Source organism: Sus scrofa, chromosome 1 (genome assembly GCF_000003025.6).
Source record: "Sus scrofa isolate TJ Tabasco breed Duroc chromosome 1, Sscrofa11.1, whole genome shotgun sequence".
NCBI lineage: Eukaryota > Metazoa > Chordata > Mammalia > Artiodactyla > Suidae > Sus > Sus scrofa.
In genome coordinates, this window is record NC_010443.5 from 44,142,745 (window position 1) to 44,398,561 (window position 255,817).

General features: G+C 39.5%; 4 protein-coding genes and 1 long non-coding RNA gene across 6 annotated transcripts; 1 reads left to right on the forward strand and 4 right to left on the reverse strand.

The window, feature by feature from the left end:
• Positions 3,889-10,920, reverse strand: LOC110260250. The gene is made up of 2 exons (XR_002343190.1): positions 9,458-10,920; positions 3,889-7,578 (listed from the first exon to the last, which is right to left on the reverse strand). It is a non-coding gene; the product is annotated as an uncharacterized LOC110260250 (long non-coding RNA).
• Positions 14,027-43,480, reverse strand: NUS1 (NUS1 dehydrodolichyl diphosphate synthase subunit). The gene is made up of 5 exons (XM_001928072.7): positions 42,851-43,480; positions 28,228-28,353; positions 26,776-26,925; positions 21,186-21,285; positions 14,027-16,797 (listed from the first exon to the last, which is right to left on the reverse strand). Exons 1-5 carry the CDS (start codon positions 43,263-43,265, stop codon positions 16,707-16,709), a joined length of 882 nt encoding a protein of 293 aa, XP_001928107.4. The 5' UTR covers positions 43,266-43,480; the 3' UTR covers positions 14,027-16,706.
• On the reverse strand, positions 62,111-87,353 carry LOC100520342 (nephrocan-like). Its single transcript, XM_003121240.3, has 3 exons — positions 86,596-87,353; positions 78,746-79,647; positions 62,111-63,254 (listed from the first exon to the last, which is right to left on the reverse strand). The coding sequence occupies exons 1-3, from the start codon at positions 86,782-86,784 to the stop codon at positions 62,807-62,809; spliced, it is 1,539 nt and encodes a 512-aa protein (XP_003121288.2). The 5' UTR covers positions 86,785-87,353; the 3' UTR covers positions 62,111-62,806.
• GOPC (golgi associated PDZ and coiled-coil motif containing) lies at positions 96,620-143,142 on the forward strand. 2 transcript variants are annotated; one of them, XM_003121242.5, is made up of 9 exons: positions 96,620-97,150; positions 122,190-122,354; positions 123,726-123,749; positions 127,676-127,851; positions 129,130-129,295; positions 132,193-132,288; positions 133,819-133,983; positions 136,314-136,494; positions 139,852-143,142. In XM_003121242.5, the coding sequence occupies exons 1-9, from the start codon at positions 96,863-96,865 to the stop codon at positions 139,980-139,982; spliced, it is 1,392 nt and encodes a 463-aa protein (XP_003121290.1). In that variant the 5' UTR covers positions 96,620-96,862; the 3' UTR covers positions 139,983-143,142. The 2 variants fall into 2 exon arrangements, with proteins under 2 accessions (XP_003121290.1, XP_003121289.1); XM_003121241.5 differs by lacking the exon at positions 123,726-123,749 and having other exon boundaries at positions 96,621-97,150.
• DCBLD1 (discoidin, CUB and LCCL domain containing 1) lies at positions 158,364-230,968 on the reverse strand. The gene is made up of 15 exons (XM_005654388.3): positions 230,739-230,968; positions 207,316-207,528; positions 186,941-187,075; positions 185,170-185,221; positions 180,857-180,929; positions 174,207-174,340; positions 169,535-169,575; positions 168,336-168,551; positions 167,307-167,431; positions 166,624-166,783; positions 166,427-166,534; positions 164,653-164,737; positions 164,088-164,137; positions 163,139-163,258; positions 158,364-160,421 (listed from the first exon to the last, which is right to left on the reverse strand). The coding sequence occupies exons 1-15, from the start codon at positions 230,848-230,850 to the stop codon at positions 159,919-159,921; spliced, it is 2,127 nt and encodes a 708-aa protein (XP_005654445.2). The 5' UTR covers positions 230,851-230,968; the 3' UTR covers positions 158,364-159,918.

Sequence of the window (255,817 nt, forward strand, 5' to 3'; positions counted from 1 at the left end):
TCAGAGAGCCAGTGAGAGGGTCCTACACTGTTTATACACTGTGCCTATCAAATGTCCTGTTCTTTATATGTGTTAAAAATATTTACTGATGAATGACAGAGTAAATTTAAATAAAACAAAGAGAGACACATTGTAGACAAAAACCTTGAATAGGTTTGTTTTGTTTGGGCTGTAGTATACAGTAGCTTGATGTGGGATCTCAGTTCCCAGACAAAGAATTTAACCCAGGGTACAGTAGTAAAAGCACCTAGTCTTAACCACTAGACTACCAGAGAATTCCCTGATTGGTTTGTTTTTTTATTTGTTTTGGTATTTTTGTAACATTTTGAACTCGTAGAAAATGGACTAACTGGTTGTGTTTAATAAGGTCTTTGAGATAAATGATGATATGTGGAAACTTATGCCAGCATAGAAACAACATGACCTATTAAAAGTTTAGTAATTAGGAGTTCCTGTCATGGTGCAGTGGTTAACGAATCCGACTAGGAACCATGAGGTTTTGGGTTTGATCCCTAGCCTCCCTCAGTGGGTTAGGTATCTGGCATTGCTGTATAGGTCACAGATGTGGCTCAGATCTGGCGTTGCTGTGGCTGTGGCATAGGCTGGCAAGCTACGGCAGCTACAGCTCCGATTAGACCCCTAGCATGGGAGTTCCAAATGCCACGGGTGTGGCCCTAGAAAAGACAAAAAAAAAAAAAAAAGACCAAAAAAATGAAGTAATTAAATAAACATTGATGATCAATTATCAATAAATAATATTAAGATATTTAGGTTGAGACTGAAAATTATGCAGATCATCGCCAAAATTTTCCTTTACATTATCTGGGTCCTGTAGAAACAAATGTAATGAACATTCCAACTGTAAATGGAAATATTAGTTCTTTTAACATCCTGGAAAGGGCACAGTTGCACTTTGAAGAAACACACCAGTGTGATAAAGAAAATTTCTCTAAGTGACAGACAAGCAATGGAAAGGGAACATATTTTTTTGGGCCAAATCAGACCTGCTCTGTAGAAATGTGACTCTGGAATCAACCATATTCTTCTTATGCATCTAACCCTAGAACAAGGTTTGTGCTGCCAATGATAGCTAATGGCCCAGAGAGTAGTTGTCAGACTAAGCAAATAAAAATACAGGCTGCCCCATTAAATTTTATTTTATTTTATTTCCTTTTTAGGGCTGCCCCCACAGCATATGGAGGTTCCCAGGCTAGGGGTCAAATCAGAGTTGTAGCCACCGGCCTACACCACAGCCACAGCAATGACAGATTCAAGCTGCATCTGCAATCTACACCACAGCTCATGGCAACGCCAGATCCTTAACCCACCGCAAGAGGCCAGGGATCGAACCTGCGTCCTCATGGATGCTAGTCAGATTTGTTTCTGCTGAGCCACAACAGGAACTCCATGCCCTATTAAATTTTAAAGTTCAGATAAACACAAATAATTTTTAATATAAGTATATTCCCCAAAATTATTACTACTTATTTGGTGGGAAAGAGTGGAGTTTCCCAAGGGAGGGCAGAGTAGTCAATGAAAAGACCTGGAAGAGGGCTGCTGAGTGAGAGGACTGAAGAAACAGAGGACAAGGAAGTGTTTGTAGGTGACGTTATGAACAACTAAGTGAGGAGGCTTTGGTGTTCCTTTATGAGGCACAAGATGGTGAGTCATACTAAGTTATCAATGTTGTGTCTCTGACTGCTTTGAGTTTTTTACTTCAAGCCACATCTAAGTGACACCACTTCACATTGGAGACCTAATAAATGTACATGGCTTACCACAAGTTTCCAGCAGAGGGCAGTAAAATGTCCTTGAGGAAGGAGCAGGTATCAATCAGGCACCTAATAGTCCAATTGAGACATGTCAAAAGACTTTAATGAAGACACTACCTCCCCTACCCTTCCATGTGTGTACAGGGCTAAGGAAACCAAGAAGAGACATTGCACTTGGAGACTAGCAAGAGCAGAAAGCCATCAATACTCCTGGATCTGCAAGAGCCAGGGAAGGAAATGGTGTTTTGCGATGGTGGACTGGCCCCTCTCCTGAAAAGAGGTGCAGCTGTGGACAGATGCAGCCCCAAGCAGGGAGGGAGCAGAGATAAGTCTCCTATGTCTCCTTCTAACTGCCTTCTGGGGTCTCCCATGTGCAGAACTCAAGTCTTTTGGCAAGGGACCCCAAGGCATGCAGTGGAGGGGTCAGCCACCTGAGGCAGGAACCAGGGCAGGAAAGTACAAAGAACAGCAAAAACAGAATAGGGTCCTTTTTCTAAGATGCACAGGTACCCTTTGGACTATCAGCAGCCTGTCTTTTGTTAAACAAGTGCTTAAACACCCATTGGAGTTTAATAAATCTGGCCTGTCAAGTCAAGTACAGTGGTATTTTATTTTACTTAACAATCAGCATGCCAGATTCTGGGGTGAGGGAAACTAGTAATGACAATAGCCAATATTTTTGGCTTGTCACTATGCTCTAGGTACTGAACTAAGTGCTATGCAGGCATTACTTCATTCACCCTCATGCCAGCCCTATGAGTTAGGCACTCTTGTTTTTGACATCTTACAGATCAATGAAGGGGACAGGGAGTTCCCATTGTGGCTCAGCAGTAATGAAGCTGACTAGCATCCAGGAGGATGCAGGTTCAGTCCTGGCCTTGCTCAGTGGGTTAAGTATCCAGCATTGCCATTAGCTGTGGTGTAGGTCGCAGATGTAGCCTGGATCCCATGTTGCTGTGGCTGTGGTGTAGGTCCACAGCTGCAACTAATGAGACCCCTAGACTGGGAACTTCCATATGCCTTGGGTGTGGCCCTAAAAAAATATGCAAAAAAGGGGGGGATGCCTAAAGGTTAAGAAATTTGTCTGTATCACGAGCTGCTGAGATGTGAATTAACATTAATCTGACTATAGATCTGTGTCCCTGGCCTCAAGGAACCTAGTTCAGGAGCAGAAACACTGGTTATTGACAAGAGTGTGTGTGTGTGTGGGGGGGGTATTAATAAATGCTCTGGTTTTGGTAACTGTAGGAAGTTATGAAAGAAGAGAGGTAAGGCAGCTAACCCAGAACACAGTGGGGAGAGGAGCAGATGTTCATAAGGAAGTGGTGGGGAGCCTTATCTTAGTGATGGTATTTTTCTTAAAACAGTTGAGTTATATTCTGCTTTGCAGTACAGCTATTTTGTGCATAACCCATGTGCCTACCTTAGTGGTTCTCAGCCTCACTGCATACTAGTATCACCTTAAATCAGTGTCCTAATATTGTACGTCAACTATACTTCAATTTTTAAAAATGTCATAGACCCCATCCCAAACCGTTTCAATCAGAGTTCCTGGGAATAGAGTGCTGACATCAATGTTTTTAAGTCTTCCCCAAGGGATTCATCTCTGCAGCCAGAGGTGAGAGAAAATGTGTAACTCTAAAACTTCTTATGAGTAGGAGCAATGTCTTTTTTTTTTTTTTTTTTTTTTTTTTTTGGTCTTTTCTAGGGCCACACCCATGGCATATGGAGATTCCCAGGCTAGGGGTCTAATCGGAGTGGTAGCTGCCAGCCTACGATAGAGCCACAGCAACGTGGGATCCAAGCTGCATCTGCAACCTATACCACAGCTCATGGCAACCCCAGGTCCTTAACCCACCGAACAAGGCCAGGGATCGAACCTGCAACCTCATGGTTTCTAGTCAGATTCGTTAACCACTGTGCCACGAAGGGAACTCCTGACAATGTCTTATTTATTTTATAGCTTATAACTCTGTCTTACATTCAGTTCAATACTTAAATTGATTTGAGTCAAATAGCTATAGGATATAATTAATAAGTGGGAAAAATTATAAAGCCATATTTTGATTATATAACTTAGAAGGATTTAAGTAAAAAAAAAAAAAAAAAGAATAACTTCCTTAAATAATGCTCTTTTATTTGAACCTGTAAAGGCATAAGACCCTTGTACTCTTCCCAATTATCAACACACACTGTTTTTCTCAAGAAGCACATATTCAAGTATCAGGAAATTAACTGAGCTATTTCCATCTACATCCCATGAACAGCATATGCATCAGAGGCAAGAACATCATGAATAGGGAGATTTCATGTGAGGGCATCACCAGGATAGGTGTGCCCTGGCAGAGATGCTGTGACCTGAGTGATGGGGAAAAAACAGAGCAGTAAAAGTGTTTGGAGTATCTGGACTGACTACACTTGTATCCAACAAAATAGACTTTAAATCATAAACTGTCAAAAGAGACAGATAACATCACTCTATAATGGCAAAGGGATCAATTCATCAGGGGATATAACAACTGTAAATATATATAGGAGAACATAAATATACAAAGCAAATATTAACAGGAATAAAGGGAGAAATAAACAGCAATATAATAATTGCACCCCTACTTTCAACAATGGATAGATCTAGGCAGAAAATCAATATGGAAACAATGGACTTGAACAACATGGATCAGACAGATCTAACAGACATATACAGAACATTCCAGCCAATGGCAACAGAAAACACATTTTTTTTCAAGTCTACATGAAACATTCTTCAGGATAGAAGTTCCTGGGTGGGAATGTTTAATGAAGTAAGCCCTGGTCATATGACCAAGTCCTGGCTCCAAGAAGAGAGGGAGAATCTAACCATTTGTTTACTATAATGGGAGGTGGTACCCTGTGTTCCACTGAGACCAATGGTAGATTATTCCAAACAGGAAGGAAAGTTTGGAAGGTGGATAGTTGTAGAAATGCTGATAGTTCACTATACCTTTTTTAAAAAATTTAATTTTTGTGGATTTTTTTGGCCATGCCATGGCATGTGGAATTTCCTAGGCCAGAGGTCATACTCTCACCATAGCGGTAACCCAAACCACTGCAATGATAATGCCAGATCTTTAACCTGCTGTGCCATAAGAGAACTCCAAATTTTTTTTTTATATTGGAGTATAGTTGATTTATAATGTTGTATTAGTTTCAGGTTACAGTAGTGATTCAATTACATATGTGCATGTATCCATTCCCAGGTTCCTTTCCCATACAGGTTATTATAAAATATTGAGTAGAGCTCCCTGTGCTATACTGAAGGTCCTTGTTTGTTATCTAATTTTTTTTTCTTTCTTTTTGTGTTTTTTTTTTTTTCTTGGTTATCTAATTTACATACAGTAGTGTATATATGTTAATCCCAAACTCTTTATCCTTCACCTTGACCCTTTCCCTTTAGTAATCATAAGTTTATTTTTTTTTGTTGTTGTTTTTTTTGTTTTTTTTTTTTGTCTTTTGTCTTTTGTCGTTGTTGTTGTTGTTGTTGCTATTTCTTGGGCCGCTCCCTGTGGCATATGGAGGTTCCCAGGCTAGGGGTCGAATTGGAGCTGTAGCCACCGGCCTATGCCAGAGCCACAGCAACACGGGATCCGAGCCGCGTCTGCAACCTACACCACAGCTCACGGCAACGCCGGATCCTTAACCCACTGAGCAAGGGCAGGGACCGAACCCGCAACCTCATAGTTCCTAGTAGGATTCGTTAACCACTGCGCCACAACAGGAACTCCTCGAGCATCTTTTCATGTGCTTTTTGGTCATCTCTATGTCTTTCTTTGGAGAAATGTTTATTTAGACCTTCTGTCCATTTTTTTTATATATATATTTAGCTGAATGAGCTGTTTGTATCTTTTAGAGATTCATCTCCTATGTGTCACTTCATTTGCAAATATTTTCTCCCATTCTATGGGTTGTCTTTTCATTTGTTTATGGTTTCCTAACTATACCTTTTAATTGTTAGATAAAGCAACATCAGACTGGCTGCTTATAACTAGTTGTTCAAAAATTTTGGTTTTATCATGTGTTGTCATGTCAATGATCTTTGAGGGCAAGCCACACCTTACGTAGAAAGCCAAATTCACATTTCTTCAGCTTGAAATGCACTCTGTCTTTTAAGCAGTTGGCCTTAAAAACTTTAAGTCTTCCCTGGCACAATAGTTTGAATCAACTCAGAGATTATATAGATAAACAGCAACAGATTGTATAAAGATTTAAAATAACAGATTACCTAGCAAGACAAATTGGTTACTTGTAAATTTATTTGACAAACCCATCAGTGTACACACACATACACACACACACTAATCAGCCAGGCAATTTCTTACCACAATAGCCATTTTCATATGCTTTAGTAACTTTTCCATCTGTCTTATTTTCCTGTGGCTACTGTAACAAATTATAGACTTGGTGACAAAACAACAGAGATGTATTCTCTCACAGTTCTGGAGGACTGAAGCCTGAGTCAAGATGTCCACAGAGCCACATTCCCTCTGAAGGATAAAGGAGAGAACACCTTCCTTGCCTCTCCCAGGTTCTGGCAGTTCTAGGCATTCCTTGGCTTGAGGCAGCATCATTCCAATCTCGGCCTCCCGGATCCGTATGTCCTTTCCTCTATGTCTGTGTCATCTCCCTTTGCCTCACTCTTTTAAAGCTACTTATGATGGCATTTAGGGTCCACCCAGATAATCCAGGGCAATCTCCTCTTCTCAAAATTCTTAATTTGATTATACCTGCAAAATCCCTTTTCCAAATTTTAAGGTAACATACATTCCAGGGTTTAGTACTTTATATCTTTGGGTGGCCATTATTCAACCTTGTACACCATCATCGTTTGTTGCTAAATAGTACTGTTTAAATTTCCATTTACTCAGAGTTCCCATAGTGGCTCAGCAGGTTAAGGACCCAGTGTAGTCTCCATGAGGATGAGGTTCCATCCCTGGCCTTGCTCAGTGGGTTAAGGATCTGGTGTTGCAGCAAACTGCAGTGTAGTTTGCAGATGTGGCTTGGATCTGGCATTGCCGTGGTTGTTGTGTAGGCCAGTAACTGCAGCTCCGATTCAACTCCTACACTAGGAGCTTCCATATGCCGCAGGTATGACTGTATAAAGAAAAAAAATTAATGAATTAATTTCCGTTTTATATGAATACCAAAGACAAAAATGCCCAGTAAAATAAGAATGAAATAAATAACTGGCTTAAGGGGAAATTGGTTCAAGGAAATGATGAATAGTAGTGTTTTAAATTCTGCTTGAAAACAGAATGGCCAAATCATGTTGAGTCATAGAGTGTTGATGGTCTCTATTTAGATCACATATTTGGTTCCCTCAGAAATATTCAAACAGGAACCAACATTGCCTAGAAACAGTCATTCATATACCTAGTATTTATCAAGTACCCACTCTGAGAGTGTTACTATTACAGGGTGGAAAAAAAAAAAAAAGAATAAAATGTCAATGAAAATACCAAATACATGTGACTTTTTTAAACTGCTATAAAAGAATAAACAAGAACCTCAATTGAATCGAGCTGGGAGACAAGAAGGGGGAACATTCAGGCCCTGCAATGATAGCAGAGCCCATCAGGAAGAAGAGAGATCATCCTGGCCAAGACTCAGCCAATGAAGAGCCATGGACTCTCTGTTTACTACAGCCCTCCTAATTTTCTTTTCCTCTCTATTAAACCATTCTCCTTCTCTTGCTGTGGGGAGACCTGAACAAGGCTTACTGTGTTTGCAGACCAGAACTGCAATTCTCTGCTGATCCTGGAAAAACCTGCAACTGGAGAAACAGCTGTCAGTCTCTTCATTTCAGGTCAACATTGTCAATCAAGTAAAAATACAAAAGTCATAAAGATAATTTAAAATAAAAAATACTATATATATATATATATAGCATATAGGTATATACATATTATATACCGTATAAAATATGTACCATGCACATAAAATATAAAACCGTGGCTTTTTTAATATAATAGTTTATAGGTGTTCATTTTTAAAAATAATACACATTATTAAAAACTTGGGAAGCATGAATTTGGAAGTCTTTGGCAGAAATGTCAATGGGCTTAACCAACTATTTTTTTTTTCATATAGTTTAACGAAGCAAAATCCAAGCTTATGATGTATTCAAGAGACACCTCTAAAACAAGGCTAAAATTAGAGAAATAGGCAAAATAGACTAGGCAATTGCAAACAAAAGTAAAGCAGGGTTGTGAGCATAATATCTAACAAGGTGAATTCAGGCCCAAAAGCATTAAACAAGACAAAGAAGAACACTTTGTAACATTAAGTCCATAATGCAAAATGAAAATATAGCGGTTCTGGACATCTTTACCAAATAACACAGCAGCCACATTCATAAAGCAAAAACTTCAGAAAATGCACAGAGAAATTGACAGACACACTAATAATACATCATTATTAGTGCAAGACATATCAAGTAAAAATAAATATAAAATAAATATTTATAAGTTTTATAAACATTAGGTATATAAAAATTTATAAAATAAATTTTATAGACATTAAGTACATAAAAATTTGTAAGAAATTTTATATATGTTAAGTATATAAAAATCCTAAATAACATACTTAGTAAGGTAGATATTCATATAGGTGGATATATATCAAATTTGTAACCTGATATTAAACAATCTATCATCTTTTCAAGAAACAGGAAATATCTGGGGAAACTGACTATATTATATCAAAAAGAATACTTCTCCATCTAAATAAAAAACCTTGAATAAAATTTAGCATCCATTCTTTTTTTTTTTTCTTTTTTTTTTTTGTCTTTTGTTGTTGTTGTTGTTGATATTTCTTGGGCCGCTCCCGCGGCATATGGAGGTTCCCAGGCTAGGGGTTGAATCGGAGCTGTAGCCACCGGCCTACGCCAGAGCCACAGCAACGCGGGATCCGAGCCGCGTCTGCAACCTACACCACAGCTCACGGCAACGCCAGATCGTTAACCCACTGAGCAAGGGCAGGGACCGAACCCACAACCTCATGGTTCCTAGTCGGATTTGTTAACCACTGCGCCACGACGGGAACTCCAGCATCCAATCTTGATTCAATATTTAATCAACTTTTTTTTTTCTTTTTTGGCTGCTCCTGTGACATATGGAAGTTCCCAGGCCAGGGATCGAATCCTAGCTGCAGCTACAGTAACTCACTGTGCTGAGCCAGGGATTGAACCAGCACTGCTGCAGAGACACCACCAGATCCTTAACCGAGTGCACCACAGTGGGAACTCCAATCAAATATTTAAATAGGAAATGATTAATACTTTCTTATTACAATTTATATATATAAATATATACATATGCTTAGCCTCCAAATCAGCATCTGATAAGAGGGGGAATACCTGAAGTCAAGTTTAAGGCATGGACTCCCATTATTTCTACCACTTATTATGATTGGAGGTATTAGCAAACATAATTAGTAAAAAAAAAAGAATTGGAAAGGAAAAGATAAAATTATCTCTATTTGCTGAAGACATGATAGAATACCTAGAAAACGTAAAACAAAGGTAAAACTAAGATAAACAATAGGAGAATTCATCCAGTTAGTAGAATATAAAAACATATAAAAATCAACACAAAAGAAAAGAAACCAAGATTAAATGCTTGAGTATAAACTTAGAAATTTGCAACACTTACATGAATGAAAGTTTAAAACTAACTCCTGATGGACTGAGAAATTCAAGAGTAAATTTGACTAAGCGGAATGATGTCTCTCGTTCTTGGTCAATTCATCATCATAAAAATATTAGCTCTCTCCAAGTTAATATGTACGTTTAACCTGAAACCAATAAAAGTTTGGATTGAAATAGGGTCTACTCAAGGTAACTGACTGATATCTTTTAAGTCTCTTCCTATTTACAGCGCTTCTTAGTCTCTCACCCTTTCCCTTTTCCTCACACTAAGACCACCATCCCCAGGTAATCTCTCTAGCAAGACAGACCTCATTATGCGATGGCTGTTTTCTGAGAACAAGGAGGAGGCAGCAAGATCTTTAAGATGCAGCCTTGCAAGCTGCGTGTCACTTCTGACACATATTATTAATCATAGTCAGTCACTGGGCCAGCCCAGATTCAAGGAAAAGGGAAATAGACTCTTATCTCAATTTGAAAAACTGGCAAAGTAACATTGTAAAAAATAAAAAAGCATGTGGGATGGGAACTACTGTTACAGCCATCTTTGCAAACACAATCTACCATAAAATGCAAATGAAAACTACAAAAAAACTTTCGCATCCATCAAATTGCAAAAATCTAAAAGTTGACAGTGGCAGGCTCGAAAGAAATAGGCAATCTCATGCACTGCAGGTGGAAGTAGAGTGTGGTAAAGGCGCTATGCAAGGGAATCTGACAATAATTACCCTTTGACAGCAATCAATCATAATCCTACTTCTACCTACTTGAATAGAATATGTACATATGCTGGTTGCGTTAACTTCACTTTTCTTTTCCTTGACCCATAAGAGTAAGCAGTACAGAAGCTATGATTTTCATTCTTTTAAAATAACTAAAAGCATCATCAACTGATATGCTGAGCACCATTGCTGGTCTTATATTCTGATAAACAGAGGAACTCACGGTATATCTGATAAGGTCTGATTCTGCAAGTAACTTAATATTCTGCATATTTATGTAAAGATGAACTTTAGCTTCCAAGTTATTCTTAAATTAATATGTAATGAAATCATTTGTCTGGGTATTTCCTATGCATTCCCGTTAATCTCCTAATGACTTTATATTAGGCATTGCACCTCACACTCCAAAATTAGTAACAGACTTATCAGAACTATTTTCACATATACATATACTCCATGTACACCTGAACATAAGCAGGTTTATTTCTAACTATCCCTCAGAAGTCTTCTTTGTTGAGGCCTCACAAAATCTCTTTACAAGGAGTACTCTCAATTATTTATTTGAATTTCAGGTAATAGTTGGGAAATCACATTAGACTGAAGCCACTTCTATCAATGTTACTTTCAGAAAGCTAAAAATAAATAAATAAATAAATAAGCCACCAGGTGAAGTATTTAAAAACAAGACATCTTAGTTCCCATTGTGGCTGAATGGGTTAAGAACCCAAATAGTATCCATGAGGATGGGGGTTTGATCCCTGGCCTTGCTCAGTGGGTTAAGGATCCGGTGTTACTGTGAGCTGCAGCACAGGCCACAGATGACGCTGGGATCTGGTGTTGCTGTGGCTGTGGCATATGCCTTAGCTGCAGCTCCGATTCAACCCCAGCCTGGGAACTTACATATGCCACAGGTGTGGCCCTGAAAAGAAAAATAATAATAAAAAAAAAGAGATAAAGAAATATAACAATGACTTAGTTATTATTCTTAGAGACATGATCTCAAAAACAAGCATAGTATGCATTACAACAAGCATTTTAAAGATCACTTTTGGCACAACACGGTAAATCAATTATACTCTAATTTTTAAAAAGTAAAAAAATAAAGATCACTTTTAAGAACAATAGAAGTGGTTATACAATGCAGAAATTAATTACCTACAGGATGCATGAAAACCATTTCTAATTTGATATTTATACAATGAATAATCTGAAGCATGAAATTTCTTTTATCATACCTGTGTAAAACATTCCTATCTTTCAAAACAAATTATTTTTCCTATTATAGTTGCTTTATAATGTTCTGCCAATTTCTGCTGTACCGTCACACACACACGCACACATTCTTTTTCTCACATTATCCTCCATCATGTTCCATCACAAGTGATTATATTTCCCTGTGCTACACACCAGGATCTCATTGCTTATCTACTCCAAATGCAATAGTCTCCATCTACTAACCCCAAACTCTCAGTCCATCCCACTCCCTTCCCCTTGGCAGCCACAAGTTTGTTCTCCAAGTCCATGAGTTTGTTTCTTTTCTGTAAATAGGTTCATTCGTGCCATATATTGGATTCCAGATATGTTATATCACATGGTATTTGTCTTTCCCTTTCTGATTTTCTTCACTTGGTATGAGTCTCTAGTTCCATCCATGTTGCTGTAAAAAAGCAAATTACTTTCTTTCAAAACACATTACTTTTCTTCAAATAAATTTACACAAGAAGCTGACAAAATGTCAAAGATAAATGTAAAAATGAGAACACAAGTAAAAAAAAGTTTAAAAACATGCATACATAAATGTCTATTTCATCTCTAAACTATGATCTGTAGATTCAAATCTAACAAAACTTTTTTTTTTTTTTTTTTTACAATTACCATAGAGCAAATTCAGGCAACTTCCTCACCACCCCTTCTCAAATAAACTACACTAGACCAAGATTCTGAGCTTCAGCACTACTGACATTTGAGGCTGAATAATTGTTTTGAAGGCTTCCATGTGCACTGTAGCATATTTAGCAGCATCCTTGGCCTCTTTTCAATAGACACCAAGAGTAGTCCTCTCTTCCCCAGTTGTAACAAAAAAAGTCTCCAGACATTGTCAAATGTCTCAGCTCCTGAATAATGCATTGTACAAATGCTGTCAAACATCTCCAGTTAAGCAACTTAGACGTTTATGTCCTGTTTTTTAATTATGTGAAACCTAGTTAAAATATAGGTTCCTCTGGGGAAAAGTTACTACTTCCATTACCCATCTACTTCTCCGCTAAATTTTGTACAAATAAGAAACTTTAAAAAGTTGTTACGTATGGCTGTTAGTAAGGGAATAACACTGCAAAACACATTTATCAAAATAAAGGAATGGGGTAGTTCTCTGGTTGTCTTGTGGTTAGGACTCAGTGTTTTCACTGCTGCAGCCCAGGTTTGATCCCTGCTCTGGGAATTGAGATCCATGGACCAAAAAAATAAAAACATAAATAAATAAAGGAATACTTCACAGAACAAAACTCATAAACGATACAGCAGTTGAAATCAATCTTCATTTCAGAAAGGAAGTATTAGATACTTTATACAAGTAAAACTATGCTGTTAGCACTTACCTACATTCTGGTTTTATCATTTTGGTCAGGCTTTCCTTCTCTCAGACAGGTTTCTTTTTCTTGTCCTCATAAAATCAAGTTAAATTATTAGAGCTATTGAAGGAAAGTGCAAACACAGTCAACAGCAGATAACCCAAATAGTTTGACCTGGGAGTACATATAATCTTTTTTTTTTTTTTGCAATAATCTGGATATGAATCCTGATGTTAAAATTAATTTACATATCTGAATCTCTAGAAGACAGAGAGAAGATGAGTATATAATTACTTGAAAAATTCAGACAAGGTTAAATGTTCGTTAAGGACAACTGAATGTGGACTATAATTTTTTCCAAACATTTTATTTTCATGTGATGTACCTATTTATATCCAAACACAATAACCAAATACAAAATAGAATGTAGGACTCAATTTAATGGTTTGTAGTTTTTTTAAAAGTCTCTTTATTAAACCTGTTATAGTAGGATTCATTGTTTTAAATATAAATACAAAAAACTCTAGGATTGTCACCAAAAATGTAATTGAAGAGTGATATTAGAAGTTATTTTCCTTACATTTGCTTCTCTGAATTCTCTACTTTTTCAACAATGTGTATTTTTTAAAGTTGTAAGCAAATTCTTTTTGCACTTTGTTTCACCAGTTTTATCACAATTTATAGCCTATCAACTAGGATTCTTGGACAACTGCTGACAGTAATCTTGTTTCCTGGGTTTTATTTCAAACTGTCTTGAACTTTTCCTATACTAATTTTTGTTAAAGGCATTTCCTATTAACTAAAGTTAAAATGTGACCTTTGAAAATCTTGATTTCACAGATGAAAGTTATGCATAAAAAGCCAACTATCTTATAATTAGATCCTTAAGTTAGAAAGTGGATATTATTATTCTATGTAACATAAGACAAACCATAGTGCTTACCTTTCTATTTCCTGATTTGACAAGAATGGTTAAATTCCTTTTTAGAAGAGTACACATATACATTTTTAATTTGGCATTCCATATTCAGCAAAAAACTTCATATTTTTAATTGTTGTGGCATTTTGACAATTCTAATAACAACAAAGCTGAATTTTACTGCACTGCTAACCTAACAAAAAGAAAATATTTTGAGTCCAAATGTTTAATCTGGTAATAATGAGAATATACTTCAATCAAGAATGTATCATCTAAAAAAGTGGTATTGCTATCTTGTCATGAGTTTCTCATTGCATTTCTGCAGGCCCTACAGGTTTAGAATAAATGCAGCATTCACATAATACTATAGTCCATGAAAAGAGTATATTCTTTTATTGTTTTTGTTCATACATGTTGTTTCAACTTTCAATAATAAAATTCAATAAATTTGATTCCTTAATCATAAAAACTTGCTTTACACATTATTTACATGTTGCCAAAGTCTACAGCCATACAAAACATCACAAGGATCTGACTGACTCTATGCACAGTACCCTCACGTAAAAGGAGGAGGGAGCTAATCAACTAACACACATTCAAAGATTAAATTGTAGATGTGCACAGTGTATTTGGCACTGTTCATTAATATAACATTCCTCACTTAAGATAGGCATTATTAAGCCTTAGTCACAATATACCAGAATTTTCTAATTTGCTATTCACATCAAAACCAGCTTTCAAACTCTCTAACAGTAATCAGTGTTAAGAAACAAAACACAGTCAGAATTGGGAATAGAATTCAAACCCTCCAACTTCTTGCTAGGCTCCAAGCTGCCATCCATAAGGTAGATTTGATAATTTTTCCATTGTGGGGAACATCAAGAAGAAACAATTTAAAGACAATATCCTTCAACACACATAAAGACAAACAACATTTTCTTTAAAGTTATCAGTTCTTCTTGGGAATGCAAAAGGAGCCCTCATAATCCATAGCTAGTGATGATTTTGACAAGAATTATAGAATGACCAATGCCATTCAAGTTGTGGAGACTGTACTAGCATTTAAACTCATGAGAAGGATCTGGAATGCCTATATGTGGAATCAAAATCCTTAGCAACTTGTTTTAAAGGTCTCTTCCTACCAAGGACAGACTCAGGTCACAGGTTACACATTTACTCTGATGTATAACTCTACACTGCTTTGAAATGTAAGGAGAAAATAAAAATACAAAGACTCAACTATTAAACCTTTAGTGACTTTGGCTATATCCTAGTGGGTAATTTATTTGACTAACTTCATTTTAACAAATGTTAAGCCGCTTCACGTCAACAGGCCCATTAAATTTAATTCATTAAAAACATATATATTCCAGAATGTTTAAAAAAAAAAACACATTTATAAAAGGCATAAATTCAGCCAAAAAGCCTCAATAGAACATGGATCACAGTATAGGGGAACAGAAATAAATGCTCTGGTAAAGTTTAGAGATATGCTATAGCATGACACAAAACTTTTAGCAATAAATTAAAACCAAAAAAAGTCTCACAATGTACAAATAACTATAATGTGCAAAGTAATGTCACTGAACCAAAATTTATTTTAATCATTTTATTTCAAGTGTATTTTTAAAATCATAAATGGGGTTTTGTAATCCAAAATCAAACCATTTATTCTTCATAGCTTCAGAATTTGACAAGCAATTCCAGACCCTGCTTTCCAAATCCAGTCTTCTTTGCTATTTTTCAAACTCTGAGACCTAGTATTTAAACTACTCCATTCTAAATGTACAATTTTGGATAACTATTCTGAACTTGTTGATTCTTCTGAAAACAGTACATCAAATATAAAGAATGGTTTCTGTCTACTAAGAATCATCAATGAGGGAAGAAATATTAAACTTGTATCAAAAAATCATCTATACATTTTAAAAATAACAGAACCAGTGCTGTTCTCTGCCTTCCATGAAAGAGAACATGCAAAATTAATTTACTTTTGTAGACTTTGGTAATATTTTATTACCTACACAGGCCTCAATCTTACTTAAAGATCTTTTATGCACAGCCATCATCAGGATTTATTGAGTAAATCCTAGGTACTAATATGGCCCTAAATGTGCTGTTCCAAAGAGAACATGTTACTTTTGAGGAAAAGAGCTGCCTTGGTAACTTCACTCACATAGTTAATGGAAATATTTTTAAACCAACTTTGCGTACTATGGAGCACACTGCCCACAAAACAGAAAAGGAAATCAAAACTTTCCTTATTCAGGCAATGTTTTACTTTAAAGATTTCAACCTCTTAACCTTTTTTTGACTGCCTCATACAATATTTAAAAATGTTTAAAAATTCTGTATTTCAACATTATAAGAGCTCTTTTGCAAATGATTTTTACAACTCAGTACACAGACAACAAAGCAACACTTTCAAGTCACACTGTTTGATAATAATGACGAGATGAAAATGGACGGATGTCTGAAAATAGGTTTTCCCTCGGCTCCAAAGGCGAGCAAACTTTTAACATGTGAGCAACACAGAACTCTATTCCTCTGGAGAGCCCTCCAATTCAGAATGCTTCCATTTAATAAGTCAATATATTATTCTTAAAACTTAAAGTTTGGTCACTAGGAAAGACTGAACAGAAAGTATTCCCCTCCCCCAAAAACAATAACAGAGCAGTTTTAATCAACTCCATTCTCTCCCCACAAAAACAGGGAAGTAGATGGGGCTGAAGCCTTTAAATCTGAAATTTCAGCTCCTAAAACATTGCTGCTATTTGCTCCAAGGTGCAAGTCCATGTATTTCCTTCTCCAATACTTCCCCCATTTATAAGTTTATTTCCACACACACATGCATACACACACGCATACACTCACTCATTCACACATACTCTTACTCTCAAGTAAGACACTTTTTTGTGTTGTTGATAAATTATGGGGATTATGAACTAGGTGTGTACAGGGTTTCATAGGTGCTTTGTAAACATCAGAGTCACTTGAGTCCTTTTCTCCAAAAGCCTGAAATCAAATTATAACAACCAGGGATCACTACTTTCCCAGACGCTGTTCACAGGCTGCATATTGACGAAGGGCAGAGAAAAAGTCCTCGTAACTGATGTTTAGGTGGGAAGGCAAAGAGCTGAAAAAAAAAAAAAGCAAAGGAGAAAAAAAAGCAGTTAGATGATATGATGTTAATTTGAGAAGGGAAATCAGAAGGATAATGACCAAAAAGGCTAAGGACAGAAGAAGTAAATTACAAGCATAGAGTATATCTAACTATTTCTGCTAAATGACTATTAAACTCACCAAGAAACAGTTCAAAATAAAAAATAATCTCTCCTATCCACCAGAAGAGAAAAGCAACTTGTAGTGAGATGGAGATTCAGAACTGTTTTTTTTTCCCCAAGCTTCTAATTTTTATTTTTGAAACTTCCTAACAACCTTGTACCACCAGGCATACAAGACATAAATGTCATCTGATAGATCTCATCTCTCTCCTCTAGAAAAACCTGTGTCTAGACCATGAATTTCTAAAATATTTTTAAAGACCACAAGGCAAGATTCTGCTGATGAAGTTTATTAAAATATAAAACTAGAAAATGAGTCTACAAAAGATTAAAGCAAATACAAAAGTGGCAAAGTACCAAAAACGCTGCATTGGACTTCGGCCCATCTGAAGCTAATCTACTTAGGATGATAAAACTTATCCTTTGCTCACACAGATACAGAACATTGGAACACAACGAGTATGCATTATATTTATTAATCTAAGAATAAAATAAAAATTACTAAGAGACATAATAATGATGAATTCATTGAAATGGTAGGTCATGTTCAATTCTGACATTTTTATATTTTGGAATACTCTTTTACCCTTCAGGATGAAGGTGCAATGTAGTGCTAGAGGGATTCAGAACCTATTAAAGCCTGAGTCTAATTTAACGCAAAATTGGAGAGCTGATTGCAAAGGATTCCACTCAGACTCAGGTCAGGAACTTGGCTCTGTCAGAGTAAGGCCAAGACCACTCGAACAGTCTATGAAGTCAGCTGATAAGCTAAAGCTATGTGGTGAGCAGTCAATAGATGAACTATACTTACCTCCACCATTTCCAGCTGCTCAAGGGGCAATTACAATGTAAAGACAAGCACTTCAAAGACAGAGTGAGCACAGAACCAGAGGGTTCCCCTTTAAGGATTTTAAAGACTTAAAATAATTTTCAATACTTAACATGAAAAAAATCTCTAATGTATACAGCTTTACTGTAACGTTTAAGAAATCCCAAACAGTATCAGAATCAAAACTCAGGTCAGATTACAAGTCACAAGCAGATTCTACAGTCACATGCACACAAGAAAAGGACTGAACAAATCTACCATAAATGAACTCCTCCTTGACCCTGTGGTTCTCTCTCTCTCTCTCTCTCTCTCTTTTTTTTTTTTTTTTGTCTTTTTGCCTTTTCTAGGGCCGCTCCCGCAGCATATGGAGGTTCCCAGGCCTGGGGTCTAATCGGAGCTGTGGCTGCAGGCCTACACCACAGCCACAGCAATGCGGGATCCATCCAAGCCACATCTGCAACCTACATCACAGCAACACTGGATCCTTAACCCACAGAGCAAGGCCAGGGATCGAACGTGCAACCTCATTGTTTCTAGTCGGATTCGTTAACCACTGAGCCACGACAGGAACTCCAACCCTGAGCTATGCTTTCCTGATCCTTCCTGTTCTTCCCCTGCTAGGTCTATTGAGATCTAACTAACATAATCTTTATCCTTCCCTCTTACTTTTTTTTTTTTTTTTGGTCTTTTTGAGGCCGCATCTGTGGCATTGGAGGTTCCCAGGCTAGGGTCGAATCAGAGCTACAGATGCTGGCCTATGCCACAGCCACAGCCACACGGGATCCAAGCCATGTCTGTGACCTACACCACAGCTCATGGCAATGCCGGATTCTTAACCCACTGAGCAAGGCCAGGGATCGAACCTGTGTGCTAACCACTGAGCCACAAGGGAAACTCCATGCCAAGACCTCTGAAATGAGTCACCTCCCTCCCTCCATTTCCTTATCTCTTAATAATCTCTGCTATCAACCTTATATCTTATTCATTCTATTGAACCAATATTCTCAAGGACAAATTTAACAATGTTCTTCTTGTTAAAAGCTTGCTTCCAGGGTTTTCCTCAATTTATCCACTTTCCTACATCTCTCTCATTTCACCTCCTTTATCCCCTACAATTCCTCAAGAAGCACTTAGGGCCACTACTCCTCAGTGACACAGAAGTAGTCTTGGTATTTCCCGGTCTATTCTGTCCACTTCCCTACATGATGATTAAGAGTAATTATAGTCTGGTGGACAGTAGACAAATACAGAGCAAACCTCAATATAATGTTATAGGGCTATGATAGACATATGTACAAAGATCTGTGGGAAAGCCTGTTATGTGCCAGGCATATGATGCCCATGATCAGATTTAAATCCTCAACTCCAAATTAAAATGTTCGTTTTACAGATACAGGGAAGTTTAAATAGCTTTTCAGAGTCACGTTACTGAGCTACATAGCCAAGATTCAAACCGAGATCTATGTTCTAAGACATACTCTTCCCTCCAAACCCTTCCCAAGCTCAAAAAGAATCACTGCTACCTTCCTTGAAGCTAATCTGAAAGGCACCTGAAATGACTTAGAAAACCCCTGGAAAAGAAAGAGACAAGGAAACCCAGAGTTTGGAGATTTGGGTGGGTCCTAACTCCACTTTGCTACAAGCTTGAGCAATGTCTCTCCCCCACTTTCCTGGCCTATGAAATGAGCAGGCAGTATCAGATGACCTACAGCCCTTTTGGACTCTAACATGCTTCATGTTCTTTTCTGCCTCTTTGATGCCTTTACTCCTCTAGCCCCCACCTTAAGGCATTTCTTAAAGGACTCCTTGGTACTGGGCTCTTCCATGTACATGTTAGGGAAGTCCTCTATTTTCATAGGTTCAATGACTTCAATTTTCTAGATACTGAAAACTCCCAGATGTTCATCCTTAGCCTTGATTTCTCATCCAAGCACCAATTCCACATCTTCACCTGCCCTCTTAAGTATTTCCATCTAAACAGACTATGGTCTCAAAATCATCTTATTCCTGAAATCAACATCCTTCCTTCAAAAGCAATGGTCCTTTGATTTTTCCATTTGTTTCAATTAACACCATAATGTACCCAGTCACTTGGGCTTAAAATTTTAGGAATCATTTCATTTCTACTCTAGCTTTTACTTCTATTATTAAAGTGCTACTATACCTGCAAGTATACTTAGTAATGGGTGCTCATGAGAAAATTTGTAGGATATTCTTCCTAAGAACCAGAATTTAAGTATTTTAAGGCTCCTAAGTCTCTCCTTTATTTTAAATCAAGGGTCTACAACTATAGTCCAGGAGCCCACATTGTTTTCGTAAACAAGGTTTTATGAGAACACTGTCACACACATACTGCCTGTAGCTGTTTAGCTACACTAGCAAGTGTTTAGCTGAGCAGAGAACAGTAGTTCCAAGAGACTGAAGTGTTTTACTCTGGCCCTTTATACCAAGTGTGCCAAACCCTGCTTTAAATAAGCAACTTCATTCTCACAATGTATTCTCTCAGAATTTATACTATGGCCTCTTCACCTGTCTTTTTACCTCATTCTTGCCCAACTACAGTACACAGCTGCCAAACATCTTCCAAAATCATCATTCCCACACATTCCACAGGCTCAATAATTTCCTACTGCCTGTTTGAACAATTATACACATTCCTTATGCTGGTATTTAAAGCCTTCCCCATGTTGACACCTCCAGACTATCTGATTTCACCTTATACTACTCTGTGCTGGTGTGGTCAGTTCCCTCTTTCTTTAAAATGTGATGTTTATGCCCTGCGCCCCAACCCTCCAGCTTTTTTCCCCTACATTTCCCACCTTTTCTCTAATTACAAAAATTCTACCCATTTTACATACTCTGGATCAAGTCACATCTTTTCTGTAGACTCAACAACTCTGACCCACAGTTATCTCTCACTCCTGATCTCCTATTAGTTTCACCACCAATCACTGAACAACCACACACTCCCTTTTGTCTGAGTCATTTATACAGATTTTGATTTTATCACTGATACTGTGACATAGCTTAGGGGAAAAAAATCCAGTATTACAAAATTTTTTTTTTTTTTTTTTGGTCTTTCTGCCATTTCTTGGGCCGCTCCCCAGGCTAGGAGTTTAATCAGAGCTGTAGCCGCCAGCCTACACCAGAGCCACAGCAAGGCAGGATCTGAGCCGTGTCTGCAACCTACACCACAGCTCACGGCAACGTCAGATCCCCAACCCACTGAGCAAGGCCAGGGACCGAACCCGCAACCTCATGGTTCCTAGTCGGATTCGCTAACCACTGCGCCACGACGGGAACTCCCAAGTATTACAATTTTTTGTGAATTCTAAGCACATCTTATACAGGGCTAGGTTCAAGAAACACTCATTGGATTGAACCAAAGACAGTACACTTTTAATTACTTACACGATCTCAGTCAACCTGATGTGCCAGGGTAGAAAGCCTAGTGTGCTGTCCACAGGACCAAACTTCAATACTAAATCAGGATCAGGGAAACCATTTGAACCTTGGAAAGAAAGAAAGATAGATGAACTTAATGCACATTGTTTACCAAAAAATAACTGAGGGCAAAATCAGTTCATCAAATTGGTTTCTTATGCTTTGAATATCTGTTCTCTTCAGAAGCATTATTTGTACATTCTAACCCCTATTCCATGGCCCAAAATACACCTTTGACATCTATATTATTTCCAAAAGTGGAAGTTTTCTCTAAAGGCCATTTAACTGGATTGATTACCTGATAAAAAGGGTTACCCAACTCCCTTGCTAAACCCTACAGGTAGCCCCCAAATCCTTTCTTTCGACTGAAGTATTCTCTTGGCATCCTGGGACCTGCACTGCTTTAATGACTCAAATAGTATTCTGGACACAGAACCAAGTAATTGCAGAGATGAAAAGCAACTTAAAAAGTTAATCTACTCTTGGAGTGCCCATTGTGACTCAGTGGGTTAAGTACCACCCAACATAGTGTCCATGAGGATAGAGGTTTGATCCCTGGCCTCGCTCAGTGGGTTAAGGATCTGGCATTGCTATGGCTGTGGGGTAGGCCGGCAGCTGCAGCTCCAATTTGATCCCTAGCCTGGGAACTTCCATATGCTGTAGGTGCAGCCATAAAAAGGGGGAAAAAAAATAAGTTATCTACTCTTCTTCCTTCCCCATGCTCCCATTTTGCAGCTAAGGACCCAAAAAGACCAACTCCCAGCTACATAGTGCAAATGTTCTCAGTGCTCTCCAGAGCCCAAACACCCTCGGAGCAGTAAAGGAGGCTGTATGACTGCCTCAAACTAGGTATATTTTGCTTTACAAACTGGTTTCCATATGAGATCTGACTTAAGAGAAAAAGGAGATAAACAATACTTCAACTACTTTAAAGTAAAATCTGAAACCATAAAATAATCACTGGCATAACAGAAAAGATGCTATAATCCAGAAGACCCAGGTTCTAAGAGTTTCTGATAACCTCAGTTCAGCCACTAAATTTCTGATAACAGGATCTTTCCAGGGCTTAGTTCCTTCATTTGTTAAATAAGGAGACTGGATCAGACAAGCCCCTCCAGAGGTAATAAAGAATTATTTCCACAACAAAGTCTCTTAAAGGTCTATGTTGGCAGAGTGAATGGACTAAATAGAAGAACACATATTCCTATACTTGCTAAGCAAATCCTCTTTAGTACAAAAAAAAAAAAGTGAAGAAGGTACTTCTGCTTAACAGTGGTGTGAAGTGGTGAATGAATCCTCCCCAAAATAACTAGATAAAAGCAGTCACTTAAGAGCACTGGATATTAGACAGAGCAGATAATTATCATTTAAAAAACAAAACACCAGGAAGGTCCCTTGTGGCACAGTGGGTTAAAGATCCAGCACTGTGCAACCGTGGTCCAGGTTCCATCCCTGGCCCAGGAATTTCCACATGTTGTGGGTGCTGCCAACTCCCCCACCAAAAAAAAAAAAAAAAAAAAAAAAAACCCAAATATAAACAAACAAAACCAGCCAGAGCTTCAGGTACGAACTATAAGTCTTCTGGCCTTGCTGCCTGGGAATGTGCCCAACCCTCACATCTCTACCCTCATCAACTAAACGGAACAATAGTTTTACCAGCAGAGAACTGAATGCAAAGCAGATCTGCTGCCTGCAACCAAAAGATCTGGACTCAATTTGGAGGTCGTGGGCAAGAGGGAGGGGGCAATGGTGAAAACGTGTGGTTTTGCCAGATAAAGGGGCAAAGTCAAAAGAAAACAAATGAGGAAAACCCACAGCTTTGTTAATCTTGAGATTGTGGCTCTCATTAGGGTGAGCAATATAATGGCAGGAAAATTAACAGGGAGATGCTGGAAACACTGGTTCAGATGAGCTCTCTACATATTCAGGCTAACTGGGAACCTACCACATGCAAGGGAAGAAGGAGGGCAGAGTGGACAGCACAGCAAGAAAGCCTAGTGGAAGCCTAGCCAAGGAGACCTGAGAACTCATTCGATGTACTCTCCAACATCACACAGAGATCTTCAAAGTCTTACAAACTTAAGGTGTTTGAGTACAATCAGCAGTAAACCACTGACTGACACATGCAGGCACAGAATGCCGGAATAAGGATAAAATTAAAAACAGAAAAACTGAGCAGAGACAGCAGTAGTGATCTTTATTTATAGATAATATGATCCTGTATTTAGAAAATCCTGACTCTGCAGAAACAGCTACTAAAACTAAGTTTTATTTAGCAAGGCTGCAGGATACAAAATTAATATTAAAAAACAACAACTATTTTCATGTATTATCAACAATCTGAAAATAAAATTAAGAAAATAATCCAACAATCACATCAAAAAGAATAAAATCCTTAGGAATAACTGAACAAAAGTAGAAACTGTATTTCCTAAGATTATAAAATATTGTGAACAAGAAAATTAGGACCCAAATAAATGGAGAGATATACTATGTTCATTGATGGAAGATTCCATATTGTGAAGATGGCAATTCTCCCCAAAGTGAGCTAGAGATTCAACCCAATCCCTATTAAAACAATTTGTTTTTTTAACTGACAAATTGATCTTAAAACGTATATGAAAACGTAAAGGACCCTGAGTGGCTAAAACATTGACAAAGATAATCAAAGTTCAAAGATTTACTACTTGATTTCAAAGCTTATTTGGGTACATTGCAGTGATCAAGAGATTGTAGCATTTTAAGAAGACACATATAGACCAACAGAATAGAAAAGTGTCCAGAAATAAACTCATAGATTCATAATAAACTGATTTCCAATAAAGGAGCCATGTTAATTGAAGGAAGAAAATACAGTCCTTTCAACAAGTACTGTTGGAAAAATAACTGGTATCCTTTACCTCACACCATTCACAAAAATTAAATTAAAATGGATTACAGACTTAAATGTAACAGCTAAAGCTATAAAAAATTCTAGAAGAAAATGCAAGAAAAAATACTTGTGACTTTGGATTAGGCAAACATTTCTTAGATATGACACCAAAATGCATGATCCAGAAATGAAAAAAACTGAAAAATTGGATTTCATAAAAATTAAACTTTAAACTAAGACAAACACATTAAAAATAGGGAAATATTTGTAGACACTTCACCAAAGACATATAAATGACAAATTGACATATGAAAAAATGTTTAGTATCATTAGTCATTAGAAAAATGTGAATTAGAAGCACAATGAGATGCTATTACACATCCATTAAAAATGCCTAAAATGAAGAAAAAAAAAAAGACAATACTATGCCTTGCCAAGATATGGAGAATCTAGAACCCTCTACATTTCTGGATACATAAAATGGTACAGCCTCTTTGGAAAACAGTTTGGTAGTTTCTTAAAAGTTAAACACTCACCACACACATCAAGCAATTCCATTTTAAGTTAACTACCCAAGAGAAAGGAAAACACGTCTACACAAAAATTTGTATGCAAATGGTCACAAAAGCATTATTCAAACAAACCAAATATATACCAACTGATGAATGGATAAACAAAATGTGGTATATCCATAAAATAGAATACTATTCACCAATCAAAAATAAACCACTAATACATGCAACATGGATGAACCTCAAAAATAATGTGCTGAGTAAACAGAGCATGAGATAAAGATTATGTATTATATGATCACATTTATACAAAACTTCTAGAAAAGGCTAAAGTATAATCAGAAAGCAGACTAGTAATTGCCTCATGTTGGTGGCAGGAGCCAGCATTAACTATTGTCACAAAGTAACTTCTGGTGGCCACAATATTCAGAGGGTTTGCTTCTATCAGATTAGTGATTTAACTGTGTACATTTTAATTTATCATGGGTCTACAACCCCTGCAGTTAACACTTGGTTTCCACAGGGTATCTGAGGGACTACTTTGGGTTCCTGCATCACTTTTAGGACATCCTCAAAACTACTCTCTGGTTGGGGCCTCACAGGCCAGGACATAGTCAACACCCCAGTAACCTCTGCCTAGAGAACCCCTACGACGTCTACTTTAAGCCTATTCATCCTGAATAGAGTTAGGCAATGACAGAGTAGAGAACAGGAAAATAGAGTAAAAAGTAGTATTCAATGAGAGTAGGGAGTTAGTGAGACCAAGAGGCCAGAGAGGGACTCTGCTCTTTTTTCTTTTTTTGTCTTTTTGCCATTTCTTGGGCCACTCCCGTGGTATATGGAGGTTCCCAGGCTAGCGGTGGAATCAGAGCTATAGCTGCCAGCCTACAACAGAGCCACAGCAATGCAGGATTCGAGCCGAGTCTGCGACCTACACTACAGACCACGGCAACGCCAGATCATTAACCCACTGAGCAAGGGCAGGGATCAAACCCGCAACCTCATGGTTCCTAGTCGGATTCATTAACTACTGCGCCACAAGGAGAACAGATGAATGCAACCTCTTTTTTTTTTTTTTTTTTTTTTTGCTTTTTGCCATTTCTTGGACCGCTCCTGCAGCATATGGAGGTTCCCATGCTTGGGGTCGAATCGGAGCTGTAGTTTCCGGCCTATGCCACAGCCACAGCGACACGGGATCTGAGCCACGTCTGCAATCTACACCACAGCTCAGGGCAATGCCGGATCCTTAACCTACTGAGTAAGGCCAGGGATCGAACTCGCAACTTCATGGTTCCTAGTCGGATTCGTTAACCACTGAGCCATGACGGGAACTCGAGGGACTGTGCTCTTTAACCGACATGTATCAAAGCAAAAGAAACAAAGACAGGAGAGTTATATAAATGACTGAGCTGGAAAATGGATGATTAATAAGGTAAATGAATAATTTATGTGAACGAATGAAATATAGAGGTCTGAAACTGTAGGGCTATAGAAGCTATCAATGGAAACGAATTTGTTAGAAATACTGTCTTTCTTCAAAACGATCAGTGATAATGCTAGTAGTAAGCAGAAGGACCATAAAGTTAAGGCAAAAAGTTCCTAGGGGGACTCTAGAGAGAATAAGCAAAATAAAGGCTTTTATAAACAACTGAAGAAAAATAAAATATGTTATATCTGGTATAACATGACCCATATAGTGGTACTATTGTTGTAACACAATGGAAGACTAAAAAGTCACAGATGACAGTAGTATTATATTCTTGGGATTGCTTCCTAAATACCTATTAAGGTCAAACCTAATTTCAAACTTAATAAAGAGTTCAAACTAAAAAAAGGAATGCTGTATGTCAATTACATCTCACTAAAACTATAAAAAAAAAATAAGTTTTTTTTAATAAGGGAGGAGGAAGCAGGAGTTTTATTTTTAAGAATATTCACCACTCTCCCCAAAATCCTTTTAGGTGCTCTCCTTTACCAATAATTCCTTGTGCAAGTGAACTGCCTACAAATTTATCTCAAAACTTTCACATATGGGTCTCTTAACTACAGAAACATAACAGGCATAATGACAACAACAACAAAATCAGGCTTTATGGTGTGAATGAAACTTAGATATTCTCCTTCATACTGTACCCTTGTGGGACAGACCTAAAAACAAACATACATGACTTACTAAGCAAACTGTCTAACATATCTACATCCAAATCTGTGGATTTCTTTTGCTGCTGGGCTACTAACTGGCAAAAGTCTTGAGCAGCTCTCACAATATCTGCTTTTCCGTCTTCTGGGGACAGCACCTTCACTGCCGACTGGCAATTTAAAACTGGAGGAAGAAACAAACAAGGTATTAAAATAAGATACCCTCGTCCAGATACATGTCAAAATCAGTTTCAAAAAATACTCAATTCAGACTAAAATAAAGGTACAGTTCTTATAGTAAATAAGAATAGTTTGAGCCCTTCAATTTTAGTTATCACAACATACTTAGCTACTCTCTGCTGAAAGAAACCACATTAACATTTGTTTGTGTATTTACATATAGCCTTCTTTTCAAAATGACCATGTATCTGTGAAGAAATCCTCTAGAAAACAGAAATTTTAGTTACAGGGTAATGTACAATTTCCATTCACCTAAAATGCCAACAACAATTATAATGCAGTTAGCAATAACACAAGATAGAAGACAAAAATGAAGACTAGAAAAAAAATGTGCTTCAATGGCATATAAATTGTCTATGGTACACACATCCACCTTATCAAATTCTGATTCTATGGAGATATTTTACAATTGATAGGATGCTAGGAAACTGATAGCAATGCCAGATTCTTATCTATAGACATGCAATGCTTTTGTCTGGCAGAGATTCAATTATGTTCATCCCATAGAAAAACAAGTTTTGCCTCTATTTACATATTTATTTCAATATTTCTCATCTATATATGTCCATTCTTTGGATTCTGTTTGAACTGGTTATAAAATCTACCTGGTTCCTGGTTGTTTAAGAGTTAAATAGTTGCCACAAGCTGTGGTGTAGGTCACAGATGCAACTGGGATCTGATGTTGCTGTTGCTGTGCTGTGGCTGGCAGCTACAGCTCCAATTCAACCCCTAGCCTGGGAACTTCCATATGCCGCAGATGTGGCCCCCAAAAAACAACAAAAAAAAGTTAAATAAAATCTTTAAACTTGTGTTTACTTTTTAGTATCTATGAAAGTCATGATTTTATCTTTTTATGCAAATTATCTTTTAACAAGATGAAGAAAGGAAAATCTGAATCTGATGATTAAAGATGACGACAACACTGGTAGTTCCCACTGTGGCACAGTGAAAATGAATCTGACTAGTATTCATGAGGATGCAGGTTTGATCCCTGGCCTCACTCAGTGGGTCAGGGATCTAGCGTTGCTGTGGCTGTGGCATCAGCCGGCAGCTGTAGCTCCAATTTGACCCCTACCCTAGGAACTTCCACATGCCCTGGGTGCAGCCCTAAAAAGCAAAAAAAAAAAAGATGATAATAACAACAAAGACTAACAGAGCAAAACAAATAAATGAGTAGCAGAATTTGCCTTGAAACCCAAAATATATCTGCATTATGTCAGATATTCAACTTTATACTCATGCTTACCTTGATCATCTTTATCATTACTATTCGAAAACTCTGGTGAGTATTTGGAACAATCTAAGCCCAGAAGTTCCTGCTGCTGTTTTAAAATTTCATCCATCAATCTTGAATTGTTTCTTTTGAAAATACCTTAAAAAGGAAAAAATGGTGAATATCAACTAGGTTAATTTATTCTCCTCAATAGCTAATGGATGCTTATTGTGAAAACAACAAATTCCAAATGAAGCAGTGATGACTAATCCTAAACTACAATCTAAAAGGAAAACATGACAACAAAACTTTGTTATTACAAGAGTCTAGCTTCAGGCTAAAGCCAAAAAAAAAAAAAAAAAAAAAAAAAAAAAAAAAGAAAAAAAGGCAAAAAAAAAAAAAAAAAAAAAAAAAAAAAAAACAAGAGTCTAGCTTCAGGCTAAAGCCAAAAAACAGACAAGGATAACATCTATGTGTTAATATGAGCATGAGAGAGAAAATTTTTTTTTTCTTTTTAGGGCCACACCTGCAGCATATGGAAGTTCCTGGGCTAGGAGCTGAATCACAGCTGCAGCTGCCAGCCTACACAACAGCCACAGAAACATGGGACCCAAGTCTGAAACCTATACCACAGCCCACAGCAATGCAGGACCCTTAACTCACTGAGCGAAGCCCGGGATTGACCCTACATCCTCATGGATACCACTCAGGTTCTTAACCTGCTGAACAGTGATGGGAACTCTGAGAGAAATTTTAAGAGACCATTTACTTGACATCTTTATTTACAGATTAAAAAACTGAGACACAAGTGTAAGACAAGACTCCTAAAGGACCTGTATAGGAAGTTGTAAACTGCAGAAGTGGCCCAAAGCCTCTGTCTTCCTTTCTTCCAGTCTAATGTAATTTCCTTACAGATTTACTCTGTGCACACAACACTATTACCTCAACTTGATGTTATCTTTTATGGTAAGAAGAAATAATACGATTTAATAAAAAGCAGAGAAGAGATAAAAGAATTGAAACCAAAATTTAGTAAATTCAAATAAAGCATGAAAATATACTACATAAAACTGTTTTTGATCCTCCAACCATACACAGAATAGTTAAAACTTTAACTACTATCATATCACTGAGAAAGATGAAGGACCTATGTGACATACATTTAATATGAAGCTAAGCTCTAATTAAAACAATCCAGCTATTTTCAGAGAAGCCAGCTTTCTAGTGGCCATTGCCTTTTTGACCTTTAATCAAGTGTGCCTTCTCTGAACTCTCGGTCAGATCTGCCTTTTAAAACAGTTCAAAGATTACCTGGGAGAGAGAACATAATAAATATACGTAAAATAGTACAGAATCTGCTGAATCTGCCATATACATATATAGTGTCAACTTGGTTGTGTATGTGTGATAGCAGTACAAATATAAAAGCAGTCTTCTCTGGTAGGGAAAAGCTTTGTAAAACAAGTAAGACTTTGAAGTTCCCCTGTGGCACAGCAGGTTAAGGACTGGGTGTTGTTGTGGTGGTGGCAACTTCCGCAGAGGTTCATTCCTGACCTAAGAGCCAGGAATGCCATGGGTGTGGCCAGAAAAACAAAAACAAAGAAGCAAACATAAAACAAGACTTAAGCTGAGCTGACCTTAGAAAGTTAGAAGAAAATAGAGAAGATAGAAGGTGAAAATGCTTAAGAAAAAAGACAATGAATTCTCAAAAGTCAGAGAAACTGGTACAAATGATTTGATAAAAGAGATAAGGGGAGTTCCTGTTGTGGTGTGGAAACAAATCCGACTAGTATCTACGAGGATTCAGGTTCCAGCCCTGGCCTCGCTCAGTGGGTTAAGGATCTGGCATTGCTGTTAGCCATGGTGTAGGTCGCAGACACAGCTTGGATCCTGAGTTGCTCTTGGCTGTGGCATAGGCTGGCAGCTGCAGCTCCAATTCGACCCCTAGCCTGGGAAGTTCCATGTTCCACAGGTGTGCCCCTAAAAAGAAAAAGAAAAAAAAAAAAAGAAAGAAAAAGATAGGCCTAATTTTATTCCCTTTTGCCTACCCAGTGGGTAACGGGAAATTTCTGAGCAATGTGGAAATTTTTATCTTTAGGAAAACCAACCTGCCAACAATACAGATAAGGCCAGGCAACAAACTACTACAGTCGTCCACACATAATTTGATAAAGCAATGGGAAAAAACTCACTACAAAGGAAGAGCTGAGAGAATAAAGAACAAGATTTGATTAGAGGCAAACACAGAAAATTCCACAGCTTTAATCCTGGCTAACAGAAAATAACATTTTTTTAAAGTAGGGAAATTCTACAAAGAGTTAAGGTTTGAAGGAAGAGACAAGTTTAGTTTTAGACAGCTGATGATAAAATATTTAAGTGGGGGTTATTGTAAAAGCAATTAAAAGACACGTGGAAATGAGGCCACATAAGCACCATGTGGGGAGGGCTCTAACCCTAACTGTTTTGCTTACCAGAGGCTACCACAGTCCCTGGCACAAAACAGACACTCAATAAATAAATGTCTACAGAAAGACAATGACAGGTCAGAGACCAACAGGGGGATTAGGAAAGGACACTTTTAGGTAAGTGACATTTCATCCAGCTCGTGAAGAATTAAGAGATTTTACAGGTGTGGGGCTGAAAAGGTAACATCACAAAAGACAGAGAATCCTCAAGGTAAGAGCCACACACAAACAAATGATAAATAAGATCTCCAAAGGCAAAGAAGAGCAGAGGGCTAAGGGTGGGCCAATCATAGATTGGAAATATTAAAGTGAACATTTTGTAATGCCCATATCCAGAGTAAGACTAAAAAAATATATATATATACATATATATATATGTATATATATATATATACACACATATATATACACTCTCAAATAAAAGAAAAAAGGAAAGTGATTAATATTGGAAGCTATCTGAACAACAATGTTTGGAATAGTAATAGCTGTGTAGTAATATAAATATGTAGGGTATAATAGCTATCCTCAAGTCAATCATAACATTCATACATATGATACAAAAACATACAGCCCTCTTTCTGTCCATGTGCTCCTCCTTCTCTGATTCTAGTCACTCACAGGACTTTAAAACCACTCAAGGCCAGGGTAAGATAAACGAGGCAAAACGGAGGGGGATGATTACAAAAAAAAAAAACCAGTAATTAAGATTAATAATAACTTGATGTAATATCTTTAAGGACTTAAAAATTAATGCAAAACATCCATGAGGAACAAAACAGCATCAACATTTGCTTCCTAACATTTTGAGTTCATTCAAATATCTAATCCTACCTTGAATTTCTATAAGCATCTGAAAAGGAACCAACCTAAAGCTTGGCAGCTTATCTCTTAAAGCTAGCTCTCAAAATGCTATATTACATCATGTATAAAACAAAACAAAACAAAACAGCACTTAAGGGAAAAGCCCAGAAAAAAACAGACATTAAGAGAACAGTAAGTATATGGTTGACAAGACAATAGGTGATTTAAAATCATAACTGTTGTAAAGGTTTCCATAATTAAAAAACAAAACATAGCCCTTCTTTTTGTTCTATTTCTAATAAAGGCATCACTACCTGCCCAGTCACCTAGGCATCCTCTCTACTCTCCAACATTATTACCACCACCCTCAATGCCCTATTCGATGCTAAACCCTTTACTCTTCTACAGCAATGTTTCCTGTACCCATTTCCTTTTGTCCATTGTCCCCACTGTTTCAAGCAATAGTTGTCGTCTTTATAGTATTACAACTACCTTCTAATGGGTCTTCCTGCCCCTTCTACGATGTATCACTAGATTAACTACCAGACTGGTCTTCTCTGGGTACATCCTGGCAGAATCCAACTTTAATACCTTTAGTGGCTTCCAAAATGATTAATGTATTAAGACCAAACTGCTTAGATCAGCGTTAACACTTTAGCCCATACTTCCACACTTGGTAGGTATAACACATGTTTATGAAATAAACAAATCTATCAATTTCTCTATACTCTATGCTTAGCAAATCAGATTACCTTACATTGCCCCCCCAAACACATCAAGTGACTCCAACCTTCAACTTTTGTTACTTCCCCAAGCCCACACCTGTAAAATTCTAATTCTTTACAGGCCAGCTGAAATGTCACTTACCTTCAAGAAGCCTTTCTGAATCCCCCAGCCAGATATACCCAATTCCTCCTCTGGCTCACCTCACTCCCTCCAAATACACACCCTGTTCAAACTCCTTATTAAACCAGTATTTTACTTTTTATTAGGTATAGTTAATTCCTTCACTCCCAACGAACAGTAATCTTACTTATGAACTTAGGTCTTACTCATCACTTTCCCCCAAGGCACCTTCCACCCTGCATAAGTTCAATGTTTATTTAGTAAACTGACTTATCAGTGCACAAAATGCCACTCAACAACAACAAGACCTAAATGGACACGTCACTGAATGGAATTTTTAAGAAGTTTCCAGGAACCTTTCACAATAAAAGGAGACACTTCCTTACTGCACACAAGTAGAAATTCTGTTTAAAAGGAAAAATGTTATACAGAGGCACCATTACAAAGTACCTTTCATGAAGAAGACTTTCATAAAGTTATTTTAAACTGAACCTTTGTCTTGGCTGATTTGGATGAAGAGACAAAATTTAAAAGTATCGTTTCTGAGTTCTCTTGTGGCACAGCAGGTTAAGGATTCAGTGTTGTCACCAATACCTGATACCTCACAGCCTGACCCCCATCTAGAAATCTCATTATACTATACGGTACTTATCTCACTCATAAACAGTATTCTCAGCCTACCATTTTCAAGATTCAAAGCCTACAATACACATTTCACATGATACACAAAAAATGCAACAAGATACAATAATGTCTTTGACTGAGAGGCAATTTCCTCTACACAATATCATGATATATATGGAGAGTCTTTTTCTCATATCATAAATTCATCTTGTTTACCTTCAAAGAATGTAAACTAATGCCAAAACAATGTAAGCAAAGAAACTATAGGGAGTTCCCGTCGTGGCGCAGTGGTTAACGAATCTGACTAGGAACCATGAGGTTGCGGGTTCGATCCCTGGCCTTGCTCAGTGGGTTAAGGATCTCACGTAGCCGTGAGCTGTGGTGCAGGTCAAAGACGAGGCTCGGATCCCACGTTGCTGTGGCTCTGGTGTAGGGTGGCAGCTACAGCTCCGATTAGACCCCTAGCCTGGGAACCTCCCATGTGCTGCGGGAGCGGCCCAAGAAATGGCAAAAAGACCAAAAAAAAAAAAAAAAAAAAAAAAAAGAAACTATAACAAAAGACAGTGTATGCAGAAGGAAGCTGAGATTGCATTCACTTAGAAATAACTAATCTAAGGGAGAAAAATTAGCAAATATAATTATAAATTTGAATTATAAACTCCGATTAGACCCCAGCCTGGGAACCTCCATATGCCATGGGTGTGGCCCTAGAAAAAAGGCAAAAAGACAATAAATAAATAAATTTGAATTATAAATTTGAGAAAATTATATCATAATTTTTATATTATAGAATTATATAATAATGAACTTCAAGAATTATTTTACCCCATCCTTTTACAAATGAGGAAATAGACTCAGAAAGGTCAAGCAATTGTCCTCAGTCAAGTGTCTAAGACTTTAGAACGAAATCCAGGTCTCCTGGCTTCTAATTATCCAGTTCAAAAACTATTTGTAATGCTGATAAATGATGCTAAATCCACCTTACTATGAAATATTTAATTTCCTTCCCACAAAAGTTAAACTTCACAAAATAAAGCTGATCTTTTTACAAATGAGCAGAAATCTTTTGAAAAAAAAGATAGAAGGAACATAAGAAACACAAGGGCACACATACAGCATAAAACTCTAGGACATCCCAACTTTTAGAAGTGGAGCAAACAAGCCAGACATACAACTCAGAAGGAATAATGAGACAAGAAGAAATCTGACCATACGCGATATCATGGAAACCAGGAGAGAAAATATTTCAGAGAGTAGAATTAAATATGCCCTATCCACAAATTAGATTATATAATGTATTCGGTATATAAAGACCTTATTGGAGTCTTTATTAGTTAAAATGTTTTAGAATCACAAGTTTCAATATTCAATCTACCCTAACACTCAACTACATACACATTAACTGGGTAGTAATGCCATGATATAATACTTTTTTTAAATTAAGGGAACCAAGTAACAAGGAGTTTAATTAAATAGGTATTCAATCAGCAAATCTTATCTGTATCTCCTAAAAACTGCTTTTAAAATTTATATGAAATGAATAATCAACTGAGACAAAATACATGTTTAATAATTCTCCTTTTAATCCGAAATTCAAATTTTTAATGTTTATTCCTTCCCTTCTATACAAACAGATTTTTATTTCTTTAGTCTTTTTAGGGCCGCACCATGACATATGGAGGTTCCCAGGCTAGGGGTTGAATCGAAGCTACAGCTGCCGGCCTACACCACGGCCACAGCAACTCGGGATCCGAGCCATGTCTGTGACCTACACCCCAGCTCACAGCAACACTGGATCCTTAACCCACTGAGAGAGGCCAGGGATCAAACCTGTGTCCTCATGGATATTAGTCGCTAAGCTATGATGGGAACTCCAGAAACAGATTTTTAAATATCTAATAAGTATTCACAAGAGAAAGAAAAAGAAGACAAATGAGATACACGCTGAACCAATCTCTTCTGTTGCAAAGCATCTCACCAGCTAAAGCACTAAAGTAATACTTTTTTATAAATAAATGCCCAATATTCAAAATACTCTACTTTCCTTCTTTTTAAACTAGACGCCTAAATAAGTTACCTAGCGGTTATCCTCATAGATACTATTAGAGGCAATTATGATACTATTAGAGGCAATTTTCAAAGAACACATATACTTATGGAACAATTATTTTTTAGAAAAATCTACCAATAAAATTTTATATGACTGAAGTAGTCATAACAAAATAAATCTTAAAAGCCATTAAACAATTTATAACAGAGAGAGCCCCAGGACACCTCACAGATCAACACTTACACTGGAATGAGCATGTTGTAGCAAAGGATGGTGTGGTGGTGGCCCAGCATAATGGGTCATGTGCTAGGTTTTGAGTCCCAGCTCTTCAGCAGGAGAGATGTGTAAAACGAACAAGCCATGTGGGCTTTCTTAGCCTCTGGCTGCACATTTTTTAAAATGAGATTATCTGCACAGATTCTGCTTACCTGACAGGGAAATACAAAGCAGAAGTGCCATAAAATTAAATTTAGTTGGTTAAAAAATTAAAGTGTGTCCAATGACTCCCAGGGTAAACATTTATATTAGTGTATTAGTGGTGTGAAGAAATTTTCTCTTTGCCTTTACATATCTTTTACAAATTATTTCTATCACCTATAGATAAGTACCACTTTACCAAGGCTATAGGATAACCCAACATAATCAGGAATAGTACTAAAAGTGACCATACTGTGCTTACATTCTCTTATAAATGGAAGTTAGTATAGCATTATGGTTAAATACAAAAGCTTTGAAATAAAATCTGGTTCAAATTCTAGACCTGCCCCTTACTATATATTATATGGGTTCTTGGCTTTCTAAGTCTCAGTTTCTTGCCTAGTAAAAAGTACTAGGATTTAATGCACTTCCTTGCATACCATCTGGCACACAGTAAAAGTAACAGAGAATAGAGAGTTCCCAACATGGCTCAGTAGTGAACGAACCCAACTAGTATCCATGACTGTGCGGGATTGATCCCTGGCCTCATTCAGTGGGCTGGGGATCTGGCATCGCCGTGAGCTATGGTGTAGGTCCCAGACGCAGCTTGGATCCCACATTGCCATGGCTGTGGTGTAGGCCAGCAGCTGTGGGTCTGATTCGACACCTACTTTGGGAACTTCCATATGCCTCAGATGCAGCCCTAAAAAGCAAAAAAAAAAAAAAAAAAAAAAAAAGGTAACAAAGAATAACTATTACTATTAACTAAAGCTTTGTTTTCATACATAAATCCAATACTATGGTTAAATACACGGGTACTCAGCGAATGAGGTCATTTCAAAAGCAGGATACAGCTTTTTCAAAGACACAGCAAAACTGGGGGTGGAACAGTGAAGTGAGGTTACCTAAAAGGTGAGAGTAAGAATCGGTATAAAAGGATCTGCGATTAGCCCTTTGGTAGAAAAAGGAGAGGACATCCCAGGATTTAAAATAAATGAGAAATTTTGTACTGTATTTGAAATGTACTATACAAAGGTGAAGATTAGAAACAGAATGTTTCTGGAGTTTCCACTGTGGCTCAGTGGGTTAAGGACCTGAAGTAGTCTCTGAGAGGATGTGGGTTCAATTCCTGGCCCTGCTCAGTGTGTTAAGGACCTGGTGTTGCCACAAGCTGCAGTGAATGTTGCCGACGTGGCTCAGATCTGGCATTGCTGTGGCTGTGGCACAGGCCGGCAGCTGCAGCTCTGATTCAACTCCTAGCCTGAGAACTTCCATATGCTGTGGATGCAGCCCTAAAAAGGAAAAAAAATTAGAAAGAATCAATGATAGTCTTCTGCTAGGTAAACAGCCATTTGCTAAGAAAAGGAGAAGAGGAAACACCAGGAGGGAACATCAAGTAACCTCATATGGATGCAACAAAAGGTATATAAAATAATGAGAAACAGACTGGGAAGGCTGGGAGTACACTGGGCAGATCTTTTTAATGCTAGTGTGAGAAATCTGTACCCAAAAACCATTTAAGACACCTAGTACAGATTTATGACTACAGAAAAAAACAAGAAAGAGAAGAAAACAAGAGAATTCTTTTGTCTTGTTGCAAAAACCTCACATAGAAGGCAATGTCTTATTCTGGATCACTCCAATTTATAGTAAGTAACATTAAGACAACCCTCCCCTCCAAGATTATACTCATTGTGAAAAGGAACATGAAAGATGAATGAATAATTTGATGTAATAAAAGTAGTAGGCTCTCCTTTCATTTGTGTTAGGTCAAACTTTAATGTACAAATGTACCATGTAAGTAGCTTAACAAAAATAGAGATCTCATGTCCCACTCCCCTAATTTGGCCTAATCCATAATTGTGTTGAATATGAATTTTTTTAATAAACACCCCCAAAGACTCATTAACAGATGGTACAGAGACCATATTTTGAAAAATACTGCCCTATATAGCAAGGTTCCCAGAATGGCACCGATACAGCTGGGCAACATGAACACGTTCTACCACTGAAGATAACAAAACATATCCAGCTAACCTGGATCCAGGCATACTTCAAGTGAGACCCAGGCAAGCACAGCACCCTGAAGCTATAGCGCCAAAAGCCCCAAACTCCTTACCAGCCCAATTACAGTTGTTTCTTAGACTATAATAATGTAGACAAAATAGCCAAATCTCCATATGAGAATTCTGAGCTCAAAAAAAAATTTTTTTTTGGGGGGGAGTCTTTTTAGGGCCACAGGTGCAACACATGGACGTTCCCAGGCTAGGAGTTGAATCAGAGCTGTAGCTACTGGCCTGCACAACCACAGCAATGCAGGATCCGAGCCACGCTTGCGACCTATAACCACAGCTCACAGCAACGCTGGATCCTTACTTAACCCACTGAGCAAGGCCAGGGATCAAAACTACATCTTCATGGATACTAGTCAGATTCGTTTCTGCTGAGCCACGACAGGAACTCCTCAAGAAATTCTTGAGAGGAGTTCCTACGATGGCTCAGCAGGTTAAGAATCCAGCATAGGATCCACGAGGATGTGGGTTCAATCCCTGGCTTCACTCAGTGGGTTAAGGATCTGGAATTGCAGCAAGCTGTGGCACAGGCCACGGATGTGGCTCAGACATGGCATTGCCACAGTTATGATGTAGCCAGCCGCTGCAGCTCCAATTCAACACCTAACCAGGTAACTTCCATGTGCCACAAATGCGGCTATTAAAAAAAAAAAAAAAAAAAAAAAAAAAAAAAAAGTAATTCCTGAGAAAATAATTCCATTGTCTAACAGAGGAAAGAATTACTGGCAGAAATTCTCGATTTTTCTTTTTTTGTCTTTTTAGGGTGGCACCCATGGCATATGGAGGCTCCCAGGCTAGGGGTTGAATCAGAGCTGTAGCTGCCGGCCTACAACACAGCCACATCAACGCCAGATCCAAGCAGGCTAGGGGTCGAATGGGAGCTGTAGCTGCCGGCCTATACCACAGCCACAGCAACACCAGATCCAAGCAGCGTCTGTGATCTACACCACAGCTCAGGGCAACACGGGATCCCCAACCCAATGATTGAGGCCAGGAATTGAACCCACGTCTTCATGGATACTAGTCAGGTTCATTAACTGCTGAGCCATGAAGGGAACTCCCAGAAATTTTTGATTCTAGTCAAGAAATATTGCAGGTAAACGAAAATTAAAAAGATCACTTTGGAGTTCCCGTCGTGGCGCAGTGGTTAACGAATCCGACTAGGAACCATGAGCTTGCGGGTTCGATCCCTGGCCTTGCTCAGTGGGTTAACGATCCGGCGTTGCCGTGAGCTGTGGTGTAGGTTGCAGACGCGGCTCGGATCACGAGTTGCTGTGGCTCTGGCGTAGGCCGGTGGCTACAGCTCCGATTCAACCCCTAGCCTGGGAACCTCCATATGCTGCGGGAGCGGCCCAAGAAATAGCAACAACAACAACAACAACAAAAAGACAAAAAAGACAAAAAAAATAAAATAAAATAAAAAAATAAAAAGATCACTTTGCTGGCAGAGTCAAACCAAAGTAAACATCAATGGATGTTTTAGTCTAAGTATTAAATATAATCTAGATCCAACTATAATTAGAATGAATATGGATTTAAATGCAAATCTGGGGGTGAAGGGGTACAAGACAGGGAAAAATGTAAGGTGGTACAGCAGCTCATCTCCAACATGGCTGCCTGTACTTTCTCAGGCCAAGAGAATACAGCAGAAGTAACACTGCATGATTTCCTAAGCTTTGGCCTTTGAAGAAGTCTTGGGAACTTGGGGACTGTAAAAGAAGTGCAACTACTCCAGGGCCACTATTAAATGAGAAGACTAGCCAGCCATGTGAAGTCACGGGACCAAACTGTCCCCATCTACTCCAGCCACCACAAATCAGGAATTAAATGCATGGTGAGAAATCTTTATGTCCCAGCTACTACTAACTATAATCCTTATGACTAGAACTGACACCAACTGCCCCTGAATTGGTGGGCACATAAATGGTTATTTTAAAACACTATGCTTTAGGGAGTTCCCGTCGTGGCGCAGTGGTTAACGAATCCGACTAGGAACCACGAGGTTGCGGGTTCGGTCCCTGCCCTTGCTCAGTGGGTTAACGATCCGGCGTTGCCGTGAGCTGCGGTGTAGGTTGCAGATGCGGCTCGGATCCCGCGTTGCTGTGGCTCTGGCGTAGGCCAGCGGCTACAGCTCCGATAAGACCCCTAGCCTGGGAACCTCCATATGCCGCGGGAGCGGCCCAAGAAATGGCAAAAAGACAAAAAAAAAAAAAAAAAAACAAACAAAAAAAAACCACTATGCTTTAGGGTGGGCCACAAGGCAAGAGATAACCAGAACAGTTGCCTAAGCCTCATCCTACCTCATTTCTCAACTTTCCATTACGTAATTACCTATTATATTTACTTACACCAACACACTACTCAGGGCTACTATTCAAACTATTCTAATAGGAACGCTTGAACAACAGCATTGGGCAATTTCCCATTCTCTCTGTCACAGGAGCGCACGTGCACACACACACACACGTGCACACACACACACACACACACACACACACACACAGAAACCTATACTATTTATGTTAATCCAATTTCTACCTATTTTTGCAAAGCCACTTTCTTCTTTACTATGGACATATGAGGACAACTCTGCTCCTCAGGGATTTTTCTTTCTCTCCTTAAATAAATTTTTAGTAGCCATCCCTAACTTGAGCATAAACTCCTAACTTGAGTGCAATTTTTTGTACTTCTTGGTATCCCAGTGCTTCGTATTACAATAGGTACTCAATAAATGTGGCATTTAAGAGTATGTCAACAAGGGTTTTAAAATAAGTTAAATATTTACATAGAAATAGGCTTAAGTGAAAGTTTGGGAAAACTGAATATAGCTTAAGTATCTACAGTTCCCCTGAAAAAGGAAAATTTCTCTCACATCCACAGGGCTTGCTCCCTCATCTCTTTCAAGTTGATCCTCAGAAGTCACTGATGCTTTCTTTGGCAACTCTACTTAAAACTTCACCCCGGGAGTTCCGTTCGTGGCTCAGGGAAAATGAATCTGACTAGCATCCATGAGGATGCATGTTCAATCCCTGGCCTTGCTCAGTGAGTTAAGAATCTGGCGTTGCCCTGAGCTATGATGTAGGCCACAGACGTAGCTTCAATCCCTAGTTGCTGTGGCTGTGGTGTAGGCTGGCAGCTACAGCCCTGATTCGACCCCTAGCCTGGGAACCTCTACATGTTACAACTGTGGCCCTAAAAAGACCAAAAAATAAATAAAATAAAATTCACCCCTACTCCACCACTGATTTTCAAAATTCCTCTCCCATTCTCCTGCTTTATTTTTCCTCATTGCATTCTGGTCTAATACATTTTAGTCATTTATAATATTTGTCAGATTTCCACTAAAATGTAAGTTCCATGAGCACAGAATTTTTTCTTTTTCACTGCTGCACCCTCATGCCTGGAACAGTATCTGATACTTAATAGATGCCCAATTATCAACAGTAAAACAAATGCATCAACCAATCAAAACCAAGAATCAGTAAATTGAAAGACTCTTATTTCAAACAAGGAAATTAAAAATCCCTTAGCCCTTACAAAAAGAATTAAAATTGCTTTTACAGTAGAACACAAAATGCTGTGAACCTGCACCGATAATGTTCCCTAAAACTCCTTTCGGTTATCACTCAATATCTGATTAGCTTGACTTCTTCCTTTTCATTACCAATCATTTTTCTTTTTGTGCTATGACATAGGATATTTCTGAATCACATCAGCAATTCAGGAACAAGAGTTAGAGGAACAAGAAAGTGTGGCAATATTATAATCTGTGTTAGGAGGCACAGTCACCAAGTGAAACTATATTTATCTATTCATTTTCCTTCCCTACCAAAAGGTTAAAAAAATCACCACCGGGACATAACTGATTCACTTAAAAGTCAATTCACCACACTACTCAATGGCTTTAATTAATTCCCATTTCTGCTTCGCTTATTTCCCCCCCCAGACAGTATTTCTTAAGCAAAGATTGTGTCACCTCTTAACAGTCTTGTGATTTCTACTGGTCTGTCAAGTTCTTTGTCAAGTTTCATAAAAGGTCAGCCCCTGAGTGTATTTACTTTACCTTACAAGGTAAATTATCACTTGATGATGACAGGCTACTTAGTCATCATATTCCTTGCTGGCTGCAAGGAAGGTGAAAAGTCAACCAAAGATTACTCTAATACCCTCTAAGAATTACTATCTGACCTCAATCTAACCTAACAAAACCTCACACTTACACCTGCCTATCTGACAAAGATTTAAAGATTAAAAACCAAATTGCAAAGCACACCAGTAACTTATTGAACAAAAACTAAAACATTAGTTTTCCTTCTTTCATACCAATACTCCTAAATCACTCTTCCCTCTTAGGAATTTCCAGTGCTTTCAGGATTTAACTGAAACCCAAGCTAACATTCAGAGCCTTCCCCAGCCTTATCTCCTACTCATTCTTTCAATGTCTGGCTTAAATCTCCTCTCCTCTCCATTAACTTCTCAAGTTCCTCCATTCAGAATTTCTCTTCCCCCTTCTCACAGCAGTTACTCACTCCTAACATTTATTACTGAGCATGCCACTCATGTGAGTGTGTGTCTACTCCCCACAAGTCTAGAGTCCTTGGAATTAAATGTAAGAATCTCAAGCAGATGCCAAGCACTGTGGTTTAGATTTGTAGCTTCCCCATAAATGTTGAATTTTTGTAGCTGCAGAAATTCCCTATGGTGAAAATTTTCTCAACTAAAACTTATGGGAGGACAATTACTGTGTCAAGTACTGCCTTGGCCACTAGAGATCGAGGATCCCACATCATCCCAGACCTCTGATGACAGAAAGTGACCACTTTCCTTTCTTCTTATCCAGTCTCCCACGTACTTTTCATAAGCCCACTTCAAATGCCACCTGTCCCCAACCACTGAGCTTAGACATAAATCCTCCTCAGCTTGCTGTGATTTACCAACAGTGCCTTGAGCTTCTCTGAAGAACCACATCGGTGTAACAAAAAGCTAAAACTGAGGAAAAGCACAGACTGGCTAAAATTTCAATCCTATTACTACCTTTCTAACTTTGGTCAAATCAGTGAGTTCTGTTGATTTCGGCTCCCTCAGTTGTGAAACAAGGGTATACAAACATTACCCACCTTCTTGAGACGTTATAACGAATAAGAAATATTTTTAAATACACAGAAAGCGACTGAAAGCGAATCAGGGACTTAATAGGTGTGCAATTAAGCCTATTTCCCTTCCTCGAAAGCGCTAGCACCCTAATTTGCCCTTAAGAGTTTCGGAACAGGTAAACTCGCGGAGCCGGGAGAACTGCGGTGAACGGCGCGCCCCAAGTACACCTGCGGGAGGTGCGGTCCCTGTGGCCACAGACGCCCCGGCATCGCCACTCCAGGCCTCACCTTGGTGGTCGTAGACGCTAATGTAAGAGATGCCCACGGCCATACACCACACCACGAGGCTTGCGATGTCCGAGAAGCTGGGCTCCTGCTCCTCCTCGGTGATCACCAGGCCCATGTGCACAGGCAGCTTCTCCAGAGAACGGCAGTCCGCGCGCCAGCGTAGTCGTGGGTGGGCGGCGGCCGAGGCCGACCCCCCTCGTGGATGCCGGTGGTGACGGCGGTTCCGGCCGACAGCCGGGGGCTTGCGGAGCGTGAAGCCGAGCGGCGCTAGGACCGCGGCGGAGGCGGCGCGACAGCAACGCCGCCAGATCCAGTTCCAGGTGCCGAACCGAACGCGGAGCCAGGAGGTGAGCGTGCGGTGCAGGCAGAGCAGAGCGTGCAGCACCCGCCACACCAACTCGTACAGCCCCGTCATACTCTCGTGGCGCCCGGGCGTCCTCCCTTCTCCCTCCCACACCCGCGGCGCGACCGCTTTTTATCCGGCCCTGCGGCCGGCGCGGGCCATTGCTCCGCGTTCCCCGCCCCCCGCAGCCGAACCCCTTTCTACTGCCAACACCTCATCTCGCCCCCGCCGCCATCTTCCTCCTACCTCGGCAGCCCCGCCCCAGCTAGTACATGGACAGTTCTGATTGGTCGGCGTGGAACTCTGACGCGGCCTCTAGGTCGGAGGATGTGGCCTAGCCTGACGACTGGAGGGAGGGCGTGCGCCTGCGAACTAGATGGGCGGAGGACGGACAGCGCCCCCTACAAGTGTGGAGGGTGAGGAGCAGGATCCCACCCTCCCCCTCCCGAGCGGGTCTTCTTAGTTGGACTGGGTGTTGGGTCCTGGGAGTCTTATTATACTGTCTGTTCTCGCAGACTCGCCAGAAACGGGAAACGGCTCCCATGGAGTGAAAATGGCTCAGATGGATTGGAAATTTTAAATGCCGGAAAGAACCTGAGGGTAAAAAAGTAGCCCTCAGTAAGTGTTGGTGCTGGAGGTCAACCACGGTTTCCAAAAGGAAATGTATGCTGAGGCAAAAAAGTGTGTCCTGTAGAGAGGTCTTTGGTCAAACCTTTTAGCTGAGGCTAATTCTTCCAAGAATGGCAATGAGGATATTGTTCCTGAATTAAAGGTAATCTTCCTGAAACACTGCTTTCTGCCCACGCCATTCCTCGCCAAATGGTATCCTTACAGGCTATTCATTGCTTAGTACTTAAAAGAGAGCTCCATCGCCTGCCACTCCAGTCACTCCAGTCATTTCATTCATTCATTCATTCATTCATTCATTCAGCGATTGTAACTACCAGCTCGATTGACCTCAGCCACCATCTCTGTTTGATGTAAAGTGTGGTATCATCGTTTTTACACAGCCAATCTGGAGTTCCTGTCCTGGCACAGTGGAAATGAATCAGAGTAGGAACAATGAGGTTTCGGGTTCTGTCCTTGGCCTCGCTCAGTAGGTTAAGGATCTGGCGTTGCTGTGGCTGTGGCATAGACCGGCAGTTGTAGCTCGGATTGGACCCCTAGCCTGGGAGCTTCCGCATGCCACAGGTGCGGCCCTAAAAAGCAAAAAGAAAGAAAGAAAGAAAGAAATTAGGCTACATACTCCACAGACACCCCTGCCCCCGCGTGCGCGCCCATCCCCAGCTGACAACTTGCCACATTTCTCTGATGTTCTCTCTCTTTTTTTTTTTTTGTCTTTTTGCCTTTTGGGGGCCACTCCCGAGGCATATGGAGGTTCCCAGGCTAGGGGTCCAATCGGAGCTGTAGCTGCCAGCCTACGCCAGAGCCACAGCAACGCGGGATCCAAGCCGCGTCTGAAACCTACACCACAGCTCACGGCAATGCTGGATCCTTACCACTGAGCAAGACCTCAACCTCATGGTTCCTAGTCGGATTCGTTAACCCCTGAGACACGACGGGAACTCCGGGAAGAGAAGGAAGCCCACTTCTCTTCTTTGGCATCTAGTAGGCTAGGAATGACAATGCCCAGGGGTTGCTCCCATTTCTGCCTGGAATTCTGCACTGAGAAGGAGGCAGATTCATTCATTGCCTTTTATTGTCAACCACAATTCTGGGACAATAAAAGGAAAACTGCACTATGGTGTCCTGATATATGTATATACATTCAATCCAAAGAAGTTTATGAACTTCTTTCTTTTCTGAATGATTTCTTATTTTGTTATTCCCCCCTCCTCCAAAAAAAGGAATAAAATGTGGCACTTTTAGGAGCTTTAAGGTTTCGGAATACAAATTTTGGATTTCTTAAACATATCTAAACTCCTCGAATTCCATGAACAGAAAAATGCAGAAAGAATTCCACAGCCTCAGAAAGATATTAAGTCCCAAACATGATGGGAATAGTGTTTGATTTCTTTTCAGTTTACAAAAATATTTTAAAGTTAACTTAATCTTTACAACCAAGCATATGACCTGTGTAGGTCAGATGGAACTATCTCAGTTTTACAGAAAAGAAAACTGTTAGGTTAATGTGTAAGTGTCTGGACTCTAAGGAAGAGCCTTTCAGCTAACTCATCCTTACTCCTTTCCCTGTATCCTTCTCTATAGTGTGGAAATGGTACCTTTTGAGGTGATGCTATTCCAGTCCTCATTTGATTGTTGTAAGGACTAGGGCAATAGTGTACACAAAGTGTTTAGCGTAATGTCTGGTCAGTAGAGAGCTCAGTAATTTAATCTACTGCAGAAAAATGAGACAATTTCGGGTTTTTTCCTACAAAGTACATTATCATTTACTACATTTCTCATTATCAACAATCGTAATCTTGTGGTTAAACTAATACAAATAGCCCTTAAAATGGATCATTTTCTCATTAAAAGGTAAAAGCCTCACTAAGTAAAAATACAGAGGCCTGGTCTAAGTTTAGCTGCTGGATCTTGAAGCATAAAGAATGACAATATTAAGGAAAAAAATGTTGGAGTTCCTACTGTGGATCAGCAGGTTGAGGACCAGACATTGTCTCTGTGAGGATACGGGATCAATCCCCGGCCTTGCTTAGTGGGTTAAGGATTGGGTGTTGCAGCAAGCTGTGGCATAGATCGCAGATGTGGCTCAGATCCAGCGTTGCTGTGGCCATGGCATAGACCGTAGCTGCAGCTCTGATTTGACCCCTAGCCTGGAAACTTCCATATGCCACAGGTGCAGCCTTAAAAAAAGAAAATTAGGGAGTTCCCGTCGTGGCGCAGGGGTTAACAAATCTGACTAGGAGACATGAGGCTGTGGGTTCGATCCCTGACCTTGCTGAGTGAGTTAAGGATCCAGCGTTGCTGTGAGCTGTGGTGTAGGTCACAGACATGGCTGGGATCCCACATTGCTGTGGCCACTGGCGTAGGCCAGTGGCTACAACTCCAATTGGACCCCTAGCCTGGGAACCTCCATATGCCGCAGGAAGCAGCCCTAGAAAAAAGACAAAAAAAAAAAAAAAATTAGATCAAGGGTCAACAAACCATGGCCATGTTCCAAATCTGTCCCCTTTCCTGTTTATTCTATTTATTTTTTTAAAAATGGACTTCATTTTTGAGAGCAGTTTTAATTTTACAGCAAAATAGATCAGAGAGTACCAAGGGGCCCCATATACTGTTATTCGTTTGAATTTGTCTACACAGAAGGTAAAAAAAAAAAAACTCCAATAAACTCCATTCTTTCTGGCATTCCAGATATATAATACTTCATTAACCTTCAATTACAGATGCTTTATTTCCAATAGGATGTGTTTGATCATGGATTTTTCAGATGTGCATTGTTTAATTTCCAAACATTTTGGTGCATTTAACTATTGATTTCTAGCTTAATTACAGTGTCCAAAAAACATATTATGACTAATTTCCATTATTGTTATATTTTCTTGCCCAACATGTAGTCCATCTTGGTAAATGTGCTACGTGAACTTGAAAAGCACAGGAATGTAAAATTTGACCTGAGGCTCAACCCTGCTTCCCCAGTCCCCTCCCTATGTTCCCTTGCAGGCCTTGCCCTAACATGCCTCCCGCATGGCTACTTCAGTCTCAGCATCTGCTTTTAGAGGACTAAGACTAACACAAAGCCATTTACTCCCTACTGCCTTTTGTGCAGTTGTTGCAATATATTTATTTGCACATATGTTTTAAGTCCCACAAGACATCATATTTTGTCTTTATTGTTAAGGCTGTTGTTCTTAGAGCACATTGTAGGTTCACAAGGTTCACAGCGAACTTGAGAGGAAGGTACAGAGCTTTCCCATTTGCCTCCACACAGGTATAGCCTTCTCCATTACAACATCCCCCACCAGACTAATACATTTGTTACAAATGATAAACATACGTTATCACCCAGAGTCCATAGTTTACATTACAATTCGTTCTTGGTATTTTGCTTTCTATGGGTTTGGGCAAATGGATAATGATTTGTACCCATCATTATGGTATCATACAGAGTATTTTCACTGCCTTAAAAGATCCTCTGTGCTTCTCCTGTATATCCTTCCCACCCAATCCCAACTCCTAGCAATTGCTGATCTTTTTACTGTCTCTATAGTTTTGCTCTTTTCAGAATTGTCCTATAGTTGGAATCATACCATATGTAGCTTTCTCAGGTTGGCTTCTTTACCTAGTAACATATATTTAAGGTTCCTCCATGTTGTTCATGGCTTGATAATTCATTTCTTTTTAGTGCTATTATTTCACTGTCCATATGTACTACAATTTATCCAATCACTTACTGAAAAACATCTTATTTGCTTCAAGTTTGGGCAATTATGAAAGAGTTACTAATGGTAATGATTAGTTTGTTCTCTATCTCTGTGAGTCTGTTTCTGTTTCATAATTAAGTTATTTGTGTCATATTATAGATTACACATATAAGTGATATCACAAGGTATTGTCTTTATCTTTCTGACTTACTTCATTTAGTATGATAATCTCTAGGTCCATCCATGTTGCTGCAAATGGCATTATTTCATTCTTTTTTAATCAAGTAATGTTCGATTGCATATATGTACCACATTTTCTTTATCCTTTCATCTGTCAGTGGACATTTACATTGTTTCTGTGTCCTTTTGCACCACATCCTTGCCAGCATTTGGTGTGTTCCAGATTTTGGCCATAATAGGTGTGTAGTGGTATCTCATTGTTTTAGTTTGCATTTCCCTGATGCTACATTGTGTGGAGCATCTTCTCATATGTTTATTTGCTATCTGCCTATCTTGCCTGGTGTGGTATCTGTTAAAGTCTTTGGCCCATTTTAAAGTAGATCGTTTGTTTTCTTGTTGAGATTTAAAAGTTTTTTGGGACTTCCCGTGTGGCTCACAACATAACTACTCAGCGTTACTTCTACAGTGGCTGTGGCTGGACCCCTAGCCTGAGAACCTCCATATGCTGCAGGTGCGGCCACTTGTTTAAAAAAAAATAAAAATTAAAAAAAAATAAAAGTTTTTTGCATGTGTGGATTTGACAAAATCCAACACCAAATTCTGATAAAAATCCTTCAGACACTGGGCATAGAGGAAACCTAGTTCAACATAATAAAGGCCATGTATGACAAACCCACAGCTAACGTCATTCTCAATGGTGAAAAGCTGATAGAATTCCCACTGAGATTAGGAACAAGACAAGGATGTCTGCTCTCACCACTACTCTTCAACATAGTTTTGGAAGTCCTAGCCACAGCAATCAGAGAAGTAAAAGAAATAAAAGGAATCCAAACTGGAAAGGAAGAAGTAAAATTATCACTATTTGCAGATGACATGATCCTATACCTAGAGAATCCTAACGATGCAACCAGAAAACTGTCAGAGCTCATCAATGAATTTGGTAAAGTCACAGGATACAAAATTAATACACAGAAATTGATGGCATTTCTATACACTAACAATGAAAGATCAGAAAGAGAAATTAGGAAACCAATCCCGTTTACCATCACCTCCAAAAGAATAAAATACCTAGGAGTAAAGCTACCTAAAGAGACAAAAGAACTGTACTCTGAAAACTATAAGACACTGATGAAAGAAATCAAAGATGACACAAATAGATGGAAAGACATACCATACTCTTGGATTGGAAGAGTTAATATTATCAAAATGACTATACTACCCAGGCAATCTACAGAGTCAGTGCAATCCCTATCAAAGTACTAAGGAAGGACATTTGTCACAGAACTTGAATAAAATATTTTAAAGTTTGGCTGAAAGCACAAAAGACCCAAAATAGCCAAAGAAAAAATCCTGAAAAAGAAAAATGGAGCTGGAGGAATCAGGCTCCCTGACTTCACACTATACTACAAAGCTACAGTCATCAAAACCATATGGTGCTGGCACAAAGACAGAAATATAGATTAGTGGAACAGGATAGAAAGCCCAGAATTAAACCCATGCACCTACAGTCAACTCATCTATGACAAAGGAGGCAAGAATATACAATGGAGAAAAGACAGCCCCTTCAATAAGTGTTGCTGGGGAAACAGGACAACCACATGGAAAAGAAGGAAATTAGAACACTCCCTAACACCATACACAAAAATAAGCTCAACTTTGATTAAAGACCTAGATATAAGGCCAGACACTATCAAACTCTTAGAGGAAAACATAGACCAAACACTCTCTGACATAAACAACAGCAACATCTTCTCAGATCCACCTCTTAGAGTCATGACTGTAAAAACAAAAATAAACAGATGGGACCTAATCAAACTTCAAAGTTTCTACACAGCAAAGGAAACCCTAAACAAAACAAAAAGATAACCCACAGAATGGGAGAAAATCTTTGCAAATGAATTGACTGACAAGGGATTAATTTCCAAAATTTGTAAACACCTTCTGCAGCTCCATACCAAAAAAACCAAATAACCCCATCAAAAAATGGGCAGAAGATCTAAACAGACAGTTCTCCAAAGAAGACATACAGATGGCCAAAAAACACATGAAAAAATGTTCAACATCACTCATCATTAGAGAAATGCAAATCAAAACCACTATGAGGTACCACCTTACACCTGCCAGAATGGCCATCATCCAAAAGTCTACAAACAATAAGTGCTGGAGAGGGTGTGGAGAAAAAGGAACCCTAGTACACTGTTGGTGGGATTGTAAATTGGTGCAACCACTGTGGAAAACAGGATGGAGATTCCTCAGAAAACTCAACATAGAACTACCATTTGATCCAGCAATCCCACTGCTGGGCATCTATCCAGAGAAAACCATGACTTGAAAAGACACATGTACTCCAATGTTCATTGCAGCACTATATACAATAGTCAAGACATGGAAACAACCTAAATGTCCATTGACAGAGGAGTGGCTAAAGAAGACGTGGTACGTATACACAATGGAATATTACTCAGCCATTAAAAGGAAAGAAATAATGGCACTTTTAGCAACATGGATGGACCTAGAAATTATCATGTTAAGTGAAGTCAGTCAGACAATGAGACATAAACATCAACTGCTATCACGTACATGTGGAATCTGAAAAAAGGACACAATGAACTTTTTTCCAGAACAGATACTGACTCACAGACTTTGAAAAACTTATGGTTTCCAAATGAGATATGTTGGGGGTTAGGGAGATGCACTGAGGGTTTGGGATGGAAATGCTGTAAAATTTGGTTGCGATGATTGTTGTACACCTATAAATGTAACCAAATTCATTAAGTAATTAAAAAAATAAAATAGAATTTCTTTGCATACTTTGAATAATCATCCTTTAGCAGATAGGTCTATTGTAAATATTTTCCTCCAGTCTGTGGCTTGTCTCCTCATTCTCTTAACACTATCTCTTAGGAGCAGAAATTTTTAATGTTATCAAGTTCAGCTTACCAATTACTTCTTTCATGGATTATGTGTTGGTGGTGCATTTATTTAAAAAGGCATTTCCATACCAAGGTCAACTATGTTTTCTTTTTTTAATTTATTTTTTATTTTTTATTTTCTTTTTTTTTAGGGCCGCACCTGTGGCATGTGGAGGTTCCCAGGCTAGGGACTGAATCTCAGCTGCAGTCACTGGCCTACGCCACAGCCACAGTAACACCAGATCTGAGCTTCGTCTGTGACCTACATCACAGCTCATGGCAATGCCAGATCCTATAACCCACTGAATGAGGCCACAGATCAAACCTGCATCCTCATGAATGCTAGTCAGATTTGTTTCTGCTGAGCATGATGGGAACTCCCTCAGCTTTGTTTTCTCTGATATTGTATTCTAGGAGTTTCATCATTTTGTATTTTACATTTAGATTTGTGATATACTTTAAGTTAATTTTGTGTGCGGTCTGTTTATAAATTCAAATTTTGCTGTTGTTTCATCACCATTTGTTAAGACTGTCTTTTCTTCATTGTATTTCTGTCCTCCTTTGTCAAAGATTGATCAACCATATGGATTTATATTTGGGTTCCCTATTTTGTTCCATTGTTCTATTTGTCTATTCTTTCAAGACTACTACGCTGTTGTGATTACTCTGCCTTTATAGCCATAAATTTGGGTAGCATCAATCCTTCAGTTTTGTTCTTCTCCTTTAATATTTAGGTGGTTATTCTTGGTCTTTCACTTCTTCATATAAACCTTAGAATTATTAAATATGTATTTGGAGGTCATACATATTATATATATATGTGGTATCTAGGTTTCCAGATGAGGAATTGAACCCGGGGCCATAGAGGTGAAAGTGCCAGGTCCTAACCACTAGACCACCAGCGAACTCCCTGTATATATATTTTGATATCCAAAAGTTGACTTGCTGGGACCTTGATTGGAATTACATTGAATCTATAGGTCAAGTTGGGACAAAGAACATCCTAACAATATTGACTCTTTCTGTACGTGAATATGGAATATATCTCTCTACTTATTTAGCTCCTCTTTGATTTCTTTCATCAATGTTTTGTATTTTTCCTCATAGAGATCTTGTACATACTTTGTTAGATTTATAACTAAGTTATTCATTTTTGGGGTGCTAGAATGGGCTATGATTGGATACACTTACCCCTCAGTATCCACAGGGGATTGGTTCCAGGACCCCCCTGTGGATACCAAAATTCTCAGACACACAATCCCTTGTATAAAATGGCGTATATTTGCATTTAACCCAAACACATTCTTCAATGTACTTTAAATGGTTTCTAGATTACTTATAATACCTAATACAATGCAAATGTTATGTAAATAGTAAATACAAGGTAAACGCAAAATAAATAGTTGCCAGAGTGCAGCAAATGGTCAAGTTTTTCTTTGGGGAACTTCCTGAATTTTTTTTTTCTGAGTGTTTTCAGTGTGTGAATGGTTGATGTCATGGTAGTGGAACCAGAAAATGCATATGGTCAGCTGGATTTCCTTCCCCACATGAACCACTAGAATGGGCTGGAGTAGGGTATTTCTCTCCCCTAGGTCTTTTAGGCTCTGGTAAAACCCCGATAGTTTAGGCTCTGGTGAAATCATTTCTCTTGAGGGCAGGACTTGATAAGAAGAACAGAATGCCCTGGCATGTTTCAAAATGGTTCTATAGATAGCAGTTATTTCTGGGAATTATATTTGGGAAGTTAGATTTGTTCATTAGTACCTTCTCTCTTGAGGTGTAAGATCTCTCTTAGGGATCCTCTCGAAAGTAATCCTTTTGAAAGTAAAATATTTAATACTTTGTGTTCAGCTTATGTCAAATATCACTCTCATATCACTTTCCATTTCCTTGGATTACTTGTTTTGATCCTCAACTAAGAAACTGTGTGTGTGTTGACACTAAATGGATGATACTCTGGTATTTGAAGCAGTTACAAAGTTGTGAGCCTTGAGTTCTTCAGCAGTACTGCTAATTAAAAGACATTTTTATGGTAAATGGTATGAGGAAAAACCTGTTTGTGGGATTTCATAGCTGTTCAATAGAATCATTTATCAAGTGATAAGTATACTTGCATAATAATTAATTCCTGAGCTTCTGTTACGTGACAAATGCTAGTTCCTTTGCTAAAGTGCTTGGCATTTATTTCTAATTCCCCCTCCTACTGCTGGAAGAATGAGGGGATTTTTCTCCAATATTCATTTGAGAACCCTGATTGTCTTCCTGGAGGTAAAACTCACAAAGGGGGGGGTCCCCTATGTCTGGGCCCCCCAGAATTTTTAATTCACAGACTTGTCCACTCTGAGCCTCCAGCAATTCATCAGCTGTAGTTCTGGCTTTTCTACCATCCTTGGAGGTTTCGTTTCTGCTCCATTAGAATTCTCTGTATGCCCCTGTCTGTCTCTCCAATATAGGGAGCAACAGTTTGCCCTCTGACCTCACTTCTATAGATCTAAGAAGAGTGGTTGAATTTTCAGTTTATTCAGCTTTTCATTTGTTAGAACTAAGTAGCAACTTCCAGACTCCTTATAGGCTGGATCATAAACTGGAAGACTACCTCTGCTTTTTTAAAGTTTTTTGGAACATAGTCACATCCATTCATTTATGAGTTCTCTCTGGAAGAGTTGAGTAGTTGCAACAGAGAGCACAAGGCCTTTAAAGTCTAAAATATATCCTATCGGTTATTTTCATAAAAAGTTGGCCATTGGAGTTCCCGTCTTGGCTCAGTGGAAACGAATCTGACTAGGAACCAAGAGGCTGAAGGTTTGATCCCTGGCCTCGATCAGTGGGTTAAGGATCTGGCATTGCTGTGGCTGTGGTGCAGGCTTGCAGCTGTAGCTCCAATTAGACCCCTAGTCTGGGAATCTCTATATGCTGCGGATGCAGCCCTAAAAAGGGGGAAAAAAAAAAAAAAAGAAGTTGGTCAGCACCTGACCTAGATCACAAAATCTCTTAAGTAAAAACAGCTTTATTCTGATTGGTTTATAGAGGCTAAATAGTACTAACATAAATGTAATATTCCTAGAATTCTTTGAAGGTAAAGAAATTGAGCTGTATAGTAGCTTTTTAAAGAAAAAAAAAAGCACTTTCTCACAGAAACTGCTAAGTCATAAGCATTTTTGTTTTGTTTGTTGTTTAGGGCTGCACCTGAAGCATATGGTGGTTCCCAGGCTAGGGGTCGAATCAGAATTGAAGGTGTCAGCCTAACCAAAGCTCAAAGCAATGCCAGATCCTTTAACCCACTGAGTGAGACCAGGGATCAAACCTGCATCCTCATGGATACTAGTTTGTTTCATAACCTCCTGAGCCACAATGGGAATTCTCATAAGCATTTTTATTTATTTTTATTTTATTATTTTATTTTTGCTTTTTAGGGCCACACCTGCAGCACATGGAGGTTCCCAGGCTAGGGGTCAAATCAGAGCTACAGCTGCCAGCCTACACCACAGCCACAGTAACGCGGGATCCGAGCCACGTCTGCAACCTACACCACAGTTCATGGCAATGCCAGATCCTTAACCCACTGAACGAGGCCAGGAATAGAACCTGAAACCTCATCGTTCCTAGTTGGATTCGTTTCCACTGAGCCCATGATGGGAACTCCTCCCATAAGCATTTTTATAGAAGAATACAAAATCCAGGAGTTCCCGTCATGGCTCAGCAGTTAATGAACCCAACTAGCGTCCATGAGGTCGAGAGTTCAATACCTGGTCTCCCTCAATGGGTTAAGGATCCGGTGTTGCCTTGAGCTGTGGTGTAGGTCGCAGACACAGCTGGAATCCTGCATCTGTGGCTGTGGCATAGGCCGGTGGCTACAGCTCTGATTCAACCCCTAGCCTGGGAACCTCCGTATGCCACCTGTGCGGCCCTTAAAAAAAAAAAAAAAAGAAAAAAGAAAAGAAAAGAAAAGAAAAATAAAAAAGAATACAAAATTCTTGGGGAAATCATACTTGTTCGACAGTTCGGATTTTTTTTTTTTTTTTTTTTTTTTTGGTCTTTTTAGGGCCGCATCTGTGGCATGTGGAAGTTCCCAGGCTAGGGGTTGAATAGGAGCTGTAGCTGCCGGCCTACACCACAGTCACAGCAGCGCTGCATCCTTAACCCACTGAGCGAGGCCAGGAGTGGAACCTGTATCCTCATGGGTACTCGTCAGGTTCTTTAACCACTGAGCTATGATGGGAACGCCTAGATTTTTTGTTTTGTTTTGTTTTGTTTTGGTCATTTTTGCTATTTCTTTGGGCCGCTCCCACGGCATATGGAGGTTCCCAGGCTAGGGGGTCTAATCTGAGCTGCAGCCACCGGCCTACGCCAGAGCCACAGCAACTCGGGATCCGAGCCGCGTCTGCGACCTACACCACAGCTCACGGAACGCCGGATCGTTAACCCACTGAGCAAGGGCAGGGATCGAACCCGCAACCTCATGGTTCCTAGTCGGATTCGTCAACCACTGCACCACGACGGGAACTCCGCCTAGATTTTTTTTAATCTTTAAATTTGTTCCCTGGATTTGTCTTCTCATAAAGAGTAGTTAATCTGAACTTCCTGACCTTTTTAATGGCCTCACCTGCAGTATATGGAAGGTCCCAGGCCATGAATTGAATCTGAGCCACAGCTGGTGGCAATACTGGATCCTTTAACCCACTGCTGCCAGGCCAGGGATCAAACCCACACCTCTGCAGCAACCCAAGCCACTGCAGTCGGATTCTTAACCCACTGCACCAGAGCACAAACTCCTGAACTTATTATACCATGTTATTGATCAGATAAGTTTACTCCCGTATAATGCTTAAAATTAGGAAAAATATAAAATTGTATGTTCAACAATTTAGAACTGTAGTCAACTCTCACTATCCAAGGGGAATTGGTTCCAGGACCTGCTAATTATACCAAATCCTGATGGTGCTCCAGTCCCGTAGTTGGCTTTCCATATCCACAGTTCCACATCTGTGGATTCAGCCAACTACCAACCGTGTAGTACTGTATATATTTCTTGAAAATATCCTCATATAAATGTACCCCCACAGCCCAAACTGTGGGGTCAACTGTATATAAATTCTGATGAACTATTTATGTCAATATTAATTATGATCTGTAGTGTGTCCTTCCAAGATCCTTAGTTAACTTTAACAGTTGGAAATAATATTAAATCAGGTTAATCAAGATAACTTCTAAGTAACATGGAACACAAAAACATATGTCACTGTGTTTCACAGTGTGCCATATATATATAATGTGTATACAGATGCATATCTTTTATATACACACTATATATATGCATAAATACATACATATTACATACACATATATACCCACTAAAATGTATTTTACTGTATGTACATATACATATATATGTATACGTTATATATATAAAAGATAGACTGATTTGACTATCTGAAGGTTAAAATTTTGTAGACGGAAAAATACATCATAAACCAAGCTGAAAGAAAAATGATGGTCTGGGAGAAAATATTCGTAATATAGCTGACAAAACAGAGGTACTATCCCTATTATACAAAGAAATCCTACAAACTGATTTTTAGAAAAAACAACTTAATTTTTCTTTAATGAGAAAAGCATATGCACAGGTCATAAACAAAAGAGGAAATGCAAGGGCAAACAAATATGTTAAAAATATGCTCAACCTTGGAGTTCCCGTCATGGCTCAGTGGTTAATGAATCAACTAGGAATCATGAGGTTGCGGGTTCGATCCCTGACCTTGCTCAATGGGTTAAGGATCCAGCATTGCCATGAACTGTGGTGTAGGTTGTGGCTCGAATCACGCGTTGCTGTGCCTATGGCGTAAGCTGGCGGCTACAGATCCGATTAGACCCCTAGCCTGGGAACCTCCATATGCCGTGGGAGTGCCCCAAGAAATGGCAAAAAGATTAAAAAAAAAAAAAATGCTCAACCTCACTGGTAGTCAGGAAAGTGAACATCAAAACAATGAGATACGGTTTTTCTCACCAATCAGACTGGCAAAATGTAAAGACAGGATAAATGCTGATGATAGGAACAAGTATCGGCAAATATTGCTGATGAGCTTATGCGATATTTGAAGGAAATAATCTTTGTAAAATAATCTGTTGGTATAAATTATAATTAAAAATACACATAGTCTGTCTTACACCCAAAGGTTTGTGCATCCTACTCTCCCACCTCTATCTGGCTCCTCCCTGCCACCACTGGTAACCTCTAGTTTGTTTTCTATATCAGTCTGCTTCTTTTGTGTTATATTTATTACTTTGTTGTATTTTTTAGATTTCATATATAAGTGATATCACATAGTATTTGTATTTCTCTGCTTGACTTATTTCACTTAGCATGGCACCCTCCAAGTTCATCCATGTTGCTTCAAATGGCAAAATTTTTTACTCTTTTATGGCTGAGTAGTAAGATAGGCTAAAGGATGTATTGCACAACATGGGGAATCTAGCCAATACTTCGTAATAACTGTAAATGGAAAGTAACCTTTAAAAATTTTTTTAATTTTAAAAAATACACATAGTCTTTAACACAGGGATCTTATTTTGGAATTGCATTACATTTTCCAAGTGAATAATTCTCACCAGCTACTTTTCATTTAACACGTGGACTATATTTTGTCTATTTAGACAGTATTATTTTCACTGGCATTTGCGATTTCTAAAAAAAGTGGTTGATAAATCCTAAAGCAGAACCAAATACTATAAGGCTGAATAGCAATGATCCAGTGCTGGGTTGGGGAGGTGGTGGGAGTTTGTGTTGTGGGTAGAGATGAGGGAAGAAAGACTACATAAAGTCTTATTTGGAAACTAAGATAGATTGGGATAAGAACACTCCAGAGGCAATTGTCAGTTCCTGTCCTGAACATTGAATAGTAGCTATTAAATCAAATCCTTTATGTTGGATTCCTAAAAACAGTGTTTTGTGAAAGCCTGCAGAGAATATTAGAACAGTATTTTGCCTTAGAGAGAAAAAAGATAGGGAAATCCATCGTACCAGCTCTTCTCTGTCAAAACCAGATACCATCCAGAATCCAGGCAATCCTGGGGCTCAGAGATAGTGCTAGTAATGTTCTTAAATCAAAATGTTGAGATAAGCCATTATTATTACTGGAATGACACCAGTTCTACCAAATTTATTCTCCTAAAAGTGTGCTTTGGGACACTTTTACCATTCCCCGAATTTTCAGGCTGATATGCTGGCAAAAATCCAACTTTTAACATTCACTACACAGTTATACGATAGGAAAACACTGAATTTCTGGTTGACTTGTAAAGGTGTCGCAAGACATGTTTCTATAATATTTTCTTAGCCTCTTTGCTGAAAACTCCATCTTGTCCGGCTTTACTTTATCCCATCTTCCTGCTTGGAAAACAGTTGTCATGCTGGTAAATGACTTAAGCTTAAGAACAAAGACCTAAAGGCATAAGTTATTCATAGGGTCAGCTGAATGAGGACTTAATGCGTTGGTCTAGGCACGCTGAACCTGTGCAGATTGGCACGCCGTTTGCACAGCATGATACGTCTTCTTAAGAATAAAAGAAAGAGGAGCCTCATGGCCCCAAGGGGTTTATGAAGGGTCCTTAGCAGGATATGCATTAGCAAGGAGAACCGAGGTGCAAGCCTAGGCGTGCCGTCTACGGAAGCACAATGGTGATTCTCTAGATGCTATGCATAGATAGCTGAGGCCAAGCTTCCTCAAATGCTAATGATTGTTAAATGCCTAAAGGTCAGAATAAAAGCTTAATCAGCAACCGGCTAGGTGACTTTTAAAATAACTTCAGCTCCGATTAGACCCCTAACCTTGGACACTCCATATGCCGCAGGAGTGGCCCTAGAAAAGGCAAAAAACAAATAAAATAAAATAACTTAAAAAAAAAAAACCCTATATCCTGCACCTACAACCCCCTTCTCACTAATCCTAAATAACACAATAAAAGCAGTGTGGTTTCTTGAGGTGGTGCTCTTGGTCCCTGAGACCTTGAGTCCCCAGGTTCAGCTTTACTTAAGTGACTGTGTCTTGTTTTATGTTAACTTTTTCCTTAAGTTTCACAGTGAAACTCTTTAAAGTTTATAAATTCTAAGTAATTCTCAGTAAAAACTAAAAAATGCTCCTGAACGAAAATATCAGCTCAATAAAAGCAGTATAGTCACGTGTGAGTATGTGAGTGTGTGCTAGAAAGGAGCACCAGTGCTTTTCCTTCTTTGCAGATTATTCATTTCAGTTATTCCTTCTGGGGTTTCACACTGGAAAGAAGTTCTCAGCACCTGTCTCAAGGCTCAGCAGGAGACTGGTCTTTCATCTAAGGACAATGAAGCCCTTATGGGGGCAATTTAAAGGCTGCATCCAGGATTTGTATTACCAAGGTAGCAGCCAGTAGGAGGGTGTGACCAGGCGGTGGCTCTATACTGGTGCTTGGCAGGACTAAGCAGGCATGATTGGAATTGTTGGGGGGACCCAGTGAGGGAAGAGAAGGGCCTTTAGTACAGACATATGCTGGCCACTGCATAACCATAGGCGGGGCGCCATTTTCAAATGCCATGATGTGACTGGCATCTGGGGTATAGAGCAAGGTCTCCATTTGGAGAGAGAGGCAGATTTGCAAATTATGGGGTAGTTAGGAAAATGTCTTTATCTGTATAGGTTTAATTCAGCATAATTAACTCTGGGAAGAGGAATGTAACCCCCATTTTATAGATGAGGAAACAGAAGCACTGAAAGTTAACATAAAAACTGGTCTTCGGTAGTTTATTGATCCTTTTCCTGATCTATCAAGTAATCTTTTTCTCAGGCATTAAATGTACCCTTGTGCCCAGATGACAGACCCTTCAATAATTCCAAATACACTCAGCTTACATCCCCTCTCCAAGATGGTGAAACAGTATCTCATATTCCATATTTCATTCTTCCTTCCACATTTCACCTGCCTTCTCTATCAGTCCTGCTCACCAGCTTTTTCCCACAATTAATAGGTAATTATCTTATTTTTTAAAATCTCTATATAAGTATGAATATATAATAGTTGGGCCTTAAAAATGTCCTTATCCTGGAGTTCCCGTCGTGGCGCAGTGGTTGACAAATCTAACTAGGAACCATGAGGTTGCGGGTTCAATCCCTGGCCTTGCTCAGTGGGTTAAGGATCTGGTGTTGCCGTGAGCTGTGGTGTAGGTCGCAGACACGGCTTGGATCCTGCGTTGCTGTAGCTCTGGTGTAGACCGGTGGCTACAGCTCTGATTCAACCCCTAGCCTGGGAACCTCCATATGCCACAGGAGTGGCCCAAGAAATGGGAAAAAGGCAAAAAAAAAAAAAAAAAAAAAATCCTTATTCCTTTTCTTTGTCCTTTCCTGCTTTTATTGTTTTCTTTTTCTATTTCTTTCTTTTTTTTTTTTTGGTAAATTCATCAATAAACTTAAGAATCAGGAGTTGAAATAAATAGGTAAATAGATGATATATTTATTATCTATTTACCTATTTATGAGTGTGTGTGTGTGTATATATGGACTGACTTGTGATACCCTCCCCCAATTCCTTCATATGTTAATCTTTACCCTCCAGTGTGACTGTTTTTGTAGATAGGACTGCTAGGGAAGAAATTCATGTTAAATGAGGTCATAAAGGTGGGCCCTAATTTAATAGGACTAGTGTCCTTTTAATAAGAGATCTCTCTCTTTCCATGTGTGGGCACACAGAGAAGAAGCCATGTGAGGGCACAATGAGAAGGTAGTCAGGAACCAGGAAGAGAGGCCTCACCAAAAACTCAGCCCTTACGGCATCTTGATTTTGGGCTTCTAGCCTTCAGAAATAACTTTCTGTTAAGTCACCCAGCCCGTGGTATTTTGTTATGGCTGCCCAAGCAGATGAATACAAATACTTCATGGGACCTATTACCATTCTAGACATTGTGAGTAGAATGTGCTGAAGGAAGCTTGCTTAGCTTTGAATGCTAAAGTACTGAAGTCAAAAGGCACAGGTGTTATCAAGGTCTAGTTCCACCACCTCCTTTATGTGTGAGCCTCATAGTCACTTCACCCCTGTGAGCCTGAGCTCTCTCCCTTGTAAAAGACTAGATTTTTTCTCAAGGCTCTCACAGCTTGAGAATTCTGATTGTAAATACCCAGGCAATGTCAGTGGGTATAAACTCTTACATATCAAGCATCATTAATCATTGTTAGAACTGCAGATCTAACACATTATAAGAATTGAGGCCCCACACAACAACAAGGAAGATCAGTAAGAGTTCCCTTACTTCTGCGCCTTTGTGCATATGTACTTGGGATTCGTGTCAATGTATCAGGGAGTGCTAGAAACCACATATAAATAGGGCTATCCTCCAAGGAATATCAATTTTATAAAGATTTAGGGAAAGGAAAATATGGACATAAAGCAAGTAATGCAAAATTTGCACAGAAGTTTTAAGTCAAAACATGGCACTCTGGAGAAGGTTTTAGTTTCTGGTGGGCATCTTTGCTTATCCACTCAATCTCTACTTTTTCTCTCTTTGCCTTTGGGAGTATTTTGATGAAAGGTTTTGAATACTGTAGCTGATAAGTGTTATTAATTGGAACAGGAACTAATTTGGATGGGGCTTCAGATTTATTTGCAAGTAGATCATTTTCACAAGTAGATTGATAGAGAGAAAAAACTGTTCTATAGTCACACCTCTATCCCCAGTCAGGCGGCTCTCAAAAGCATGCAGTTCTTCGAAAGAAAGGCACTGCAGGGATTGTGGTCAACTCAGAGAAACGTGAATGGAACTCAAAGCACAGCTCTTTCCAGCAAGACCGTTGCAGAGACATTTGTAGTATTTCAAGTGCTATTTTATATTTCTCTTTCTATTTGCCTTTGATCTTAGTGAGACTGTCAAAATGAAGCCTTGACTACTGTCCCTTAGCCAAAGGTGAACATGTGACTCAAGCTAGAACAATTAGTCTCTCCCTCTGGGGATGTGAATCTTGAGAAGAAGGAAGCTAATACTGATACTAGTGAACATCTCACTCTGCAGAGAGAACCCCAGAGAAGCGTAGGGTCTCTGCATTATGTTCTTCTGCCTGGGGCCCTAGAGCAGTTCTGACCCCTGTCCTTTCCAAATTGTCCAGCTTTTCCTTTGATGCAGTGAGCTATTTCCAATCTTTCCAATAAATTCTTTCTTAAGTTAGAGTTCATTTTTACCGCTTGTAAACAAAAGCCTGTCGTGTAGGACTATAGGTGCCGGCTTCATATACAAAATTGTCAGTTTTTATTTGATAAAATGATCTACTCCAGGAATTCCCATCGTGACTCAGTGGAAACAAATCTGACTAGTATCCACGAGGACACAGGTTTGATCCCTGGCCTCGCTCAGTGCATTAAGGATCGGGTGTTGCCATAATTTGTGGTGTAGGTCGCAGACTCGGCTTGGATCTGGCGTGGCTAATGGCTGTGGTGTAAGCTGGCAGCTGTAGCTCCCATTCAACCCCTAGACTGGAAACCTCCATATGCTGTGGGTGCAGCCCTAAAAAGACAAAAAGAAAAAAAATGATCTACTCCATTTGCAGGAAGTTAATCAGATGGAGATTTTATTGTGCATCACTATTTGTCTAGGTTTCAGAATAATATACAAAAAAATTACTTTTAACATGGAAGGAATCTTACATCTTCTGACCATTGTTCTTTTCTATTTTTCTCCCCTCCCCTCAACTTATCTTAATCCTCATCTCATTTTTTTAAAAAAGAAAAACTTATAAAAAGAGTCTTGCATATCTAAATGTAGTATATATTTCTGCTTACAAGATTGAACATTAAAAATGGTTTGGTTTGGTTTTGTTTTTCTGGAGCAAGAGGTTTTTCAGGGCAATGAAACAACTCCATGTGATACTGTAATGGTGAATATATGTCCTTATACATTTGTCCAAATCTATAGTACATACAACACCAAGAGTGAACCTTAGTGTAAACTATGAAGTTTAAGTGATTATGATGTGTGAATATAGGTCCATCAATTGTAATAACATTCCACTCAGGTGGGAGATGTTGTAATGGGGGAGGCTATGTTTATGTGGGGGTGGGGGTATATAGGAAAATTTCTCTACCTTCCTCTCAATTCTGCTATGAACCTAAAACTGCTCTAAAAATGAAATCTAATTTAAAAAAAAAAAAAAGGCAAGGACTTCTAAACTATAGACAAAGCTCATCCTTAATCTATCTCATAATCATAATAATCATCATCCATGTTGATTCTGATGCTGGAGTGCTCTTCAGGCTTGGGCTTCTTTTTGGTCTCCTTGTTTTTCTCAGTCAGATGTAAGTGATGCTCACATTGCCTCATGATCTTCTTGGAGGACATCCAGTTCTCCCCTTGTCGTTCAGCTGGTGCTGCACACCGTCCTCCCCTCACATCTGTGCCCTTGGCCTTCAGGACCTCCCTGGCTCTTAGGAGACTGCAGGTGCAATTCCATGGATTTCCATCCAGATACAGGTACCTGAGGCGAGGCAGCACCTCCAAGGCCTTGAGATCCAAGGCAGAGATCTTGTTGTTCCTCAGGTTTAGAACCTGAAGCTGCTTCAGATCCTTGAGCTCCCTCTCAGCAATATCCTGGATGGCATTACCTTTTAGGTCCAGCCTGGCTAAAGTTCCTGGGAGCCTGCAAAAGCATGGAAATAGGATGTGAGAGGAGGTTGTGACCATCATTCCATAACATCTTAGGAAACTCAGATTGAGCAACGTCTAGCTTTTCTGTACCATTCTCTTCTTTCTGAAGCTAGAAAATAAGCTTGATTTTGAAGTTAATTATAAATGTAAACCTCAGTCTTATCTATAGGTCTTTACCCCTTTCTCATAGGTCTTATTTTCTAAGCTTCTGATTTTCTGGTTCCTAGCCATAAAACTCTTTACTCTTTAATTTTTCGTTATCAAATGGGATCATATAACAAACTGATAAGAAAAACTAAGTTTCCAAATTTTTAATTGGCAAAGGCCATGAATCAATAATTTATAGGAAATGTCAAAATACTGAATAAAAATATAAAAAAAGTATTAATGAATATAAAAGGTAATGAAAAAAGATGCAATGTTAGAAATTAGAAATTAAAGTATGGTTTTAGATTTAAATCTTAAAATTTGTTTCTGATGAGAGTGTTGTGGGGTAAGAACTTAAACTCTGCTAGTGGTAGTATAAGTCGGTACCACTTTGGAAACAATTTGGTAACTCACAGTGAATTTAAATAATGTCATGCCCTTCAACCTAGGAGATAATAGGAGAAGTAAATAGAAATTTATTTACAAATATATTTGTCATATATTTGATCATATTTATAATAGTAAAAACATAAGAGGCTAATGTCCACTAAAAGGGAAATTAAGAGATAATGAACTATTATATAATCATAAAAATTATATTTTAAAATAATTTTTTTAAATGCTGATTCTATAAAAAAGATTTTTTGACTGTGGATTAAAAATCCAGAAGCTATAAAAGATTCATAAATAATTATGTTAAAAATAATTTAAAAAGGAATTAAATTATGTGTATGGCAAAGTTAAAAGACAAATGATAAACTGGGGGAAAAAAATCTGCACTCTATGTCCCAGACAAAGAGTTAGTCTTCCTAATATACAAAGGACTCTTAAAAGTTGAGAAGAGGGAGTTCCCATTGTGGTACAGCAGAAACGAATCCAATTAGTATCCATGAGGATGAAGGTTCGATCCCTGGCCTTGCTCAGTGGGTTAAGGATCTGGCATTGCCGTGAACTGTCGTGTAGGTCACAGACGCAGCTCAGATCCTGCACTGCTGTGACTGTGGTGTAGGCTGGCAGCTGCAGTTCCAATTTGATCCCTAGCCTGGGAACTTCTGTATGCTGCAAGTGCAGGCCTAAAAAGCAAAAAAAAAAAAAAAAAAAAAAAAAAAAATTAGAAGAAAGGATTTTAAAATAAGTCTGAAAATGGGCAAAAAGTGTGAATGGGAATCCACATAAAAGCAAAGCCCTTAAGGGAGTTGCCTTGTGGCACAGTGGGTTAAGGATCTGGCATTATCACTGCAGCGGTCAGGTCACTGTTGTGGTGTGGGTTTGGTCCCTGGCCTGGGAACCCCCACATGCCACAGCTGTGGCCAAAAAAAAAAAAAAAAAAAAAAAAAAGCAAAGCTCTTAGATTTTTTAACCATATTCAGGTGTATATTAGAAAAGAAGAAAGAGAGACAGGATTAAGATTGTGGAATTGAAGGATTGGCACTCACCTTCTCTCATAAAAACAACAGAATTATAATCAAACGCTGACAACCTTCAATCAAATGGACTGGAAACTTTCAAAAAGATATCCTACTCCAGAAGACAAGGAGGAGGCCACATCAAGACAGTAGGAGGAGCGATTACACGATATAAGCAAACCCATACCTGCTGGTTGGGAAGCCCACAAACTAGAAAGTAATTATATCACAGAGACTCAACTACAGGATTGAGAGTTCTGAGCCCCACATCAGGTCCCTATGCCTGGGGATCTGGGATTGGGAGAAAGAGCCACCAGAACATCTGGCATTGAAGGCCAGTGGGGCTTGTGTGCAGGAGCTCAACAGAACTGGGGGAAATGGAGACCCTGTTCTTGAAAGGCACACACAGGCTTTCATGTGCACTTTAGACTGATGATGATGCAAGACATTAGAAATAAACTGGAGGCAAAGATTGATAATTTATAGGAAACATTGAGCAAAGAAATACAAGATTTAAAACTTAAACAAGCAGAGATGCAAAATACAATAACTGAAATAAAAAATTCATTAGAAGCAACCAACGGCAGAATACAGGAGGCAGAAGAACAAATAAGCGAGGTGAAGGACAGACTAGTGGAAATCACTGATGTGGAACCGTATTCAGAATAGAGAAATGAAGAATAAAACCACACAAAGATGCTATTTCTCACCCATCAGAGTGGTAAAGATCTTAATCCTTAGCAATACATTCTGTGGGCAAAGCCGTGAAGAAGCAGACATTCTCATACACAGCTTGATGGGAGTTAAAAATGGCACAGATTCTGTGGAGAATGTAGCAAAGCCTAACAAAATAACATGTGCATTTATTCTTCAACCCAGTAATCTTACTTCTAGGTATAATCTCTGAAGATATGACTGCACAAATATCAAGGACCACATTGTACATCTTATGATATTATTTATAATAGCAAAAGGCTGGAAACAAACTAGTACGACAGTAAAGAACTACAATGCAGCCTTGAAAAAGAAAGGAGCTGGTCTCTGTGAATTATCATAAAGTGTTTTCTAGAAGGTATTGTTAAAGGGGAAAAAGCAAGAAATGGAATAGTATATATTGTATTTTAATTTTTGTGTAAGAGCGAAATAAGAATACATGTACACATTTTGCTTATTTTTGAAAAAAAAAAAAAAAGGTAAACCAGAAGCAAATCAGACTACTTATAGGAAGTGTTTGGTTCCATACGGTTTTAACTTTTTTGCATCATGTTAACATTTTACATGTTCATAAAACAAAGGCAAAAATCAAGCCCTAAAATCGAGCCCAAGTCACAGCTAACCAACTAATCCAATTAACTTATCAAATGTTTATATTGGTAATGTAACCCTATAAAGAAAAGAAAAAGTACTCTTTGACTGAATATCCTTAGTAGAAATAATCTTAGACTCTAAGGATAAAAGGATCTACAAAGAAATTCCTCTCGGTATGTTTATTGTTAACATTACTTTTAGTAATACAATTTTTAAACTTTAAATGAATACTATAAGACAAAGCAAATAAGTAAATGTATTAATGTTAGTAGGAACCAAAGTTTCATTGTAAGGGAAAAAGATACATATAAAAGAAAAGAAAAAAAAATCCCTCTCTAATGTTAATATGAACTGGAAATGTCAGTGCAAATTCATAATTTAAAAAAAATATATATTTTCTAGCTCTGTTTACTGAAAACACCTAGAAGCAATAGCATAAGCACACTGAACACACAGATCTTTGTTTCAAAATTCCAGTCTCCACTTAGAAGCAAGGCTGTTTGGAGAAATGACCAATTCCATGTCTGGGGCAAGGTAAGCTAGAACATCTGAGCCAAAATGCAAGGAAATGTTCAGAGATTAGTGGAGCACTCCTCAGGATGGTTGCTATCAGAAAACCAAAAAATAACAAGTATTAGCAAGAATGTGGAGAAACTGGAACCTTTGTGCACTGTTGGTAGGAATGTAAAATGATGCAGTCAATATGGAAAACAGTATGGCGGTTCCCCCCAAAATTAAAAATGTAAAAGCCATATGATCCAGCAATTCCATTTGTGGGTATATATACAAAAAATTGAAAGCAGGGTCTCAAAAAGGTATTTATATAGCTATCTTATATTCCCATATTGAATTCACAATAGTTAAAATGTGGAAGCAATCCAAGTGTCTATTGATGGATGAATGAATAAACAAAATACAATACATACATACATTGGAATATTATCCATCCTTAAAAGGAAGGAAATTCGGGAGTTCCCATTGTGGCGCAGTGGAAATGAATCTGACTAGGAACCATGAGGTTGCAGGTTCAATCCCTGGCCTCGCTCAGTGGGTTAAGGATCTGGCATTGCCATGAGCTGTGGTGTAGGTCATAGACACATCTTGGATCTAGCATTGCTGTGGCTGTGGCATAGGCCAGCAGCTGTAATGCCAATTTGACCCCTAGCCTGGGACCCTCCATATGCCACGGGTTCAGCCCTCAAAACCAAAAAAAAAAAAAAAAAGCAAGGAAGGAAATTTGACTCATGCTATAGCATGAATAAACCTTGAGGACATTATGCTAAGTGACAAAAAGCCTGTCACAAGAAGATAACTACTATGCGATTCCACTTATAAAACATATCTAAAGTAGTCAGTTCATAGAAAGTAGAATGGTGATGGTCAGGGGTTGAGGGGAGAGGGGAAATGAAGAGTTGTTGTTTAATGGGTACAGAGTTTCAGTTTTGCAAGATGAAAAAGTTTTGGAGACTGGTTGCACAACAGTGTGAAGATACTTAACAATACTTTAACTGTGCACTTAAAAATGGTTAAGTAGGTAAATTTTATGTGTTTTTTACACATTTTTAAAAATAAGAGTTCCCATCTTTGTGCCAGTACCATACAGTTTTGATGACTGTAGCTTTGTAGTATAGTCTGAAGTCAGGGAGCCTGATTCCTCCAGCTCCATCCTTCTTTTTCAGGATGTCTTTCTTTGGCTATTTTGGGTCTTTTGTGCTTCCAAACAAACTTTAAAATATTTTGTTCAGGAGTTCCCGTCGTGGCGCAGTGGTTAACGAATCCAACTAGGAACGATGAGGTTGCAGGTTCAATCCCTGGCCTTGCTCAGTGGGTTAACGATCCGGCGTTGCCGTGAGCTGTGGTGTAAGTTGCAGATGCGGCTCGGATCCTGCGTTGCTGTGGCTCTGGCATAGGCTGGTGGCTACAGCTCCGATTCGACCCCTAGCCTGGGAACCTCCATATGCCGCAGGAGCGGCCCAAGAAATGCCAAAAAAAGACCAAAAAAAAAAAATATATTTTGTTCAAGTTCTGTAACAAATGTCCTTGGTAATTTGATAGGGATTGCATTGACTCTGTAGATTGCCTTGGGTAGTATAGTCATTTTGATAATATTGACTCTTCCAATCCAGGATCATGGTATGCCTTTCCATCTATTTGTGTCATCTTCGATTTCTTTCATCAGTGTCTTATAGTTTTCAGAGTACAGGTCTTTTGTTTCTTTAAGTAGGTTTACTCCTAGGTATTTTATTCTTTTGGATGCTATGGTAAAGGGGATTGCTTCCCTAATTTCTCTTTCTGATCTTTCATTGTTATTACATAGAAACCGTATGGTACTAGCACAAAGACAGACATATAGATCAGTGGAACAGGATAGAAAGCCCAGAATTAAACCCATGCACCTATAGTCAACTCATCTATGACAAAGGAGGCAAGAATATACAATGGAGAAAAGACAGCCCCTTCAATAAGTGGTGCTGGGAAAGCTGGACAGCCACATGGAAAAGAATGAAATTAGAACACTTCCTAACACCATACACAAAAATAAGCTCAACTTTGATTAAAGACCTAGATATAAGGCCAGATACTATCAAACTCTTAGAGGAAAACATAGGCCAAACCCTCTCTGACATAAACAACAGCAACATCTTCTCAGATCCACCTCTTAGAGTCATGACTGTAAAAACAAAAATAAACAGATGGGACTTAAATAAACTTAAAAGTTTCTACACAGCAAAGGGAACCCTAAACAAAACAAAAAGATAACCCACAGAATGGGAGAAAATCTTTGCAAATGAATCGACTGACAAGGGATTCATCTCCAAAATTTATAAACACTACCTACCACTCAATACCTAAAAGCAAACAACCCCATCAAAAAATGGGCAGAAAATCTATACAGATAGTTCTCCAAAGAAGACATACAGATGGCCAAAAAACACATGAAAAGATGTTCAACATCACTCATCATTAGAGAAATGCAAATCAAAACCACTATGAGGTACCACCTTACACCTGCCAGAATGGCCATCATCCAAAAGTCTACAAACAATAAGTGCTGGAGAGGGTGTGGAGAAAAAGGAACCCTAGTATACTGTTGGTGGGATTGTAAATTGGTGCAACCACTGTGGAAAACAGGATGGAGATTCCTCAGAAAACTCAACATAGAACTACCATTTGATCCAGCAATCCCACTGCTGGGCATCTATCCAGAGAAAACCATGACTTGAAAAGACACATGTACTCCAATGTTCATTGCAGCACTATTTGCAATAACCAAGATCTGGAAACAACCTAAATGTCCATTGACAGAGGAGTGGATAAGAAGAAGTGCTACATATACACAATGGAATATTACTCAGCCATTAAAAGGAAAGAAATAATGGCACTTTTAGCAACATGGATGGACCTAGAAATTACCATGCTAATTGAAGTCAGACAATGAGACACCAACATCAACTGCTATCACGTACATGTGGAATCTGAAAAAAGGACACAATGAACTTTTTTCCAGAACAGATACTGACTCACAGACTTTGAAAAACTTATGGTTTCCAAAGGAGCAGGTAAGGGGGTAGGGGTATCCGCTGGGGGTTTGGGACAGAAATGCTGTAAAATTGGGTTGTGATGATCACTGTAAGACTATAAATGTAATAAATTCATGGAGTAATATAAAATAAAAACAAAATAATGTCATTTGCAGCAACATGGATGGAACTAGAGATTCTCATACTGAGTGAAGTTAGAATGAGAAAAACAAATGCCATATGATATCACATATCTAGAATCTAATATATGGCACAAATGAACCTTTCCACAGAAAAGAAAATCATGGACTTGGAGAATAGACTTGTGGTTGCCAAGGGGGAGGGGGAGGGCGTGGGATAACTTGGGAGCTTGGGGTTAATAGATGCAGACTTGCTTTTGGAATGGATTTGCAATGAGATCCTGCTGTGTAGCACTGGTAACTATGTCTAGTCACTTATGATGGAGCATGATAGTGTAAGAAAAAAGAATGTATATTATATATGTATGTGTAACTGGGTCACCATGCTGCACAGTAGAAAAAAAAGTTGTATTGGGGAAATAACATTAAAAAAATTTTTTTTTAAAATAGGAGTTCCCGTTATGGCTTAGCTGGTTAAGAACTTGATATAGTTTCTGTGAGGATGCAGGTTCAATCCCTGGCCTTGCTCAGTGGGTTAAGGATCCTGCGTTGCTGCAAGCTGCAGCCTAGGTTACAGACACAGCTCAGATTCAGCATTGCTATGGCTGTGGCATAGGCCAGCAGTGGAAGCTCCAACTCAACCCCTAGTTGGGGAACTTCCATATGCTGCAGGTGCAGCCCTAAAAAAAAAAAAAAAAAAAAAGATAACATAAAATAAAGAGATAATGGAATCATGTCTCATGAAGACAGGAACCAGCTTATAGAGGCTCCCACTAGCCACATGTGGGAAAATTTGAGCATCAAAAAAGACTAACAACTGAAAATGATCATAACAAACTGAATAAATTAAGATCCCTGGGTTCATAGTGATACTTGGAAAAGAACAGAGAGAAAAGGGAAAAAGAAGAGAAAAACTACACTGTAATGTAAAGAGGGAAAAATAGAAAAGAAAATTGATCCCAAATATATAACAACCAATTATGGCTAGACATATGTTCTGGTTGAACAATTATGGATTCCTTTTTTTATTCCTTTAAAAAAATTTTTTTTCAGCACTCTAAGTTTTCATCCTTGAACAGGTATTACTTTATAGTCCGAACAAAATTATTCTGCGAATACTAATTTAAAAAACGTCATGCTACTGCAGCTCTGCTTCAACCTCGAGCCCAGGAACTTCCATATGCCACAGGTCGGGCTATAAAAAGAAAAAAAAAAAATGTCATGCTAATGCCTATAGATTAAAAAAAAAAATTACAATTGTGAACTCAAAATCTTTCCACTAGTCAACAACTTTATATTAAGTGCTATTCTTATGAAGTACAGGAAGTGAGAAAGTTTTATAAGAAAAAATGCCCTTTGAAATACCATCTGAATACTATCTCCATACAGTGTGAACATACTGGATATATATTTCATCCTTTTTAGTATTCAGTGAAATTTTTTTGTGGCGGTCCCGAACATATGATTGCTATGTTAAGGGGAAAGAAAAGAAATGAATGTAATCATATTTTATGACACCATTACCTTTTGTTTGCTATAGTATTATTCTTATATGAATTTCATTCTGAAAGATTAACCTTTTAGGTTATTGGCACTTGGCCTAAATTTTGCCCTTGTTTTTTTCTTTGAATTTATATTGTATATTTATATATACTTATGCTTATAGATTTTTATATTTGCATTCATGTCCTAAACTATACAATACATATTCATACATAAATATTTATGCTCTTGAATATTTTAAAGTCTTATTTGTTTAAAGTGCTTCTCTTTATTTGGAATAAAATTTACCTAACAAAGTAGATTAATTTACCAGGGAAAAAAATCACTTCATACATTTTAATAGCTTAATAAAACTTCTGCAGAGAGGAGTTCAGTCATTGTTCAGCAGTAACAAACCTGACTAGTATCCATGAGGACATGGATTCAATCCCTGGCCTTGCTCAGCTGATGAAAATCCAGCGTTGCTGTGAGCTGTGGTGTAGGTGACAGACGTGGCTCAGATCCAGCATTGCTGTGGCTGTGGTGTAGGCCAGCAGCTACAGCTCTGATTCGACCCCTGGCCCAGGAACTTCCATATGCTATGGGGGGCCCTAAAAAAAAAAAAAAAAAAAAAAGCTTCTGCAAAGAAATATCTCAGTGGGTTTCTTGTTACTACTACAACAATTTTCAAACTGGCTATCCATAATTTAAATTCAGTTTGAAGTTAATGCCCAATACAATGTAATTTTGTGCACACACTAGCTTATGTAAGATGGATCTCTAAAAGTTATACAGAAAATCTCTCGTGTATAGCTTTTTTTTCCCAAGCAAAAATGGACTGTTAATAGGTGGTGTAACAGGAGCAAGACTCTGTGACCATTGAGAGTAAAGAGGAGGGCAGCTGAGGAAAGATACAGTAGAGTAAACCAAACAGTCAAGGCTACTTAAGATTTGAGTTCTAACTTTGTCCATTCTATTTACGAGAATGTTAGATGATAAGATATTTAGCCTTTTCTTCTTCTTCTTTTTTTTTTTTTTTTTTTTTTTGTCTTTTTATGGCCACACCTGCAGCATATGTAAGGTCCCAGGCTAGGTGTCCAATCAGAGCTGCAGCTGCTGGCCTACACCACAGCCACAGCAATGCGAGATCCAAGCTGTATCCATGACCTACACCACAGCTCACATCAATGCTGGATCCTTAACCCACTGAGTGAGGCCAAGGATTGAACCCACATCCTCATGGATACTAGTCAGGTTTGTTACTGCTGGGCCAGAACAATACTCTCTATTCCTTATATTTGAACTTTGAGATTTTTAAACAGTGCCCTCTTTCTTCTTATTTGAATGCTTCTTATTCATACACATAAGTATATTTTAAAATTCAGTTTTCTATAAACTACTGCCTAGCTTAAACTAAGCTCTTAGTTGCTAGTTGTGTATCCTATTACAAACCATTTCCACAAATCCCTTCCTCTGTCTACCATCCTCCGGTCTACATTCAACAAGAAAATAATGGTATATGGTTTTAGGTACACATAAAATCACATATCCACCTCGTTTGCCTAAATATGCTCATTGAGATAGAAAACAATACTTAATATTTATTAAGTGCTTACTAAGACCTTATATACATGTGTTATGAATGTATGTACATGTGTTATTCCAGGTCACTCCTTATAACAATTCTGTGAAGGTAGGTACATTGTTTTACCTATTCTTTTACAGATTAGGCATTAAGGTTAAGAGGGATCAAGAAGCTTGCTAACAGTCACATAGTCAATAAATTTTGAGGTCAGGATTAAACACAATAGTCTAACCCCAGTACAGTAATAATGAACATAACTGGTATCCATGAGGATGTGGGTTCAACCCTTGGCCTCACTCAGTGGGTTAAGGATCTGGCATTGCTGTGAGCTGTGATATAGGTCACAGATGCGGCTCGGATTTTGCATTGCTGTGGCTGTGGTGTAGGCCAGCAGCTGGAGCTCCGATTCAACTCCCAGCCTGGGAAGTTTCATATGCTGCAGGTGTGGCCATAAAAAGACAAAAAAAAAAAAAAGACTAAATAACTTACCTAACATCCTTGTAAATAAAATGGACAAAGTTAGAACTCAAGTCTTAGTAAGAAGCCTTGACTCTTCTTTTTTTTTTTTTTGTCTTTTTGACATTTCTTGGGCCTCTCCCGTGGCATATGGAGGTTCCCAGGCTAGGGGTCTAATTGGAACAGTAGCTGCCAGCCTATGCCAGATCTGAGCCGTGTCTGCGACCTATACCACAGCTCAGGGCAACGCCGGATCCTTAACCCACTGAGCAAGGGCAGGGATTGAACCTGAAACCTCATGGTTCCTAGTCGGATTCGATAACCACCGCACCACGGTGGGAACTCCCGACTCTTTTTTTTTAAAGCTTCTGATTTTCCACTCTCCAGATGAAAGTGCTCGGTACACAGAAGTCAGGTCAAAATGTTAGCTAATGCAAATAAGCAGGGCAAGCTTTCTTCTAAACAAGTACAATTACTCACTTCTGGGCTGGGTAGCCAAACACTGTATCTGTCCTTAGGAGTATCTTTTTCTTTCCTATTTCTATGGATAATCTGTTTCTATGGATTCTCTGGTTGAACAATTATGGATTCTTTTTTAAAACATTTTTCAGCACCCTAGATTTTCATCCCTGAGCAGGTAATGCTTTATAGTCGGAAAAAAATTTTGTTCTGGCATTGTAAGAGAAACCACTCATTTCCTGCTTTTGTGACCTTTTGGAAGTCATTTATCACTCTCATATAATTTGTCTTTGTAAGTCTGATTTATATAAAAAGGTAGTTCTGATTTTAAGACAATGTCCAGAAATGCAATTTGTTCTTTGGTGTCGCTTTTTAGAGTAAAAAGGGGGCACACCCCCATTTAGCCAGCAGGTGGCACTTGAGTATAAGTAAGAGAAAATGCTAACTGCCTCCCTTAGGTTGTCAAAAGCTATTCTGGATTTGAATTATCCAAATTGTGGCTAAAGAAGAGATGATGTAATTTATATTTGTTCCCTGGGCTGCAGGTTGGTGAAATTAGAAGCCACTGGTGAAATGTGAGACCCAGGTATTGGAGATTTTAAGTTCTAAGCAATACAGTGTATTGGTGACAGTAAATCTCAGAGGCTGGTGAGGATGCAGTGGCTAAAAATCCCTGGCTCTGGAGTTAGACTATTGTGTTTAATCCTGACCTCAAAATTTATTGACTATGTGACTGTTAGCAAGCTTCTTGATCCCTCTTAACCTTAATGCCTAATCTGTAAAAGAATAGGTAAAACAATGTACCTACCTTCACAGAATTGTTATAAGGAGTGACCTGGAATAACACATGTACATACATTCATAACACATGTATATAAGGTCTTAGTAAGCACTTAATAAATATTAAGTATTGTTTTCTATCTCAATGAGCATATTTAGGCAAACGAGGTGGATATGTGATTTTATGTGTACCTAAAACCATATACCATTATTTTCTTGTTGAATGTAGACCGGAGGATGGTAGACAGAGGAAGGGATTTGTGGAAATGGTTTGTAATAGGATACACAACTAGCAACTAAGAGTTAGTTTAAGCTAGGCAGTAGTTTATAGAAAACTGAATTTTAAAATATACTTATGTGTATGAATAAGAAGCATTCAAATAAGAAGAAAGAGGGCACTGTTTAAAAATCTCAAAGTTCAAATATAAGGAATAGAGAGTATTGTGTTTTAATTCTTTGTGGGAGGAAAACCACAGAAAAACTTTATTAGGTCATTCTCACTTTCTGATTCAAAGAAAATTTGGGGAGTGGGTTTTGGGAGATAGGTAGTGGTCATGATGGAGAATTTTTTTGTTTGTTTTTGTTTCGTTTTTTAGATCCATACCCACGGCATATGGAGGTTCCCAGGCTAGGGGTCCAATTGGAGATGCAGCTGCTGGCCTATGCTACAACCATAGCAATGTGGGATCTGAGCCATGTCTGTGGCCTACATCACAGTTGATGGCAACACTGGATCCTTAACCCACTGAGCAAGCCCAGGGGTTGAACCCACATCTTCATGATACTAGTTGGCTTCATTACCACTGAGCCACAATGGGAACTCCCGTGACGGGGGATTTTTAAAACACTCTCTACAAGAACATTGCTCTCACAGCTGGCTGAGGTCTTTGATGATCAGACAGTTGTGCTGCTTCATTTAAGCCTCATTGGAAAAGCCTCCTTGTGTCTTGTCACTTGCCCTCTTGTCCTGGCCCAGTAGTTCTCAACCCTAGTTTTACATTAAATTCATCTGGGAAGCTTCTAAAAATACTGCTGCCTGGGCCACAACCCTAGGGTGTCTGATTTAATTGGTTTGAATTGATGTCTAGACCGGAGTGGGCTTTTTAAAAAAGTTCTCCAGATATTTCTGTGGTGAAGTCAGATTTGAAAATTAGGGTTAGCTCAAGCTTGCAATTCCATTATACACTCCACTGGGTAAAAGCATTGTGCTTTCTGTAGTCACTTATTAAAACACAAATACCCTGGCAGGAGTAAATAATTAAGCTATTTTTCACTCATTAAACTTAGCAGGATTACTTCACCAAATGCTTTCTAAAAGTCACCTGAATAGAAAATCCACCAAGTTCACAGTTGTACTCATGGCTGTCATAGCTGCCTGAGAATCCTATGTGAGAGAGTCACTCCCTAAACTGTTTTAGGAGTTTTTATTGTATTGTATTGTATTGTATTGTATTTTTAGAGCCGCACACATGGCATATGAAAGTTACCAGGCTAGGGGTTGAATCAGAGCTGTAGTCACCAGCCTACACCACAGCCACAGAGACTAGGGATCAAACCCACATCCTTATGGATCCTAGTCAGGTTCATTAACTGCTGAGCCACAAAGCAAACTCCAGGAGTTTTTATTTTATATATGATTTTTTTTTCTTGGAGGAGGAACATGCAGTAAGAGAAAATAAGTCCTGAAACATAGTAGAGAAATTATTTACATAACAACGAGAATTGCAGTGTTTGTAGTTCCTGTTGTGGCTCAGCAGATTAAGAACCCGACTAGTATCCATGAGGATGCTAGTTCCACCCCTAACCTCGATCAGTGGGTTAGGGGTCTGGCATTGCCATGAGCTGTGGTTTAGGTCGAAGATTTGGCTGGGATCCTGCCGTTGCTGTGGCTGTGGCGTAGACCGGCAGCTGCAGCTCCGATTTGGCCCCTAGCCTGGGAATTTCCCTATGCCGAAGGTGCAGGTGCCCCCCTGCCCCCCAAAAAAGAATTTGCGTGTTGAAATACTGCCAGCATGTTCTTGCCTTATGGCCTTTGTATGATTCAGTCTAGAACACTTTTTTCCCCAAAAATACCTTCACAACCAAGTCCCTTACCTCCTTCCAATCTTTGCTCAAAGCTTACCTTTTCAAGGGGGTTACCATGTTTACCTTATTTAAAATTGCAACCAGCCACCCCATTCTCGATGCTCCTGAACCTGGAAATTATGTCCTTTTTTGTTGTTTACTATATATAACTCTTAGCACTATCTAAATATTATGTACTTTACTTACATATTACATTGTCACTCTTTCCCTGCTAGAATTTAAGCTGTACAGAACAATAAGTTTTATCTCTTTGATTACACTGATATATCTTTAGGGCCTGGTGAAGTACCTGGCACATGGTAAATGTGTCAAATATATTTGTTAAATTAAATTAATTGTGTGCACATGCTTATGCATTGAGAAATTGATTACTTTCAAATCATTCTCAACATATTTTAAAGTACTGATTTCAGCTGGAATAAAAATCACTTTTTGATGTTTTGCCTTTGGTATAGTTAACATACCATATAACTTAAAAATCCCTTTTTCAACTAGGAAAAAAATGAACATCTGTCCATATCAAAGATAATTTTTCCCTTTCACATTGATAAGAAAAATTATTGTAATGAACAATGATAATAAGTAAATCAGGTTCCACAGGAGTCTACAGAAGCCAGAAGTTAGTATGTTAACTATAAGAAATTTGAGGAGTTCCCGTCGTGGCGCAGTGGTTAACGAATCCGACTAGGAACCATGAGGTTGCGGGTTCGGTCCCTGCCCTTGCTCAGTGGGTTAACGATCCGGCGTTGCCGTGAGCTGTGGTGTAGGTTGCAGACGCGGCTCGGATCCTGCGTTGCTGTGCCTCTGGCGTAGGCCGGTGGCTACAGCTCCGATTCAACCCCTAGCCTGGGAACCTCCATATGCCGCGGGAGCGGCCCAAGAAATAGCAACAACAACAACAACAAAAAAGACAAAAGACAAAAAAAAAAAAAAAAAAAAAAAAAAAAAAAAAGAAATTTGATAATGATAGTAGGGTAAGGAGCCTTTTTTTCTACAAAGTGCTGAAAGAAAAAAGAATCCATTGATAGGCACATATTATAAATAACATAATATCTTTTTAGGAGAATAATAGTACTTATTCTTCTACTTTTTAAAAAAATTCTACTTTAAAATGTGGAACATGAGATAAAGTTTAAATAAATAGGCACATGGAACTATATCCAATCATGTGTGATGGAATACGATGGAAAACAAATAAAAGAATGCATATATATATATATATATATATATATAAAACTCGGTCACTTTGCTATACAGCATAAATTGACAGAATATTGTAAATCGTCTATAATAAAAATTTTTAAAAATTAAAAAATAAATAGGACCAATTAATGTAAACATGTGCATTAGTTATAGATTATGACTGGTTGGGGGAACACGTACAGTGGTTGGGTATAGAGAGTGGGATATTTGGAACAGAAATTAAGCATCAGAGTATTAGGGTGTATGTGTGTGCATGTGTGTGAGAGAGAGAGACAGAAAGAGCAAGAGATCAGAAGAAACAACCAAAGCCAGAAGGTAAGACCAACATAAATTGACTCACACACAAACAGATACAGAGAAATAAGCAGCACTCCTTATCCCTTAAAGATCACAGCACTGAGAAGAATATGAGGCTCCCAAATACATAATTCAAAATCAATGCAATATTAACAAAATTTTGATTTTTTTTCTCTTAAAATACCATTTCAATGCTTTTTAAAGTAGAAATATCTTACTACAGTCCCCTCTCATTTTTTTCCATTGCCAGTGATTAAACATAGGACTAGTTGGCCTTTTGCTGGATCCAGACCATTTACTAAGACACCAGAACACACTCTTTGCAAGTAATATCCTCCTATGATGTTTGTTAGCATACTCCCCCAAAGCTGCACTGCATATTTTCATTGCTAGCATCTTGTCCCACAGGCAAGGTAAATTAAGTTTGCGCAGGAGTCAGCCTGAGGACTGGAGATTCCAAACCCCTGTTTAAAATTTCTATCCCTGGAGCCCTACAATGTCTTGATCAGATACTTGATGTTTACTGGGACTACTTTTCTTGTATAATGTACTTAATTGTCCCAATCTTTAGAAAACTTTCAGAGTAGTTACCATAAATGATAGGGCTCACTTACCTTAGTGGGATAGACAAGAGCAGGTTCTGCTCCAAGGCGAGGTTGGAGAGCTGGGAACACCTCTGCAGGGCTCCAGCTTCAAACAGGCTGACAATGTTGTTGTCCAGAAACAAATGTTTTAGATCTCGGAGGTCCTGGAAATCTTGCGCTGTAACTTTCTGAATCAGGTTATTGCTGATATCAAGTTTTTGTAGCCTTGCTGGTAGTCTGAGGGGCAGCATTTGCAGCTGGTTTTGGGACAACTCCAGAGTAGTTAAATTGGCAAGGAGCTGTGCCCCATCAAAGGAAGAGAGTGAGTTTTCTGACAGGTAAAGATGGGAAAGATTCTCCAAGTGTTTCAGATCTTCGAAACTTACCACTTTTAGCCGGTTTCTCTCCATTTTTAAAGAGAGCAAGGATTTGGGCAGATTAATAGGAATTTGAGTCAGAAAGTTACTACTGAGACTGAGGAATTGCAAAGACTGAAGAGAAGTGAAGAAGCCAGCGGGCAGGAGATGTAGCTTATTGTTCTCCATGCTCATGTGTGTCAGGTGGGAAAGTGCCAGTGGTCCCTCTACAGTCTCAATACTGTTACCATCTAACACCAAGCTTTGCAAACTGACCAGAGAGGAGAGTGTGCTGGGAGAGAGGGAAGAGATCAGATTGTTTTTAAGTTCAAGGATTGTTAATTTCTTCAGTCCTTCAAAATCAGATCTGTGAAGGACAGATATTGAATTATCATTGAGTTTTAACACTTCAAGACTGGCCGGGAGTGCACTGGGGATTCGTCTTAACTTATTTTTCCAGAGTTCCAAGGTCTTTAAAGTACTCAGAGTTTTGAAAGTGTCATTTTCTACTGACTCTGTTCCACTGGCCAGCAAAATAAAATCTTCTAGAGCCAGCATTTGGATGAAGTTAGATAGCTACAAAAAAAAAAAAAAAAAAAAAAAAAAAAAAAAAAAAAAGCAGGGGTGGGAAAGAAGGCAGAAAAGCAGTACATTAGGATTACTGTTAAAAAAAACCCAAAAAACCCATATACATTATCATTTAATACTAATGATACTTCAGGAGTTCCCGTCATGGCTCAGCGGAAACGAATCTGACTAGTTATCCATGAGGACACAGGTTGGATCCCTGGCCTCGCTCAGTGGGTTAAGAATCTGGCATTGCCATGAGCTATGGCATAGGTCGAAAACTTGGCTTGGATCTGGCATTACTGTGGCTGAGGCATAGGCCAGCGACTACAGCTCCAATTCGACCCCTAGCCTGGGAACCTCCATATGCCAGAGGTGCAGCCCTTAAAAAAAAGAAAAAAAATACTAATGATATTTCAGATTTTCCTACAGGATCTGTTTAACATTACCTCTTAGAAAAGGATGGAAACTCAGGTCCTATTTTTATTCATGATTGCTAACAGTGTAAGATACCTAATATTTAAGAACTTTCACACACTATTGGTAGATGTAAAATTGGCCAACTTTTGCTGCATATTCTTTGACCCAGCAATTTTATTTCTAGGCAGAAGTGTTTAAAAATTGCAGTGATTTAGGTGATAGGATGTTCTTTGTTGCATCATATTGTGATAGCCAAAAATGGGAACAATCTGGAAATCTTTCATCGAACTATTAACTAGAGTTACTAACTCTAGGGGATAAGATTATAAGGAATTTTCATTAGCTACATTTTGTATTGTTTAGATATATATATATATATTTTTTTTTTTTTTTTGGCTGTGCCCATGGTATGCAGAAATTCCTAGGCCAGGGATTGTTTAGATTTTTTAATTAAAAAACATTTTAAAATGGTCAAGCCTGGAGTTCCTGTGATGGCTCAGCGGTTAATGAATCCGAGTAGGAACAATGAGGTTGCGGGTTCGATCCCTGGCCTCCTTCGGTGGGTTAAGGATCCAGCTTTGCCATGAGCTGTGATGTAGGTTGCAGACACGGCTTGGATCCTGCATTGCTGTGGCTCTGGCGTAGGGCAGTGGCTACAGATCAGATTGGACCCCTAGCCTGGGAAACTCCATATGCAGCAGGTGCGGGCCTTGAAAAGACAAAAAAGAGAGAGAGAGAGAGAGAGAGAGAGAGAGAAGGAAAGAAAGAAAGAAAGAAAGAAAGAAAGAAAGAAAGAAAGAAAGAAAGAAAGAAAGAAAGAAAGAAAGAAAGAAAGAAAATGTTCAAGCTTTAAAAGTTAAAAAAAAAAAAAAAAAAGTCCTAGATACTGCTATCAGTAGGATGGGCCTATCAGAGAAACATCTTCAACGATATAATAGTTTGTAGTCTATAGTTTACAGTTAAGTGAGCCTAATACTTGTTTAGATAAAAGTTATAGTATATATATAACTATGAAAAGTTAAGAAAAAGCAATCCAAGTAAAATGAAGTAGAGCAGAGGATAAACTTCTCCTGTTTTCCCCATGTAAAGGTTTTGTTTCAGGTTTCAATCCTGGGCAGCCCCTACTCCAAGCATTAGAGAGAGGGTTGCATGTCTTTCTTGGGATCTTTATAGGTCCAATGAACACTGGAAACTAACACACCTTCATAGTCAATGCCTCAGACATGTGTGAACCAAGCCAACGAAGAGTTTGTAAACTATGTTGGAATTTTTTTCTGATCATCAAAGCAAAACTTGTTCCCTGTAAACGATTTTAAAATTATGGAAAGTATGGAGAGAATACAAAAATAATCCATAGTCCCCTGCCCACTTTTTGATAAACTCTATATTTCATATCCAAAAGGAATTTGAAGTAATTTCTTCTCTTCCACAAAAGATATAAAGTGCAATTACTTTTATTGACTGCCACCATAAAGACATTTTTGTTCATCCCCTCAGTGTAAGAGCTAAAACAATAAAACTCTCTCTCTCTCTCTTTTTTTTTTTTTTTTTTTTCTTTTTAGAGCTGCACCTGTGGTAGATGGCAGTTCCCAGGCTAGGGGTCGAATTGGAGCTGTGTCTGCCACCCTACACCATAGCTCATAGCAACACCTGACCTTTAGCCCACTGAATGAGGCCACAGGTCAAACTCACATCCTCATGGATACTGGTCAGGTTTATAACTTGCTGAGCCACAGTGGGAACTCCCAACAATAAAACTTTTAGAAGAAGATATAAGCATACATTTTCATGACCTTGGGTTTGGTAAAAGCTATCTTGGATATTATGCCAAAAGCAAATGTGACGTAAGAATAGATAAATTGAATTTAATTAAAATTAAAAATTTTTCTGCTTCAAAGAACACCATTAAGAAAATAAAAAGATAACTTACTGAATGGGAGAAAACTTTTGCAAATAATATATCTGATAGGATATTCATATTTATAATATAAAAAGAACTTTTAGGGAGTTCCTGTTGTGGCTCAGTGGTTAATGAACCCGACTAGCATCCATGAGGACATGGGTTCGATCCCTGGCCTTGCTCAGTGGGTTAGGGATCCAGTGTTGCACTGAGTTGTGGTGTAGTTTGTAGACGCTGCTTGGATCTGGTGCTGCTGTGGCTGCGGTATAGGTTGGCAGCTACAGCTCCCATTCGACCCCTAGCCTGGGAACCTCCATATACCGTGGGTATGGCCCTAAAAAAAAAGACAAAAAGACAAAAAAAAAAAAAGAGCTTTTACAACTCAAGAATATAAAGACAAATAGCCCCAATTTTTTAAGTGGGCAGAGGATTTATAGAAATTTCTCCAAAAAAAATATACAAATAGCCAATAAGCACATTAAAAGATGCTTTACATTATTAGTCATTAATGATATGAAGGTTAAACCAAAAAGAGATACCACCTGATGCTCATCAGGATGCCTATGATCCAGAAAAATAAAAGATAAGAAATGTTAGCAAGGATGTGGAGAAATTGGAACTGTCGTGTATTTCTACAAGGAATGCAAAGTGCTGCAGCCACTTTGGAAAAGTCTGGTAGCTTCTCAAAATGTTAAACAAAGAGTTACCATATGATCCAGAAATTCCACTCCTCGGTATATACCCAAGAGAAATGAAAATATATATCCATTGAAAAACTTGTACACTAATGTCAGAGCAGCCTTATTCATAATAGCCAAAAAGAGGAGACAACCCAAATGCTTATCAACTGATGAACAGGTTGACAAAATGTAGTATATATGTGCAATGGAATATCATCTAACCTTCAAAAGGAAAGAAATGCTGACATATGCTACAACATGGATGAACCTTGAGCACATTATTTTAAATGAAAGAAGCCAGTCACAAAAGACCACAGATTTAGAGGGAAAGACTGGATTCAGTTTGGAGCACTATATATATATATACATATATATATATATGTGTGTGTGTGTGTGTGTATTTCCAGTGCAGCTGGATAAGTCTGAAATATGGGGGAAAGGTATAAATGAGAAACCCAGTAAAAGAGCCATCATCACTTACACAAAGTGAAGTCACCCAAGGAAAGTGTGCATAGCAAGAAAAAAAATGGCTAGGCCAAAAAGAAGCCTATAAAAAGGGCAGAAAAGACACATTAGAGAGGAATAATGAGAATGTAAAAGTGTGGTGTCATGGGAGGGACGAGAATGAGAATTTCAAGAACTATTTGTGAGCCAGTGTCTTAGAAGAGTATTTTTTGACTGTGTTGAGCAGGCAGAAACCAGACAGCGGTGAATTAAAGAATAAATAAGAGGTGAAGAAGCGGAGGCAGTAAGTACAGACTACCTTCTCACAGAGTTTTGCAATTAAAGAGGGATAGCAGCAAGAGGAGACACAGAATTAAAATAATCTTATTTTTATTGTGATGAAAGGAGCATGTTTATAGGCTAAAACAGGACAAGAGTAAAGAAAAAGCAACTGAAGATATGGGAATGGGGAGCAAACTCCAGGGAGAGGTGAGAAGGATGGAATCAAGGGTATAGGAGGGAGCTTCCTTGAAGAGGAGAGACATCTCATCCCCTCTGTCTGGAGGAAAGAGTTTGCAGCATAGGTTGGAGACAAATTAGTATATAGTGAGCAAGAGTAGAGGGAGATGAAGACTCCTGGCCTAAGTTTTGTCATGATTTGTTAATAAAATGGGAGGCCAGCCATTTGGTCAAAATGAGGATGGCAGGGATTGAGAAGTTTGGAAAGATGTCAAGGGAAGGTAGGGAGAACCTGACCAAGTAAACCTGAAAGGATAGATGGGTGACAATGAAGACCTACCTAGACAAGGTTGGAGACCTTGAATCTGGGTTCTAAACCACGCTCATACAAACAGATAATGTGGAGAAGTGTGATCCTCTCCAGCAGCACTCAGCTGTCGGAGAAACAAAGCAAAATGATCGCCCTAACTGAAGACTGAGGCTTTGCTGAATAGGTAATGAGATAATGAACTATGGGATGCAAAATGGGAAGGGGTGGGGAAGAAAATAGATAAGAAATGAATTGATTATCTGAGAGAACCAGATAGATCCAGGATTAGACGTCTCCGTGAGGTAGAAAGAAGTATGGCAGCTGAAAGGAAAGAAGACGACTAGAGTGTAGGCATGGGAATTCAAGATTTTTGAGTGGAGGAGTTTCAGGAATAATGAGCATTATGATATAAGCAAGAGAGTAAATGGCTGTGAAGTGGAAATGTAGATAGATCATTTTTTATGAGTTCAAAGAAGTGTGGAACTAAGATATTTAGACACTGAAGTCACTCCAAAAGATGCAGGACTTAGGATGGAGAGGAAGCCAGGATGGAAGGGACCAAGGGCACAATATGATACACAGAAGAGCAAAAAGATTGTTATAATCTGATGGCATGCACCTCAAAGAAATGGATTTTTACAGATAAATTGGTAAGTCCCTCTCGAGGGCAGGAACTGTGAATTTTTCATCTTTTATCCCGTCTCAAACACAGCATTCACATCCAAAAGTAACAGAAACATTTTAAATTGTGCTATATATGTATATGTGTTGTGTATGCATGCATATTTGTGACATACATGTGTATATATGCATATGTTTATATATTTAATTTCTATTGCTATTAATCTGAAGATCCCTTTTAACTTTTTTTTCTTTACATGTAGGCATCCAATTCTGTAGTTCAAATCAAATAAACAGGATATATGTTGCATTCACCAAACGCAAGTAAACTACAGTCATGTAAAGCCTAAGGATTTTTAAAAGGGAAAAGGGAGATATTGCTGAGAGCTTTCTACTTCCTTCACAAAACAATTTTCTCTTTTGACAACACTTTTGCTGGGAACTGTCCTTCCTAGAGATAATTAACTGGGTTAAAGTCAGGGAAGTGGCAATATTGCTGTTCAATGAACCTAAACCAATGACAAATGAAGTCATTCAATAACTGAATTTGATGAGAGGCATCATTTCATCTTATTGGTTGCAAAGCAGCAGTGTGTGATCATTACCAGGCTTAGTGGACACTCCAGCTCTCACTATCTCAAGTCCTCAGGACAAATATTTAAGCTTTTGCCTTTTAACCAGGTATTTGCTTGAATGCTGACACCTTCTGTATGGCATTAGGCACTACTGGATTAGAAGAGGAAAGTAAACATGACGACTAGGCAATTGTGCTTATTGAGCCTGAAAATAAATACCATGCCACACATTTTAAACTCTGTGTTTATGTGCACCTACATTAAAATTTCTTAGCCAAATAAAAAAGGGAGGGGTGTCTCTGTTTGAAGGAAAAGTACATTCACCTGCTGACTCTCTGCCCCTGGATCACAGACAGATATTTCCTTATCTTGGGATTTGGATCCATGAGGGAGAAGCAGTGACCAGTGAAGGCAAACTCAGCGAGCCAGAGAATTTTCCATCTAGAAAGTTCCTGGGATCCCTCATCTAACCCTGCCTTCTCACTTCATAAAGGTAAAAAATGAGGGCCAGAGATTTTTTTTTTTTTTTAATTGCTTGTCTGGGGTGGTTCTATCTCTAGTGAGAAAACTAGTAATGAGAACTCTAGTGTCTTGATACTTTTCAAAATAACAAAAGCCAAAAAGCAAAAGTTCCTTTGTGTTATACAAGTCAAACAAATCCGAGAGCTCTCTTTTCACTGCCTCTGAATAGGTAAATGGGAAAATAAAAATCATAATTGAAAGCACATGGCATGAGAATTGCAGTAGTGTGGCCAAACAAGAACACACATTTCTTCTGTATAGTTTTCCACAAAGACACTGATGCCTGGTTGGTTTATAGAATTTGTATGAATAATTCTCATATGCTGCATTCACCTTGAGAGTCTTATAACGTTCTTAGTATCATCTGCTTTCTGTGGCATAAAAAAAACTACTTTTTCTCATGAAAGGGCTTATTTCTTTTTAAAGCTTATTTTATTGAACTGTAATTGATTTACAATTGTGTTAATTTCTGCTGTACAGAAAGTGATTCAATTACACATATACACATTATATATATTCTTTTTCATATTCTTTTCCGTTATGGTTTATTACAGGGTAGTGAACATAGTTCCCTGTGCTATACAGTAGGACCATATTATTTATCCATCCTATATATAATAGTTGGCATCCGCTAATTCCAAACTCCCAGTCCTTTCCTCTTTCACTCTCGGCAACCACAAGTGTAAGGACTTAGTCTTAATGTGGGGACATAAAGGGGCCACATGTTCTCAAACTCTTTTTGTTAAGGAAGAGTCATTTCTTTTCCTCTGCAGCAACATAATGAAAATTTTCAAAACTAAAATAAAATATTAATTATAGACTTCTTTGGAGGGGGTTGCTTCCCGAAAAAGAAGTCTCCAGAGGCATATACAGTATACAGACAAGCAGGTAGCTAGTGCAACTACCCAACTTCATAACCATCATTTTTAAGTTGTGATTATTTAGGTCAGGTTTAACAACCCCACACTCATCCCTCACCTTCACAAAATAAAATTTCAGCAACTTGAGTGCAGAGTGAGTAGTTACCTGAAGGTGTTGAATTTTGCTGTGGCTGATGTAGAGCTTCTTGGTGGTGGAAGGAATACCCGATGGTACCTCCAATAGCCTGTAGCATTGCACAGACTGCTCTGAATCACAGCTGCATCTTCCAGGACAGTTAGGATCAAAACCATAGCTAAGAGAGAGCAAAACAAGGAAAGTATAAAGCAGATACATCTTCCAAAACAGGGCCTCTCAGGTGGGAGGTGAAGCTTTAGGTGATGTTTCACTCTTTATACCGTGAACTCTGATAATAGAATCTTATGAATGTGTACTCTGTCAATGTAAGTAGACAGGAAAGAAAAAAATTCTCAATTTGCCTGGGTTAAAATGTTAGCAACCATTACAAAGAGGAAGGGGCTTAAACATTGATAAGCTGCCTTAATATTTGTAGGTGAGCAAAACCCTATGTTATTTATGGCTTGGAAGGCTAATCTGCAAACACCTCTATTATCAGCAGTTTCCTTGTTTTGTTAAAAGTGACACTAGGGAATTAGTGGGGAAAGACAAAGAGCTGTTTTATAGTGGGCTATAAAACCTTTGAATTTTCTGTGACCCTATATTAAAACCATTTTTTGTGGGACTGCAATGGGCAGGTGTTTTCTTTTCACATTAACTAGTATGGGAAAATAGGCAGGGTTTCTTTTTATTGTTGTTGTTTCAGTAACATTTTATTGCTAGTGAAACAATGGGATACGATGAAGAGATCTTGAGAGCCACAGATAACTGGCTTAATTCATCTATCACTTGATCACCCAAATATCATGGTTAGAAAATATTTTTGTCATTCAAAAATATTGCTGACTCCAATAAAACCAAAACATCAAACTAGGTCTGTTACCTTTATTTATAATGATGGAAGAAAAGGCCTCTAACTTCTTCAGAGGAACTTGGTCGTGAAGTCCTATCAAATAGGGAAAGCTTCACTTGTTTGCTCCTTTGTTGTGATTTTTTGTCTTGCTATGATCATTCCTACCGAGGAATTTAAAAGCGTTTTAAGCAAAAGCTTATATAGAGAATCTCTTCCCTGCCCCTGGCAAACAGAAGACTTAAATTTCCCAATGCTGGCTGACCTCAGCAGATTGCTGTAAAGAAACCCTTCCTAACACTGAAAAGCTTCTCTGATCTCTTCTTTAACCTTACCTTTCTTTCCTACAATTTTCATTTTGAAGCCAAAACTTTTTTTCCCCTAATAATCAATTTATTCTATTTTTCAGAGTAAAGATTTTTGTGTGCTTCCTCCCGAAGACTTCTCTACTCTTCTCTTCTGATTGTTTGCCCTCTGTCTGTTTTCTTTTACTATCAGAAATAAGAAGTGATAAGAGATTTCTTTTCTGTCAATATTCTGATTTTCAACAAAATCTATTATTTGTTTCTTTTGTCAGTAGTAGAATTATTTTTAGTATTATAGGATTTTTAAATAGCAAAGCAATCCTCAATAAAAGAAAATTTGGAAAAAAAGAGCAAGGAGGGAAAAAACTTGTCCCCAAATATTTTTTCCAGTTTCTTTTCTTTGCCCAGGCTTTGAAATGACAAAGAGAAGTACTCATTGAATGCTTTTATCTTCTGTGTTGCAAAAAAAGATAAGTTCATATTTAGTTACTTGAAATGCCTGTAAAATCCTATCCTTTCATCTACCACTAATGACAGCTAATTTTTCTGTTACGCAGTGTAGCAATGAATTTCACTTTCTGTCTTCTGTTGGTAGCCGTGGGATTCCCTTGTCTTTGATCAAACCTGAAATTATACTGTGTAATACGCTTTTCTTCTTTTCCATGATATTTCTATAGCATTCCCGCAATTTTGGCATTGTCTTTAATATATTACTCTTTCACACTGTGATAGCTTTGTCAGGTTTTTCCCCTCCTATAACCCAGCAGTTATAATCCTTTCTTTCCTTCTGTAGCCCAGTGGTTTTTAACCAAGAGAAATTTGGCAATATCTGGAGACATTTTTGATGACAATAAAAGGATGGAGGTGGGTAGGTAGGAAGTTCTACTGGCATCTAGAGGGTAATGGCCAGAGATGCTACTGAATACCCTACAATGCACAGGGCAGCCCCTACAGCAAAGAATCATGGAGTCCAAAATGGCAGTAGTGCCATTTTTAAGAAGTCTTATAACAATCACAAATGTGTGCCTCTATGCAATATATATATTGGTCTTCCCTGGTTTATTTGTTTATTTATTTTTTAGGGCCGCACCAGAGGCACATGGAGGTTCCCAGGATAGGGGTCAGATTGACCCCAGGATAGGGGTCAGCTGCCAGCCTACACCACAGGCACAGCAACATCAGATCCAAGCCACATTTGCAACCTACACCACAGCGCACCACAACGCCAGATCCTTAACCCACTGAGCGAGGTCAGAGATCGAACCTGAGAAACCCCATGGTTCCTAGTCCGCTTTCTGCTGAGCCATGATGGGAATCCTTCCCTGGTTTATCAAAAGAAAAGGGCAATCTCCCCTTATAAACAGGAAACATAATTCCAGAGAAGAAGCTAACTAACCCCAATTCTCCCTGATTTGGGTATAGAAGCATTGGCTTCCTATTATAAAACTGATCAACCAAGAGCTAAACAGAAGACTTTAACTTATTAAAATCCCTTTTTGAGGCAAAAGAAAATAAATTTAAATTTAAAAATTGTGACTATGGTTCTAATTTGTTTGCTTCTCCTGGAGGATGTTGCCAAAAGAAAATAGGTTTAAAGTAAAAAAAATAAAATAAAAATTTTCTACTACTTAACATCTCGAGGAGTTCCCATTGTGGCGCTGTGGTTAACAAATCCAACTAGGAACCATGAGATTTCAGGTTCAATCCCTGGCCTTACTCAGTGGGTTAAGGATCCAGCATTGCTCTGAGCTATGGTGTAGGTCACAGACATGGCTTGGATCTGGCGTTGCTGTGGCTGTGGTATAGGCTGGTGGCTACAGCTCCGATTAGACCCCTAGCCTGGGAACCTCCATATGCTGTGGGAGCGGCCCTAGAAAAGGCAAAAAGACAAAAGCAAAACAAAAAAACCCTCTACATCTCAATGTTTTCTTCTGTAAATGAAGATTAAATGGGGGAAATAATTTCCATCTTACAGAATGAAAGAGATGAAGTGTACTAAAGCATGTCAAATGCATGGGCAAAAAGACCATCTCAATAACTGATAGTTGTATCAGTTTGCTTTATTAGTCACAAGCAATGGAAACAATTCTGGCTGACTTAAGAAGAAAAGCAATTACTGAAAGAAAATTGGGTAGCGCACAGAATTGCAGGAAAGCCTGGAGCACCAGATTTGGAAATGAACAAGGATAAAGGAAAGCTATACAGTGAGAAGCACGTACTTCAGTGTAGCGTCACTGCACACCACGGATGCCCTGGCCACCACTGAACTGGGAACTGGGTACCATTACTGGCACTGTTGCCACTGAAGAGGAATGTTGCTATCCCACCCCAATTTCTGCTCCCTACCAAGAATTCTTGCAATCCTTGCCTCACTATCTCCATGTTAAAATTTTCAGGTGGATGATTTTCTTTAGGTGAACCTAGATCACATATGCCTCTGTTCTGTTACAGAGCTGGGAAAGTGATTATCTGATGTTTTTAGTTCATTATAGGAGAAGGACTCTATCTCCAACATTCTAGTCACATAAGGGAGGGAATTCCTTAAACAGAGGAAGAGGGTTCAAATATAAACAGTAGTGACAAATGTCCACTATAGAAGTCTTTTCACCCTCACTCCTGCTCATCATGACCACAAAAGCCAAATGAGTTTTGAGTAAAATACAACCAGTTGAGGACCAAACATATTGTATTTCGAGCAATGGTTGTGACATGGCTTTTTGTGTAATCATTTCACTATACTTTTCTGACTTATTCATTCAGAAGAGTATAAAAATTCTAATGAGATCATTGAAAATATTTTTATATTTTTAATATAAGTGTAAAGAAAGGATAATTAAAGGGTGTTGTTTTGGCCCCCTTTTAGAACTAATCTCGGAAGAAATGTAAATGACAGAGACTGATGAGGGGGAGTTTGTTTGATCTGTAAAGTCTGACAGTCTGAGAAGTAAGCCGTAACTTGACAGTGGAAGAAAGAGGAAGAATCAATGATTAGTAAAACTCTGATAGCATTGTTGATAAATGGTGGTTTTAAATAGTGCTGACACAAACCCGAAGCTGTGGGAAAGGGTAAATGAAGAATGTAGATCAGGAGTTCCCATCGTGGCGCAGTGGTTAACGAATCCAACTAGGAACCATGAGGTTGCGGGTTCGATCCTTTCCCTTGCTCAGTGGGTTAACGATCCGGCTTTGCCGTGAGCTGTGCTGTAGGTCGCAGACGTGGCTCGGATCCTGCGTTGCTGTGGCTCTGGCGTAGGCTGGTGGCTACAGCTCCGATTAGACCCCTAGACTGGGAACCTCCATATGCTGTGGAAGCGGCCCAAGAAATAGCAAAAAGACAAAAAAAAAAAAAAAAAAAAAAAAAAGAGTGTAGATCAGGTAACAGTTGTTATAGTCAGTCTTTGAGAGTATAACGGAATAAAATATAGTAAAAGGGATTTTTTTTTTTCTTTTGTTGTTGTTGCTATTTCTTGGGCCGCTCCCGCGGCATATGGAGGTTCCCAGGGTAGGGGTTGAATCAGAGCTGTAGCCACTGGCCTACGCCAGAGCCACAGCAACACGGGATCCGACCACGTCTGCAACCTACACCACAGCTCAGGGCAACGCTGGATCATTAACCCACTGAGCAAGGGCAGGGACCGAACCTGCAATCTCATGGTTCCTAGTCGGATTTGTTAACCACTGCGCCACGACGGGAACTCCGTAAAAGGGATTTTAAAACTCTTTTTATGTTTTGTCTTTAGGTTTGGGTATACCATACAAAATGTAGTACCTAATAAATTTGAACTATGGAATAGGTAAAATAATTTTTTTTTTTTTTTTGGTCTTTTTAGGGCTGCATCTGTGGCACATGGAAGTTCACAGGCTAGGGGTCAAATCAGAGCTGTAGCTGCCAGGCTACACCATAGTCAAAGCAATGCGGGATCCAAGCTGTGTCTGTGACCTATACCACAGCTTACGGCAATGCCAGATCTTTAACCCACTGAGCAAGGCCAGGGATCAAACCCACATCCTCATGGATGCTAGTAGGATTCATTACCACTGAACCAGAACAGGAACTCAGGTAAAATAATTCTTGAAGCCTAAATTATACTGGATTTATTAGTCAAACCAACCAGATCATTGTTAAATGAAACTTTCTCTTTAGATTGGGAAAAATATTCCTTGGATTTTAAAGGAATGTTTAAAATATTTTATAGATAGTCCTAATTCCTGAGCCAGTATAAAGATATGTTTAGTTATGCTCTCTGGCAGGTATCAAAGGCATGTCTTGAAAAGTGACTGTTTTTAGAATTTCCTGGGTAGGCTATTGTGATGTCTTAATTATTGAAATGATCACACAAATATTTCCAGTATTCCTACTATATTCCAGGTCCTATGTTAGGACCTGACCTTCAAAGATAAGCAAGATACCACTATTATTGCCAAGATATTCACAGTCCAAGGGGCTCCAAAAAATGTGTATGCTATATACATTTAGAATATTATAGCAGGTATTTGTAGTAAATTAAACAGGGATGGAGTCCACAGCTCCATGTTAGAAAAAAAGGAAGTCTTCTTGGAAGAGGTTTCTGAGCTAATCCTACATCACTGCACCAAAACTCTCAAGTTTTTAGAACAAGAAGATTGGAGTTCCCATTGTGAATCAGTGATTAAGAACACAACACAGGAACTGTGAGGATGCGTGTTCGATCCCTGGCCTCCCTCAGTGGGTTATGGATTTGGCATTGCCACAAGCTTCAGTATAGGCTGCAGATGCAGCTCAGATCTGGCATTGCTGTGACTGTAGTGTAGGCTGGCAGCTACAGCTCTGATTTGACCCCTAGCCTGCAAACTTCCATATTCTGCAGCTGCGGCTATAAAAAGAAAGAAAGAAAAAACGAACAAGAGGACAAATGGTTGTTCCATATGCGTATATAAGAGAAATGACCAGGAGAATGAGACTAATAAATCACTGTAGAATGCCCAAACTTCTTCAGCATGTGTATCACAGAACTTCAAATTGTTAGTAAATATGAGTAAATATAACACAAATAATATATATGAGTATGATACTCTAAGACTTTTCCCACATTGCTCAAGTAAAATGTAGTGGATTGTCCCTAGCTGGCTTTATTCATCATACAACTGTTTCTAGTGACCAATGGTATTCACTTAATACTTTTTCCTTTTCCTGGCAGGATCACTGGAGAGTTAATGAAACATGTGGGGCTTAATACAGGGCCTGGTAGTTTCCCTTTCCAGTCCAAGGGTTATCTTCCAAGTCCATTCACTACAGTGCCTTTACAATTAATGATGCACTAATAAATGTCTGAACTCTACCCTAACGTCACCACTAATTACCACTACCTACCAAAGAAATCCTTAGCATTGTCCTTTTTTTCCAGTTTCCTCAATCCTCATTGAATTCTTAGTAACACCTTATGGTAAAGCACTGTAAGGATAAGTTTCTAAAACAAGATTGTCACACTTAAGTTATATAAGAAATTTTTGAAGTTCCCTAGGGGCATAGCAGGTTAAGGATTTGGCAATATCACTGTAGCAGCCAGGTAGCTGCTGTGGCGTGAGTTTGATCCCTGGCCTGGGAACTTCTGCATGCTGTAGTCATGGTCAAAAATAAATACACACACACACACAGAATTTTTAGGGCCACACCTGTGGCATATGCAAGTTACCAGGCTAGGAATCAAATTGGAGCTACAACTGCTGGCCTATGCCACAGCCACAGCAATGCCAGATCTGAGCTACATCTGTGACCTACAGCGCAGATCATGGCAATACCAGATCCTTAACCCACTGAGTGGGGCTAGGGATTGAACCCAAATCCTCATGGATAATAGTTGGGTTTGTTTCCACTGTGCCACAATGGGAACCAAATAAATATTTTATTAAAGAAGAAATTTTTAATCACATAAATGATTCTTGAAACAATTATTAGGCGGTTTTGCCAATGCAATTTCAAATAGAAGTATCAATTTGTTTAATCTCTTTGAAAATAAGTCCCACAAACATTGAGTTTGCATAGTACTCCCAATGCTAAAGTAGATCGAGACAAGCAATACATGTAGATAGAGCACACTGACAACAGATGGCAGCACTAGAACATCAAACCCTGCTTTTCATGTCCATGTTAGGCTGGCACTTGCACAGATGTAAAGCCCCAATCAAGTTGGACAAAAGATGATGTCTACCTAGAAGGTGTCTCATGAGCATCTGAAATAGTCACATAGCACCAAGCAGCAAGCACATTAGGATGTGGAAGCTGCTACATAGAATGGTAATAAGGAGATGAAAATCTTCTGAAACACAGAGGGTATGACTTGGAATTGTAAAAATTGTACACAGAAATGGAGTTGGTTCTTCAATCCTGAAAATGGGGGTATTCACCAAGGATCAGAGCCCTGGGTACAAATAAACACTTAAAATGCATTTCAGTTACATGAAGTTGAATTTTTTTAAAAATTTTTTTGTCATTTTAGGGCCTCGCCCATAGCATATGGAGGTTCCTAGGCTAGGGTCAAATCGGAGGTGTAGCTGCTGGCCTACACCACAGTCAGAGCAATGCTGGATCCTTAACCCCCTGAATGAGGCCAGGGATCGAACCTACGGCCTCATGGATGCTAGTCAGATTCGTTTCCACTGAGCCATGGCAGGCACTCCAAATGTTTTTTTAAAGAAATGAAATTTATTTTCAATAGTAGTTCATATAAGCTAAAGAAAGTGGTAAGTAGGAGTTCCCGTCATGGCTCAGTGGTTAACAAATCCAACTAGGAACCATAAGGTTGCAGGTTCGATCCCTGGCCTTGCTCAGTGGGTTAAGGATCCAGTATTGCTGTGAGCTGTGGTGTAGGTTGAAGAAGCATTGCTGTGGCTGTGGTGTAGACCAATGGCTACAGCTCGGATTAGACCCCTAGCCTGGGAACCTCCATGTGCTGCAGGTTCAGCCCTAGAAAAAACCAAACAAAAAAAAAGAGAAAGTGGTAAGATATAGAAATGAATATTACAATTACTCTTTGGGATAATATTTCTCATATATTAACAGTTGTATATGGCTTATCACTGGGAAGAAATTTTTTTCGAAAAAAACTTGGGGACTGATTTGTCAATTCATTTCACAGGTAACTTATACATGAAGCAATGGATTTCCTCATCCTTCTATACTCCATGATTAACAGCTAGGATTTTGGAGGAAAAGACACCTAGATTGAAATCTCATCTCAGTGGATTTTTAGCTGTATAGCAAGCTAACAAGATACTTAAGTTCTCTATGATGCATCTATAAAAAGCTAACAACAGCTAGCTCACAGGATTTTGTAAGAGTCAAAGCAATAAAGCAAACAGCACAATGCCGAACACATAGTGTGTATTCAACAACTGAAAGCTATTGTTGTGATTTGGTACCTGGGCCCCTCAACCCCAACTTTATGTTTGTACTTTAAATTCCTGAAAATGGGACTGCTAACTATATTATGAATAGAGAAAGTGGCTGGAGACGTGGTAGCTGCAGTAGTGATGTTCTTGCAAATATTGCTGATAAAAATAAAGTTAATTTGGAAGGGAGCGGGGAAAGATGTAAATCTTAGTTTTATGTTAAATAGGCCCCTGTGAAAGGGTCTATTTAAGCTCTAGGCAAGGATCTCTGATTAGTTTTACTTAGCTGTTTGCTGAAGCCAAAGGACTTTATCGGGTGATATAGTAGAGTTTGCCGTGACCCAGAAAAAAACCCTAAAACTATGATTTCTTATTCCTCACCACATTGCCTTAGCGAAGGGCCTGCCCTGTGGAGAAAACTGGAAGAGTTTGGAGTGTGCTGGTAAAATATTCCCTTAGGCCATGACTCCTAGGAAAGAGAGTTCTTACCAGCCTACTCGCAGACTGGTTTCTCCTTTCCTTATCAAGACTGGGGGTTACTCTTGAAGTAGAGAGACAGTAGGTGAAATGGTAAAGAGCAGTTGCTCAATACTTTCAAAATTCAAATTAAAGTTGTAGCTAGGAGAGTTAGACCCAGTAGCCTATGAGCTCCGCTTAAGTGAGAGTCATGTCTCCATTCATTTTTGTGTCCCCAATGCCTCAATAGGACTCTGCATTCAATATATTTATGAATGCATGAATCTTTATAATTTTGTCTTATGTGTAGGAACACTGTACTACTTTTAAAAACAAGTACACCTTTTTAGGTAGTTGCTTGAAAAAGCATGACCTGTATAGTAATAAGGAACACCAAGTGCCAAGTACTGAAGCAAAACATTTTATCCTGTTCCTGAGTGAAGTAAATGCTGGAAACTGAGGCTTCGAGGTTAAAGAATACAACTATGATGGCACAGCTAGTATGTGATAGGGTTTAAAACTTGAATCCAAGGCCGCCTGCCTTTTAAGGACAAGACAAAAGGTCTTGTATTAATTCAGCAAAACCTGGTGAACCGTTGTCCTTCAATATGCAGTTCTAGGCAGTTTCCACCGGGAATTTAAGGCCTGGTTTATCTAGAAGAGCCAGTGTGTCCATCGACCCTACCCACCTCATCCTAATCAGGAACCGAACTGGAAAAGGGAAAACGTGGCCACTGCGCATGCTCAAATGGCCCTTCCTTACTCTTCCTTCCCTCCCCCGGTACGTCAAAGCAGCAACTTCCCAGACGATTTTAGAATGGGTCCCGCCCACTGTGAAGTCAAACGGGCAGAATCTCTTCCGCTTTGCTACGTGGACACTTCTCTTCCTCAGGCCTTTCCAACTTGGAAGCCAACATCACGAGCCTCTGTTTTTCGGGTATTCAAGCTAGAGTTTGCCAGTTGTCAATATGGCGGCTGACAGGCCGGTCCCAAGCAGAGGCTTTTCATAGGCCTACGTCGCATCCTAGCCCCGCCCACTTCGTCTCTCCCGGCTGCGTCCACCTTGGTCTTTTCTACGCATGCGCAGTGGGGGCGGGCCGGGAGGTGGGACTGCTGGAGTCTTCCGTGTGCGGTTGCCGCCGCCGCCTCAGCTTTGCTACTCCTGCCACTCCGGGCTGCGTTGCCGGCGTTAGCCGCGTGAGGGTAAGGGAGGGGACCGACGGAGCGTGTGTGCGCGGGGCTTCCTGCAGTCCCAGCAGTTCCTCTCGCGGGTGGACAGCGGGGTCAGCAGCAGTCGCGGGAGGCCCTAGACGGCGCCATGTCGGCTGGCGGCCCATGCCCGGCAGGAGCCGGTGGGGGCCCAGGGGGTGCCTCTTGTGCTGTGGGGGTCCCCCCTGGCGGGGTATCCATGTTCCGGTGGCTGGAGGTGCTGGAGAAGGAGTTCGACAAAGCCTTCGTGGATGTGGATCTGCTTCTGGGCGAGATTGACCCGGATCAGGCGGACATCACTTATGAGGGGAGGCAGAAAATGACCAGCCTGAGCTCCTGCTTCGCGCAGCTTTGCCACAAAGCCCAGACTGTGTCCCAAATCAACCACAAGCTAGAGGTGAGCAATGGGCTCTGGAGGGGTGGCATTCAGCTCCAGTCATCAGGTCCCGTTTAACGCACCAGTGAAACGACCCTAGAAAACTGCTAACCAGGGCACCTGGGCTTTCATATGTGACGGGGGAGTGCGTTGTGTGCAGGAAGCAGAGTGAAGTGAGATTAGAGTAGAAAAAGTTGTGTAGTTTGACGTGTAGGTCTTCCTGGGAGCCTGTCATCCACCTTCCTAGTATCTCTTTGAGGAGGAAACAGGAACTAAGTGTATCAGTCTACTTGTGCATATTACATTAACAAACCTAAGACTTGGGCTCAAAGATTCTCTATTGTAAGAACACTTTCGTACACCTTTTAACATTTGAGTTTTTGGATCTACTTTCACATTGATAAACTAGGATTGTATATCGCTAGCGGACACAGCCCTTATTTTTAGCTATTTCAGATCAATTTCTGTTGTTTCACACAGACTATTCCTTGTCTGCATGAACTGTTTAGGGGAATTTGATAAAAGCTTAGGAAATTTAGTAGGATAAACAAGATGGTATCAGTGTCCTTCTCACTTTACAGTTAGTTGGTCTTTAAATTACAAGCAGATTCAACCAGAGAGCCCTAGTTATTCGCATGACTTCTAACATTGAGGTTTTATATACTTTACCATATTTCCCTAAGTCTAGATTTATTTTTGAGTGTGTGAAGAATGACCATTTGATTTAGTCTCTTTCTAGTCTTGGGTGTGGGTAGAGTAGTGGTGGTGCAAAACAAAACTACCGTGTTTTGCAGAAAAGTAAATTAGTACATTACAATAATTAGAAATCAGGATGTATTAACACTGTTACATAAAGAGCATTGTCTAACTAGATAATTTAAATACAAGAATGCAGCTTTCATTTTAAAGTAGATAAAAATGGTATAATCAGTGATGTACAAAGCTCTTTGAACACTAGATTTCATAAGAAATCATCATTACTATCAGTTGTGATAATTGAGAGTGCCCATTGGATCCAAATCTATATGAATATCAGAAATACATCCTCTCCTTGCTTAGTGGTTAGCGTTCTTTTGCTTTCCTATCAGCTGTGAAAGAGGTGGTGTAATTTATCTTTGATTAGCACAGAATTGCATATGGGAGATTTCTTCTCCACTGCAAGGACGGTTAATTTCTTTCATCCTTTCTGAAGAGGTTGGAATGGAAGTGTTGATGCGAAGCTAATCACTTCTTATTCTAGGTATATGTAAATATCTCTTAATTTCTTGATTAGTGATAGTTTCTAGAAGATAGTAGTGAAATTGCATTGGATGGTCTTTAGAAATAGTTTGAATAACAGCAAGAGTGGCTTTGGCTACTCTTAATTTACAACTGAAAGTATCTACTGAAGATAAACAACTTTTAAAAAATGAGACAATATCTAACTAATTTTTCGAAAGAATTAAGGAAACTTTAAAGTGATTTTTTGTTGTCAGATATAAAACCCAATTTTGGAGAAAGGGTTGGTCTTTGAGCAGGAGCTGGTGCTGTATTTTTTCATCTTTACATTTTTTAAATGAGTATTCAGAGCTATAATAAAATTATGCAAGTTTATTTTTAGAAATCGTAGTTACATATTCTGATTCTGTTCCACCTCCTGGCTTAGAAGGTGGCCATTATTTCTCAAAATAAGAAATGCTAGCCTATCACAGGGTGAGAATGTTTGAAATCTTTGACTTAAAGATCTCAGAAAATGGTGATTATGTGTTTTTTCAGTTATAGTTGACTTCTCTGTCTGTGGGGTTATTCCTACATTTAACAATTTCTACAGTTTTCATGGAATCAGTTATGTGTTTTATTGAGGAGGGAGGTTCATGGTTAGTAGTGCCTTTCAAAGCAGACCTGCCTTTGTATCATCTGCAGAATTTCGGAGGTTGTCTCATGTAGTGTTAACAATCTATTTAGACCTTGAAATTTTAGAAAAATGTCCACACATTCTTGGCCGGTTTATTTCTTAGTAAGTGAATTCAATTCTGTTGTTTTAAGGATACATTAGGACATAATTTTTGAGGTCAGTTATGGCTTAATATAGCACATGTGCACTAAAAGTCAATGGTTTTAGAGATAAATACCTTAAAACATATTACCATAACATAATTAAGATACAGATACCTCTAGTATAGGCAACTTATGGTTTAAATTGGTCTTGAGTATCCTTCCAGATTAGCCCTTCCCTTGTCCTTTGTGTCTTTAGTTAATACTACATTTAATATTAATGTAGTTAGTAGTTAGGAAAACAATGTTGATGCAAAACAAATTATACGTTGCACTTAAAAATTAAATATAAATGACATCTATCTGACTCCTTTTTTCCTTAAATTATATTTGGGGAGAGGGATGGCTATAAGGGGGAGGGAAGGGCAGAGAATTCAGAATATTTTCAGGTGGTACCATTTCAGATTTCTCACATCTCTCTTATACTTCCCACCTGCTTGAGAATTCCCGCTGTGGCGAGCCACTTGGTGACAGCTGTGCTGGAGTCACAGGTACTGACTGGGATAGCGGTAGTAGTAATAGTAGTAGTAGCAGTAGTAGGTGCCTTGGAGTAGAACAAAGGTTGAGAACCAGTACTTTAGAAAAACTTAGCTCTCTGCCTTGAAATATAGTCTTCTGCCTGTTCACCCCTTCTTTAAAATGACAACAAAACAATACATGTTCTGTCACATCCTTCTTTCCCTCAGTAGTTGCTGAATCAGTATCTCTTTTTAAAGTGATTTACTCTTTACAGCCATCAGTGGAGAAAATTTTAATTTTGGTCTAGAGCTACACTGATAATGAACCAGTGATCTACTATCCTTTTTCTGCTTTAAAGCTATTCTGTTTTTAAACAAGAAGTAAGGTTGTTTTGCAGCATTGAACTTGAAGTTTAATATTGATCCAGTATATTTTTATTGAGTACTAAGTATGTGTCATATGCTGTATTGGGCACTTGGGATACAGGGGAGAGCAAAAACGGATACAGTTATCGCTGTTACAGAACTTGGATTCTATTGGGGAAGTTGTTGAAATAATTATCACATAAATGTGAAATTCCAACTTTGAGGTGCATAATGAGAGCCTATTCTGGTGGATCAGAGAAGGCTTGATCACTGACCATTGAGTTAAGACATAAAGGATGAGTAGGAGTTAATTATGCCAAGAGAAATGGCAATACCGTCCCGGTAGAGAGAACAGAAAGTGGAAAGCACCTGTGATGGTTAAGTACTTAACACATTTGAGGAATTGAAAGAATTGGTATAAGATCAGAAGGCAAAAGAAGTGAGATGCAAAGTAAGTGTGAACAGATAGGTAGGGACCACATATCTACATGATTTTCTAAGCCATGCAGTAGATTGGGGGATGTATTGTAACAATGGGTAATGTTTTAAACTAGGTGGTAGCCTCAGATGTGAGATTAGAATAGTTCTCTCTGGCTATGGTAAGGAGACAGTTTGGGGGAATAACAAGAGTAAATGCAGGAAATCATTTAGGTGGCTCTTATTCTGATCCATGATATTACAGAATAAGAGCGGAGATGGAGGAAAGTGTTCAGAACAAAAGAGATTTGAGAGATAAAAATGAACAAAATCTAGGGGTGGATCAAAACAGAGGGATGAGGGAATTCAGGATGAATCCACAGTGTTAGTTGGCTAAATAGATGGGTGTATATGAGATATTATTAGTAATAACTGTATCACGAACTTTCTGATCAGTTACTATGGGCCAGGCTCTATCCTAAATCTTTTATATATATGTTGATTCACCTAATTCTCACAATAGTTCTATGGGGTAGGTTTAGTATTGTTATTTCCATTTACAGGGATTAAGTAAGGGACCCAAGACAACAGAAATAGGTAAACCAATCTCTCCAGAAACACACATTTGTATCTAGTTGGGGAAGGAGGAGGTGGAGAGAAAAGCAAGCAGAAGGAGTAAGTGTAGCTCTATAGCCAGGAGGGGGAGTGTGATTTCAAGGAAGGTGTTGTTTTCATTTTGTTTTTAAATGGAAAAATAAACTTAAAACATGTTTACAAGCCAATGAGAAACATCCAGTTGAGGGGGAAGCTGAATATTCTAGAGACAGAAAGGGATAATTAGTAAGGTTTCCGAGTGAAGATGAAATCCAAAATACAGCTAGAGGAGTTCTCGTGTGGTGCAGTGCGTTCAGAATCTGGCGTTGTCATTGCTGTGGCTTGGGTCGCTGCTGTGACACAGGTTCAGTCGCTGCTGTGACACAGGTTCAGTCCCTGGCCTGAGAATTTCCACATGCCACAGGCACTGCCACAACAACAACATTAACAACAAAATACATGTAGGGAGCATGGCTTTATATCAAAAGGACAGCAATTATACTTAAAGGGAAAGGAGAGATGATGAATGCAGAAGTGAGAGGGAGTGTTTTGTGTGATGACTTCTTTATTCTCCATAGAATAGTCTGAGACAGTTGCTGAAAGTGGGTGAAGTTAAGAGCTCAAGGAGAGAGAAAAAGATTTGAAATAGTAATGAAAGAGTAGGAGAGCCAGTTGGCCAGAGAAATAGAAGGACTGCCAGGCAATGTTGACGACCACTTTGGAGTTAAATTCATGGTACCACTACTCTGCCCTTCTGTATGACCTTCTCCAGCAATACAGGCACAGAATTGAGAGTAATAATTAAATTCATCTAGTGCTGTAGCAGGAAGTTTGCTGTATAGACAAAGAACACTACTGAAATAAAAACAGTAATGGGGATTAAGAAAAGGAGATACTCTTTAAAGGAGTAGAAACAATATTAATTATGTAGATGCAAAGGAAGAAGAAGGGTTAAGCATGACATCACATTTCCTTTTGGGAAATGTATTGGTTGATACCTACAGTGGCTTGAATAGTGTCTCCCCTCCCACCCCATGAAAAATTCATGTCTTCCTAGACATTGGTTGATACCTACAGTGGCTTGAATAGTGTCTCCCGTCCCACCCCATGAAAAATTCATGTCTTCCCAGAACCTGAGAATATGACCTTATTTGGAAATAGGGTCTTTGCAGATATAATTATGGAGATAAGGTCATAGAAGATTATAGTGAGCCCTAAATCCAGTGAGAGTATCCTCAGAGGACACACACAGAGAGTGGGAAGAAGGCTGTGTGACAATGGAATAAGCGATTGGAGTGATGTGTCTACAAGCCAAGAAATGGAAAAGGTTGCTGGCAAACACCAAAAGTTAGGAGATAGGCATGGGGCAGTTTCTCTTTCAGGATCTTCAGAAGGAACCAACTCTGCCAACACCTTGATTTTGGACTCCTGGCATCCTGAACTGTAAGAAAATAAATTTTGTTCCCTTTTAAGCTACTGAATTTGTGTTAATTTGTTATGACAACCCTGGGAGGCTTGTATCCTTCACTGTAGTAAGGAATCCAGGAGAAGGAGCAGATCTGGCAGGAAAGAGATGGATTGAATTTAGGAGATTGTGCATAGTTAAGGTTGTTATCTTTTTTTGCATATTCCTAACATGGTTTCTTAATTGCTGCTTACCCCTTCTAAATCATCGTTTCATTGCCAAAACTGTTATAAAGTGTTTATAAATGGTTCATATTAAAAAAGACAACTCGGATTCTGTTACTCTTCTTTTTATACCTATTACTTGTTAAATTCAAACTATAGCTTGTTGATCAGTGCCCAGTCTGTCCGTCCTTATCTCTTGTCACTCCTCCTTAGCTGCTTTTGCCTCAATAAAACTGATCTGTTTGCATTTCTGTAAATAGGCCTTGCTCTTTCATGGCATCTCTACTTTGGCATAGGCATTTATGTATAATATCTGTCCCCTTTGTCTGTGGTATCAAACACCCACTCATCTTTCAAGGCACCACTTAATCACTATCTCCGTGAAGGCTTTCCTCACCCAACCTCTCTGCTGTCCATAGGCACAGAGGATCATAACACCTTGAATTGGCTTGGACCATTATAAGATTTGTCGTGTCATATTAAAACTAGTGGTTGCAACATTTCTCTACCTCCAGAAGGTTAAACTCTTGGAAGGTCAAGACTGTGTTTTAGATGAAATAATCTGAACCATCAAATGCTTTGTGAAAGTTGACTTTAGGGGTTAACATCTCTTTGTGAATCCATTTTGGTTTCTAGGGATTTGTTGGTAGTTTTTTTCCTCATGGTGCTTCCCAAACTACATTGAAAATAAGAATTCCTTTGAGTATGGATATCAAGTTTTCTCAAGTGGATTATAGAATTGGTGTTTTGCCCTTTTTTAAAACTGGAAATTTTAAACGAAAACATTAAACACCAACCTTTCTGACCTACTTACATCCTTACCTCACCTGCTAGGGGTTTTCGTATCTCAAAGTTTTCCCTTTCCCTGCTTCATGTATTATTAGCCAATCTTCAGCCAACATTCGGTAAACTTCTTTCTTGATAACTTTCTATTTTTTAAAACAAATTTTATTGGAGTATAGTTGACCTAGAAAGTTGTGTTTCAGGTGTACAGCAAAGTAAATCAGTTATATATATACGTATATCTGTTCTTTTTCAGATTCTTTTCCCATATAGGTTATTACACAGTATTGAATAGATTGCCCTGTGCTATACAGTAGGTCCTTTTTACCTATCTATTTTATATGCAGTAGTGTGTATATGTCAATCCCAACCCCCAAATTTATCCCTCCCTCTCCGCATTTCCCCTTTGGTAACCATGAATTTGGTGTCAAAATCTTTGAGTCTATTTCTGTTTTGTAAATTCTTTTGTATCATTTTTTGTTAGATTCCACATATTAGTGATTTCATATGATATTTGTCTTTGTCTGACTTATTTCACTTAGTGTGATAATTTCTTGGTCCACCTCCTAGAGTAATGAAAACAAAAACAAAGATAAACAAATGGGACCTAATTAAAGTTAAAAGTTTTGCACAGCAAAGGAAACCATAAACGAAATAAAAAGACAGTCCACAGATCAGAAGATATTTGCAAGTGAAGCAACTGACAAGGGATTAATCTCCAAAATATACTAACAACTCATACAGCTCAATGTCAAAAAACAAAAACAAAAAACAGCCCAATCAAAAAATGGGCAGATCTAAATAGACATTTTTCCAAAGAGACATACAGATGGCCAAAAAAAAAAAATACATGAAAAGATGCTCAACATTGCTAATTTTTAGAGAAATGCAATCAAAACTACAAAGAGGTACCAACTCAGACCAGTCAGAATGCCTTCATCAAAAAATTCATAAACAATAAATGCTGGAGAGGGTGTGGAGAAAAGGGAACCCTCCTACACTGTTGGTGAGAATGCAAATGCAACCACTATGGATGGAGAACAATATGGAGGTTCCTTAAAAAACTAAATATAGAACTACCATATGATCCTGAAATCCCACTCCTGGGTGTATATCCAGAGAACATCATAATCCAAAAACATAATACACCCCAGTGTTCATTGCAGCACTATTTACAATAGCCAAGATACGGGAACAACCTAAATGTCCAGCAGAGGATTGGATAAAGAAGATATGGTGTAGGAGTTCCCATCGTGGCACAGCAGAAACTAATCCAACTAGGAACCATGAGGTTGCGGATTTGATCCCTGGCTTCACTCAGTGGGTTCAGGATCTGGCATTGCTGTGAGCTGTGGTATAGGTCAAAGATGCAGCTCAGACCCCGAGTTGCTGTGGCTGTGGCAAAGGCCGGCAGTATAGCTCCTATTGGACCTCTAGCCTGGAACCTCCACATGCCTTGAGTGCAGCCCTAAAAAGCGAAAAAAAAAAAAATAAAGATACGGTGTATATATATGATGGAATATTACTTAGCCATTAAAAAGCATGAAATAATGCCATTTGCAGCAAAATGGATGGGCCTAACCTTCTCTCTGATTGCCTTCATTTGTTTTTGAATTCATACATCATACATGCCTCTATGATAGTGTTTACAATACTGTGTATTATGATTGGAAATCTATTTTTATCTCTTTCTACTAGACAATAAAATCTTCAAGGGCAGAATCTGTGTCTTATTCATCATTTTTGTCTCCAGATCTTGGAATAGTGTATATTCAATAAATGTTTATTTGAATGAATAAACTATTTGAAACAGCTTTAGTTGCCTCATGAATCCTCAAAGATTACCAATAAATCATTCTGTAATACAAGTTTCATGAGAGATGGGATGGTGTCTGTTTTTTGATTCTACTATCCATAGTGTCTAATATAGCACCCATCACATTATTGAATGATTGAATCATTCACAAAGAAGTGATTTTTGAGTTACTATTTCATGATATTGTATTTTAAGAAAAACTTGAAACTGTGACTAAAAATAAATTTAAATATTATTATATTAGAGTATTGAGTATGGATTTAGTATACTTGTGACATTTCTAAAATGTTGGGTCGGTTGCTTCTCCTCACCCCACCTCTGGTTTGATCATAGAGCAATTGAGTTCTTTAACATTAAAATGAAAACAGAAAATATTCTATATTGTTTGAACTTCATTTTGAGATTTAAAGTTTTTTTTTTTTTTGGCTGTGCCCATGGCATGTGGAAGTTCCTGAGTTATGGATTGAAGCTGTGCCATAGCAGCCACCCAAGCCACTGCAGTGACAATGGCATGTCCTTTACCTGCTTCACCACAAGGGAACTCTGTTAGGTTTAAAATACTTTGACTTTTAAAAATGTATCACACATTATCTACTTGTCCCCATTTCAAATTCCCTAACTCTAGTTCGGTCACATTGTCTCCCATATTACACGCTGAACCTGTAGCATATGGAAGTTACCAGGTCGGGGGGCAAATCTGAGCTGAGGCCTGCACCACAGCTATATCAGTACTGGATCTGAGCCGCATTTGACCTATGCCTATGCCACAGCTTGTGGCAATGCTGAATCCTTAACCCACTGAGTGAGGCCAGGGATTGAGCCTGCATCCTTACAGAGACAGTGTGGAGTCTTTAACCCTCTGAGCCACAGTGTGAACTCCAACAGCTCCCTTTTAAAAAAAATAAATTTCATCATGTTGTTCTGCTTTAAATTCCTCACTTGTACTTCAAATAAATTCAGACTCCTTATCTCTGTTAGGAGTTGTATGATCTGGCCTCTGGATAGCCCTCCAGTGACATATCTGACCATTCTTTCCTCTTATTTTCTATGGCTCAGTCCACATGGGTCTCCTTTTAGAAACTCTGAGACAATATTTCTTAAATTTTTTGGTCTTAGGGCCCCTTTACATTATTAATTGTAAGGTTCCCCCAAAGAATTTTTTTTAACATGCATTATATGTACTTGATTTACTGTATTAGAACTTTAGATAAGAAAACTTTAAATATTTATCACATCAGTTAAAAATAGTAACAGTAGGAGTTCCCATTGTGGCACAGCAGAAGGGAGCCTGACTAGTGTTCATGGGGATGCAGGTTCAATCCCTGGATAAATGTCATTATTAATGAAGAAAGAAAGAAAAAGCAGAGTCCCTGTTGTGGCAGAGCGGGTTGAGAAACTGACATAGTGTCTGTGAGGATGCGGGTTCAATCCCTGACCTTACTCAGTGGGTTAAGGATCGGGTGTTGCCATGGCTGTGGCATAGGTCTGCAACTTCAGCTCCCATAGCCCAGGAATTTCCATATGCCACAGGTGAGGCCATAAAAAGAGAACAAAAACCCCTTACATTTCCCAACATTATAAGAGTAGGATTGTTTTATGTTAAAATAAAAAATCTGGCTTAGGGGTACCTGCTGTGGCACAGAGGGATAGGTGGTGGTCTCTGCAGTGCCAGGATGCAGGTTCCATCCCCAGCCTGGCACAGTAGGGATCCAGTGTTGCCACACCCATGGCTTAGGTCGCAAGTGTGGCTTGGATCTGATTCCTGGCCTGGGAATTCCATATGCCACAGTGTGGCCAAAAAAAAAGAAAAAAAAGAAAAATCTAGCTTAATAGAAGACAGATGGATTCTCACATCTGCTTCTACATTCAGTTGTGTAGTTTTGTTTATAGTGTAGGAAGAAAATTTGACCTCACAGAGATATGTAACTGGATAAGGGAGAAATAATTTAATGGCCATTTCAGATAATTGTGGATATTCTTTGATAGTAAAAGGTAGTTTCTTAATGGTTAGTTAAAATATGGAGTCAGACTTTCAAAAACATTTTCATACACTGTTACTTAAAGTATATTGGTCTATCTGTGTAGTCTTCGAATGGATTTTTTTTTAACCAAAGCATGATTTTAACATTGTGCATTGGTCATTTTGAAAATTCCGGTTTGTTTTGAGTTATCCAGATTTTCCAAATACAATCTCATTATGCATTATCAAAAAATCACAGTTGGGTTTTTTGTTTGTTTGTTTGTTTTTTGGCTGCACCATGGCATGTGGAAATTCCCTGGCCAGGGATCAAACCTGCACCACAGCAGTAACCTGAGCCACTGCAGTGACAATGCCGGATCCTTAACCCGCTGCGCCCCAAGGGAACTCCAGAAAATCACAATTGTTAAGTCTCCAGTCTCATCAGAAGAATCTGTAAGTGTTGGAAAGCTGTCAATCTTATGCTGATGGATTCAGATTTTCCAAAATTCTTACTTTCACTTGAAAGCACAAATTTTTTTCATTGGCAACAAATGCAGTCAGTTGTTTTCCTTGAAATAGGAGGTTCACTTTATTGTCAAGAACATGTCTGCCAAATATATTCTTAATAACCACAATTCTTTGAAATAAAGATGATATTCCAAAAAAAATTTTTTTTTTCAGCTTGGCAACTCAAGCAGTTGCCTAAATGCTTTTCCTTGAAACAACATGTTTGCTATGCAGTGAATATGCTTTATATATACTTCCCATTTCATCACATAGAATATTACAAAGATTTACTCAAGTGTTGAGATTTTTAGAATTAATAATTTTACTGCTTCTTCAAGGACATTCTTTTTTTTTTTTGCCTTTTTCTAGGGCCGCACCCTTGGCATATGGAGGTTCCCAGGCTAGGGGTCCAATCAGAGCTATAGCTGCCAGCCTACACCACAGCCACTGCAAACGCAGGACCCAAGCTGCATCTGTGACCTACACCACAGCTTATGGCAACACTGGATCCTTAACCCACTGAGCAAGGCCAGGGATTGAACCTGCAACCTCATGGTTCTTAGTTGGATTTGTTAACCACTGCACCACGATGGGAACTCCTTCAAGGACATTCTTAAGTGATTTTTTTGACTGTGAGTGAGTGGTAGTGAAAAGTACAGTGACCACTGGTAGTTTGGTGCAACTGCATTGACTTGTCAGCAGTCTATTCGTAATTGCTTTTGCACCTTTAAGTACAGATGTCAACACAGTGAAAAAGACAATATTTTTTTACTACGAAAATAGTTCTGACCTCATGGATGCCCTGAAATGGTGTCACAGACCTGTGAGAACTGCTGTGCTGATAATAACCAAAACACTTCCCAGAAGGAAGCCATATGCTCCCATATGGCTAATTCTCTTTTAGTTTCTTACATACAGCTTAATGATGGTTTGTAATTGTCTGTATTACTACTGATTTTGTAGTGGCCTTGGACAAGTTACCTAACCTCTGTGCTTCACTTTCCTTCTCAGTACAGAAAGTATCTCAGAGGATTATTGTGAGGATTAGGACAATTAAAACATGATTATGTTCAAAACAGTGCCTGGCACATAGTTACTGCTATTATTATATGTGCCATTCATTTTCTTTTCAGGTTGCCTCCTGTGCAAGACCACTCCAAGCTTTGCCAGGCAGGATCCGCATTTGTTTTTTCTACCAGTGTACCCCTAAAACCCAGCCCAGTGCTTGGCATATAGTTGCTGCTTAATAAATACTTGTTGAATGAATGCGTGGTGGTGTAGAAGACTGAAAATAAAAATGTTTGCTTGACTTGAATGGTAGAACCTTGGGGAGAAATAATGACATGAAATTAGTGGTCTTTAGGCTTGAGTTGGAAATTGGAGCAAATAGGTAGGGTTTTCTCACAGAACTTTCATAAGCCAAATGGACAATCTGTTTTAAGAGCTAACTCGTAATAAAGAGGAATATTATTTCCTATCTTGAGGGATGGCAGAGATTTTCATATTTGACCTTTGAATGTTTTTTATTTGGTCATAGTCTTTGTTTTAAAACAGTACTCTTAGAGAAAGATTCTTTATGAAAGGAGTGGGTTAGATTAAATGAGCTCTAGGACTTTGGCTGTTATGAGGAAGTAGAAGAAAACAAAGAGAATGGATCAAAATGCTTTCATTAGTTACATTATCCCCTTTTGTCATAAAGGAGAAAAGGCCATGTGAAGAATGTTTCTGCTTCTGTTGACTGTCAGGCAGCTTTGGATCTTTTATATAAGAATTTCTACGATAGATTCTTTCAAAAGTTTAAATGCAGGAAGAAAAGATGATCTTACCAGATAAAATGGCATTGCTTTTTTTTTGGGGGGGGGCACCTGCTGGTTATGGAAGTTCCCGGGCTAGGGGTCAGCTTGTGGCAATGCTGTATCCTTAACACACTGAGTGAGGCCAGGGATTGAATCCGCATCCTCATGGATACTAGTCAGGTTCCTTTCCACTGAGCCAAAACGGGAATTCTGGTATTGCTTTTTTAAATGAGGCAAGGAGAATTACATAATTTGTAAAGGAAACTCAGTATTCATAATTTGTAGTCAGATGGTATTTTTTGTAGTGATTCCTGTCATCTCTGTTGTAATTATATTTTACATTTGTTTCATTGACTTTATGAAGTAAACTTTTAGGAAGTTTAAAGTAAGCCTTTTAGGAAGTAGGTGGGTGTAGATGATAAATTTAAAATTTTGGTATTAAGTGATATAACTGCTAGAGATTTAAATTCCAATCTGTACTTTTCGTCCTAAATTGAAATGGCACATTTTTTTTTTTGGCATATGGAAGTTCTCAGGCTAGGGGGTCAGATCGGAGCTACAGCTGCCAGTCTAAACCACAGCCACAGCAATGCAGGATCCAAGCCGCATCTGTGAGCATCCTCATGGATCTTAGTCGGGTTTGTTAACCACTGAGCCATAAAGGGAACTCCCTCATTTGCAAATCTTCAAAAATGTACAGATGTCTAAAAGCGTAATTGTTCCTTTTTTGTGACATGGTTACCTTTTGTACATATATTTTATTTTATTTTTTTATTATTATTTTTTTTTGTCTTTTTGCCATTTCTTGGGCCACTCCCGCGGCATATGGAGGTTCCCAGGCTAGGGGTCTCATCGGAGCTGTACCTGCCAGCCTACACTGGAGCCACAGCAACGCGGGATCTGAGCCACGTCTGCGGCCTACACCACAGCTCACGGCAACACTGGATCGTTAACCCACTGAGCAAGGGCAGGGATTGAACCCGCAACCTCATGGTTCCTAGTCGGATTCGTTAACCACTGCGCCACCACGGGAACTCCTGTACATATATTTTAAAACAAAAAGTGTAGAAGCATTTATTGGTAACTGTGAGATAATATTTTACATCTTTATCAACAGCTTTCTCTGCTATGATTCATAACAGTTAAACTGCTATATGTCGTCAACTATTTTCTTTGTAATTCTTACAAAGAACAACTTGGAGTACTCGTGCTTTTGTGTGTGTGTCTGTGCATGCCTGTGCATATATGTGACTTCCAGTGTGTATGTGTATGTGTGTGCACACGCACTTGGGTGTGTATGGAGTAGCACTGGCTAGGTGGAAGATGTTCAGAGCAGTCTGTTGTTTTGAGCCCTGTTTGATTCTGAGATTTGAGCATGTGGTCTCATTTGGAACTCAGACTGCTTCTTTACCTTTTTGTTCTATTACTGCCAGAATTATAAAGGATGTCAGGAGGTATGGATTTTAATCCCATGCAGTTTGTAATATGGCAACTCACATAATCTATTTGGGGCTCAGTTTCTTCACTTCGAAAATAAAGATGTTTTACCAGATTTTTAAATTTAGGTTCTTAGCTTAGACCTTCTAAAATGTTATCAAAAGAGGTGTATGGGAGTTCCTGTCATGGCTCAGCAGAAATGAATCCGACTAGTATCCATGAGGATGCGGGTTCAATCCCTAGCCTCACTCAGTGGGATAAGGATCTGGCTTTGCCGTGAACTGCAGTGGAGGTCACAGATGTGGCTCCGATCCCACATTGCTCTGGCTATGGTGTGGGCCAGCAGCTGCAGCTCCAGTTCCATCCCTAGCCTGGCAACTTCTATATGTCTCAGGTGTGGCCCTAAAAAGCAAGGGAAAAAAAAAAAGGTGTATGAAATTCCAAAACTAATGGTTGAGCTGAATCTAAGTTCCCTACTGTACAACTTGATATTTGCTAATTTCTTGTTTTAGTTTAATCTTTCCCAAAACAAGGGGTTTTTGAGGGGTGCTCAAGGTAAAGTAATTGACATTTTTATGTATAAGACAGTAAAATAAAAACTAGCCTAACTCTAGGAAGATCTTTGAGCCTTAAGACATGGTCTACCTAGAGAGAAAAAATGCAGCCGTTGTGCATTTTTAGAAGATTATATGGACAGTAGATTAAAGTCTGGACAGGATGGAATAATAGGAAACTGAATAAAAAATTACTTTGATTTCGGTGCCACAGAGTAGAATCCAGTAGACAAGAATTATATTAGGAATTACCTTGAGGGAAAAGTTAAAAAAAAAAAAAAAAAGGAGTTCCTGTTTTGGCTCAGCAGAAATGAACCCAGCTAGCATCCACAAGGATGCGGGTTTGATGCCTGGTCTTGATCAGTGGGTTAAGGATCTGGCATTACCACGAGCTGCAGTGTAGGTTGCAGACGCAGCTCGGGTCCCACGTTGCTATGACTGTGGCATGGGGTGGCAGGCAACTGCAGTTCAGATATGACCCCTAGCCCTGGAACTTCCATATGCCACGGGTACAGCCCTTAAGGAAAAAAAAAAGTTTAGATGTTTTAAAAGAGTATAAGATGAGAAATAGAATAGTAATGACTACATTAAATATGAATAAATGGCAACAATTATCCTAAAAATTTAATTAGATACACTGTTTCTCTCTTTTTTCATTTCTGGGACTACTTCAATCCTATGTTGCAGAGTGTGCCCTGAATTTTCATACATCTCCCCACTCCATTCCAGCTGATAGAGGAGATCCAGGGACCTTATTTTGAGAATTCACTGCCTTAGAAAATCTCATCGTGTGTTGATAATGGCTTAGGTCAAGCAAAGGCCATGTCTTAAGGCTCAAAGATCCTCCTAGAATTAGGTCTATTTGTCCTTATTGAGTTCTAGGCAAAGAATATCTTGATGGTCATCTTTGTTTTATTTTTTTCTGTAAATATAAAGCCTCAAAATCAAATGTAGGTGAAAGTGAAAAGATGGGATCCCAAACGAAGTCTATAGGTAAGACAGAGTTCAACTGGTTTTGGTTTAGGTTTTTAAAAAAATTTTTGTATATCACTTTAGTAGTTTGAATTTAGTAGTTGAATGTTGAAATCAATTTATTAGTTTTCACTGTTTGCTAGTTACAGTGTGGCCAATGTAAACACAGTGAAGTAAAAGGTCTTCAGACCTTTTTATGGCCAGGCTAGTTTGGAGTATTATTTACTGCATGTGTGATCTTAGGCAAATTGCTTAAACCTTGACTTCCAGTTTCCTTAACTATTAAAAAAAGAGAGAGGGAGAACATGATAAGAATTACAGATGATGCATGGTATGTGTATGCCTGCCATATGATAGGTAGATGCTTGCTTTGTGGTAGCTGTAAATATTAAGTTAAATGTAGGTATTGTATCTATAGAAACACATTTTTCCTTATGGCTATCTGCTTGATAACACTTCCACTTCCTTGCCCTGGGAGTAAGAATTGGGTTCAAAGTGCTGTTTTGCCACTGGTCACTTGGGTAGCTCTAGAAATAGAAGCAGCCTGGATGGGCCTTAGTTTTACTATCTAAATAGTAATTGTCATAGTCTTTATATTCTCTAAGGTCTCTTTGAATTATAAAATTCTGTGATCTTAGAAAGGTAGCTATTGAATAAAATAAGGAAATTTCTAATCTTGACATAAAATTTACCATTGACTAATCTTTCTTAGCAACCAAAATGTTTATATCATAGACAAGAAAAGTTATTTAAATGAACACTGTAAACCAACTATAACAGAAAAAATAAAAATCATTTAAAAAAACCTACACACAAAAATTTTATTGAATTTAGAGTAAATTTGAGACACTTGTATTCCAGAAAAAATAAAATTGGGCTTTGTATTTTCATACCCACATCCTTACTTTGTAAAGAATTTTGTTTTGAAGTTGAATAACCTCTTGAGAAGTAATATCACTTAATGAAGAGTCCATGCTTACAGTAAGCCACTTTGGGAAGATTTGCATTCTACCCTGTTTTTCTTTGCTCTTTTAGAATACATTTCTGATTTGAATATTAGTCTGCCAAATTAATTAAAGATAACACTTCTGCCTCTTTAGCATCTTTCTTAATGCAAGAAGTTTTACTCAGTTATTAATAAATCATGAGATTTTTAGTTTGAAACATTAATTGTGGTAGGACAGCCAGACAGCAAATGCCTGTTGAAACACACAGTGTACTTCTTGCCATAGACATTTAGGTACAGTTGTCCCTCAGTATTTGCAAGGGGTTGGTTCCAGGCCTCCCACCTCCCACCCCTGCAGATGCCAAAATCCATGGCTGCTAAAGTCCTTTATATAAAATGGTGTAGTGTGTGCAGATAAGCAACACAAATCTTCCTATATATGTTAAAGCATCTCTCGGTAACTTAAAATGCCTTACAGTGTAAATGCTATGTAAATAGTTGCCAATATGCGGCAAATTAAGCTTTGTTTTTTAGAACTTTCTGGAGCTTGTTGGGGTTTTTTTCTAAATATTTTTGATCCACAGTTGGTTGAATCTGTGGATGCAAAATGTGTGGATATAGAGGGCTGACTGTAAATCTAACTAAACCTTTAGATCTACTTCCAGTTTATAGGAAATATAAGGAATAGAGGAATATGTTAGACAACACCACAAAGAAACAGTAAGACAAATTCAGAATGAAAGTCAAAGTAATGAAAAAAAAAAAGGCAAGAATTGTTATAGATTAAATGACTTACTTTAAACATTTTCTGTGTAGGTTTACTTTAGTATACGCTTCATATTGTTCAAAAAGGATGGATATTATTCAAGTATTTATTTTCCTTTTGTGATCACTTTGTCTCAAAGATTATAAAACTTTATAGGTTTTTGTTTTGTTTTTACTAAGAAGGATTTTCTAGGAAGGCTTGTTTGTACTTTAAAGGAGTAGTCTTCAGGGAGTACTGAACATTGTCTAGTAATAGGTAATTTAAAATTTTTGTAATTTATTTTTGGTGGGAAATTGTTAAATTGATGAAGGTCTATAATACGTTTTAATCATACATTTAAAGTTTTTTTTCTTTTGGGGGGTTTTTGGTTGGGGTATTTGTGAAAGTTGTATAAAAACTATTAAACTTAGATGCTGTTCTAGAAGGCAATGGAAATGAAGTTCACTTTATTTAATCTCCTGCGTATGTTTCTTATATTTAAAGAACAGGGTCAAGTACTAGTATTATTTCTTTTAGCATTTAAATTAATGAAATTTTTTACTGCTTCAGATTTGCAATAAAAGGCCTAGCCCACTACTTTAGTTACTGTCTTGATGTGGCTATTGAGTACTTGAAATGTGACTGATCCAAATAAGATGTGCTCTAAGTGTAATATGCACAATGGGTTTGGAAGACTGAGTATGAAAAAAAAGGTAATATTTTGATAATTGTTTTATATATTTTAATGATAGTATTTTAGATTTGTTGGGTTAAGTAGCATATATTATAGACTTATTTGACATGTTTAATTTAACTTTTTAAAATGTGGCTACTAGAAAATTTTAAATTATGTGTGTTGTTCACACTATGTATCTGTTAGGCAGAGCTGGACTAGAACATCATAGCTTTTCTATTGCAGTGAAAATGTGAGCAGAGGATTTCTGGTCTGAGAAAGATCACAATGAATGGATAGTTCTAAATTTTAAAAATATCTGGGAGTTCCCATCGTGGCACAGTGGAAATGAATCCAACTAGGAACCATGAGGTTGCAGGTTTGATCCCTGGCCTTGCTTAGCGGGTTAAGGATCTGGTGTTGCCAGGAGCTGTGGTGCAGGTTGCAGACATGGCCTGGATCTGGCGTTGCTGCGGCTCTGGCGTAGGCCGGCAGCTACAGCTCTGATTAGACCCCTTGCCTGGGAACCTCCAAGTGCCCTGGGCGCTGCCTCAAAAGGCCAAAGACAAAAAAATAAATTAATTAATTAAAAAAAAATCTTTTGTAAAACAGAAGTAAAGTTACGCAAGAAAAAAATCCATTGTGGGAGTTCCCATTGTGGCGCAGTGGAACTGAATTTAACTAGTATCTGTGAGGATGTGGGTTTGATCCCTGACCTGGTTCCATTGATGGTGAGCTGTGGTGTAGGTTGCACATGCAGCTCACATCCCGAGATTCTGTGGCTGTCACTATGGCCAGCAGCTTCAGCTCTGACTCTACCTCTAGCCTGGGAACTTCCATTTGCCATGGGTGTGGCCCTGAAAACACAGAAGAAAGAGAAAGGAGAAAAGAAAGAAAGGCTGATAGAAATAGAATCCAAATTGAGCAGGGCAGAAATATGAAGTTTGAAGGGAAGAGAGTTTGTATTCAAGATGGGGATGAATACTTGGAGTGTATGTAGAAGACATAGGAGGTTAATTTAAAACAATGGTTCTGGCTACAGAGAGGCCATGATTTTAAATAGTTCACTTTAAGGCCAGAGGAGGGAGCCTGCTAGCCATGAAGCTAGGAAAGCTGCTTATGCTCACTTCAAACCCCTTCATGGAAGTCTCCTACAGAACATGTACTACATGAAACCTATTTCATTTAGACATGAATAACAGAAAAGGATTTTATTTAAACCTCGTATAAATGCACTGTAATCAAAAAAGGTAAACATTAATATAATAATATGACAACGGACAATAAAGGCATGTCAGAAAAATAAGGCTACTAAGCAAATGGAAACTAAACTGTGTTATAAACTAAAAGAAGTTAATAATGTTACTCATCTGTGAACAAAAGAATGATTCATAGATAGGAAAACTCAGAAATAAAGTAATAAATAAAAATAAAATTTAAAAAATGCTTGTAGAGCTTTGGGAAGAAATAGGGAAAAAAATCATTTCAGAACGGAGCTTGGAGTTCCCGTTGTGGCTCAGTGGTTAAAGAACCCGACTAGTATCCATGAGGACATGGGTTCAATACCTGGCCTTGCTCAGTGGATTAAGGATCCCATGGCATTGCCGTGAGCTGTGGTGTATGTAGGTAGCAGATGCAGCTCAGATCCCATGTTACTGTGGCTCTGGTGTAGGCCAGCAGCTACAGCTCAGATTGGACCGCTAGCCTGGGAATCTCCATATGCCTCAGGTGCGGCCCTAAAAAGACCGAAAAAAAAAAGGAGCTTAATTTGGAAGGAACATAAAAGATAAGCAATATAGGAAGAGAAGGAGCATATACAAGAGGAAAAAAGGATTTGGGAGGAAACTGCAACTATAAAAGGGAAAGAATAATTAATATTGGTATAATTGAAGTCCCTGAAGAATCATAAAACAAAGCAAATATTTAAAACTTCTGTCAATGAACTCTGATTTATTGCTGTAGCTGTGACTTAACGTCACTGCTATAGCTTGGATTTGATCCCTGGCCTGGGAACGTCCATATACTGCAGTTTTGGCCAAAACAAAAAGCCTCAAGGAAAGACAATATGAGTCTAAGATTTTTATATCCAGCAAAACTGACTTCAGATATAAAGACTATAAATAGATAATTAGGGAGTTCCCATTGTGGCGCAGCGGAAATGAATCTGACTAGGAACCATGAGGTTGTGGGTTTGATCCCTGGCCTCACTCAGTGGGTTAAGGATCTGGTGTTGCCATGAGCTGTAGTGTAGGTCGAAGACTAGGCTCGGATCTGGTGTGGCTGTGTCTTAGGCCAGCATCTGTAGCTCCAATTAGACCTCTAGCCTGGGAACCTCCATATGCTGTGGGTGCAGCCTAAAAAGCAAAAAAAAAAAAAAAAAAAAAAAAGGAGAAGAGAGTGTCTCGAAAGTAGTATAAGCTTAACGGTTGCTCATACTTATTAGCTGAAGTAGCAAGATGATAATTTATTAAGATACTAGAGAAGAGTAAGAAAAGGGGAAAGAAAATGTTAATAGTTTAATGACTGTTCATAGCAAGGATGTTAAATATCAAAAGAGGAAATTAAAGATATTATCTAAAAATTATTAAAATAATTATACAAAGCTTCCAGAATACTAAAAAACAGGTACTTTAAAATCAGAGTGATCAATTACGACTTTGCATGTATACATGGTGTATACTTCTATAAAAGGAAAAATACAAAGATTAAAAATAGACAAAATTAGGCGTTCCCGTTGTGGCTCAGTGGTTAACGAATCCAACTAGGAACCATGAGGTTGCAGGTTCGATCCCTGGCCTTGCACAGTGGGTTAAGGATCTGGCGTTGCCGTGAGCTGTGGTGTAGGTTGCAGATGTGGCTTGGATCCACTGTTGCTGTGGCTGTGGTGTAGGCTGGCGGCTACAGCTCTGATTAGACTCCTAGCCTGGGAACCTCCATATGCCTTGGGTGTGGCCCTAGAAAAGGCAAAATAAATAAATAAATAAATAAAATTATACCAGGTAAATGTAAATAAAATGAAAATATGAGTTGCAAACTTGATAACAGATAAGGTAGAATTCAGACCAAAAAGCACTTAATTTAGGGGAAGAAACTGTTGACACATTGAGCCACATTAAAATTAAGCCCTCTGATCATCAAAAGATACATTTAAGAAAGTTAAAAGACAATCTGCAGAATGGAAGAAAGTATTTGCAACTTATATCCAATAAAGGAGTTTATATTCACAATAATATGTTCTATATCTATGTGTGTATGTGTGTGTGGAGAGAGAACTCCTATAAATCAGTAAGAAGAAATAGACAAACCTGTAGAAAAATGGGTACTTCATAAAAGAGTATCCAGTGGGTCAATAAACATATGAAAATGTGGTCAAACATAGTAGTAATCAAGAATTTTTTTTTTGCTACACCCCTGGCATGTGGAAGTTCCCAGACCAGAGACTGAACCCATGCCACAGCAGCAATCCGAGCTGCTGCAGTGACAACACTGGATCCTTAACCCCCTGTGCCATGAGAGAATTCCCAAGAAGTTTTACTTTTTTACTTTTAAAGCCACAATGCCACCCCATTCCTACCAGAATCGCTACAGTTAAAAAGACTGACAATATCAATTGAAGGCAAGGTTTTAAAACCAGGGGTTCTCATAAATGACAGGTGTCAGTTGCTATAATCACTGGGAAAACTGGCCTTTTCTACTGAGGTTTAACATATTTGTACTCTGAACTGGAAGTTTCTGTCCTAGTTATATACTCACCAGAATTGTATTCCATAGAAAGCCATGTGGGGTGTGCTAGTGTCCCTGTCATTACCACCTTACTTGCAAATGTTGTGTGGCTAAAATGTTATCGAGAGAAAATGTTCCACAGTTATATGGTGTTAATGGTTCACAATTCTATAAATATACTGAAAATCATTGAATTGTACACTTTAAAAGAGTGAATTTTATGGTATGTAAATTATATATCAATAAAGCTGTTATTAAAAACCAAAATTGTTATTGAGAGCATGTAGTGGTTTCCTACCAGATTTAATCTCGGTTTCGGTTATTACGAGAAGCCATTTGTTGTATCTAGCTTCACTTCCCCATCTGTACTGGACCGATTTGTCAGTGTACAGCTCCTCTTTTAGTCTAGTGTCCTTGCTAACAACATCTTCATATTCTAGTAAGTACTTTCATGTATAAGATTAATGATCTTGGGAGGTTCCCATTGTGGTGCATCAGAAATGAATCTGACTAGGAACCATGAGGTTGTGGGTTTGATCCCTGGCCTCACTCAGTGGGTTAAGGATTTGGTGTTGCTGTGAGCTGTGGTGTGGGTTGAAGACGTGGCTGGGATCTGGCATTGTTGTGGCTCTGGCATAGGCCCGCAGCTACAGCTCCAGTTAGACCCCTAGCCTGGGAACTTCCATATGCCACGGATGTGGCCCTAAAAAAAAAAAAAAAAAAAAAAAAAAAAAAGATTAATGATCTTGGAGTTCCTATTGTGGCACAACGGAAATGAATATGACTAGGAACCATGAGGTTGTGGGTTCAATCCCTGGCCTCGATCAGTGGGTTAAGGATCTGGCATTGCTGTCAGCTGTGGTGTGGGTTGCAGACATGGCTCAGTTCCTGTGTGGCTGTGGCTTATGTCGACAGCTGTAGCTGGGATTTGACCCCTAGCCTGGGAACCTGCATATTCCAAGGGTGCGGCCCTAAAAAAAGAAAAAAAAAAAGATTAATGATCTTATGAAAATTGTCAAAGCCATGAATTATCTGTTTTATTTTAATAGTTTTATTTAAGTATACAGTTGACTTAAAATATTAATTTCAGATGTACAACATAGTGATTTGATATTTTTGTAGATTATGCTCCATATAAAATTGTAAAATATTAGCTATATTCCCTGTTGCTATACATTACATCCTTGTATCTTATTTATTTTATACCTAGTAGATACTCTCCTATCTTAAAATTGGGGAAACTTGAATGGAGACAGAAAAATTTATCTGGAATCACAAGGCTAGTATTAGAATTTGTTTCAGCTTAAAGGTACTTATTGAGGATCTTTTACATACTAAGCACCAGTTGGTGCATTTGGGAGATTAAGGTAAATTCCGGTCCTTTGGTCTTTATACTCAGGATTTACCTAAGTTGTTTCTAGTTTGTATCTGCCCTTGCTGGTCTTATCTCTTGACTGTTTTACTGCTTCTGTTTTGTCCTTGTTTTCATTTAACTTCAGAGCCTATCTGAACTCCCTTTTCTTCACTTATCTTCTTTATTTTTATTTATTTGTTTTTTGCTTTTTAGGACTGCACCCACAGCATATGGAAGTTCCCACGCTTGGGGTCAAATCAGAGCTACAGCTGCCGGCCTATGCCACAACCTCAGCAACACAGGATCCAAGCCGTGTTTCACGGCAATGTGGGATCCTTAACCCACTGAGCAAGGCCAGGGATTGAACCCATAACCTCATGGTTACTAGTCAGATTCATTTCCGCTGCGCCACAGTGGGAACTCCTCACTCACCTTCTTTAAATTTTCCTTTACTTTGAATTCCTTGGGACCTGACCAATTCTAAATATATCTGTAACTTACCACACTTTTCTTTAGTTGGTTTGAGTGCCTATTTATCGCCTCAGTTGAAAGAAGGCTTATCAAGAGCATAAACAATAATCCATAATTTAGAAAGTATTTTCTTATTTTTTTTCCTTTGGGCCAGCATACTTTTTGGCCCCTGGATGCTTATTAGTAAAGTTATGTTGAGGAGTTTCCATTCTGTTGCAGTGGAAACAAATCTGACTAGTATCCATGAGGATGTGGGTTCAATCTCTGGCCTTGCTCAGTGGGTTGGGGATCCGGCATTTACTTGAACTGTGGTGTGGGTCTCAGACTTGGCTCAGATCCTGCATTGCTGTGGCTGTGGTGTAGGCAGGCAGCTACAGCTTCAATTCAGTCCTTACCCTGGGAACTTCCATATGCTGCAGGTGTGGCCCTAAAAAGCAAAAAAAAAAAAAAAAAATTTGTTGACTAGAAAACTAAAGCCTTGCTTTGATCTACTGGTTAGTTGGGAAGGTTAAATGCACACAGGGGATACCTCCTATGCACATTTGCAAAACAAAGTATCAATTGTGAAAAATGAAAACCCTCAGATTGATTGTTTAAGTGGTTCTGATGAGTTGTTCTGCTATACTGTTACAACTATAGCTTACACAGAACTCTGATCTTTTGGGCCCACTGTAGTCTCAGTAGTTTGTACCTTAGCTCCTAAAGCAACTACTATATACTGGTTAGACTGATTTCGAACTAGTATATTCTGAGGTGAAGACAGAGCAGCACTTATTGACTGACCTCTCCTGTAAGATACTTTTTTTTTTTTTTTTTTTTAAAGAGTGCACCCACGGCATGTGGAGGTTCCCAAGCTAGGGATTGAATCAGAGCTGTAGCTGCTGGCCTACACCACAGCCACAGCAACACCAGATCTGAACCATGTCTGCAACCTACCCCGCACAGCTCACGGCAACGCTCTGCGGTCTTTAACCCATTGAGCAAGGCCAGGGATCGAACCTGCGTCCTCATGGATGCCAGTCTGATTCGTTTCCCCTGAGCAACGACGGGAATTCCTCCTGTAAGATACTCTTAATGTTAGTGGACCACTGTAGCACATTTATTGTCTCAATAGGATGATGAACCATCCTATACCTATATGTTTTCATAAACTTTGTAAATAAAAATGAAACTGAAAAACTTTAAGCAAAGTAAAATGGAACTAGCATTCTCTGTTATCAAAAGACAGTTTATGGTAGAGTTCTCTTTCTACTCATATCTTACTTGTACTCTTGGTTTTATGTCAGTTTAGATGGATATCCTATAGCTCTATCATAATGGTCTTCTAGTGTTCATTCATTTGAAAGATAGTCTCGCTTTCATTCTTGAATAATAATTATTAGAGTCAAAATTAAAAAAAAAGTGAGCATACCTAATTTTTTTGTTTTTTTTTTTAAATATTTTACTAAGGTATAGTTGATTTACAATGTACCAATTTCTGCTGTACAATAAAGTGACTCGTGTGTGTACATATATATATATACACATATATATTCTTTATTATATTTTCTATCATTTCATAGTCTATCCCAGGAGATTGGATATAGTTCCCTGTGCTATATAGTGGGACTTGGTTGTTTACCCTTCTAAATGTAGTTTGCGTGTTCTAACCCCAAACTTCTGGTTCATCCTTCTCCCTCCCCCTTGGCAACCACAAGTCTGTTCTCTATGTCTGTGAGTCTGTTTCTGTTTTGTAGATCGGTTTATTTATGCCATGTTTTAGTTTCCACATATAAGTGGTATTATGAAGCATACCTAATGTTTTCTATTGTCGATGTTTCATAAGGCACAGTTGGTGGATCTGAAATCTGAACTGACAGAGACCCAAGCAGAGAAAGTTGTATTGGAGAAAGAAGTACATGATCAGCTTTTACAGTTGCACTCCATTCAGCTTCAGCTTCATGCTAAAACTGGTCAAAGTGTTGACTCTGGTACCATAAAGGCAAAATTGGTAAGTAGTTTAGAGAGTAACATATACTTACATATATTTTAGAGACTGAAGAAGACAATTTTAATGAGGCTTTTTAATTATAAAAGTTCATATATGCTTATGGGAAATTTAGAAAATACAGGAAATGTAAAAATCATCATAATCATCCACTGTCTAAAGATGATCAGTTGCATAAAACAGATATCCCAGGTAACGCTGGAATTATTCTTAAATAATACAAGTTATTTTCTCTCAATTAAAGTCCTGAGGCAGGGAGTCCAGAGCTGATATGATAGCTTCATAGGTACCAGGGATCCAGTTTCCTTTTTCTGTTGTGCTCAGCCATTTTTAGATCATGGTTTCTTTCTTTGGAATTTCTTCATATATTCATTCCGGGTAGGCAGAAGGAAGAATAAAAGGGCAAAATGATGCTTCCCAGCCACATTAGCCTTCTTTAAAGACCTTTTCACAAGATCCTCCTCAGCTTTTTGCCAGTCATTTAGCCATCTCACTGACTATCCCTAGCTGCATGTCAGTCCCTTAGTTGGTCACATGGCCACCTACAGTAAAATTGGAGTTCTGTTAATGAGAAGAAGGGGAAAATGAAATTGGGTGCCCACCAGTGGCAAATTTTTTCTTTTGTTCTTAATATAAGTATTTTCCCTGCCACTGATTGCTTTGTCATGTTAGCATAGTGTTCATTGTATAAATGTTCCATAAGTTGTTTAAATAGAATTGAAGTCACAGTTTAACCTCATATGTGTTAATGTGTGTACTGTATGCCAGACACTTTGTTAACTATAGGGGAACAGTGATAAGTATGACAGATAAAGCTTGGAAGAGGCAGGAAATGAAATGGTACTGATGGTGAGAGTGATGCATTTTAAAGTTTTACTTGTTTTCAGTTAATTCTATTTGGTTAATTGGTTTCTAATATTGATATTTCAGAATTTATTTAAATGAATATTTACACTCTTCTAGAGTCCTTTTAAATTCTGAAATTCTGTAAATCTAAATTATTAGTGTTATATACATTTAACTGAAATGAGTCTTTCATAACTGCTTTGGAATATTTGATGTTAATAACTGTTAATAACATTGAGAAACAATGTGCATTTTCACTGGAAAAGAATTCACCAGAAGTTTTAACTTTAGATTTGAAACATGGTACTGTAATGGAAAGGCACTAAACGAGGCATGTTAATTTTGATAGAAAATTTTAATCTAAAACTATACAGTTACTGTTGCTTATGGATTAGCAAATATATTTGTTCTAATAACTCTGCCCAAGTGATATGCAACATATGGGGATTTTCCTTGTAATAAATGCACCACTAAATACATTTATTTGTTTGATCTTTTCTAATTATAAAACTTTTTTCTTATCTTAAGTCTGTCCCCTCTGTGGAGGAGCTGGTAAGTATGCTGTTTCTGTTTTGCTTTAATATGTTATGCTGACGTGTTCTTAGTGCTTTATTTGCATATTACATGTTGTCACCTTGTATTTAAAATCGATGTTGATGGTAATTTTTTAATGTGCCAAAAGTTCAGTGGGTAGCCCATTGCTCTTTTTTTGCCTCATGTTAAAAGATTTTTCTTTTGTTTGTGATTAGTTGTCATTATTTGCAGAACCCATCAATTTTTGATAACTTCTGAGCTTTGTAACTTTCTCATACCTCTACTTTAAAAGAACAATTGGTTTTCCCACTTTGGTGTTGTAAAGATACATTATGCAGGCCTAGCTCTTTTCTTCTTTTCTATTTGAATTTATTCACAGAGAAAGAACGTGCATGTTGGTTTCTTGTTCATCCACTGCATGTTATAATATTAAAGCAGTCTTGAGAATAATTGTGTGGCCTTTGAAACAACTGAATTTTGAAACCCTTTATCATAATTTATTTTAGAAAATAACAATATATAAATTCTTAATATTTTTTTTTTTTTTTACTACCACAACTAAATCAGGTTCCAGGGTGTCATATGACTTTTGCTTCTTTTGAAAATATACTGTTTGGATATTTGAATACAAAGTTAACTTCTTCATTGCTACCTAATGAACAGATTAACTGAAAAAAAAATTTCTTTCCTTTAAATCTAAAAGTGTAAGCTTTCTATTCTTGCTTACATCTGTTAAGTTCAGGCTTGGAGTTTGTAAGATTCACTAGGGGTTTAAATCATTAAAGCAGAGTGGGGAGTTCCCGTCGTGGCGCAGTGGTTAACGAATCCGACTAGGAACCATGAGGTTGAGGGTTTGGTCCCTGCCCTTGCTCAGTGGGTTAACAATCCAGTGTTGCTGTGAGCTGTGGTGTAGGTTGCAGACGCGGCTCGGATCCCGCATTGCTGTGGCTCTGGCGTAGGCCAGTGGCTGCAGCTCCGATTCCACCCCTAGCCTGGGAACCTCCATATGCCGCGGGAGCGACCCAAAGAAAGAGCAAAAAGACCAAAAAAAAAAAAAAAGCAGAGTGGTGGCTTAATATGTTTCTCAGATTTCATTATATAAATGAAATATTATATAATAGCTCATTAAAGTAATTATAAGTACATAATCCTCAACATAAAATTTATTTAGCCCATAAACAAAGAATTCTTAGTCTTCTAGAAACTCTCTCTTTTTTGTCTATTTTGGGCCACACCCATGGCATATGGAGGTTCCCAGGCTAGGGGTCTAATCTGAGCTACAGCTGCTGGCCTACACTACAGCCACAGCAATGCCAGATCTGAGCCACATCTGCTGCCTACACCACAGCTCATGGCAACACTGGATCCTTAACCCACTGAGGGAGGCCAAGGATCGAACCCACAACCTCATGGTTCCTAGTCAGATTTGTTTCCACTGTGCCACAATGGGAACTCCCTGGGAACTCTTTCTGAAATAAACAGCATAAATGTCAATAAATGTCATTTAAAAAAAAGTTTTGTTCATGTTGCCTCAACTGTGGTTTCTTTTGAAACCAATACCTGCCCTAAAAGGAAAGAGATTCTGAAATAGAGATTTTAATAACTCCAAAGTTGTAAAAGGAGGATTCTAGATTATTAGTTCCTTATATTTTTATAAAACAACATCTAAAGGAGTTACTGTTGTGGCTCAGTAGGTTAAGAACCCAGCTAGTATCATGAGGATGTGGGTTCAGTCCCTGGCCTCCCTCAGTGGGTTAAGGATCCAGCTGGTGTAGGTGCAGATGTGGCTTGGATCCCACATTGCTGTGGCTGTGACATAGGCCTGCAGCTACAGCTCTGATTCGATTCCTAGCCTGGAAAGTTCCATATGCTGCAGGAAATTATGTTTTAATAGTTATATTTGTTTTTCACAAAAATTGGAAAGCCTGCTAATTAATCTTCCTTCTGTTTATCACATATGTAATGACAAATAGTTTAATCAAGAAGTGATAACTATAGTTAGCATTTGTTAGTTGTCATTCATTTTAGCTTTATGCTTTTGTTTTTGTTTTTAAGTTTGTGGTATTCATTGCCTGTATTTGGTTTTTTTTTTTTTTGGTTGTTGCTGTTTTGTTTTGTTTTTTTCTCTTTTTAGTGCCTCACCCATGGCATATGGAAGTTACCAGACTAGGGGTCGAATCAGCACCACAGCCACAGGAGTGCAGGATCCTTAACCCACTGAGCAAGGCTAGGGATCACTCCTGCATCCTCATGGATACTAGTTAGGTTCATTACCACTGAACCACAGCAGGAACTCCCTCACTGCCTGTATTTGAGTAAGCATCAATATATATTGATGTTTAAATATATCATATGTTGATATACTGTTGTCAAAAAGGTAGACCAAAGCAGACACTGAACTTAGTACCAAAATAGATTACATTTATTGTTAGAAGCTTGCTTACATTTGTTTCTAGCTTACAATAAGAAGCGAAATAATTACAGTAATCACTACTCATACATTAGAATGTCATTTGCCATTCACTCAAGAGAAACATTTTTCCTGGTGCTGAGTTAGCTCTTTATTTAAATCTCCTAAAGGGGACATGGTAGTATTAATGAACACTGTCATCCATATCTCATCAATAAATATAACCATATTTTCACAGCATTTATAGATTCTGTAAATTAGTAAAAGCAATTTTCTAAGTCAATAGAAACACTCCTACTCAGGATAAATGTAAGTTTACAATATTGGAAGGTTCTCTTGATCCAAAAATAACACTTCAAAGATCTTTCAGAGCCAATATCCAACTCTCAGTAGGGTTTTATTTGGCCACACAGTCAGGGTGTGTGTTTGAATTCGAATTTGACTGTTTTTAGGCAGGATTTTGTACTGTCTGTCTTCCTCTCCATTTTGTCTTATTTCTGCCTATCTGTTCTGTGCTTGGATTCCAAAGGCATTCACATTTGTAACCCTTGATCTGTAGGAATAGGTATACTTGTACTTTATACTTTGAAGGTAAATTGAAAATTACTTCACATGTGAGCTGGTGTTAAATATTTGATGGCAGAGATCTTGAGGTTATATTATATTCTCTGTCTAGTACCTATAACTTTGCATATATGGGTTAATCTGCCAAGTGGAGCATGGGATGGCATCCTTTTTTGAGAGCTGAAAATGGATAGCCATCTGACCTTATAGTAGGCAAATAAGGCCCGTAATTTTTCCTCAGAAAACAGTTCTTCAGTCACTTTAACATATGGACAAATAGATGAGCCAGATCCCAAAATTCAGTGATAATCTGTACCATAAATATACTTATCTATAGACATTTTTGAATGTGTAACTGTTTTAATGCAGTTGTTGCCAGCATTTTTCCATGACCATAAAATATTTTAAAAGAATTAGACTCTCTGTTCTAATTTAAGCATTATAGGTTTCTTATAATCTTCCAAAATAAATTGGTTATGGAATATATCTCTATGTAACTGAATAATATTGACTTATAGGATAGTTCCATTAGAGTTATTTTCATGTTTGGGCACAACCACAGAGTGATTATTTTAATCTAGTGTCTTGAGTCAGTTTTAGAAAGTAGAGAATAATTTGTTATTCATTGAAGCCATTCCTTTTAGTATGTGATAACATGAGCTTAACATGAGCTTAGAGAAGACTATTAGTCTTAGTATCTTCAGGATCAAGTTACCTCAGGTTATACTGTTAACTTTTCTAGAAGTGATTCTAACACTTTCTGGTACTAGTTTTAAAAAAGTGAATCCAGATCTTTGTGTTCCATTTTATAGAAATGAAGTGATAATTTTTATTGTATGCTTTCATTGTTGGTATCATAGATTGTGTGCTTTTCTGTATTTTAAGGAACATGGATTGTCACTACAGAGTCTTAAAAGTATTTTCATTACATTGGGTTGTTTTTGTTTTTGTTTTTTTTTAATTGCAATAGGAGAGAGAGCTTGAAGCAAACAAAAAAGAGAAAATGAAAGAAGCTCAACTTGAAGCTGAAGTGAAGTTGTTGAGAAAAGAGAATGAAGCCCTCCGTAGACATATAGCTGTCCTCCAGGCTGAAGTTTATGGGGCAAGACTGGCTGCCAAGTACTTGGATAAGGAACTGGCAGGAAGGTATGTGAAAAATGAATACTCTTGAGCTATTAGGTGACCAGTTGCAGATTTAAAGAGGTTGACTCTTATCTCTTACGGTAAATGAAATATTAATTTTTGTCCTAAGGGTGATTTTGTAGTTGATTTTAGCTTATAGTTGTTAACTTAATATTGATAGTTTTATGTATTGCAGATTTATTTAGCCATACTAAATAAGTATTTGCAGTTTACACATGCACACACTACTGGTAACTTACTGTGAAATGCTACTCTTAGAGTTGCACTTTTCACCATTTCACGCCTTGACACCATGACAGATGATGATGTTCCCATGTATAGCATGACTTCCATAGGAATTCTTCCTGTGATCACTGTAACCCAATGTTTCTTGCATCTCAGAAACATGTTGGAATGACAGTGGTTTTTATTGTAATTATGTGAAGTTCTCACATTAATTTTTACAATAAATTATTCACAAATTTGGTGATTCATTATTGGTACTAAGTAATTTTCTCCTTATTTTTGTATCATTAAAAACTGATGAGGAGCAGATAGAAATAATTTATCTTGAAGTGCACATTTTCTAATTTTATCCCATTTTAAATAATCATTTTGTAAAAAGAAACTGTCATTGGAAAAAATGTTTTGTACAGTTAGCCTCATTTAAAGACTAGCATGGGAGTTCCCGTCGTGGCTCAGTGGTTAATGGACCCGACTATTATCCATGAGGACACAGGTTCGATCGCTGGCCTCACTCAGTGGGTTAAGGATCCAGCATTGCCATGAGCTATGCTGTAGGTCACAGACGCAGCTCAGATGCTGAGTTGCTGTGGCTGTGGCATAGGCCGGCAGCTGCAGCTCCGATTGTACCCCTAGTCTGGAAATATCCATATGCTGCAGATATGGCCTTAAAAAGACAAAAACACAAAAATAAATCAATAAAGACTAGTGTTCAGTGGTTTCTGAGTTTGATGACCTATCTTGATTGCATGCAAAACATGAAAAGTGTTAATTGGCACTAGGTCATAAATTGTTTTTAAGATGTATATGAATGAAATGTAAACAAGGTCTCATTCATTCTTTTTTTTTTTTTTTCCAAAAAAGAATGGTTTTCCCTTGAAAACATCTGTCCTTTTCAGAATTTTATGCCCTTATAAGTCTGAGAAACATAAGGTGGTTCCTGAGTATTAATTTTATTACTAACTTAGATTTATGCAGAAGCTGCTGTGTTGAGTAATTCTTCAGAATTCTTTCTATAGTATGCATAATGAAAAACTAATTTAATTAATTCTTATGAAGGGTCCAGCAAATTCAGTTACTAGGACGAGATATGAAGGGACCTGCTCATGATAAGCTTTGGAACCAGTTGGAAGCAGAAATACATTTGCATCGTCACAAAACTGTAATCAGAGCCTGTAGAGGACGTAATGACCTGAAGCGACCGATGCATGCACCACCAGGCCACGTATGTTTGCTTTGCCGCTGTTTCTCACTCAACCTTGTCCTGTCTTTAATTAGAAGGCCTTCGCATTTTTAAAATTCTAGTAGTATTTAAAACCTCTATTTAAAAAGGGAAAGTGGAATTAAACTTATTTAAAATAAATACATATTTAAAGTTTCAACAACCTATATAGCTCTTTACAAACTTAGTAATGCCCTGAAAATGATATTTCTGAAGACAGTGAACTATTGTCAGCAAGTGCATATTGCTTTGGCTCATATTTCAGAATCTTCCTCAACCTCTATTAGGCATATTTACATATGTTTTAAGCTTAGCAGAAAGTGTATGGTCACATTGGTAAATTGGCAAATATTTGGCGGTAGTTCTTTAAGGGGATTTTTGGTAACTAGATTTGAATGTAGTTTTTGAACTAACATTTACACCTGTTTGGTCTTGCATTAAGATGAAATTTGAGATCCGTGCCCAGTTGTCTGATTCTGTAGCCACCATTGTACAGAAGCCTTTCTATTGGGATGAAGAATTTATTAAATTTCATTACAACAGCTGCTTGATGATACAAACTTTAATATAATAAATCAGATCTAACTCCTACCAATTGGCTCACATATCTTAGTACCAGAGAAAGCCTGGCCTTGAATAGTAATATTGTCTGTTGTCTCTGCAAAGATTATTGTAAGGAGAATTGATTTGTACATGGAATTGGTGGGAGAGGAGTGATGATTGCAATAAGCATTTATGCCATTGTCTTCTCTGGGGCACTGTTGGTCCCCATTAACTTCTAGGCAGTGGCCAGATAATGTTATTTTATACTAAATTAAGGTGTTTGAATCTTAACCTGATATTCATAGCTTTTTAAAATAAAATACTAGGCTTAATAAGATTTAACATTTGTTTGACAATTACTTTGGGATAGTGAAGAATATATATTGGAAGCGGGCCTAACTGGAATCAGGGGGGTACATTTAGAAAGATAATATTAGAAGAAAGTGATGAGAAGAGGGACAGGTTTGAGAGAATTAGAATCAAGACGAGTTGGTGACTAACAGCTTTTGGTTAAGTAGGCGAATAAGAAGAAGTCTAGGCTTTTGGTTTGGGCAACTGAGCGAGATGATGGCGTGCTTTGATAAAGTAAATAGAGGGAAAGAAATTTTGGGGGGAAGATGATGAGATTAGGTTTGTTTGTCTTTTTTTTTTATTTGTCTTTGCCTTTTCTAGGGCCACTCCCACGGCGTATGGAGGTTCTCAGGCTAGGGGTCTAATTGGAGCTGTAGCCACTAGCCTACACCAGAGCCACAGCAATGCGGGATCTGAGCCGCATCTGCGACCTACAGCACAGCTCACGGCAACACCGGATCCTTAACCCACTGAGCAAGGCCAGGGATCAAACCCACAACCTCATGGTTCCTAGTCAGATTTGTTAACCACTGTGCCACGACAGGACTCCTGTTTGTCTTTTTATTTTTTTTTTTTTTTAGGGCTGCACCCACAGCATATGGAAGTTCCTAGGCTAGGGGTCGAATCAGAGCTGTAGCTGCCGGCTTACGCCATAGTTACTGTACTGTGGGGTCTGAGCCTCAATTGCGACCTATACCACAGCTCACAGCAACGTTGAATCCTTAACCCACTGAGCGAGGCCAGGGATCAAACCAGCATCCTCATGGATACTAGTCGAGTTCATTAGCACTGAGCCACAACAGGAACTCCGAGATCAGTTTTAGACATGTGTTTGAGGTGCCAGTGGTGCAGCCAAGTTATATCCAATTGGATATGTGACTCTGGAATTCTAGAGGGAACTCTGAATTGAAGGTATTAGGTAAATCCTCCTTTATAAAAATTAAAATCATGGAATTGATTAAGTCACTCAGGGAAAGTATATAGAAAGTAAAAAGACGTAAGGAGACTTTTACGGAGTAGGAGAAGAAGGACATGAATCACCAAAGGAAGAGCCTGAGGTAGGGCTGTCAGATACAGGGCATCTAGAAAAGTAGTGTAATAGAAAAGACAGGGTTTCAGGGATGGGATGTAATGAACACTATCAGCTTTCTGTAAGGTTCAAATAAGGTAGTGACTATAAAGGATTCATTGGAAATAGCCGTCTTGGTTACCAGTGACTGTAGGGAAGCCAGTTTGTGTGGAGCAGGTAGGGGCAAAACCCTAATTACAGGGTTGGAGTACTGAATGTGGGAGGCCAGGAAGCTATTGTAGCTAGGATTAGCTTTGTGTGAAGGTTAAGGAAAGATTGAGGGAGGAGAGTAGGTAAAGAAGATAATGGGTGATGGAGGAGTTTTTATTTGTCTTATTTTCTGTTTGTACATGGTCAGTATTTTAAAGCTGTATGAGGCTTGAATTAGGAAGTAGCTGAATTAAGAAGGAGCTTGTAGAGAAGGAAAGAGTATAGTTACCCAAGAAAGAATTATTAATGGAGCAAGGTCCTTTATTTAAGAGGTAGACTCCAGAACTCAAAGGAATGAAAAAGTAATTAATGATCCAGCTGGCATTTTGTTTTTCAGTTCTACAAATCAGTTGAAATGGATATAGATCTTTAGGATATTTTCCTATGAAGATAAAGTTACCTACTCTTACTTATTGAGGATATTTATTTATCAATTAATTCCTGGCAATAATTTCTTTTGTAATGTCCTTCAATTTAAAAAGAGTTGTAGCAGTATTAAAGAAATTAACAAGGGGGTGAGAAAAATCATCTGTACATTTCACCATATTAACAGAACAACTATTTTTGCTTTTCCATTTTATCTGTTAATGACTTTCTTAACACTGTACTGTGTATCTATTATAGGAAATTAATAAATATTTCTAAAAGCAAGCTGTAATACTATGGATTACTCTGTTTGGATTATTACTTATGTGGTACTAATTTTTTTCTTTTTTCACTCAATAAGGATCAAGACTCTTTAAAGAAAAGCCAAGGAGTTGGACCAATTAGAAAAGTTCTTCTTCTTAAGGAAGATCATGAAGGCCTTGGCATTTCAATTACAGTAAGAAGTAGTGCTTCCAGTCTCCTTTTCTGTAGTTATCTATTATAATCATGCCCCTTTTTTGGACATCATCGGGAAGTAAAGTATTCTGAATGTACTTTCTTTTTTGTTTGTTTGTTTGTTTTGTTTTTTGTCTTTTTGCCTTTTCTAGGGCCGCTTCCGCCTCATGTGGAGGTTCCCAGGCTAGGGGTCTAATTGGAGCTGTAGCTCCCGGCCTACACCAGAGCCACAGCAACAAGGGATCTGAGCCATGTCTGCCACCTACACCACAGCTCATGGCAATGCCGGATCCTTAACCCACTGAGCAAGGCCAGGAACTGAACCCGAAACCTCATGGTTCCTAGTCGGATTTGTTAACCACTGCGCCACAACGGGAACTCCTGAATGTATTTTCTAAATAACTGAATTTATCCCTGTGGGTACCAACACTTTCGTGTAAACCTTTTTTGAGGGGTACGTAAATATTCCTAATAACCGTGAAGTAGTAAAAGTATTACTTTAGAAATCATTGTTTATCTTTTTCATTATGACTCAAGTCATTTAGTTCTGTGCTGCCTGTAGGAGGAGCTTTTGGGAATTGATATGACTGTTTTCTTCTGTGCTAAATGGCTCCAGCCAGTACTGTTCCTTTCTCTAGAGTATTTCTTACTATCTCTTGTTTCATTTCTATCAGATTTCAGTGGCTCTTGGGTCCAGACATTCTTCTTTTTTAAAGTTGATGCCTTTACAAACTGTTGTCTTGGACAACATAAAATACATATGTTTAGAGTCATTTTGCCATTCAGTGCTTTGTTCCAGATGAATGAATAAGATGGCTTTGTATTTAGGTACTGCATAAGTTCATTGGCTTTCTGGCATTGCTTAATGTAGAAATGTTTCTTACAATAAAGAAATAATGGGTATTTATTGAATACTTCCCTTTTTGAATACATTTCCCTCAAAGAGCATTAAGTTTTAGTAGGAAAAATTAAGATATATACACACACAATTATGATTGCAAGCTAGAAAGTAAAATGTATCAAGTACTCATTTCAATGATTTTGCTTGCACATTTTTTCACATTTTAACACCTGTGAAATTGAGGTTCATATTGTAATTACTTTTGTGGTACATAAAGTAATTGTCTTACTATTCATAGTGACTTAGAGCTGATAAATTCTAATAGTGCTGTGGACTACTAGTACTTAAGATATTTTTATTTATGTTTAAGAGAGCTCAGCCAATTGGGTTGTAGGTTTGTTTTGGTTTTTTGTTTTTCAGTTTTGTTTTGTTTTTTTCTTTTGGCTCTGGAATGCATTTTAAGAAGCACATGTATGATATTAATCACTTTACTTAGAGGTAACTCTTTGATATTCATAACAATTTGATTTATCATTACTTAAGTAGCAAGTAGTGTTTCAGCATTTATAGAGACGGTATAGGTGCTTATTGGAATAGGTCTATAGGAAAATATTTATCAGAATAGTCTGACTACACAAAGGTGAACTAATTTACTGCCTTTTTTTTTTTTTTTTTTTCCCCCCTGGTTAGGGCGGAAAGGAACATGGCGTTCCAATCCTCATTTCTGAGATCCACCCAGGGCAACCTGCTGACAGATGTGGAGGGCTGCATGTTGGAGATGCAATTCTGGCTGTTAATGGAGTTAATCTAAGGGACACAAAGCATAAAGAAGCTGTAACCATTCTTTCCCAGCAAGTAAGTTCTCTTTATGTAACTAAAATTGGATCTATCAGTTGTTACCTTTTTGAATCTATTGAATGCCTTATACTTTCCTAGGAGGTTTCTCAGGTAGTAAAGTGTTTATATATAGATACTAGTTTCCTTTGACTTGAGCTTTTATAAAAGATATTCAACCAGATTTACTGGAAAAAATTTTTATTTGCTTTTCTTTACAGTTGTATACCTTTGAGTATGTTACTTAAGTTCTTTGTGCTGCAGTGTCTTTATCTGAGAGCTGTAAGGATTAATAAGTATGTTAATGTATATAAAGTGTTCAAAACTTAGAAACAGAACATCACTAATGACTAAAACACTGTACAAATATGAAGTGCTACAGAACAAACAGTACTAGAAGTGGATCAACTTTAAAGTCATAAATGTTAGAACTGAAGGGTCCTTAGAAATCATTTAGCCCAACTTTATTATTTAAAATAAGTGGACTAAGCTTCTTAGAAATTAAATGATTTACTCAGCGTTGCAGAACAAATACATTATAGAGTTCAGATTCATATCCAGGGATCATATTTCGTATCCAGAGTACTTAAGATGCTTTTTTTTTGGTTTTTTCCTTCAAGAATAGGGTTGACAGAATTAGAGAGGTGTTCATTAGTACATTGAGATGTTTGTTAGATTATCAGTGTAGTATGCCAGGGTAGAATTGAATCTCAAGAGTTGAAAGTCACTTTTAGCTCATTTAGTTCAACTTTACATGATGATGCATAAATATCTACAGTGTCAAGGGAGGACTTGTTGTTGATAAAGCAGTCTATTTCATTGTTGTACACTACCGATTTTTAGAAAGCTCTTCCTCGTATTAAGCCTAAAATCTCTGTCTTTGTGACAGCTACCCACAGACCTGATTCTGTCTTCTAGAACTTACTGTAGACCACTGCATTTATTCATCCATCTCCCCAAAATGGTATTTTAAAAGCATTACCCAATAAGGGAGATCTAAGAATGCAATACTAACCTCTTAAAGTTGGTGTTTTCTCAGCCAAGCTTGGCTGTCATCCAGTAGGGTAAGAGTGGGTTGAAGGGCCGCTGTGCTCAAGGAGATGTAAATAGGAGGTTCATGAGATACAAACTTTTAGGGAAACATTAAGCACGTGTTCCAATTCTGAGGTGTAGGCTTAAACTGCTAGGAAAGAGGAGCACCCAGAGAAACTTAGTGAGGTAGCAATAAAACAAAGACATGGTTTCTTTTGAGCAAAGGCAGGCCATAATTTTCAGAGAATTACAAATACTAGACTTGTGTGTAGCGACTGTAGTCTCCTATTAAATGAAAATTATAGTTTGAATTTTTTTAACATAAAATAACCTGTAACTTTTTACTTGAACGTAAAGTTGTTTTTAAAGACTAATATTACACATTTAGTCTCATATAGTAGAAAGAGCAAGGAGGAGTCAAATTTCTATTTTTCTCTTTTACCTGTTCATCTTATTGGAAGAGTTACCTCCTCTCTCCAGGACCGACTCAGGTTCCTGTACAAGAGACTACAATAAGGTTATTCTAAGGATTGAAGAACATAATTTTATATAGTAAATACAGTAGTTACTATTACTACTGAACAGAATACCTTGATGTACACCATGTCTGGCCTTCAGTGAAAGTTAAGGAAAGGCTTAAGTCTTGTTCAGTAAGAAACAAAAAAATCAATGTATAGAGGCTTCTTGAATTAGGCAAGGAAAAGTTTGTGTGATGCCTTTAGGTGCAACTTTAATATCTGACTATTTAGATGGATTTGCTGCATTGCTGCTGTGTAAAATATAAAATGGCAAAATGACTGTTAAACTGAACATTTGTTTCAAAATTCTATAAGTTAAGTAGCTAAGCAATCTTTTTTAAATTTTAGGTTTATTAGCAAAAATACTTTGATCAGAGAGACCTGTAACATTAGAAGGAAATTACTTCTCTCTCTTGAGTTTTTTTTTTTTTTTTTAGGGCCACTCCTGAGGCACATGGAGGTTCCCAGGCTAGGGGTCGAATTGGAGCTATAGTTTCTGGCCTACACCATAACCACAGCAACGAAGGATCCATGCCACATACACCATAGCTCATGGCAACACTGGATCCTTAACCCACTGAGCAAGGCCAGGGATGGAACTCCCAACCTCATGGTTCCTAGTCGGATTTGTTCTGCTACACCATGACGGAAACTCCAAGAGATTCTAAAATTTCATTATTTGTTGTCTTGAAAGAAGCTTCATCTGAGGTTCACTACTACTTCTCACTGCAAAGAATTTGGAAATCTTTTAAAATTATAATTATGATAACTTGGTTTCCTCATTTTCTTTCCCCATTTTAGCGAGGAGAAATTGAATTTGAGGTAGTTTATGTGGCCCCTGAAGTAGATTCTGATGATGAAAATGTAGAGTATGAAGATGAGAGTGGACATCGTTACCGTTTGTACCTTGATGAGTTAGAGGGAAGTACTAATCCTGGTGCTAGTTGCAAAGACGCAAGTGGGGAAATCAAAGTGTTACAAGGTAAAAACCACTCAAAAGCTTTTAACAATGTATTTGTCATTAATAAACTTTAAAAAAATATGAAATTTTTAGATGTTCTTCAGCAACACTGTTTTAGTAATGGGAAAACCATTATTAACTGAATGGATAGCTTTCCCTTGTATAGCATAGCTTTATTATAAACCAGTAACTATGACAAAATTTTATTTATGTATAAGTTCCCCATTCATCTTGGACAAGTACATGACCACTTACTGAACTATTAGAGTGATTCAAGTTTTCTAGACTCTGAAACAAAGACCAGCATGCCTTTTAGAGTAGATAAATCTTAATGTTATCTTAATGTTTTAATGCACATTCTTTCCTTTCAGTGCAATGATTTTATAGGCTAAATATGGATAAGTGATTCGCTGTTACCTCATGATTGTTAGTAAAATCTGGATATGTGATCTTGAAGATTTTTGGTTTAGTTCCTTTACTATCATTTATACATATTTTAAAGAAAAATTCTAATGCTTTCTTTTACATGGAGCAGAGGTTCCTAAATTCTGATCCTTGGATCTTTGGGGACCCCTGACACCTTTGAAGGGGTTCTTGAAGTCAAAACTTTTCAAACTAATACTAAGGCATTGTTTGTCTTTTTTTGCTGTGTTGATATTTGCACTGATAGTACGAAAACAATGAGGATAAAATCACTGGTGCCTTAGTATGAGTCAAGGCAGTAGCATCACCTTACTAGTGGTCATTGTGTTCTTTCTTGCCATCCACTCAGAATAAAAAAAAAGAAGAAAATGCCAGTTTCTTTCAAAAATATCCTTGATGAAATAGTAAAAACTATTTTATTAAATCTTGACCCATGAGTACGTGACTTTTTAATATTCTTTGTGATGAAATGGGAAATATGCATAAAGTACTAAGTCTGTCTGCTGAACTAAGATACTGATTTCAAGGAAAAGTACTTAAGTGATTAAGTTGCTGGCTGAGCTGGCCTTTTTTTTTTCATGGAGTGATAATTACTGCTTGAAAGTATGACTGACAAATAATGGTTGTTCAGATTATTTGGCAGCCATTTTTTAAAAAATGAACAACTGACTATTTATTGTCAGTGATAAAATGTGAGCCTTCAAGTGAAAATAAGAATTTTATAAAATATACATTAACCACATGAGCTTGACAGCTTTCCAACACTTAAAGAACTTTTCTAATAAAGATTGGTGGTGATATTAATGAATGTGATTTTTTTGATATTATAAAATGAAAAGTGTCAACTTTTGCAGTTGCTATTTAACTCAGTAATCTAATATTTTTCAAATGACCAGTGCATGAAGTTACTAAATCCTGTGTGGTAAAAGAGCATTCAAGGTACAAGACAGACAAATGAATTTCAGTGTAACAGAGTGTGAAAGTTCATTGATACAATTTTAGATTCTGCATTGTCAAATTTTGGTATAAGATCAAAGAATAATATTTAAATATTAAAATAATATTAAAAATAATTTTGTAGTAAAGTATAGTTGATTTACAATGTTGTGCCAATTTCTGCTATACAGCAAAGTGACCCAGTCATATATATATATGTATGCACTCTTTTTGTCATATTATCTTCCATCATGTTCTATCCCAAAAGATTATATATAGTTCCCGTCACTATACAGTAGGGTCTCATTGCTTATGCATTCTATATGTAATAGTTTGCATCTACTAAACCCAGACATTAAGGGTATTTGCAAAATGATAAATGATATTCTTCTGACTAAATTTTTTGGAAAATAGAATTATTTTCACTAAACAAATATATTATTTGTGTTAATGTTTATGAGGTTTATTGTCATCTTTAACAAAATAATAAATTTTTTTAGATTTGTCGGTTGTAATTACTAATACGGTAAATGTCATTATCTCACATAACATTAATAACCCACATAAACAAAAGCTCTTTGCAATTCTCAGTACTTATTGTGTACTGGCATCTTCAGACGAAAGTGTAAGCATCTTCAGAACAAAAAGTTCAAGAACTTCTGGCATAGAATTTTATAGTGAACTGATGAACTGTTGCCCTTTTGGTAAATCCATACATTATGAATTATCTATACAAACTCAGCAATAGCAATCATTCTCATGCATCTTGAACAAAACTATTGCGGCAATGTATCAAAACCTTACACTGTTGAGCCGCTTTTCCTATGATTTTACTGTCTTTCGCCTTCTATTTTTGGTCAGGATTAGAAGACTCATCCCTTCCGTTTTGCAGCTAAGGTTGAAAGGCTTTTCTGTCACCTGTGTCAATTGCAAACTACTTAAAATGTGCCTGAAATAACCAAACGAATACTTTTATGATATATTAACTGACTTAAGTCATAGAAAATGTATCCATTGGTTATTTTTTAGCACATGTCCATGCTTCAGAGCTCACTAAATAGATGACAGTGAACTCTCATTTGTTTGCAAGGCTATTATCTATTTTGTAGATTAATCAAAATTAATTTTAAGTTTTATCTGGTCATTGTCTTAACAACAAATCTGACTTAGTGATAAACTAGTGTGTGCTTCCGTGAACTGGAAAATAATCTGAAAGCAAAGTATAAAAGAAAACTCAATTTACAATACAATAAGTATTAGTATAAGTAGAAATGACTGAATTTTGTGATTGTGTGTCAAAATTCAAAGTTTCATGGAAAATTTGCTAGGAAATTTTATATAAATTTTAGATAGGTCCAATAGGTAACATTTAAAACATCCGTACAATGTTTGATATCTGCTATAAGAAGGAAGAATTCCCAAAATAATGCCATTCGCAGCAACATGGATGCAACTAGACATTCTCATACTTAGTGAAGTAAGTCAGAAAGAGAAAGACAAATACCAGATGATATCACTTACATGTGGAATCTAAAATATGGCAAAAGTGCACCTATCTACAAAACAGAAACAGATTCGACATAGAGAACAGACTTGTAGTTGCCAAGGGGGAAGTGGGGGGCAGGGGGGTAGTAGGATGGACTAGGCGTTTGGGCTTAGTAGTAGATGCAAACTCTTACATATAGAATGGGTAAACAGTGAGGTCCTACTGTATAGCACAGGGAGTTATATCCACTCTCTTCAAATAGAACATAATGGAAGATAATATGAGGAAAATGTGTATATTTGTATGACTGGGTCACTTTGCTGTATAGCACATATTGATACAACATTGTAAATCAGCTATACTTTAAAAAAAAAGAATTCCTTTGTCAGAAATTGCTGGCTTGATTAATCCAGAGCTCCATTATTTGCCTTGTACTATTATTATTAATTACAGTGGGCATTCATTCCTGCTCAATAAAATTAGGACTTTTTTTAAAAACTAGGAAATATCTGCTTTCTTTCTCTTTCTTTTAGGATTTAATAAGAAGGCAGTAACTGATGGACACGAAAATGGAGACCTAGGAACTTCAAGTGAAACTCCACTAGAAGACAGTGCTTCTAAATTAGATGATCTGCACAGTCTGTATCATAAAAAATCTTATTAAATTGACTGTATCTCCAGACAAGATTATTCAAGACTATTCTGAATTTGGGGCACTAGGGAAGATGGTGACAAAGACTGTGCAAGATCAAGGGAGGCTATTTGTTGCCTAAATGAAAGGCGGGTACCTCAGGGCTTCATGTGAACAATTCTCAATGCATAAAAGTCCTTGTTTTCTGTGGTATACCATGATTAGCTATTGCATGTAAAGCAATTTTGATTTTCTTAAAATTGTAAAGCACCAAAGCATGTGTTTCCCAAAAGGATATTACTAGGCTTTTAAGTACCAAATGAAGCACTACTGTTTTATTTGATTCCCTTTTCTTTTAGTAGAAGGACAATGCTAACTGGAATTTTTGAAGAAATAGCCTTTAAATATAAGAGAATAAATGAATTTGTATTGCATATTCCAGAATGTTAAGTGTGGTGTTTCAGAGAACAAAATGTACTCAATGAATTGCAGAAATGTAGGCTTGACTTAATTTTTTTTAAAACTGAAAAAATGGTTGTAGTGTTTTAAAAAAATTTAATGTGCTTCCTGATATCTAGATCAGTTCTTAATGATCATTTATTATAATGAGTTTGCTTTTCATTGTTATTCATGCAGTGTAAAATAGTTTTCTTTAAGCAATCCTTTATCAATCAATGCTGCACTAGAAATAGTTTCAGAAAAGTTATTTTGTACATTGTACTTTTCTGGTTTTTAAAAGAAATGCAGATGTGTGTAAAATATCTGTTTTCAATTATGTTAATCTGTGTGCATGGTATTGGAGCATTACATTATTAATGTTTAGTCACAAATGCTTTTTTTTCTGGGATCCACAAAAGACAGTCTTAAACATTTTGAGTTGTTCATAATGTTTGTCTTGTGATAGTCCTGGCACTTAACAATTCGTTTTTCTGTCAGTAAAAGCAAGCTCAAATTTATTATTGTGTCAATGAAATACATTTAGTTCAAACAGCACTTTTCTTTCAAAGTAACTGATTTGCCAGTCATTTAAAAAGCTGAGGCACTGGTGGTTAAGATAAGGTGAGCACATTTTGATATGGTAATTGTTTTGGTTGGCTTGTCTTGTCAGTGTTATGTTTGACTAAAGTGCTTTTCATATGCAAACTAGATCTGCTACTTCTTTCATCCCAGGAACGAGCATGGAGTGCCTCCTGTCTTATTTACTGCTCGCAGGCCACTATACCCTACAGGGGAAAAAGAAAATATTGCATTTAAAAAGGTGATAGTTTTGTCAGTATCACTGTTTTTAAAAGATATACATTTAAGGGAATATTAATTGGGAGAAAGCCTGTAAGGCTTTTAGAATATTATCAGTATATCATTTCTAATATTCAAATGTTATGTGATATAAACACCTTCTCTTGTCTTTTCTGAATGCACTATATATTTGTTCATGGGTAAATCTATAAAATGTATATATTGTATTTGGTGGTTTTGCTATTTATAAATTTTATGTTTTAACTATAGGTCATTTATGATTTGTTTGGGGTGGTTTTGTTCATCTGTGTATCACCATGTTAATTTGTAATGGAAATGTACTTCAGAATATATATGGTTACTTATATTAAAATACCTTATAGCAGAACATTGCCTCTAAGCAAAAGCTAGTATTTTAATTGTACCACTGAATAAGCAAGCTTTGTGTTGTTGTTTGCTCTTGACAGGCTAGGTCTCTTGAAAAAGTTTTCTCCTTATACGTCCCCCCTACTCTAAACACATACCCCCCATTCATGACGATATCTGCAAACTGGATTTTAGCCAGTGTATTTATTTAGTCAAAAAAAAACCCCATTGTTGCATATCTGAAAACTTTTTTGTTTTGACTTAAAACCATGTTATTCCTGTCTTTTTAAAATTATTATTATTTTTTGGCTGTCCCAAGGCGTATGGAGTTCCCAGGCCAGAGAGTAGATAAGTATTCTTATCTTTTTAAAACACAGCCTGGAATGGGACGGCCATGGCAGGTTTTCAGAGAATATCCTTTATCTACTAAAATTGAATCCTTAGGAAATATTAGCTAAAACGTTTTGATTTTTAAGAAGTAATATATCTATAAAGAGTTTTTTTAGAGAGCCTGGAATTGGCATTTCTATGAGGTGCTATGTAATATGAAGGATTGTATGAGATGGTTATGATATAAACTCCTTGCTTGGGCTGATAAGCAGAATGAAAAATTTTCCAGGTATTTTAAAATTGAAAAGGTCAGTTCTCATTTCATTCCTGCTTCACCTTGGATTGCAAGCCTCTGTGAGAGCACTGTTACTTAGATGCTCCTATGAGATTTCCATCAGGTGCTTAAAAAGTGTTCAGTTAAAAGTTCATTTTAGAATATATAATCTTTGGGTGATGAACTAATAATTAAACACTTTTTCCAAAGGACTAATTGAGAAGCAGTTTTTGTGTTTTCACCTTTATAGGAAAGAAACTCATCATATGTTTCTATACGAAACCCAACAGATAAGGAGAGAACTATTGCAAAGCCATTACTATTAAAAAGGAAAAAAAAATTTACAAATGTACACACAAACAGAATAGCTGAGAAAAAGTTTTAAGAGTGTGAGGGTTGTACGAATGTGTATGTATATTTACATTTAACCTCTAAAGTTCTAAGTTTCTGTTGTGAATATGATGACAAACAACATTTGGGTTATGAAACTTGTTAAAAATAGATGTAAAAGACATGAAAATGTTGTGAGCCTTGGTGATGTAACCGAGTGGTTCTAACGATACCCACATCATGTGGAAATTCTCAGGCAGGGACTGAACCTGTGCCACAGCAGCAACCTGGGCTGCTGCAATGACAATGTTGGATCCTTACCCACTGCACCACAAGATAACTCCTCTCCCAGCTTGTCCTTGGTGCTGGTTCCATCCCTCCAACAATGGACTTATCTTCTTCTCATGTTTAGAAACAAAATACAGTGATTCATGTGTAAGTTGACACTTCATACATCCTTATTATGTAATCCACCATCCACCTGTCCATTCTTCCACGTAGGGTTGGCCTCGGATCTATAGGATTTATGACAAATGTATTATATCTAATTGCATTGAGTTATTTTTTATGGGTTTGTGAATAGAGATGGCATCTCCTACATTAAAATGGTATTAATCTCATTTAAAAATAAACATTTTACTATTCTTTCATGTTAAATATTATTTATTTCCAATAGCTTCTATTATTTATACAATTAAGTCATAAATTCCATGCAAAGGCTGAACCTAATTTCTATGGTGGAACCATTTTTTTTTTTTGGTAGGAATTAACTGCTTGATCTTACAAACTATTTAATTTGAGTTAGTTAAAAACATGTTGGTTGGAAGGAGCTGCCAGAGAAACCGTGGGACCAGTCTGCTGCTGAAACTTAGCAGGTGCAAAAACTCTTGTCACCTTGGCTAGTTTTTAACGTTACAGATACTGATAGTCAATGTCTTTGAGGATAGCACTGATAAAAATTAGAAAACAAATCTTGTTAAACACTATGTAAGATGATATTCATCCATTTTATTATCTAAGCATATGTGATTTAGAAGTTCCCAGATTGTTTGTAAAATAACTTTTAGAAATGTCTATAAACATTGTTCGGTTTGTTTACCTCATAAGTTTTATATGTAGTCACTTATAGTCAACCTAAGAACTAGGAGTAAAATGTGTAGGAATACCTTTTATTTGTCAAGGGTATTTGAGGTCAGTCAGGAGGAAAAACTCACAAATGGTTGTCTTACTCTAAGTATTACTGCAAATCAGATTGCAGAAAATTACTTGAGTTATGAATATTTAGAGGTACTTTTTGGCATTAACTTTGATTTAGTCCTAATACAGTATGCTGTGTATCGGTTTAATCTCCCATTTCACCAAGCAGTTTGGGAAAGTTTTCCCCAGAATTCATCCACATAGGATATTGTTCAATTTATGAAATAGAAGAGATTATTTGCATTTTCATTGTTAATCAGTGTTCTGTTTTAGGTGGCTTTATACTTTTTAAACTGAAAGGTGTTGTTGCAAATTATGATGTGCTATTGGTGCTAAATATTTGTCTGATAATAAATCTTTTTTAGGTGTATTTTGAGAGCTACAGTCACTGTCTTGGCAGCCAGGAGAATGCGGCTCTCAGCTCTCCAACAGGAGGGAGCATGAGGGACTGAAGGCCTTCTGGCTGCTGCACTCTAAAGTCTAAAGTCGACTTTCCTCAATGGCTGGGCTCCGCCTCACATGCTGTTGTCAGCCAGTGCCTGAGCATGGTGGGATAGGACTCTTTGACTTTGGCTCGAAGACCACCTGGAGGCCTTGCCAGACTCCAGGATTGCGTTGTAATCTCTTAAGTTGCTTTTACCCAGCCTTTCTTTTTCATTACTTGGGGTCATGCCTGCATCAGGGACTGGTTGCCTCCTAGTCTCACACCTACCCCAGATCCCTCCCTGTTTTTCCTCACCAGTATTGCCCCTAATAAATCTGTTACACAGCTGATCCCTTCTTGGTCTTGGTATCTGCTTCTTAGAGGACCCAGACTAATACAGGTGGACCCAGGAGCAAGATCTGAGGAAACAGGTTGATAGGAGATTAGGAACTGGTTCATCTGCCACCCAAAGGATGAAGAGAATGACATCCTGGCTGGTAAGTGGCACACATAAGCCTTGGCACAAGGTTATGGCTCAGTTACTAAGTATTTCACAGATGGTGTGCAGAAGAGAGATCATAGAAAGCTTGAACCTTTTATCTTTAGAAAGTCCTGCTTTCAAGGTTCACCTGTGGCTGGTGTTCAGCAATTTGGATTTCATGAGCATTCCCCCACCTCCATTCCCTAATTGATAAGGGCAGTTTACTGTGCCTGAAATGTTTGTATAGACAGTGGGGTTACGTTGGAACACCTGCTTTCCTTCTGGGAATTGTGAATTTTGGTGTATGCTCAGCAAACAATGCCTGTGTGACTGGGTATGATGAAAACCTGGGACTTCTACACCCAGGTTCAGACAAGCTTCCCTGGTGGATAGTATTTTATGCATATTTACACATTGTTGCTGGAGGAATTAAGCTCATTCTATGTGACTCCACTGGGAGAAGACTCTTGGAGCTTATGCCTTTATACTTTGTTCATGTGCCTTTTTCCTTTGCTGATTTTGCTTGGTGTTCTTTCTCTGTAATAAATCATAGTTGTGAGAGTTCTTCTGTGGCTCAGCAGTAACAAACCCGATTAGTATCCATGAGAATGTGGGTTTTATCCCTGGTTTCACTCAGTGGGTTAGGGATCCTGTGTTGCAGTGAGCTGTGGTGTAGATCACAGAAGCAGCTCAGATCCCGCGTTGTTATCTATGGCTGCGATGTAGGTGGGTAGCTGCAGCTCCAATTTGCCCCTAGCCTGGGAACCTCTATATCACAGTGCAACCCTAAAAAGCCAAAAAAAATCAATCATAGTTGTAAGTATAGGTCTGTGCTTAGTCTTGTGGGCCCTTCTATCATGTTTCCAACATGGTAGTGGTCTTAAAGACCCTAGACACAGGTGGTAACTTAAGCAAGAATAGGCAAAAATCCCCATGGAGAAGAATTCTACTGTAGAAGCTCAGTGAGGCAAGCATTTGATAAATATGGGAAAGACAGTGTCTATGAGAACAGCGTTGGCTGGTTACTGCTAGTTTTTATTGATGACCTACAGAATGGTAATGAGAGATTGAGGACTGTTATCAAGCTGTTAATGCTGAAATTTGAGAGCCAAAGGACCGCGGAGGAGCTTACAAGGAGGCCTTTTCTCCTGCAGTGGAAAGGTTGAAACAGCTGATATTCAATTCTGATCGTTCAACCAAATTCTGTTTTGTGAAATTCAAGGTGCTGCTGGGGAAAACCTCAGCACTTTGGTTGTTTCCATGTCTTGGCTATTGTAGATAATGCTGCTATGAACATTGGAATGCATGTATCTTTTCAAAATAAGAGTTTTCAGTTTTTTCGGGATATATGCCCAGTAATGGGGTTGCTGGAACATATTCTAACTCTATTTTTAGTTTTTTAAGGAATGTCCATACAGTTTTCTATTGTGGCTTCACCGATTTACATTTATGCTAATAGTATAGGAAGTTTCCCTTCCCTCCATACCCTCTCGAGCATTTATTATTGGTACACTTTTTTTTTTTTTTTTGCTTGTTTAAGGCCACACCCACGGCATATGGAATTTGCCAAGCTCTAGGGGTCGAATTGGAGCTACCAACTGCCAGCCTATACCACAGCCATAGCCATGCAGGATCCAAACCATGTCTGCAACCTACACAACAGCTCATGGCAATGCCGGATCCCTGACCCACTGAGCAAGGCCAGGGATCAAACTTACATCCTCATGGATACTAGTTGGATTCATTTTTGCTGTGCAACAATGGGAACTCCTATTTATACACTTTTTGATGATAGCCATTTTGACCTGTGCGAGGTGGTTACCTACCTTGTTGGAGCTTTGATTTGCATTTCTCTAATAATTAACAGTTAAGCATCATCTCACATGCCTGTTGGCCATCTGTATGTCTTCTTTGGAGAAATGTCTGTATCTTCGAGAAATGTATACTTAAGTCTTCTGTGCCTTTTTTTTATTGGGTTATTTTTTTTTTTTATTTTGAGTTGTATGAGTTGTTTGTATATATTTTGGATATTAATGTTAGTCACATCTTTTGCAAATATTTTCTGCCATTCCACATGGGGTCTTTTGGTTTTGTTAATGGTTTCCTTTGCTGTGCAAAAGCTTTTACGTCTGATTAGGTCCTATTTGTTTTTACTTTTATTTTTCTTGTCTTGGTCTGATTATTGCTCTGATTTATGTCCAAGAATTTTGGTCTATGTTCTCCTCTAGAAGTTTTATGGTGTCTTGACTTATATTTAGGTCTGAGTTTATTTTTGTATATGGTGTGAGGAAATGTTCTGGTTTCATTGATTTACATGGAGCTTTCCCATGCCGCTTTCTTTCTTTCTTTTTTTTTTTTTTTTGTCTTTTTGCCATTTCTTGGGCCGCTCCCGCGGCATATGGAAGTTCCCAGGCTAGGGGTCGAATCGGAGCTGTAGCTGCCAGCCTACACCACAGCCACAGCCACGCAGAATCCGAGCCCTGTCTGCAACCTACACCACAGCTCAGGGTGACGCCGGATCCTTAACCCACTGAGCGAGGCCAGGGATCGAACCCACAACCTCTTGGTTCCTAGTTGGATTCATTAACCCCTGAGCCACGACGGGAACTCCCCATGCCGCTTTCTGAAGAGACTGTCTTTTCTCCATTCTATATTTTTGTCTCCTTTTTGTAGATTAATTAACTGTAGGTATGTGGGTTTATTTCTGGGGTCTCTATTCTGTTTCATTGATCTATATGTCTCCTTCTGTGCCAGTACCATGCTGTTTGGATTACTGTGGCTTTGTAGTATGTCTGAAGCCTGAAAGGGTTATGCCTCTAGCTTTGTTCTTTCCCCTCAGGATTGTTTTGACATTTCTGGGTCTTCTGTGGCCCTGTATAAATTTTGGCATTTTTTGTTCTAGTTCTGTGGGAAATGTCATGGGCATTTTGATAGAGATCAAATTAAATCTATAGATTTCTTTGGGTAGGATAGTGTGACCACTTTAACAATGTTAATTCTTCCAATCCAAGAGCATGTGTTATTGTTCCATTTCTTTGAATCATATTCAGTTTCCTTTATCAGTGTTTTTGTTTTCAACATACAGCTCTTTCACCTCCTTGGTTAAGTTTATTCCTAGGTTGGTTTTTTTTTTTTTTTAATGTGATTTTTAACAGGATTGTGTTTTTACTTTTTCTGATATTGTTAGTGTAGAAAAATGCAACTAATTTCTGTATATTAATTTTGTATCCTGCCACCTTCACATTCCAGTGTTAAGATAATTCTAATTTTGTATATACTTATTTAAAATAGCCTCCAAATTTATAAAGTAGGAGTTCCCGTCGTGGCGCAGTGGTTAACGAATCCGACTAGGAACCATGAGGTTGCGGGTTCGGTCCCTGCCCTTGCTCAGTGGGTTAACGATCCTGCGTTGCTGTGAGCTGTGATGTAGGTTGCAGACGCGGCTCGGATCCCGAGTTGCTGTAGCTCTGGCGTAGGCCGGTGGCTACAGCTCCAATTCGACCCCTAGCCTGGGAACCTCCATATGCCGCAGAAGCGGCCCAAAGAAATAGAAAAAAGACAAAAAAAAAAAAAAATGTATAAAGTAAAATTTAGTAGAACCATAAGAATGTTATAAAAATCCATCACAATAGTGGAGATTGCAACAAAACTTTCAAAGAAATCAGGAGAGAAGGAAGATTTAAACAGCAAAAATAACAAGATTGATTTAAATTTCAAGTTAAGAGGTGTTTAGTTGTAAAAGAAAAACCTCCAGGAGTGCCTATCGTGGTGCAGCGGAAACGAATCCAACTAGGAACCATGAGGTTGGGAGTTCGATCCCTGGCCTCTCTCTGTCAGTTAAGAATCTGGCATTGCCATGAGCTGTGGTATAGGTTGCAGATGCCGCTAGGATCCTGTGTTGCTGTAGCTATGGTGTAGGCTGGCAGCTCTAGCTCCAATTTGACCCCTAGCCTGGGAACCTCCATGTGCCTCAGGTGCGGCTCTAAAAAGAAAACAAACAAAACAAAAAAACCCTCTAGCCTGTAAGTAGGATGATAGATGAATGGACTCTAAGAAGGAAAATTAGACACACAAAAAACACATCTAAAATTTAGATCCTATGGGGAGTTCCCGTCGTGGCTCAGTGGTTAATGAATCTGGCTAGGAACCATGAGGTTGCAGGTTTGATCCCTGACCTTGCTCAGTGGGTTAAGGATCCGGTGTTGCCCTGAGCTGTGGTGTAGGTTTCAGACGAGGCTCGGATCCCACGTTGATGTGGCTCTGGTGTAGGCCGGTGGCTACAACTCCGATTAGACCCTTAGCCTGGGAATTTCCATATGCTGTGGAAGCGGCCCTAGAAAAGGCGAAAAGATAAAAAAATAAAAATAAAAAAATAAATAAAACTTAGATCCTATGGAGAGGTAAAATTTGCAATTTGATAAAATACCAACAGGGGGCAGAAGATTCCAAATGTGATATTCTACTTTCACCTGTTGTTAGGGCTAGAAGGCATTATGAGGATTATCAACTAAAATACTCTGTATTGTGAGAATACATAAACTGAGGACTAGAAAAGATTACTTTCCAGGGTCACACAACTAGTACATGTCAGATACAGGGCATAAATCCCTCTCTTGATTCAACTTTAACAGGTTGTATTCAAAGAGGGAAATGAAAATATAGATGAAATTGTCTTCTCAGGCTTCCTCTCTCAAAAATTATTTTTATTTTTCTTAAATAGTGCAAGGTTTGATGGAACTACAGTTAATTCTGCTTTGGGCTTTTTTTTTTTTTTAAGGGCTGTACCTGCAGCATATGGAGGTTCCCAGGCTAGGGGTCGAATTGGAGCTGTAGCCACTGGCCTTAGCCACAGCCACAGCAACACCAGGTCCGAGCTGAGTCTGTGATCTACACCACAGCTCACAGCAACTCTGGATCCTTAACTCACTGAGTGAGGCCAGGGTTTGAACCTGCATCCTCATGGATACTAGTCAGATTCATTTCTGCTGAGCCACGAAGGGAACACCTGCTTTGATTCTTTTTAAAAATGATGGTGAGGAAGTTCCCGTTGGGGCTCAGCGGTAACCAGCCCGCAGGTTTGATCCCTGGTCTTGCTCAGTGGGTTAAGGATCTGGCATTGCCATGAACTGTGATATAGGTCTCAGATACAGCTTGGATCCCAGCATTGCTGTGACTGTGGTGCAGTCCAGCAGCTGTAGCTCTAATTAGACCCCTAGCCAGGAAACTTCCATATGCCTCAGGTGCAGCCCTGAAAAGCAAAAAAAAAAAGTTGAGGAGTTCCTGTTGTGGCTCTGTGGTAACAACAAGCCAGACTAGTATCCATGAGGATATGGTTCGATCCCTGGCCTCACTTAGTGGGTTAAGGATCCAGTGTTGCTGTGAGCTGTAGTGTAGGTTGCAGATGGGCTCAGATCTGGTGGTGGTGTGGCTATGGCTGGCAGCTGCAGCTCCGATTCCACCCATAGCCTGGGAACTTCCATATGCTGCTAGTGCAGCCCTAAAAAAGCAAAATAAATAAATAAAACGATAGTTGAACTGGATTTGAATTTCACTAGAAATAGTTTCTCTGTAGCTGAGTGCAATTATACTATTAGAACGCAAGAACTCCTAAAGTTACAACTAGATTCCTAGGTTGTTGAGACTGTAGCACACCCCCTCCCACCATGCACAAATGCCCTCTGTGTCCCTAAATTCCCATATTTTTGGTAAGCAATGTTTATGACATTCAGGGAGGTGTCGTTTCACTAGATGCTTCCCTATTGTCATTCTCACCATTGTTAAGGGCATTTTTACCCCTGCTTATGGCTGTAGCAAGTGGATTGTGAGCTTCTGAAAGCAGAAAAATAGAACTAAAATTTTTTTTCAAGTAATTTTTCTGGGGGGAAAAACAGTTAAATAAATTGCTGGCTATACAAATCATAAAGAGAGTAAAGGTAAATGTAAAAAAGAAATGAGGGAAAAATAGCTATAAAAGCAGGGAGAACTGAAAGAATAATGAAAGACTGTTTTGTTTAATTCTGTATGAATATATTTGAAAACCTTTCCGAGAGAATATAATTTACCAAAACTAAAGTTTTAAAATCTAAACAGATTTCCATAGAAAAAAGTTGTCAGAGTGTTGCCCACCCTGACAAATTACTGCAGTACATGGTTTCACCAGGCAATACTCCCAAGCCTTTAAAGGGCAGATTGCTCCAATGCCTAGCAAGGGAGGAGCTTAGAAAGAGGAAAAAGAAAACAACAACAACAACAACAACAAAAACTTCTAAATTGTTTTTATCAAGCTAATAAAACCTGATAAAGATTGACACAAAGAAAAAAAAGAGCTACCTCACAAAAAATATTAATGCAGAAGTCCTAAATCAAACATTATTACTATGAACTCAGCAGCATTTCAATAGATTCACACACCATAATTAAATGTGTAATGTTAGGACAACTAGTGGTATTACTAATCATTTAGCTGGGTATACAGAGGGATCTTAGAGAAAAAAATCACTTGCTTCTAATTCCATAGATCCTGAGAAGGCATTGGTCAAAATTCAACACCCACTCTTATAAAGAAAAAAAAGGACATAACATAGTAACATATATCCCCACATAATCTATTCCCCAAAGCCAGCATCATGCTTAGTAGGGAGATACTAGAAGCATTTAATATGGTGCTGGAGGAATTAAATGTATATGTAAGCACTGTTAAAGGAGGTTGTACCTGCATTATTTGCAGACATTACGATCACATTCCCCCAAAACTAAATCAACTAAAAGCTACTAATAACAATAAGGAAATTCAGTAAAGGAGCGGTATATAAGATCATTCAGGACAAATTAATTATGTATTAAAATAGATGTCTGTAACTTCTAATACTAACATAGTGCTTATCAGGGGGCAGGCACTGTTCTAAGAGTTTTACACATTTGTTAAGTCTTGTAATGTTCAGCAGAACCCCAAGAGGTATATATACTGTTAGGCTCTCCATTTAGAAATAAGGAAATGGAGTTATAGAGGGGTAAAATAACATTTTCTTGGTCACACAACTAGAGCAGAATTTGAATCCAAGCGATCTAGTCCCAGAATTCATGCTTTTCTTCCACTAGAGCCATACCAATTCTTCACATAGAAAAGGAGGTGTGGGGCCATTTATGATGACAACAACAAAAAACATCTAAGCATAAATAAAAAAATGTGCAGTACTTATATGAAAACCATTGAAAATGCCGTGAAAGGATGCGAAAGAGGACTTGAACAAATGCAAAGGGATACTATAGAAAATAAAATTTCCATTAGAAAAAGAACGAGGGCAATTCCCATCATGGTGCAGCAGAAACCAATCTGACTAGCATCACTGAGGATGCCAGTTCCAACACTGGCTTCTCGAGGATCTGGCATTACTGTGAGCTGTAAGTCGCAGACGCAGCTCGGATAATTTGTTGTGGTGGCTGTGGTGTAGGCCCACAGCTATAGCTCAGATTAGACCCCTAGCCTGGAAACTTCCATATGTTGCAGATACAGCTCTAAAAGCCAAAAAAAAAAAAAAAAAAATAGAGTGAATGAATGGGAGATAAAGCATATGGAAATTCCAGGAGGCTTAGTCACTCTTGGAAGAGAGGGCAGAAGAGCTTGAGATACTAAGGGAGAATTATTTACATTTGTGATAGATTTGAACAAGTTTACAGGCTGAGACTGTACAGCAGAAATTGACAAAACACTGTAAATCAACTGTAATAAAAAAATATTTTTTTGGGGGGTGCTGCACTCATGTCATATGGAGGTTCCCAGGCTAGGGGTCTCATCTGAGTTACAGCTGCTGGCCTAAGCCACAGCCACATAGGATCTGAGCCATATCTGCAACCTACACCATAGCTCATGGCAATGCTGGATCCTTAACCCACTGAGTGAGGCCAGGGATCGAACCTGCAAGCTCAGGTCGATTCGTTTCTGCTGCCCCATGATGGGAACTCCAAAAGTATTAATACTTTTATAAGAAATTTGTTAAAGCCAATTGACCTATTCATAAGGATATGTATATGATCTTTTTCCGAGACTCTTTAATCTTCAAATAAAATGATGGCTATGGATACTTTAAAAAAAAAAGTTAAGTTCTTAGTGCATTAAATAGTTCAGTATAACTATTTATTCGGCCACAGCAACATAGGATCTGAGTTGCATCTGTGACCTGTACCATAGCTCATGGCAACACGGGATTCTTAACCTACTCAGCGAGGCCAGGGATGGACCCCACATTCCCATGGACACCAGCTGGGTTTGTTTCTGCTGCGCCATGCCGCAACAGGAACTCCTAAAAATAAAAATAAAAAATCTTAAAATTATAGGCCAAGAGGAAAACATCAGTTAAAAGGGAGAAGTTGCAAGTGTCTGCAGTGGAGCAACAGGATTGACAGTGTCTCTGCAGTGGAGGGACTCAGGTTTTATCCCCGGTCCGGTGCAGTGGGTTAAGGATCTGGTGTTGCCACAGCTGTGGCATAGGATTCAATGTCTGGCCCAGGAATCCATATGTGGTGGAACAGGAAAAAAAAAAAATGTGGGGGAGGGTTGAAAATAAGGGAAATAATAATAATTGGAGTAGATGCAGCTTTTTGTGGGAAGAGGGACAGGTAGTTCTAAGATCTGATTTTAACAACTATTAGGTGAGGGAAGTGGCATGATCTCAGAGTAAAGTGAGATTGTGCAGAGTGGCATTGCTTTGGAATAGTCCTGAGAGAGATGGAAACAAAGAGGGAATCTAAAATAAGTGAAAATGTTGGAGAGTAATGGGTCCCAGGTAAATTGGAAACTGGCAGTTTGTAAGGGCCCCTATGTGAAGAGTTATGCAATATTCTCCTGCTGCTGTGATGGAAATGTGAAAATGGTATCCTGAAGGAGACTTGCTTTGTTGGGGCCTCAAGGTTTGGCATTCTTGGAAAGGCAGTGGAGTGAAAACGCTTAAAACAGTTCAAGTGATGGATAGGGAAGAAAATGCAACTTAAAAAGTTTAACAATCAGAGGAAAATGATAGGATCTAGGCATTAAATAAATTAAATCTCTTAATGAATGAGTAGGATGAAAGGTGAGGAATCAGAAGAATTGGAGGTTTTGAGCAGAGATAGAATTACTAAGATTTCAGAGCTGGAGATCTTGCTGATAACAGGTGTGGACATGTGTGGAGATGGTTTAAATGAACTGCAGGTTTCTAGAGTGGATGTCAGAAAATCTTAAAAATGACCATGCTGGACACTGAAATTTCCCACTTTTCCACATGGTGTTGGAAGACTATTTAGGTTTGGCAGAAAGGAGTCAGTATTGGTCACCTTTGTGTGCAAAACACTGATATAAATTAGACCTCACAACAGCTCTTTTATAATCCTTTTCACTTTAGGGATTAAGAAGTAGGTTTAGAAATCACTGGTGTTAAAAGATACACTGAGGCATATTAACATTTTAAAGAGTTTGAGTATTTATGGATTCTAATTGGGTAGCAACAATTGGGAAGTGGTTGGAAGCACTCCACTCAAAAGAACCAAAAGAAAGACTTAGTGAAAAATTCGGAAGCAAAACAAGGAAATTATTTGATCGGCTCTTGCTTAAATCTCAGTTGGCTGTTTGCGATTGGTTGCCCCAGGTTTCCATTTTGTAACCCTGAGGTACTTCCAACTTCCAGCCTTAGATTTTGGCTTGCTTACCTAGGCTGCCACGTTGGTCTCATGGCCTCCTTGTTTAATTTAGCACCAGTATTGTGCTTGACATCATGTATTTTAAAAGATTAAATCCCAGGTGAAACTGAATTCTATAGGGTCTAAAGCCTTTGCTATTGGTAATCACATGCTATCTCCTGCCTGGGGTGAGGATGAGGTGGATGGAAGCATCATTCCAAGATGGCAAACTAGATAAGAAAGAAATTGCCTGTAAATTCCTGGGTAAAATAAAATCAGAATTCTATAAAAGGCCTAACTAATCTCAAGAAATAAAGGGAAATAGCCAGGTATCAGAATCAAGGGAGAAACTGACGAGTAGGGTGACAGACCCTGACTGGAACTGAGGCTCTGGCATCCTGGGTGGGGGAGGTTTCAGTTCCTTAGATGCTGGGCATTTAGCCTCCAGGGAGGGGCAGGAGACAAGATTTGGGATTAGGCATGGATGGCAGGAACAGTGAAAGGGTGAACCTAAAATAATCTGCCCAGTAAGACACAACAAAGGATGAATGGTCCTGGATGACATGGAATTAGCCTCCCCTGAGGAATTAAAACCAGAGGCCTGTGCTGCACGTAGGCCTGGGTTAAATTTTAAGTACAGTCTAGGAGCCACCAATCCAAAAGTTAAAATAAAAACAGGTGCTGGGTGAGTGATACTCCTGGTGTGAGACTTGCCAGATTTAGCAAATAGAAATTATAGGACACGAATAACTTTTTAGTATAAATCTGTCCCATCCCACAGAACATAAACTAAAACTTATTTGTTGTTTATTGGAAATTCAAACTGAACTGAGTATCCTGTATTTTATCTGGCAGCCCCACCTGGTATACCTGATAGATACAAATTCAAAACCTCTCAGAGGACATTATCACGAAGTTTTCACAAGGAGGAAAAAGCCCTGCTGAGGGAGGCCTCACCATCAAAATTCTGAAACTACACAGAGACACCAACCATCCCAAATAAGTCAGTAGAAACAACAAATAGGACAGAGCCCCAAGAACTTGTGTGCCCATTTCATGGAGCAAATACCCCTTGAACACTCTTCTAGGAGCTGGAAATATTTAGGGAACAAAACAGACAAAAATCATTTCCCTCAGCAGATATGGTCTAGTGGGAGAGTCAGATAATAAGAAAATAAAATTGTGTTGGATTAGACAGTGACACGTGTTAAGGAGAAAGTGAAGCAGGAAAGACAGATAATGTGGCAGGGAGAAATGTACAGTTTTCAGACAGGGAGAGGGAGGAAGACCTCAGGTGAAAGAACAAGCCATGCAGATATGCAGGGGAAGAGCTTTCCTGGGAGAGAATAACAAGTGCAGAATGTGCTCCTGGCATGTGCAGGTGACAGCCAGGGGGCCCATGTGGCTGGAGGGGAGAACAAGGTGGGAGAAGAGGTCGGAGAGGTGAGAACACAGTAGGGGATGCAGATCACAGGTCTGTCCTGTCCAGCAAGTAGCCACATGTGGCTATCTGCACTTAGATAAATGAAAAGTCAACAAAATTAAAAATTTATTCCTCTGTCACTCCAGCCACATTTCCAGTGCTCGATGGCCACATGTGGCAAGTGGCTACCCGACTGAGCAGTTGGGAGAATATCTCCATTCTTGTAGAAATTCTACTCAACAGTGTTGCCAGAACCTTATAAATCATTGCACAGGCATGGGCTTTTACTCTAAATGAGATGAAGATTTCAAATGATTAAAAGAAGGAATCAAAGGCAAAGAAAATATAGACAATGTATAAAAGGACAGATTTGAAGAATCAACAGACCCTCCAGAAATTTTTTAAATTGACATTAAAAAAAAAAAAACCTCAATGACTGAATTAGATAGCAGAATTGGAAATTAGTAATATGTTATCCTATACAGTGTTGTTCCCCCTCCCAGGTAATAAGGAAACAGGTGCACAGAGGTCCAAGTTCCTTGTCCACCATGAACTCAACCACTATGCCATGTTGCTTTTTAGGAACTTACCTAGAACGCAGCATAGAAAAAAAGAGATGGAAAATAAGAGGCATGAAGAGACATGGGGGAGAGGATGAGAAGTTCCCAATGAGCATCCAGGAATTCCAGGGGTGAAGGAAGAAAACAGCAAAGAGGCAAGTAGTACTGGGAAAAGGGGCTGAGAATTTTTCATAGTTGATAAAGAGGAATCCTAAGATACTAGAAGCTCAAGCCTCAAGTGAAAACAAACGAATTCACAGCCAAACACAAAGTAGCAAAGTTGCAGAATATCAAAAGCAGCATGAAAAATCTTTAAAGCATCTCATCTAGGGGGATTTATTCCCAGGACAGGCAGAGGCTGGAAGAAGGACACTTAGCGGGAGGTGAGATCTGCAGTGGGCCATGAACCCAGCAGTGTGGGTTCGAGGGGCAGTGGGTGACTGGGTGGGCTGCAGGTAGGGACAGGGACTGCTAGGAGGACCATATTCAGCTGTAGCTTCTCATTAGTGGGACTCAGCTCCTCCCAGGTTCTGCAAGAGCCTAGGCATTCAGTCTTGCTCAAGTAAGTGCAGAGTGATCATTGGTCTCAGAACCTTAATAACTATTTGGCATATGAATGAATGAATGCAAGAGAAGCATTTTGAGAAGTGTGAGGCCACACTGGTGGCTACACTTGGATCACTGAACTGATACATGAATTTATGAAAGGCCTTGTGGGGATGTTTTTATGAAAGGCTATTCATGGTATCTATAGTTGTGCCTATTGTATAAATGTGATTTCAGTTTCTGCTCGGAATCTAAAGCAGGGTAAAATAAACACAGAAAAATCTCTAGCATTCTTTCTAGATATTTTCTAGGCTGACTATAAGCACCAGTGCAAGTGTAAATAATAATAACAGAACCCAGAGCAAAGTTTCAGCAGCCTTGTCAGAGCAGATGTGTTTCTGCCACAATTGTAAGAAATGAGAGAATGCAATCTTTGCCTCCCAATAGTATTTGATAACATGGAAAACAGAACTAATCTCACTCCCACCTTATCATGTGTGCTAATGTTGCAAAACAATGAAAAAGAAAAACAGTATTTTTCTGCTCTTATCCTCTAGTTTAGGCTTGGCTGTGCTGGGTGTATCAGACAGACTTTTGAGCTACCCATCCTCGGCTACAGAGAGGCCATCCTGAGGAAGTGGTGTTCCAAAGCCAAGCCCTATTCTCCCCTGTCATGATTAGATCATGTGTATAGGGAAGAAATATGACAGATGGACACAGCTCCGCTGTAAAGAAGTTTGTTCTGTGGACTAATTTTTTAATGTTAAAAATATATACAGCCCAAATGTCCCAATTAATTCTTATCTGGAAGCCTTGGAGGAAGGCACGTTCACATCCTTTTAGAATAGGAAACTGAGGCTCAAGGTTATGTAATGACAAACTGAATATATAAATGGATCATGGCCAGATCATAAGTAAAAACAACTCTGGCCAGCAACCTACAGCAAGAGGCATAGGAAGCCAATTCTTATCCATAGTAACCAGCCCAGAAAGCAAGCTGCTAGAAATCAGACTTGTAGCAAGTCAGACTTTTATTTCTGGTAACAATCCAGGAAGCCAAACTAAAATACACCTGAAACAATTGACCACAAACTGCTAGGATTTGATTAATAACTGACAGCATTCCTGATTTTGTCCCCATTTCCAACTTAGGACCAATCAGGGGGAAGCCAAATATGCACCTCTAACCAATTATAGAAGATGACCCCCTTCTAGTTAATCCATCCTGCAGCCTCCCCTAGCCAAGAGCCTCCATTCAGGGCATATTTGAAGACTTCCCCTTTTCCCACTGTAAAGCTTTCCCACTCCTCCGTGGCTTGTGAGTCTCTACCAAAACGGAAGTAATGGTGGCGGATTCCTCTGCTCTAGCAAGTTCTGAATAGGCTTTGCTTGTTCTCATTTGGTTGGTCTTCATTTATTTCCAGAATAATCGGCTCAAGATCCCTTGGCTATTGTGTGGCAGACCCAGGTCTGGAACCAAGTCCTGTGGGACTCCAAGCCTGTGCTCTTTCCACTGTACTCCTTGCCCTCTTTAGGAGGCTGAGCCTCAAGTACCTTCAAAAGCCCACCAAGCAGGACGCCAATGAGAGAGAGGGGCACGTTGGTTTTGCATAATTTATTACAATTAGTATGCATAGAAAACCAGGTAAACTCACAAGGTAAATGGTTTATCTTCCACAATAACCACAGATAGTCTGCCGTGACCTGCCAGCACCTCAGTATTTTAAAATTTGTGTGTTTCACAGAAAGTCACAGTCGTACAAATAGGATTATAATACATTTTTTTAGGGAAAGGACTTTTGGTCCACATTTTCAATTAAAAACAAACAAAACACTTTCCTCTTTGGCAAAAGAGGTTAAATTCCCCTCACAGTGAACTCACAAAGCAAGCTCAGATAAAAACTATGGAAGAGGAGGTGCAGCTGAGGTCTGGGCTAATCTGGAATTAGAGACATGTACTTGAGGGAAATTCTCTTACAAAATACGTTGTTTCTAACCATCTCAGTAGAAAAGCTCTGTAGATCTGGCTTCAGTCACTTTTCTAAGAAAACACTCCAAATAACTTTTTGTGTTTCAGAGTACAGTGTGCTATTTCAGAAGAAAGTCATGAAACGTGTGGGCGTCTGATTTCAGCAATATTTTTAATCTGAGGTACAAAAAAGCATCTGACACAGTAATTCAGAGTGAAATTGCTGTGCCACCTTCATTCAGTTGAGAGAGCAGTTTTGGTTGCTTCATTCAGTTGAGAGAGCAGTTTGGTTGCTGGAAGTCTCGGCATTTGTCTTTGCAAGACAGTTTGAAAAGGCAGATTTGCATGTGAAAGCTGTACAGTATCTGCCAGGCCAGAGGTGAGCAAGAAGCACAGTGTGATGGAGGCAGCTGCTCAGAGAGCCAGGTCCCCCAGGCCAAGGACAGTGAGGTCCCCCGCAGGCCATGGGGACCTGCTCCTTGCATGTCCTGACCAGCCACTGCATCTCACCTGAAGTGGAGTTTAAGGAACAGGCAGCTGCTGAAATGGTTGGGTTTTGTTTGTTGGTTCTTTTTAATCTACAATCATAATTGCTAACAACCACCCTGATGTGCTTTTCATGCTTCAAGTAATTTCATTCCTTCCAGGAGAAGAATGTTAACAATGCTTTTAGTTCTCCGTATCAAAGGAAAGGAAATGAACCATAATAACAACACGGTTAACTTTAAACAGACCTGCTGCTAACACAGTATCAGAAAAATATATTTTAAAAGTAGACATACTATCATAAACGTTTTTGCAACAGCTTCATAAACGTTTTTGCAACAGCTGTGTTCTTCCACTTAACCTCTGTGCAGAACTAAAACCTGCTAAAGCAAACTTAAGTTACTTTTTGTTAAATACAACTCTGTACAGATTGCACATTTTACACCGAAGCAGCTCAGTTATCACAGTCAGAGAAGTGAAAATGCCATATGAGATTTTTCAGTTTTTTAGCCTAACAAAAAACCCACAGACGCTTGCTCTAAGGATCAGAACAAAACCAGCTGCACAATTCTGTAAACAGTGTGAGAGGAAGTCTCTAGGACTCCACAGCAGGATCCTATTAAAACACACACGCGCACACACACCTCCCTCCAGGGCCGACGCTCAGTACCACAGCAGCTTGCTTTCACATTGTGTTCACAGAAGAGCGGTCATGGCCGTCGGGTTGAGGGGTCTGAGGCAGTCTCTGGGGGCCAAGTAGGCAGCAGAGGTCGCGGGTCCGATCTGGGGCTTCTGATAGTCGGGAGGGGCGCGCCCCACGGCCAAGCCGCCGCCCGTGGGCCTGTCGTAGCCCGGGCCCGTGGGGCTCTGCGGCTGCTGGTAGCCGGCGTCCGAGGAGAAGGCACCGGAGGAGAGGGAATGCTTGTGCGCGGGCCCGGGGCCCGGGCCGCGGGGGCCGCACCGCGCGGAGAAGGTGTGCGCGCGGGCCAGGTGCCGCTCCACGATGGGCGTGGCGTACTCGGGCTCCGGGTGGGTCAAGGGCAGGGCGTACTGGTGGCGGCTGGCCGGGAGGGGGCAGTCGTAGTGGCTGCGGGACTCGGCACCCGGCCCTGCCGCCTCCGCCTCGGTGTCCATCGGCCGGAAGGTGGAGCCTTTCCTGGTGACCGTCCCGGTGCCAATCATGAGAGGCTGCTGGTAATCTGAAACCCAAAGGGCAGAGGTTTGTGCACCCCACCCGCACCGGCACCCCCACTGTGCGTAGAGGGGCGCTGCGCTGCACCCGCTCTGCTGAGCGCCCGCCGTGTACCAGGGGTGAAGAGAAGGCCCGGGCAAAAGGCACCGACGCCACACTTATGGGCTACACAACCACACGCTTGCTTTAGGAAGCCGAAAAGGGTAGCAGGGACCTAGAAAGGCGGAGATTACGGTTAACCATAGAGAGGACCATGAGGGAAAATACTCCACGCAGCTCTTAAACTGGCTCTTGAGAGGCCAGATTTTGGAGGTGGAGATAATACCGTGAAGAATGGGAATAGTGATTGAACAACTTATTAACTAACCACAGACAGTGTGATGTGGCCAGAGTATGAGGGACATGGAGTAATTTAATACAATATAAAGAGTGAAGTAATAGGTTGGGACTAATGATAATGGTGAAGCTCCCATTTATGGGAGTCCTTTCTTGGTGCCAGGCACTATTCTATGATACTAAGAGAACAATTCATTAAATCCTCTGAAAAAAGAAGTACTATGAGTTGAGGACTATTATTCCATTTTACAAATGGAAAACTGAAGCAGAGAGAGATTAACTAATTCCCCCCCCCCACCTTTTTGGCTGCACCCATGGCATGTGGAAGTTCCTGGGCCAGGGACTGCACCTCCACAGCAAGTCACTGTAGTTGGGTACTTAACCCACTGCCATGCGGGAACTCCAAAATTAAGTAATTTTTCCAAGATCACAGGGGTAGCAGCCAGTAGTGCTAGAATTCGAACATAGGTCCCAAGTGTGAGCTGTTACCCATATGCTAGATCACAAAGGGCACTAGAAGCCTTGCTAGGAAGTTGATTTAATTCTGTAGAAATCTACTGAGGACCCTAAATAAGAGACTGGCAAAGAGATGTAACTCCAGAAGGAGACTGAAGAAGGAAAGATCAAAAAAACAAAAAGTAAAAGGCAGAGAAATGAAATATAGAAGCCACAAATCAGGTGGCTGGCAGCAGCTTCAGAAAGGCTATTTGGAAAGGGGACAGGTATCAGAGGAATTTGTCACCAATGATGTAGGCAGGGTGGGAGGAAAGAGGATGCTTCCCAGATGTAAAGCTCTGAAAAAACAGGATCCACAATCAAAAGGCAATTAGAGAAGGAATGCACAGAGCATGTGAGGTGAGGGTTAGGAACAATGGGTTCAAGTTTGGGTCCTCTGAGGAACTGATGACACTTGCAGGAGATGATGTCCAGCAGGCAAGAATTACTGACTTACTGGAGACCAAGAGGGAAGTCTGGGTGTGAGCAGACAAGAAGGAAAGGAAGCACTCTGGAGCTCTGGAGTGGAGTGGGTGAGACTGCAGAAGAGTGGGGGCAAGAGTGGGACGTGGGTCCTTGCACGTTTAAGGTGCCTGAGAAGGACCACATGGTGAGGAGGGAGGAGAGGCTCTACTAGAAGAAGAAGGAGAATGAAAGGAGGACAAGGGGTTCTTCTGTGTCCTTGCCTCACTCCCAAGGCAGAGTGAGAATTGTCCAGGGGGGGAATAAGATGGATTTTGGTGGTAGAGTTGCTCCTTTGGCCCCTGAAGCAGGTCAAGTAACCTTTCCACTGGTACTTTTCCAACCTTAATACATATACACATCACCTGGGAACTTCTGGTTCAGCAGGCCTGGGGCATGGCCTGAGAGCCCATGTTTCTAGAAAGCTCCTGGGTGCAACTGCTGGTCCTCAGAATGTACTTGGAGTAGCAGGAAGTGAGAGCCAGCAGTGCTACTCAGAGTGTGGTATATGGATGCCTACATATTAGAACTGGTTGTGACAGGTCTGCAAAAAGGTAAGTGCACAAATGGAAAGTGTTCAGGAAGAGCAATTTTAGCAAGTAGTTTTATGTCCCTTGAGTCTAATTTAAAAATGAGAGCATTATATTTTGTTACATCTTTTAAAAATGTTCATTTACTAAGTTTACATTACAAAAATACTAGTCCTTGATGGATTAGAGATTTCCTTTTTTTTTAAAAGCAAAAAATGACTCCTTCCTCACAAATCATTTGAAAAACTTGACTCTGGACAATGGCTGATCAGGAACCTGAGGACATTCTAACTGATTCCTTCATCTCCTGCCTCCTCTTCTTACAAGACAGGAGCTGTGCTTAATTCATCTTCCTAGTCCCTTTCCTGGCATGTTACTCAAAACCTAAGTAACAAAAACAGACTGATTAAGGGCTTCCAGATTTTTTTTTTCTTTCTTTCTTTTTTTTAGGGCTACACTCATGGCATATGGATATTCCCAGGCGAGGGGCTGAATCAGAGCTACAACTGCCAGGCTATACCACAGCTCACAGCAACACTGGATCCTTAACCCACTGAGCAAGGCCAGGGATCAAACCCACATCCTCATGGATACTCATTCGGTTAACCACTGAGCCATGACAGGAACTTCCAAGGGCTTCCAGATTTCAGTGGTACCTAAGGACCACTGCTGTGGTTGTCAGGGCCCCTGCAGGTGTAAGAGGCTTGGTTGAATGGGGCTTTCGAAAAATATTTCAGTGTCTGTTTGTAACACTGCACAGAGCAGAAAGAGAAAACTTCACACATGACTGATTCTCAGACCCCATCTAACAAAAGATGTGAGTCTTATTTTTCTTCCTGGTCTCCCCTCTCCCATGAGCAGCACCTCCAACACCTCCCCTGTCACGGAGGCTTGTACTTACCTGCCATATCACTTGTGATGAGATCCAACTTTTGTGTCATCTCCTTTTCATGATCGTAGCTGATGGTAAACTCAGCTGACTGATGCCTGGCAAAGGGATATTTGATCTGCTTCCAACAATCTGGAAAAAAGACATGAAACAAACTAGTATCGCAGAAACACAACACACATACTCTATGAAGTCAGAGGTCAGGCTGCCTTTTGCCTGCAGACCATGATAAATGCACAACCACAGCTCTTCAGGTGTGTGTGGTGGAAACAGCAGGCTGAGGTCATTGCAACAGCAACCCCCGTCTCAACCATGCTTTCCCCTGTGTCTGTAAACTGTTCTATGTGTGTGCCCGTCAGGGCGCGGCTTATCTCTAGGTTAGACCACCTGGCCACGGTTCTCCTTAATCTGCAGTGTCAGCTTGAGGAGTCAACACAGCTGGCTGTTTAGATCCTATGGAAGTGGAGTCCTAGATTGTCCTTGAGATTCTCAGGGGTCCTGCCCTGCTGCCCTCTCTCTGGGCCGTAGCCAGCTCACTGCTTAGGCATCCTGTGTCCTAAGAATTCTTTGAAACCAGTCCTGCCTAGTCCCTCCCCCCTTTTATAACTTCTCCTTCATGAAAGGCAGTGTGGTGACTTAAACTCCAGTGACCCCTGTCCCCCAATTAATGTTGACAAATGATAGGATGATGTTAAACAAAAGTAAAAGTTAACTAAGGATGATGTTAAACAAAAAGTAAAAGTTAACTAGTTATGAAATTTCCAAATTAAAATGAAGTGATAGGATATAATACATTCCTTCTTGCAGATCTGCTAACTTCAAGGCTTTAGATATTTCTTTAATCATTTAAATGTGGGTTTTAATCAGGATCTGCTGATTAAAAGCACCTAATCATGCTTTTAATCAGCAAATTCTGTCCCTTCCTCAAAGACAGAATAAAACTGTAGAGTTTTCAACTAACCTGTTTTCTGAGTCTTAGCTGATCCATAAGGATTTCCTTTCTTCTTCCTCCTATCAAGACAAAAAAAAAAAAAAAAAAAAAAAATCCCACTGAAAAAGTTTTCTAAATGATAAGTTCTGGAGTTCCTGTTGTGGCTTTGTGGGTAACAAGCCCAACTAGTATCCATGAGGATGTAGGTTTGATTCCTGGGCTTGCTCAGTGGGTTAAGGATCGGGCGTTGCTGTGAGCTGCGGTGTAGGTCGAAGACGCAACTCATATCCCAAGTTGCTGTGGCTGTGGCATAAGCTGGCAGCTGTAGCTCGGATTCGACCCCTAGCCTGGGAACTTCCATATACTGCAGGTGCGGCCCTAAAAAGAAAAAAATAAGTAAAAATAAGTTCTGTTCATAAAATAATACTTGATACATTCTACCTCTATCCAACTTGTCTTAAAAATATAAGTTAACATTTTATCTTGGAAGAAGTAATGCTGCTTTTCTACATATGAACATCTGAAGATTAAACTTTTGGTTTTATAATTGTTTATATAATTAGAGAAAAAAAAATTTAAATGTGAAGTCACATACTTTCTAAGTATTGCAAAAGTTCCCACTCCAGCAATCAGCAGGGCGAGGAGCACCAGTGGAATAACAACAGTTGTGATGTTTAATCCTAAGAAGGGGAAAAGCCACCGCATTACGACAGAAATGAACAGTAACCAAATTTCATGACCTAAAACTGAACTCTGATTTGAAAGGTCCTCAACAGTTTAACATACAGGGAAAAGAATACATGCTGGGCATTTATTGAGAGCAGAAAGTAAAATGAGATGATTCAAAATCCCAGCTAAAGTTTAGGAAAATGAAATTTATTCCACACCCGCCCCCCTCTCCCCCTGGGCCAAGACACTTTCCAATGTTCCTCGGGATTCGTATTTACTCAGTTTATTGCTTGGATGGTATTAGTCTCCAAAAATCAAAATTGAGGGGGGAAGGTTTATAGCTGGCCCACACCCAGCCAGGAGCTATTCAGGCAGGTAGATGATTTAAGCACAGCACAGAGCTGTTGGCTCAATCAACCAGTTCCCCCAGACGGTGGGCGGGTTTGGACCTGTACAGTAACAGAGACCAGGAGCAGAGCACTGGAAGCGTGGACTGAAAGGAAATGCAGCCCAATGACCCCAACAGTGCTTCCCCTTCCACTGCCTGAAACACCAGACCCCAGCTTCCTACAACTGCCTGTTTTAAGGAAGGAGGTCACTTTAACAGCCACTGAAGAGGCCCCAAGCTTGTAGAAACCATGAAAGCTAAAGGAGGAGTATTTGTTCTTCAGCCTCTTTTTTCTATGTTCTCTGGGAGGAAATAAAGGAATGATCAGGAGAGAAAATGTGTTGTTTATGAAAGGAGGACAAGGAACTTAGAAGGGAGCAAAATATGTAAATAATTGCTCTTACTTATAAGAGTGGAAATTTGGGAAAAATCTATCAACATCCAGTAAATAGGGGAATGGTTAACTAAATGATGCTATGTCCAAATGAAAAAATACTATAGAGATATTAATCCTTTGGTTTTTCACCTATTTAATACCAATGGAAAATGCTCATAACGCAACATCAAGTGAAAAATATATGCCACAAAACAAAATATATTGTGTGCTACCATTTTATCCCAAAGTTATAGATATAGTTGACAGGGTGATTATAGATGCTGCTTTATGAATGATTTTTATTTTTCTTAACTATCTTTAACCTTTCCAAATTTCATAACAGTAATATGCAAGTTACTTTATATTCTGAAAAAAGATGTTTAATGTTTACTACTTGAACAGATTATACATTTACATGTTCAAAAATCAAAAAGTATAAAAAGGTATAGAATGGAGTGTCTCCCTTCTACCTCTGTTCCTCTTCCATAGAAAGTGAAATTATCTTTCTTTACATTTTTCCAGACATACTGGAATATATATTCTTTATTCTTTTTACATGCATGTAGAGTGCCAAAATAGTTCTATACCATGCTTATTTTTTCAAGTCGTCAATACACCTTAGAGAACTTTCTGACACATTCTTACTAACATACTCTTTTTTTTATGGCCGTAGAGTATTTCACAGCATAAATGTGCTATTTTTCCACAAAGATTTACCTAGTGTTTGAAAAGCACATAAATTTGTTTCCAATCTTTCTCTACTTATATTGCAATGAATAGTGTAGACATATCTCATTTTACACATGTGCAGATACCTGTGGACCATCTATCTGCCTCCTTATATGAAAGAGAAAAAAAAAATGTTGAAGCTACTGTATTATTGGCTGGAGTACCAGTTACATTCCTTAAGAAACCACAGAATGATAACTGCTCTACCTTTGGTCATTTCTTCAGAGGGGATGGGTTGTGAGATTGTCTCATCTTCTCTTTTAGTTGAGCCAACAGTATTTGAACTTGTTCTGGGCCACACCAATGAGTCATTACCTGAGAGAGATGTTGGAAAAACCACATTAGGAACAACAATCTGTGAAAGGAGATAACCAACAGGAGAATCCAATAACTCACTGACTCACCCTGAGTCCTACTTGGTGTAATCTGGCAGCCAAGAAGCTCCACTTTCAAGGCTATCCTCTGGTGCCAGGTATGGGGGATAACGCGTATGTATCTGGCCACAATGGGAGGGATGAAGTTGTTCCGCACGGGATCCCGAAAATTAGAGTTGCCCTGAAACACCTGTAGAAACAAGTCACTTATACCAGAAGATTCTATTTGTTTCTATGTTTTTTTTTTTTTTCTTTTTCTAGGGCTTCACTCGTGGCACATGGAGGTTCCCAGGCTAGGGGTCGAATCAGAGCTACAGCCGCCAGCCTATGCCACAGCCACAGCAACGGGGGATCTGAACCATGTCTGTGACCTACACCACAGCTCACGGCAACGTCAGATCCTTAACCCACTGAGCGAGGCCAGGGATAGAACCTGAAACCTCATGGTTCCTAGTCAGGTTTGTTTCTGCTGCGCCACAACAGGAACTCCTGTTTCTTTATCAACTCACTCATATCTAGTTATATGAGATCAAAGCCAGGATTCTATGTCTGTTGCATTTTTATAGACATGCTTGACATTGAAGATACAAGGCTTTGCCATCAAAGGCTAAGTAATCTGACACGGTGCTATGCCTGTTTTCTGGAAACACACTGATGGAAATATTTGGAGGCCCATTCTCCTACTCAGTTCCTTCTTCTAGAGTACTTCTTACCTTTTCTTCATTATTCCCAATTCCTTTATAAGTCTTCCACTTGGAGTCATTGTCTTTGAAGTTCATTACAAAACTCTTTACGTAAAAGTTGAAATTTGACTGTGTGGATCCTGTGGTCCTAATTCCTTGTAAGAAATTATTGTTTATAAGTTAGTTTATATCTACAACATGCATTATAACTGCAGGTTGCTTTTCCTCCCCGCCCCCTCATTTGAAGTGTCAAATCATTTTACAGACCTACTTTTCTTATTTCTTTTTGTCTTTTTGGGGCCGCACCTGCACGTGAAAGTTCCCAGGCTAGGGGATGAATCGGAGCTGTAGCTGCCGGCCTGCACCACAGCCACAGCAACATGGGATCCAAGCCTCGTCTGTGACCTACACCACAGCTCATGGCAACACCGGATCCTTAACCCACTGAGCAAGGCCAGGGATCAAATCCACATACTCTTGAATACTAGTTGGGTTTGTTACCGTTATGTCACTAAGGGAACTCCCAGGCCTACTTATCTGCATTTAGAAACCTGATCACAGATGATCACTGACAATAGACCATAAAAAAGTTTTAGCACAGAGACATCAACTCTCTAATCCACACTCCATTTTTACACTCTGCACATAGGTTCTTCCTACAGAGACAATGTGAAGATTCGTTACTTTGTATTTATTTATTTTGCTTTTTAGGGCTGCACCCTAGGCATATGGAGGTTCCCAGGCTAGGGGTTGAATTAGAGCTACAGCTGCTGGCCTACGCCACAGCCATAGATAGCCATGCCAGATCCGAGCCACATCTGCAATCTACACCACAGCTCAGGGCAATGCCAGATCCTTAACGCACTGAGTGAGGCCAGGGATCAAACCCACAACCTCATAGTTCCTAGTCAGATTCATTTCCACTGCACCACAATGGGAACTCTGATTTGCTACTTTTTAAAAAGACAGAGAACTTTGAGTAGGGACACTTACGCAAATTCCAGACATAATTTCAATTGCAAGTCATCTTGTTTTGTGAAACTGCACTGGTGTCAGTACCTGTTATTTTCTTTCTCTCTCCCAAATCTATCCTCAGCCACTCTCTCTGTTTGTGATTCTTGCTCCGGTCCCCCGAAGCCCACGACGGGCCTTGGTCCTGAAGTCGAGCTTGGCCAGGAGACCAACGAACCTGATCTCCAGTCTCATTGATCCACTCCCAAGAAGACGAAGCTCTGATTTGCCTCTCAGGTTCCAAACTCAAGGATGTGCTACAACCTAAAAAAAAAAAAAAAAAAAAGGCAGGAAGATATTTCAGTTACAGACACAAGAGGAAAGCAAAAAAAAAAAAAAAAAAGTACCCCATTTCACCTAGAATTATTCAATTGATTTGCTTCCCATTCTGCTATTGAATCGACTGTTTAATTACTAGTTTTTTAATGCTCCAGACTTGAATTTGACTCTGTAGTACTGTGCTGTTTTGAAATTGTTGCTGTTTTTCTTAATGGGCCTTATATCCCCTACAAGTGACATCTCTTTGTCCCACTAGATTTTCCTTTCTGACCTTCTAAAGTCACCCTGATCTCAACAAAGTAACAGGTGTCTTAAAGGTTGAAAATGCTAAGGTTCTTCTCACTTGGTGCGAGGAGGACTCCAACTCTGTACCCTTGAAGAGCAGGTATGTCAGGTGTGCTGAAGATCAGTAAATGGTACCCAACCTCCCCCCGGGAGGTTAACTACACCAAGTCCAAGACAGTGTGGAGGGAGCAGATAAAGGCTGGTCCTCTTCCTGGGCAAAGAAGACAAGTTCATCTTGTTCTTGAAATATATCCTTTTATGTGAAGGAGAATACTTACACAGAATATATTCCATGATGGAGGGACTAAAAAGTGTTTATATATCTGTTTTCAGTAACTTCATCCCAGATACGCAACAAATCCAATGGTACTATTTAAAAGATTTATTCTGTTAAAATCTAACATAAAGGAACCTATCTTAAAATAAATGTAATTTCAAATTGTTATTCTTTTTGGCCAAAGCTTGAGAGAGATAATAAGGAAAAAATATCTTCTGCTTAATGCTAATTGGGTTTACTGTCTTACGTATTTTTAAGTCACAGCATACTTGGTGCTTTGTGACCTGAGGGAAAAAGCAAAACTAATCCTTATAGAATTTAACTATATCATCTGAGGGGTATGAAAGTGTAAACTACCCCTGAAGATCTTAAACTATCAAATTCTTAAGGAAAGCATGATCCTTACCATTGGAGGTAAACAGAAATCGCTTGTCTGACAGGGAACCACTGGAATAATAAACACAAAGATGAGGAGGTGAGTTGCTTGACTGGATCTTAATGACTGGTACAGTGCTACAGCATGGGGCTCAGAGCTGTCCCACATCTCATGTGGTCCTGTGGCACCTGGCAAGACTACTGTTACCGTCTCTGCCTTTGGTATTTCATAGACCAAGAAACTCTTTAAAATACCAAAGGCCCATCAAAGATAAGCAACTTCCCTAAATTCATACAGGTGACAAGTGGCCAGAATTCTTGAGACACTTCTTTCGAATCACAGTCCTGTGCTGTCTCCATCATGCCACACAGTAGTAGGAAGGAACAGGCACACATGCAGTCTCTCAGACAGCCTTAAATCCCAATGCATATGTGGTGACCAAGGCAGAGGGTGACTGCCCTGAATACTCCCTCTGCTGTGGCAGTCACCCCTACACTGCCCCACTCACTGTCAACAGTCAAGGGCCACAGACAGACATGAAGATGCCTGATCACTTTTAGAAGAATGAGCCTGTCATTTGCTAGCTGCCTTCTTTATAGATTTTTCTACTCCTTCCATCCCAGCTGCATGGCTCTAAGGACAGCCTCAGCCTGGTCTGTCTCTCTTTCCAGCCACGCTCCCACCTACTGCAGCGATGACACCAAGCCACGAATCAGCTCCTGCTTCTGGATGACAAGGTGCAGCTAGAGAAAACTCAGAGCACTGCACTGACCGGTTCCTGAGCTGGGCCCTCACTGCTGCAAGACAGTCCTGCTTGTGTCTGGCATTGACCCTCAGGCCTCTGGATGCTCTTGTTCTACAGCCTGCACTACTCTTCTGGGCGAACTTAGCAAATCAGCCTTGTTCTACAGTTGTCTCCTTCTGTGGAGAAGAGATTCCTAAGGCCTAAGAAAATCACATTACCTTTGTGTAAATCCCTCACCAACTCAATGGTGTAACAATACATATCATGAATATAAAACTTGGAATTATCAGGAGTTCCCTGGTGGCTCAGTAGGTTAAGTGTTCAGCGTTGTCACTACTGTGGCTCTGGTCACTGCTGTGGAGTAGGTTCAATCCCTGCCCCGGGAAATTCCACATGCCATAGGAACAGCCAAAAAACAAAACAAAAGAAACTTGGAATTCTCAAGATTAATCTTATGTGCAATCATACTTACTGTATTAGATACTAGAGGAAAACCAAAAAAAAAAAAAGAAAGAAAGAAAAAAAAAGGTAGATGTCACTGTTATGTTTAATTATTTTATAATCTAAAAGGATGGCTTTCTATTTTAAATGTTTACCTCTGAATTACAGTGACAATAATGAACAGAGTACCAAAATGTAAAATCCACAGAGAACCCAAAAATAGTTTGGACAGGAATATAAGCACCTTCACATCAAAGGTTTTGTTATTTGTTTTTTTAAGTAACAGGGTTTGGGTTTTTTGTTTTTTTTTTCATATTCTTGGTCTGCTCTCAGGAAGAGACTTCCTAAGCCCTGATTTTCCACAGAAAGGTCCTATTATCATCTGTGCTGAATATAATGTAGGCATCAATCATTTCTCACATGAGAAAACTCAGGCTTACTTGGGTCAAGGGACTCTTTGGTTCACAGTTAGGGGCCAAGACAGGCTGAGGACTCAGCTCTCCTATCTTTTAAAGAAAGGAGAACCTTGTTGCAATTTATATTTACCTTTCTGTTAAGATTTGTTTAGAGCGTTTCTTTAATTTTTCTATTTTCTCTAATGTTCCTGCATTAAGTATTACCCTTGAAGTTTGGCCCAGATAAGCTCCCAAAATTCTGCTGCAACCCTGATTGCCTAAACATGCTCCCACTGCCATGAAATATTAAATAAAACATTTATCTTGTTCTTGGTGAGAAAGAGAAGTTATGGAAAGAAGGTGAGCTTTGGAGTTAACCCTGAGAAGACAATGCTAGGGAAGGGTCTGCTTCTAAGATCCCTCTGCCTGGCTTTCCTCTATTATCAGCTGGAAGAGGTCTTTCCATTTCACCAACTAAACAAATTGAATACAACCACCTAGAGAATGCTACAGGTAAATAAGCTTCCTCTTCCTTCTAAAAATGGAAACATCCTGGGCAGAATGGGGTTCTGAGGCCTTCACATAACAGGGTGGATGAATTCAACCAGATTCCAGGAATTGCCAGCCTTCCCAGAGGGCTGTAGCAGCCATCGTGAAGGATCTGATGTAAACACAAAGAAAAGCCTTCCCTACAGATGGTCTGAGCCATCATTCTCTGTGTGAGGTCAGTTGCTTTTCCTGATTCCATTCTCGTCTCCTCAAACCAAGGAAGTGACCTGACCCAGGATGAGTCCCAGAAGAACCGAGATATTTACTTTAGGGACCCCTTCTTCCTCAGCTGCAATGCTTCCTTCTGTTTCTTCCTGAACGCCAAACAACTGCGTGTGGGAACAGAAGTTCAGTGACCGCATGTACTGTGCTTCCCCAAGAGCAAAACAGCCGGGATCAAAACAACTGCTCCCTGAAGATCTGGGAATGGAGATGAGTGGAAGAACCCGTATGAGTGCTGCGCTTACTCTTCTCTGCTCAGCACAAAAAGACAGTGCAAAACCACCGTCAGAAGAAGGGACTCTGATTACAATCCTGGGCTTTCTGTCTATTCCCACCCAAGCAAAGACAGGACGATTTGTTCAACTAACTACATGGAATGTGGAGCAAAACTTTTCCTAATTCATTAATGGCTTAGATTTCTGGACTCTTTTGTGTCAAAGTTTAATATCAATTCATATAAAGTGACTTCATGAAGTATTAAGTCCAACTGCTGTAGAGGAAGTAATTGAGAACATTAATTCAAGTTTAAGTCTTTTCTTCAAAAGCAGAATAAAATCCAAGTAGTACAAGTTGAACTTTTTACTCTCTCATATACAGACGAGCATTCAAATGAAGCACTCAAATACAAACAAACATAAGCAAGAGATGCCAAAAAAACGGATTGAAAGCCAAAGGCCAGTTCTTTGGTCCTATTTGGAGACAGAAGCACCCATCAAATTGAGGCCTCAGCTTAATACCTTCCTGAAATAGCACCACAGTATCAACAGAACCAACCAATAAAAAACATAAAAAGAAACAGATTCTCAAAGTCAACATCAAGCAGATATTTAAAGTTTACTGGGCATGAGCAATCACTTTTACTATAAATTAGAACATAAATTTTAATGCCCCAAAGAGTTTGAGGCAAATACAAAAGGAAAAAAAAATGTATATACATATGTGTGTGCATATGCATAAAAGCATGTGTACATAAATTGTATTCATGTACATGGTATACATGTGTGTGAATACATGTGCGTACACAGTCAGCCATATCCAGATTCTGCATCCCGAGATTCAATCCACCATGGAGTGAAAATATTTAGGGGGAAAAAAAAATGGAAAGTCCACAAAGCAAAATTGGAATTTGTGGCATGCTGGCAATAATTCATACCATATTTACATTGTGCTTACAACTATTTCCATATCATTTACATTGTATTAGGTATTATAAGTAATCTAGGAATGATTTAAAATATACAGAAGGGGAGTTCCCACCATGGCGCAGCAGAAATGAATCCAACCAGGAACCATGAGGTTGCAGGTTCGATCCCTGGCGTCGCTCAGTGGGTTAAGGATCTGGAGTTGCCGTGAGCTGTGGTGTAGGTCACAGACATGGCTCGGATCCCTTGTTGGCTGTGGCATAGGCTGGCAGCTGTAGCTAGCTCTGATTAGACCCCTAGCCTGGGAACCTCCATATGCTGCAGGTGCAGCCCCCCCAAAAAAACAAAAACAAAAATAAAAAATATACAGAAGGATGTGCATAGTTTTGTGTAAATCTTATGCCATTTTATATAAGAGACTTGAGCATCCATGGATTTTGGTTTCCACAGGGGTCCTGGCACCAATCCCCCTAAGGCACCAATCACACAGTAGCATTGTTCCCTGACTAGGTGTCCATTCATTCCAAAGGCAGTGTCCCTCTGGACCAGTCCAAGCTGCCCGCTTACATGGGTGGACACCTAGATGCCTGCAGTTAGTTCTAATAGCTCTAGTTTTCCACTCAGGCTGAGGAAATCTGAAAGCACTAAGAGCTGAGGTTGAAGTTGTTAAAAGCAATCAACATACTTTTTTCTTATGAAGATAAAAGATCCGAGGATAATACCAAACAGAGAAGTGAACGCAAGCCTTTTTTCTTTTTTTCTAACTTCCCAACTATTATTCATCCTTAGGAGATTGTCTCTAGGGATCCGCTGGAGGGTGTTCAGCCCTGCTTGGGTCTATTTCAGTCCCTCATCTCCTTCAGTATCTTCGGTTATATCAGAGATAATCAGTAATTTATAGACACTGGAGACACTAGAGAGGACTAAGCCTTTCTTCCCTCCCACTGAAGCACCTGAGAGTAGAAAGCCCCTCTACCCGGACTTCAGATGTGGACCATTTTAACTTACTTGGCAGCATAACAGTGAGCTTTTCAATGGCTACATTTCTCTTCCACAATGACACCATAAATGCTGCTGTAAGCACTGGCATATCTTTCTCAGCTGACGAGCCCTTGGTATCACAAGCCTGCAGTCTTTTCACAATTGTGAACTGCTTAATTATGCCTGTGGGGTTACCTTCCACTCAGAACAAGAGGCGCCGTACTTACTCCCTTGACAGCACACCATTGGCCAGGATTCCTTCATATCGACTTAACCCTTTGCGCAGGAGCACGCTGATCTGACCACCCAGTTCATCGGCAATTATTCCCGCATGGATGGCGGCTTTGCACAATAAAGAGGTCTGAAACACAGTAACATCATCACTTATAAAGACTCAGCGATGCATCCAAAATATAGTGGGAGTTTTCCATTTTGCTACAACTTGTGGTCAGCATGCCTATTTGACCCATGACATGCTAAGTTATAATTCAGGGAAGTAAACAGTATAAAGGGATGGAAAAAATTCTTAGATGACTATCTCAGAATGACATCAGAGTCGCCATATTTATGCTAACTTGGGAAACTTTCCACTAGGTAGGAAAGAAAGGCGGTAATTTACAGCATTCGAGGCTCCCCAGTGAATATCACTGTCTGGTGGCCCTACTTGTGTAGTCACCTCCCACACCGTCTCTGAGCTGGGTCAGACGGCTTGCTTTGTTCTGCTGCAGGTAACATGGCCCCATCAACTGTCACACATGTCAGTGGGGCCACTGTAGATTCCGGCCCCAGATGATTTGCCACGTGACGGCACCAGCAAGAACGATTCCAGGCAAAGAAAGCTTCAGAACCAACCAGCCCAAATTGCTGACCCACAAACGCATCAGCAAAATGGCTGTCACTTTAAGCCTAAGTTTTGGGGGTGACTTGTGAAGCAAGAGTAAGTAACTGATCCGTTTCTTACATTTGCTTTACTAAATATACATCCTGAGGATCATCTGAGATGGTGAACCTTCCATACCACAGCTTCATTTTAAAATTAAAAGATTTAACAAGGCATCGAAACCGAAATGGTGGTGTCAGCCACAGGACAGTCAATGGAACAGAAAACTTTCTGAAGTTCTCAGAGCAATGATGAGCAGCCCAGAGCCCACAGCCTCCCTCTCATTCTTGAATCTTCTCTGAGAGGGTCAAACAGCTCAGACCCCCAAGGCTGCTGGCTGGTGTGACAAATGTGGCAGGGGCACCTGGCTGGCTCTGATTAGAAGGAAGGATGGAACTTTTTCACACGGCACCCAGGTCTGTAGGGGCCTGTGTGGGAGGGTGATTAGGCTGTTGGCCCAGGACTGAGGGGCCACGAGGGATCTTTTCTTAAATAAACTTTAACACTGACCTACTTCTCTGCAATGCTAAGGTGGAAAAGAGACAAGAAGCTCATGAAATTGTATCTCAATAACTGAACTAGGGAGTTTCTCTTCGTGTTAACGACAACACTGTTTATCTCACTGCAGTGGAAAATTTCTATTAGATTTAGGTTACAATATTAAGAGGATCGATGAGACCAACCGTATTTTGCAACTAATGTTGCAATAAAACTGAGAATTTTTGTCATCTTTAATTTAGAGAGCTCCTATTTCCCCAACTAGAATAGATTTGGCAAAGTGAGCCAGTTTTGCCATGACTGCTATCATAGCAAAGAAGCGGGGGCATTTCATGAGAGAGAAGAAATATGAGAATGCTGAAACAGGTGCAGATACCATCCTTCCTGATTTTGGAAAAAAACAAAAAGAAGAATAAGAAGAAGAGATGGTACTTTTTAAATTAAATAGGCAGCTTGCATTTTCAATTTTTTTCTGAATTTTCTTATTACTGTTCTAGACTTTTTGGGTGGGGAAAAAAAAAAATGGAGGAGCTAGCTATAACGGGAACGTCCTGAATTTAAATTAAGCCAGCGCACTACCCTGGCTCTGCCCCTAACTCTGCTACGTGGGCTTGAGTCATCTCACTACTCTGGACTGAGCTTCCCAATTCATCTGGACCATGAAAAGTCTGGACTGGGTGATGTCTACATCACCCTGTGATTCTAAAGGGCACCTTGTGTACCTGTTACAGGGTCCATGCAGGCCTGCCTCCCCTCTCAGCCCCAAATGAAAAGCAAACTGGTCCAGTGGTTGGCTGGGCAGCAATTCTTGCCATCCCTGGGGTCACCTGGCTTCCTTGGCAGCCAGTCTGAGGAGGGGACGGTCTTCCCACCTGGAGCCCTGCCCTGTGTAGAGCTCTCACTGGACTTAGCTTGTTCCAGGACCTCCTTGGTTACGAGAGGACAGGTTCATAGGCCAACAAGAAATAGGACATGCTGGCACCACTGGCCAACAAATATTCTCATTTCCCACAGTCCCTGGCATTTGGGAAACTCCATGGTCTGTGCCCAATTTGTGGAATTTATTTCACTGCATTGTTGCATATTAAATTAATACAATTCATACGATTTTCATAATATTAAATGCAGGCCATAGCATACATCTCCAGATTTATCATAGTATTATGATCAAATTATCAGCCCTTTTCCGGGTTATTTCCTTAAAAAAAAAAATCACTCTCTCACCCACTAACTTTTTTCTAAAGTTGGGGGTTTTTTTTGGTAACAATTTTAAAAATTCGCATTCATTATACCTGATTTTTTAAAAAGTTCCTTTTGAATCACAGATTCATACTTTATTTTCTAGCTATTTTGAGGTTTACGCCTCCCTGAAATGTAAATGTAGGAGAGCCACATCACAGGCCTGTGTTAACTACTGATTGCCTCAAACAAATAATTTAAATGTAATTCTTCAGGAAAGGGAATGCAATAGACAGCTAAGGAAAACAGGCCAAGACTCATGAATCTGTATGTTGATGAAATTAAACATCTCTGAAGTTAACTGAGCCACAAAAGATAACCAAACAGATCAGCATGAGAAGACTTAACTCTCAAAGCAAACAAATCATTTCAGAATTGGAGCATTTTCTTAAGTCTTCCTTTAGGAAAAATCAGCCGGTACTAAAAAGTACTGACAAAGTATTAAAATAAAACGTAATGAAAAAGTAAACTTTTTTTTTTCTTTTCTTTTTAGGGCCACAGGTGCAGCATCTGGAAGTTCCCAGGCTAGGGGTTGAATTAGAACTACAGCTGCTGGCTCACGCCACAACCACAGCCCCAGCAATGCCAGATCTGAGCCGCATCACAGGTCACGGCAACCCAGCGAGCCAGGCCAGGGATAGAACCTGCATTCTCATGATACTAGTTGGGTTCTTAACCTGCTAAGCCACAAAAGGAACTCCTAAAAGTAAACATTTTAGATTGACTTTAATATAACATGAAGAAAGCACATGTTTGAAATGCTGGTGGAATGATGGTCATATGTTAAATTATAAAAATATATTCATTCTAGGGCATGAACTGTTTCAGTGTTGCTAGTCTTCGTATGATGAAAACATCTGCTTTAGAAATGTGGTATACCTTCATTACAGACATTTTGGAAAATATGACAAAAATTAATTCGCATTTTATTATGATATTAATATTGTCATCAGTCAGAGACAACCGCTCACCAGCGTAACGTATCTGCCTCTGGCTTTGTGGGTGTAAGCAATAGATGGGTTTCTCCCCTCCTCTTCCCAGACGAGGAGCACACAGTCTGTACTGTCTGCCTTTAATTTACAATAGTGCTTGAACATTTTGGGGGAATGGAGAATTACTGAAATGAATTAGTTAAGGGATGTGTTCCACTTAAAAGCAGATGGTACAGTCAGCAGGATTGGAGAAGGTACCAAGATAAAAACTGTTCTGGGGGCTTTTTATGTCTGGTTTCCAGGTGAGGCAGAGCTTAAAGGAAAGCTTCTATTCTTAACTGGCATGGTTAGCACACCATATGATGCCTTAATTCATCAAGCAAGGAGGCAGAATCATAGAATCTTCAGAATTCTGAAAGACCTTTAAATTTTCTGCAGACACCTCCTGAAAGACCGCCCCCTTCTCCACCCCCAGCACCTTCTCACATGCATCCAGGCCACCCCAACAAAAGGCTGTAACCTCCTCATTTGATACTTTCAGTGCTTGGGGCCTCACTGTCTCTCGAGACATCCTATCCCATTTTGCACTGTTGAGTTATTCCTCATACGTCATGGAAACTGGCCTCCCTGTAACTTTCATCCACCAATCCTAGTTCTGCCTTTTGAAACCATACAGAATGAACCAATTCTTTTTCTCTAATTGCTCTTTAATTCATCACATTTCTTCCCTGTTAGTAACTTGCTTTCCAGATTCAACCATCCTAACCTAGAGGATATGAGGAGGTGCTTGGGTTTTGCAAAGACCCTTCCAGAAAAGACTGGCTACAACAGAACATACTTCTGAAGATGAAGACACTCTGGAGGAGAGACTCTATAAGATAACACCCTGATCTCTGCCTCCTGTGCAATCCCCTCAGCTGTGAGTGGGTACTGAGGCTTTCTCGTAACTGTCAGAAAATGGCAAAGGTCACAGGACACCAATCCCATAATAACATTACATAAGATTGTTACCTGTCTTGCCAGGAGACACCCTTGCTAGGAATTCTCTGACTGGTTTTGGTTGGGAAGGTCCACGGCCCAGGGAGCTGAGGACAGCCTCCAACCAAAATCCAGGAAGAAACTGATGTCCTCCATCCAACAATCCATCAGTAAATGAAGGCAAGCAACACCATGTGAGCTTAGAAGCAAATATTGTCCCAGTTGAGCCTCAGATGAAACTACAGCCCCACTGACACCCTTGTGTCACCTCAGATGCACCCTTGTGAGTTTCCTTGAAGCGGAGAACTCAGCTAAGTCATGCTCAAACTCCTGACCCACAGAACATGAGAGATAATACATGTGTAGTTTTAAGCTTCTAAGCTTTTGGTAATAGTTATGTAGCAGTAGAGATCTAATATACCCACGATAACAACATCTACAAAAAAGACACTAATCAGACTTCTTTGAAGAGATTTGTTTTCAAAATACAACTTTTCCCTCCAGGTAAACTCATTTCAAAAGCATATGGTATAAAATCAGTTAGTGAGTCAAATAGGAAACCTGTTTGCTAGCACTTCCAGATCATGTGCTCAGATGTACCACGCAGGAAACCGTTTACCTGTCACCCTGAAAAAGATAGCTCTGTCAAGTGGAGGCAAGAGAAACAAATAAAGAAACCATGCTATTTCTCTTATCCACATAATTCTTAAGTTCCTTATACTGGACAGGAAATAAGAAATTAAAACTTTAGGGAGTTACTGTTGTGGCTCAGCAGGTTAAGAATCTAGTATTCGAGTTTCCATCATGGTTCAGCAGAAAACAAATGTGACTAGTATCCATGAGGATGCAGGTTCTATACTTGGCTTCGCTCAGTGGGTTAAGGATCTGGCGTTGCCATGAGCTGTGGTGTAGGTTGCAGACTCAGCTTGGATCTGGCATTGCTGTGGCTGTGGTGTAGGCCGGCAGCTGCAGCTCCAATTCAACCCCTAGCCTGGGAACTTCCATACGCCACAGGTGCGCCCTAAAAAGAAACAACAGCAACAACAACAAAAAATAAATTAAAACTGTATATTGCTAGGGGGAAACAGTACACCTCAACTTTTTATTTCTTTTAGTTAATTTCCTGAAGTCCTTTGGGACTTCAGCCTATGCCAATATATTTTCAAACAGAAGTGGTGTAAATCATTTTAAGTTTCAAACAGTTTAGAGGCCAAAAAATGTCCTCTGTCAATTTTATAAACAAAGACAACACATGAAAAAAGAAACAAATCACAAAAGCTGCTGCTCTCAGAGTCCGGATGTGCTAAAAGTAAAATTAAAGCCAAGTTTTTTTTCCTCCTGCTGGAGATAAATGATCAGTCTCCTAGAACATGCATGTTTTCCCCACACAAAGGCATGTGTCACTAACTCTTAAAAAATTCCATCACTATAGAGATTTTCACATTTCTAATCACTCAAACCCCATCCCATAAGCTATAAACCCAAGGGTTTTTTTGTTTTGTTTTGTTTTTGAATTTTACTTTTTCGGTCACACGTGTGGCATATGGAAGTTCCCAGGCCAGGGATCTAATCCAAGCCCCAAGTGCAGCAACACCAGATCCTTAACCCACTACACAGGGCCAGGGTTCAAACCTGTGCCTTCAGCAGCAACTTGAGCCACTGTAGAGACAACACCAGATCCTTAATTTGCTGCATCACAGTGGGAACTCCTAAATCTATTTTCAATAGGAATGTAAATGTTTAAAAATCAGATATCAGATTTCCAAGATAGAAATGTGTAAACAGGAAGAAATGAAGGATTGCGCACCTGGATATATATAAGACATACACTTTAGAAAAATGATTTCTTGTGATTTTACTTTTTCCACGTTTTCTAGGAACAACTTATATCATCCAGAGAGTCTCAACAAGCATAAGAAACCAGCATGCAAGGATGAAGGGGAGTAATACATAAGAGCAGGGCAAATGCTTCACTGCTTCCAGAAACAACACTGCTCTTCTGTGATGTAGAATGTTCACCTCCTTGGCTGTGTTACATGAATCAACTGGCACATTAAAATAAAGAAATAAACCATGACAAAAGATGATCTCATAAAAATTAGATGGAATTATACCTTAGGCTATAATAAAGGGTCCGGCTACCATTTTAATGTATAGTATGCTTAACTGGAAATGCTAAAAATAGGAATGAAGGCATGAATTACCTTGGTCTTTATACTTATTTTCAGAAAAGAGAATTGTACATCTATCCACAAAGTTTTACATGTTATTGGACTTTGCTTTGTAGAGAACTTCAAGCAACAAACGCTCTAATTTCCTCCCTGCCATACAATTACCCTCAATTACTTACATCTCTATATCCATCCACCACATTTCCAGAAATATCTCCTGCTATGTCTCTACAACCAGCTGGGCAGAACTTGCTAGAAAAAAAATAAAGAGGTTATATTTTGTTAAGTTGTACTTAAATTTAAAAGCATTAAATTAAACTTAAAGGTATTTTCTCTCCTCTATACAAATGCAGGATCATCTTGCTTTAATGACAAATCAGAAACCTGATTTGTGAAAACATAGGTTAATCTATGTCGGGTTTCATTATAAACTCTATTAAACAATGAGTTTCCCTAAAGCATCTTAATTGATTTTAAGATGTCCAAGAAATGTTTTTAAGAAAAAAAAGTTTCTAAAAACTATAAATACAGCACAATCCTGTCTTTATAAAAAGAAATGTTTAAATAACATCTTATGTTTTCTATGGATAAAAAGAAAACAAGGAAGAATATCTCTGGATACTCTCCAAACATAGGATTTTGAGGAATTTTTTTTTTTTTTTTTTTTTTTAGGTATATGAAGGTTCCTAGGCTAGGGGCTGAATCAGAGCTGTAGCTGCCGGCCTATGCCACAGCCACAGCAACACCAGATCCAAGCCTCATCTGTGACCTACATCACAGCTCCCGGCAGCACCGGATCCTTAATCCACTGAGCAAGGCCAGGGATTGAACCTGCATCCTCATGAATGTTAGTCAGATTCGTTTCCCACTGAACCACAAGGGGAACTCCAAGGAAGTTTTTTCTTTCTTTTTTTTTTGTCTTTTCTAGGGCCACACACATGGCATATGGAGGTTCCCAGGCTAGGGGCTGAATCGGAGCTATAGCTGCTGGCCTACACCACAGCCACAGCAACTCGGGATCTGAGCTGCATCTGCAACCTACACCACAGCTCACAGCAACGCTGGATCCTTAACTCAGTGAGCGAGGCCAGGGATCGAACCTGCAACCTCATGGTTCCTAGTTGGATTTGTTAATCACTGAGCCACCACGGGAACTCCAGGAACTTTTATTTTCTATGTTAACTCTGTGAATTTGGATTCATGCTACTAGCATTATCCAGTTGGACCATAATGGAAGCCATACATGTACATTTAAATACTCTAGTAGCTATATTAAAAAATTCAAAAGGAATAGGCTAAATATTAATACATTCTATTTAACCCAATAGTCAAATTTTATCCTTTTCACATGTAATGAACAGAAAAATTATCATGATATTTCCAGCCTTATTTTAATAATGTCTTCAAAATCTACAGTATATTTTATACTTATAGCACATCTCAATCTGAATTAGCCAAGTTTAAATGCCTGATAGCCACACATGGCTAGTCTTGGATAGTGAAGTCTACATTAGTTATAAATTACTTTTGCAGTCAGAAAAACAAGGTGTATTTTTTCAGCTTTATTGGGGATACAACTGACAAAATTATAAAACATTTAAAGTATACATGATGATTTATGTATACATTGTGAAAGAACTCCCATCTAGTTAATCAACACAGTTATCACCTCATACACACACACATACACACACACATATTTGGCGAGAACACAAGTTCTCTCGTAGCAAATTTCAGTTACACAACATGGTGTTATCAGCTATAGTCACCATGTTATACGTTAAATCCTCAGATCTTATTCACGCTACAGCTGAAGAAAGGTTTATACCCTTTTAACAACCTCTCCCAATTTCCCCAAACCCTTGGCAACTACTTCCTTACCTTCTGTTTCCAAGAGTCTGACTAATAGAGGTATTCACAATTAGAATTTCATTTACTTAAGAGTCATTTTTTCAAGAAACTTTCAGAAACATGTCACAGCGTACACATGGTTGAAGGGGCTAATGGAGGGGTGACTCAGGCTCTGTTACTACTTAACTAGCGTCTGACCCTGTATATTGCATATAACCCCCCTTAAATTCAGTTTCCTCCTCTGTAGTTCCCTCAAGTGTCAACATATCAATAGGCTACAAGAGACAGCTATACATCTACAAAAACCATTCAACAGGAAACTCAAAATTTTATATGAACATGGACAGCTTTGAAAGTGGATGCCATATGCCCTTGTTTCTATATCTACCATGTTACAATAATGTTTACTTGGTTTGTTCAAGAAGAATGTATCAGCCCCAGCAGATTCCAAAATAGCAGCTGCTTTTATTTCATTTCCTCTCAGTTTCCTCCTGCTGACTTAGCACATCAGATGTGTAACAATATCTAATTATCAAAACTACCCAAATAAGTGGTTCATATAATTCTGCCCCACTGACCTACTGGAGTCCAGCACTGCCATAATAATCAAGGAATTAAGAAATGAAAATAACTGAAATGCTGCTACAGGTTTGCAGTTCCTTAATCTAACCCTCAGACCCAGATATATTTCAAAATTCAGAATTTTTTGGATTCTAGAAAAGTAAAACAATGCCAATGATGTATATGATGTTAGACTCCAGTGAGGTCTGCAAATATTAATGAAGACATTAATATCTTGGAGTTCCTGTTGTGACTCAGCAGAAACAAACCTAACTAGTATCCATGAGGATGTGGGTTCAATCCCCAGCCCCGCTCAGTGGGTTAAGGATCCAGCATTGCCATGAGCTGTGGTGTAGGTCACAGATGAGGCTTGGATCCATCCTGTGTTGCTGTGGCTAAAATATAGGCCTGCAGCTGTAGCTCTGATATGACCCCTAGCCTGGGAACTTCCATATCCAGCATTTGCAGCCCTAAAAAATAAAAAAAAATAAATAAAAAAACATTAATATCTCTGTATCAAATCATGGATAGTCATAGTAAGTCAAGTACATAAAGACAAAATCACTTCATGTTTAATTTAGTCCAATTTTGCTGTCAAATGAATTTATGGTCACATTAATCAGATACTGCCACCAAGTGAGTTATAAAAATCTTTTGGCTTTTGAAGTGTTCTACATTTCACAATTATGAGTAAAGGATTATGGCCCTGTACTAGTCAGTCATCTTGCCTCACCTTTAATTAAGCACTACATGGTTGGGCCACAGCTTAGATGATCAGGCACCACAGCTGTAGGTGAATATATTCCTTTCTTGAAGAGGACAGAAAATGACTATTGATGCCCAGAGGCCCTGTCACCATTGGCACTGTCCACATATGGCTGGAAAGAAAATCTTGGTAAATGTCTACATTGATGAATAGCAACTTTAAAGGCAATGTTTAATTATTGATCATTTTTATTTTTCTCAACTAGACTTTATGTTCTAATAAACACTAGAATTGATTCTACATATAAAATAATCTCATTTAATAGAATGTCAGATGGTTAGGACCATGGGCTCCTGAGCTCGACTTTTAGGGTGTACTTATTTATTGCGTAGCCCTAAGCAAGTTACATAATTGCTTTGTGCCTCTGTTTTCAGGTCAAAACAGAACCTGCCTTGTTGGCATACTGGAACATTCGTATGAGCTATCTATACACGAAATCTGGAAGAGCTGTATCTCGCACTAAGAAAACACTCTAAGGTGTTAGATTTGTTGACAATGACCTCTAGACCAGTGGTTCTCAACTGGGAGTGATTTCTGCCCACCAGGAGACATTTATCACGACTGGCACAAAGAGTATATAACCAGGGATGCTGCAAAACATCCACAGTGCACAGAACAGCTCTTCACAACAACAAAATCATCCAATCCAAAACATCAATGGTGCCAAGGCTGAGAAATCCCCCTCTAGGCTCTTTAACTTTAGACATGAGAAAGTGGACATCAAAGAGATTCAGTAATATTTCCAGTTAGAGTAAAGGTAGAATGAAAAATTTCATCTCCTATTCTCAGTAGGTTTCTTTTTTGTAAGAAAAAAATGAACCCCCTCCAGAACTACCAAGTCCCTCCCAAGACTGGCCAGGTTAAAAAAAAAAAAAAAAAAAAAAAGCACTCTGGACTCTATTTGGCTCACTGGTACTAAATTAGAACTCAGGGGTCAAGCAAACTATGACCATGGGCCAAATCCGGACGGTGCTTTTTTCACAAATAAAGTTTTATTTGAACACAGCCACACTCATTCATTCACATACACAGTCTGTGGCTGCTTTTGCATACAACAGCAACAGAAACTGTATGAACAGTTGCAAAAGAGACTGCACAGCCCGCAAAATCTGAAATATTTACCATTTGTCCTTTGACAGAAAGTTTGCTAACCTCTGCTATATAAGAAATCAATTTAAACACCCCTAATTAGTTATAAAGGATTTTTTAGAAAATAAAATTAAGTCAAATAAAGTACTTTATCTGGTTTAATGCCAAGGAAAACAAAAAGTTCAGCAACCAATGAATGCAGCATAGCTTGGGCCCTGCATTTACCTGTATTCTGTCTTCAAATAATGGTTAGCTCGTTCCAAACACGTTATTAAATCTGTTGTAAATAAAGATAATTGCAATTAGCAGACTAAATGGAAGTTAGGACACTCAGGCTTCACAATTTAAAATAAAACAGTTTTAAAAAGCATTTATTCATTATCTAGTTATCTGAACTTCTCTGCTTAAAAATAAATAAAAGGAGTTCCCACATGGCTCAGTGGGTTAAGGATCTGGTGTTGCTACTATGGCTCTGGTTACAGCTATGGCATGGGTTTGATCCCTAGCCCTGGAATGTCCACATGTCATGGGCACAGACAAAAAATAAAAATAAAAAATTAAATAAATAAATCAAAACTGAGACACCCTCCCCAGGATTTCATCAGTTCCCTTCAATTTATTTTCTACCATCAATCATGGTTCTTCAGCATTTCTCCAGTGAACAATAACAGGATCCATTTCCAACAGAAAAGCCAACACTGGTCAGTTACTATTATTCGCTGCATAACCTACAAAGCTCATGTGTATAACCTTCCCTGGCAGGAGAAAACAATTTCAGTAGCCCAGTGTAGTTCATAGAGAAATTCAGGAACATTTAATTTAACAATTTAGCCAGTGGCATCTGAGTAATCACAGAGCCAGATGTTCTGGGAGAAGAGCCTATGAGTTTTGATCAGTCAGGACTAAGGACTTAAATGGAAGATGATCCCTGGAGTAATTTATAGACCCGAATCCTCAGCAATGGAAACTCTAAGACACTGCAGATTTTGATGCTTTTAGATCAAACTAGTATAGTTTTCAAAATATTCCACATTTACTGCAGAATTTCTTTTTTTGCTTAATCCTGCCAATAGCTCTTAGGGAGCAACATATGCCGAGCACTGAGTTTACGGGGCCTGCTAGGATTGGTCAGATCTGATTGGCTGAGTGTGAAATGAATGTCGTCCCCCTGCCAGAGTATTTCTGCTAGAAAGGACTGAGAGCAGAAACCCCGGGGCTCTCTGTGGCCCTGAGCAGATCCTGGGCTGCACAGAAGCTACTCTGGAGTACGAGGCCTGAATCGGAGGCTGCGCTTTCCTCTCTCATCAGTGTTCATGCTCCCCTTCTTTCCTGCTCGTGCACTAGCTGGATGGCTAGGGAACTCTGTGACAGTGACTTCATCCTCCTCATACTCCCATGCTCATGCAACCCCTAAGAAAGAGGTTGGGGGAGAGCTCCAGAGACCAGCCAGAACCTTAGAAGGGCCAGGAAGGTGGTCCCAAAGATACACGGTCCAAGGTTTCTAGGAAAATGAGATCAAGCCTCTCCCACATAAGTCAGCTAATTAGTCCAACATGTGCTATAAACTATCCAGTTCAGACCTAACAGCTTATAAAGACACTGAGTTCTAGAGTTCCCGTCGTGGCGCAGTGGTTAACGAATCCGACTAGGAACCATGAGGCTGCAGGTTCGATCCCTGGCCTTGCTCAGTGGGTTAAGGATCCAGCGTTGCGGTGAGCTGTGGTGTAGGTTGCAGATGCGGCTCGGATCCCGTGTTGCTGTGGCTCTGGCGTAGACTGGCAACTGCAGCCCCGATCTGACCCCTCGCCTGGGAACCTCCATATGTCAAGGGAGCGGCCTTAGAAAAGACAAAAAAAAAAAAAAAAAGACACTGAGTTCCTCTCTTCCCTCACATCTTAATTCTGTATGAGGTCATAATTTTGTCCAGAGATAGTAGCAAGAGGAATTCCAAGACAGATCAAGGTTTACAGGTTATATGTTGGTTATTCTGCTATACCTGGATGGTCGCTGCTGGCATACGTTAGCAAAAAGCCCCGCCCAGAAATGTGGGATCCACTCTCAAAGCGAACAGTTACTTCATTGGTGTCCAGCAAAAGCTCTTTGGGAACAGTCATGCTTCCACAATATGGACCTAAAAACAAAGCACACTTGTGGCTCATTTCAAAATTTAGACCAGTACAAAGAATTGGCATAGGGCATTTTTTTCCCCTGGAGGTCAAATTTACCAGACGACACATACGTAAGATTATAATTTTGACCCAACTGAAATGTTGCATAATACTGAGACTGAGAAATTAGTGATTGATTGTAAACTTGATTATACAAACCAAGGCAGGGGAAGTGGTTAGTTGTAGATAAACAGTGGGTTTATCTACAAACTGTGGACAGTCTGCTTTTGTAAACAGATGACTCACACACAAAAATCAAATATATTAGGTAGCAAAGAAAGTGTAATCACCAAAGCGAGATTCTAGGGGCCTCCTAAATTTTCATCAAGTATGGTCTGAATGTTTGTGTCCCCACCAAATTCATATGTTGAAACCCTAATGCCTGAGGTGATGTTAGGAGGTAGGGCCTTTGGGAGATGCTTAATTCGCAAGGGCAAAGCCCTCATGGATGGGATCAGTGCACTCATAAAGGAAGCCCTAGGGAGCTAGCTTGCCCGGTCCAGCATGTGTGGACACAGGGAGATGGCTAGGAAGCAGGAAGTGGGCTCTTACCAGCCACTACACCGTATCTGCCAGCACCATGATCTTGGACTTCCCAGTCTCCAGACTGTGAGAAATAAATGTCTGTTGTTCATAAGTTACCCAGTCTGTGATTTTTTTTTTTTTTTTTTTTTTTTGTTCTACCAGCCTGGAGAGACTAAGACAAGTAGTAAAATAAGTATTATCACAAAAACGATATTTCAGGGGTCTTCAAAATCTGCTCAAAGAACTCACAAATTCCCTTTATTCAAGAAAGTTTCAGAATTAAAAGACCATCCAACACACGGTAAAAATCTTATTCTCATACAGTTTATAAAACATTTCTCTTTCTCTTTTCTTCTTTACCACTCTTAATAATAACTTCTGACTAACCCATATAATTTATTTTGATTTGTAAAATAGAATTCAAAAAAAGTATAATAATTTCTAAAGGCTTTTGAAATACCACAATATAAGTTATGCAATTAAGAGTATAACATATTGTTTCTAGAATATGGTGCTTGAAAAGCAACAGGAAGCTCCATGAACTTTCAAAAGGCAAAATTTGGAGTTTCTGTTGTGGCTCAGTGGTTAACCAACCCGATTAGTATTCAAGAGGACCATGGGTTGGATCCCTGGCCTCCCTCAGTGGGTTAAGGATCCGGCATTGCCTTGAGCTGTGGTGTAGGTTGCAGACATGGCTTGGATCTGGCGTTGCTGTGATTGTTGGCATAGGCTGGCAGCTACGGCTCCTATTCAGGCCCTAGCCTGGGAACTTCCATATGCCATACCCACGGCCCTAAAAAGACACACACACAAAGAAAAAAAAAAAAACACAAAATTTGATTCGGAGCTTAAAGAAAAAGAAAAAAAAAAAAAAAAAGATCTAAAACTCCTTAAGTTGAAGAGTTGAAGTTTAGTTTGTAAACTGTCATCCTGTCGAGTATGCAGACACCATCATTTCTAGGAAAATAGGGATTAACAAGCAAATGTTGAAGAGAGGTATTCTTCATCAATTTTCCTCAAAATAAAACAGTACAGAGTCAAGGGCAACAACCATGACAACACTGGCTAAAGGAGGAGGAGGAAGGGAAGAAAAAAAAAATCATCTCAAGTCAATGTGCGTGAAACTGGTCACATCAGCCAAGGCCAACATAAGGGACCAAACTGCTAAAAGATGCAGAGGATGACTGTGAACCCAGCTCCACCTTCCTCTCCTTGATATAAGGGACCTGATTTCTCCTCTGTCCTGTACTGTATCACATTCTGAAGATGTGATGGAATAAAAGAAATGCTGTGTTTACTTCATGCCCCAAATCTCTGTTGTTCCCTATTATTACAATGAAATCCCATAAAAAGATCATTTCTATCTTTAGAAGCACTCATCGTATATAATTTCATGTTAACACTTGCAAATTATTTAGAATAGTATCTAGCAAATAAAGAGTTAAGTATTTCTTAAATAAATACAGACATTAAAGCAACAAATAAACAATGCCTATTTTCCATTTAGACTAGGTTCCATGGGGTTTAGGGATTTTTCTATCCATCGATTTATTCTAAACACCTTGTACATATGACAGCCTTTCAAATATCGTTTGAATCAAAATGCAGTTAAATATTCTTCTATTTACAACAGTCAATTTTAAAAAACCAATCCTATCATTTCAAAATATCATGAAGAAGGGGTTCTTGTCATGGCGCAGTGGAAATGAATCCGACTAGGAACCATAAGGTTGCGGGTTCAATCCCTGGCCTCGCTCAGTGGGTTAAGCATCTGGCATGGCTGTGAGCTGAGGTGCAGGTCACAGATGGGGCTTGGATCCTGCATTGCTAGGGCTATGGTATAGGCCGGTGGCTGTAGCTCCAATTCGACCCTTAGCCTGGGAACCTCTATATGGCACAGGTGTGGCCCTAAAAAGCAAAAAGCAAAAAGCAAAAAAAAAAAAAAAAAAAAAAAAAAAAAATTTAAGAAATAAGGAAGAGTGTGGAAAAGCAAGAAAGGAAAGAAAATCATTAGTAAGAGAGATATATAGGTTTTCTGATTTTTAAGTGCTCATAAGCATGGAAAATAAGCAATTTATACTAAATCCATTTTTGTATAATAAAGTAGAATGGTAAGTACTTTTGTAAATTAAAGTGTATTATATTACTGTGCTTGACTTCTGCCACTTATTCTCAGTTTGTTTTAAATGTTTGAATTTTCTTTGTTCTTTGCATAGGTAAGCGAAGATCAAACTTAAGAACAAAGATTAAATAACTAGTAACTTGTTGCTATTAATAGAGTGTTTTCCTAACCATATCTACCTTTTCCAAGAAGCAATAATACATATTCTCTTCACCAAATAGTGATGATACCATACCACCAATCTCTCCTTAAACTCCCTTTTTTTTTTCAATTTATTTTTTTTTAAGGCTGCACCCATGGCATATGGAAGTCCCTGGGCCAGGGACTGAGTCGAAGCCACACCTGCAACCTATGCCACAGCTACAGCAGGATTCTTTAATCCAACAGCCAGGCCAGGGATCAAACCCCTGCCTCCACAGCAACCTGAGCCACTAGCAGTCGGGTCCTTAACCCACTGAGCCACAGCAAGAACTCCTCTCTTTAAATTTTTTCTGACTTCCAATGAGTTCCAACAAAAATCATGAGGAGAGCAAGTCTAAATTGATTATCAGTGAAAATTTGGAACATTTTTTAGTTGAAATATATTTGACATATAACACTGTGCAATTTAAGTCATGCAACATGTTAATTTGATACATTTATATATTTTATTTATTTTTATTTTTTTGATTTTCAGGGCCACACCTGAGGCATATGGAGGTTCCTAGGCTAGGGGTCAAATCGGAGCTATAGCTGCCAGTCTATGCCACAGAAAGCCAGATCCGAGCCGTGTCTGCAGCCTACACCACAGCTCATGGCAACACCAGATGCTTAACCCACTCAGCAAGGCCAGGGATCAAACCCGCATCTTTATGGATCCTAGCTGGGTTATTTAACTGCTGAGCCATGAAGGGAACTCCTGATACATTTATATGTATTTAATATGATTGTCATTGCAGGGTTAATGAGCACCTCTATCATATTACATAATTCTCATTTCATTTTAGTGGATGGGATAACTTAGCAAGTTGGATGATTATAGTACAATATTGTTGTCTATATTCACTATACTGTGCATTAAATCTCTAGGGCTTATTTGCTACTCGTTGCAACTTTGTTCCCTTAACCAACACCTGTCCCATTTCCCCACCCATCCCTGGTAACTACCGTTTTACTCTGTTTTTAAGAGCTTAGCTTTTTAGATTTCACATATAAGTGAGATCATATGGTACTTGTCTTTGTCTAACTTACTAATTTCTCTTCCTTAGCATAATGTGCTCAAGGTCTGTCCATGTTGTTGTAAATAACAGGATGTCCTTTTTCATGTTTGAATTTTTTTTCTTTTTGTTAAGGATGGATTATTTTTATTTTTTACTTTTATTTTTTGGCATGCCCACTGCATGTGGAAGTTCCTGGGCCAGGGGGTGAACCCATGCCACAGCAGTGACCCAGGCCACTGCAATGACAATGCTGGATACTTGACTTGCTGTGGCTCAAGGGAACTCCCTGGAATTTTTTTTCTTTAGTGTTTTATGGAATCATTGAAAGGAAAGGTTGCAAAATTATAAATATTTTACAAACACAGATAAGAGTGTATGCCATCACACTTAGCTGTTGTGGAATACATATAATTTCCTAGATCAGAAACACATAGAGTAAAACCCTAAATTGGTTGCATCTTCCCATAGTTATGGTAGGTATGGTAGATAAACATTTCTGGAAGAAGTTCAAAGAAAGAAAATGTAAACACACACACCCTTTAATCACCCTTACCCCACAGGCATCGCCCTTCTCAGATTCTCATTGATGTGCTGCAAAAATGTAACTAAACCCTAGCAGGGGTAGAATCTGCCCTGTCAATAGAACTGCCATTATTGAAAGTTCTTTGATAGGCTCATCACAGCACAGCCACCACAACAGGAGGAGGCAGTCTTAGTCCAGGGTGGGAAACTGAAGTTGAGGTTGACTGCTGTCTCGCCTTTGGCAAAACACCCAAATTATTGCCTGTCTGAAGGTCTGACAGATAAAGACTCCTTTTCACAGACTGGAAGTTAATAACTGCATTCCTGGAGTTAAAAGGGAAGAGATGAAAACAGAAAAATGTGACTGGCAGTGAGAGAGAGAAACAATTAATGGGAAACCATGGAAAGCTCCTACAAGGCTGTCCTAAGCAATGTTCTCAGTTTTCAGCCAGACTCCCTTGAGAATGATATCTTGTTTTATTAAAGCCTTTCTCCACCCAAACAATATAGTTACTGTCAGTACTCTCCGTCTCAATCTTTAAAAAGCATCTACACCTGTATTTGAACATTCACAATGCCAATGTCATTGGAAACCCAAATAAGGGCCCCGAGGTGACCTCCCACTTTGACCATGATTATAGTCTTCATCCTTGCACAGTGTTCCTGAAGCAATAAACCTGCCCCCAGTCACAGTCAGACTGAATGAACCCCAACCCTTCTTGAGTGGTTCTCAAGAACTCTAGCAGACCTGAAAGACTCATAGTCTGCATAGATGTTTGCTTCCTAAGTGGCAGTGCTGTGTGTTTTACAGAAAACTTGGACTTGCTGGAGTTCCTGTGGTAACTCAGCAGATTAAAAACCCAACTAGTATCCATGAGGATGCAGGTTTGATCCCTGGCCTTGCTCCCTGAGTTAAGGATCCAGCATTGCCGCAAGCTATGTCCTAGGTCACAGGTGCAGCTCAGATCTGGCGTTGCTGTGGCATAGGCCTGCAGCTGCAGCTCCAATTCCACCTCTAGTCCAGAGGTCCATATGCTGCAGGTGTGGCTCAAAAAAGAAAAACAAACAAAAACTTGAACTTGCTGTCTACATCTAACCTTCTCCCGCACTGCTATTCTTGTCTGGGAAGCAGGTTCCTTCAACCTCTGTAGTCCCAAATTCCCATCAGATTAGGAGATAGCAGAAAGGCAGTTCATCAAGTAGGCAGAAAAATCAGAAAAAATAAATCCTTCTACCTTTTGTGGGATGTAATGAGTCACCCTGGATTGTGGGAAATACCATCAGTGATACTAAATGGAACAGCACTGTGGCATTTGGCACCAGACATGGGACCAAGAGCTAGCAGACAATGGATTGACTCCTTAGACAAAAGGAATAAAGGGCCAGGAATGGTGGGAGCTGCCTGCTTGGAGCACAGTAGGCCAGTTCCTCTGAACACATCCCCTGTTCCACGAGCAGCTGAGAGGGGAAATCCTTTATCTCCCCCCATGTGGGAATAAAAGCTAACTGTCCTACAAGGAAGGATGAACTGCCTGCCTGGAGCCAGCCCTCTGGATTCTCTGGCAGGCTGACAATCCACGCAGCAATTCATCCTCTCGCTCCATTCTCCATGGCCTGTCTACCTAAGTCTGGTTGTTACAGGGCAATAATTTGTCTAATGACTGTTCCAAGTCATTTCAAGTGGGTCTATGCTTTTTGATCTTGAAACTGATGACACTAAGTTACTGTTTGATCTGTGAACGAGCTATGTTTTAAAAATGGTATGCGCGCTATTAAAGAAACTAAAGAGAGCCCTCCCTCCCCAAAACCATACTTTCATGAGGATGGTAACAAACAGACATCAAACGAAAATCTAACTCAAGCGATTGGTTGTAAATCAAACTGAACAACAAACTTCTAAAAACCTCCATTAATCTTATGAGCACCTTCTTAAGCACGCGTTTAATTTCTCATGATGGATAAGAACACGCTGATGAGACGAAGTGATGGGAGTGTCCCTGGCAGAGCCAGCCACACACGCACCATCAGCCAGCTGCCAGGAAAGTGGTACCTGGCGAGGCCCAGATCTATGTGCAGAGGCATGCTGATAAAACAATCTCTAGAAATGCTGAAGCTGCAAATGCCACTGGACTTGTTTCCATTTCCTCTTGTTTTTTTTCAGTGCAGTCAAAAGGCAGGGTTCGTCCTTGCTTGCTAATTGCAATAAGGTCATTGTACAAAATTACAGAATTTTCAGGGCCATTTTCTTTGAAAGGGAGGGAAATTAGCATAAAAAAGGGATATTCCTGGACCATGACATTAAAACCATAGTCACGTAAGAATGTAATGTAATGTAATGTAAGAATGTAAGCAGTATCCCTGGAGAGTTTGGGTCTGTGGTTCCCAGACAAAAATCAGTGACAGATGATAAATAAACTAGGCGGATTCCTAGACAAAGGTGTGGATTTTCTTGGGGCTACAGGGCTCCTGTCAAGAAGTACCTTCACACTAGAACCCACCTAAGCCATTACTTCTTTCTCACAATGAAAGAAGACAATTTGCTGAAATGAATCACAGTGCATCTACAGGGAAGTGTTTGGGGGAACAAAGGAGGAGGCCAGCATTTTTTCTCCTTGAGGCTATGGTTATAATAATGAGAAGTCTAGCGTGGAGCATTCTGGCTAATACAGCCTTTTTTTTTTAAAAAAACATAAATGTATGATTCTTTCTTAATTCTATCTTGGCATAAAAGGCAAAACAAAGCAAAAAAAAAAAAAAAAAAAAAAGCAGTTCTTCTCAAGTGTTTCCACCAAAGCAGCCCCAGTCATAGAGAAAAATGCACTTTTGGGGTGTTTGAGGCCCCAAACAATGCTCCATAAGCTGGAAATGTCTTCAAAGACTTTTGTTTTCTCTCTCAAAGTGATAAGAATTTTGCATTCTCCCAAAATATGGCTGGGAGATATAAACCATTTATAAAATAGAGGCTGCCAATCATGTGTTTTACTCTATTTGGTACTTAAAAAAAAAAAAAATCAACAGAGAGGGCATAATGATTAGACCTTATTGCAATATGCCAGATATACATCATTCTAAAATATTATCGCAAAAATCTTGTTCCAATTATGAGTCAAAACACTTAGTATTATTTCCTACTTTCCCCACTTCTCTTGTTTCTGGTGTAATATAAATACTAACAGTTGACTTCACATCTTTGTACTTCTAAGTCAGTGACAATGGCTAAAAAAAATACTGGGGGTGGAGGTGGAAGTACAGGAAACGTAAGAGAACAATTCTGGAACTTCCTGGTTTTTCTATAGTGCAAAGCATTTAGCACCACACAGCTAATTTAACTGTCTACCATTAGGCTCACTAAACATGGCGTTGCCCTTAACTTGTGTCTAAGAGGCAGTTTTTGAAACCTTAAATGTATGTTAGCATTCTGTGTGTGAGTGATTTCTTAGAGCTCCATTTTGTTCTCAGGATACCCCAGGGGAAGGCCTGCAGAGATCTCCATTTCTTCCAGCAAATGCCAAATGAGAACCACAACTCATTTCTGCACAAGTCACGGGATCAGATGGCTTTTGTCAGCCTGAATGGGAGTGCACAGTGCTTACAGCAGGGCCTCTGGAGTCAAATGCTGAGACTTGAATCCCAGATCTGGTTAAGTGATTGTAAGCAAGTGACTTGACCTCTCTGAGCTTCAGTTTCCTTCTCTGGGGATGCTAATCTAGGCCCTCTCTTACAATGCTGTTAGGGGCTTAAGTGAGTAACTCTAGAATGCCGAAGTCCAGCGTTTAGCAGGGCTGAATGCTCTACTGAGGCACCTTCTGTGCTATTTCATGGTCTTTTCTACATACTAAGTAGAGTCCTAAAATTTTATGCAAATCAAGTCTTACTTTAAATGTAAAAGGAATATTATAGAGGAAGCTTACTGTGAATCTCCGTACATTGTGACTAGAGACGCTCTAATTTATCTCTTCAAATTTATAAATTTATAGATTTTAAAGTAAATATTGTTCAACAAAATACATGCATTCAAATTCATTAAACATTGATTGGGCATCTGCAAGCGTAAGAATACACTAAGCAATGGGGGATGTTAAAAGGATGAATAAAATGCAATCCCTTATTCAGGAAGTCTGTCTGGTAAAGAAGCTAAAATAAAGATCTCGACCTGAGACGGGTGCTCTGCTGAAGGCTTAGAAAAATGATACCAGCCCCAGAGAGAGAGAGTGACTGGAGCTTCAGGACATCAGAGGAAGTTCTAAAGTAGTAGCAGTGGATTTGGTTTGCATTTGTGTGCGTGTGTGTCTGTGTTAGAAGGGGCAGGACATCCAGGGAAGAAAGAGGGACACGTGGAAGGAATAACATCATCAAGTGTACCTAACATGAAACCATGTGACGAGTTTAGGAAAAGGCACAGAGATGCTGCTGGAAACATGGGTGGGGAAGACAGTAAGCCAGCTCTGAACACTATGTGAACAAGTGTCTGTAAACAGTGGGGCACAACTGAAAATTTCTGCAACAAGGAAAAAAAGAAATCATTACAACAATTTTTAGCAAGATAACCTTAGATGGCCTGGAGGGAACCTGATGAAAGGAGACAGGAAAATCAGGAGGCTCTTTCTAGGAGAAACAGACACAAAGATGTGGACTGCGGGAGCAGTGAAAATATAAAGCCAAACTGAATGAACTATGAGCTTAGAGAATATGGGTTTTCTGCTCATATCATGAAGCTGGATGGAGAAAATATGTACATGAAGCTATTTCTGCTCAAGGAACCCCTGCCACAGGCTTGGAATCATATCCGCAAATTTAGGTCACCAGGAATGCAAGGGGGAAAGGGAGGGGTGCTGCTCCAGCTCAGCACTTGCTGGGTGGAAGGAGAGTGCTGCAGTACTGAGAGGGGGCCATGTGTTCTCTGCTCTCAGAAAACGAGTACATTGTGCTCAAACCACTGAGGCCGGGCAGAGGGAAGTGAAGGGGAAGGACAAAAGGAGCAAAGAGGAGGGGAGTGATGAAAGTGGCTAACATGACACATGTATCAATCACCCTCATGTGGCGGTTACTATTATTATCATTATTTTTTATTTTTGAGGGCTGAGGGTACAGCATATGGAAGTTCCCAGGCTAGGGGTCAAACTGGAGCTGCAGCTGCCAGCCTACAGCAACATGGGATCATAGCAACATGGGATCTGAGCTGCATCTGCAACCTATACCACAGCTCACGGCAACACTGGATCCTTAATCCACAGAGTAAGGCCAGGGATCGAACCAGCATCCTCATGGTCACTAGTCGGGTTCATTACCGCTGAGCCGCGATAGGAATTCTTGTTAGTTTCTTCACAGTTACTATTACTTTGCCCATTTTAAAGGGAGAGGGATATGGAGCTACAGGAAGTTAAGTGATTTGCTCAAGGTCAAGCAATTAAATGAGCAATAAGGCAGGTATTTGGAGCCAGTTAGTCTAATTCCAGAGTCTGCCCTCTTAAGCACAATTGAAACTCTACACAGAAACAGAAGCATTCCTTTCCATCCAGGCTAAAAGCCAGTCTGCTTTTATTGATCCACAGTGACCTGGGAGGGCAAGTCTACAAAACCCCATCAGAACAAGGTCCTTTGAAATCCTGAGGAACCAGTATCTGGTTCCCACCAAGATCCCTCCAGCAAGTCCTTCCAGGAGTCTAGGAATAGCCCTACACTCTACCCACTGGGTGAAGATCAACTTCTAAGGGAGAACTAGAACCTTCTTAAATAACAGGAAAACAGACATGACAGCTGGGGCCCCTACAAGTGTGGTGGCAGAAACAATCCTCTGAGTGAACTCGAATCTCTAGGTTCTTTGTGGTCAGCAAGACTGGAAAAAGAACTTAACCAGTAAAGATTACAAGGTCACTAACACATTTTAAAGTTGAGAATAATGATCTTCGGTATGCATGTGCAGCCTTCCATCTTCAGTGTCATAAATAAAACAATGGGAGGTATTTCATATTTTAAATGGAGGTATATTGGTATGACAATGCCTGAATCTTCCCCCAAGTTCAAGATATTTTAATATTTTATATAACTAACCCATTATTTTATGTCATTAATATTAAAGGGGGATTGACAATCAGTACCAAAACATCTGAACTGTACTATAAACTAAATGCTTCGTGAGAGACAGGATTAAGACGGCAGAATAGAAGGACTGGAGCTCAACTTCTCTCCTAAAAACAACAAAATTCACAACTAAAGACTGAGCAATCTCCACCCAAATGGACCGGAAACCTTAAAAAAGGTACCCTATTTCAGAAGAAAAAGAGAAGGCCACATCAAGAGGTAGGAGTGGCGATTTCACGATGTAAACAGCCCCATACCTCCCGGGTGGGAAGCTCCAAAGACTGAAAACTAACTGGTTCACAGAGACTCACCTACAGGAGTAAGAGTTCTGAGCCCCACATCAAACCCTCACCTGTGGGGATCTGGTACTGGGAGAAAGAGCCCCTGGAGCATCTGGCATTGAAGGCCAGTGGGGCTTGTGCACAGGAGCTCCACAGGACCAGGAGAAATAGAGACCCCATTCTTTTTTTTTTTTTTTTTTTTTTTTTGTCATTTCTTGGGCCGCTCCCACAGCATATGGAGATTCCCAGGCTAGGAGTTGAATCAGAGCTGTAGCCACCAGCCTACGCCAGAGCCACAGCAACATGCGATCCGAGCCGCGTCTGCGACCCACACCACAGCTCACGGCAACGCCGGATCGTTAACCCACTGAGCAAGGCCAGGGATCGAACCCGCAACCTCATCGTTCCTAGTCGGATTCGTTAACCACTGTGCCACGACAGGAACTCCAGGAGACCCCATTCTTAAAAGGCACACACGGACTTTCACATATACTGGGTCCCAGGGCATAGCAAGGTCTCCATAGGAATCTGGGTCAAACCTGACTGTAGTTCTTGGAGGACATCCTGGGAAAACAGGGGTGAATGTGGGTTGTTGTGAGGGATGGACATTGAAGGCAAAGCTCTTGGGAATATTCAGCAGCAGTGCCTTTCTCTGGAGGTGGCCATTTTGGGAAAATCTGGCCCCACCCATCAGTCTGCACTGAGAAGCCCCAGGGCAAACAACAACCCACTGGGATCACAGCCCCACCCCTCAGTAAACAGGCTACCTAAAGACCTCTCAGGCACACAGCTGCCTTTAATCCCATCCAGAGACTAAGCCCCACCCACTGGAGGGATTAGAATCACCTCCACCTACCAGTGGGCAGGCATCAGCCCTTCCCATCAGGAAGCCTACAGCAAGCCCCCATACTGACTTCAGCCACAAGGGGGGTAGACTCCAGAAGTAAGAGAGGCTACAACTCTATTATCTGTAAAAAGGTCACCACATCAAAAACCTATAAAAATGAAGAGACAGAGAACTATAACTCAGAAGAGGGAGAAAGGAAAAACCCCAGAGAATAAGCTAAGCGATGAGGAGATTCTCACCATCCAGGAAAAAGACTTTAGATTGTTAATGCTGAAGATGATGCAAGAGATTGGAAATAAACTGGAGGCAAAAATGGATAACTTACAGGAAACACTGACCAAAGACATACAAGATATAAAACTTAAACAAAAAGAGATGCAAAATACAATAACTGAAATAAAAAATTCACTAGAGGCAGCTAATAGAATACAGGAGGCAGAAGAACGTGTAAATGAGGTGGAGGACAGATTAGTGGAAATTACGGATGCAGAACAGAAAAGAGAAAAAAGATTGAAGACAAATGAAGAGAATCTCAGAGAACTCTGGGACAACGTGAAACGCACCAACATCCGTATTATAGGGGTGCCATTAGGAGAAGAGAGAGAGAAGAGGACAGAAAAAATATTCCAAGAGATAATAGCTGAAAACTTCCCTAACATGGGAAAAGACCCACTCACTCAAATCCAGGAAGCACAACGAGTACCATATAAAATAAACCCAAGGAGGAATACATCAAGACACATATTAATCCAACTGACCAAAATTAAAGACAAAATCTTGAAAGCAGCTAGGGAAAAGAAACAACTAACATACAAGGGAACCCCAACAAGGTTATTGGCAGATATTTCAGCAGAAACTCTGCAGGCCAGAAGGGAGTGGCATGATATACTTAATGTGATGAAAGGAAAAAACCTCCAACCAAGATGACTCTACCCAGCAAGGCTCTCATTCAGGTTTGGAGGAGAAATCAAAACCTTCACAGATAAGCAAAAGAAGAGAGAATTCAGCAACACTAAACCAGCCTTACAACAAATACTAAAGGAACTTCTATAGGCAGAAAAGAAAAGACAGCAACAGGAAACAAAAATGCCGCAAATGACAAGGCTCACCAGGGAAGGTATATATACAGTAAAGATACGAAATCATCCATGCACAATTATACCACCAAAATCAGAAATCATGAGAAGAGGTGGGTACAAATGCAGGACACTGGAGATGAACTTGCAATTAAGAGAACAACAACTTAAAACAATCTCATATACATATAGACTCTTCTATCAAAACTTCAGAATAACTGCAAATCGAAAATCTACAATTGATACACAAACAAGGAATCTCTGGAGAAGAAATATATCTCATAGTAAATAAGTGCATAATCCACCATGAAGGGGGTCATTTGACATCATTTTGGAATGCTGAAGTCTTCTTAGAACTGATTCTGATTTCCTCTCCAAAGAACTTATGATAATTATAATTAAATAATGCAATTGTACATTACAATTAAATAATGCAGTACTACAATTGTATTATTAATAACCATTTCTCTCCATGGTATAATGTAAGGTCTCTAATGTCTTGTTTATCACATCACCTAGAATTGGTGTAATGTCTATATTGAAGAATCAGTAAGCTGTAACAAATTGTGAGGACATATTTATATAGTTACAATGTTTTTTAACCATTTTATATTTTACTTATTTTCAGAGGGTATATTATTTTTGTTATTCTTATCAGTTAAGTTATTCTTTTTATTATGCTATATAAAATACTTAATGGTATATAAGGCTTTCTTCTTTATAAATTTTAGTTGCATAATATACACAATTTTAATATAGTGCTAATTTTTAAAGAAAAATTGAAATGTAATAGATAATACTAAATAGTAAAGATGAAAGCCATTCAAAATGGGATAAAGTATAGAATAAATTTCCTATTTGTCTCAGCATATTTTCCATTCCATTTCTCCAGAGGGAGTCACTTAATCTGTTTCTTAAGATCCATGATATAATCTATGTGAATGCAATTATGTTTAAATATATGTATTTTATTCTGTAAAAAAAATAAATAAATAAAAATATAGTACAAGAAAAAATAAAATAAAATAAATGCTTCGTGATCCTGATTGGATTCTAGACCCGAAAAGGGACATTAGCCTTTCTTTTGAAGGGAGTCTCTGTTACTTTGGTCTCTTAAAACAAAAACACAGAATTCCCTTAGTTACAGTGAAAACAATCTATATTAGGCAAAGTGTGATACTTCTTAAAAGATTTTTTTGGGCCAGGATTTTAGGACACGTGATCTTAAAAGTCAGTTTATATGTTTTTATACAAAAATTTTTATAAGTTTAAAAGTCACTTAAAAATATCTTTTTTTTTTTTTGTCTTTTTAGGGCCTCACCCACAGCATATGGAGGTTCCCAGGCTAGGGGTTGAATCGGTGCTGTAGCCCCTGGCCTAAACCAGGGCCACAGCAACGTGGGATCTGAGCTGTGTCTGTGACCTATACCACAGCTCATGGCAATGCCAGATCCTTAACCCTCTGAGTGAGGCCAGGGATCAAACCCACATCCTCATGGTTCCTAGTCGGATTAGTTTCCGCTGCACCACAACGGGAACTCCTAAGAGTTGTTTAAAAAATCTTTAAAAACTTATTTTGTTCTTAACATATTTTCTAAAGCAAGTTTCATATAGTTTATCAACATTGCTGCGTCCTGGCTGTTTCAAGGATATTTTGCAAGAGTCAGTGTCTTAACTCAGCCAAAGATATAGAAGTACTTTCTTCTAATTGATGTTTTTTTGTTTGTTTGTTGTTTTTGTTTTTTTTTTTTTTTTTGCTATTTCTTGGGCCGCTCCCGCGGCATATGGAGGTTCCCAGGCTAGGGGTCCAATTGGAGCCGTAGCTGCCGGCCTATGCCAGAGCCACAGCAACGCGGGATCCGAGCCACGTCTGCCACCTACACCACAGCTCACGGCAATGCCGGATCGTCAACCCACTGAGCAAGGGCAGGGACCGAACCCGCAACCTCATGGTTCCTAGTCGGATTCGTTAACCACTGCGCCACCACGGGAACTCCCTAATTGATGTTTGAATCTGAAATATCAGCCATAATTAAATGATAAATGGCAGAATAATAGCTTTATCTTGTATCAGGCCTTTTAACATCAATGAGATCAAGTATATATTTCGCTTGATGACTGTGAAAGCTGGTATGGGTCACACTTGTTTACAGTACATTATGCTACCACAAATGTGGATTATGAAAGCACCCAAAATATAGGAACCAAACATTTTAAACAAAATTGGCATGGGGAGATGAACCATCACCAGTGAACTGCAAAATGATTAAAATTGTACAGCTTCAGCATATTCACAATGGTTAACGCAATCACATCCCAAGTCTGTCCACTCTTGGCAGAGCTTACAAACATGATTGCCAGAAAACATTATTCTTTTCCAAAACATTAATTCCACATTTAAAAATCTGATAGTGTTGAGCTAAAATCTCTTGACAATGGGTTTTGGCAATTAATTGAAAAAAACAAAAACAAACAAACAAAAAAGACAAAAAACTGAGCTGGATAAACCCAAACTATTCAGCTGTGGTGTAACTGTTAGAGCCCTGTATACTGGATTTTCAGGAGGTATTCCAGAATGTGTCTTCCCCAGGGCACTTCAGTGGGCACTCCCCTACACTGTGGCCCAGGCAACAGCCTATGGATCCCTGGAGCCCTGAGCTGACTCTAGGGCCCTCCCTCTGCAGTCCTGTGGCCACACTGGCTGCAGAGGGGTCTCCCACAGTCCCAGGGAGCTGGGCTACTACGGTCCCATAGGAATGCCCACTCCCTGAGCTCACATGGGCAAACCAAGCACTCTGCTTCCTCCTTTTCCTCTGCAGATACCTGCACTCCTTCAGGAGGTTCAAACTGATGGGGGACTATTTTAACTAAATTAAAACACTGCTCTAGGAGTTCCCATTGTGGCTCAGGGGTTAACGAACCCACCTAGCATCCATGAGGATGCAAGTTTGATCTGTGGCCTCGCTCAGTGGGTTAAGGATCCAGTGTTTCCATGAGCTGTGGCAGAGGTTGCAGACATGGCTCGGATCCCAAGTTGCTGTGGCTGTGGTGTAGGCTGGCAGCAACAGTTCCAATTAGACTCCTAGCCTGGGAACCTCCATATGCCTAAGGTGCGGCCCTAAGAAGACAAAAAGACCGCAAAAACAAAAAACAAAAAACAAAAAACAAACAAAAAAATACTGCTCTAAAGTTAGTGTTCTTAGTCAAAGAAAATCTATGTGTTTTTAAAATCAAGAAACGTGTTTATTACAGTTTGGAGATACCTTAGAAATCTATACATAGAACTTCCATATGACCCCGCAATCCCACTCTTGGGCATCTATCTGGACAAAACTCTACTTAAAAGAGACACATGCACCTGCATGTTCATTGCAGCACTATTCACAATAGCCAGGACATGGAAACAACCCAAATGTCCATCGACAGATGATTGGATTCGGAAGAGGTGGTATATATACACAATGGAATACTACTCAGCCATAAAAAAGGATGACATCATGCCATTTGCAGCAACATGGATGGAACTAGAGAATCTCATACTGAGTGAAATGAGCCAGAAAGACAAAGACAAATACCATATGATATCACTTATAACTGGAATCTAATATCCAGCACAAATGAACATCTCCTCAGAAAAGAAAATCATGGACTTGGAGAAGAGACTTGTGGCTGCCTGATGGGAGGGGGAGGGAGTGGGAGGGATCGGGAGCTTGGACTTATCAGACACAACTTGGAATAGATATACAAGGAGAGCCTGCTGAATAGCATTGAGAACTTTGTCTAGATACTCATGTTGCAACAGAAGAAAGGGTGGGGGAAAAATGTAATTGTAATGTATACATGTAAGGCCCCTCGCTGTACAGTGGGAAAATAAAAAAATTAAAAATAAATAAATAAAAGAAAGAAAGAAACGTGTTTATCAAAGAAAAAACAGAGGAATTCTGTCGTGGCTCAGTGGTTAATGAATCTGACTAGGAACCATGAGGTTGTGGGTTTGATCCCTGTCCTTGCTGAGTGGGTTAAGGATCTGGCGTTGCTGTGAGCTGTGGTATAGGCCAGCAGCTACAGCTCCAATTAGACCCCTAGCCTGGGAACCTCTATATGCCTTGGGTGTTGCCCTAGAAAAGACAAAAAGACAAAAGAAAAAAAAAAGAAAAAGAAAAAACAGAGTGGACAGAAGACATAACAATACCCACAGCTGAACCTTCTGAAGTCCTCCTCCTAATATTTTGCTGAAGTTATGTCCTATCTTATTTTATTCAGAACTTTTTTTATTATTATAACATGACTGTGTACTCATATTTTATCTAACATTATAAGTAGCTTCCCATGTTAACAGTTTTTTTCAACAAATAGCTGTTTAATATTCCAATAAGAATTAATGTTTCACTTAACTGCTTCCTTGCACTGAACTTTTGCATTCACTTTTAAAATCATTAATCTAGGAGTTCCCGTTGTGGCTCAGTGGTTAACGAATCCAACTAGGAACCATGAGGTTGCAGGTTCAATCCCTGGCCTCGCTCAGTGGGTTAAGGATCCAGCATTGCCGTGAGCTGTGTTGTAGGTCGCAGACATGGCTCGGATCTGGCATTGCTGTGGCTGTGGCGTAGGCCGGCAGCTACAGCTCAGATTAGACCCCTAGCCTGGGGAACTCCATATGCCACAGGTGTGGCCCCAGAAAAGAAGATAAATAAATAAAATCATTAATCTATATAGTATCTACCACATTCAAGTCACTGGATTAAATACTGTAAGTGCACATATATGAATTAAGTGGCTCCTCAATGCTCTTCAAAACTACAAAAGACACAAGCATATAACAGATACTTACGCATGTGTACACCTACTACACTTGGCCCTAAGCCACTTAATTCTTTTAAAATAGCTTATAGGTTTGAAACATTCTAATTTCCTTCCCATTGTATTCCTTTTATTGCTAATTTCTGTTATTTGCTGGATTTGCCTTAACATGACTGATCAGGGAAGCTTTATTTATTTATTTTGTCTTTTTAGGGACACACCCACGGCATATGGAGGTTTCTAGGCTAGGGGTCAAATCAGAGCTGTAGCTGGTGGACTACACCACAGCCACACCAATGCAGGATCCCAGCCATGTTTAACCTACACCACTGCACACAGCAATGCTGGATCCTTAGCCCACTGAACGAGGCCAGGGATTGAACCAGCATCCTCATGGATACTAGTCGGGTTAGTTAATCACTAAGCCACGATGGGAATTTTTAAAGTAGCCTTAAAAATTCTGAGCATCATTAAATATTTTACCTTAAGAACATCCCAACCCAAAATATTAACTACACTTGCATTTTAGGCAAAATTGCTGGATGATGTAACACTGGGCTGCTCCACCCCGGAAGGGTGATGATGTGCTGCGGGTTTTTTGGGTATTGGGACTGGGAGAGGAAGAAACATGTGGAAAGGGATGTCTTGGAGCTATAAAGAGACAGACATAAATTTTCCTTTCAGCCCTTAACTAGCTGTGTAATCTTTAGCATGTTAATTAAAAACCAAAAAAAAACAAAAAACAAAAACAAAAAACCAAAACTCACCATGCCTCAGTTTCCCTATTTATAAAAAAGAGTTAATATTTACTTTGCAGGGTGGATATAAGGATTCTAGAGAAATCTAAGAGAATCTGTGTAAGGGCCAAGCATGTGCCCGGTGTACAATGACTGTGTTTATTTCCATAATGAGCATAAATTTTGTTTTTAAAAGACAAACATAACTATGTAGGAAAAATTTAAATAGGAAAATGAATTTCCTGGGCTTTCTTGAAGTTCATCGCAATTCATTACTCACTTCTTAGTGAAGAGTCTAGTCTTGAATATTCAAGAAGCTAGAAACTGGACTAGAGTGCCTGAGGCAGACCATGATCACCCTGTAATCCAGCTTCTAAAACATAGTTAATCCCATGCTCTCCCTCCTTCCTGTATACTTCTGAATATACATCAAAGACAGAGTAAACGCCCTGGTGTGGGAAAGCCATATCCATTCTCCTCCAGTCCTGGTGCAGGATGACTTGCTTCCCAGCCTCTGAGCTGAGAGAGACCCAGAGCAACAGAGATGATTATGCGGATGCTCTGTCAGCAGGTGGATTTAACTGCTCATTTTCCAGGAAAGTAAATGCTTCCCCAGAGAGACCAGTGTCAGAAAAATGCTGGCCCTGCAGCACTTACCCTCGCATTTCACACTGGGGCTCTGACACTCAATACCCTCCCTGGAATCTGCAGGAAGTGTCCTGGCTAATGAGGGGCTCCCTGAAGAGTGCCTCCATAAATTAACACACATTCAATTATCAGAGCTACTCAGCAGTAAGTGTTCCCAGGGGCTTTAAGCGGCCCCAGGATTCTCATTTTCCCCACTGGAGTCAAACTGGAGTTAAAAAGTTGCGACCCACTCTATGAAATCAACCACCTTTACTCTGTCAGAGTGATTTAACCATCATTAAAAGAGAGATACTATTTCCAGGGGTCCAGCCTCTGTGGGGGCTAGGTAAGTTCAGACCTCTGAGTGGTCTCAGGGCTGGTCTGGGCTTCTACGCTGGGAGGAGGCCCTACACTGGAGAAGTGGAGTCTCTGGCTACAAAAGTAAAGGCAGCCTTGAAAGCTGTGTGTTGGAGAAATGGCCTGTAGAACTAGCAGGCAGACAGGGTTTTGCTTAAAACTAGCATCATTTTTGGAGTTGTAGGCACCAAGAGACTCAGGAAATCTCCAAAGAATCTCATATTATGTAAGAGTCTTTGTTTCCAAATTGTCTAAACCCAAGCTGTTTCCTTAAGCTGCGGATTGTAGGGTCACTGTTAATGGTGATTTCAGACACCTCTGTGCTAACTGCACATCCCAAAGCACAAAAAGCTTAATTTCAAAGGTTCCTCTGGCAATTGTCTTTTGCACTTGCCATTCGCCTACCCAGAAAACCGATCCCAGACACGCCACTTAGGTCTCTGCTCAAATGTCCTCTTACTGGAGAAAGCTTCCTCACCATCCCATTTGAAGCAGCCCAAACACACTCAGAACCAGACTCGGTATCACCTTAGGACGACTTATTTCCTAATTCCTTATTTTTCCTTCTAACTACCTCTCATATTACAGATGCATCTGCTTGTTTGTTTTCTACCTGCCCCTCCACCAATGTAAGTGCCACGAAAGGAGAACATTGTTTTTTCACTGCTCTATCCCGCTCAATCTGCCACGGAATTGTTCCGTGGCACACACGATCACTTTTCAATAAATACCTGTCACACGCATGAATGACCTATAGATGTTTTAGCCAAATGCCATACATCTCCAATTCTTTTCCTGGCAAGATATAAAGTCAAACTAAGCTCCTCAGACCCACACAAGGATAACGCTAAGCTCTCCTCAAATGTCTTTGTTGCAGCATATGAAGCAAATATATCCATGTGAGCTACCCTGAGAGTAGGTTTCTCTTCTGATCTTCCCAGGCTGTAACACTAATGCACACACCACTTGCCTCCTCCTCAGATCTCACATTTTCCCACACTCACAGCAACCTACATCTTTTTTTCTTACCATACTGGTCAGAAGAGCTAGTGAAGAGAAGGTAGTCAGAAGCACAGGTCTGGGATTCAATATCCAAATCTCCCAACCTCAGGATCAGTCTCTTCCCTTTCGGTACTGTGATCGTCTTTTCACAAACAGTGTGATTGGGGTAAGTCCCTGGATAATTCTTAGATGTCATCGTGCCACTGTCCTTATAGGTCACTATGTGCCCACAGCCATCACCTGTTAAAAAGGATACCACAAGTAAGTGAAATTAATTCTCGACGAGGAGTGAGAAAATACAGTATAATTGTCACCTTATATATTTTATTTCTTCTATGAAGAGAGAAGGAAAAGCTAAAAAATAAAAAGATTGAATTATTAAACTGTATCTATTATTTCAGGTTATCTCATCTTTTGCTTCTCGGTTTAATCTTCTGAACGCTGCTGATCACGATGTTTCACAGATTAGCATGGAAAACCCTTACTGTTTCCAACACATCATTTAATCAAATAATCATCTATCCATCTACCCACCCACACCCTCACAGTAGGCCCTGGGCACTCACACATTTGCCACATGTGGTTTTGTCTATTTGCAAGCCAATGGCACGAAATAATTTGCAATGAAGAAAGGAGTACTGCTCACTTTGGAGGTTATTGTTCTGTCTCAAAGGGATAAGGTATGCAAAATGCTCCTCATAGAACCTGAGGCTTCTGCTGAGAGGACTCTGTTTAAAGAGTTTGTCACTCAGGGAGTTCCCATCCTGGCTCAGAAGTGGTGTAGGTTGCAGATGCACTTGGATCCAGTGTTGTTGTGGCTGTGGTATAGGCCAGCAGCTACGGTTCCAATTCAACCCCTAGCCTGGGAACCTCCATATGCCTTGGCCCTAAAAAGACACACACACACACACACACCGCGCGCGCGCGCGCGCGCGCGCAAAAGTACATCATTCAGGAGTTCCCGTTGTGGCGCCGTGGTTAACAAATACAACTAGGAACCATGAGATGCGGGTTTGATCCCTGGCCTTGCTCAGTGGGTTAACGATCGGGCATTGCCGTGAGCTGTGGTGTGGGTCGCAGACGCAGCTCGGATCCCGTGTTGCTGTGGCGTAGGCTGGCAGCTACAGCTCTGATTAGACCCCTAGCCTGGGAACCTCCATATGCCGCGGGAGCAGCCCTAGAAAAGGCAAAAAGACAAAAAAAAAAAAAAAAAGTATGTCATTCAGCTGGAGATTAACAATCACTCAACATTCATATCTCCGGTAATAACAGTCACAGATGTAAAGGTTCCTGATAGACTTAGGATGTATCATTAGTCAAAGATCTACTGTTATTAAGTGCTTGCCACATACTGGACATGGCAATGCTGGAAACACATGAAACCAGCAATGGCTGCTTACTACTCAGAGTGAAAGGAGGGACGGTCACATGTTCATATAATTATAGTACAAGGTGCCCTGTGCCACATTGCGAGCAAAAGGTCAAAGAGCTGAAGAGAGAATCTATTTCAGTGAATTATCACTACTTCACCAAAACAAGAAATTTTAAGATTTTTCTGAATAGGAAACAATCAACTGACCAACAGGTTGGTCTGGTAAATTACAGTGACCAAGTATATCACTCAGATATTTAACAGCACACACAACTGGGTGGGCTGCAAGGTTAAAGAGCAAATATTGCATTTAAAGTACAAAATACCAGAGTTCCTGTCGTGGCTCAGTGGAAATGAATCTGACTAGTATCCATGAGGACACAGGTTCAATCGCTGGCCTCGATCAGTGGGTTAAGGATCCGGCGTTGCTATGAGCTGTGGGGTAGGCTGCAGATGTGGGTCGGATCTGGTGTGGCTATGGTATAGACCAGCAGCTGTAGCTCCAATTTGGACCCCTAGCCTAGGAACCCCCATATGCCGAAAGTACGGCCCTAAAAAGATAAAAGATGAAAGAAAGACAGACCGACCAACCCGTGGTTAATATGGCTTCAGAGAAAGATGGAGGGAGAGAAAGCAGAGGTCTGTTGGAGAAGGAACTCTCTGAGGTGGTAGAGGGCCCTGGTACTCCAAAGCCTCTATGGAGAAGCCCCAACTTAGGGATCCCAGGAATCTGAAACCCGAAGTGGCCTTCTTCCATCTCCAGCCTATTCCCTGCAAGACAAGGATCCACCAGAGTCTTCCTTTATTTTACTTTCTTCTTGCCCTGAGGCCTGCAGCCCAAAAGACGATGGAGGCCTAGTTAAAATCAGGCATGGGGAGAACTGCACACTATCCAAAATCAGCAGCCAACCTCTAGGGAAGGAACCACCTATTATGCAGAAACTCTCATAAGATTCCAAGCCGTGAGGCTGGACTGGGGGAGAGTTGACCTCAAGAATCAATGGGTTAGAGAGTACCAGGGGGGAATATAGACGGCAGAGATAAAACTACTCTGAAACTGGAAGGCCCAGGCAGAAGAAGTTGTGGAATTTATACAATAGGCAATTGGGGCCCACAGAGGGTTTGAGAAGGGAGATAATGAAGAGGTATTTGAAAAAGACTTGATATGAGAACTAGAATGCAGAAGAATCTGCATCAGAAGAGTAGCAGGAGGGCTAGGAATGAGGTAGCTGGAATTGGAAGGGAAAGAAAAACAGGGGGTAGTTCACAGGAAAAAAAATAAAGACTCGGGTTTTGGCTAATGATAGTGAGAAAGACAAGAACATTGAGATTTTGAGTCCAGAAATGACTGGAGCACTGAGGCTAAGATGATGGAAAAGGAAGCCTGGAGGGCAAGCAGGTTGGAAACAAAGGTTATAAGTTTGGTTCTTAAGTTTGGGGTGATTTCTCTAGTTCTTGCTCTCTCTGGCAATAAGTGTCAAATTGTTGAGAATTAAATGAAAATTACACCCGGGTAATATGTATGGTGCAGAAGCACACAGTGTCCAGGCTTTCAATTTAAAATCTGAATTGTCCACCTGCTTTTAAAAGCTTCGGTTTAAAAAAAAAAAAAATCCAATTTATACTTTCTCTTGGAAATTGGAAAACATGGCAACCGTACCAGCAGCTGCTCTCTGATACAGTGGCTGCCCCTTTAAAGGAGACAAAGGCCTTAGGGGCCCCCCCCCTGCCCCCCGGTCCTGATAATTCACTTCTAAGACTTGTCTCACCTTAGGAGACAAGTGATGCTCATCGATTTGGAGCATCACTGGATTTTATCATGTGATTTGGAGCACTCTGATGAAACAGCACCAGGGTAACTAGTGTAAAATTAGGCACATAAATACACACATAACGAACCCTCGCTAAACCACCAAAATATCACCTGGTCAAACAAATGGCTCTTTTCTTACTGCTAAGAAATTCTGCTTCTATAAGAGAGAAATGAGGTCTTTTTGCAAAAAAAAAAAAAAAAAAAAAAAAAAAAAAAAACCCACAGCTAGATTTAAAATGAGGATGAATTGCCTGTGAATCAGCCTATACATGATTATTGCATTCTAATCTTTTTTAAGTGACATGTCATGACAATGGGATTTTCAAGGAAAATCCCAGGGTGTGACTTTTATTCAACCCTGTAATTATGCTTCTTTCCAACACCTTCTACTCTAAAGCCTCAGAGGAAACATTTCACCCAGTGACGCTGGCAGAGGAAGCAGGCAGAGGAAGCAGGTTTAAGTTTTTAACACTTCCATCGTTCCTTTACTTGGGAGACCTGTGCCTCCTCAGGAAAGTCTCCCTTTTCCATAAACTATCAGAATGAAACTAGGTCTCTGTTCTGCCACAAAAACTGAAAGGAACTGCTGAGTTCTAACTAATTAAAAAGCAAACTGTCATCAGAATCTGCCAATTTCACTCTTGCCTACAGAAGACCATTTATGGAGTTTTATGTGGCAAGCACTAATACAATACACTTATTCCACAGGTATTAACGATATCAGGAATTTTCTTTTTGTCTTTTTCAGGCTGCACTCACTGCATATGGAAGTTCCCAGGCTAGGGGTTGAATTGGAGCTGTAGCAACGCTAGATCTGAGCCATGTCTGCAACCTACACCGCAGCTCACAGCAAAGCCAGATCCTAACCCACTGCCAGAGGGCAGGGGGTCGAACCCACATCCTCATGGATACTAGTCCGGTTGGTTACCACTGAGCAACAAGAGGAACTCACCGGGAATTTTCAACCTATTGTTTTTCCACGGTTTTGATGACTTCAAAGGATTATACATAGTTAACATACTATATTATATAACTGGAAGTTGCTAAGAGAGTAGATTAAATGTCCTCACCACAAAAAGGAAACTGTAATTATGTAAGATGATAACAGTGTTAGCAAATGCTATAGTGTTAAACAAATTTGAAATACATAAATGTATAAAACCAATGCATTGTAGACTTAAACTTACACAATGTCACATGTCAATTATATCTCAATAAAGCTAGAGGGGAGTGGGGAAAGAACTAGAAATATGCCAAAAGGGAAATGGAAAACTGCTAGGGAAAGAAAATGAGTATGAGATCATATATCAAATAAGGCAGATACATGCAAATGAAAACAACAGAGTCACACTGTTCCCATGACTGCATCCTAAGAGTCTTGTAGCTTAACTCAAAGACCATCTCTAATTAAGAACCACTGATAAGAAAGACAAGATTTAAAAATCTATCAGTTTGGAGTTCCCGTCATGGCTCAGCGGAAATGAATCCTACTAGGAACCACAAGGTTGCGGTTCGATCCCTAGCCTCTCTCAGTGGGTTAAGGATCCCGAGGTGATGTGAGCTGTGGTGTAGGTTGCAGATGTGGTGGCTCGGATCCCAAGTTGCTGTGGCTGTGGTATAGGCTGGCAGCTGCAGCTCCGATTAGACTCCTAGCCTGGGTACCTCCATATGTCACAAGTGCAGCCCTGAAAGCAAAAAAAAAAAAAAAAAAAAAAAAACTATCAGTTCATGTCCATATGTAACATGTCAACATCAGTATTGTGGTTGTGATATTATACTATACAGCATCTGTCTGTGTTATTTATTACAACTGCCTGTGATCTATGATTACCTGAGGGTAAAATTTTTACTTAAAAATTGAAGAAAAAAAAAAACAAAAAAAAACCCTGTCAGTCTGGTTAAATTTGGCTGAGGGGGTGAAAATGAAAGGGCTTTTATTTTCTATTTTATACTTTTCCATACTATTTGGATTTTGTGATTCTGCATGTTTTTTCTATTTAAATTATTATTATCATTTTTGCTTTTTAGGGCTGCACACACGGCATATGGAAGTTCCCAGGCTAGTGTCAAAACGGAGCAGCAGCTGCCAGCCTACACCACAGCCACGGCAATGCGGCTGCAACCTACAACACAGCTCAAGGCAACGCTGGATCCTTAACCCACTGAGCAAGGCCAAGGATTGAACCTGCACCCTCATGGATACTAGTTAAGTTTATTTCTGCTGAGCCACAAAGGGAACTCCCTTTAAATTATTTTTAAAGTATTTATACAAGTTTGCATTGAAAAGACCTATATGGAATGACAATCAATAAAGAGGCCATTTTTCTTCTAAAATCTCTGTACCAAATCCATTCACGAAGTTCTCACCTTTGTCAAGGAGCATGCGGTATTGAGTTTTAGGAGGTTCACAATGTATGCCCCAGTTTAAAGGTGAGAAAATACAATATATTTTCCTTAAGTCTACTCAACCAATGGTAGAGCCCAGATGACAATTTCCAGATGGTCTAATTCTAGGATTTTAAAAACACTTTTGCCTTACCTCTTTATCTGATCTTGTAACACATGTATATTTGTGTTTAATCTTGGAAAACCACCTACCCTGCTGCCCTATCAGACTTTTCTTTAGATATTTTCACAATATTCATCTATTAAAACAAGACGCTCCCTGATAAGATGTAGCTTATCTTGCAAGGGTCACAAATAAATGGAAGACCATTGGGTAGAAGGTCAAGAAAGAACTCTAAAATGAATGGATCTGGAAGGTTACCATCTAAATGACACTAAAATGAATGTATCTGGCAGGTTACCATCCATACTGATGGATCTTGGCATGTCTAGAAGTGAGACAAACAGATATAACATGTCCCCTGAGAGGATAAAAGTTACTATACTACAAAGCTATGATAATCAAAACAGTGTGGTACTGAAGTTCCCCTAGTGGTGGCACAGCAGGTTAAGGATCTGACATTGTTCCCCTAGTGGTGGCACAGCAGGTTAAGGATCTGATATTGTAATTGCTGTGGCTCTAGTCACAGCTGTGGTATGGGTTTGATCCTTGGCCCTGGAACTTCTGCATGTTGTAGGCCTGGCCAAAAAGAAAAAAAGAAACAAAACAAAACAAAAACCAGTATGGTACTGGCACAGAAACAGATATATAGATCAATGGAACAGGAGAGAAAGCCCAGGAATAAACTCATACACTTAACGTCAATCTATGACAAAGGAGGCAAGAATATACAATGGAGAAAAGACAGTCTCTTCTATAAATGGTGCTCTGAAAACTGGACAGCTATATGTAACAGAATGAAATTAGAACATTCTCTAATATTGCACACAAAAGTAACCTTAAAATGGATTAAAGACCTAAATGTAAGATAGGATACTATAAAACTCCTGGAGGAAAACTTAGGCAGAACAGTCTTTGACATAAATTCCAACAATATGTTTTTGGATCCATCAGCTAGAGTAATAGACACAAGCAAAAGCAAAAATCAACAAATGGGACCTAATCAAACTTAAAAGTTTTTTATAGCAAAGAAATCATCAACAAAATGAAAAGACAACATATGGAATGGGAGAAAATATTTGCCAACAATGCAACCAACCCAAGGGCTTAATTTCCAAACATACAAACTGCTTATACAGCTCAATATCAAAACCAACAACCCAATCAAAAAATGAAAACACTGGAGTTCCCTTTGTGGCATGGTGGAAACAAATCCAACTAGGAACCATGATGTTGAAGGTTCAATTTCTGGCCTAAGGAGGTTAAGGATCTGGTGCTGCCATGAGCTGTGCCATAGGTCACAGATGCGGCTCAGATCTGATGTGTTTGTGGTGTAGGCCAGCAGGTGTAGCTCTGATTGGACCCCTAGCCTGGGAACTTTCATATGCCACAGGAGCAGCCCTAAAAACCAAAAAAGCAAAAAAAAAAAAACAACAACAACAACAAAAAAAAACCCAGGAAAGAAAAGAAAACACCTAAATAGACATATAGATGGCCAATAGGCACATGAAAAGAAGCTCAACATTGCTAATTACTAGAGAAATGCAAATGAAAACTACTATGAAGTACCACCTCGTACTAGTCAGAATCGCCATCATCAGAAAGCCTACAAATAATAAATATTAGAGAGGGTGTGGAGACAAGAGACCCCTCCTACATTGTTACTGGGAATGTCAAGTTCATGCAACCACTATGAGGAACAGTATGGAGGTTCCTTAAGAAACTAAAAATAGAACTATCATATGATCAAGCAATCTCACTCCTGGGCATGGATCTAAAAAAAACCCCATAATTCGAAAAGATATATGCACCCCAATGTTCATTGCAGTAAAACAGCGAAGACATGGAAACACTTAAATGTCCATCAACAGAGGACTAGATAACGACAATGTAGTACATATACAAAGTGGAATATTATTTGGCCATAAAAAAGAATGAAATAATGCCATTTACACTTATATGGATGGACCTAGTGATTATCATACTAGGTAAAGGCAGAGACAAACATCACATGACATCATTTATATGTGGAATCTAAAAAATGCTGTAAGAACTTATTTACAAAACAGAAAGAGACTAATAGACATAGAAAACAATCTTACAGTTACCAAAGGGAAAAGGACAGTAGGGATAAATTGGGAATTTGGGATTAACAGATACTTAGTACTATATATAATAAACAACAAAGACAGAATCTATAGAATAAGGAACTATATTTGCTATCTTATAATAACCCATAATGGAAAAGAATCTAAAAAAAAAAATATGTATATATAACTGAATCACTTTGCTGTACACCTAAATTAACCATATTTAATTTAAAAAATGAAGTTGGATTTGCAAATGTAATTTTAATAAATACAGATGCCAATTTTAAAAAAGATAATTAGGGTATTAAATAATATCAGGAGAGTATTATTCATTTTGTGTGATAACAGTATTGAGGTTATGTAAAAAAAAGTCTTTTTTGAAGTTCCTGCTGTGGCACACAGGGTTAAGTATCCAGCGTTGTCTCTGAGGTGGCACAGGTTTGAACCCCAGCCCTGTGCAGTGGGTTAAGGATCTGGTGTTGCTGCAGCTGTGGCATAGGTCTCACTACGGGTCATATTCGGAATTTCCACACGCCGCAGGTGCAGCCATTTAAAAAAAAAAAAAAAAAGGAAAATGTCTTTTTTCTTAGAGATGCCTACTGACGTATGCAGGGCTGAAATGACGTCATGACATGAAGTCTGGGACTTATAAAATTCTTTAGCGAAAAAGGAAAGGAAGAAAATAAATGAAAAAGATGGGGAAATGTGGATGGTTACTATAGCTGGATGATGAGGGTTCACGGGTTTGTTTGTTTTAATTAAAATGAGAAGAAATAAAGGTCAACCTTGAAAAGAAAAAAAATAACAATCTTGGTTTTATAATTAAGCTCCCAGTGGTGTTGGGAGGACTGAAGGGCAGTGAGCCACAGTGATGCTGCAGTGGGAAGGGCAGGGATACTGAACTGCCACCTACCATCAAGGGGGGACTGTGGAAAGATGGGGAAAGGCAGAAGCTTTGCCACAAGGAATCTACTCTTCAAAAGTGGCTACCATACAAAGTTCATCTTTTTCTTCCTTTGAACTGTAATTTAATTGCCAAAGCACATGATGACTAAACTATGTATCATTTCCTCCTCTGCTGAGACTGAAAGCTTCTCCCTTTGTAGAATATTTGAAGGCTGGTTGGTCCATGATGGGCCAAAATCCTGGCATTTGCTTAGAGCCACAACTGGTGAGACTGACCAACCACCTCTTTAAAACAACTTACAAAAACTGCATGTATGAAGCTCAGATTCTGAAAAACGTGTAAGTACTCACTAATATTTTATAACTCCCCAAGTGATCTCCACCCTGAATTTAAGCATTTTAATTCTGCGCACTTGAAAGCAATGTAAATTAGAGGAGTCAGACTATGATATTTCCAAGAAAATTGATGGAAAAGTGAAAGCCATGTTTTAGCAGACTAATTTTAAAACAAATATGAAGCACATACATAGATAAGAAGAAAAAAGGATTCAAGTGTTAATTTTTATGCTGTGGGATCAGAAAGTGATTTTTTTCCATTTTACTTTTTTTCTGAATTTTCTACAGTATGAATACATTATGTATAAACCAGAAAAATAATAGAATGAAAGTCCCCTAATGTTCTCTGTAACATTAAAGTCTAATTTCACATTAGTCTTGAGGTATACAAACTGGAAGAAGTCTCTGCAAACCACATACCCAAATTGTTGTTACAAACTTAACACCTTGGAACTTAGTAACAGTTCCCATCTGAAGCAGTTCACAGTCAAGGGGAGAAAGAGGCAAGCTCACAAGTAATTCCTGAGAGTAGAGTGAAGTGACAGGTCCAAAAACCAGATGTGGACTCCCTATCTGTTCTCCAAATGTCTGAAATGAATGGATGTGTCCCTACCTTTCAGCCTTTTACACCAGCTGTGTGGGAAGTGTGGTATTTCTACATAAGCTTAAAACAAATCCCAGATGCTTGTCTACACGAGCCAACCATTTATTTAGTCTACTCTAATTCCAGACACTAAGAAAAGAAAACAATAACTTCCTTAAAAGACTATTTCCCTCTGATAAGAAAACATGTTCCACTAACAACAAAGAGAAATTAAGATATATCTGGTATGGACTAAGTTCCGCAACAGTACCAAGAATGATTTAGAATTTGAAAAAAAATTTTTACCTGAACTCTACTTGCTGGAAATTTTTTTGGATAAAGTAAAACTACTAGTGCAAAAATACTTTTAAGATTAATTATTAAGTAGTCCACAGACAAATGAGCAGCCCTCAAACTTGTTTTATTATGCCCCATAGACTATACATTTTTTTCAGTACAACCTAAGTACACATGCATACACCCACATAAATGACAAAGTCTAATGTTATAATACCTTTTACTATACATAATGCACTGTAATATTTCCTATTCTATTTATTTTTTGTTGTTGTTGTTTAATTTAAAGCATGCTGGTTGTGCCAAATGAACTGACTGTATCCCTCACGAATAGGCTACAAGCTGCAATTTGGGAAACAGTGCTCTAAGTTACCAAGATTGAAATCATTTCTAGAAACACAATTTCATTACAGTTGTACCCTTGCTCTTCCTACTATTCAAGCTACAACAGGTCTCAACACATACACTATCACCTGTGTGTGGGTGTGAGAAAATTTCTTCCCATGTCTGAAATCAAGTGAGCTCTTGATGACTACAATCTTTTCAACCACAAAAGGGAGCTTGCAATTATTACAGAGCTCTTGGTCTGATTATAAAAGGCGAACAGCTTTCCCCAGCTAGGACTAAGTTCACTGTCAGCCATACTCCCCTATACATTTTGCCCTTCTTCAGTTGTGCTTAACTTTTTTACCTTATGTGTTGTCTGGAAAGGAAGGGAAGAACAAGGGCAGGAGAGCCTTGTTAGTCTGTGTGAGAATAAAAAGAGTAAAACAGCAGTTATGATGGCAAAACTTCAGGTGTTCAAAATCTTCAGTTTTCCTGAAAGGAAAATGTATACTGTGCTGAAAGTCACAGCTATAGAAAAGAAACACACAGCCACAGTCTGCAGAACTCTACAGAATCTCTTTAAACTTCCATCATACCACATATAAAATAGATGCTAAAGATATCTAATGAAGATGACACTTTTGTCCCAGCCGATGAAAAGCATAAGTAAAGTAAGAGGAAACACAAGGGACTTACTGTCAAAAATCTCTCATGTAAACACAACACAATGCTTCCTATTAGCTAAAAAATCACCCAAATCAATTCATGAAAAGTTCATGAAAATTAAATCACTTCAAGTGGTCCTATCCAAGAGTCCCTACATTATTGGAGACTATTTCCATCAGTGTGCAAAGATGTCAATAATTTTAACATTAACCTATTAAAAAGCATCACTGGAGTTCCCGTTTTGGCTCAGTGGGTTAAGAACCTGACTGTGAGGATGTGAGTTCAATCCCTGGCCTCAACTCAGTGGGTTAAGGATCCAGCATTGCCCAAAGCTGCAGCATAGGTTGCAGATGCAACTCAGATTCAATGTTGCTCTGGCTGTGGTATAGGCCGGCAGCTGCAGCTCTGATTCGACCCCTAGCTGGGAAACTTCCATATGCCACTGGTGCAGCCATAAAAGAAAAAAAAAATTTAAATTAAAAGCATCATTTATGCCTAATGGAAATATAAAGCTCAAAACCTAGTTTCATACTATTCTTTAATGTGCTATCAGCAAGATCAGTGAAAACTCTATAGTTCTTGGTCACTCTCCAGTCTTGTGACTCCTACAAAAAGGAAAAAAGAATGCTGAAAGGGTTGTGGATGTCGGGGAAGAGGGTTTGCACATGTGCTATTTTTCTAATTTCATAAACCATTTCCATATACTTGGGAGGTGACAGACCACAATGGTCATCAATTCATCATCTGTAATATAGAGACAGTACCCAATTCACAAGGTTATCACAGCATTAAATGATATAAAGCTACATATAAAGCACTGAGCATAGAGGCCAGCATACAGTGAGAATTCAATATATTTTAATAACTATATTTTTATTTTAAAATACTACACATACTAAAGTGTCAAGAATATTGCTTTATGGAGTTTCCTTCGTGGCTCAGCGGTTAATGAACTCAGAACCCAAGTAGGATCCAGGAGGATGTGGGTTTGATCCCTGGCCTTGCTCAGTGGGTAAGGATCCAGCATTGCCTTGAGCTGTGGTATAGGTTGCAGACGCAGCTTGGACCCCATGTTGCTGTGGCTGTGGTGTAGGCCAGCAGCTATAGCTCCAATTCAACCCCTAGCCTGGGAACTTCCATATGCCATGGGTGCAGCCTTAAAAAGCCAAAAAAAAAAAAAAAAAAAAAAGAATATTGTTTTGAATTAGCTGGTTTCATCCAAATTCCATCACTAATTGGCTCTATGAGCCTAAGAAGTTACCTATTTTGTATTAATTTTCCTCATCTTCAAAATGACCAACCAAAACTGGGCATGGTAAAAACGAAGGAGGCTTGTATGTTTAAGTGCTTGAAACTGCTGCAAAGTCTACCTGGAAGACGTACCTAGGACCCACTACCTGTTAGGTCAGCACCTCTCAAAGTAGGCACTGTGGATCCTCAGTCCTAGAAGGTGACAAAGAGGTTACCCTCTTGTCTCCAAAAAAGAGCTGCAAGGCAAATAAGCTTCCAGAATCCTGTCTTTTTCTTTACCACGGGACATCTCAAAGCCCTTGTAGTGCATATGAAGCTCTAGCAGCAGAGGCAGTATGTAATATTTCCAGAAAACTCTGCTCAGTGAGCACCTACTGGAAGTAACGTTCTGTGGAACACACTGACCAGCTCCTGGGCTAGGCTCATAAAAGGGGGACACACAGATCCCTGAATGAGGCTGCTGGGATAAAAGATCAGATGTGGAGAGGTGAATTTTGGCCTTTAGAGTTCTAAAAATGACACTGATATTGTAATATATGACTGATAGCCAAAAGCAAGACTTCCCACCGTTGTTATTAAGTTACAAGTGCTTAAGTTACAAGGGGTCTTGCAACAGACTGGACACCTTGTTTGAGAGAAGTATCTTAATTTCACAGATGAAAATGACAACAACACTTGTTTGAATAGCAAAACAAGTCTGATGACTGTTTTATCCCTGATGAAGAGATGCTCAGGATAAGGAAGCTGGAGAAAAGTGGCTGCTGATCTTTACTGATAATGTCAGGGTGCTGAGGTAGTATCCATGCTGCAGTCGCGAAAGCTGAGGATAAAGTGTGAGCGGTTCTTCCCCTCTCTGCAATACCTTGTATTTTCTAAACTTGGATCCATGTTAAATATGCATGTCACCAATATCCACATAAAGCATAACTGCATATTGACTTTTCTCTCTGGTATCCAAAAATCCTAACACCATCAAGTACAGACAAAGTTCGTCTGAGTTCTAAAAGCTAAAACTGTGGATAAACAACAAGGTCCTCTGTACAGCACAGGAACTGTATTCAATATCCTATGATAGATCACAATGAAAAAGAATATGAAGGGAGTTCCCGTCGTGGCGCAGTGGTTAACGAATCCGACTAGGAACCATGAGGTTGCGGGTTCGGTCCCTGGCCTTGCTCAGTGGGTTAACGATCCGGCATTGCCGTGAGCTGTGGTGTAGGTGGCAGACGCGGCTCGGATCCCGCATTGCTGTGGCTCTGGCATAGGCCTGAGAACCTCCTACCCTGGGAACCTCCATATGCCATGGGAGCGGCCCAAGAAATAGCTAAAAAGAAAAAAAAAAAAAAAAAAGAAAGAAAAAAGAACATGAAGAAGAATATCTATATATATGAATTGCTTTGATGTACAGCAGAAATTAACACTGTAAATCAACTATGTCAATAAAACTTTTTAAAAAGTTAAAACTATAAACATTTCACTCTTGCACCTGCATACACACAGGTGCTTTCACTTTGACAGATTTTTTTTTTTTTTAATAAGAACCAAAAAGTTGGGAACAGGAAAACTATAAAATTAGTTGTGAAAGAGCTCTTATTAATACTTTGCATTTACCACCATTTATTGTAAAAGGTGACAGATACTGAGTGTTCTAAGGGACTTTATATTACCTTATTTAATCTCTAGGACAATCACATTTGATAGATATTATTACTTTCTTTTTCAAAAATTTTGAAACATTTCATACACACACATCCACACAGCTGTACATAAAGAATAATCTTGGAATTCCCATTGTGACTCAGCAGTAACAAACCCGACTAGTGTCCATGAGGATGCAGGTTTGATCCCCAGCCTTGCTCAGTGGGTTAAGGATCCAGCATTGCCATGAGCTGCAGTATAGGTCGCAGATACAGCTGGGATCCCACGTTGCTGTGGCTGTGGCATAGGCCTCCAGCTGTAGCTCTAATTTTACCCCTACCCTAGGAACGTCCACGTGCTGCAGGTGTGGCGCTTAAAAAAAAAAAAAAGAGTAATCTCTCAAATGTACAAGTATATACCGACATAGCTCTAAGATAGGGCATTTCCAACGCAGCCCAAGAGGCCTACAGCACCCTTTCTCCATCATCTGTCCCTCCCATTATCCTTGTTCTATGTGTGAAGGAGTTGAAGCTCTGAGAAGTTGAGTAACTCAGCCTCAGAGGCTGGGTTGGCATCTGAACTGCACCTGTCCACGGTTCCAGAGATCATGGAACTTAGGCACTGAGGCTGCAATTGCTGAAGTCTCCCATTTCAGAGATGAGGAGACTGAGGCAGAGTGATTCAAGACACTGCCTAAGATCATAATACTAAGAGGCACAACTGGTGCTAAAACTGATGTTACAATTATTTACTCATAATCCTACTCTTAAGTCTCAAAATTAACATGAGGAAAATAACCATGTTTAACTCACGGTTTCTTATAAAACTTATGAGAAATTCCACCTCACTCTTTTTTAATCATTTAAGTAAGCACTTTTTACTAGAATTATTAAATAGTCTTGAGAAGTGACTGTTACACTTCCCACAAAGGTTGTTCTCTTTGCTTAGCACTGACGTAAGTCCTAAAAGATGCTTTGAAAATGAAGCTTTTTCAGTAAAGTGCTGCTTCTCAAACTTTGGTGTGCACATCAGCTGTCTGGAGATCTTGCCAATATGCAGGACCTGAAATTTCTGCAAGTCCAAAACTCTCTTGGTAATGACCATTCTGCTGGTCCTTTTAAGATATCCTCTGAGTAGCAAGAGACTTAAAGGGGCCTCATTACTAATGGGGATCTTGCAGTGGATATTTTTATTTTTATTTTTATTTTTTTATTTATTTTTTTTTTTATTTTTTGTCTTTTGTCTTTTTTTTTGTCTTTTTTGTTGTTGTTGTTGTTGTTGCTATTTCTTGGGCCGCTCCTGCGGCATATGGAGGTTCCCAGGCTAGGGGTTGAATCGGAGCTGTAGCCACCGGCCTACGCCAGAGCCACAGCAACGCGGGATCCGAGCCACGTCTGCAACGTACACCACAGCTCACGGCAACGCCGGATCGTTAACCCACTGAGCAAGGGCAGGGACTGAACCCACAACCTCATGGTTCCTAGTCGGATTCGTTAACCACTGCGCCACAACGGGAACTCCAGTGGATATTTTTAAAAATGAAAAATCCTTGAGATAGCAGTTTTGTATGGTTTCACCTTTATATCTATTCCTAGAATTGGAACACATCTATATTTTCAATTCTCTGACACATTTTTACTCTAGATTTCACCTATCCATCCAGGACAGACAATGATAAATTTCAGGATTTATATTTAAGCCAGAGTGACATTTCTGACACCTGGACAGGAGTGTCAATTTAGGAATTACTTGATCATATGATAGAAAATACACAAATAGAATAAGAAGGTTTATGGGAACATATATGTATGTACCACATATAAGGAAAAAGCAACTGATGTTTACTGACCAGAAAACAGCAAATCTCAGTTGGGAAGGAGATGGCATTTTATCATACACCTAATGACATGCAAAACATGAGAGTTGAGAAGAAAAAAAAAAAAACTTTATAAAACCCATGTTGCACTGTCCTGAAAACTGTTGTCTTTGCACATTCTGTATTTTGCATGGTGCAATAAAAGCACATGGTGAGCTACTAACTGGGAGTTTTAAAGGTCTTAATATTTCTGTGGCAAATGTAATCATCTCTCAGAGAAGCCAAAGGCTATTAACTAAAAACTTTATTGCATAAATAACCACCTGAAATTGTATTCCTCCAAGACTTCTTTTCTTGACCTGATCTCACCTGGATGAATGGCCCTTGAAGATGAGGAGCAAGAAACCCCTCTAGGGCATTGAGAATTGTAGGACATGCACCTGAGTCCCCCTTTAGGCACATAAAGTGAACTTACCTGGGGTAAATGATTCAACCTCTCTGAATCTCAATTCCTTCAATAGTGCTCAGAGTTGGGATTAAATTAAAATGCAAAAAGTTTGTCATAAAAATACATATATAAAAGTAAGGTTTTAAAATTTAATTTACATAATATCTGGGCAAGCACCAATGATCAACAGATGCTTAAACCACTGACTGAACTGCTGATGGGGCAGAGTAGCTTTTAGTGACCAAAAGACTATTATCCCATAGACTACTTATAGGTCATACGGGAAAAGGCAACTTTATAATGGAAGGATCAAGTTGTCACTTCCTGAAGTCACTGATCATACTTAGCACCATTCAATGTAAGACAATGATAACCTATGCATCTTGTTGTGATACAATTAGCAGTACCTGGCACCTTTGAGGTACTTTTATCAGATACACTTAACCTGAATCTAATCAAACCTGGAGGTCTAACTGTAGGTTTATATTTTGGGGGATTGTGCAAGTAAAAGACACACTACTCAGAAGCAGTTAGTCTAATTTAGGATGTAAGCTGGGTCACCAGAAAATTTAACCTACTTTCCCTGCAGGAAAATAAAATGTATGTGGATGGGGACCAGTGATAGATTAAAAGTGACTTAAGAGAAGTAATAACTAACTGCCATGTGTGGACTCTGCCTGCATCAAACAAAAGAAATGTGTAGGTTAACTGGGGAAATATGATGAGTATTAGATGACACTAAGATAATACTGTTAATATTTTAGGCATGCTCAAGGCATCGTGGTAATGTAAGAAAATGGCAACAGATACAAGTGAAATACTCAGGGGAGAAATACCATGGAGTCTTTAAATATATTTTAAACACCTCAGGAGAAAAACTGTTAAAAATCTTGACAAATTAAAATTTTAACAAATAATACAGCACAGTAACTGAAGCAAAGAGGATTAAAGAGGAAAAAGAAGTTGGGAAAAAAAATTCTTAACCAAAAAGCAGGAGGGTCTCGAAGATTTTTTAGACCTTTTTGAGCGAGCACCAACCAACAGCAGATACAGGGCTATTTCTCTGGCTGTAGAGTTAGGTGACCTTCTATTTTAGACTCCTGGCAAAGCAGGGGCTTTCTGGAGCGGGGGGCGGGGGGGAGAAGGCAAATCTCCTTTTTTGGGCCACATCTGTGGCATGCAGAAATTCCCTGGTCAGGGATGAACCAGAGCCACAGCAGCAACCTGAGCTGTAGCAGTGACAACTGCTGGATCCTTAACCTGCTGAGCCACAAGGAACTCCAAAAAAAGGCACATCTTGGTCCCTGTAATTCTCATAAGTGGCCTCCATTCTAAACTCCTCAGATTTGGAGTAATTCAATAAACAGAACTCATGATCCAGGGATCTCATGGGCTATAAAGCCTCAAAAGTTTCTTTCTTTGGACTGACATCAACACAGTTCAATATGAGGTAAACCTACTCTGTCAAAAGCAATAAAAAAGCTGAATTAAATCCACTCAGCCACTTAAAAATTAAATGAGAATCACAAAGATATTTACCTATTTTTTCCTGTAGGAAATTTTATGCACTGGCACTTTGAATTTAACAAGACTTCATAAACTTTAATATCTACTGATCTTGATAATGTCAGAAATAATAGTGAAATAAAGTTTTTTTCTTTTTCCTTTTTGCAGAAACAGACTTCTCCATAAAAACCATTTACGTGCAACCTCTAGGTATATCCACTAAACACTCTCGATCACGCAACGGAGCCATATAAAACGTAAATGACCATATGCAAGCATATACAAGACAAAGATATTTCTGCAAATATGGGGTATTAGAATTCTCAAGGAGACAGTTCATGAAAGCTAGATTAATAAACAGAAATGGCATTAAACAGTCAAGGCATACATGACTACGTGGCTACATCCACTGTTAAGGTCACAAATGGCTAAACACTGTCCACAAGTGATCTTTGAGGTGAAGCAGACCCCGGATACCCTCAATATATAAGCACCTGCAGATCTTAGGGGACTGCTGACTCCCCTGGTTCAACTTGGTAAAGCACCCTCTTCTGTCGGGATTGCCGGCACCTACCTCATGGCAGTTTCCCAGTGGTGCCTGGGAAAGAAGTCTCTCAGATTCCCAACCCTTTTCAGAGTTGAATCTAGTTATTTTCTTGAATATATGTATGGCATGTCTAAAGATACCACAACAGTTGAGTATGCAATCTCTGTTTAAAACACTTTCATGACTATTTCCCGTCACCTCATTCTCTGAAACCTCAGCCTCAGCATTCATGCACTGACTCAGGAAACAGTTATCTGGAGCCTGTTATCAGCCAGGCACTGTACTCAGTGCTGGTGGTAAATAAAATGGCTCTATTCCACCCCTGCTCTCATGGATCTTAGACTTTCCTCCCACTTTCCTCCTTTCTCCCACCCCTCTCCCCATAAAAAACAAAGAAACAAACAAACCTGTCCTCTTCAACTCCCACCGAAAGGCAAATTTGGCAGTTGGTTCCGGATTCAGGATACTAGGACTCACAAAATTTATTTCCACGTTGGTTTAGAAATTGCCATGTGGTTTTTTCCCCCCTCATCAGTGAAGTCTCTCCCACTCCCCCACCCGGAAGGCAAACGACTATTTTTAAAAATGAACATCTGGAAGATGACATCAGAATGACTCTTCGTTGCAAGAAGGCATAATTACTCCATCGCCAACAACAAAAACAACAAATCCCTGAAAGTCCGACAATAGTTTTCCTTTCATCTTCAATGCCTGACTTTGAATATACCAGAATGGGTTCCTCTACTTTTAAATCTATAGTCTCAAACTTTTTGTTTACAAACAGCAGTTGGACTTGACATACAACTTCACTACTTAGTCTTGTTCAGGTTTTGATTCTCAACAAGAGTCAGCTCTGAGTCTTTTTTTTTTTTTTTTTCTTTCTTTCTTTCCTTTTAGGGCTGCACCTGTGGTATACAGAAGTTCCCAGGCTAGGGTTGAGTTGGAGTTGCAGCTGCCAGCCTACACCACAGTCACAGCATCATGCAACCTATCCTGCAGCTCATGGCAATGTCAGATCTGTAACTCACAGAGGGGGGCCAGGGATCAAACCCATATCCTCATGAATACTATGTCGGGTTCTTAACCCACTCAGCCACAATGGGAACTCCCAACTCTGAGTCTTTAACAACAGAGCAGGAACTGTGTTTTCAGTGCCTTCTCACCCCAACCTCCGTAAGCACCACTGGCCACTCTTCAAGTCACAAAGCTTCTCATGGACCTGATATTCTCACAGTGGAGAGACATACAAGGCAGAAAAGTATAAATTATATACTCTCTTGGAAGAAGGTAAATGCTCTAGAGAAAACTGCAAGGAGGGTGGAAAGAGGGTTACAGGTGGTTAGGGCAGTTCTTCCTAAGAAGACAACATCTGAACAAAGACTGAAGGAGAAGGGAGTCATGTGAATATCTGGGAGGAGTCTGTTCCAGGCAGAGGGAACAGCACATGCAAAGGCTCTGAGTAGAAGGGTGCTTGATATCATTAAAAGAAGGCCAGTATGCTGGGAATATGGGGGAGTGTGGTAGAGAATGAGGTCTAAGAGGCAATGGGGGAGGTAGGACAAAGGGGTCCCCATATATTTGTCAAACAGTAATAATTAGTAAGATAGCTGGCATTTATTGAACTCTTTGTGCTAAGTGCAATTCCAGACAGGTTTCGTGTATTATCTCCCTAAAAATTCAAAACAACTGGTTGCCCTAACATACAGAGAGCTGACTTTATGCTTTAGGACACCCATGGCAGTAAGTTCAAACTCTATAGGAAATATTTCCCTGAACAATTTCTTTTTCCCCCCCGCCTTAACATGACTAAAACTCTTGCTAAATGCTACAATTAAGTTCCCCATGCATCTTAAAAAATAAAAATGTAATTTCTTATGTCAGATGTCTTGCTTATTTCCATGTTGTGGTTTTTAAGATGATTTTCAAATCTGTTTCAGTGTCGTAATGTTAAAGGATTCAACTTATGAAAAGTTATTAAGTACAGTTTGGGACATTATTCAGAGTCCAAATTCTGCTTTAATAACATCCTTTGATGTGTTTAATGAATCCTTTATCACAACTTTCTTTTCTGAACTATATGGTATAACAACAATGTTTCAGAGTGTTAGTTACAAATTATATCTACTACAAATTACACCTACTGGTACACATCTTTCTGTTGTACTTGCATTTAAAAGGCATCCTTACATGCAGAAGTAAGCATTCCAAGAGTGCTGTGCTTGCTAAACAAAATTAATTAGTGGAAGCACCAGATGTATACCTTCATAAAGAACTTTGGTAGACTCTTTATTACTTAGTTTTCACTAATTAGGAGATAATTTGAAAATACTCCTAAATACAAAGAGATTGTTCAGTTCAACTAAAAAAAAAAAACATGTATTGAGCCCTTTGGTCAGGTGCTATGAGGATAAAGATAATCCCAGGTGCTGCCATTAGGAAGTGACAGTCTACCAGGCTGACCGAATCACAGACCTTCAAGATGAGGGAAAGTGTGGGGTGAGGTCACAACTGATGCAGGCGGCACCAGAATAAACTTGTGCTTACTTTTTAAAAAGCCACTCACATAAAACATCAGATATCAGCTGTCCTCTGTCAAACCAAATATAAAGGCATGATGACTTAAAAACAGGACTTTCCAAAAGTCAAAAGTTAAAGAGTTGGATGGAATTTTTAAATCAATTTTTATGTATCCAATTCTATGCTTAGAAGTTTCCTCAGAGATCAATTGCTTATTTTTATCCTCTAATACCTAAACCCCAAGGAGGAACTCTTTAATATGCATTTCTAAATATTTTTGTGAAGAGGGATTTTTAGTATCAATTCCTCACATGAATTAAAGGTATTTCATTCCACAAAACTTATAATCAAGGTAATAAGACTTAAGCACAGGCCTATGTATTTATACAAAATTAAATCAATACTAATGACCAACTTACAGGTAAGATTATGTAAGGTCAAAATCACGTGAAACAATTTGTGTAAATATCTAACTTTAGTTAAGTGGGTTCAGAGGAGCAGGGCATAAGGAATGGAAATCAGCCCAAACTCTGCTCATCAAGCCCTACGTTGGCTGTGAATACAGGAAGAATGGATTGTTCTGGAAATAAAATTGCTCAAAAACACCATATAGGCAAGCAGCAGCCCTACAAAGGAACCAAGATAGCTTCATGGGGCCTAGACTCTGACTTTAAAAGTTTGAAGAATTTCATTGAATGGGCTTTTAAATATTCAGATTAATTTATCCCATTTGTTTCCTGAAACACAACACAATGAATAAAAGTCTAATATTAAATTGTCTATGACAGACAGTAGTAGCACTTTATCATAACCCTCACATTATCAGATGTTTCCACCATCTCAAAGATGACCTGAATCAGAATCACCTGTGGGAACTTTTTAAAAGTACATATTTCCAGGCCCCACCCATTGGACACTCTGATTCACAATGTGGGGCTGGGGCTTTATAATGCGTCTGGACAGTGTGGTGATCAGGCAGGTTGGGGAGCCAAGAAGTACCACATTAAGCTGCCTCTAAGAATGATGAGGGTAAAACGTAACAAATGGTGTCTTCTCACCAAACCCAGACTGTTAGGCTAAGCCTATCCTCTTACGTTCCTAATGTTGAGAGCACTAGTATCACTTATGACCACCATCCAACTACATATCCAGTAGCATATCTCCAAACCTAAAGTGGGTGTACATGCTTAAATTTATGGAAGCTTGAAAAAGAAGAGACCAAGGGCTAACTGGAAAAATCACACAGATGTGAGATATACTCAAAAACCATTGATCATGCCTCTTCACTCAAGAGGTGTCAAAACTCAAGTCTCTAGGAGATTTTTCCCAGTAAATGTGCCAAATCTAAGTTTTACTTCTGATTGAATATTTAACATCCTAAATATATAGGATGCTTCATGGAAACATGACAACATCTTTTTCCAACAATCATGTGCAGTCAAGTCTCAAATTTGAAGCTCTAAGAATCTAAGCAATCACACTTCTTCCCAGAGAACTACTCTATAAAGCACTCAGTTAACAGCCTGGATGCATCTGAAACTTCACTGGGGAAAAAATGGAGGACAGTTTCCGCCAGATTAGTACAGGGACATATATATAGGTGGCTCTATTCATAGATGTACAATATTGAAAGTGCATCTTCAAACAGTGACTTGAGAAACATTTTTTAAGTGCTTAAAAGATCCATATCAAAATCCTACATATTTAATAAAAGCATACATATTTATCAATATTTTACGAAACGTCTAGCATTCTGCTACAGTGCCAAAATATTTTGTCTAAACTGCCTTTTTTTTTTTTTTTTCTTTTCCTAACAAATCGGTATGGAGGCTAATTTAGGAAGCACTACCAACATCTTGAGTATCAATGTTTCAGACTGGAAACGGATACATGGTTCAGGGGGAAAAAATGGCAGCATTTGGCTTAGTTTTGATTTTTGTCTCATTAGAAGGCACGGGGCGGGGGAGGGGAGGCAATCGAAATATTCTGGATAAATGCACTGCCATTCAGTAACCTCCATTGTAGAGGGGCAAAAGTAGGGGAGGAGGGAAACAAGAACTGAAAACCCAGCACAAAGCTACCCCTTGCGATCAATAAAGAATTAAAACGATCTGCCTACGGCTGGTAAAACGGCTTACTGCTTTCATCTGGTGGATTTACCTCAGTAAACTCGACTGTGGACTAATTAGGTCCAACTTGAAACCAAGGACCAGGTCCATAGAAAGATCAGCCTAGTCGGGAGCTGATTCACTCAAACGCCCAAGAAGGAACCGAGCCACAGGGTTCCGAGTTGGGACGCAAGCAGCTCACTCGTGGGAGGCGGCGCGGTGGGGCTGCTGGCTTCCCCGGCAGACCTCGGGAAATCATTTCCCGACCACTCAGTGCAAGCCGCAAACGCACACGCTAGGATTCCAGCCGCGCAGGGGCGAGAGGCGACCGGGATGGCCCGGCCGCCCCAAGTGCTAGGCAGCTCTGTCAAAAGGAGGCTAGGACTCCGGTACAGGACTCTCGCCTAAGGCGGCCGGGGTCGTCAGCTCGCGCCCCCTAGGCCAAGTCACTTCTCCGGGGGGCGGCGGAGTCAGGAAGTCTGGAAATTAAATGAGAGGGGCTGCAAAGAGAGAGGGCGGGGAGGGCCAAGTTGACTCTCCTGTTTGGGGGCTAAGGAGTAAGTTTGGTGGGGAGCAGTCGGAGCGCAGTAACTTATTTTATACTCGAACTGCTGCCGCCCAGAGAGAGCCGGACTCCACAGGGCGCAAGCGGCTACTCCGACTTCCTCCCGCGCGCGGTCCCTACAGGCCCAGCCCGCCGCCCGCCCGCCGCGCTCCACTCACCCAACTTCTCCGCCTGCAACCAGAGCGGCGCGGAGACCGCGAGCAGCAGAGCCAGGAAGCCCCGCCGGGCAGCCCCCGCCGTCGCGCAGCCGCCGCGGGCGCCGGCCACCATGGCCCTGCCGGGCGCCACCTTGGCAGGCTCCGTTTTCCTTCGGCGCGCGCAGCGCCGCCGCCGCCGCCCGGGCCGGGCCGCCTCCTCCGCGGCCAAGCGCGGCGCCGGGACTGGACGCAGCCTCGGGCCGGCACCGAATCTCATTGGGGCGGCCCGGGGCCCAGCCCGTCAGGGGCGTCTCCCGCTCCGCCCTGCTAGCCAGCCCCCGAGGAGGAAGTCGCTCCCGGGCGGCGGCTGGCCGCCAGGGCGGAGGCGTACCGGGCGCCGTCTGCGCTCCCCTCTAAGTACCCGGCGCTCGCTGCTTCACTCCTCCCTTTTCCTCCGCCCCTTCTCCCCCAGTGCACGTGAACCTGGGAGCCACGAGGACTCCTGGCCTTCAGACCTGTCCGGAGCTGCCTGGGTCTTCCCCCGAGTGCTTGAGCGCGTGGTGAGCGCGCCAGAAAGGCTACTCTCCTCCAGGGCTTTGGCATGCCCTTGACAGTAGCACTGGGGAACTCGAAATACTGTCACCATAGGATGATGATGGTGACAAGATCTAGTCCAAGTTCCTCCATTTATTCATTCAAAAGTTACGAGGTTCCAAAAGTGTGCCTCCCAGGCACGGTGCTAAACTTTGTGACACTTGCCGACATTGAAAATAATCAGGCAAGTATGCAATGCAAATTGCAATCGGTGATGAAAAGTGCTAGTGGAGCACATTCAGTAACACCTAATTAGATGGCAGGTGACGAGACTGCAGGTAGAAGTCAGAAGAAGCCTCATCTAAAAAGCGGCATTTATGTGAGAGTGAATGGGACTTGGGAAAACAGCGAGGGCGGGGGACAAGAGAACGAACGGACACGGTATGCAAAAGAGCTGAGAGGGGAAAAGGCCCTCGTAGCCGGAGCAAGGCAAACAGGTGGAAGAATGGCCAGAGGTAGAAGCCAGAGCATAGAGCACTGGCCGGAACGTGGGGGGCGGGGGGGAGCCATGGAAGGCCGCGTAAAGATGTTTAAACTTTATCCCCCGATTAACGAACAGCCAAGGAAGGCTCAGGAGGAGTAACACTGATTGTCTTGGGAGCGGAGAAGGGCTTGGAGGGAGGCAGGTTGGAAAGAGGGAATTACAAGGCTCTTAGCGAGTAGTTGAATGGGGAAGTAGCCGTGGAAATGACTGAGGACAGATAAAATAGATATTTTAAATACTGTGACGTCTCCAGATCGCTAGCCCTCCACTCAGTGCCACAACCTTCGCGCTACAGCTCGGCGCCCTGCAGTTTTCCTGGGTAACAAGCGCCACAGTTATACCTGCAGATGCCGAGAGGGAGGAAGTATTGGAGGCGGGGAGCAAACAACAGCCCCTCCCAGGTCCAATATTGGCCCGTCACATGCTCTTTAGAAACCCTCAATAGACTCTGTTCATACATGCATTCCCTTTTCCCTCTGTGTTTCAAACTAAATACAAACAATGCTGAAATTTCAAATGAGATTATCGTTGGGATTTTGCTTTCTCCAAGGGGGCAGAACTTAACGTGGTCTTTAGAAATGAGGCCAATCCAAGTCTGAATCTAGGATCAGCCACTGCCTGAAGTCCTGGCATACAAGAGGTCCTCAATAAAAGGTTTAGCGTATTTGTATTGAAAGCAATTCACACCATGAACATATTAATTATCCTTGCATACAAAACATAAAAGTCACTGAATCATTTCCTAACTCCAGCTTTCCCTCTCCTTTTCATTCTTTTTAAGGAGGTGGGTATGGGCAGCTGCTGGTCTCTAACAGGTGTGGCTCTGTGGTGATGAATGAAGAAAGACAATGGAAACATTGTTCACCAGTGAGGAATTCATAAGGTGGGGGCAGGTGAGCTGGTTGTGGGGGGGACCTTTTCCATCTCAAGTAATACCTTGATGGGAATCCAGCCATCTCTTCTATGCCAAAATCCTAAGTCAGACCAGGGGAGAGATTTAGGATGTGGCAAAACTGAGAAAACAAAAAGGCCAGGTGGATACTAGCGTTTTCATATGTCATTCTTTTCTTGGAAAAGAAAAGAAAATTTCTAGTCAAGAAAAGCATAGTGAAAGAAAAATGTGAAACTACAACCAGATTATCAATTATATTTTTGTATGTAATTAAATAAGCCTGTGGTGGTATACTTCCACCACGCAGACGTTTATGTTAGGCATGTATACATGCTTTATTCTTGATACCATTTTGATTTTTTAAATAATGCATTATAATTTTTCCATTAAAAATTGACTGTTAGACTCCATTTACAACATCTTGCAAACTAGGATTTTAAAACTGCTTATCATGTGAAATGTGGGAGGGTCTCTCTCAAGGCTATTTAATCCTTCCCCTAATTACCACCTAGTCTTTCTGTATTTTGCATATCTAACTACAATTTATGCTTATGTTTGCTAGCTCTTCTTTAAAAAGAGAGACCAGCTGGTCAGGGCTGCCTTGTTTTACAGATAAAATATACACCCTGTTTTGCTTAGGTAAGATAGAATTTCAATAGAACTGCAAGCCTAGTATTATTCTAAAGTAGTTAGAAAGCTTTAGATTGTTGTTCAATTTGACAGCCTAATCAATCTTGTCCTTAACATTTAGGAACCCTGATTGTGACTCTAGAAAGTGGACCAATGAGATATCAGTTTGAAATCCTACAGGCTTCTATTTCCTGATGACTCTTCCTTTTCTGGCCCAACTCAAATATATTTTAAATATTTTTTATATGTGAAACATGGGATGGAGTTACAATGAAAAGTACAGGTACCTCTCTCTTCCTCATTCATGATATAATGATAGAAATTAGAGAAAAGTAATTATGTGGGTTGATAAGTACAATAATTTAAGAGGCTCAGGTGTTACAGAATCACAGAGGAGACGTATATAACTGGATTTCCCTGGGAAGGCATGGGAGGGGGGAAAGAAGGGAATTAGAAGGGATGCTGTTTGTCAGATGAGAACTTGTGAGAAAGCAGAGAAATAACGATGACAGGGTGCTTATAGGGATTGAGCCTGATTCACCAGGGCTGGAACAGTGAGCCAGAGACAGGAGTGGGAGCCTGAAGGCAGGGTAGGAGGCAGAAGCAGGCTCTGAGGGCTCTAAGAGCAATGGGAAGCAGAGAAACTGGCAGAACTTGTTCTGATTTGCATTTCTGATAGACCACACTGGCTGCAGGGTGGGGAATGGATTGGAAAGAGGCAGGGATTCCAGTTAGGAGTTTGGGGCAACACTCTAAACTAGAGATAATTACCCCTCACCTCTTGTACTCAAAGTGGTGTAGGGGGTCCCTGGACCTGCAGCATCTGCAACAACCTAGGAGCTTGCTAGAAACACAGACTCCTGTCCCAACCCCACCAGGACCTCTGAATCAGAATCTGCATTGTAAATAATATTACCAGGTCCAGATAAAGCCATGGGCAAATCTGGGAGATAAAGGGTAAAAACACAAGACAGATTGAATCTTAGAATGTAGACACTGAGAGAGAAAAAAGATTAAATTTTGAATGCAATGGTCCAAATAATTACCAACGTTATTTTCTCTAACTCCCTATTGACATTTCAACAACTTTGGTGGCTGATGTTCATTAGGTAGCTTTGTCATCTAAGCTCTAGCAGGAATTCTTTTTTTTCTTTTTAGGGCCTCACATGTAGCATGTGGAAGTTCCCAGGCTAGGGGCTGTATTAAAGCTGCAGCTTCTGGTCTACACCACAGCTGCAGCAACTCAGAATCCAAGCCATGTCTGCAAACTACAGCACAGCTCAGGGCAATGCTGGATCTTTAACCCATTGAGTGAGGCAGGGATTGAACCCACGTCCTCATGGATACTAGTTGGGTTTGTTACTACTGAACCACACAGGAACTCCTCGAGCAGGAATTCTTAAGTGCTGTAGCTCACTCTCACCTTCTGGTTCTCTCTTTTGCAGGCCCAGAAATTTGAGTATCTTTAACCTTGGGGATACTGCTCCATAATTAACTTAATCACAGAAGTATATAAACCAGCACCAATGCCAATTTATTAATTAACAGTGAGAACTGGAGTTCCCATTGTGGCTCAGTGGGTCAAGAACCAGACATAGTGTCTGTGAGGATGTGGTTCAATCCCTGGCCTCACTCAGTGGATTAAGGATCTGGTGTGGCCATAAACTTTGGTGTAGGTTGCAGATGTGGCTTGGATCTGGTGTTGCTGTGGTTGTGGCTGTGGCATAGGCCTACATCTGCAGCTCTGATTCAACCGACCCCTGACCCCTAGCCTGGGAGCTTCATATGCCACAGGTGTGACCATAAAAAAATAAATAAATGAAAAGGAAGATGGGAAATTAAAACAAAACAAAACAAACCCAGAACTACAAAATGGTGAGTTACATTCTCTTCAGCCCAAAAATAACTTTGGAAGCTAGACTCCATCAGAGGTTGTTAGGTGAACATAAAAGAAAAAGAAGGCTGATTATCCTGATTATTCTAATTGTTTGAAGGCAACAGAGTAAGGATGATTATCCTTCCCACCTCTCATCACTATTAAAGTAAAAAACTATTCTGACATTTATTAAAACTCTAAGGAAGACTTTGTTTCAGGACTATTGCAATAGTGAAGAGAGATCAGTCCCACTACCAGCTACAGCAAGATACCTGAGAATTTCCAGCCAAGGAGCAGAGTGACGGGGGAGTGGATGGGACATTACTAAGTGGAGACATCAAGGGTAGGGGGATTCTTGTTAAGCCCAATTAACAGAGTTTCTTCTGAAGGCAGGTCAAGGATTTACACATCAAGGTGGGGAATGAGGAACTTGATCAGATATCAAGGGCTGGAGGTGGGGGGGGGAAATCCCCTCTGAGCAGACTTAGCTAGAATCTTACTAAAACAGGACTAAGCAGGCCAAAGATGGCCCAAGGATGAAGCCTAGTTGAAAAGGGGGGGGGGTCAAGGAACTTGACTTTAGTTTGGTCAAGGAGAGAGTTTTCTGCTACCAGCACCAAGAGCCAGAATAAGTAGGTCAAACCCTCTCCCAGCGCAAAGCTTAACAGAACATTGTCTAGCTTGCCTCCTACACTCCTAAGCGATCCTTTCTCTATTCTATTTCTTTTTTTTCTTCTTCTTTTTTTTTTGTCTTTTTGCCATTTCTTGGGCCGCACCCACAGCATATGGAGGTTTCCAAGCTAGGGGTCGAATCAGAGCTGTAGCTGCGGCCTACGCCAGAGCCACAGCAACATGGGATCTGAGCCGCGTCTGCGACCTACACCACAGCTCACGGCAACGCCGGATCGTTAACCCACTGAGCAAGGGCAGGGACCGAACCCGCAACCTCATGGTTCCTAGTCAGATTCGTTAACCACTGCGCCACGACGGGAACTCCTATTCTATTTCTTCGTTATATTTGTTAATGTAATAATCAGGCTCTCTCCTGTCTAGACTTTCTCTCGTGAGTCCTCATCCTGTTTCTAATTCATTTGTGGTGTTAACTTTCAAGGAGGAACCCTATTTTCAAGTTCTAGTTGCCTGCAATACATCTGTGTACTTTTAAAGATCGTTCATATACTTAATCTGAATTGGTTCTTATGACAACTCTGGGGTAGCTGCTACCTAGCTGTGGGACACCCACAGAGCAAACTAAGTCTGGGAAAGCCGGGAAGCAAAAATACCTTACTCATTGAAACATTGTTTCCCAAATGGATTTGAAATTTCATTTTTGTTTTCTACCGTGTTTTGGATAGGGTTTGGGGTAACTGCATAGTTTCTATTTTGCCTTTTGTTCCCCAAACACATTCAGTAGAGACAGACAAGGCACAGTGGGGCAGCTTCATCTCCCAGGCTTAAAAGAGTCCATCACTAACCAGTAGCTCATTTTCACACTCTGTTGTGGGACTGAGATGGAGGAGACAGACCAGTGAGGATCACTGGAGGAGAGTTCTAGCTAGGCTTTGCTGTCATCACAGTTGCCACTTTCAGTCCAGAGACCTGAGCCATTTGCCTGGGTGAGGAGGGGAGAGATGGGGAACTGGGAGGGTCCCTTCAGCCCAGCTGGCTGAGCCAGGGTGCTTGTACTCTGGGAAAATCCTCTTGGAATCACACACATCTTTAACAGCTGTCCTTCAGAACCTGCAAGGTAAAGGAGAGCTCTCCACCTCACTCACAACAGCCATGAACTATTGATTTGAACGTTGGACCTGGTAGCAGAGTGTCAGTCCAGTTAACAAGCTCCAGTGCCTCCTCTTTCTCCTCTGCCCCTTCATCTGAGCCTAGAATCCAGGGAGGGAAGATCTGGAGAGAGAGCTTGTGGAGCAAGGGTTTAACATGGAGAGGACAGCAAGAAGCAGAGGGTACCAGAGTTGGGGGAGGGAGCCCTGTGTGCAGGGCTGCAGGACATCCCAATTCTGAGGCTGAAACTGACCATTAGACTTTAGGCTATGACCTCTAAGATTAAAAGCAGTGTGATCTGAGCTGGGGAAGTGGAGGTGATCCTTTGTGATCGCTGGAAGGCATTACCGGAAGCTTAAAACATTGAACAAGCAAACTTGCAAGGAAACTGGCCCTCATCCTCTGGCCTCCCTTTATGACTCAGACAATCAGACCTGAGGGCTGAGGGTTTCAAAGAATAGGTATCTGGTTTGGATGGGGTGAAAGTAGGACATCCATGAAAACACAGGTGACCCCCTACAGCGAGGGGACTAGTGAAGCTGGGGAGAGATGAGGGCTCTCTATTCAAAAGCTTGGGCCATTTCTATCAAGCTCTGCTAAGAGATTTGGTTCTGATTTTATCTTCTTTCCTTCTCCCTACATTCCAACACATGATTTGACACTACAGTTTGAAGAAAACACAGACCATTAGTTGATGAGTACCAGTCCATTTAAGCAGGAGATGCATTTTTTTGTTTGTTGTTTTTGTCTTTCTAGGGCCAAACCCATGGCATATGGAGGTTTCCAGGGTAGGGGTCTAATTGGAGCTGTAGCTGCCGGCCTACGCCACAGCCACAGCAACGCCAGATCCGAGCCGCGTCTGGGACCTACACCACAGCTCACAGCAACACTGGAAACACCAGCAGCACCGCTGTGCCACGACGGGAACTCTGAGGAGATGCATTTTTTTTTTTTAAGCGAAAAGGTGAATGTTCCAGCAGGAAGACCTCAGCAGAGGTATCTGGTCTTTCCTATGATCCTTTCTACCCTGTCCCACATAGTGGTTTGTAAATCCCATGCAAAGTTACCAGTTCTTATCCTGATAAATGTCTTGAATGCAGAAACTCAATGAGGTTTAAAATAAAAAGTCCTAGTAATGAGTAGGAAATTGGACTCTTCCTATTAAGAACTATTGTTCACTTTTTTAAAAGTCTTTTATCTCCTACCTTCACAAGCTTCATCTCAAGATGCTCATTTAGTTAAATATGTGAAAGATTGAATTTCAGCTTGTTTGAGAAACATTTCTAACTTTTCAAAGTGGATGTTTTCCATTTTCTCTAAAAATCTTCACATTTGTGTCATGTGACTTAAAAAAAGTGTGACTCCTTGCAGTTATTGTCATGGCTCACTGGTTAGTGAACCCAGCTAGTATCCCTGAGGAGGCGGGTTCAATCCCTGGGCTTGCTCAGTGGGTTAAGGATCCAGCATTGCCATGAGCTGGGGTATAGGTTACAGATGGGATTCAGATCCTGTGTTGCTGTGGCTATGCTGTAGGCCGGCAGGTGCAGCTCAGATTCGACCCCTACTCTGGGAACCTCCATATGCTGTGGGTGCAGCCCTAAAGAGCCAAAAAAAAAAAAAAAAAAAAAAAAATTGTGACTCCAGATCACATGGAAATGATCATAGGTCAGAAAACAAGAGATAAAAATCTTGAATAAGAAGTTTGCATAATCTCTTTTGGCATAGAGGTTTCTAAATAAAGAGAGTCTTTATGCATTTGATTCTGAAATCTTCATTTAGACAATTCTCTTAGTTAATGGAATTTTTATTTGAGAGGAAACCTAAAATTAGGAGTTGAGAGGCAGGCAACAAGGACTCCAGAAGACTTGCTATTCCATCAGCAGAGCCGCTATGGGAAGTCAGGCAGGCTGACACCAGGCTCTCTCCTCCCCTTCTTGCCGTTCCCTGCACTCAGCCATCTTTGCTGGTTTCACCAACTTTCCAGATGAGATCTTTAAGAATACAGGTTTGGGGAAAAACTGTAATTGCAATGTATACATGTAAGGATAACCTGACCCCCTTGCTGTACAGTGGGAAAATTAAAAAAGAAAAAAAAGAATACAGGTTTGACAGACCTTGGTTAAAATATGAGCTAAATAGTTTCTCTTTCACTCCCTTTCCACCCCTTCCCTCTTAGAACCTTTAAAGGGTCTTCCATACTTCTATGAATTATTTTTATAAAGCTTTGCTCTCTTCCTGTAGCTCAGAGATGTCTTTGGGGATGTTAACTGATCATGTTTTAACAGAGATTTACAGTTGGTCCCCAATTTAGGATGGTTCTATATATGATTTTTCAATTTTATGATGGTGCAAAAGTGATACACATTCTCTAGAAACTGTACTTCAGATTTTGAATTTTGTCCTTTCCCCAGGCTAGTAATATGCAGTACGATACTCTCTTGTGATGCTGGGCAGTGACATCGAGCCATAGCTCCCTGTCAACCACGTGATCAGGGGGTAAATGACCATACACTTACAACATTCTGGGCCCATACAATCATTCTGGTTTTCACTTACAGTACAGTGTTCAATAAATTATGAAAGATATTCAACACTTTATTATAAAACAGGCTTTGTGTTAGACGATTTTGTAAAACTGTAGGTGTTCTGAGTATGTTGAAGTTAGGCTAGGCTAAGTTACTATGATGTGGATTAGGTGTATTAAATGCATTTTCAACAAGATATTTTCAGCACACAATGGGTTTATCAGGATATAACCCCACTGAAGTTGAGGAAGATCTATATTTTTTAAAAGAGTATCTTTAACAGCTTGGGGTGCTGTAACAAGACTGGGTAGTTAAAACAATAGAAACTTACTTCCCACAGTTCTAAAGGCTATGAAGTCCAAGATCAAGTCCAGTTCCTAAACCAACAGATTCAGTTCCTGGTGAAAACCCACTTCCTGGTTTGTAGATTGATGGCTTCTTCTTATATCCTCACCTGGTGGAGAGAGAGATCATCTCTTTTGTGTCTCTTTGTATAAGGACATTCATCTCAGACTTTAGGGTTCTATCCTCATGTCCTAATCACCTTGTAAAGGCCTCACCTTCAAATACCATCACATTGGGGATTGGGACTTCAACATATGAATTTACGGGGACATGAACACTCAGTCCACAGCAGAGGAGCTATTGACAAACAATAACATCAAATTCAGATTCCTTGGTCAGTGCTTTCTGTCCCTACTTGAAGGTGAACTCAGTTGGCTTTATTCCGAAGGCATCTCTTCAGGACTAGAACACACTCAATAGTGGGATTTGAAATTATGTACCATTTATTAAATGTTGGGCATGGTGACCTATCACATCTTTACATCTATATTCTTAAGTCTTCTCCTTTGTCGAATGTAACTGGGACTTAAAGCACCAGCTTGGAGGAGTTCCCCTCATGGCTCAGTAGAAATGAACCTGGCTGGTATCCATGAGGACGCAGGTTCAATCCCTGGCCTCACTCGGTGGGTTAAGGATCTGGCGTCACCATGAATTGTGGTGTAGGTCACAGATGGGGCTCGGATCCTGCGCTGCTGTGGCTGTGGTGTAGGCTGGCAGGTGCAGCTCAGATTTGATCCCCTAGCCTAGCTTGGGAGCCCCCGTATGCTGTGGGTGTGGCCCTAAAAAGACAAAATAAATAAATTAATTGATTAAAAAAAAATAAAGCACCAGCTTGGAGTCACCAAATTTTCCCTGCAAAGCAGGTTTAGTCCTACTTTTCACTGGAAGGAGGCAAATCCTCTTGATTTCCAGCTGGAGACATGACAGGCTACTATCAAAGACAAAAAAGAACAATGTTGGGACCACTGAGACTAAGCAAGAGGTCAAGACTACAAGCTAGAAGTGCTATCAGGATGGGAGTCTCAGAGCCAAGCCAACAAAACAGCCTGGTTGAGGACACGCTCTATTTATGAGGGATGGCAAGGTTCTCATCATGCCATTCATGCCTGTCCAACGGAGAAACAGTTTTGATGCTCAAAGAATAAAATTACAACAGCAGAATGACAGGCTGATGAACTGAGGTTTTGTTGGGGGTCTGCACAGCGTATTAGGTCAGTGGCTCACTTCCACTGGTGTATGAGATCAACCAGATTAGTATCCTAGAGAAACTGCCTCCTTTTCATCTGCCTGGATTTCATGACAGTCAGGCTTATTTCTTCCTTGTTCTTCTGCATATTTTAATAGCACAGAAATTCTGTAAGCCTCTTAATTCTCTCTGCAGAAAATCTGCTCTAGAACATATTATGTGCTGTGTTATCAAAATGTGTTTTTTAAAAAGAAGCAACTGGACTTCTGCTTCGAGGAAGACAAATTGGACATACTTTCCCTATTCCTTTTGCTGAGTACACCTAAAACTCTGGAAATTACATACAATACAAACATAAAAAGACTCTGGAACCACTGGCAATGTCTTGGGAACACTGGGCTGGCAGAGTGGGTTAAGGATACAGCATTGTTGCAGCTGCAGCTTAGGTCGCTACTATGGCTTGAATCTGATCCCTGGCCTGGGAGCTCCATATGCGGCTGGGCAGCCAATTGAAAGAAAAAACAAAAACAATGGAAAGAAAATCAACGCATTCTCAGAAGATGGAAAAATAAAAGCTTATTTCCAGCAGATGTACCTAAAGAATGGCTAAAGAAGTTCTTTAAACAAAAAGGAAATATTAAAAGAAAAATATCTTGTAACATTAGGAGGGAAGAAAGAACACAGTAGCCAAAATATGGGTAAACACAACAGATTTTCATTCTCATCTTTTTTTTTTTTTTTTTTTTTTTGGTCTGTTGTCTTTTTAGGGCCGCACCCACGGCATATGGAGGTTCCCAGGTTAGGGGTCTAATCGGAGCTACAGCTGCTGGCCTACACCACAGCCACAGCAACTTGGGATCCTAGCTGGATCTTCGACCTACACCACAGCTCGCGGCAACATCGGATCCTTAACCCACTGAGCGAGAGGCCAGGGATCAAACCCGAAACCTCATGGTTCCTAGTCGGATTTGTTTCCACTGCACCACAATGGGAACTCCTCTCATCTTGAGTGTTCTAAATTATGTTTGGTGGCTAAAGGAAAAATTTTAACACTGTCTGATGTGGTTAAAAAAGTGACTTGAGACCTAAGAAAATTACCAGAGTCAGAGAGGGGCATTCTATAATGATAAAAATGTTAATCTATCAAGAAGACACAGCAATTCTAATTGTGTATATATCAACAACACATGTAAATTGTTTTGACCAAAAACTAATAGAAGTGAAAGAAGAAACAGACAAACCCATTACTACAATTAGAGACTTCAACACCCCCTTTTCAACACTTGATAGAACAACCATACAGAAAATCAGCAGTTACATAGACTTCAGTAACACCATCACTTAATAAGATCTATGTGATATTTTTCTGGTCTCTCTCTCTCTTTTTTAGGGCTGCACTCACATGTATGAAAGTTCCCAGGCTAGAGGTCAAATTGGAGCTGTAGCTGCCAGCCTACGCCGCAGCCTCAGCAACATGGGATCCGAGCCTCGTGTGTGACCAACACCACAGCTCGCAGCATTGCCAGATCCTTAGCCCACTGAGCGAGGCCAGGGCTTAATCCTGAGTCCTCATGGATGCTAGCTGGGTTCATTACTGCTGCGCCACCATGGGAACTCCTTATGGGACATTTAAATAACACTCCATCCTACAACAGCATAAAGCAGACTCTTTTCAAGGGCCCACAAAATATAAACCAAGTTAGACCATACCCTTGGCTATAAAACAAACCACACAAATTTAAAATAATTGAAATAATACAGAATGTATTCTCTGACCACAGTGAACTTGAACTAGAAATCAATAATACAAATACCTTAAGAACTTAGAAAAAGAAATACAGACTAAACCCAAAGTGAAAAGAAGGAAACAAAAAAGATGAAAACAAAAATCAGTGTAGTTAAAATAAAAAAAAAGTAGAGAAAAGCAATAAGAGAAAGAACTTAATCTTTGGAAAGATCAACAAAAATTTGAAAAATCTCTAGCAAAACTGACAAAACAGAGAGAAGACAATGCACCCCGCATTCATCGCAGTGCTATTTACAATAGTCAAGACATGAAAACAACCTAAATGTCCATTGACAGATGAATGGATTAAGATGTGGCACATATATACAATGGACTATTACTAAGCCATAAAAAAGACAAACTAATGCCATTTGCAGCAACATGGATGGAACCAGTGATTCTCATATTAAGTGAAGTAAGCCAGAAAGAAAAAGACAAATACCATATGATTTCACTTATTTGTGGAATCTAAAATATGGAACAGATGATCCTGTCTAAAAGAACAAACAGATCATGGCCAAGGAGAGCAAACTTGAGGTTCCTAAGGGGAAGGAGGAGGGAGTGCGATGGATGGGCATTCTGGGGGTTGTTGTAAACTGTTATATTTGGAATGGATGGGCAATGGGGCCCTGCTGTACAGCACAGGGAAATGTGTGTGACTGGGTCACTTTGCTGTACAACGGAACTTGAAGAAACACTGTAAATCAACTACGCTTTAATCAAAAAAAGGAAAAAAATTTTTAAAAAGTAATGAAAACCAGGATGGCACCACAGACTCTGCAGACATCAAAAGGCTCACGAGGGAACATTTATACTACAAACAACTCGACACACATACATTTGACAACTTAGATGAAAGAGACCACTTTTTTTTTGAAAGGCATGAACTACCACAATTCACTCAATATGGAATAAACAATTCGAAGATCCCTGTAACTATTAAAGAAATTGAATTCTTAACTAAAAAAAAAAAAAAAAAAACCCAAAAGAAATCTGCAGGCCCAGATGCTTTCGCTGGAGAAAACTACCAAATATTTAAAAAGTTAATATCAATTATATACTAACTTTCCAGAAAATAGAAAAGGAGGAAACACTTTCCAATTTATTTATATTTTTAATGGCCTCATCCATGGCATATGGAATTTCCCAGGACTGAATCTGAGCCGCATTTGCAGCAACACCGGATCCTTTAACCCACTGCACCAGACCAGGGATAGAACTCCCACTTCCACAGCGACCAGAGCTGCTGCAGTTGGATGCTTAACCCACTGAGCCAGAGTGGAAACTCCTCCTTTATAAAATTCTTTTTATAAAGCTAATTTTACCCTGACTCCAAAACAGACAGTAAACAAGCAAACAAATAAAAAAATGCCCCAGAAACAGACTAATACTCTTCAACACTACGTATTCAAAAATCCCTAGCAAAATAGAATTCAGCAATATATAAAAAGAATTCTATTCCACAACCAAGTGGGGTTTATGCCAGAATTACTGGGCTGGTTCAATACTTGAAAATAAATTTGTGTAATCCACCACATTTGGGAGGCTAAAGAATTACATGCTTATACCAGCTGACACAGGGAAAGCATAATTCAGCATTCACTCATGAAAAAATTCAGAACAACAGAAATTGAAAGGAATCCCTCAACTTCATGAAGAACATCTACCAAAAAACCTGTGGCTAACATCACATTTAGTGTAAAAGCCTGAAGCTTTTCCACTAAGATTGGGAACAATGTAAGGATATGTGCTCTCACCACTCTTGTTCAACATAGTGCTAGGATCTCTACTTGGTTCAAGAAGGAAAAAAAAAAAAAAAAAAAAAAAAAAAGGAAATAAAGGGCATACAGATCAGAATGAAAGAAATAAAACTATCCTTGTTTTCTAATGAAATGATTGTCCATGTAGAAAATCCCAAGGAATCTACCAAAAATTTCCTAGCACACATGGGTGAATTTATCAAGGACTGGCTTGATTATGAGTTTCCGGGCAGCTCTAGACAGCCCACTTTCTCTCTTCCCATTTATTAACCTTCTGCCCACAGTCATTTGATTTGTATTTTCTGTAGGATTAGGGGGATATTGTCATTCAACTCATATTCTATAGTTAACAAGTCTGACTGTCCACATCACCCCAATGCCAATACAAAACAATTTTTCTACTGAAAGCCAAAAGGTACTATTTTTATGTAGATAAAATAGGTCATATGAATCCTTTCAACTTGATTGTGTGGGAACAACATATGTGAGTAGCTTACCCTAAACTGTCATTAATGGTATATGGAAGATCCCAGCCTGGCTAGGGGTGGAATCAGAGCTGATTTAAGGTCTCAGGAAGAACAAAAGTACATATAGCAAAAATAATTTAGGCAGTTGAAAAAAAAATAAGGATTTCTATTTTGCAAAGGACTCACTGAACAAAATGTACAGGATAGATGAAAGAGTGGGGGAAGATAGTTGCAACTCCTAAACAGATAAGGAATCAATATCTGAAATACATTCATATCTACAAATCAGCCAGAGAGTTCCAGGAAGTGTTACAGAAAATAGGCAAAATTCCATTGTGGTGCACTGGAAATGAATCCAACTAAGAACTATGAGGTTGTGGGTTCAATCCCTGACCTTGCTCAGTGGGTTAAGGATCCGGTGTTGCTGTGAGCTGGGGTGTAGGTCGCAGTCGGCTTGGATCCCACGTTGCTGTGGCTGTGGCGTAAACCGACAACTGTAGTTTTGATTGGACCCCTAGCCTGGGAACCTCCATATGCCATGGGGGCGACCCTAAAAAGCAAGGAAAAAAAAAAAAAGAAAGAAAAAAGAAAAAGAAAAATAGGCAAAGTATATGATATATCATTTAAAGAAACCTAAGTGCCTAACATGTGTCTAGACAGCTATCCAAACTTATTAGTGAATTTTAAATGCAATGAAATACCAGTTTACACTCATGAGAATGGCAAAAATAGAAAGTTAGAGAATATAAAATTTAGTGGGTATGTTGGAGCCCCTCTTACCAGGCTGAGGGAAGGTAGACTGGTGCAGCCATTCTGGACAGTGATTTGACAGTTTCAATCAAATTAGGTACCCACAGCTCTGTGATCCAGCCAGGACTGTAATGGGACATGTGTGAAGATATAGAGCAATTAGGATGTCCATCATGGGGGGAAGGAGCAAGGGACATGTGGTGTTTGCACACCTTGGAGCACCAGGCAACATTTAGAAGAAATGAACTTGGTGTATATATTACAGCATGGGTAGATGTTAAAAACATGGTTTGGAGTCAGAAAAGTAAGACTCAGAATGGGACCTTGTGCATGTAAATTTTCATAAATTTTCAAAACATACAACTCAACGGTAACACTTTTTTTTTTAACCAAATTGCTTATAAACTCAAGAAAACATATAAACTACATTAGTTTTGTTGCCTGTGGCAGGGAAGAAAACAGACATGGTGTATAAATAGCTAAGCAAAAAGGGGCTTTGTATGCTTGACGTTGACGATGCTTGTCTTGGAATGAGTATAATTAGCTCAATCTGCTGTACTTGAGAAAGTAAAAGGACAGAAAGATGAAGAAGTATTGGAAGCCTGGTTGGGAGCTGAGATGATTTCATGTAACATCAGCTAAGTGGAGTTGGTAAATTAGTAAAGACACTCTAGGCAGGCACAGCTCAGCAATTTCTCTTGAGAGAGGCAGCCTCCATCGCCTAGGCCTGCTTAGATCCAGGACTGTCCAGGATTGGGTGGGCAAATTTTCCTAATTTTGTTGTTTAGTCAGTAGACCCCTTTGGGGCTCACACTTCCAACTAAGGTCTGTTGGTAATGGCTTCCCTTTTTACTTCATTTCTTACGTTGTTTATAATGGGACGGGGAGTTCCCTTCGTAGCTGTGAGCTGTGGTGTAGGTCACAGAGGCGGCTCAGATCCCACATTGCTGTGGCTGTGGTGTAGGCCAGCAGGTGTCGCTCTGATTTGACCCCTAGCCTGGGGACCTCCATATGCTGTGGGTGTGGCCTTAAAAGGCAAAAAATAAAAATTAAACAAAATTATAATGCGATGGGGGAAAGGGGTATTATTTATTGGGAGCTCACCTGGAGACTGTAGCTGTCATAGGCCCTTGAACAATCTGAACTGTGTTGTTTTTATTATTTGTCAACCAAGTTTTCTACCATTTTACCCAGCTGGATCGAGGTATAGCCTGGCCTTGGCAAAAAGCAGTGTCCTGAGAAGTAAAGGTAGTGTTCTCAACACCAGAGAAGAGTCAGGCCATTATCAGAGCTTGATATCGAGCCTGTTGACTCAGGTTTGTGTGCAAAACTAAACAAGCTTGCTTATCAGGCTTTTGCTGGCTACTTTTGATTATTACTATGTTCCTAGGGTGTGGTGTCCTGGAAGGAAAAATGAAAAAGGGGCTGTGGCATCCTGGGAACAACAGGCAACAGGGGAGGTAGCAAAGCAGCCAAATAGCATGTAAAATCCTTAGTGCCTTGTGCAGCACCATCCCTGATGTCCCCGAGCTTTAGGACAAAGGTAGTGTTTTCCTCAATATATTCTGTTCAATTAGGTGAGAAAATACCTGATACAACTTTAATAGATTGCCACTGAAAAGAAAAAGATGTTTAAAATGGTTAAGTTCCACTGTTTTAAAAATTGCTCATATGCCACACCGAATTCTCCAATCCTGTTTGATGAATGAATTATGACTTGATACTACTATTTCAATTTTTTTTTAAATTTTTGGTTCCCCCACAGCATATGGAAGTTCCTGGGCCAGGAACTGAACCCATAGCAAGCAGCAACCCAAGCTGCTACAGTGACAAAATGGATTCTTAACCCCCTGAGCCACAAGAGAACTCCTTGATAGGTCTATTTTGAAATAATTTCTTTATTTACAGAGTCTACTTTTTTGGACTTCTCTAAAAATGTACATCTCTCTGCACTTATCTAAGTAATAAACCCAAATTCATTATTATGGTTTCCAAGTCCTTTTTTAAAACCAATGAAACATGTTTTGAACAAAAGAACTATCTTCAATATATGCCATTGTTTCAAGTGCTTTACAGAATGTTGTAAATTTGCAACATGTGTATTTTCTGTTATGTAATTGTAGACTTTGATCCGAAACACGTATTTAGATAGTAACCTGTTATAAATTTATATTACATATATAGCTGATTCTCTGTCCAACTTAGAATGATAATAATGACTTTTAACTTTTAATTTCTTAGGTTCCAATTTGAGGAAACTGTCTGTGTTTGAAAACCTGGGCTGGCAATAATGTTTCTAGTAGGGCTAGAAACACACATTTTCTAGTGTCTGTACTCTGATTTCTGCTCAGATGCTTACATCTTCATGTACACTGAATTAGAAGGGATCAATACAAATATGAAAATTCCTACTCTTTAAAATGCGGAGTAGAAAAGGATGCAGAGTAGATATTTGCTGGGAATTATTTATCTATCACATAAAGTCCAGAAGCTGAACATAAATTTAAAAATTATTTTTCTGCTTAAAATACAATATGTGATTACTGTAAAAAGGCAAAACATTTCAGAGATATAGGACAGAATTAAGGATTTTTTGTCTTCTTAATTATATTTTTGTGTGAGTTCTTCAAGTACTTCCAAAATTGAGTTGTGATTTTGCCACAAGAACACCACTATTTAAGCATAATTATTATTTTGTGACTATATTGACCATCACATAGATACAATTTTTAAGTGCAGATAAAATTTGGTGGACTATATATAAAGTTATGATAGGGACTTTGAGGAATCATTTCACAGTGTTAGACCCGACGCATTTCTGACTCCATTCTTTAGGACAAGAAGAGCTGGCTAGACCGGTTTTCTTCCTTCCCCAATCTTTTCCTCGCCCCATTCAGCTTTACCGCAAATTGTTCTATGCCTTAGCAAAACTTGCTTTTGAACTATCTATATATTTTACTTTTAACTGTTTTCAGATAAATTACTTTTTTTTTTTTTTTTTGTAGGGAAACTGTCAGCTCATATAGGCATTAGCAGCTTAAACTTTTATGGAAGCAATAGCTGTTTCTGTCAAAGCAGGAGAAGCTGTTGGGGTGGATAGTTAGTACCAAGTTCTTTGCATCCTAGATAAATACAAAAGCTTAACAATTTGTAATTTTACACTTTTCAGTACTTTAAAGAGATAGAGAACTGATCTCTACTGATTTGCAATGGAAATTCTTGGCATGTCAAATGGGCAAATACAAGTAGGAGAGTAATTATCAGTTTTATATTTCTAATTATTAATGCTTAATTAAAGTGACAAAATACTAAATAAATGGATAAATGTGCTTATTGAGTTAATGGATAAGTACATGGCCCTTAGATGTGGCAATATTTTCTCATCGATAATTGAAAAGCCGAATAGTTCTTTTTTTTTTTTTTTTTTGTCTTTTTGCTATTTCTTTGGGCCGCTCCCACAGCTTATGGAGGTTCCCAGGCTAGGGGTCGAATTGGAGCTGTAGCCACTGGCCTACGCCAAAGCCACAGCAACACCAGGTCCGAGCTGAGTCTGTGACCTACACCACAGCTCACGGCAATGCTGGATCGTTAACCCACTGAGCAAGGCCAGGGATCAAATTTGTAACCTCATGGTTCCTAGTCGGATTCGTTAACCACTGCACCACGATGAGAACTCCCGACTTTACTTTTGATGTTATAATTTTTATTTTTATTTACTTTAAATTACTGAACATATATGTCTAATTAACAAAGGAAATTTTTCACTTGACATTCTAATATGTATTAGAATGCCTCAAGTCGACTGTAGGTTACCTGACAATGCTAACCTTAACTTGAGTGTGTGTAGAGAAGACAGGTGATGATGGGAGGGATGTTTGGACCATAGCATGATCCCCTAGTCTCAGTTCCACACTGTTCAGAAAATCCCCAATTCAATTATCACTTCTCTCAGTATTCAGTAACATATGTTGTACAAAAAGCTATCAAATGCCCCTATAATGTTGGTTTTGGGCAGCCTTTTTGAAACAGATTTTTTAAAAAATATATCTTCACTGCCTAAAAAATTTTGAAACTAACAGATGTATGAAAAATTTGAACAACATAGCAATAAATAAAGCAGAAAAAGCTTTGAAATGGGGGCATGTATAGGAAAGGATAAGAATCAGGGATACCCATAATAAATAATGTGGCTACTATAGAAAAAACCCCCAGAAAATAATACATTATGGCAAGGATGTGCAGAAATTGGAATCCTTATGCACTGTTGTTAGGAATGCAAAATGGCACAGCTGTTATGGAAAGCAGTATGGAAGTTCTTCAAAAAATGAAAAAAATAGAATTACCATATGTTCCAGCAATTCCACTTCTGGGTATATATCCAAAAGAATTGAAAACAGGATCTTGAAGAGATATTTGCACATTCATGTTCATTGCAGCATTATTCACAATAGCCAAGTGATGAAGGCAACCTAAGCGTCACCCACAGATGAATAAAAAAAAAGACATTTTTGATGATCATTGTACAACTATAGATGTAATAAATTCATTGAAAAAAAATGACATGATAGAGGCGTTAGTGCTACAGTGGAAATCATGTTGCAACATATAAATGTATCAATCAAATCAACACATTGTACACCCTGAACTTGCACAGTATTATATGTCAACAAGATTTCCACTGAAAAAGAGAAAGTGTGGTATATACCTATAATAAAATATTATTCAGCCCTTAAAAAGAAGGAAATACCATCATCTGATACAGAATGGATGAAACTTGAGGACATTAAGCTTAGTGAAGCAAGCGAGTCACAAAAAGACAAGTACTGCATGATTCCACTTAAATGGGGTATCTAAAATAGCCAAACTCTTAGAAGCAGAAAGTAGAAAGCTGATTGCCAGGGGTTGAGGCAAAGCAAAAGAGGAGTGTTATTGTTTTATGGAATTTCAGTTTTGCAAGATGAAAAATTTCTAGAGATCTGTTGCACAACAATGTGTGTATAGTTAGCACCTAACTTGGTTAAGATGGTAAATTTTGTGTTACATGCTTTTTTTCAACACACTTAAAAAAAAAAAAGTAGAACCCAAATATCTTAAAACATACAAACTCCAGTGGAGTTTTGGTGGAGGGCAAGTGTCCTTTCTTAATAGTTTTGGTGGAGGGCAAGTGTCCTTTCTTAATAGTTATGGAACTGGGGCTAGAGCTAACTTGTGGGATGGGAACAGTGTCCCTCTGCCATGTTGGTTCCAGGGCTGAGGGGCGATGTTTCCCAGAAAAGCCCCAGTCATCCCTGTGGGAGGAGCCCCAGGAGAGCAGTGTGCTGCAGGAGAATCAGCCCCAGGTTTAGACCATGCTCTGCACTGAGTAGGTCATTGAATCTCCCAGCCTTGGTTTCCTTATCTAGACCTGTGGATATCATCCACTCTGTACTGTGAGGATTAGACATCAGGTCTTTTAAGCAAAACATTCAATAAGTGGTAGCTTTTTTTTTCTTTTTAGGGCCACACCTGAAGCATATGGAAATTCCTGGGCTAGGGGGTCAAATAAGAACTGCAGCTGCAGGCCTACACCACAGCCACAGCAATGTGGGATCCAAGCTGCATCTGTGATCAACACCGCAGCTCACAGCAATGCCGGATCCTTAACCCACTGAGCTAGGCCAGGGATTGAACCTGCATCCTCATGGATACTAGTTGGGTTCTTAACCAGCTGAACCATGACAGGAACTCCAAGTGGTAGCTATTTTGATTGCCACCTTCAGATCATTCTAGTTTGATTTTCAGAGACTCTCCGTTAGTGACCCAGATTCTCAGTGGTCCAAACAGGCAATACCAGGGGAAGTTCCTGGGGACAAACCTTAATGAAGTCAGAGGCTGGCATTGCATTCCAGAGCAACCAGCAACAGGCAAGTTATCTGAATGGGCCTTTGAAATCTGTTATAAAGGTGAGCAACCATCCCTAAAAGAAACATCAAAGACTCAGCTCTCAAAAGCATCATTCATATCAGAAGAGTGCTTTTACTGCCTATTCTATCAAACAGGAAGTTCTTATGTAAACTTCAGGATCTATTGAGAAACTGCCACTGGGAAGAGCCTGGCCTCCTGCGGAAAAAAGTAATTGTATTACCTAATTATTGACCTATCCTTCCACACATATGACTTAGGGAATGAATTATTTAATTCAGACAATACTTGAATTTTTTGAAGGAAGCATCTTTCATAGCTCTAGATATATATTTTATGCCTCCAAGATCCTCTGCAACAAGTGGATTGCAAGTCCTGGAGGGAACTTCCTAATATTAAAAACAATATTAAAACCCCAAAATGACTCTGTTCAATAGTTATTCAGTGGTTATTTTTACAAGAGTTTTGGAAGTGGTCATTTAGGAGTCTCAAAACAGAGGTTCATAGACAGAACAGAATCAGAATTTAAACATATGCTACCTTTCTTTTTTTAAAAGAATTAGAATTCGATAGTCACTGTCCAAATTTCAGCAGTGCCATGATATACATCTGAGTCAACACAGGCAAATAAAAAACAAACAACTAAGATTAGGACTGAAGACTCCTAGAAGAAAAGATTCCAACTTGAAGAGCCCTTAGAGATCAGATTGCCTTTTTTTCCCAGAGACATTGTGACCTTACATTTAAAAAAAAGGGTGGGGAGGGGGGAGAATACATGTCATTTAATTCATATTTGGTCTCTGTGGGGTTTTTTTCCCTTCCTTTGCTAATTATTTGTACTCAGCTGTTGAGTCTATTGTGCTGCATTATTAATAGAAGGTGAATGTACCACTTGGAAACCGTATCAGGGAAGCTGTTTTTTTTTCTTTTTTTTTTGTCTTTTGTTGTTGTTGTTGTTGCTATTTCTTGGGCCGCTCCCGAGGCATATGGAGGTTCCCAGGATAGGGGTTGAATCGGAGCTGTAGCCACCGGCCTACGCCAGAGCCACAGCAACGCGGGATCCGAGCCGCGTCTGCCACCTACACCACAGCTCACGGCAACGCCGGATCGTTAACCCACTGAGCAAGGGCAGGGACCGAACCCGCAACCTCATGGTTCCTAGTCGGATTCGTTAACCACTGCGCCACGACGGGAACTCCAGGGAAGCTGTTTTTCTGAGTAACTTCAGTGCTGTCTTTTGGTCATGCCAAAGAAAGTATTCATACTTCCCTTTACCTCTGCCTTTAATGATGTGAACAAATATCAAACAGTTTCTGAATTCCAACTCTATTACTATTTGTAGTAAAAAGTATATACATTTTCTTCTAGATTCCTTCTTTAATGTAAATGAGGAAATAGATATAATGTGTGACTATTGTGCCTACAACATTGAATTTATGCTAATGGAAATATAAAGCTAGTTGTTTTTGTGCCCATTTCCCAGATAGACAACTGTTAAAAATGTCCAATAAGAGATTGAACTAGAATTATATTTTCTCAGTTTAAGAATTTTAACTCGTGTGTCCAGATTTAGTGTTAAGCAGGTAAAAGTGATTTATTTATAAAAATCAAGTATTGAAGCTAGTGAATGATTAATTTAAAATAGAGAAGATTCAAGATTATCCTTATAATAGCCCTGTCACCTGAATTTCAGTCTCTATTAGGTTGAGGGAAAGGGGTGAAGTTAAAATCCATGAAATGTTAGGGGCATATGTGGTATCTGAAAATGTATTTTGTGTTTTTTTGGTGGAAAAAAAGGCAGAAAAAAATTGAATTTTGTGATTTCCAAGTCTCCTAAGATTCTAATTTTGCCAAAAGAAATTTTAAAAAAGCTTAAAAAAAAAAAAAAGCATGCCTTGATAGACTTGGAACTGTTCTATTAAATTTGTATTCCTTGTCAGGGCTCCAGGGTGGTTTGGAGACATGGATAGTTACTAACCATCCATGTCTGTTTACTAGTATAAAACAAAGCCATTAATCTCACAAGGAGTTGATTGGCCTTAACCATTTTCCCAGTTGGATTTGATCTTATGGGGTGTCACACTGCCACCCTGTGGACATGTGGCTTTTCGGCTTTTAGGGAAGTCTTAATTATTAACTAGCATTCCACCTAAAAAATATTCAGGGCCATCACTTGTAACCACCATACCACTCTGGTGGGTGATTTTGATTATGGGGAATCTATGCATGTGTGGGGGCAGGGTATATATGGGAAATCTCTGTACTTTTCTCTTAATTTTACTGTGAACCTAAAACTGCTCTAAAAAATAAAATCTTTAAAAAAAATCACATGCAAAAAAAAAAATTGCAGGCAAATAGCATCTCTCTCTCTAATATATAATTATATATATATAGTTACATATTATATATATAAAACTTTAAAATTGGTATATGAGAAATTGTGACATTGTTCGCCACATAGGAATTAAAAGAATTGTTTCCTCAAATGAAAGTATGTAAAACTATAGTTACTACATAAGCCAGTTTTAAAAAATATACCTATACCATCACCAGAAACCACAAAATTAATCCCAGGAAGTAGGCTTCTCTTCTGGGCTAAGTCCCAGTCTAGGTTAACAAACTGAACCGGTTTGTCTGGAACTAAACCTTGTTCTAGGATGTAGGAATTTTCATGCTAAAACTGGGGAAGTTCTGGGCAAACCAGGAAGAATCGATCACCCTAAGTATGACTCAAATAATGCTACCTTTCCCAGGGATTTTTAGATTTCTTTGTTTCTAGCAATTTGTCACAGACTTAGGGGAGCGTGTTGTGATCTCTATAGAGTAAAAGGAGAGTGTGATGATTAAAAGGAAATGGAACCAATGTCATGAGCAGCATTATTCATAATAGCCTTAAAGTGGAAGTAATCTAGAAGTCTACCATCTGTTGAGTGGATAAATAAAATGTGGTATATTTATACAATGGAATATTACTCAGCAATAAAAAGGAGTGAAGTATTGACACAGGCTCCAACATAGATTAACCTTGAAGATGCTATGGTAAGTAAAAGAAGCCAGGCACAATAGACTACATGTCTGATTCCATTTATATGAAATGTCCAGAATGGGCAAATCTATAGCGACAGAAAGTGGACTAGGGCTTGCTAGGGGCTGGAGGAAGGGAAAAGAGGGATGTTAATGAGTTTCTTTTTTGGATGATGAAATGATTGCACAACTCCGTAAATATACGAAGAGCCATTGGATAGCATACTTTAAACGGGTGAATTTTATGGTGTATGAATCATTTCAATAATGTATACAAAAGAAAATAGATCCACAGCATCTTGCTTCCACTGTAGCAGACTGTCAGCAAACAGGATGATGAGTAATATGGAAATATATGAAAAATTAATGTATGAGTTTCCATGATTAACCCCTTTCAGGTCTATAAAGTATAGAATCTAACTTGTAAAAGACTTAAGAGAGTAAGGAGATCATCAGTTTCAGAGGCAACTTTGCCTGAATAGAGATTTGGAGATTTAGTGTCAGATACATCTGGATTTGACTCCTGCCTCAGGCACCTAACTGCTCAAGCCTCAGTTCCCTCACCTGTAAAATGGGTTTGATAACATGGTCACTGAGTTGAATTTGTTGTCAGGACTGAGTTGTGAGAGTCTTGAGTGATCTGGTTGGCCTCCTAAGGCAGGATTACTGTAGCTGTTGTTTAATCACATTGTACTTTTCCTGTTGCTGTCACCCCAGCTACTGCCCAAGTGCTGAGTTGGGCGACTTGCCATTCCAAGTGGAGGAGAGAGAGCCTCCTCTCTCAGGACACATGGGGCTTTTGTCCTTTGGGATGTGGCTGTGGTATGAATATGCCGATGAGCTCAGAGGTGCCTTTCATCAGGAAGTCAGGTCAGCACATTGCGCTGGCCTGATTCAGATGCCTTGGACTTGGCATCACTATAAGTTTTCATGGTGCTTGAATCAGAGGAGTTCCATGGAGTTATAAGTGCTAGGGGAGTTTGGGTGAGGCCTTCCTGGCTGAGAGAACCAGTCATAGTATTAAACAGCTAAATGAATTCAGGAGGGGACAGGGAAGAAGGGCTCTGATGCTCAGGGTGGAAGAGGGGTGGCAGTGCAAAA

Bases quoted from the DNA above. Each gene is read 5' to 3' on its own strand.
- DCBLD1 (XM_005654388.3), bottom strand. From the start codon at position 230,850: ATGGTGGCCGGCGCCCGCGGCGGCTGCGCGACGGCGGGGGCTGCCCGG. The intron at 180,930-185,169 runs GTAAATGCAGGG...TTTTTTTTCTAG, and splicing joins TATTTGAAGACAGAATACAG to CAAGTTCTGCCCAGCTGGTT. The intron at 164,738-166,426 runs GTAGAGCAGTTA...TCCCCTTCTTAG, and splicing joins CTCTGAAGAAATGACCAAAG to GATTAAACATCACAACTGTT.
- LOC100520342 (XM_003121240.3), bottom strand. From the start codon at position 86,784: ATGTATCTGCTTTATACTTTCCTTGTTTTGCTCTCTCTTAGCTATGGT. The intron at 79,648-86,595 runs GTAACTACTCAC...TTTTTTTTGTAG, and splicing joins GCAAAATTCAACACCTTCAG to CTATCTAACTTCATCCAAAT. The intron at 63,255-78,745 runs GTAAGTGAGCCC...ATGCTTTTGCAG, and splicing joins CTCTTGTCTATCCCACTAAG to GCTCCCAGGAACTTTAGCCA.
- NUS1 (XM_001928072.7), bottom strand. From the start codon at position 43,265: ATGACGGGGCTGTACGAGTTGGTGTGGCGGGTGCTGCACGCTCTGCTC. The intron at 21,286-26,775 runs GTAAGTCATGTA...TTTCTTTCCAAG, and splicing joins TATGTTAGACAGTTTGCTTA to GTTCAAATGGTTTCCCTGAT. The intron at 16,798-21,185 runs GTAAGTAATTAA...TTTTTTTTTCAG, and splicing joins ATCAGGTTGACTGAGATCGT to CTCTTTGCCTTCCCACCTAA.
- GOPC (XM_003121242.5), top strand. From the start codon at position 96,863: ATGTCGGCTGGCGGCCCATGCCCGGCAGGAGCCGGTGGGGGCCCAGGG. The intron at 127,852-129,129 runs GTATGTGAAAAA...ATTCTTATGAAG, and splicing joins GATAAGGAACTGGCAGGAAG to GGTCCAGCAAATTCAGTTAC. The intron at 129,296-132,192 runs GTATGTTTGCTT...TCACTCAATAAG, and splicing joins TGCATGCACCACCAGGCCAC to GATCAAGACTCTTTAAAGAA.